Below are 243,793 nucleotides of genomic sequence, written 5' to 3'. Positions count from 1 at the left end.
AGTCTCCCCTCTTTTCTTTCCCCATCTTCTTCAAAACTGAAGTTAGACTGAGATCTACCCCTGCATTGCCCCTCCTCGATTTTCACCTTTCACGGATTGAGGAAACAACCTGTGAAAGGCCCAAAGCCGGCTAGACCCAACCTAACCATCCGTTTTAGCGGGTCTCTTTTTCCACACAGGCCGACCGCCTCTCCGCCTTGACCCCCACCTCCACTCAAGCCCGCTGCATCTATTAACGTTCTCTTCTGCCCAGCCACGCCCCCGGCGTTCTCCGTGGTTGCGCACCTGACGTACATCGTTCAAAACGTGCCCAGTGTTTCCCTCCGAGGGCACTGCGTGCCGCGCAGGCGCAAAGGGCCAGGTGCTGGAGGTGCTGTCATGGCCTGCCTCAACCCGGTGGTAAGGAAGACCTCAGGCTCTGTGTAGAGGGAGCGCCCTGGGACTCCGGGTTCACGGCAGCCCAACCCTGCACACCCTTTTGTTTCCCCCTGACACTTTACAGATTGTCATAAACCCTCTCTCTTCCTTAGGGGCTGGGGCTTTTCTTCACCTCTGTGTTGGAGGAAGCTGATGAGGGCCAGTAGTTCAGCAGGAAGTCGGGCCAGCCCCGCCAAAAGAACAAGTGCCCTTTTTCTCTTTTCACCCAAACTGAGGCTATCTAGTTGGGGTGTTTAGAGGTGGAACTGATCCTCAACCCTGCTGGTTTCCTAGATACTAGAAAACCTCCAAGTTCTGTTGTGTTAATTTTACCGTGGACATCATTAATTCCAAGCTTTATTATTTACTGCTTGAAATAACAATGTGATATCTCATGTTACCTCCCCACATGTTTTTAGTGTCTTTCACTACCCGCCCATTTCGTTGTCCTTTAACAACTTAATGCTTAAGTGTACAACCTACATTACCCTCCTACCTCTAACGGACACTTAATTTGCACAGTGAGAATTTCTAGTCTCGGTGGCACTTAGGAGACCATCAATCTTAAAAACCTGAATCAAAGAACAAAAATCAAGGATTCATCTTTATTACCAATTCATCTCAACAGACTTCACATTTCGTGAAAGGCAATGTGCTTGTCCAGATCTGTGTAATTTTATGGGTTCCGGGTATTATATATGCAGTATAAAAGCTCCATTTTTAGAGACATGCTACTTTAATTATATCTGTTTTATGATAGTGCGTTTTAAGATACATAAAATACCTATACTCTGCCTGAATATAAGCTTACTATGTATGCCAATTTATCTGATTGTGAATTCTATGAAGAAGTGTCTGTGTTTTAAATAGAGGAGTTAAGATGGACTAGACATAGTTTTAATAACAGGGATGCAATACAAAGTCTGTGGTCATAGAAGAGAAAATATGTTCAATACCTATTTTGATTTTTGAAAAACTGTGTTCTAATGGGTACTTTTTGACTACTGCTGTGTTAAGATTTTTTAGACCTAAGAGTTTTTTCCTTCTGTGTTAAGCGTGATCACACTAGCTGGGACTACCACTGAAGCATCAATTTAGTATGCCTTTATCAGGATAAACTGTTTTAGAAGAAGCACCTAATTTAGGGGCATTTAGTCTTAATGCATGTGCTTGTGAATAACATTATTTAAATGTTACTGGTTGGCCTATTCATATAGGTTTACCCTGGGCCTTTAGAAGGATTAAAGCATAGCTTTAAATACTAAATACTCTTAGGGGCTGGGCACGGTGGCTTACACCTGTAATCCCAGCACTTTGGAAGGTCGAGGTGGGCAGATCACTTGAGCTTAGGAGTTTGAGACCAGCCTGGCCAGCATGGTGAAACCCCATCTCTACTAAAAATACAAAAAATTAGCCAGGTGAGGTCGTGCACGCCTGTAGTGCCAGCTACTCTGGATGCTGAGACAGGAGAATCACTTGAACTTAGGAGGCAGATGTTGCAGTGGGCCCAGATTGTGCTACTGCACTCCAGCCTGGGTGACAGAGCAAGACTCCATCTCAAAAAAAAAAAAAATAAAAATAAAAATAAAAAAAAATAAAAAAAAGCACAGCTACTCTTGCCATGAACAGGAGTATTTAGGAGTATTTATTTAGTACTCTTAATGAGTACTGAATAGGGTAGGATGAAAAGGCAATCCTAGAGTGCCACAATTTTCATTTTGGTGTGATTAAGCAATTTGAAATAAGAGCAACTCAACTAAATTCCTGCTTTGCTGTTTCTTGCCTGTGGAACTTCCACTAAGTCAGTATTGTCAGCACATAGCATTGCCATTTTGGCCTGGGGGCATAGTTTATATAGATATGAAGGGCTGAGTTTTTTCACATACCCTCTTTTTTGTTGCTATAACTAGTGTTTAATCTGGGTAGAAATCTGCTTAATTTCATTGTCATGGCATGTTTGACTAGGAGGTATTTTAGAATGTTATTTGGTCTCTTCAGTAGGCACACTGTGGATGGGTAAGGTTGTTCGTGCCCTTCTTAGGTTCTGGTAGGAAATCCGTTTTGGAACAGGTGTATTTGATAATGGTCCAGAATATATATTTTTTGGACTTTGTGTATTTTGAAAGTGAGATGAGCTTTAATTGCTCTATTTTAAGTGCTTACCCCAGTTTTCTGGCTTGGAGTTTATTTATATTTGTGGAAATAATATAGTGAACCCTAAAAAAGTCTCCTTTGGCCACTTTGATAAAAAGGTAAATTGAAAACGGAAGGTCTATTTCTGGTTGACTTACATTAATTTCCCTTTTAAAAGGAGTTGGGGAGGTTAAATACTGACACAAAAGGCAAGTAACATGACAATAACCATGCATCTTTGAGATTATTAGCTCATATGTTATTGTAGTTCTGTAATTCAGTCTTGTAGATAGGCTGAGACTATGGGTCTGAAGCTAACACAGTTTATGGAAAGCTAAGACTATATTGGGAATAGGAATGTACATAGTAAAAGTTTTAATGGTGACTTTACAAGACTAGAAGGTATGCACTGCATATCTTTTAAGGCCAAATATGTTCCAACTTGAGAAGTCAAATCTTTAACCGGCCGGGTGTGGTGGCTCATGCCTGTAATCCCAGCACTTTGGGAGGCTGAGGCGGGTGGATCATGAGGCCAGGAGTTCGAGACCAGCCTGACCAACATGGTGAAACCCTGTCTCTCTAAAAATACAAAAATTAGCGGGGCATGGTGGCATGCACCTGTAATCGCACCTACTCAGGAGGCTGAGGCAGGAGAATTGCTTGAACCCGGGAGGTGGAAATTGCAGTGAACTGAGATCGTGCCACCGCACTCCAGCCTGGGCGACAGAGCATGACTCCATCTCAAGAATAAATAAATAAATAAATAAATAAATAAAATGAAACTTTAACAATTGCTTTTATGTAGCCTAAACTCTACAGATCTGTAATTGAAGATGTAATTGAAGGAGTTCGGAATCTATTTGCTGAAGAAGGTATAGAGGAACAAGTTTTAAAAGACTTGAAGCAGGTTTGTAGCCGATACAACTTTTTCTTCCTGTCTTTTGTTGTTTTTTTCAGCATACAAAACTGATATAGTTCTGATCTCTCAAATTATAGTTTAGTACTTACCCATTCATTGTGCCATCAGGATGACGTTAGTTTTTAAGAAACTGAAAAAAAGAGAAGTATCATTATATGTGTATATATTTTTTTAAAGTAAACTTTTTTTTTTTTTTTTTTTTTTTTTTCCCTCTGCAGCTCTGGGAAACCAAGGTTTTGCAGTCTAAAGCAACAGAAGACTTCTTCAGAAATAGCATCCAATCACCTCTGTTTACTCTTCAGTTGCCGCACAGCTTGCACCAAACATTGCAATCGTCAACAGGTTGGATACCATTAGTAAATGAGTACTGTTAGTATCTTCAGAACAAATTCTCATTTGGGAATGTTTTTCAGTTAGACAGGGTAATGTTCTTAGGGTGAGAAGGCTTGGACACCTAAATCATTTCTATTAAATGAACACAGTATAAATCATTGCCCCATGTAATTATTGATTAAAAACTCAGGTTATTCGAACTAGTTTTTATTTTAAATATTAAATTTTAGAAAGATGATAAAGCCTTTCTTTAGAGGAAAGTCACATAGTTTGTCAGCTGTTGGGAGCACCCATTGGTAATTTCAGATAATTTGACTGGGTCTAGTCAAGGATTAGAAGTGGCAGAGGGAAAGGTGAGTGCTTGCAAGTTTGTGTGTTCTCTTTCTCTTATTTTTTGTGTATATTATAAATCTGATATATTGGGAGCAAAATGGAGAGTTCAGAATATGGGATTATTCAGGCTACCTCACTGTTTTGGATATATAAAATGATGGCTAGAAATTGATCATGTGCATTTATCTTTATTCTTGGACTTAGCAAATCTAGACTTCTGCTTTTAAGGGAAATGTTTGTCCACATTATGCGTATCAATTTAAACTGGAAGGGACCAGCTAATAAAAGATAAAACTTAAGAGTTTTCTATCCTTGTATGCTTGATTCCTTTCTTTTTCCTCTGATTCTTATAATCTTTATGTTACTCATGTGTGTATATATAAATGTATACTCGCATACAAACAAGTTTTATTGGGTTTAGCTGAAATTCAGCAGAGTAGTCTGCAAGAAGTGAGGGTAGATTTTGGATTGGATTATCAGTAATAAGTAGATAGTTCTTTGCATGCTTGGGAAAATTCACATGAAAATTACATGGGCCAAGGTGAAGAGAACATTGTAAGGATGCTTGTACTTCTTCTATTACAAAGTGGGAGAATTTACATGTGGCAGCAATTCTAACATATAAAAATGAATAAATTAACAATGAATGTTGAATTACCAAATACAAGTTTTATCGAATACTGTGTTAATAAAGTATAATTTTGCTCTGTAAGAATTAGTCTTGGCAGTTTTAATTGTTGACACATTGAAACATTTTTCATCAGTTGGGTTTTTGGCTATGCTTTAATTTTAAACTACTATTTCATTGGGACATCTCCTTCTCTGTTTAAATAACATTCCTTTGGACTTTTGTTTTCTTAATCACTGTTTTATTTATTACAGAATGCTAAAGATGTTTTTTTAACTTATGGTTGGCATGAGGGTGTGGTGGGTATGGAAGAGGAAAATACTTGACTGTCTTTTATCAAAAGAGGCCGAGGTGGGTGGATCACCTGAGGTCAGGAGTTCTAGACCAGCCTGGCCAACATGGCGAAACCCTGTCTCTACTTAAAAAAAAAAAAACAAAAACACAAAAATTAGCCAGGCGTGGTGGCTCATGCCTGTAATCCTAGCTACTTGGGAGGCTGAGGCAGGATAATCACTTGAACCTGGGAGGCAGAGGTTGTAGTGAGCTGAGATCGCGCCACTGCATTCCAGCCTGGGCGACACAGTGAGACTCCATCTTAAAAAAAAAAAAAAAAAAAAGCATGGTGAACACTTCTAAGATTCTGTCATTCAAAACTGCAATACTAGATTTTGCCGCAAGATGGTAATATTACCAGTGATTTAAATAACAAAATAGCCTTGTAACTAGTGTATCAAGTTTGTTTTTACTCAGCTCCTTATTCTGTATCTTAGCAGTTAGAATAATAGAAATAATTACATTTTAAATAGTTTTTCTCCTTATTCTCTTCTACATCATTTATAATGAAGAGGTTTCAGAGGAAGTACATGTATCCCTTAAAAGTGCTTTATAGGCTTGTTCCTGTCTCTCTTCATCTTTAGGTACCAAACAGTAAGATTCTTGAAATAAATAGTCTCATAAAATTGAAGTACTTCTTAATTATATCTTCTCATGGTATGCTTTTAAAAGCCTGATTAAAATAACTTAAACTTCTAGAATTTTTTCATCTCTTTTGATAGCAAGTTCAAATTAAATCTACAATTCAATAAGTCATTTGCCTTTGCCTGCACCATCTTAAAACTTGTTTGCTCAGTCAAAATCACAATGAGATACCGTCTCACACTAGTCAGAATGGCTATTATTAAAAAACTGAAAAACAGATGTTGGTGAAGCTGCAGAAAAAAGGGACCACTTATGCACTGTTGGTGGGAATGTAAATTTGTTCAGCCACTGGAAAGCAGTTTGCAGATTTCTCAACTTAGAGCTACAATTCAACTCATCAGTTCTATTACTAGGCATTTACCCGAAAGAAAATAAGTCGTTCTAACAAAAAGACACCCACACTTGTATGTTTATTGCAGTACTACTCACATTAGCAAAGACATGGAATCAACTCAACCCATACATGGTGGATTGGATAAAGAAAATGTGGTGCATATATACCATGGAATACTATGCAACCTTAAAAAAGAGAGAAAGAAATGTCCTTTGCAGCAACATGGGTGTTGCTGGGGCCATTATCCTAAGTGAATTAACACAGGAACAGAAAACCATATATTGCATGTTCTCACTTATAAATGGGAGTTAAACATTGGGTACATACAGACAGAAAGGTGGGAACACTGGGTACTCCAAAAGGAGAGAAGGAGAGAAGGGGGCAAGGGTTGAAAAACTACCCGTCAGGTACTATGTTCACTATTTGGGTGACAGGATCAATAGAAGCTTAAACCTCAGCATCATGTGATATACCCACGTAACAAACCTGTACACATACCCCCTGAATCTAAACCCAGAAACTTGTTTGCTCTATCATATGTTCTTCGTTTTTTATTTGTGTAGTAATTTCCTGTATCTTCAGTTCTCTACTTTGTTTGGTCTCAGGACCCCTTTAAGCTCATAAAAATTAAGGACCCCAAATAGCTTTTAAAATGTGGGTTGTAAGTATCTGTTTACTATGTTGGAAATTAAAACAAAAATTTAAAAAATATTGGTTTATTTAAAAATTTAATTACATGTTAACATAATAGCATATATTTATGAGTAATAATTCTTCAAGAACAAAAATATTTAGTAAGAAGAGTGTCATCAATTAATGTCGGCTTAATGAGGTCTGCAGAAATGAGCTGGATTCTTATCTATTTCTATTTATTTACATTTTATTGTATGTAAGGTGTTCACCATGGTGCTTTGATATAGATAGATAGATAGATAGATAGATAGATAGATAGATAGATAGTGAAGAGGTTGGTATAGTCTAGCAAATTAACATATCTGTCATCTCACATAGGTGCTCATTTTAGGTACTTTTAGTATGCCTAAAGTCTTCTCTTTTAGCAAAAATCCCAAGTGCAGCCCAACATTATTAAGTATAGCCCTCATGTTATCTATTAGATATTTAGACTTATTGATCCTATGTATCTGTGACTTTGTATCCTTTCACCTACATCTTCTTATTTTCTCCCTTCCTGCCCCTGGTAACTGCTATTTTATTCTCTATGTCTGTATTTGTGTGTTTTTTTTTTTAACATATAAATGAGATCATGCAATACTTTTCTTTTTGTGTCTGGCTTATTTCACTTAGTATAATGTCCTTCAGTTTCATCTATGTTGTGGCAAATGGCAGACTCTCCCTCTTTTAAAAAGCTGAATCATATTCCTATGTGTGTGTGTGTGTATATACAGACATACCACAATTTCTTTATCCATTTGTCCATTTGCAGACACTTCGGTTGTTTACAAATCTTGGCTATCGTGAGTAATATTGCAATGAACTTGGGAGTGTAGATATTTTTATGAGGTAGTAGTTTAATTTCCTTTGGGTATATATCCATAAGAAGGATTGCTGAATCACGTGGTAATTCTATTTTTAATTTATTTAGGAATCTCTGCACAGTTTTATACAATGGCTGACCATTCTGCATTCCCAACAGAGTACAGGGGTTTCCTTTCCTCTGTACTCTCACCAACACTTGTCGTCTCTTTTCTTTTTGGTAATAGCCATCCTAAAAGGTGTGAGTTGATATCTTAATGCAGTTTTGACTTATATTCCTCTGATGAATAGTGATGTTGAGCACCTTTTTGTATACCTGTTAGCTGTTTTTATGTTGTCTTTGGAAAAAGATCTATTCAAGTCCTTTGCCAATTTTTGAAAAGGTTATTTGTTTTTCTGTTATTGAGTTGTGTAAATCTTTTAATATATTTTGGGTATTAAGCCCTTTATCAGATATATGGTTTGCAAATATTTTCTCCCTATCTGTTGGCTGCTGTTTTATTTTGTTATTTGTTTTCTTTGCTGTGCAGGAGCTTTTTAATTTGATGTCTGTATTTATTTTATTTTATTTTATTTTTTTGAGAGAGGGTCTTGCTCTGTCATCCATGCTGGAGTACAGTGGAGCAATCGTAGGTCACTGTAGCCTTGACTTTCCAGGGTCAATTGATCCTCTCACCTCGACTTCATGACTAACCGGGACTACAGGCATACTCTATCATGCCTGGCTAATTTTCAAATTTTTTGTAGAGACCAGGTTTTGCTGTGTCGTCCAGGCTGGTCTTGAACTCTTGGAATGAAGCAATCCTCCTGCCTTGGCCTCCCAAAGTGCTGGGATTACAGATGTGAGCGACTGTGCCTGGCTTATTTATTTTTGCTTTTGTAGCCCGAGCTTTTGGTGTGATATCCAAAAAATCATTGCCAAGGCCATTGTCAAACAGGTTTTCCTCTGTGTTTTTGTCTTGGAGTTTTATGGTTTAAGGTCTTATGGTTAGGTCTTTTGTCTATTTTGAATTGATTTTTATGTATGGTGTGAAAATAAGAGTCCATTTCATTCTTTTGTGTGTGGAAATTCACTTCTCCCACCAACAACCATTTATTGAAGAAACTATCCTTTCCCCATTGTGTCCTCTTAGCACCCTTGTTGAAAATCAGTTGACCATATGTGTTTGGGTTTATTTCTGGGCTCTCTATACTGTTCTGCTGGTCTTTGTGTCTGTTTTTGTCAGTGCCATACTGTTTTGATTAGTACAGGTTTGTAATATAGTTTTAAACAAGAAAATGTGATACCTCCACCTCTGCTTTTTTTTTTTTTTCCCCCTCTGAATTGCTTTGGTATTTAATGTGTTCTGTTGTTCCATATGAATTTTAGAATTTTTTTTGTATTTCTATAAAGAAAGTCATTGGAATTTTGATAAGAGATTTTGTTGAATCCATATTTTGCTTTGGGTAGTATGGACATTTTAATGATATCAGTTATTCCAGTCCATGAACATGGGTATTTTCCCATTTATTTGTGTCCTTCAGTTTCTTATATCAATGTTTTATAGTTTTCAGTGTACATATCTTTTTTTTTGAGACAGGGTCTGGCTCTGTCATCCAGGCTGGAGTGCAGTGGCACAACCTTGGCTCACTGCAGCCTCCACCCCCTGGGCGCAAGCCATTCTCCCACCTCAGACTCCCAAGTAGCTGGGACTACAGGCATGTGCCACAACATCTGACTAATTTTTGTATTTTTTGTAGGGGCAGGGTTTCTCCATACTGCCCAGGCTGGTCTCAAACTCCTGAGTTCAAGCAATCCACCCACCTTGGCCTCCTAGAGTGTGCATATCTTTCACCTTCTTGGTTAAATATATTCTTAAGAATTTTATTTTTTAAGATGCTATTGTAAATGAGATTGTTTTTATGATTTTTTGGATAGGTAGTTATTTGTGTACACAAATGCCACTGATTTTTTTTGTTGATTTTGTATCCTGAAACTTTACTGAGTTCATCCTCTTTAAATATTTGGTAGAATTCAGCCATGAAGCCATCTGGTTCTGGGCTTTTCTATGTTGGGAGGTTTTTAATTACTACCTCGATCTCTATATTTCTTATATCTGTTCCTAAATTCAATCTGTTGTGATATGTTGTTTTTGTGAAAGTATAGGAAGAAAATCTAGCCTTCCACAGATACATAGTTGGAAAAAAGGGAAGCATTTTAATAGTATTTTCAGATAATTGATAACTACACTAAAACTCAACAAATGGTAGTTTCTGAGAGGTTAGCTGCATGATGGAATCTGGAACCACAAGGAACTTTTTGGAATATTTCATTAGGGTTTATTGGTATACCTTGCACTTTGAATGGCTTTTTAACACGTGTAATGTTACAGCATACATTGGTTGTTTGGAAAAATTGGTTTCCTGTCATACAGTTGAAACGTTGTTCATTATACAAGTTTAAAAAAATCATATTCATTGATATAACTAGGCCTCTCATCCATTGTGGTTGATATGAATTTTCCAAAATTAAATTTTTGCTTGAAAACTTGAGTTTTATCATTGGCAAATACATGCTGTTAGTTTTTCTTAAAGTGATGGGCATGCTTAGTTTATGTTTAAAAAAATGTCTGCCAGATACCCAGTTTGAATAACTATAGTTGCTGTCAGATATTCTTTCAAGTAAAAATGGTGTTTCTTGAAAAAAGAGGCCATGTTTTTTTTTCTCTTCAACTTTTATTCTAGATTCAGGGGTACACAGGCAGGTTTGTTACATGAGTATATTGCATGATTCTGAGGTTTGGGGTACAAATGCATAGTACCCCCAGGTACTGAGCATAGTATCCAGTAGTTAGTTTTTCAACCCTTGCCTTCCTCTCACCCTCATCCCTCTAGTAGTACCCATTTTCTCTTGTTGGCATCTTTATGTCCATGGGTACTCAATGTTTAGCTTCTATTTGAAAGTAAGAATATGTGGTATTTGTTTTTCTGTTCCTGCATTAATTCACTTAGGATACCAGCCTCCAGCAGCATTCGTGTTGCTGCAAAGGACATGATTTCTTTGTTTTTTATGAGTGCATAGTGTTCCATGGTGTATATATACCACATTTTCTTTATCCAATCCACTATGGATGGGCACCTGGATTGGTTGCATGTCATTGCTGTTGTGAATAGTACTGTGATGAACATGGGAGTGCATGTGTCATTTTGGTAGAAAGATTTCTTTCTTTTGGATATATAGCCAGTAATGGGATTGCTGGGTCAAATGGTAGTTCTATTTTAAGTTCTTAGAGAAATCTCCAAACTGTTGTCCACAGTGGCTGAACTAATTTACATTCCCACCAACAGTGTACAAGTGTTCTTTTTTCTCTGCAGCCTTGCCAGCATTGGTTGCTTTTTGACTTTTTAGTAATAGCCATTGTGACTGGCGTGAGGTGGTATATTCTTGTGTTTTGATTTGTATTTCTCTGGTGATTAGTGATGTGGAGCATTTTTTCATATATTGGCCACTTCTATATCTTTTGAGAAGCGTCTGTACATGTCTTTTGCCCACTTTTTAATGGGGTTATTTGATTTTTTGTGAATTGTTTTAAGTTCCTTATAGATTCTGGATATTACAACTTTGTCAGATGAATAGTTCGTGAATATTTTCTGCCATCCTGTAGGTTGTCTGTTCACTCTGTTGGTAGCTTCTTTTGCTGTGCAGAAGCTCTATAGTTTAATTAGGTCTCACTTGTCAATTTTGTTTTTCTTGCAATTGCTTTTGAGAATTTAGTTATAAATTATTTTCCAAGGCCGATTTCTAGAATGGTGTTTCTTAGGTTTTCTTCTAGGATTCTTATAGTTTGAGGTCTTACATTTAGAACTTTAACCCATCTTTGTAACTGAATGCAAGTTCAGTCACTCACTACTTGCAGAGTCCAGTTAACAAGAGGGAGGTGTGGTAGAAAGAAAGTGACTTTGCAGCCAGGTGCGGTGGCTCATGCCTGTAATCCCAGCACTTTGGGAGGCCGAGGTGGGCGGATCATGAGGTCAGGAGTTTGAGACCAGCCTGACCAACATGGTGAAACCTGTCTTTACTAAAAATACAAAAATTAGCCAGGCTTGGTGGTGCGTGCCTGTAATCCCAGCTGCTCAGGAGGCTGAGGCAGGAGAATTGCTTGAACCTAGGAGGCAGAGGTTGCAGTGAGCCAAGATCATGTCACCGCACTCTAGCCTGGGCAACAGAGCGAGACTCCGTCTCAAAAAAAAAAAAAAGTGACTTTATTTCCAAAGCTGGCAAGGAGGAAGTGGCTTGATTCCTGTCCAAAGCAATCATTTTGAATTTTGATGAGGGAAGGCAAGGGTTTAAAAAGGTAAAACTTGATATGGAAGGCATGCAAGAATTGTACTGAGTACAACGTCTGTGTGTCTTGTTCTGTTGGCTTTCTTGGGTTCCAGTCCACCTGGAGCATGGGCTGGAGTCATCTCAACAATGGCAAGGTTGTGGACTAGCTGCCTTGCATTTATCACTGCAGTTTTGCAGCTGGGTCCCCAGGCTTGGTCTGTTTGTCTCAAGATTAGCCCCTAGAACTTCTAACTAGGCACATAATTAGATACTAGCATACAGTTAGATAGATGTGAAGGGAGTATATGCGGTGAGAAAGGGAAGGACATGAAGTCTATTTTCAGGCTAAGGGAAAAGGCTTCTGAAGTTTGCTTCAAGGTTAGGTCTTGAATCCAAAGGGAAAGGAAAAAAAAAGTTTTAAAATGTATTTTGAATTTAAGCTGCCCAGTTATATCTTGAGTTAATTTTTGTATGTGGCAAAAGGTAGGAGTCTAGTTCATTCTTCTGCATATGGCTACCAGTTACCCCATCACCATTTATTGAATAGGGAGTCCTTTCCCCGTTGCTTATTTTTGTCTACTTTGTCAAAGATCAGATGGCTGTAGGTGTGTGGCTTTATTTCTGAGTTCTCTATTCTGTTTCATTGTTCTATGTTTATGTTTTTGTACTGTTGCTATGCTGTTTGGTTACTATAGACTTATAGTATGGGTTGAAGTTCCGTAATATGTTGCCTCCAGTTGTGTTCTTTTTTGCTTATGATTGTTTTGGCTATTCAGGCTCCTTGTTGGTTCCATATGAATTTTAGAACAGTTTTTTTCTAGTTCTGTGAAAAATGACATTGGTGGTTTGATAGGAATAGCATTGAATCTGTAGATTGCTTTAGGATGTATGGCCATTTTAATGTTATTGATTCTTGTATTCCATGAGCTTGGAGTGTTTCTCCATTTGTTTGTGTCATCTGTGATTTCTTTCAGCAGTGTTTTGTAGTTCTCCTTGTAGAGATCTTTCCCTTCCTTGAGTACATGTGTTCCTAGGTATTTTATTTTTGTGTGTGGCTATTGCAAATGGGATTGTGTTCTTGACTTGGCTTTCAGCTTGAACGTTGTTGGTGTAAAGAAATGCTACTAATTTTATACATTGGTTTTGTATCCTGAAACTTAACTGAAGACATGTATTAGTTCTAAGAGTCTTTTGGTGAAGTCCTTAGGATTTTCTAGGTATAAGACCATATTGTCAGTGAAGAGAGATAGTTTGACTTCTTTTCCTATTTGGATGCCTTTTACTTTTTCTCTTGAGTGATTGTTCTATACCTCCAGTATTATATTGAATAGGAGTGGTGAGATTGGGCATCCTTGTCTTTTCTGGTTCTCAGGGAGAATTCTTCCAATTTTTGCCCGTTTAGCATGGTGTTGGCTGTGAGTTTGTCATAGATGGCTCTTATTATTTTGAGGTATGTTCCCTCAATGCCTAGTTTCTTGAGGGTTTTTCTTTTATCATGAAGTCATGTTGGATTTTACCAAAAGCTTTTTCCATGTATATTGAGATGATCATAGGTTTTTGCTTTTAATTCTGTTTATTGTATTTGTCAATAAATCATATTTATTGATTTGCATATGTTGAACCAACTTTACATCCCAGGAATGAAGCTTATTTAGTTGTGGTGAGTTAACTTTTGATGTGCTGCTGGGTTCAGTTTGCTAGTATTTTGTTAAGGATTTTTGCTCTGTGTTCATCAGGGATGTTGGCCTATACTTTTCTTTTTTTATCATGTCTTTTTCAGGTTTTGGTATAAAGGCTGGCTTCATAGAATGAGTTAGAGAGGAGTCTCTTCTCCTCAACATTTTGGAATAGTTTTCAGCATATTTGGAATAGTATCAGCACTACTTTGAACATCTGGTAGAATTCAGCTGTGAGTCTATCTGGTCTGGGGCTTTTTTTGGGTGGTAGGTTTTTTATTACTAATTCAATTTTGGAACTCGATATTGGTCTGTTCAGAGTTTTAATTTCTTCCTGATTCAATCTTGGGAGATTTTATGTTTCTAGGAATTTATCTATTTCCTCTAGATTTTCTAGTTTGTGTATGTAGAGGTATTCTAATAGTGTCTGAGGATCTTTTGTATTTCTGTGATTGGTTGTAATGTCATCTTTGTCATTTCTGACTGTGCTTATTGGAATCTTCCCTTTTTTTCTTTGTTAATCTAGTTAGTGTTCTATCAATATTGTTTATCCTTTCAGAGAACCGGTGTTTCGTTTCATTGATTCTTTTTTTCCCCCTTAATGATCAGTGTCAGAAAATCATTGATTCTTTGTATGGATTTTTGGGTCTCAATTTTGTTGTGTTTCACTCCGATTGTAGTTATTTCTTTTCATCTGGCTCTAGGGTTAGTTCTTGTTTTTCTAGTTCCTCTAGGTTTGATGTTAGATTGTTAATTTGAGATCTTTCCAACTTTTTGTGGTAGGCATTTAGTACTATACAGTTTCCTCTTAACACTGCTTTTGCTTCATCTCAGAGATTTTTGGTATGTTGTGTCTGTGTTTTCATTTATTTCAAATAATTTTTTGATTTCTGCCTTAACTTTGTTGTTTACCCAAAAGTCATTCAGGAGCAAGTTTTAAAATTTCCATGTAATTGTGTGATTTGGAAAAATCTTGGTATAGATTTGTTTTTGTTTTTGTTGTTGTTGTTTTTTGCTTCCAACTGTATTAGTCTTTTTATTCTCTTGGCAATGTCTTCCAGAGTTAACTACTTCTGTTGTAGGTGATAAAAATGTATAAGGCTCTACTTCAGATGTTGGTACTGCTGTGAGCGTGGTCTCTTCCTTTACTCAACTGAGAATTAAAACTTGATTCTTTTTTATATTCCAGTCCCAGAAGTAATTCCCTCTATAGAAGTTATCTAATGATAGTCTTATTCATCCTAGTAGTGGCTTACAACCAGGCTCTAACCTCTCCAGGAATACTATAGGATGGATTTAGCATAAACATATATTAAACTAAAAAGGATTCTTTCAAATGAGTTTAAGTGCATTTTATTTTTAGACAACCTACTTGACAAGTTTTTTGTTTTTTTTTTTTTTGAAGGAGTCTTACTCTGTCACTAGGCTGGAGTGCAGTGGCGTGATATCGGTTCACTGCAACCTCTGACTCCCTGGTTCAAGCGATTCTCCTGCCTCAGCCTCCTGAGTAGCTGGGATTACAGGCATGCACCACCATGCCCAGCTAATTTTTGTATTTTTAGTAGAGATGGTGTTTCACCATATTGGCCAGGTTAGTCTCCAACTCCCAACCTTGTGATCCACCAGCCTTGGCCTCCCAAAGTGCTGGGATTACAGGTGTGAGCCACCACGCCGGCCGACATGTTTTTCTTAAAAACAATGCTTCCACTCCAAAGATATAATGGTCGAAATAAATGAAGAGCTCAAGTTGACATCAGTCCAATTTATCTTAAGTCATTGTGTCATGTGGGTGATAGGCAGCAAGCAGTTGTGATGACAGGTGATAGAGCCAAAGTAATTGCCAATTGGTTAACATTTTTCCATTTCTAAACCATCTTTAAAGAAAATCATATACAGGGTCACACCATCCTCATGGTAGAGCAACTATGCCATCTGGATTCATGTTTTTACTGGTAAAAAACTGGTAGTTGTTGAAATTAGTAAGATGTGCTTGGTTTGTTCTACAGCTTCTGTCATAAAAGGTTTTACTGTTTAGGTCTCTGTTCTTCAAGTTGGCCTTTGATTGATTTTATGTAATCTTTGATGTACTTGTTGTAGGCTTCTTTTGTGAAGTTTGTTTCCTGCAAGTGATGGTTCATGACAGTATCAACATAAGTGATTAATGTGCTTTCGGTACCCTCACCCTCAGGGCCTTCTGCGGAGGCATTTCTGTCAGTGTTACCCTCTGTCCTACTGACCATCTTCCTCCCCACCACCCCCGTCCCACTTCCAGGCACAGCCAGTCTGCAGTCTTCCAGATATTGTAAATGTTGGAGAACAGGTCATCATGGCTGATAAGGTCCGGGTAGATAAATCTTGATGGCAACTGAACGGAGATGCGGTGGTGCTGGCTTAGCAGGATTCCAGAGATTAGAGTGAACATGATGCAGCTGGAGCAGTGCTTGGTGGGTGGGAGGAGTGAGTGGAAAAGGAGATTTCTGTTTTTATTCCTCTGTGGTCTATGAGTATGGTTGGTATGATAATTTTTTTGAACTTGTTGAGATTTGCTTTATGGCTGAGCATACGGTCAATTGTGGAGTATGTTCCATGTGCAGATGAGAAGAGTATTGTTCTATGGCCAATGGGTGGAGTATTCTGTAGATGTCCATGAGGTCCAATTGGTCAAGTTTAAATTCATAATTTCTTTGTTAGTTTTCTGCCTCGATGATCTAATGTTTTCAGTAGGGTTTCAATAGGGGGAAGTCCCCCACCATTATCGTGTGGCTGTATAAGAGTTTTGTAGGTCTAGAAGTACTTGTTTGTAATTCTGGGTGCTCCAATTTTGGGTGAGTGTATATTTAGGATAGTTAAGACTTCTTGTGGAATTGAATGCTTATTATATAATGGCCTTCTTTGTCTTTTTTTATTGTTGGTTTAAAGTCTGTTTTGTCTTATATAATAATAGTGACCTCTGCTCTTTTTTTGTTTTCTATTTGCTTGGTGGATCACTCTTCAGCCCTTTATTTTGAGCCTATGGGTGTTTTATGTGCATCTTGTTTTTTATCTAACTTGCCCCTTTGTGCCTTTTTAGTGGAGTGTTTAGACCATTTACATTCAAGGTTAATATTGATATGTGAGGTTTTGTTTTTATTGAGAAGGAGTCTTGCTCTGTCACTCAGGCTGGAGTGCAGTGGCACAATCTCAGCTCACTGTAACCTTCGTCTCCGGGTTCAAGAGGTTCTCCTGCCTCAGCTTCCTGAGTAGCTGGGATGGCAGGCGAGCATCACCACACCTGGCTAATTTTTGTATTTTTAGTAGAGACGGGATTTCACCATGTTACCAGGCTGATCTCAAACTCCTTACCTCAAGTGATCTGCCTGCCTCGGCCTCCCAAAGTGTTGGGATTACAGGCATGAGCCACTGTGTCTCTGGCTGATATGTGAGGTTTTGATCCTATCATGAAATTGTTAGCTGGTTGCTTTGTAGTTTCTGTTGTGTGGTTACTTTATAGGGTCTGTGGGCTTAAGTGTGTTTTCATGGTAGCTGGCATCAGTCTTTTGTTTCTGTGATTAGAACTCCCTTAAGGAGCTCTTGTAATGGTGGTCTAGTGGTAACTAACTCCTTTAATGCTTGCATGTCTGAAAAAACCTTTATTTCTCCTGTGCTTATGAAACTTAACTTGGCAGGGTATGAAATTCTTGGTTGGAATTTCTTTTCATTAAGAATACTGAAAATAGGCCCCTAGTCTCTCCTGGCTTGTAAGGTTTCTGCTGAGATGTCTGCTTTTAGCCTAAAGGGTTTCCTTTTGTACATGATCTGACCTTTTTCTCTAGCTGCCTCTAAGATTTTTTCTTTAGCATTGACCTTTGACAGTCTGGGAGGGCAGGGGCCATGAAGAGTGGGGCCAGATTGGGCACATCCATCTACAGGTCCCCCAGTGGCAGGTACAAGAACTGAAGCTGAGGGAGAATCCAGTGGGCAGCCACCAGGTGCCCAGAGGTATATCTAGGCATGGAACTGGGAAACCTCCTTGGCCCCAAGTTCTCTGCACAGTGATGAGGGGCAGCCTAAAATTCTAATCCAGGGTAGTGAGTGCTCCAGATATCTGGAGATCTGCCTGGGCATGGAGTGGAGAGGGCCTTCCTGCATCAAGATCTCTGCATTGGAGGGGTGGGATGACTCAGGCTACTGGACCAGGCAAGCAGGTGCTATGAATACCTGGAGATCTGCGTAGGTGTGTAGCAGAGAGGGCCCCCTTGCACCAGGATCTCTGCACAGGAAGGGTGGAGCGGATCAGGCTGTTAATCAAGGTGAGTGGGTGCTCCAAAGGTCTAGACATCTGCCTGGGCATGGAGTGGAGATGACCCTTCTGCAGCATGATCTCTGTCCATGAAAGATGAGTGGCTCAGGCTGCTGGTTCACGCAAGCAGGTGCCCTGAATGCCTGGATTTCTGCTTGGGGGGTGGAGGAGAGGGGACCCCACTTCACCTCGATCCCAGGGGAACAGCAGGGGCACCAAGGGATGGCACATGCAGATCAGTTTCAGATTGCCAAGCTGGCCCTGGCTGCAAGTCTCATTGCCCAGGAGAGACTGCAACTGTAGCAGCACTCCTCCCACTCCAGGCTTGCAATAGGGAAGAGTATAATTCCAATACCTACTTCTGAGGTGCTATCCACCTCAGAAGTGGTGGAGGCTGTGGAGGCTACTACCCTGCTCCAGAGCAGATGCTTCAGTCTGTGGCCCAAGAGTAAAATGCTTGTATGGCCATGCAGCTGGGTTACCTAGAATGGCTGACTTTGTATGCAACCAGATTAAAAATGGCATCCTGTGCTTGGTCCTATGTCTGGGAAAGTGTCTGCAGCTTCTCCTAGTGTTTTTCCCTCACAGCGTCTCCAACCCTTTCCCCAGGTTAGCTTCAGGGATTGGGAGAAAAAAAAAGTTCTCCCTCAGCCTGAGTTGCTCTGATCTCCTGTGGAAAGGTGAGTCACTGAGGGAGGCTGTCTTTCTCTCATATACTGGGGCTTCACTTACTTTCATCAGCCAAATGCCATCACAGTGGCTGTTTGGCAGGATTCTCGTCTCTGGGATTTGGAGTATCCTGCATGATTCCATTAGATTCTCATTTTCCTTCTTGAATTAAAGCTCAAACCATTGATCTTTATTTACTATTTTGTTATTTCCAAATGGTGGAGGCCTGCTAACAGGCTTTAATCTGCCACCTTAGGAAAAAAAGGCTATATTAACTCCCAGCTTAAACAATGACACAAGTGCTTTTCCTTGTACTTTTGCATGCTGCAGAAATGCTTTATCCTTCTATTTCATCTCATAAAATATTAAAAGGAAGTATACTTGCTAGTTGAAATTTAGTATAATAATTCTTAGATTATGCAAAGGACTTTCTTACCTTAAGTGAAATATCTTTGTGGTTGTTCCTGCTGTTTTTGTCTGTTGTGTTTTTTTAACTGTGAGTAGCAATTGAGAATAAAGTGACCACTTGCAAGGTTTGGTGCTACTAACTTAATTCATGCTAAGATGTCTACAGTTTTACTTGTTATTGCTTTTGCATCATCAGTTCAAATGTCAACAAAACCAAATAAAAATACTAAATGAGAAAAAGGCATACTTTGTCTTGGTATCATGAAAATAGTTTTGACCTTATAAACACCCCGAAAATGGTCTTAGGTAGCCTCAGTGGTTTGTATATTACACTCCGAGAACTGTTGTTCTGCATGTAGGGTGACTATATGTAATTTATAATCTAGTTTTGAGAGAGAGACAAATGGGATTCTATTAATAATTACCTCAGAATAACAGGTGTAAACTGGGACTGTCCTGGGCAAACTGGGATGTGTAGTCACCCTATGATTACCTTATTTCTAGGGGACTTCAAGTCAGCTTCTGTATTTGGTCTTCATGTCACATGATCTTTTTTAAATGATACTATCAGTCATGATGGAAGGAAGGGAAGGGAGGAACAGGGACACTGAGAGGTTTGTGGTGGCTTTCATATTTGAGCATTAAAACTCCTCAAGTATAGGTGTAAACTGTATGTCCGATTGTTCTTGAACTTAGATGTGTTGAAAATTTCAGCAATGTGGTTGGTTCTTTAGGTGATTTGAGAGTTAGAATATTGTTTGGTCATCAGGAGACATCTTTTATGCTAATGCGTATTCACAAAGAAGAAATTCACCTGTTTCTATATTTCCTGAATCATGTAATTTTATTATTAAAATTTGGATTGGTTCAAAGAAGATCCAAGAATCATAAAACTATAACTGCCGCAATGTATCAAAGAATTTTTGATGGTGAATAAGAAACAATACACTTATGAATGTGGATATTGTTATGCCATGTTAGTGTATTATAACATTCTTAAAATTATGTTTGTGGAATTGAATTCTTGCTATGTTAAAATTTATTGTTAAATTTACTATTTCTAATGAGAACAAAGATACAATAACCAGAATCTCTGGGACACAGCTAAGGCAGTGTTAAGAGGGAAATTCATAGCTCTAAATGCCCACATCAAAAAGTCAGAGAGATCTCAAATTAAGAACGTAACATCACAATTGAAAGAATCAGAGAAGCAAGAACACTTCAGCCCCAAAGCTAGCAGAAGACAAGAAATGAACAAAATTAGAGCTGAACTGAAGGAAATCAGGGCACAAAAAACCATTCAAAAGATTAATGAATCCAGGAGTTGGTTTTTGAAAAAATTAATAAGATAGATAGGCTGCTGGCTAGACTACTAAAGAGAGAAGATCCAAATAAACACAATTAGAAATGAAGGGAATGTTACCACTGACCCCACAGAAATAAAAATAACCATCAGAAACCATCAGTCTAGCTGCTGGCTAGACTAATAAAGAGAGAAGATCCAAATAAACACAACTAGAAATGAAGGGAGTATTACCACTGACCCCACAGAAATAAAAATAACCATCAGAAACTATTGTGAACAACACCTCTATGCACACAAACTAGAAAGCCTAGATGAGATGAATAAATTCCTGAACACATACACCCTCCCAAGACTTAACCAGGAAGAAATTGATTCCCTGAACAGACCAATAAGGAACTCCAAAATTGAATCAGTAATAAATAGCCTACCAACCAAAAAAAGCCCAGGACCTGATGGATAAACAGCTGAGTTCTACCTGATGTACAAAGAAGAGCTGCTACTATTCTTACTGAAACGATTTCAAAAAATTGAGGAGGAAGGACTCCTTCCCAGCTAATTCTGTGAGGCCAGCATCATCCCGATACCAAAGCCTGGGAGAGACACAACAAAGAAACCTTCAGGCCAATATTCCTGTTGAACATCACTGCAAAAATCCTTAACAAAATACTTGTAAACCGAATTTAGCAGCACATCAAAAAGCTAATCCACCATGATCAAGTGGGCTTTATCACTGCAATGCAAAGTTGGCTCAGCATACTCAAATCAATAAATGTGATTCATCACATAAACAAAACTAGACAGAAACCAAATGCTTATCTCAATAGATGCAGAAAAGGCTTTAGATAAAATTCAACAGCCTTTCATGTTAAAAACTCTCAAGAAACTAGGTATTGAAGTAATATACCTCAAAATAATACAAGCCATCTATGACAAACCTACAGCCAACATTATACTGAATGGGGAAAAGCTGAATGCATTCCCCTTGAAAACAGCACAAGACAAGCATGCCCTCTCTCACCACTCCTATTCAACATAGTTTTGGAAGTCCTAGCTATAGCAGTCAGGCAAGACAAAGAAATAAAGGACATCCAAATAGAAGAGAAGAAGTCAAACTGTTCCTATTTGCAGATGATATGATTCTATATGCAGAAAACTCTATAGTCTCGGCCGAAAAGCTCCTTCAGGTGATAAACAACTTCAGCAAAGTTTTGGATACAAAAATCAATGTATAAAAATCACTAACATTCCTATACACCAACAATAGCCAAGCAGAGAGGTAAACCAGGATAACAAAAAGAATAAAACACCTAGCAATACAGCTAACCAGGGAAGTGAAAGATCTTTACAATGAGAATTACAAAACACTGCTCAAAGAAATCAGAAGACACAAACAAATGGGAAAACATCCCACGCTCATGGGTAGGAAGAATCAATATTATTAAAATGGCCATACTACCCAAAGCAATGTACAGATTCAATGCTATTCCTGTCAAATTACCAATGAAATTCTTCACAGAGCTGGAAAACACTATTTTAAAATTCATATGGAGCTAACAAAGAACCTGAATAGCCAAGGCAATCCTAAACAAAAAGGACAAAGCTGGAGGCATCACATTACCTGACTTAAAACTATACTACAGGGCCACAGTAACCAAAACAGCATGGTACTGGTACAAACAGACCATAGGCCAATGGAACAGAATAGACAGCCAGGAAATAAGGCTGCACACCTATAGCCATCTGACCTTTGACAAAGTCAACAAAAGTAAGCAATGGTGAAAGCATTCCCAATTCAATAAATGGTGCTGGGATAACTGGCTAGCCATATGCAGAAGACTGAAGCTGGACCCCTTTCTTACACCACATACAAAAATCAACTCAAGATGGATTAAAGACTTAAATATAAAACCCCAAACAGTAAAAACCCTAGAAAACAACCTAGGCAATACCATCTTGGACATAGGAACAGGCAAAGATTTCATGACAAAGACACCAAAAGCAATCACAAGAAAAGCAAAAATTTACAAGTGAGATCTAATTAAACTTAAGAGTTTCTGCACAGTGAAAGAAACTATCAACAGAGGAAGCAGCCTACAGAATGGAAGAAAATATTTGCAAACTATGTATCTGATAAAGGTCTAATATCCAGCATCTATAAGGAACTTAAACAAATTTACAAGAGAAGAACAAACAGTCCCATTAAAATGTGGATAAAGGACATGAACAGACACTTTTCAAAAGAAGACATACATGCAGCCAACAAGCATATGAAAAAAAGCTCAATATTACTGATCATTAGAGAAATGCAAATCAAAAACACAAGGAGATACCATCTCACACCAGTCTGAATGGCTGTCGCTAAAAAGTAAAAAACGAACAGATACTGGTGAGGTTGCAGAGAAAAGGAAATACTGATATACTGTTGGTGGGAGTGCAAATTAGTTCAGCCATTGTGTAAAACAGTATGGCAATTCCTCAAAGAGCTAAAAGCAGAACTGCTATTTGACCCAGCAATCTCATTACTGGATATTCTCAGAGGAATATAAAGCATTCTACCATAAAGACGCATGCGAATGTTCATTACAGCACTTTTCACAATAGCAAAGACAGGGAATCAACCTAAATGCTCATCAGTGACAGACTGGATAAAGGAAATGTGGTACGTATACACCATGGATACTATGCAGCCATAAAAAAGAATGAGATCATGTCTTTTGTGGGAACATGGATGGAGCTGGAGGCTATTATCTTCAACAAACTAACGCAGGAAAGACAGCCAAATACTGCATGTTCTAAGTGGGAGCTAGATGATGAGAACTCATGAACACAAGGAAACAACAGACACTGGGTCTACTTAAGGGTGGAGGGTGGGCGGGGGCAGAGGAGTAGAAAAGATAACTACTAGGTACTGGGCTTAATTCCTGGATAATGAAATAATCTGTACAACAAAATAATCTGTAAAATCTGTGACACAAGTTTACCTGTGGAACAAACCTTCACATGTACCCCTGAACTTAAAATAAAAGTTAAAAAATTTAGTATTTCTAGAACATGTACATGAAGACCAAAGTTATGACACTTTTAGTTTGAGTAAAAATACATACTCATTTAAAACTTACTTTGTTATTAAAACCATCTTGAATATTAAAATTTGTTTGATGCACATTTAAAGGTATAACTTGTGAGCATATAAAAATAAGTTATTATTTTTATATGTTCAAGTATATAACTTGTTAGTTTAGTATCAAAATTAAGTAGGAGCTGCATGAAACTTCATTATAAAACTGTTCAATGCTTTTACTCCAATGTCTATAAAGAAACTTTAAAAACTCTCTTATTGTACTGTTTGATTTATTTAAATATAGAGAATTATCTTACAGGATTTATTGCAAGGTACCTAAAAGAGGATGATTGTTGCTATTTTTTCTCAAGGAATTCATTTAATTGCTTTAGACAATGTGTTAACAGATTTTTATTTCCTCTCCGGCTATTACTTAAGCTGCAGCAGCTTAAGCTTTGCTCACTTCAGCTAATGAAGACTAATACCATTGTGTTCCTGCCAGTTCAATTCTTTCTAATTTAGCTTTTCTAAAATAATGCCTGTTAATAAGCAAGGTCGTAGATGAACAGAGGATAAAAATAATTCTGTGCTTCATTAACCATCAATCTGTAGCCTTTCTTCTGTTGTCTTAACGTGGAAGGAATGGTTAGTTTAAAAAAATGTTTGCTTTTATGAGTTGTTTGTTTTATGTGACGGGGCCATTCTAATGTCAGGAACAGATCTTTGGGGCAATTTTCCTTAATGCAGTATGTGAAAAATAGGCCATAATAAATATTACATTAACATATAAACATGCTAAAGTTTGTGTTTTTATTAAAGATGAGGGAAAATGACATTCTAACAGCTATATTTAGTCACGTTCAGGTAAAATGAACCTTGAGTATCTAAGGTATATGCTTACATTGATCAACTAAGATCCCTCTACTGTAGTTATTATTTTTTCTTTATGCTTATTTTTAAATGATAGATTACATTTACAACTAGCTGGTCAATCTTTGAGATGTATTATAAATGAAAGGCTGGTTAGCACAGAAAACTGGTAGATAATAAAGGAAAGATATATGGGACTGTAGGTCTAATGTAGGTCGAGTTGTCATTCTGGGGATTTGTTTTCTTACATATTTTTAGCAATTGTACCTGTTTTATTGCAGAGACTTGAGGAGACATGTTCTTATTCATTGGTTCCTAAAACTGTTCAGGTGTGCTTGCTTACTTGACCAAAGTACTGTAAATAACTTTTCATAAAATAATGAATTGGAATTTATGTTGAACCTATACAATTTAGAATGGGTTTATGTTGGGTTAACATATTTATGCTCAATATTATAGTCTCACGGAAATGTGCCACTTTAATAAATATTTAATAAATATTACTTGACTTAATAAGGACAATCTAGGTGTTTTGTTATGGATTTCCAAAGTACAGTATAGTTGATTACAATGAGATATTTTCTTTCAGCACTTAAAGGAGTTTATTTGTAAAGTCTTTATGTGAAGTTGTTGCAAAAAATATAATTACTTTTTACCTCACTTGGAATCAGGAAGTTTAGAATTCACCATGGTTTAACCTGTTAGTGATAGAAAATATTTTTTAAAAATAAGCTATATTTAGTGATTTTATTAAATTGGTAAATTCTAATGAATGTATATTTATTTTGTTTTCTATGCAGCATCATTAGTTATTCCTGCTGGTAGAACTCTTCCAAGTTTTACCACAGCAGAACTGGTATGTAGCTTACTTAAAATATATTTTAAAAGACATGTCCCACTGTTAGCGAGTGGTGGCAAAATGCTGAACATAGATGTAATTTCTTACCCTCCAGTTGAAAGTGAAAAGATGTGGCCGGGTGCGGTGGCTCACGCCTGTAATTCCAGCACTTTGGGAGGCTGAGGCAGGTGGATTGCCTGAGATCAGGAGTTTGAGACCAGCCTGGCCAACATGGCAAAACCCTGTCTCTACTAAAAGTACAAAAATTAGCTGGGCGTAGTGGTGGGCGCCTAGTAATCCCAGCTACTCAGGAGGCTGAGGCAGGAGAATCTCTTGAACCTGGGAGGCGGAGGTTGCAGTGAGCCGAGATCATGCCATTGCACTCCAGCCTGGGTGACAAGAACAAAATTCTGTCTCAAAGAAAAAAAAAAAGATGTGGTAAAGAGTGGGGTGACAGAATAGCATCTGTAGCATAGATGTAATAAAACTCGGAAGTTCCAGAATTGACATTTTCTTGCCAAGTTTTCCTGTCTTTCAGAGCAGTTGTTAGCATCTTCCAAGACTGTACCTACAAGGTTAGGAAATGTCTGAAGTTACGTTGTATGGGGTTTTAATACACTATATAATGTTATATGCTTGTTACATCCTAAATAAATAATTTTGAGGTTTTTTTTCAGATTTTTTTTCCCCTCTAGAATGGAGCAACATCATAGTTTTGACTTTAATTAAACTGGAATATTTTTGTCATTTTGTACCTTCGTGAAGTACAGCTTGTTTATATTTTTCCCCTTAGTACTTGAAGGCAGAAGATACATTTACAAGTTAACATAGAAAACCAAGTAGTTTTTCGGGTAGAGAAGAATAGCAGCTTTTCACTTTTATCTTTCTTCCATGGTACTGAGAGTAGTATATAATCTACTAACTGTTTTTTAATTTTCTTTCAGCCCATAGGTTGCCTTTCTAGGGCAAATGCTTAGTGGGCTAGTTATTTCCATTTCTTCACTAAGAACAGCCAAAACCACACACCTTAATAGGATTTTTGGAAAGAATGGTGCTGCTTTTGATAGGAGACCAATGAAGAAATACCTCTGCCTTTGGAATTCAAACAAATTTTTTTTTCCTGTTTAAATAAGTAATAAGCTTGTATTAATAAAAAGTAAAAATGGGCTGAGCACAGTGGCTCACACCTGTAATCTCAGTGCTTTGGGAGACTGAGGTACTGGGCACCATAGCAAGACCATATTAATACAATTTTTTTTTTTTTTTTGAGGCAGAGTCTTACTCTGTCACCCAAGTCTGGAGTGCGGTGGCATGATCTCGGCTCACTGCAACCTCCGCCTCCGAGGTTCAAGTGATTCTTCTGCTTCAGCCTCCCGAGTAGTGAGATTACAGATGCCCGCCACCATGCCCAACTAATTTTTTGTATTTTAGTTGAGATGGGGTTTCACCATGTTGGCCAGGGTGGTCTCAAACTCCTGACCTCAAGTGATCCACCCACCATGGCCTCCCAAAGTGCTGGGATTACAGGCGTGAGCCACCGTGCCCGGCCTGTACAAAATTTTTTAAAAAAAATTAGCCAAGCATGGTGGTGTGTGCCTGTAGTCCTGGCTACTTGAGAGGCTGAGGCAAAAGGATCACTTGAGCCTCGTAATTGGAGATTACAGTGAGTTATGATTGCACCACTGCTCTTCAGCCTGGGCAACAGAATGAAACCCTGTCTCTTAAAAATAAAAATGCAAAACATTTATAAATAAAATAAAGAGTTCTGTAGTCCTATACTCCAAGAATAAATGTTTTAACTCTTTGATGTTTATTCATCCAGACTTCTTTCATGAAAGCTATATTAGTTTTTAGGATAAAAAGTAGGGATACTCTTTTTACTGTTTCTGTAATTTCTGTTTTCTAATTTAGTAATATAGATGGACTGTTTTCAATTTCAGTTAGTACAAATTGACCTTCGTGGATGCAACACAGTTTAATTAACAAACTTTTGTTGGTGAACATTTAAATTATTTCCAGCATTTTTCTAATATAGTATTCTGTTGATTATGCTTGTATATATGTCTGTGTGTTTCTGTGATAATCAGGATAAATTTCTAAAAGTAGAGTTCATGGGTCAAAGGTCATTTGTATTTTCATTTTTGGTATATATATTGCAAAAATTGTCCTCCAAAAGGGTTGTACCAATATACATTCATACAAACAGTAGTTTGAGAGAACCAGTTTTTATCACATTCTCAACAACACTGGATGTTATCAGTCTTTCAAATTTTTGCATGTCTGAGAACCAATGGCCCTGCAAAGCTATGTCTTGGGCAAGTTTTTTGAGTTAATGTTTATACTGTTCATTAGGACTTACTGGCTTCATTGCTAATAACTGTAGAATAGGATTCCTCTTGATCCTTAATGGGATGATCGATATTGAAAACTATTTTATTCAAAGAACTCAGCCCTAATGTTAAATGTTAAGTATTGTCAAACTATTGTCCAGAATCAGATTTTTTGACTCCCTATGAGATCAGGGAAAAAAAGATACAAGTAAAGTCCTTTTCTAACTTTCTAATATAAATTTCTTATATCTAGGGCACTTCAAACTCCAGTGCAAACTTTACTTTTCCTGGTTATCCCATTCATGTACCAGCAGGTGTGACACTACAGACTGTATCTGGTGAGAGTATATTCTAAGAATCTTTTTGTTTTTAGCATTGGTACTATTTTTTGGAAATTAAGCTTCATGATTTTTAAATAAACTATATACCAGAAGTTATAAGAACTTTTAATAAAATTGATTTTAAAAGTAATGATAAATGGTGGTTTTGATTGTTATAGAGACAATCTACCACAAAAGGCACTGTACTAGGCCTGTCCTATATTTGATTCCCAGTTCTCTTTCCCAACATTGTATAGGGGTTCTTTGTATATATTTTTTCTAATTCAAGTCAGTTATCTAAATTTTAACAAATACAAAATAAAATAACTTACCTGCATTCCTGCTAGCTCTAATTACGGATTAAAGATTAGGTTGATCAACCTTTGCCCCCTTTCTTACTAGGAATTGCATGGTCTGATAGAACATCCAATAGTTTGGAGGTTAACCGGTCTCTGCTTTTCAGAGCACCATCTCTTGATTTTGAAGAGGATCATACCTCTTCTTTGGGTTGTTGTAAAGTTTAAGTAAAGCACCTAACTCAACACTCAAAAATAAGTCCTTTTTTTTGAGATGGAGTCTCGCTCTGTCACCCACGCTGTAGTGCAATGGCGCAATCTCTGCTCACTGCAAGCTCCGCCTCCTGGGTTCACGCCATTCTCCTGCCTCAGCCTCCCAAGTAGCTGGGACTACAGGCGCCGGCCACCATGCCCAGCTAATTTTTTGTATTTTTAGTAGAGACAGGGTTTCACCGTTTTAGCCAGGAGGGTCTAGATCTCCTGACTTCGTGATCCACCTGCCTCGGCCTCCCAAAGTGCTGGGATTACAGGCATGAGCCACCGCGCCTGGCCTTTTTTTTTTTTTCTTTTATAGTGTTATTTTAAAGGAAGAAAGGAGAAGAAATTTGATTACTTTTGAAATCATTAAACTCTCTTTTGGATAGCATTGTCTTGCTATATGGCATTTTAAATATATGAAGTATATTTTACATGATTATGTTTGTTAAAATCCAGTTTTTTGGTTGATAACATTAATTTATCAAACAATGGAAGAGGTTCATGGATTAAATATTGGTGGCCTTTATGTATCTCAAAGTGTGCCATAAAAGCAATTGTGGGAAAAGTCTGGAATTAAAGCAAAACATATGTAATTAAAAAAATAAGAATTTATATATTGATTGTAGAAAATCCAAAAATGTCTGAAGAATAAAAGAAAAACCCCTAGAGATAACCACCATTAACATATTGGTGTATTTTTTTCCAGCCTTTGTGGATGAGATTTTTTTTTTTTGTGGTGGTTGTCAAAGGAAATTTTAATTCTATTATACTTACAATTTTGCTTTCTCCTTTTTAAGGTCACCTTTATAAAGTCAATGTACCAATTATGGTGACAGAGACTTCTGGAAGAGCAGGTATTCTTCAGCATCCAATTCAACAAGTATTTCAACAGCTTGGCCAGCCTTCAGTAATACAAACTAGTGTTCCACAATTGAATCCATGGTCTCTTCAAGCAACTACTGAAAAATCACAGAGAATTGAAACCGTGCTACAGCAACCCGCAATTCTACCTTCTGGGCCAGTAGATAGGAAACACTTAGAAAATGCCACCAGTGATATACTTGTATCTCCTGGAAATGAGCATAAAATCGTGCCTGAAGCTTTGTTGTGTCATCAGGAAAGTTCTCACTATATCGGTCTTCCAGGTGTTGTATTTTCTCCACAGGTCTCTCAAACAAATTCTAATGTGGAGTCAGTGCTCAGTGGTTCAGCTAGCATGGCTCAAAATTTGCATGATGAGTCCCTCTCCACAAGCCCTCATGGGGCTCTCCACCAGCACGTGACTGATATTCAGCTTCATATTCTTAAAAATAGGATGTATGGATGTGATTCTGTAAAGCAACCAAGAAATATAGAGGAACCCAGCAACATACCTGTATCAGAGAAGGTATAGTTCTGTGTCCAACTTCTTGGTATCAGGGGACAGATAGTGGCCAGTAACTGGATATCCTGAATATTTTCAAGCTGTAATGTTAATCAGAATTATATATATTTTGTTTTTTCCTTTAGAAGATTATTTCTTTTTTCTAGTGATTTAAAAAAATTTTTAATTATGATAAAATACACGTAACATAAAGTTTACCAACTTAACCATTTTTAAGTGTACAGATCAGTAGTGTTACATACATTCACATGTGGTACAACCAAGAAGATTCTTTCTTTATTGTTGTTTTTAATATAACTATCAGTTCTTGAAATATTCATGCTTAGCATTTCTAAATTTTTCATTTCAATAAATGAATTATAATACTTCTTCAGAGAAAATGCGTTTGTTTTAAAAGGTAATCTGTTTACCAGTCTCTTATATTGGTAAACTTATTTTATGTCTGCAGATAAAAATTAAAAGACCCAGAAATCCAGACCAGTAGTTTATGGAATGTTTTGAGATAATTAATTATCAAATGTAATATACAAAAGAAGCCCAAAAAGTTTTTTTTTTTCCTGCTCTACCTAATTTTTCTGAATTCCTATATGGAAACTTTTCCCTACATGAGGGATTATGTTGCTAATAATTTTGTTTCTCCCTGCCTACTAAAATACTAGTTTTACTTAATTTCTTTTGGTATTGAAACCACTAAAAATTAGCTTCTAGTTAACTTTTGATATTGAAAATAGGTCTGAATTTTTAATTTTCAAGGAATTAATAGTAATGGCAGAAAGACTCATGGAGAATTTTGGATTATAAAAATTAAAAAAATTGCATTCTTTTTACAAATGTAAAATACATCTTGTGGCTAATTCTATTTACACAATTTAGGACATGTGAAAAATACTTAAAGGTTTTTGCTCCAGCTAGTGGTTTAGCCATCATCTAGACCCACTGTACAAATCTGTAGCAATGGATAGTTAAGCACAACCTTAATATTTTATCTTCATGATATTTAAATTTTGCTAGTTAGGGAAAGACATAGGGCATAGTGAAAGGCCATGAACAAAGAAAATGACAATCAGAAACTATTTGACCTGTTCTAGAATGTTTCAGATATTTATTGAAACCTGTTCAAGATCTCAGAGCAAATCTGTTTTTAGTTTTTCTATAAGTGTTCATATTAAAATGTTTTATTGAGGTTTTTTTTACGTTTTTTAACATAATATATAACACTTAGTAAATAAATGTAGGTTAAACTAATAAGTATGAAACATTTGATTTTGAGGTAAAACTAACTACAAATGTAAAATGTTTGTTTTCATCACTACTACTTTTGGAGGCACTTTTTACCTGGATTCTGTGTGAATTTTGCAAATGTTTGGTGTGATGAGTCAAGGACTTATTCTACTGTTATGTATTGTATGTCATCATGTACTTTTTCTGATATGGGGAAATAGATTAGTTAAGGGATATTAACCAAGGATTGATTGGGGGTAGTGGTTGAGAACATAAGCTTTGAAACCACAGTAGGTTCAAATTCTAGGTTCACTACTTGCAAGCAAACTATATAACATTACTCCCTGAAATTCAATTTTAGTCTTTAAATTGGCCCCTAATACCAACCTTGTAATTTTGAGAATTATCAGAGATAATATATATGAAGTATTTAAAGCTTCTGCCACCATAGTAAGCTTTAGATTAGTGCTATTATGCTCTGTGAGCTTGTAATATATTGGGTAACTTTTCATGTAACTTGTTTGTTAGTTTTAAAAAAGGTCTATATCTAACACACAAAATCCAAACGTACAAGAGTATGTGTAAAATGCTTATTTATTTATTGTAAGTTACCTTTAAGATAGTAAGCAGTTTGGTAGGTTTATGCTGAACTAATTTTCAAAGACTTTACAAGTAGTTTTTCTTTTTGTAAGTAACTTAAAGCAAGTTATAATCAACTATACTTGTTTACTTTTCCTGTGTTGTAAACTACTGGAGAGCTTATGGATCTATAGGTTTAAGAGGTAAGGATTTATGTCGTTTGAACATTCTGTTTCACAAAATATATTCTTGATAGCTTTTGATTCTGCCCCTTGTAATTTCTATTCTATTTCCTTTGTCTGAATTTGACTCTTCTAGGTAATTTAAAAATGGAATCATACAATATTTGCCCTTTTGTGACTGTCTTATTTCACTTAGTATAATGTTTTCAAGGTTAGTCGATATCGTAGCATGTGTCAGAATTTCATTCCTTTTTAAGGCTGAATCATGTGAGTTTGACAATTTTTAAATTTTGCAAATATTCCTGGAATCTGTTCCTTCATCTCCACTCCTAGTGCCATTGCCCTAATTGTTTCTCATGTGGGATAATTTTATCTAACTAATTTATCAGTGTGTAGTCTCTTCTACCTTTTACTCTGCTCCTGCCAATCCATCCATCCTAGAGGTCAAAGGCCTAAGCTTCAGGGATCAGAATTGTTTTGAATCCCTTCTCTATTCCTTAATAATTGTATGACTTAGAGAAGTTACTCGTTTGTAAAATAAAGATAATAGTATCTACCATGTAATTGTGGTAGGATTAGTTAAGAAAATTAATGTAAAGTGCTCAGTAGCACACTGGCACCGTGGTAAATGCTCAGTGCATGTTAGCACTCTCTTCCTGGTGGCTTCCAGAGATCTGTCCCAAATGCAGCCTGGTTGTGTCTTTTCTCCACTTAACACATCACTGACTGCCCTTCACCTATAATAAATAAACTTCAGGCACCTTAATATACATATACAAAACGTATTATGCGTTCTTTCTCTGCCAAAGTTTCCTATTTACTCTTGCTTCCTCACATGAATATACTTTATTGGGAACACCAAACCGTGAGTGATTCTTGGTTTTTAACCTTGTTATTTCCTACTTCTCTTTTTGCTTTTTGTTATCCCCTCTATTTGATGCCTGGAGTTTCTTCCCACCATCCTTTCCTCTGGTTAATTCCTGCTTATTCATTACTTCCTCCAGAAATCTTCAGTACTTCTCCACCTAATTTTTCCTTCATTATTAAATTGGATGTAGCTCTTCTGTTTTGTCACCCGAAGTATGTCTGTCATAATGTAGTTCAAAGATATATTGATATGTTCTCTTTGCATTGACAGGTACATTTATCTTTGTATATGCAGTAATCTAAGAATATATACACACTCGTGTGTAGTAGAATATAAGCTTTTAAGGATAGGATCTAGAATTACGTTTATTTGGCTCAGTGGTTCTGAATCCTGGCTGAATGATCAAATCATTGGGCCATTAAAAAAAAGTGCAGGTCTACCCCAAGAGATTTAAATCTAATTGATCTGGAATGGGGCTTAGTCATCAATATTTAAGAGCTTCTGGAGTGATTGTAATATATAGTCAAGGCTAAGAACCACTGATGTAGCTCAAAATCAATGTATGAGTGAAAAATGGAGTGAGAGGATAAGAGAATATATAACTTCTAAGTAAGAGTTTTCATTTTTCTTCTAAGTCCACACATATTCCTCTAAAATATAAAATGTCCTATCAATAATTGACTTTAGAATTCATTTAAATTGAGTAAATACTTTTTGAGTCTCTATATGCCATTGTGAAATTAATATATCAAAATCAGAGATGTTTAAACCAGATATGTGACTTTTTCTTCATTATAAGAAGAAAGCCAATTTAACAAAATAATTTTTTATATCTGTCAAAATATATTAAGATATATTTCATTCCAAATAAGAGTGGAGTGGCATGGGATGCTACTGTACATGGTCAGGCAATATATAATTATCATTGTTACTCTATTGTAATAAATTAAATTCCTGTTAAGAATTAAAGAAAATATGCCCTGCCATTACAATTATAGACCACTGAATTTGATATAGGTTACGTTGAAAATGTGAAAAGAATGTGTATTGTAGGTTAGGCTTATCTTGTTTTATATTTATCCCCACATATGGGTATGAAGTTCTGCAAATTTTTACTAGCCATTGGAAAAATACGGTTCTTTCATTGGAGGGAAGCTTAAATTGCAAAGACTGGAAGCTGGATTTGGCGAACAAAGCTTTATCCTGAAGCATCCTATTTACTTGCTTATTGTACTACCCAGTCACAGAAGCCACATACAATCAAAGACACCTTGGTTAAGCTGAGAATATTGGACATTATTGAGCTGGTTTGTTTTAGAGCAGAGAAAATAAAAAAAAAGGAAGCATTTCCTCTGTCAGATGACATCATCTGCATTAGAATTGTTGACATTTCTTTCACGTTTGGCTGGAATTCATAGATGTATCAGCAGCGACTTTCCTTTAACATTCAACAGGCTAAAAATACCAGTGTTTCTTAGGGCTGCCAACATCTGATTTTAATCATTATTTGTACATTGATACCATCAAAGAATTTTTATGTTGTGAGTTCTTTTTTTTTTTTTTTAATTGGAAACTGACATCTTTGTAATAATGAAAAGTTTGGTTAGTAAAATTTGGTACTCTATACCATTGGAGCTCCTGAGATGCTTGGCAAACATGGTTTTGCTGCTTTAGTAAAGAAAGCGTTGCTGTCTATTTCAGCACATGGCATGCATTAGTGCTAAGACACAGCCAATAATTCTAAAAGAAGTCTCATCTGCTTACATAAAACTCAAATATATTAGAGCCACGGTTTTGAATTATTGTGTTTCCCAAGACATTTATCAAAAAATGTAGGCAGAATATTAAATTCTTCATGCAGAATTTTTCTGGCTTTTCAAAGGACAATGCTTGAAGCCCTTGTTTGATCCTTGGGGAGACATTTACTGTTTTTGAGAGGGAGCAAAAGCCCCCTCATAACAATTTCATCTAGAGGAGTTCATTGATGATCTATGTGGTGGACGTTTGGCTATATGAAAGACTTAAATCTTTGTTTTCATGGTCCTGTGGTATCAGTTATGGATGTTGCTGTACAACTCCTGGCTATTTTGGTCAAATTACCACTTCAGAAGAGATTGGAGTCAGATAATCATGTGAATTTTTCAATGCCTGGTGGAAGTGCTTCTGAAGAAAAAAGTTGAGAATGATAACTCTTTTGCTGTTTTGAAATTAAGATTAGATTTGTAATTTTAATCCTCTCCCAGAGTAAAGAGGGCCTCACTGATTGAAGGAAAATGGTATGAGGCTACGTAAATTCAAGTAGAAGAGTCCTGGAATCTTCAGTATTCCTTTATAAGCTTATCCTCATCTGGCAAGGTAACATAGAAGCTCTGATTCATTTTTCAACAAAAGATCTTGTGGTTTAAAGTTTTCAGTACTTGTTGCTATTAAAATGAAAAGCCAGGCCGGGCATGGTGGCTGCTGCCTGTAATCCCAGCACTTTGGGAGGCCAAAGCGGATGGATCACTTGAGGTTAGGAGTTCGAGACCAGCCTGGTCAACGTGGTGAAAACTCGTCTCTACTAAAAATACAAAAATTAGCGGAGTGTGGTGGCAGGCACCTGTAATCCCAGCTACTCGGGAGCTGAGGCAAGAGAATCACTTGAACCTGGGAGGCGGAGGTTGCAGTGAGCCAAGATCGTCCCACTGCACTCCAGCCTGGGCAACAGAGCGAGACCCCATCTCAAAAACAACAAACAAACAGCCAATTTCAACATGTGGTTTAGGCCTAGGACAAATCTTATACTAATTGACTTTATTATTATTATCATTTATTTATTTTTGAGATGGAGTCTCGCTCTGTCGCCCAGACTGGAGTGCAGTGGTGTGATCTCGGCGCACTGCAACCCTCGCCTCCCAGGTTCAAGAGATTCTTCTGCCTTAGCCTCTCAAGTAGCTGGGATTACAGGCCTATGCCACCATGCCCAGCTAGTTTTTGTATTTTTGGTAGACACGGGGGTTTCACCGTGTTGGCCAGGCTGGACTTGAACTAATTGACTTTAAAATAACTCAAATTTAGGCCTGGCGCGGTGGCTCACGCCTGTAATCCCAGCACTTTGGGAGGCTGAGGCGGGTGGATCACAAGGTCAGGAGATCAAGATCATTCTGGCTAACATGGTGAAACCCCATCTCTACTAAAAATACAAAAAATTAGCCTGGCGTGCGCCTGTAGTCCCAGCTACTCGGGAGGCTGAGGCAGGAGGATGGCATGAACCCAGGAGGCTGAGCTTGCAGTGACCCGAGATTGCGCCACTGCACTCCAGCCTGGGTGACAGAGCCAGACTGTCTCAAAAAAAAAAAAAAAAAAAGTAAAATAACTCAAATTTAAAGAGGCATGATATATATACAATAGAATTCATCTTTTATAAGGTAACTTTTAGATTTACCATATGAATTTTGGCAAACATGAAGTTATACAACCCTATCTGAGATAGAGAACATTTTCATTACCTCACAGTTTCCTCATGTGCCTTTGTAGTCAATACCCTCTTTCAACCCCTAGTTCCTGGCGGTCACTCACTGATCTGTTTTCTGTTGGGGTAGGTTTACCTTTTCCAGAATATTAGACACTATCATGCAGCATGCATTTTTAGCACAATACATTTGAGATTCATCCATGTTGTTGCATGTATCAGTATATTCCATTGTATGGTTATACCACATTTATTTACCAGTTTGACATTTGGGTTGTTTCCAGTTTTTGGTATTTGTGAATAAAGCCCCTGAAAGGGCCGGGCACTGGGTGATCCCAGCACTTTGGGAGACTGAGGCGGTTGGATCACTTGAGGTCAGGAGTTCAAGACCAGCCTGGCCAACATGGCAAAACCCCATCTCTACTAAAAATACAAAAATTAGCTGGGCATGGTGGCACACACCTGTAATCCCAGCTACTTGGGAGGCTGAGGCATGAGAGAGAATAGCTTGAACCCAGTGATCTGAGATCATGCCACTGCACTCTGGCCTGGGAGACAGAGTGAGACTGTGTCTCAAAAAAAAAAAAAAAAAAAAAAAAAAAAAAAAAAAAAAAAAAGAAACAGCCCCGAAAACATTTATATGTAGATTGTAGATTTTATATGTGTAAATACCTTGGAGTGGGATTGTTAGATAAGATGATAAATGTATGCTTATGAGAAACAGTCAAACTCATTTCCAAGGTGGCTGTATTCCACCAGCAATGTATGGTGGAATTTTGCATTTCTACCAGCAATGTATAAGATTTGTTGTTGCTACACCACATCCTTGGTAGTTAACACTATCTTTTGGTAAGGAGAAGTTTTTAATTTTGATGAAGTCCAGTTTATTATTTTTATCTTCCAGTTTATTTATTTTGACTTCCAGTCCAGTATATTATTTTGACTTCTGCTTCATGTGTCTTATCAAAGGCTGCAAAGATTTTATAATACTTCTAAAAACTGTATAGTTATAGTTTTGTCATTTAGGCCTGTGATGTATTCTGGGCTAGTTTTGTATATGGTGCAAGGTTAGGATGGAGGTTCATTTTTTTTTTTTTTTTTTTTTTGGAGACAGAGTCTCGCTCTGTCGCCCAGGCTGGAGTGCAGTGGTATGATCTCAGCTCACTGGGTTCAAGCGATTCTCCTGTCTCAGTCTCCCGCGAAGCTGGGATTACAGGTGCCCACCACCATGCCTGGCTAATTTTTTGTATTTTTAGTACAGACAGGGTTTCACCATACTGGTCAGGCTGGCCTTGAACTCCTGACCTCAGGTGATCCCCCTGCCTCAGCCTCTCAAAGTGCTGGGGAAACAGGCGTGAGCCACCGTGCCTGGATAGCTCATTTTTTTTTACATATGGATATTCAATTGTTTTAGCATTGTTTGTTAAAAAGACTGCCTTGTCTCACTGAGTTAGCTGTCTGTGCACATTATGTATCTAAAGCACTTCACCTTTAGTGAAAATTACTACATCTGTGTTGGTTTATTACTGAAGGTTCACTCTGTTTCATTAATTCATGTGACTATCTTTTTGCTAGGACCACACTGTCTTGATTATGGTAAATTTATAGTAAATCAGAGAGTGTGAATCTCTCAAATTTGTTCTTTTTTCCAAATTTTTTGGGCTATTCTAATTCCTTTATATTTCCATATAAATATTAGGATGCGCTTGTCAATTTCTAAAAAGAAAAATTGCTAAGACCGATTTGGGTTTGTGTTGAATCTATAGATCAGTAAGGGGAATTGACGTCTTCACAATATTGAGTCTTCCAATTCATGGACATAAGTTTTTTTTTTAATTTAGGTTTTTGACTTCTGTTACTAATGTTTTCTAGTTTTTAGCATATACATATTGTACATATTCTGTTATATTTTTATCTAAATATTTCATGGTTTTTGGTGCTATTATAAATGGTACCTAAAACTGCCATCAAGAACATTTTTATTTTTATTTTTAAGCTTCATTTGCATTGCATTTTTAAAAATATATTTTTATTTTTAATTAGTTAATTCATTAGTTTGTAGAGACAGACAGAGTCTCACTGTGTTATCCAGGTTTGTCTCAAATGCCTGGCCTCAAGCACTTGTCTCACTTTGGCTTCCCAAAGTGCTGGGATTATAGATGTATGAGCCACCATGCCCAGCCTAAAATACATTTTTTAAAAGGTAGAAAAAACTGAAAATTTCTAAGGCATTTGAAGTACATTGCCCCAATATTTTAAAAAGAGGTTGTGCCAGTTTTTCCTGCCACCAGTACTTTGATCAGTTTTGCCACATAGTATAGTATATCACTACTGATTTTTAAAAATTCAATTTTTCTCCTGTGCTAAAGTACACATAAAATTAACTATTTATTTTATTTTAAAATTATTTTTACAATTTTTAACTGTATAGCTTAGTGACAGTAAGTATATTCACATTGTTGTGTAGCTATCACCACCACCCATCTCTAGAAATTTTTCATCTTCCCAAACTCCATGCCCATTAAGCAGTAACTCCCCATTTCTCACTCTCCCAGTCCCTGACAAACAACAATTCTACTTTCCATCTCTATGAATTTGACCACTTTAGTTACCTCTTATAAGTGGAATCAGACAGTACTTGCCCTTCTTCATTTAGCGTAATATCTCAGGGTTCATCCATGTTGTAGCATGTATCAGAACTTATTTCCTTGTTTTAAGGTGAATAATATCCCATTGTATGTATATACTGCATTTTGTTTATTCATTCAAGTGTCTGTGGATACTTGGGTTGCTTCCAGCTTTTGGCTATTGTGAATAATGCTGCCGTAAACATGGCGTACAAATATCTCTTCAAATTCCTGTCTTTAATTTTTTCGGATATATATGGAGAAATGGAACTGCAAAATCATATGACAATTCTACTTTTAATCTTATTAGGAACTGCCATACAGTTTCCATAGAGGCTGCATCAGTTTACATTCTCAACAGTAGTGCACAAGCATCTGATTTCTCCATATCCCCACCAACAGTTATTTTCTGTTTTTTGTTTTTGTTTTTGTTTTTTTTTTTTTTAATAATTGCTACCCTAAGGGGTTTGAAGTGGTATCTTGTAGTTTTGATATGTATTTCCCTAATAATTAGTGATGTTGAACATAGTTTTATGTTCTTCTGGCCACTTGTATGCATTCTTTGTAGAGAAGTCTATTCAAGTCCTTTGCCCATTTTTTAAAAATTGGACTGTTTGCTCTGTTGTTGTTGACTTGTAGTTCTTTATATATCCTGGATATTCACCTCTTATCAGATGTATGATTTGCAAATATTTTCTCCCATTTTATGGGTCGCCTTTACTCTCTGTTAATAATGTCTTTTGAGCACAAAAGGTTTTGATTTCGGTGAAGTCCATTTTATCTATTTTTTTCTTTTGTTGCCTATGCTTTTGGTGTCATATCCAATAAATTATTTTCAAATCCAATGTCATGAAATTTTCACCACCTGTTTTCCTCTAAGAGATTTATAGTTTTAGTTCTTATCTTTAGCTCTTTGATCCATTTTGAGTTAATTTTTGTAGATGGTATAAATTTAGGGTTCAACTCCATTATTTTCAGTGTGGTGCTAGTTTTCCCAAAATGATTTGTTGAAAAGACTGTCCATTCCACATTGAATGATCTTGTTACCCTTATGGAAAATTGATGTTTTATGTAACGGTTTGTTGCTGGGATCTTTATTCTATTGGTGTATACACCTGTCTATACATTAATAACACACTGGTTTTAGTTTTAAATTTTTATTATTTATCGTTTCAGCTTTTATTTAAGTTTCAGGGAGTACATGTGCAAGGTTTGTGACATAGGTATATTGCATCATGCTGAGGTTTGGGTTGTGATTGATCCTGTCATCCAGGAACTGTGCATAGTACCCAAAACAGTTCTTCAGCCCTTGCCCTCACTTCCCCTTCTCCCTTTTTGGAGTCCCCAATGTCTATTATTTCCACCACTGGGTGTCTGTATGTGCCCAATATTTAGCTCCTATTTATAAGTGAGAACATCTCTTTATGGTTTTCTGTTCCTGTGTTAATTCACTTAGGATGATGGCCTTCGGCAGTATGCATGTTGCTGCAAAGAACATGATTTCTTTTTTGGGGGCTGCATAGTATTCCACGATTTATATGTAACACATTTTCTTTATTCAGTCCACCATGTATGGGCACCTGGGCTGATTCCATGTCTTTGCTATTGTGAATAGTACTTCAATAAACATAAGAGTGCAGGTACATTTTTGGTAGAAATATTTCTTTTCCTTTGGGTATATATCCAGTAATGGGATTGCTGGATTGAACGGTAGCTCTATTTTCTTTGAGAAATCTCCAAACTGCTTTCCACAGTGGCTGAACTAATTTACATTCCCACCAACATTGTACAAACATTCCTTTTCCTCTGCAGCCTTGCTGGAATCTCTTGTTTTTTTTTTTTTTTGACTTTTTAATAATATCCATTCTGACTTGTGTGAGATGATATCTTATTGCATTTTTGATTTGTATTTCTCTGATGATTAGTGATGTGGAACATTTTTTCATATGTTTGTTGGCTGCTTCTATATCTTCTTTTGAGAAGTATCTGTTCATATCATTTGCCTACTTTTTAACGTGGTCATTTGATTTTTGCTTGTTGAATTGTTTAAGTTTCTTATAAATTCTGGATACTACAACTTTGTCAGATGCACAGTTTGTGAATATTTTCTCTAATTCTGTAGATTGTTCACTCTGTTGATAGTTTCTTTTGCTGTGCAGAACCTCTTTAGTTTAATTAGGTCTCACTTATCAATTATTGTTTTTGTTGCAATAGCTTTTGAATAATTAGTTATAAATTATTTCCCAAGGCTGATGTCCAGAATGGTGTTTCTCAAGTTTTTTCTAGGATTGCTTATAGTTTGAGGTCTTACATTTAAATCTTCAATCCATCTTGAGTTAAGTTTTGTATATGGTGAAAGGTAGGAGTCCAGTTTCATTCTTCTGCATATGGCTAGCCAGCTATCCCATCACCATTTATTGAAAAGGGAGTCCTTTCCCCATTGCTTATTTTTGTTGACTTTGTCAAAGATCAGGTGGCTGTAGATGCATGGCTTTATTTCTAAGTTCTCTATTCTGTTCCATTGGTCTATGTGTCTGTTTTTGTACCAGTGCTATGCTGCTTTGGTTACTGTAGCCTTATAATATGGGTTGAAGTTAGGTAATGTGATGCCTCCAGCTTTGTTCTTTTTGTCTGTGATTGTTTTGGCTGTTCAGGCTCCTTGTTGGTTCCACATTAATTTTAGAATGGTCTAGGGATTTTTTTTGGCTGGTAAGTTTTTTATTATTGATTCAATTTCATAATTAGGTATTGGTCTGTTTAGAGTTTCAATTTCTTTCTGTTTCGTTCTTGGGAGATTGCTTTCAGGAATTTATTCATTTCCTCTAGATTTTCTAGTTTGTGTGCATAGATGTGTTTATAATAGTCTCTGAGGATCTTTTGTATTTCTGTGGGATTGGTTGTAATGTCACCTTTGTCTTTTCTTATTGTGCTTATTTGGATCTTCTCTCTGTTTTTCTTTGTTAATCTAGCTAGTGCTTGCTTGTATGAAAAAGCTCTTATATCTCCTTAACTTATGAAGCTTAGTTTGGTGGGATATGAAATTGTTGGTTGGAATTTCTTTCCTTTAAGATGCTAGAAATAGGCTTACAATCTCTCCTGGCTGGTAAGGTTTCTGCTGAGAAGTCTGCTGTTAAGATGGGTTTCCCTTTGTACATGATTTGACTTTTTTCTCTAGTTGCCTTTATATATATATATATATGTTAGCAGTGACCTTCTGTAGTCTGGTAACTATACACCTTGATAATGTTGATTTTGTATAGTGTCTTGAAGGTGTTCTCTCAATTTCTTGTATTTGGATGTCTACCTTTCTAGCAAGATTAGGGAAATGTTCTTGAATTATTCCATCAAATATGTTTTCTAGGTTGTTTAGTTTTTCTTTTTCAAGAATGCCAGTAATTCATATATTTGATTGCTTTACATAATCCCAATATCACACTATTTTTATTATTGTAATTTTGTAGTATGTTTTGAAATCAAGAAATTTAAGACTTTCAACTTGATTCTTCTTTTTCAAGATTGTTTTGGCTATTTGGCATTCCTTGAGATTTGAATTTTTGGATGGATTTTTTTCTTTTTCTGCAAACACTCTTGTTGGGTTTTTGATAGAGATTGTGTTGGCTCTTCAGATGGCTTTGGATAATATTCACATCTTAACCTTATTAATTTTTGAATCCATGAACTTGGGGTGTCTTTCCATTGATTTTTGTCTTTATTTTCTTTCAGCAATTTTTGTTGTTTTCAGCATATACAAGTCTTTTGCCTCTGTGGTTCTGTTTGTTCCTAAATAACCTATTCTTTTTGATGCTATTGAAAATGAAATTATTTTCCTAATTTTCTTTTTGAGTTTTTAATTATTTGTTGAAATGCAGCTGATTTTGGTGTGTTGATTTTGTATTCTTTAACATTGTGGAATTTATTTATTTTTCCTAACAGTTTGTTTTTGTGTGTCTGTGTGTATGGAAACTTTAGAATTTTCTACATATAAAGGCATAACATCTGTAAACAGAGATAATTTTAGTTTTTCCTTTCTAATTTTGATGTCTTTTATTTCTTTTACTTGCCTAATCATCCTAGCTGGTACTTTTAGTACTGTGTTGATTAGAAGTGGTGAAAGTAGTTGTCCTTTCCTTCTTTCTAATCTTAGCGATTTCAGGGGTTTACCATTCAGTATGATTGGTTTTTTTATCTTGAACTATCCCTGCATCCCAGGATTAAATCTCATTTGGCCGTGGTGTAGGATTCCTGTAATGTGCTATTATATCTATTTGCCAGTATTTTGTTGAGGATTTTTGCATGAATATTCATCAGAAGTATTGGTCTGTAATTTTTATGTTTTGTCTTTGTCTTTGGTATCAGGGTAATGCTGGCCTCATAAAATAAGTTTGGAGATATTTTGTTCTTCCATTTTTTGGAAGAGTTTGAGGATGATTGGTATTCATCTTTAAATGTTTGGTATAATTTTCTAGTGAAGCCATTTGGTTCTGGATTTTTCTTTGTAGGTAGGGTTTTGATTACTTATTCAGTCTACTTTCCAGTTAATATACTTATTAAGATTTTCTATTGCTTTCTGGTTCAGTCTAGATTGCGTATTTCTAGGACTTTGTTAATTTTTAAAATAGATTATCTGATTTGTTGTGGTGTAAGTGTTCATAGTTTTCTCTTAAAGTTCTTTATATTTCTGTAAAATTGGTAATGATGTCCCCTCTTTTATTTATAATTTTATTTTATTATTATTATTATTGAAACAGAGTCTCTGTCGCCCAGGCTGAAGTGCGGTGGTGTGTGATCTTGGCTCACTGCAACCTCTGCCTCCTGAGTTCAAATGATTCTTGTGCCTTAGCTGCCTGAGAAGCTGGGATTGCAGGTGTGCTCTACTATGCCCGGCTAATTTTTATATTTTTAGTAGAGTTGGGGTTTTGCCATTCTGGCCAGGCTGGTCTCTAACTCCTGGCCTCAAGTGATCCACCTGCCTCGGCCTCTCAGAGTGTTGTGATTACAGGTGTGAGACACCGTGGCCGACCCTCATTGATAATTTTAGTTGAGTCTTCTCTTCTTCTTATCAGTCTAGTTATAAAGGTTTATCAATTTTATTGATCTTTTTGAAGAAGCAACTCTTGGTTTTGTTGATTTTTCTCCATTGTTTCTCATTCTGTGTTTTCTTTTTCTCTAACATTATTATTTATTTCATTCTGCTAGCTTTAGGTTTGATTTGTTCTCTCCTTTATAGTTTTTTAAGATGTAAAGTTAAACTGTTAATTTGAGATTGCTCTTTTAAAATGTAAGCACTTATACATTTCCCTCCCCATTGTTTTCACTGCATCCCCAAACTTTTTTTTTTTTTTTTTTTTTTTTTTTTTGAGACAGAGTTTCACTCTGTTGCCCAGGCTGGAGTACAGTGGCACAATCTCCGCTCACTGCAACCTTTGCCTTTGGGTCAGGTGATTCTCCTGCCTCAGCCTCCTGAGTAGCCGGGATTACAGGTGCCCACCACCACTCCTGCCTAATTTTTGTACTTTTAGTAGAGATGGGGTTTCACCATATTGGCCAGGCTGATCTCAAACTCCTGACCTCAAGTAATCTGCCTGCCTCAGCTTACCAAAGTGCTGGGATTACAAGCGTGAGCCACTGCACCTGGCCTGTTGCATATATCTGGGGGCTCTGATGTTTGGTGCACATGTATTTATAATTGTTATATCGTCTTGGTATATTGATTATTTTATCATTATGTGATTAAAAATTATTTTTTCCTTTTTAAATAACAGTTTTTGACCTAAAATCCATTTTATTTCTGGTGGTAACATAGCCACTGCAGCTCTATTGGTTATCATTTGCATGGAATTTATTTTTCCATCTTTTCCCTTCCAACCTATTCATATCCTGGATCTTTAGTCTCTTATAGAGAGCATATAGTTGGATCTTGTTTTTTATCCATTCTCCTAAACTATATCTTTTGATTGGAGAGTTTAATTCATTTGCATTTAAAGTAATTACTAATCGGAAAGAACTAACTCTTGCCGTTTTGCTGTTTTCTTTATGTATTTAGGTTTTCTGTGATTTCCTCCTTTATTACCTTCCTTTGTGTTTAATTGATTTTTGGTTTCCCTTCTCATTTCCTTTGTGTACATTCTATAGATATTTTCTTTGTGGTTACCACGGGTATTACATATAATATTTTAGGCTTATAATAACCTGTTTTAATCAGATAGTCACTTAAATTCAATCACATACAAAAAGTTTACTCGTTTACAACTTTGCCCTCCCCTACTTTGTCTTATTGTTGTTACAGATTACTTCTTATATTTTATTTACACATTAACATAGTTTTTTAATGCTTTTGTCTTTTAAATGATGTAGAAGAATAAAATCAATTATAAACTAAAATTATGTTAACACTGATTTATGTATTTGTCCATGTATTTAACTTTACCAGATAATTTTACATTTTGTGTAGCTTCAAGTTACTATCTAGCATCTATTCATTTTAACTTAAAGGACTCCTTTTAATATTTCTTGTAGGGAAAATCTAATTATAATGAATTCCCTTGGTTTTTATCTAGGAATGTCTTAATTTATCTTTCATTTTTTAAAGGATGGTAAGGCAGAGTTTATTCAAGGGGATCCATGGCAATAGGAACTACTCTAGCTGGGTTTTGCAGCGGCAGAGAGAGACTGGAAGCAATTCTCTCCCTTATTGTTGAAAGATAATTTTGCCAGATACAGAAATCTTGGTTGATCTTTTTTTTTTTTTTTTTTGAACACTTTAAATATATCATCCCACTGCCCTGTGGTCTTCAAACTTCGGCTGAGGAATCTGCCAAAACACTTACTGGGGATTCCTTGTACATAGATGCGTTGCTTTTCTCTTGATGCTTTAAAGGTATATATTTTTTAAATTTATTTCCAACTACCACATGTTCTCACTTATAAGTGGGAGCTAAACAACAAGAACACATGGATACTAGGAGGGGAACAATGAACACGGGAATAATTGAGGGTGGAGTGTAGGAGGAGGGAGAGGATCAGAAAAAAATACCTGTTGAGTACTATGCTTATTACCTGGGTGATGAAATTATCTGTAAACTAAACCCCCGTGACACATAGTTTACCTACATAACAAACCTGTACATATACCCCTGAACTTAAAGTAAAAGTGAAAAAAAGAGAGAGGTTTATTTAGGAAAGAGGTCTCCCTTGTAGATGGATTAAAATATTACGCATTCTAAACTGAAACTTGGCTGGAAACAGTGGCTCATACCTGTAATCCCAGTACTTTGGGAGGCTGAGGAAGGAGGATTGCTTGAGTTCAGGAGTTCAAGACCAGCCTAGGCAACCTTGCAAAACCCCATCAATATAAAAAATACAAAAAAATTAGCTGGCCACGGTGGTGCCCTCTTGCAGTTCCAGCTTCTCGGGAGGCTGAGGTGGGAGGATCGCTTGAGCCCAGGAGGTCAAGGCTGCAGTAAACTGAGATTGGGCCACTGCATTTAAGCCGGGGCAACAGAGTGAGACCCTATCTCAATCAATCTGAATCAATCAAAACTGAAACTTAATCCTTCAAATATGTTTATTTTACTTGTCCTAAAACAATGTCCCTAGAAGTATTAAAGTGTAAAACACTGTTATTTTCCCATTTTGAGATCTCTAATGTAAAAATGTATTTTATGAAAATAATTTAAAACATAAAATGCTATATAATAAACATTTAAATTTTTTTTTTATTTTTATATTTTGAGACAGGGTCTTGCTGTGTTGCTCAGGCTGGAGTGCAGTGGCAGGTCATAGCTCACTGCAGCCCTGATCTCCCAGGCTCAAGTGATTCTCCTGCCTCAGCCTCCTGAGTAGCTGGGACTGTAGGCACACACAACCATACCTGGCTAATTTTTAGTAGAGATAAGGTTGGTCTTGAACCCCTGAACCCAAGCGATCCTTTTGTCTTGTCCTCCTAAAGTGCTGAGATTACAGGCATAAGCCACCACACCTGGTCTAAAGGTATTGTTTTTAAATTTCAATTTCTAATTGTTTATTGCTACTATATAGATATGCAGTTGAATTTTGTAAATTGACCTAATATCCTGTGACCTTGTTAAACCCACTTAATAATTTTAGTAGTTGTTTTGTAGACCATTTGGGGTTGCTTTATGTAGACTATAATCTATTTTGATGAATAAAAAAAAATATTTCTTCCCAGAGTGTTTTTTTTTTCTTGGCTTATTGCACTGACTAGGACTTCCAGTACAAAATTAAATAAGAGTGCCAAGAGCAGAAATCTTGTTCCTGATTTTAAGGGGAAAGCATTCTATCTTTCATCAAGTGCTATGTTAGCTGTATGGTTTTAATTTTTTTTGTAGATATCCTTTATCAGATGGAAAAAGTTTTCTTTAATGTAGTTTTTTTTTAAATCATGAGTTGATGTTTAAACAATTTTCCCCTCTATTGAAATAAATGGGTTTCCTTCTTTCATGTTTTGATATGGTGAGATACACTGATTGATTTTTGAATGTTCAGCTTTCATTTTATATATTCAATTTGCTAAGATTTCGTTGTGGATTTTTGCTTCTATGTTCATGAGGAGTACTGGTCTGTAGTTTTGTTATTTTGTGCTGGGTATTAGGGTAATATTAGTTTCATAGAATGAATTGCTATGTATCTGTATCTCTTCTGTTTTCTGGTAGAGTTTTTAGCTTTCTGAATTTAGAATTTTTCCTTGTGGGAAGGTTTTTAATGGAATTAAATTTCTTTAACTGATACGTCTCTTTAGGTTATCAGTTTCTTCTTGAGTAAATTTTGGTAATTTCTTGCAATGGATTTATCCATTTTACTTAAGTTGTAAAATTTATTGAAAGTTGATAATATATTATTTTAATGCCTCTAGGATCTATGTAACATCCCTTCTTTAATTCTTAATACTGTTTGCTTGTGTCTTCTGTCTGTCTCTCTCTCACTCTTTCTCTCTGTCTGTCGTGCTAGAGGTTTTTCTATTTATTTATTTATTTATTTATTTATTTATTTATTTATTTATTGAGACAGAGGCTCACTCTGTTGCTCAGGCTGGAGTTCAGGTGGTATGATCTCAGCTCACTGCAACCAGCACCTCCTGGGTTCACGTGATTCTCGTGCCTCAGCCTCCCGACTAGCTGGGATTACAGGTGTGTGCCAGCATACCTGACTAATTTTTGTATTTTTAGTAGAGAATGGGTTTCACCATGTTAGTCAGGCTGGTCTCCAACTCTTGGCCTCAAGTGATCCGCCTGCCTTGGCCTCCTAAAGTGCTGGGATTACGGGTGCGAGCCACCCTGCCTGGCCAGGTTTTTCAATTTTATTGATAATTTCAAAGAATGAACTTTTGACCTTACTGATTTCTCTCTCTTTTTTTTTTTTTTTTGGTTTTTAATTTCACTTTTTTTCCCTTTTAAAATTTTCATTATTTCCTTCCTCCTGTTTACTTTGGACTTATTTTGGCCTTCTTTTTCTAGTTTCTTAAGGTGGGATATTATGCCATTGATTTGAGATGTACTTATTTTCTGATATAATAATTTAATGCTGTAAATTTCCCTCTAGGCACTGCTTTGGGTACATCTCAAAAGTTTGGACATTATGTTTTCATTTGCATTCAATTAAAATTATTTTCTAATTTATCTTATGATTTAGTCTTTGACCATTGGGTATTTATAATTGTGTTGTTTAATTTTTAAATATTTGGGGGATTTTCCAGATATCTTTCTGTTACTGGTTTCTAGTGTAATTCTTTTGTGGTCAGAGAATATACTTTATATATTTTAAATTTGTTAGGGTTTGTTTTATGTTTCAGAATATGGTTTATCTTGGCAAACATGATATGTGCTCTTGAAGCTATTTGGCTATTTTTGGGTGGGGTATTCTCTATATATTAATTAGGTTAAGTTGGTTGATTGCATTGTCCAGGGTTTCCATATCTTTACTGAATTTCAGTCCACTTTTTCTATTGACTACTGAGAGAGGAATTTTAAGTCTTCACCTGTAATTGTAGATTTGTCTATTTTTTATTTTTATTACTTTTTAGTTTATTTTTGAAGCTATGTTTGTAGGTATATAAGTATTTAGGATTGTCATCTTCAATCGATCCCTTTATTATATTTAATGTTTTTTATTTATCTCTGATAATATTTCTGGTTCTGAAGTTAACATTTTCTGATATTAATATAGCAGTTTCAGGTTTATTTTGATTAGTGTTTGCATGGTATGTGTTTTTTCTGTTCATTTACTTTTAACCTACCTGTGTCATTGTATTTAAAGTGAGTTTCTTTCTTTCTTTTTTTTTTGAGATGGTGTCTCGCTCTGTCACCCAGGCTGGAGTGCAGTGGCGCGATCACAGCTCACTGCAACCTCTGCCTTCCAGGTTCAAGCATTTCACCTGCCTCAGCCTCCTGAAGAGCTGGGATTATAGGCATGTGCCACCACGCCCAGCTAATTTTTAAAAAACATTTTTAGTAGAGATGGGGTTTCACCATATTGACCAGACTGGTCTTGAACTCCTGACCTTGTGATCTGCCCACCTCGGCCTGCCAGATAGACAGCATATGGTTGGGTCTTGCTAATTTAATCCAGTATGATAATCTCTATCTTTTAAATGAGATGTTTAGGCCATTTATATTCAATATAGTTATTAATCAACTTGTCAGGGTGTGTGTGTGTGTGTGTGTGTGTGTGTGTTTGTGTGTGTGTGTGTCTGTGTTCTTCCTTTTTTCTGTTTTCCTGAATGCTTTTGATTCTTTTTTGCTGTGTCACATCTACTGATGACCCCTTCACATGAAATTTTTACTCTGATATTGTGGTTTTTATTGTTAGAATTTTGTGCTAAAATTCTTGTTTTTCTTTTTTCTTTATTTTCCTAACTCCCCAAACTTGTTATCTGTGCTGAAATTCTTTATTTGTTCATGGATTTTTTTCCACTTTTTCCCCTAAATTATTTGGTGTATCAATCATAGTTTGACATTTCTAACTGTCTCTGAGTCTGGTTCTCTTGATTGCTTTGCAGTGTGATGGTTGGTTTTTGTTGCTTTTAGTTTGTATTATTATTTTTGAGAAGAATCTCACTCTGTCACTTAGGCTGGAGTGCAGTGGTGCAATCACAGCTCACTGCAGCCTCAACCTCCCTGGGCTCAGGTCATCTTCCTGCCTCCACCTCTTCAGCATGCACTGCCACTCCCAGCTAATTTTTTTTTTTTTTTGTATTTTTTGTAGAGATGGGATCTTGCTATGTTTCCCAGACTAGTCCTGAACTTCTGGGCTCAAGCAATCTGCCAGCTTCAGCGTCCCAAAGTGCTGGGATTACTGGCATGAGTGGCCATGCCCAGCCTCATTATTTTTGATTGAATGTCAGACATCTTATATATAAAGAGAGACTGAAGTAAATAGTATTTATAGTTGGGAATGGACATTACTCTTCTTATAGAGAGATATGTTTGTATGTCCCATCTGTAAGGGCTGTCCCTCCTTGGATTTCAGGCTGCTTCAAGAAAAGTTGTGAGTTTGTAATTTATCCAGCTTTTGTTCATTGTTAGTGTGGTAGTGGCATTCTTTTCAGCTTTTACATTATGGGCAGTGGGCCCTCTAAGATTTCTCTAATTTATTCGTAACAGAATACAAATTTATGTTATTTATGTAATTTGGACTTATTTTCATTTTTGAGCACATAGCCATTAATTTTTGCATACATGTGATATTCCTTATATTTCATCTGTGAAGGAAATCTGTTTCCAATGTAGTAAAAATTAATTACATGTAAACTTACATAATTTTAGTCAATTTGAATTTTTCTACACAGGATTATTTGTTGGGTATACTTTTTTGAGGGTTCATTATTGGTAATATTCATATGGGTTTGAATCCTAGAAGGGCAGTTGTTCACTCAAAAAATAAGTTGAGTATATGCATATTATTAAAGTTGTATCTTAAGTTATTGAGATGTGTATTATTGTATTAAACATCACCCATGACTTGCAAACTCAGAAGAAATATGAATAAAGGGCATCTGTTCAAACCTTAGTAAAACTTCTTGGCTTCTGTTAGGAGCCTTCTTGACTCTGCAAATTCCCAAGACTTTCCAGGCTGATACGATGAAGGCTTTTTGGGTGCTGTATCACTCTTCATTCCCCTCTTCATAGCCCCTGGTTACCTTGATTTTACTGTCTGTTTTTATGAATTTGCCTGTTCTAGGTACCTCATATAAGTGGAATCATATAAGATTTGTCCTGTGTTTGCCTTATTTCACTTAGTATAACCTTTATATTTCTGATTGTAAAGGATGGAAAGTCATCCTTTCCATTTGCTTGGGCTACATTTCTATATGCCAGTCTTAAAGCTAATGTAACCTGTTGCTTATGTAATATGTGCGTCAACATTATGTATGGATTTCCAAAACAACCAGCATTATAGCATCTGGAGCTTTCACCAAGTTTTCAAGGGGCCTCTTACTTTTCCAAAGAGGTTAAGAACTACTGCTATAGATTCTGAAGCATATATAATCATATAAAACAGCCCCTGATCTTAAGGAGCTTGACATTTTATTGATCTTTGTCCTGTCTATGACAAACTGATGGGTTGGGGTGGGTAGTATGGTATGACCAATATAGAAGCCTACACTGAAGAGTGAAGCGCGGTGGCTTACGCCTGTAATCTCAGCACTTTGGGAGGCCGAGGCGGGCGGATCACGAGGTCAGCAGATCTACATCATCCTGGCTAACACGGTGGAACCCTGTCTCTACTAAAAATACAAAAATAAAAGTAGCCGGGCGTGGTTGCGGGCGCCTGTAGTCCCAGCCACTTGGGAGGCTGAGGCGGGAGAATGCTGTGAACCCGGGAGGCAGAGCTTGCAGTGAGCCGAGAACGCGCCACTGCACTCCAGCCTGGGCAACAGAGCGAGACCGCATATCAAAAAATAAATAAATAAATAAATAAATACATAAAATAAATAAATTAGAAAATGCCTATAAAATACTTAGCAGAGGGGTTTATTTGTTAACTGTGCTGGATGAAGGTAATGATAAAATAATAACCATCTACGTGACCAGAGGTGATTACTAAATTTCCTTTATATATTTTTTACTTTTGTTGTGCTGAATTATCTATAACATAAAAATTTGCCATTTTACCCATTTTTAGGTGTACATTTCAGTGGTACTAAGTACATTCACAATGTTGTACAACCATCCCCACTCTCTATTTCCAGTACTTTTTCATCTTCTCAAACAGAAACTCTGTACTCATTAAACAATAACTTTTCATTACCCTCTTCATATCCCCTAGTAACCTCGATTTTACTTTCTGTTTCTATGAATTTGCCTATTCTAGGTGCCTCATATAAGTGGAATCATGTAAGATTTGTCCTTCTGTGTTTGGCTTATTTCACTTAGTGTAATCCTTTACATTTTTATTTATCCATTAAGCACAATGACATTTGTCTTTTCTATTTCATTGAATTACTGTTTAAAGTCAAATGAAATAGTTAAATCCTAATAGGTACTATATAAATTTAAGACGGTATGTATAAAACTGGTAAATATTACCTGAAAGTAATAAACTCATTTGCTGTCTCCCTGTGATTGTAAGTGGGTTACTTTATTTATAATTTAAAATATTATTCCTATGTTACATAGAAATGCTAGGCTTATTCTAAAATTCAAAGTTAGATTTTAATGTCATAAGAGAGAAGTTTGCTTGAACTGACCATTTGTGGAATGTTTGTTAATTTTAAATTTGGATTCAATATTTTATATACCTTATTTGACTTGAACTTTATTGTATTTCTTTCTCTTTTTAGGATTCTAATTCTCAGGTGGATTTAAGCATTCGGGTTACTGATGATGATACTGGTGAAATAATTCAAGTAGATGGAAGCGGTGATACATCTTCCAATGAAGAAATAGGAAGTACAAGAGATGCAGATGAGAATGAATTTCTAGGGAATATTGACAGGGGAGATCTGAAGGTACCTGAAGAAGAAGCTGACAGTATTTCAAATGAGGATTCAGCCACAAACAGTAGTGATAATGAAGACCCTCAAGTAAACATTGTAGAAGAGGTGAGGATGACTTTTGAGCTGAGACTTCCTTTATTAATTTATAACATTTCTACTTTATTATGGCTTGGAACCAAAAGGAATAGCAAGATTAATCTTTTCTTTACTCTTTTGAAATAAGACTTATTTGGGGCCGGGCACGGTGGCTCACACCTGTAATCCCAGCACTTCAGGAGGCTGAGGCGGGTGGATCATTTGAGGTTTGGAGTTCAAGGCCAGCTTAGGCCAACATGGTGAAACCCTGTCTTTACTAATAAAACAAAAATTAGCAGGGCATGGTGGCACATGCCTGTAAAGCCAGCCACTCAGGAGACTGAGGCAAAAGCATTGCAGGAGACAGGTTGTAGTGAACCAAGAAATGCCACTGTATTCCAGCCTGGGTGACAGAGCAAGACTCTTTAAAAAAAAAAAAAAAAGACTTATTATATGCTTGGATTTAAACTTTTAATCTTCAACTGTAATTTAAAACCAATAATAAATATTTGGGAATGGGCTTCTGTATTGGTCTTAAACTAGAGGTAGCAGGTGATCTAGGCAATGGGAGTGGCTGTTAAAGAAGGCAGCCTAGGTAGAAACATATAGTATCTGCTCTAATTCTAGTAAATGTCATAAAATCCAGGTAGAGTGTGCTTATTAAAAAGTGTGTGAGTAGTATTAGCTATAATTTATGGTAGCCTTATATATGTGCCAGGCATCATATTAAGTCTTAAATGCCTTATCTTAATAGTCCCAAAGTCCTATGGTTCTTACTGCTATCCTGATTTTAGATATGAGGAAACTGAGATATGGAGAGTTTTAGTAACTTGCCTAAGGTCAGTCTTGTAATTATTCAATGGCCAAACAGGGATTTATTGATTTATTTATTTTTGAGACAGGGTCATGCTCTGTTGCCCAGGCTGGAGTGCAGTGGTGTGATCTTGACTCACTGCAACCTCTGCTTCCTGGGTTCAAACGATTCTTATGCCTCAGCCTCCTGAGGAGCTAGGATTACAGGCACACCACCATGTCCAGCTAATATTTATATTTTTAGTAGAGATGGGGTTTCACCATGTTGGCCAAGCTGGTCTCGAACTCCTGGCCTCAAGTGATTCTCCTGCCTTGGCCTTTCAAAGTGCTGGGATTACAAGCATGAACCACTGCACCCGGCTCAAACAGGGATTGAAACCCAGGCTATTTGACTTTTAGTACAATTATATTCTGCTGCTCTAGGTTCCTTTATTTCTTTGTTTTGGTTTGGTTTGGTTTTTGAGATGGAGTCTTGCTCTGTCGCTCAGGCTTGAGTGCAGTGGTGCGATCACAGCTCACTGCAGCCTCAACTTACTGGGTTCAGATGATTCTCCTGCCTTATTCTCCCAAGTAGCTGGGATTACAGGTGTGTGCCACCATGCCAAGTTAATTTTTTGTATTTTCAGTAGAGATGGGATTTCACCATGTTGCCCAAGTAAGTCTTGAACTCCTGGCCTCAAGCAATCTGCCTGCCTAGGCCTCCCGTAGTGCTGGGATTATAGGAATGAGCCACCACGCCAAGACAAGTTCCTTTATTTCTATATGTCTCTTTATCTTTAAACAATTTAAAGCATCATAAAATTCCTTAATGTGATCATCTTTCGTCTTTAGGACCCTTTAAATTCTGGAGATGATGTTAGTGAACAGGATGTGCCAGACCTGTTTGACACGGATAATGTAATTGTCTGTCAGTATGATAAGGTACTGTATTTACCTTTTGGACTTTGGGTTTATTAACTGCATTTATAGTAGAAAGGTATGTAAAATGATGGGAAATAAGATGAAGAGTTACACTTCACAATTAATCAAAACAGCAGTTTAATTCTGGAAATTCTGAGTGTGTATTTTGGGTCTAGCGCTGTGCTATGTGATCTCAGTGATACCAGAAAAAGTGACAGTCCTTAAGGAAGTAATGATCTTATTGAAACAAGATGTTTCTTTTGGAAAACTAGAAAGACATACAATGAGATGGTAGGTAAATCAACAGCTAAAATATGTGACAGGTAAATCAAATGCTAAAATATGTGGAATGTAATCAAATGCTAAGATGAGTGGCAGGTAAATCAAATGCTAAGATATGCAGCACAGATAGTAAGCCCTAGAAGTGGCTAGGAAATGTAAGAAATCATTTGTAGTTGCAGTTCCCCATAAATCCATGGGTGATGTGGGGTTTTGAAATGGGTCTTGAATGATTTGTAGGATACAGGTAAATATGGAGAATAAGCATCAGATAGAATAGCCCAATAAAAAGCAGAGAAATGAATGGATGTAGTATGTACAAGGGACACTGAAGAGATAGCTCTGGCTTGAACAAAGTGTCTTTTATTGGATGTATAGTACTAGGAAGTGAAGCTGGTTGGGAGACAGAATAGGAAGCAGATTAGAATATCCTGAATGCTAGTAGGAAAAATCTGAACTTGGTCTGAGGGACACTAGCCTTCTGAGAAGGTTATTGAGAAAATTGTAATTGGGTTTAAAAGCCAGATGTGTTTGATTTGGAAAAAGCAAATGGTAAAAGTGGGTAGGGCAGACGTGAAGTGCCCAGAACCCAGACAGAGGATGGCAGTGTAAGAACATGGAGAAGTCAGAGGTTATGATGGAAAAATCGGTGGGACTTGGTCATTAGTTGAAGGTGTCTCTCAGGTTTCCAGCCTAGAGATTATGTTAGTAGCAGTTTAACTCTAGCAACTAAAAATAATACTGCTTTTTAAAAAACACTACAGCTGTGATTATGTAGTCAAATGGGAGTTTTTGTCCTTAATTCATGAATATTTATATTCTTAAAGTGGCTTTGAGATATAATGAACATAGTATACAATTCGCCTATTTAAAGTATACAATTCAATGGTTTATTTAGTATATTCATAGATATGTATAACAATTATCACAGTCAATTTTAGAACCATTTTATCACCTCAAAAAGAAACCCCATACTTTTTGTTTCTTAGTGCAGTATTCTCCCCATTTTCCCTACTCCAAGCCTGTAGGCCTAAGAAACCACTGATCTACTCTCTATTTCTATGGATTTTCCTATACTGGAATTTCATATGAAAGAAATTATATAATATGTGGTCTTTTGTTACTGGCTTCTTTCACTTAGCACAGTGTTTTCAAGAGTCATCCATGTTGTAACATATATCACGTCTTCGTTTTTTAAAAAAATTGCTGAATAATAGTCTATTGAATGGATATGCCACATTTTCTTTTTCCATTTGTCTGTTGAGGGACATTTGGGTTGTTTCCACGGTAGGGGAGAAAAAAGTAATACCTTTTCCTTACCCATTGCTATTTCCCTGGTTGAGGCACCTATAAAAAAGACAGATTAACAAGAGAAAATCATTCAAATTTATTTTAACGTACATTTTACTGACACAGGAAACTTTTTTTTTTTTTTTTGAGATGGAGTCTGGCTCTGTCGCCCAGGCTGGAGTGTAGTGGCGTGATCTTGGCTCACTGCAAGCTCCGCCTCCCGGGTTCAAAGGATCTTCCTGCCTCAGCCTCCCAAGTAGCTGGTACTACAGGCGCCTGCCACCACGCCCGGATAATTTTTTGTATTTTTAGTAGAGATGGGGTTTCACCGTGTTAGCCAGGATGGTCTGGATCTGACCTCGTGATCCACCCGCCTGGGAAGTGCTGGGATTATAGGTGTGAGCCACCGCACCCAGCCGACACAGGAATCTTTAGAAATGAAGACCCAAAGAAACAGGGAAAACTATTTTTCTGGACAGTCATACCGAAGTATGATAGGAGGAAAAAAGGATATGATTTAATGACAATAAACTGGAGGAAACTTAGTAAGGCCTGTTTGTTCAGATTTTTGTGTCTCTGTGTCTTCAGAGATAAGGACACTTATTTTCCTTTGTGTATAGGGTAGGGACCTCTGTAATAAAGGTTTTATGACTTACTTTAAAGGAAGGTCAGATAATCCTTTTATGGCCTGGTTCAGGGGAGAAGGGTGAGGGCAAGGTCAGAAAGACTTTCCTGCTTCTGCCATTTTTTCAAATGTCAGGATGCCAGAACACATATGGGGTAATGTGTTCTGAACCCCATAGATACCTTTTTGCTGCTATGAATAATGCCTCTATGAACATTTGGGTACAGGTTTTTGCGTGGACATATGTTTTCATCTGTCTCGGCATATACTCAGGAGTTGAATTCCTGGGTCATGTGGTAACAGCTTAAGGAACTACTAGACTATTTTCCAAAGTGGCTGTACTATTTTACATTCTTATTAGCAGTGTTCGAGGGTTTCAATTTCTCCACATCCTGGCCAGCACTGGCCATAATCCGACTTTCTAATTCTAACCAGTCTAATGAGTGTGAAATGGTATATCATTGCGGTTTTGATTTGTGTTTCCCTGATAACTAATGCATATTTACATATTTAGCCTTTTTTTTTTCCAGTCACAATTTGAATATATTTGGGGGGAAACAAAGAATAATGTTTTGAATTGCTGTAAAAAGAAATCTTTTTCTCTGAAAATAAGGTCACTTTCTCCACTATAACATTTTATACAAATAGAAAACAGCAATTTAGATGCTGAATACAAATATACACATAAGAAGGAATAGGGGATAGAAAAGGAACAGTTCTTAGTTTGAAACTTGTTTTAGTTTCTTATAAACAATATATTGCCTTCTATAAAAAAACATTATAACGTACTTAATTATATATACATTCCATAAAGTCTCATGCAGAATTTTCTAGACCATTATGGATGTGGTATCCTTTGTTTGCCGCAATGTGGGAGATACCTTGTAATTAATTATGTAGTACTTTGTATTTTTGCGGTGTTTTATCATATATTATCTTTTGCTTCTTATAATAACCTTATGGAATAGATAGAGGTGATATTAAATATACACTGCTAACAAATCTAGTATCTGAGAACACTTCTACTTAGTGAATATTTTAAGAACAGTGGTAAAAAATTAATGGAAAGCAGGACATTGGGGAACCATTGAAACATTTTAAAAGGGGAGTGATGTAGTCAGAAGATAGCCAAAAGAATGTATCTAAAGGTCAAAGTGGGGTGAGGAACACTGTTATAGTGAATCTTTATGAAAGAAAAACTTTCCAGTGCTGGTCACTGGTTGATTTGTTTCAAATAGTATTGAATGTAACCCAACTCAAGTGAATTGAAAGAACTTTCAGTAGTCTCTTTTAGAGCTTTACTAATTCAGTGTGTTTTATGGGCTTAGCACGCTTTTGTTATGCCACTCTGCTAACTTACTCAGCTTATTTTAAAGGCAGGTAGTATCAGTTCCTCTGGGAAACTATTACAAATGCAGAATCCTGAGTCCCACGCCAGAGTACTGGATAAGAATGTACATTTTAACAAGACTCCAAAATGATTTGTATGGCCGTTAAATTTTGAGAAGCACTGTTTGGTTTCTTTAGTATATTTTATTTGGATTTGATTAACAGATGGAATTTATCTTTAAAATTTAGAGATTAACAATTGGGGGGAAAACTTTGAAAATATAAACATGTACAGTGCAAAAGGGCTAAATGAAGGCCACTGGTTTACATACTGGGTGAGAATTAGTTAAATGGTATAGATATTTTGTTTCAGAGGCCTAGAGAATGTCTAAAATTAATATAAGGATTTAAGTAATAAAGATATTATAGCGAAAATTAATGGTGAAATGAAACCTTTTACTACAGATGGAGGTGTTCTGTGCTACAAATAGGACACTATTTATAGTGGAATGTGAAACCATTTGAATATCCTATATCTTCGTTTGACAGTTTAGCAGACTTGCTTATAGCTGACTTTATCCCTTAGATGCTATACAATGATTAATTTCTAGGTGTGTAGCATGGTTTCTTTATATATACAGAGAGAGATATGTATATATGTGTATATATAGTCTCTTTATATATATCTATATATCTCTCTATATAATAGTCTATATATATGTACATTTCCTTTGAATAGATAGTGCATACACATGGTTAAAAAATCAAAATACTGTAAAAAGGTATACAATGAAAAGTCTGGTTCACATTCCTTCATCATTTTTGCTTTCTATTAGTAGCTCCTTTTCCTGTTTTGAATGCAAATAAGTAGTTATATTAGTTTTCATCGAATTTCTTTATTCAAATACAAATACAAAAGATAGCATAAATAACACTATATTCTGTACCTTGCTTTTTTTCTTTAAACAACGTATCTGTCAGATCTTCCCATATAAGGAGGCTTTCTTTGTGATGATATTTTAATGGCTGTATAATATCCTATTGTAGGATTACTAAAATTCATTTAACCAATCCTCTACTGATGGATATTTGTGATTTTTCAGTCTTTTGATTTGAATTACTATGTATATAAGACATTTTCATAATGTGTGCAGATATATCTATTAAATCCCCAGAAATGGGATTCTGGGTCAAAGGGCAAATGTACGTGGTTAGGTATTCCCAAAATGCTCTCTAAGAGCATTTTGCCATTGTGAAAGACGAAAAGTGATACCTTGTTGGAATTTTTAACTTTCCATATGTTAAAGGGCCTTTTGTATTTACATTTTGTGAACTGTTTGTTCATAATCTTTGTCTTTTTAAAAAATTGGATTATTTGGTCTTATATTTAGTGATCTCTAAGAGCTCAATATTATTTTGGAGAAAATGAGCTTTTTGTTATACACAGAAGTACTTTTTACTCAGTTATTTTCATTGCTTTTTCTTTTCAATATGTAGATTTTGGATCTGTCAATCTTTAATTTTATGTCTTCTGCATTTTGAGCCATGAATAAAAAGTTCTTTCTTACCTCAGAGTTTTAAAGGGAAGCTCATGTTTTCTTCAAGTATTTCATATATATCTATATATCTATATCTATATCTATATCATCTATATCTATATCTATATCTATATACTCAAGTCTTGATTCATTTGGTGTTTGTCTTGGTGTATAATGTAACATATGGTTTCAACTTTTTATTTTTTTTTTCCAGGTGGCTACTCAATCTTCCTAACATTTTTTAAGAAATCTATTTCATCCCTAATGTTAAGAAATGATTTATCATCTGCTACTGCATTTCTAAATGTATTTGGGTCTACTTATTGATTTTCTGTTTTGTTCCATTGGTTTGTCTGTCCATAGGCCTATGCTACTCTGATTTAATTATTAAGATTTTTAATATCTGGTAAGGCTAGTAATTCTTTACTAATTTTTTTGCAGAGTTTTCCTGGATATTCTTGTTCATTTTTCATATTAACTCCAGAATCAACTTGTCTGGTTCAAAATAAAACCCTGTTGGTATTTTCATTGAGATCACATTAAATTAATAAAATTTGTTATTTTAATGATGCTGGGGAGGAATAGATTGCAATTTTAGATGGAGTGTTTAGGGGGGCCTTATTGAGAATGTGACAGGGTAAAGATCAGAAGGAAGTAAGGGAATGAACTGTGAGGATATTAGAGTGTAAGCATTTTAGACAGAAAGAACAGGAAATACAAAAGTCCTGAGGTAGGAGTATGCCCGTGTGTTCAGGGAACAGTGCAGAGGCCAGAGCAGTAAGTGAGGAAAAATGAAGGATTCTGTAGTCCATTGTAAGGACTTTAGTTTTTGGATGGGAAGTCATTGGAGAGTTTTGACAAGAGAAATGACATCTGATTTATGTTTTTAGCAGACACTCTGGGTATCCTGTTTATAGTAGACTGAAGTGGGTGTTGTCAGGGAACAAGGGTAAAAACAGGAACTAGTTATGAGGCTATTGTATTGATCTGGGCAAGAGAAGATGATGGCTGAGATAAGAGTAACAGTAGTGGAAGTGGTAGAAGTTTTTGGAATATGAATATGTTTTGTAGGTAGAACTAACACTTACTGATGGATCTGGATATGGGATGTAAGTAGCAAGCATAAAGAATACCTCTAATATTTTTGACTTGAGCTCTTAGAAGAATAAGTGGTCATTTCCCAGTGAGGTGGGGAAGATTGTGAGGTTTGGGGAAGACAGTATAAGTGTCATAGTTGTAAACTCTGAGATGGGTGTGTGTGTGTGTGTGTGTGTGTAATAACAGTCTTTAATATTTTTTCTTGAGTTTTAAAAAATCTAATATGCAATAGTTTTATTAAATATTTTTTCAACACAATTAGAGGTGATTATATGATTTGTCAGTAACTGAAGTAATATGATTTTTATATTAATAAATTCCTAACATTGAACTATTGTTGTATATCTAGAAAAAATATAGTCACTAGATAAAGGTACCACAATTAGTTGTTGCTTCTGTTGTTCTCCTAATGCTGCTTATATTTTATTACCTGTGCTGAGTTTGGGATGTTTGTTGTCACCGTTGTATTCCCGAGAGATTTTTAAGACACGTGCAAGTGACTGTGCAAGACAATTTGGGAATAAAACTCAGAAAAAATTTATTAGGACTTTAAAACCCCCCCATAAAAATAGGGGTTTATCCTGTGTGTTTTCTTATGCTTCACAAAATGCATCTGAATACCAGTCACAGCCTTTGTTCTTGGATTTGACTATTTGTAGTCAACAACTAGGTTTAAATTTTACTCTTGATCTCAGATCATATATTCCTAGGGCTTTTAAATAGTCACTTGCAGTTTACTTAGAGGTAGCAATGATTTTATGGCTTGTTACCTCTTGAAGTATTAAAATTTCTTATTTTTTATTGTGTCTGTGTCTAGGCTGATTTATGGAATCTAGAAAACAGCCAGCAGAGTCTTACAGATTATAAGCTGTATATTCTGACCTTGTTCAGTGCTTTATTGCGAATTTCTTCCTCATGATGAAGTATCACTTTTTCATTTCTGATAATATTGGCTACATCTTCCCTGTTTATTCCTTTGCAGACATACTGGACTCTTTGCTGTTCTTGAACAATCCAGGCATGCCCCTCTTTAGGACTATTCACTTCTATTCCTTTTATCTGGAATGCTCCTGAGTCAATATCTGCCTTGCTTTATTCCTTACCTTCTTCAAGTTTTTGCTCAAGTGTCACCTCAAATGACAGCTTAATATTCTACATAATTTACTTATGTATTAGGTTTCTGTCCTTCCCTATTAAAATGTAAACTCTTAAAAGGCAGGGATTTTTTTTTGGTTTTACATATACAGGATGTGTGTTTTTATATATAATATATACAGTATAGAAATATATGTATCTTAAACTAATATATTTCCAGTGCCTAAAACAGTGTCTAACACATAGGAACTCAAATGTTTATGGAATAAACAAACTATCTTGAGGAGGTTTTAGTTTTAAGGCACTCACATTTCGGGTGAGAATAATCCCATTTACTGTAGCAGAGAAATGCAGGTGATCCTTTAACTTGTAAAATTAATTAATGTAAACTACTTTTCTCCCTCCAGATTCATCGAAGCAAGAACAAATGGAAATTCTATTTGAAAGATGGTGTTATGTGTTTTGGAGGGAGAGACTATGTATTTGCAAAAGCCATTGGTGATGCAGAGTGGTAAACCTTGTGAGCTCAGTACATCTATTTTGTGAACATCAGTTGGACTATATTGCATATTGTGAATTCATTTTTATTTTGAATATAGTCCAGCACAGAGCTGTTCAAATTTTTAGTTCACTCTATGGAATTTAATAAAATTATAATTCAGATGCAGATACAATTACACAATTTTATATGTATTTTGTTTTATGTCTTAACAGGGTTTTTTAAAACTCTCATTCTATACCATTACAAAGCATAGATGCATCAGGATAATGGAACATGAAGAAGTATCACATTTCTTTTTTCTTGAAGTAAAATTTAAATCACACTTCAGTTCCCCTGCATGGTAAAGTCAGTATCAGTTATTAGATTGGGATCAGCATTCCTCCCACCTCTCACCAAACCATGTTATAGAACGTCCTTGGGAGTCTTTTAAGTAGTGGGATATTCGAGAAGGCGTCTTTGGGTTTTAATTCTGTACTGATCACTGGAAGTATGTTGACTGTTTAAGCCCAGATAGTCCCCTGGAGGCAGGCGCCTATACTATTATTTGAACATGAAAATCTTTGCTGAGGCTAGGATCCCTGTAGCTAAGGATCAGCCTCTCTGGACTTATCATTTGGCTAGGCCATTCTTCTTTATATTTCTGGGGAATTGTGAGGAAGTGGGTTAGGTTCCTGTTCTACTTCTTGAAATTTCATATTTCTGTATTTTTCCTAATCATGGTGTGTTTTTTTTCTCTCTCCGTACTTTTTCTGTTTTTCGTGTGGTGGAAGACCCCTTTGCAAACCCTTTCCCCTTCAAAGGCAGTACCTCACTCTCTTTTTCTTAACAGGGATCTCCTTCATTGATTTTAGGCTTTCTGAAACAAAAGTCAAGAAGAGATGTTCTCTTCAGGAATTTCTGCTTTAGCAGTCTCATTTGAGATACGGAGGACTGGATAACTGTCTTGAAATCACAGAGAGAAAACAAAACATCAGATAAATAGCCCTCATTTTCCTGTGGCAATAAAAACCAAAGCAAATTAATATTCCGATAAGTTATTCTATAATACTCTTTTCCTTAGTACATTCACGTCTCTCAAAGAAATATTTTCCCCATCACTCTGCTGCTCTTAACAGGTGGGGCACATATGGTCTGTAAGTCTAGGAGCTCTGTTTTTATCCCTGAATGGTGTTTTTAAGGACAGTAACTGTCATAAAAAGAGCAGTGCAGGGATGAGTAGGTTATGGCCTATTAAAGCTCCTTAAGGATTCGATGCCTGGATCTGACTGGTTACAGGGCAAATTCCCTGTATCTTTTTGGAAAGCAACCCTATTGGGGAGTTTAATTTTTTTCCAACACTTTTCTGTCCTACCCAGGAGGCTCAGCTATTGGTATATCTTCTTGAAATCTGGATGGATCTCCTCTGGGTCCTGGGCAATGTGGATGGGGTATTGTCTCCAGCCTAAAGTAGGCAGCTGCATGAGGATTCAGTTAGTACTAGTGAGTGGGCTGGTCCCCTAACTGTATTCTCCCACTAGGCCCTCTTCATCCTTAGAGTGATTGACCTTTTCCTTATTAGCAGTGCTATTCTAGATCCTTCTCTGGATCTTGAGAACTCCCAGGAGCTGTGGGTTCTTTTCAAGGGTGTTGCCTTCCATGAAATGTCTGTATTCTCTACATGGAAAGCAAAAAGAGAGCCCTTTGCATCTGTCTCTGAAATGTACCCACTCCAGGGCTGAGGAGTGTACTTTCTTCTTCCTGTTTTTTTCAGGCCCACCCAGTCATTCTGTATTTTCCCCAGGCAAATTTTATTGCAAATTAAGGGCTGAATTTATTGATAAGGTGTACACACCTGGGAACTGGGAATTAATGTGTTGGTTCAAGTGCCTGGGGGAGGCAATAATATTTGTTTCTAAAATTCTTTTCCTCTTTTTCACTGTGAACTTTAAAATCTCATTTTACTTTAGTGATTTTTTAAATGGTATATTACAAATACTGTTATGATATTGGGCCTCTTTATTTGTGTAGTATACTTTATCATTAAAGAATTAGTCATGGTTGTTCCATTTGTGTTTCTGCTTGCCCTCATGCCCCTCATCTTTTAAAAATGCAAAAAATCAATTTAAATGTACGCTTATCACAAAACAATAATAATAATTTTCCTTGCATGCTAACATAAACCAATTACATAGTTTCACTGGTGACTACAGAGAGAATTAAGAGATCACCAAATTATTTTGGATCTGTTACTTTTTTATTGGTCTCAGATAATGCTAGGAAAAATCCTAGTTCTTGAGAAGTCATCTGAACAGTGACTTTAACATTTTTTGGCCAGAATCTACCCTAAGAAATACAGTTTAACAACTCAGTATATATTTGCGTGTCTACTGACACACAGAACACAATTGAAACAAAAGTTTCATAAAATCATGCTGCCTTTAGCATATGATAGCCTTCCCGACATCATCTATTTGATTCTGTTTTGTTTCATTAAAAAAATTGATGGTGTTGACCCACTAAATTGATTTCACTACCTACATTTTTAACCTGTGTAGTAAAGATAGGGTGAGACACTAGTTAATTTTAAAAGAGAAAATTATTCTTTAAAAGCCCTGTAAGTCAGGAGAGTTTACCTGAGACTTGGCTTTGATATCGTATTACTTTTACTTTCAGGAACCTCTTTATTATGTCCGAGGTAAACATTTCCTATTGCATTTTTATAACAAAATACTCTAAGTTTCTTAAGTTCTTATAAAGACAGTCTCTTGGCAAATGTCATTTCTAAGCTCTTTTATAGGTAGAGAAATTTCTATGTCAGTATACTTTGAGAATTTCTCAAGTATTTTTGTTAGCATGCTGTAGTTCTTTCTTCCCTCCCTCTCTTCCTCCTTCTTTTCCTCCTCTCCTCTCCTCTCCCCTCCCCTCTGTTTCTCCTCCCTTCCCTTTCTCCTCCCTTCCCTTTCTCCTCCCCTTCTCCTCCCCTCCCTTTCTCCTCCTCTTCTCTTTTTTTGAGACAAGGTCTGGCTCTATCACCCAGGCTGGAGTGCAGTGGTGCTATCTTGGCTTACTGCAACCTCCACTTCCCAGGCTCAAGAGATCCTCATGCCTCAGCCTCCCAAGTAGTTGGGATTACAGGCATGCACTACCATGCCCGGCTAATTTTTGTATTTTTTGTAGAGACAGGGTTTTGCCATGTTGCCCAGGCCTGTCTTGAACTTGGGAGCTCAAGTGATTTGCCTGCCTTGGCCTCCCAAGGTACCAGGATTACAGGTGTGAGCCACGACACCTGGCCTATGCTATAGCTCTTTCTTACATACTTTCTTCTTTTCTCTGTAGACTAAGAAGATCTTGCTGAGTTCGTACAGTTAGTCTCTTAGGGACTGACCAACTAACCTTGTCTGGTACATTTACCTATTTTATTCGATGTGCAGAACACCTCAGTCATGGCTATAATATATGTAAATAATCACCTCTGTAGCTCAGTCTCCATAGAGCAGCAAGAAATCTATTGACACACTTTCAGTCACTTAGGTTGTGTAGGAAAAAGAATAACTTTTAGAGTGAATAGCATCAGTTAATTGTCGTGGGTAAAAAGGGAGGGGATTTAGTGGGAGATTTTATTTTGACTCATATTAGTAGGTTAATATTATCCTGGTTTTCATGTAAATACACACTAAGCCAGGTGAGAATGTTGTGATTTATAACTAGAAAGCTAAATTACAAGTAGAAAGCCCTAGGTAATAACTCTTAGGGGGAAAAAGATAAAAATATTGCTCATTTTGAGGAAAACATTATTTCTAATTATAAACACATTTATTGAAATATTTGTGACAGAGATTCTTAATTTACATGTGGACTTACTACAATCTGAGGAAACCAAAATCATGCCTTTTACAGCAAATGTTATAAATGGAGGAAAAAATACCATTGCCCTTTAAAATCATTTTGTAAATTTAGATGAGTTATTCCAGATGAATTAACCCCTGTTAGCCATTTTGCAACCTACTAGTGATAATATCAAATTTTGGTTAAAAAATACAAAATAGAAATATAAATTTATCAAGTATTGCATTTTTATGATTTAGGTATGAGAGATTATACAGAATAAGGATACACGTTTTCTATGAGACCATCTCATATAGGAAATGCTTCTTAACTAGGACAATTTTATTTTCAGTTATAAAAGTGAATCAGCTAAAAAATTATTAATCATCTATGATGTGTAAGACTCTAGATATAGTCGGAAACAGAGATGAGTGTATCACTAAAAAAACTCCTATCATAGGTGAATAAGCAGTGTGCTTGTAAAGATAATTAATAATACCCAGCATTGTAGGGTAAGAGACAAATGAGTGATGCAGAGGACAAATGCTAAAGAAGTCCAAAGAGAGAGACCACTGTGGGTTATACATTATTTATGCCCTACTTTATTTTGGATAAAGGAAGAGTCTTGACTATAGTAGATTAAGGAGAAAGTAAAGAGAGTTTAATTTTTTAAAAATAAAAAAGGCCGGGCACGGTGGCTCATGCCTGTAATCTCAGCACTTTGGGAAGCCAAGGTAGGAGGATTTCTTGAAGACTGGAGTTCAAGACCAGCCTGGGCAACATGGCTAAACCCCATCTCTACAAGAAAAAAAAAAAGCCAGGCATGGTGGTGCATGCCTGTATTTCCAGCTACTTGGGAGGCCAAGGAGGGAGGATCACTTGAGCCCAGGAGGTAGAGGCTGCAGTGAGCCTTAATCACACCACTGTCCTCCAGCCTGGCTTACAGAGTGAGACTCTGGTTGTTTTGTATTGTTTTGTTTTTCTTTAAGAAAAAAGATAAAAAAGATGAACCTATGGTTGTTTTAGGGCCTTAAAGGATGCAGGGAAGGACAGGTAAGGGGTAAGATATTCAGACAGTGAGAATGGCATGGGCTCCAGCATGGATATTCATAGGGCATGGCTAGGGAAAAGTGATTAGAACAGTTTGTTTCATGTAGAAAATCAGCAGGAAATAAAGTTAGTAGATTTAAAGTAGATCAGTAGAAATAAAGTTAGAGCTCTCTGAATGTTAGGCTAAGCTCTAAAATTTAAATTTATAGGTCTGATGAATTGCTCAGGATTTGTTTTGCAGGTATATAATAAGGTGAAATAGGATTTTATGACAATTAATCAGTGGTAGTGGGTATGAGAGTATGGACATGGGAAAGATTGGATAGGAATAAAAATTAGGGAGATACTCCAGGAGTAAGGGGAAAATGATCTGAGATGTGGGTGTGGCAATAGGAATACAATATTTTTTTCAGTTTACATTTACATGGGAAGTTTTTTTTTTCTTTTTTGAGACAGGGTCTCACTTTGTTGCCCAGGCTAGAGTACAATGACATGATCATAGCTCACTGCAACCTCGAATTCCTGGGCTTATGTGATTCTCCTGCCTCAGCCTCCCAAGTAGCTGGTACTACAGGCATGTTGCCACCACACCTGGCTAATTTTTTAATTTTAATTTTTGTAGAGATGGGGTCTCGCTATGTTGTCCAGGCTGATCTTGAACTTTTGGCCTCAAGTGATCCTCCTGCCTTGTCCTCTCAAAGTGCTGGGATTACAGGCATGAGCCACCATGCCTGGCCCTGGAATATTAACTGGTGTAGAAGACAATTCAAAAGAATAACTGGTAGATCTTAGCAACTGAAGAATATGGGAATGAGAATGAGGGAGACAATAAACTGTAACTCCATGTGTTAAAACTTATAATGTAGAAAATAAACATCAGTTTTTGTGCAAAGGTCATGAAAGTTATTGAGAGTATGCGTACAAGTAGCTTGGTCTCAAACTGCATTTGAGTGTGTAATTTAAAGTTTCTCCACAAGAATAGATTTTATTTCCCTTTTTTCCTTTGTGCTTTTTTTGCTTACTTAGCTGTTTTGGTTCTGGGATTTATATATGAAACAGAAAGTTTGTGTTAGGTATACAGCAACATGACTAATTAGTATTCTGTTATATTGCTGAGACAAATTTTAGAACACTAGCTTATGAGAGAGGCCTGCATCTGAATAAAGACAAGTAACTTGTTATGCAGCAGAAAAGTCAGAAATGTGAAAAACACAGTACAGAGAAGAGATTTTATAAAATTTATAATGTTATGATCTCTTTGAATCACTTTGCACAGTGGCATAAGGATTGAAAACAGATTGGATGTGTAGAGTGTCTAGTTATGTCTATACATTTATATAATAAAATCTCAAAGCTAAAAATTGGAAATAACACAGATATTCATTAATAGAAGAATAGAAACAATATTCTATTCATACAATGTAATACTAATCAGCAATATTCAAGCAGTAACATGGATAAGTAGCAAACACATTGGGTTGAGTCAAAGAAGCCTTATACAAAAGAGTATATACTATATGATTCTGTTTATATGAAGTTCTAGAACAGACAAACTAATTGGTGGGAGAAAAATAAAAAACCATCCTTCCCTGTGGGGCTGAGGGTCAGGAATTAACTGGGAAGGGGCATGAGGGAACTTTCTGAGGGTGATGATATTATATTACTATGCCTTGATAGAAGTTTGGGTCAGAAGTTTGGGTCACATGGTGTATGCATTTCTCAAAACTCATTAAATGGTATGCTTAAGATTCGTCCATTTCATTATATATAAATTTTATCTAGAAATGTAAATATCTTGGTTAGTAATAAAAGTGCCAAAATGTTTAGGGCTAAGTACTGATGTCTACAAATTACTCTGAAATGCATCAAAAATAAGATGAATTGATAAATAATGAATAATTATATACATATGTAATGAAGCTAATATGGTAAAATATTGTTGAACCTAAGTGGTGCTCTATGGGTGTTCACTGTACAATTCTTTCAATTTTTCTGCACATTTGAAAAGATAATAAAACGTTGGGGAAAATTTAAGGAACTTTGAATGCATATTAAACCTTTAGATGACAGTTTTACCAATATGGGAGTCAGTAAAATACAGTGATTAAGAGGCTGGGGTCCTGGATCAGAGCTTTGAGTTTAAATTCTATTAGTTGGATCTTTTATTCGTTTTGAGAACTTTGACAAATTGTAGGTTTTGCTCTCCTATAAAATGTGAATAATATCTACATCATAGAGTTTTATGAAGATTAAATGGGTTAAATTATATAACGTTTTTCAAGACGTTTGGTATAGAATTAGCTTTCAATAAGAGTTACTTTAAAAAAGTCAAAGGGGCATATAAAAAACAGTGTAGTTAAAACCATAGTTTTGTTGTCCTATAAGAGACAATTCTAGTAAGTAAAAATATCTTCCAGCAAATATTGAATGTCTTTTCCTATACTCTCCAAAGGATAGAAACGATGAAACTTAATTATTTTTAAATATTTAAACATTTTATTTCATTCAAATAAAAATATAAGCTCTAGAAAAAATTGTTTTCATTATATGTTTCATAACTTCAGAGTAATTCTAACTCAGCACATTTGTAGTGTACCATTGCCAAGATCTTGAGGTAGGAAGCAGGAAAACAAAATGCACTGAGACAGGGTTCCTACTCACGAGGAGTTTACAGTCTACAGCTTAATGTTTCACTAAGCAAATAGGCTGAAATGTGCTTTCAGATGTTTACCTTAAATTATAAATAAGTAGAATCCAGACAGGGCATAGATAAAAGTCTCTATAATAGAACAGATAGAACTTTCTGTGGTGATGAAAATATTCTGTGTCTGTGCTGTCCAGTATGGTAAGCACTAGTCACACATAGCCATTGAGAACTTGAAACGTGGCTAGTGCAACTGAGAAACTACATTTCTCATTTTATTTAATTTTAATTTAGCCACATGTGGCTAGTGGCTACCGGATTGGACAGTGCATCTCTAGAGTGTGTTTTTCAAACTACCTGAGGAAAAAGGCCAGTTATTTTAAATTTCTGATCTGTTATGAACTAATATTTTTATAGAAAGCAATACAAATTACGAAAATGAAAAAAAAAGATATGCAAAATACCTCCTCAGTTTTTTAAAAGATTCATCAAACAAAATTACTGTGTCAAAATTTCTATAAAAATTTCTAAACACTCTCAACTTCAGTATTTATGCCATGTAACAATGACAAATAGTTTTTAGTATGGCAGTGGTCATAGACTACACTTTCTACTAGGTAGAAGTCTCTTGCCTAATGTACCTAAAAATAAATAATTTCCTAAATCCAACCCTTTATGTTAAAATTACTGGTACAGGTAATTTTTTTTTACAGGTTTAAGAACAATTCAATAATGCATTTAACTGATGTAACAGTTAACACTCTGTGTAGCAAGTCTTGTCTAGGAGAGCTGTACCTTGACAGTGCAATGTGGACAACTTCAAGGTGGATTGAGAAGGCTTATTTGATCCAGTGAAGCCATTTTTGCAGTTGGAGGTGTAAGCTGAAAAATCTTTCCTTCTATAAAGTTCAGCCCGACGTTTACAGCAGCCAAATTTGCTCAGCAACAGAAAGAAATCTCTTTGGAATGTCTTAGTGAATATTGCATACAGAAATGGATTGGCACAAGAATTGATGGGATAAAAAAGAACCAGTAAAACTTTAGAGTTGGTTACTGTGATAAGAGGTACTTTCAAGGCAGCTGAGATGGCAAAAAAAGAGATAGGTGCCATGCAGGTGAAATCGGTGAAGATGAGGATTGCCATTTTCTTAGCAATCTTTGTATCTTTATTGGTAGCCATTAATTCTGGGTTTCGAACTGCAAAATAAATTTTAATGTAGCAAGCACAAATTATGAAGAAGGCCACCACATTGAGAATCAGGATGGTTAATATATAGACTTGTGAGAGAGTGGTTTCCACATCCATGGGGAAGCAAATACTGACCTTCATGTAATTGCTGACACCGACAAGGGGCAACATAGCAATTAGAGAAGAAAAGAGCCATCCTCCAAGCATAATCAGAATGGCATGTCTTAATCGCAGCTTTTGGTCCAGGTGAATAGCATAGGTGATGGTGTGCCATCTTTCTAGAGTGATGACGGTGAGGGTGTAGACAGAAAGTTCACTTGCGAATACAGTGAAAAAGCCAGCAGTGCTGCACCCACTCCCTGTCTGCCAGTCTATGGCATGGTTATAGTACTGGCCCTTGGTTTGGGAATCAACTGAGGCTATGAGCAGCAGATAGAGCCCCATGCAAAAGTCTGCAAAGGAGAGATTGCACATGAGAAAACGAGGCACTGTAAGTTTGTAACGACTTGTCAGGAGAACAAAAAGAACAGTCATGTTTCCCATGATGGCTAGAATATTAATCAGCCAAATCAGGACCCTAAGGAAGTCATAGCCCATAATATCTTCACAGGGATTAAAAGCATCTGGTTCAGGAGCACATCGGGGTGTCTTGGGTAAGCAGAAACCATATTCATAGTCCCAGCCACTCAGTTCACTCTCAGCAAGCATGGAAGAATAACTGTAAGAAGAATTATTGGCTTGAGGTAAGGGATTTTCTCTGAGTATTAAAAAATTCAAGAATTATGTTTCTTTAAAGCCAAAGAAACAAAAGGAAACAAAGCCATAATAGCCTCAGCCTTACATTTATTTGTTAAATTATTTGAGAACTCTGATTTGATGTAGGAGTACCTTAAGAAGGGAATGAAAAGCCATTTAGACTATATATACACACACATACATACACACATATATATACATATATATACACATATATACATATGTACACACACATATACATATATACACATATATATACTATACGTACATACATATATATATATAACATTGATACAAAAACTTAATGAAGCTGTTTACAAAGGATGACTTTCTTTGGAAAACAAGTTTAGAAAGACAATCTATGCTTGGTAAATCTAAAATAATCCTTTGTTGGCATTTTCTTAACTATTTATCTCTCATTTAGTTGCCAACCAAACTGCTACCAAGCTGTTCGTATGTAGTAGAACACAAATGGAATTGGAAGGCTCATGTTGTTGAAAGTCATTAGCTACTGGTGGACTTGTTTGCACTTAAGTCCCTAGCTAATCAAATAGTCCAATCGAGAAGTAGAAACCAAGGATAGATGATTAGAAATTTAGGAGCAGAGGAAGAATATAGTTGTGGACAATAGGAAGAGATGGTGAAAACATTGCTCTTTAGGGGTATGAGTCAAAGACAGAGGGAGGCTTAAGAGGTACTTTGTCCCTAGTGAAACAACAGTCCTTCCTTTGCCACTCCTTTCCAACCCCACTGATACTTCCTGAGTTTAGGGTCTTTTCCTCTCTCTCTCTCTTTTTTTTTTTTTTTTTTTTTTTTTTTTTTTGAGACGGAGTCTTGCTCTGTCACCAGGCTGGAGTGCAGTGGCACAATCTTGGCTCACTGCAACCTCTGCCTCCCAGGTTCAAACGATTCCCCTGCCTCAGCCTCCTGAGTAGCTGGAACTACAGGCGCATGCCACCACACCCAGCTAATTTTTTTGCATTTTTAGTAGAAACGGGGTTTCACCGTGTTGGCCAAGTTGGTCTCCATCTCCTGACCTCGTGATCTGCCTGCCTCGGCCTCCAAAGTGCTGGCATTACAGGCATGAGCCACCACGCCCGGCCCAGGTTTTTGTCCTCTCTTATGGAGCAATTAGTTTTCTTCCTGATATCCTTTCTCCAATTTTAGCTCTCTCCCTAGTCCATTCTGTATGTTCCTTCTAGAATGGCCTTTCCCAAATACAAAGTTACTAATTTCACTTATCGAATTCAAACCTGCCCCAGGCTCTTATTGGCTATGAGATAAAATCCAAACTCATTGTGATGACTTCCAAGGCCCTCCTTGGTCTGGGTTCTGCCTATCTCTCCAACCTCATCTCTAAGAAGCAGTAGTGCTGCAGAATTCAGAGAATGGGCTCTGGAGCAAGATTGCCAGGATCCATTCCTAGCATGGCTCGTACAGGCTGTGTAATCCCAGGAGAGTTAATTAATATCCGTGTGCCTCAAGTTCTTTATTTGCCAAGTAGGGATAATAATCATAGCTTCTATGTTAGAGTTGTGCTAAGAGTTGAATGCATTCATACATGTAGAATGTTTAGAATAATTCTTGAAGCAATCAATATTAGGGATTCTTAAAATTAGCTCTTGCAGATCCCTTGGGCAACCTTCCCTTTGGTCACATAAAATGACTCGTAGTTCTCTGAATAAGTTCTACTGTTTCACTCCTCTGTCTTTGTACGTACTTCTGCCTAGAATTTTCTTCCTTTCCTCATCTCTCTGGTGAATTCCTCCTCATCTGTAAAGATAAGCTCTTCTATGAAGGCTTTCTTGATTATAGTACCCAAGTATTATTTATCCTCCTGCCAGAGCTGCACTTAATACAATTGCAATTATCAAAACCTATTGCAATTAAGTGATGATGCATGTCTATCTTCTTTAATTGTCTAATCACTTCTTGAAAACAGAGGACTAGGTTTTACTTATTTCTGAAATCCCAGTGCCTAGCACAGTTTTGGCTCAGAGTGTTCATTCAATACATGTTTGTAGAGTGAATAATTCTAAACCGGGATGATTCTAGCTCTGAAAGGAACTGAGAGGATACAGGGACAATGAGCACACAGCATGATGCATGTAGGCTCAACAAACATTTTTGTTTTTACCCATCTTCTGCTAATACAATCTTAGGAACTGGAGAAATGGGCATAATTTTTCTGTCAAGGCCATTACATATATGTATTTATAATACATTTTTGTATAATACATGAGGAGCCTTATGGTTCCTACATATTATTAAAAGCATATTTTTCTCTGCTTTCGAAAGCTAACTTCTCATGTTTTGTATTTTAAGTGCATACCTAGTTCAGTGAGTGGAGGAGATAATAAATTGGAAGAATACAATACTGAAGGGAAAGAACACAGATTTTTAAAAAGAAAAAAAATCTGTGACCTGGGACTCCGAAAATATGTTAGAGTATTGTGGAGCCCAGTTTGGAGCTAGAGAAGGGCTGCTGCTATGTACAGAAGACCGCATAGGAACCTCTCGTGTTTTATTATTAAATATTGTTATAACCAGCACATTTGTTTGTCCTCTTCTCACAGACATCAATATAATTATCATTTTTTAATCTTTAAAGGGAGGAGATGGTTATAAAGAACTATTAAAGAAAATAGATCATAAATTTCTTAGCATTAGAAAGGTTTTAAGGCCGGGCGCGGTGGCTTATGCCTGTAATCCCAGCACTTTAGGAGGCTGAGGCTGGCAGATCACCTGAGGTCAGGAGTTTGAGACCAGCCTGGCCAGTATGGCAAAACCCTGTCTCTACTAAAAATACAAAAATTAGCCAGGCGTGGTGGTATGCCCCTGTAATCCCAGCTACTTGGGAGGTTGAGGCAGGAGAATCGCTTGAACCCGGGAGGTGGAGGTTGCAGTGAGCTGAGGTCGTGCCACTGCACTCCAACCTAAGTGACAGACCGAGATTCTGTCTCAAAAAAAAAAAAAAAAAAAAAAGGGTTTTAAAGGCCATCTCATTGAATCCTTTCATTTTATTGGTAATGAAACCAAGATTAAAGGAGGTCAGTGACTTGTCCAAGGTCTCTTGGGGATAGTGACAGTGGCAGCATGAGGTCTTCATAATCACAGTTCAGAGACCTTTCCCCTAACTTCACTCTCTCTCATTGTTTTTCAAAGTGTGGTCCTTGGATCAGCTCCATCAGAATCACCAGGGTGTTTGTTAAAATGCAGACCCCTGGCTTTACCCCAAACCCTGAATAAAAAATCTATAGAGACACCGCCCAAGAGTTTGCATTTTAAGTAAGTTCTCTGGATGATTCATACAAAATAATAGCCTTTGTTAAATTAGATGAAAACAGTCCAGCTATTCCTGATTTCCTTTACTCCTTTCCCCTTATCAAAACTACTTCAGCTGTTAGAAGCACTATTGTAAAACTTCTAAAAATTCTGCCATGATTTCTGATTAAATTTATATCAACAAGAGGTCAAACATGTTTTCTCACTTCCTCTCGCTGTCTGATCCTTTGTCCTTTCTTTTTTTGCCCTTCTGGGCATATGTCTAGCAATTTTTCTCCCTGGTGATTTGTCTTCGGACTAAATGCCCACCTGCTGTTACTGGTATTTGTGTCCTGGGATGGCTCCTGAGGGCAGCATCATGCTTATTGACAAAGCCCAGCACAGAGCTGTCTTTAGTATTAGAGGCTATGTGGGGAGTATGAATGGACTCACATGGGCTTAGTAATATTGAATCAGAGGAAGGAGAGCTGTAGCACCGCTGCTCCAGTCACAAGAAAGAAAGGAGAAAAGATGGGAATTTTAGGAGGACAATAGGGCCAACCATAGAGGTAAGGACACATTATCTTGGGGAGAATAGGTAAGCCTTAGTGGCTGGCTCTAGAATTTCTAAACTCTAGGGACTGAGGAATGGCTATCTGGTGGGAAGTAGGAGGTAGGAGATTTATCATAAAATGCTTTCACAAGGAGAATGCTCTTTTTACTTAGATTTTATGTTAATTTCAGTTAGTTTTGGAGATGCTAGAGATTAGGGACTTGTCTTAAAGCAGTGATAGCATAGCAAACTTAAGCTTGTATATGCTCATTTGAGAAGGTTTATGGTGAGGACTGGTGAGGATTATATTGAGGATGGTTTAAAGTCTTCCTTCCCCTCCAACCACTCCTTGGTGCTATTATTAACTATATCCATAAATGTTTTCTTGATGATAAGAATAAAGTCATGTGGTTGCAAAAGAGTTACATAGAAGGTTGCTGATAGAATACTGAGCAAGAAGAGAGGGAAGGGTGAAGAAAAGGCCACTGGAGGATATGGGTGCCAGACCTACTGCGAGAAAAGGAAAAGAAGGAGACAGTAATACTTATTTACCCTTGGTGTTGTCGCATTGCTTAGCAACTTCCTTCATTCTCATGGTTCTGAAAGCCAAATGGTATTTCTGCTGTTCCTTACAGATGAGGAGAAAGGTCTCAAAAGGGATAAATTTTGCCAGCGATACTCTGTTACAGGAAGATTACTTCCAAAGATTCATATACTTGGAGTGGAACCCCAAAGTCCAGGGTCATTCCACCGTACCAACCTGAAGCATCTGTCTAACTTGGAGATTGATAGGAAAAGAAAAGAAGAGAAAATTTCAGAAAGAGATTGGCAAAGTATCTTAGAGGGACATCTAGTTTTGTAGTCTGGAGGACTCATGGGGGCATAATAAAACTTCTAAATCTTAGTAAATGTGCCATAGGGACACTGGGATTATCTTTTGAGGCATGCTCTTTTACAGTTGAAGATAAGTGAAATGCCAAGGCAGCCAGCATTTATAGCAGAAAAGTGTTAAAAGTTAGTCAGTAAAATAGAGATGTAGCTTCCATCCAGTGTATGTGGTAGCGATAGCATTAAGACTCATTTTAAGCTCAGGAGCATAGTTGTCGAGGTAGCCTAAGTCTCCTTTAAGGGAAGTGGCTACTTTTAAGCTACCTTTGCAATTAGTTAATCTTTGTGGAATGTTGACCATGTGACTAGGGAAAATTCTTACAAATGAAGCTATCAGTTATATCAGCCTTTGGTGACATCAACATACCTGCAAAGTTTTAATTTTTGAGGAGGCTTTAATATAATTGTAGAATAAATATTAAGGAACATTTTAAAATAGTTTTTTTAAACAGTTGAAAGACATACCTGATCAACTTGATGCCAATTGCAAAGAAAAAATTCCCATTTTAAAACTATTAAAAGTTGCTTTGCAACAGCTCCGTAACCAAGACTTGTATCAAAAGAAAATAATTGATGCTGATAATAAGGTGCACACAGAACAAGATACGACTTCTGAGTTTCCTTGCATGCAAATACTTACAGTGTTTTATTATTCACTTTCCTTACTGTGCTTTCACATTGTTTGGAAAAGTTTTCAGAAATGGAATGTGAAAAATTCTGTCTGAAAGAGAAGAGGTTAAAAAAAGCATTTGAGCTTTTGGTCTTCAGGCTAAACCTGACTGTGCATCTATTTATGCTTTGTTCATGCAAATTCTTTACCTATTACACCAGCATCTTGTTCTGCACCATTGTCCTAACTGAAATGCTTCCTGAGGAGAGAGTAAAGGCTTCTGAATTGTCATTAGAGTGCTTCCAGCTTAGATAAAATGCGTCTGAATACTAAGCGTTTTGTGTGGGCACTAGAGATGAAAAAACTTAAATTTGTCATATTGAATCAAGGATTTTCCAATGATTACTAAAAGCTACTTTTATGATATATTGAGGTTTGCTCCTTACCACTCTCCTTTCCACATTGGCCTTAACAAATAGTCATTCTGTGTTTGTGGTTTTGAATTGTAACTGGGCATCTTTTTTGTAAGGATTTGAAGATGCTGGACCTGACATTATGATGTGAATTTCAGGTTATTTTTTCTTATGTGCAGAAACATACGTGGGTGCTCCCTAGTCCTCCATCTTTCCCTCTAAGAAGTTTAGCCTGTGGAAAGAAGAGAAATACCAATAAAATAAAATGAGGCCTGTTCTCACCTGGGGGAGCACTTACCTAGAGATGAAATTTAAGGGAGATACAAATGAATAAAGATATAGGGTATAAGCATTCCCTTTTCTCCCACAGCCTTGCCAGCATCTGTTGTTTTTCTCATTGTGGTTTTGATTTGCATTTCTCTGATGATTAGTGATGATGAGCATTTTTTCTTTAGAAGACATACAAGCAGCTAATAAGCATATGAAAAAATGCTGTTCTATTCATGCCCTTTGCCCATTTTTTAATGGGATTATTTATTTTTTTGCTTGTTGATGCGTTTAATTTCATTATAGATCCTGGATATTAGTCCTTTGTCAAATGCATAGTTTGTGAATATTGTTTCCTATCCTGTAGGTTGTCTGTTTACTCTGTTGATAGTTTCTTTTGCCGTGTGGAAGCTCTGTAGTCTAATTAGGTCCCACTCATCAATTTATGTTTTTGTTGCAATTGCTTTTGAGGACTTAGCTAAAAATTCTTTGCCAAGGCTGATGTCAAGAAGGGTATTTCCTAGGTTTTTGTTTAGGACTTTTACAGTTTGAGAAAAGGGAATTCTCATACACTGTTGGTGGGAGTGTAAATTAGTTCATCCACTGTGGAAATCAGTTTGGAGATTTCTAAAAGAACTTAAAACAGAGCTACTATTCAACTCAGCAATCTCATTACTCGGTGTATATACCCAATGAAATAGATCATTATACCAAAAAGACATGTGCACTTATATGGTCATTGCTATGCTATTCACAAAAACAAAGACGTGGAATCAACCTGGGTGCCTGGATTGGATAAAGAAAATGTGGTACATATATACAATGTAATTCTATGCAGCCATAAAAAATCATGTCTTTTGCAGTAACATGGATGGAGCTGGAAGCCACAATCTTAAGTAAATTTATTCAAGATTAAAAAACCAAATACTGCATCTTCTTACTTATAAGAGGGAGCTAAACACTGGGAACATATGAACATAACTGGGAACATATGAACAGGCACTGCAGAATACTAGAGGGGTCAAGGAAGGAGGGAGGCATGGGTTGAAAACTACCTATCGAGTATTATGCTCACTTCCTGGATGCAATATACTCATGTAACAAACTGGTACATGTACCCCCTGTATCTAAAATAAAAGTTGAATCAAAAAAATAGTGGTTGTCCACAGAGGAGGTCTACAGAAAAAAAAAAACAGTGGTTTCTTCATAATTACAAATGCCCCTGATTGTCTCTTATTTCTTCTCTCCTCATATTCAGTGCCCTGATGGCATTCTCATGACAGTCCATCTTTGATTTCATAGAGAATGAAATTTGCATCTTCTCTGATGAGACAATGCATTGTTTCTACACAGTTCATGCATATTCTATGAAAGAAGTATCATGCTGTTGACACATTATTACAAGGTTTATCAACTGCATTCATTAAGAATTTGGACATTATGGAAAAGGACAGGCTCAGAAGGGACTACTTCCAAAAGGTTGCTTGGTGAAGTCAGATCAAGTTTCCCTGAGGGCAGTAGGGTGCAAGGCCGCAACCAGAAAAGATATGTGACACTTGCCTATTTTCCTTCTCATAAGTTTCAAATAGACTTATATTGTAATAGCAATTTGTAAAACATCAGAAAATTGAATTGTAACACACAGAAAGCAGGTAAAACATGAATGTATAGCTCAATGATTTCTCACAGAATGATCACCTACGTACCCATTAGTCAGGTCAATAAATGAAAATAAGCCACACCTCCTCCCTGCCCCCGCCAAGAAAAAAGAGAAATGGGAAAAGAGAGCAGGCTGTGAGGGCCTCAACTTTTACTGATGAGGAAGGATAAATGAGGCAATTCAAATTGGACATTTCTATGTATTATTCTTCTACAATACTTATGAGACAATTCCTTGCAGGAATACTTTGTCTCTTTCACCTACTGGAATAAAAATCCCTGAACTAAAATTTTCACATGCCAGTGATTTCAGAAGGGGTGTGATTTCTTTGCCAAAAAATGTGGGTATCCAGAATCAGCTTTATCATAAACCAGTATCTCTGTCATTTTCCTAATTGTTCTCTCACCAGCTTTGCTCACCTCCAAACCATCCTCTACCTTGCTGCAAAGTGGTATTTTATAAAAGCAAATTTGAGTCATCTTGCTTAAAAGTCTTCATGGCTCCCCATCCTCTAAACAACCGGGCCTGGCACTCAGACCATCATGGCCCACATCTCCTTGGCTTCCTCTTCTGACTCATCTTCTTCCATGTGTCCATGTTTCAATTTTTCTGAGTGAGTTTCATCTACTGTCTCTTGCCTTTGTGTCTTCACATGAGCTATTCTATCTTCTTTGTCTGCTTTTTCTCACTCTGTCTAGACAACTCCTGCCTGTTCTTCAAGACTCAGCATAAATCACTTCCCTCAGGAAGCCTTCCATAATCCCTGCTGCCATTAACAAACTCTTCTTCAGTGCTCCCAGAACACTCTGTTCTGTTCTCAGATCTGTCGTAACATTTGCCGTGTTGGACTTAAATATTGGCTCTCTTGTGTGTTGCTCCCATACAGCTGTCTGTGACTTATCTTTGTAACCTCAGGCTTTCACACAGTATTTGAAACATAGTAAGTGCTCAGTTAATGTTTTGGAAGATCAGTTAATGGCACATGACTCTGTGAATACAGCAAGTGTTTTGTCTTCTCAGCTACCCAAAAAGCCTCAGGTGGAGCTGAACCTCCTATATGCAAGGTACAAATAATGCATACTGGTTGATTAATTATAAATAATTCATTTTGGTTGATTCCAAACAAAGACAGCAGCATCTGGTGTCACTCTCTCAGTGCCTTATCTAATTAATTGAATGGAGCCTATCTCCTTAGGCTGCAATAATAACCCTTTAGGGCAGTGTTGTTCCACCTGTGAGTTGTGTGACCCATTGGTGGGTCATGCAAGCAATAGAGTGCATCAGGACCGGCATTAAAAATAAAAAAAGCATAAAATAAAATAGAGTAAAATAAGAAAATATCAGCATATTACATATTAAAAAGTTAAGTATCACTCTGCTTTATTTCTGTTACATATGTGACATGTACTGGGTTGCAATACAAAAGTATTTGTTACTGTGCATCTCAGTCAAAAAAGTCTGGAAAACAGTGCTCTGAGGAAAGAACGGAATTCTGCCACCGTGTCCCCCACCCTGGACTGAACGGAATCAGATACCCACTACTGGATGCAAACCATGCAGGAGCTCCTTCCCTTCCTGTTCCCATGCTAAGCTTATCTTTAGCTGTAATTCTGTTCTGAAATAGAAGATGCTCGTCTACTAGGAGAGAAATAGTTTTGAAAACTTTCTGTAATATTTTGTGTCCATTTTTAAATTAAAGATTTAAACATTAGGTAAATTTTACCCTCCTGAGGCTTCTTCCTTCACTTAAAAAAATGATGCTCTCTGATAAGGATTAGAACAAATCCTTTGAGATGCCAGTTTTGTACTCCATTCTGCAAATGCTAAAATGGCCTCTAATTCAGTTTACCCAGAATTGGCTACAAAGGTCTTCTAGCTGCAGGGCGAATCAACTATTTGGTAGCAGTTTCCACAAGGAAACAGAACAGTTTGTTTTCTTCTTGTCTATTTGAAAGTGACCCCATGTCTACGGAGCTGGCCAAGAAGGCACGGAGTGAAGGGGAGTGGAGCTGTCTACTCATTGACTATTTTGAAATCTGAATTTCTGCCACAGCTTGGGTAGGCTTTACCTTTTGGTTTTTACTTACTCTTTTGTTGGCAAGTTTCTAAAAGCACAGCAGTGGCTGGGGTAAGTCAACGTGGCCTCCAGGAGATTGACAAATGTTTCTCTTGATGGCAATTTTTTTAGAGAATAGGATGACGTGGCAATTAGCCTCTGAATGGACTCTAGGCCATAGCTCGGCAGGGCCTGCAATTTGGTGGAAGAAATATCCCTGAACAATAAAGGGGAGAAATGCTTTTTATTTTTTTATTTTATACATTTTTTTTTTTTTTTGAGACGGAGTCTCGCTCCGTCGCCCAGGCTGGAGTGCAGTGGCACGACCTCGGCTCACTGCAAGCTCCGCCTCCTGGGTTCACGCCATTCTCCTGCCTCAGCCTCCCGAGTCGCTGGGACTACAGGCGCCTGCCACCACGCCCGGCTAAGAGACCGGGGTTTCACCGTGTTAGCCAGGATGGTCTCGATCTTCTGACCTCGTGATCCGCCCACCTCGGCCCCTCAAAGTGCTGGGATTACAGGCATGAGCCACCGCGCCCGGCCATATTTTATACATTTTATTCAAAGAATGAAACCTCCCCTCAACAATATTATCATTATAAGCTCTGAGGAATCTTTTCTCCATCTTGCTTTCCCCTTAATTCTCCATTTCAATTATTCTCACTAAGATCTGAATTCAGAAAAGCGAGTCTGTATTTTTTCTCATGTGCGCCTCATTATTCTTTTCAAGGTTAAGTATAACTCCTTGCACCTACCATACATTTATTAGCATTTCTCTCTCTCTCCCCTCTTCCAACTCCTTTTCCCTACCCTCTCTCTTCCTCCCCACCCTCTCTCTTCCTCCACTTCTCTCCACTTAGCAGAAGTGAAATAACCGCTTGCTTTATGCGACAGCCAGCACATGCAGTTACATCAGCTTTTGTGCTCTACCCCAGGGGAAATTATTCAGGGCTTCAGATGCCTCAGTCTTTGATTGATTAAGCCCTGCAGGAGAGGTTTTCATGAAGCATAGCCTGGTTACTTATTAAGAGCTGCTGTGTGGCATTAGCCATCATCTACCTAGGAAGCAGAATGCATGTTCTCTAATGCATGTTCTCTAATGCATTCTCTAATGCAGAATGCATGTTCTCTAATGATTCATCTGTTCAAAGCAAGCGAACACTCAGCCTTGCAAGCCGAACTGTGTGAAAAGCTCAGGCTTTGTCAACAAGGTCCTGAACTCTTTGGTTTTACTAGACTTGAGGCAATGCCCAAGAAAATTCCAAACACATTAAGTGTTAGGAGAAAAGAGTCAATGGGAATTAAACAATTCTGCTTATCTTCTAAGTGGCTGCTGCTGGTGCCTCACAAAACTTTTCCAATCAGCACAGCTCCCCTCAGCAATCATTCCCAAGACTTGGTGTTTAGCACATGGGAGGGGACCAATAGATGATTGATGGAAGATGAACTTGACGACATGGAATGATGATGGTGTAGGCCCTCAGTGGAAAAATTAAGGCAGCAAAATTTGTCTCAGGGGCTTCGGACTTTCCTGCTTTTGTGTCCCTGTTGATTTAGGTAACCAGGGTTCTCATTCTGCTTTATAGGGTTTTTATCTCAGACATGTTAGGGATTGAGATCTTTGAAGATCTGGTGGCTTTTTTGTTTGTCTTTTGAGTGGGTACATTTAAAATTACGTTCTTAGAAACAGTAAGGCCTCGTTACAAAGGAGTGAACCTCTGATAGTGGGTTTTCAGTCTTAGTAACAGACTAGTGGGAGAAATGCTTTTTGAGTAAGGGTGGAGTGGATGCTTTTAGATACGATTCAAGTCCTAGGGGTATAATGAGAACAACCCCTTGGGAAGGAAGAGACCTAGGTCTGGTGCTAGTGTTTTGGACATGAGAGTGTAGGGGTCTGTAGTGCCCACAGTCACTTCTAAGGAGCTAACCAAGCAGCTCTTCAAGCAAATACTGTCATGCAGGAGTCTTGGGAACACAGTGGGTTGGTTGTGTTTTGCACCTGAGCCAGAGGCAGCTCTCTTTTTTTGCCTAGTGACCAAGTAGATGGACAGCTTGCTGTAACAGCTCTGCCTACAGGATGTGCTAAACTGGAGAGTATTCAGCCAACTTACAAGATTCGGAGTCTGGTATGCTTTGCATATGAGACATGCAGAAAAAGACCCCTAGGATAAGGTTGCCAGAAGTTGAGAGCAGAGAAAGCAGTGGGCAGGAGCCACAAGGTAGTGGAAGTCATAAGTAAACAGAAGTTATGGGGTTGAGTGGATATTAGTGGGAGTTAGGACTGACAATGACAGAAGTTAGGAAGCAGAAAGATGTAGGAATTTTAGTGGTGGGAGTTAGGAAGTAGAGTCAGAAGTCGATAGTGGCAGGACTTACGAAGTAGACAGAGTGAGAACTGGACAGTGGCAGGAGCTAGGAAATAGGTGAAGTCAGGAGTTGACTGTGGGAGCTAGGAAATAGCACAGTCAGGGCTCAACAGTGGCAGGAATGGGAAGTAGAGAGTCAAAAGTGGATAGCAGGAAGGAGTTAGGAAATAGAGAGTGAGGGGCTGAGGGGCAGAAGCTAGGAAGTAGACAGACTTTGGGTTTTATAATGGTGGAAACAGAAATTAGACAGAGCCATGAGTTGATCTTGGCGGGATCTACAGTACGAAGAATAACCAGGACGGCTCATTTCCTTCCCTTGCTCAAAACCCCAAAGCCTCCCCATCTCATTAAAAAAAGACAAAGTCTATATAAGTGACCACGGGCCCCGCCATGATCCAGCTCTCTGCCACGTCTCTGTCCTTATATTCTGTGATTCCCTTCTTTGCTCCCTCTGCCATATTGGCCTCCTTGCTGTTCTTCAAATACACAAGGCAAGATTCTGTCTCAGGCCTTTGCTTTTGCTGTTCCCCCTCCTGGAACACTTTTCCTGCAGATAATCACGTAACTTGCTCTCTTAGTTCCTTTAGGTGTTTGTTCAAACGACACTTTTTCAGGATAGTCTTCCCTCACCATCCCCTTTAAAATAGTAATTCCCCCTCTCCAGAACTCCTTTCCCCCCAGCCAAATGAGTTTTCTCCTCTACAACCAATAGCATTTGGACAACTACATATTTTATTTACTTATTCAATCCTTGTCTGTCTTCCCCATCCTATGAAGGCAGAAGTGTTTGTCTCTTCTTATTCTCTGCCATTTCCCTGATGCCTAATCCAGTGACTACCACATAGTATGGGTTCATAAGAGTTAGTGAATAAACGGATGAATAAACAAACAAATGAACTGGGTTACCCTGCTCACCATTTTTCTAGAACTTTTCTCATTGTAAAATGACATGCCTGTTTATTGCTTTGCGTTTGTTGTTGTCTCCCTTATGTGACTGTCATCTCATTAAGGGCAAGGACCAGGGCTATTTTACTTACTACTGTCTGTTCACCACGGTGCCTGGTACACAGGATAGGTTCAATCAATGTTTGTTGAATAAATAACATCTGCTAGAGTAGGGTGTCGTGGACTGCCACCTCTATGATGGGATAACTGGTCGCCGTGTGTGAGAGCAGCACAGTATCTGGAACTCTGTTGCATTTCTCCCTGAAGCCTGACTGCAGCTTCAGCTCTCTGCAGGATGTTGGATGTTTTACGTTGGATGTTTCAGGCTTTGTCAGATTCAATATTCTATTCCTCCTAACTTTCTCATGTATCTTTTTTTTTTAAAATACTTTAAGTTCTAGGGTACATGTGCAAAACGTGCAGGTTTGTTACATAGGTATACATATGCCACGTTGGTTTGCTGCACCCATCAACTTGTCATTTACATTAGGTATTTCTCCTAATGCTATCCCTCCCCCAGCTGCCCACCCCCCGACAGGCCCTGGTGTGTGATGTTCCCCCCCCCGTGTCGATGTGTTCTCATTGATCAACTCCCACTAATGAGTGAGAACATGCGGTGTTTAGTTTTCTGTCCTTGTGATAGTTTGCTGAGAATGATGCTTTCCAGCTTCATCCATGTCCCTGCAAAGGACATGAACTTATCCTTTTTTATGGCTGCATAGTATTTCATGGTGTATATGTGCCACATTTTCTTTATCCAGTCTATTATTGATGGACATTTGGGTTGGTTCCAAGTCTTTGCTATTGTGAATAGTGCCGCAATAAACATACGTGTGCATGTGTCTTTATAGTAGCATGATCCTTTAATAGTACAATCCTTTGGATATATACCCAGTAATGGGATCGCTCGGTCAAATGGTATTTCTAGTTCTAGATCCTTGAGGAATCACCACACTGTCTTCCACAATGATTGAACTAATTTACAGTCCCACCAACAGTGTAAAAGTGTTCCTATTCCTCCACATCCTCTCCAGCATCAGTTGTGTCCTGACTTTTTAATGATTGCCATTCTAACTGGCATGAGATGGTATCTCATTGTGGTTTTGATTTGCATTTCTCTCATGACCAGTGATGATGAGCATTTTTTCACAGGTCTGTTGGCTGAACAAATGTCTTCTTTTGAGAAGTGTCGGTTCATATCCTTTGCCCATTTTTTGATGGGTTTGTTTGTGTTTTTCTTGTAAATTTGTTTAAGTTCTTTGTAGATTCTGGATATTAGCCCTTTGTCAAGATGGATAGATTACAAAAATTTTCTCCCATTCTCTAGGTTGCCTGTTTACTCTGCTGATAGTTTCTTTTGCTGTGCAGAAGCTCTTTAGTTTAATTAGATCTCATTTGTCAATTTTGGCTTTTGTTGCCATTGCTTTTGGTGTTTTAGTCATGTAGTCTTTGCCCATGCCTATGTCCTGAATGGTAATGCCTAGGTTTTCTTCTAGGTTTTTATGTTTTTAGGTCTTACATTTAAGTCTTTAATCCATCTTGAGTTAATTTTTGTATAAGGGTTTAAGGAAGGGATCCAGTTTCAGCTTTCTGCATATGGCTAGCGAGTTTTCCCGACACCATTTATTAAATGGGGAATGCCATTTGTTTGTGTCCTCTTTTATTTTGTTGAGCAGTGGTTTGTAGTTCTCCTTGAAGAGGTCCTTCACATCCTTTGTAAGCTGGATTCCCAGGTATTTTATTCTCTTTGTAGTAATTGTGAATGGGGAGTTCACTCATGATTTGGCTCTCCGTTAATTTCTTATTGGTGAATAGGAATGCTTGCGATTTTTGCACATTGATCTTGTATCCCAAGACTTCGCTGAAGTTGCTTATCAGCTTAAGGAGATTTTGGGCGGAGACGATAGGGTTTTCTATATACAATGATGTCATCTGCAAACAGAGACAATTTGACTTCCTCTTTTCCTAAATGAATACCCTTTATTTCTTTCTCTTGCCTGATTGCCCTGGCCAGAACTTCCAATACTATGTTGAATAGGAGTGGTGAGAGAGGGCACCCTTGTCTTGTGCCAGTTTTCAAAGGGAATGCTTCCAGTTTTTGCCCATTCGGTATGATATTGGCTGTGGGTTTGTCATAGATAGGTCTTATTATTTTGAGATACATTCCATAAATACCTAGTTTATTGAGTGTTTTTAGCATGAAGCGCTGTTGAATTTTGTCGAAGGCCTTTTCTGCATCTATTGAGATAATCATGTGTTTTTTTGTCATTGGTTCTGTTTATGTGATGGATTACATTTATTGATTTGCATGTGTTGAACCAGCGTTGCATCCCAGGGATGAAGCCGACTTGATTGTGGTGGATAAGCTTTTTCATGTGCTGCTGGATTTGGTTTGCCAGTATTTTATGGAGGATTTTCGCATCGATGTTCATCAGGGATATTGGCTTAAAATTCCCTCTTTTTGTGGTGTACTCTGCCAGGTTTAGTATCAGGATGATGCTGGCCTCATAGAATGAGTTAGGGAGGATTCCCTCTCTTTCTATTGATTGGAATAGTTTCAGAAGGAATGGTACCAGCTCCTCTTTGTACCTCTGGTAGAATTCAGCTGTGAATCCATCTGGTCCTGGACTCTTTTTGGTTGGTAGGCTATTAACTATTGCCTCAATTTCAGGACCTGTTATTGGTCTATTCAGAGATTTGACTTCTTCCTGGTTTAGTCTTGGGAGGGTGTATGTGTCCAGGAATTTATCCATTTCTTCTAGATTTTCTAGTTTATTTGCATAGAGGTGTTTATAGTATTCTCTGATGGTAGTTTGTATTTCTGTGGGATCAGTGGTAATATCCCCTTTATCATTTTTTATTGCGTCTATTTGATTCTTCTCTCTTTTCTTCTTTATTAGTCTTGCTAGCAGTGTATCTATTTTGTTGACCTATTCAAAAAACCAGCTCCTGGATTCATTGATTTTTTGAAGGGTTTTTTGTCTCTCTATCTCCTACAGTTCTGCTCTGATCTTAGTTATTTCTTGCCTTCTGCTACCTTTTGAATGTGTTTGCTCTTGCTTCTCTAGTTCTTTTAATTGTGATGTTAGGGTGTCAATTTTAGATCTTTCCTGCCTTTCCTTGTGGGCATTTAGTGCTATAAATTTCCCTCTACATACTGCTTTAAATGTGTCCCAGAGATTCTGGTACATTATGTCTTTGTTCTCATTGGTTTCAAAGAACATTTTTATTTTTGCCTTCATTTCGTTATGTACCCAGTAGTCATTCAGGAGCAGGTTGTTCAGTTTCTATGTAGTTGTGTGGTTTTGAGTGAGTTTCTTAATCCTGAGTTCTAATTTGATGGCACTGTGGTCTGAGAGACAGTTTGTTGTGATTTCTGTTCTTTTACATTTGGTGAGGAGTGTTTTACTTCCAATTATGTGGTCAATTTTAGAATAAATGCGATATGGTGCTGAGAAGAATGTATATTCTGCTGATTTGGGGTGGAGAGTTCTGTAGATGTCTATTAGGTCTGCTTGGTCCATAGCTGAGTTCAAGTCCTGGATATCCTTGTTAATTTTGTGTCTCATTGATCTGCCTAGTATTGACAGTTGGATGTTAAAGTCTCCCATTATTATTGTGTGGGAGTCTAAGTCTCTTCGTAGGTCTCTAAGAACTTGCTTTATGAATCTGGATGCTCCTGTATTGGGTGCATATATATTTAGGAAAGTTAGCTATTCTTATTGAATTGATCCCTTTACCATTATGTAATGGCCTTCTTTGTCTCTTTTGATCTTTGTTGGTTTAAGGTCTATTTTATCAGAGACTAGGATTGCAACCCCTGCTTTTTTTTTGCTTTCCCTTTGCTTGGTAGATCATCCTCCAGCCCTTTAGTTTGAGCCTATGTGTGTCTTTGCATGTGAGATGGGTCTCCTGAATACAGCACACTGATGGGTCTTGACTCGTTATCCAATTTTCCAGTCTGTGTCTTTTATTTGGGGCATTTAGCCCGTTTACATTTAAGATTAATATTGTTATGTGTGAATTTGATTCTGTCATTATGATGCTAGCTGGTTATTTTGCCTGTTAGTTGATGCAGTTTCTTCATAGCATCGATGGCCTTTACAATTTGGTATGTTTTTGCAGTGGCTGGCACTGGTTGTTCCTTTCCATGTTTAGTGCTTCCTTTAGGAGGTCTTGTATGGCAGGCCTGGTGGTGACAAAATCTCTCAGCATTTGCTTGTCTGTAAAGGACTTTATTTCTCCTTCACTTAAGAAGCTTAATTTGGCTGGATATGAAATTCTGTGTTGAAAATTCTTTTCTTTAAGAATGTTGAATATTGGCCCCCACTCTCTTCTGGCTTGTAGGGTTTCTGCTGAGAGATCAGCTGTTAGTCTGGTGGGCTTCCCTCTGTGGGTAACCCAACCCTTCTCTCTGGCTGCTCTTAACATTTTTTCCTTCATTTCAACCTTGGTGAATCTGACAGTTATGTGTCTTGGGATGGCTCTTCTGGAGGAGTATCTTTGTGGTGTTCTTTGTATTTCCTGAATTTGAATGTTGGCCTGCCTTGCTAGGTTGGGGAAGTTCTGGATAATATTCAGGAGTGTTTTCTAACTTGGTTCCATTCTCCCCATCACTTTCAGGTACACCAATCAAACGTAGATATGGTCTTTTAACATAGTCCCATATTTCATGAGACTTTGTTCGTTTGTTTTCACTTTTTTTTCTCTAATCTTGTCTTCTTGCTTTATTTCATTAATTTGATCTTCAGTGACTGATATCATTTCTTCCACTTGATCTAATTGGCTATTGAAGCTTGTGTATGCTTCACGAAGTTCTCATGCTGTGTTTTTCAGCTCCGTCACGTCATTTATGTTCTTTTCTACACTGATTATTCTAGTTAGCCATTCGCCTAACCTTTTTTCATGGTTTTTTAGCTTCCTTATGATGGGTTAGAACATGCTCCTTTGGCTTGAAGAAGTTTGTTATTACCCACCTTCTGAAGCCTACTTCTGTCAACTCATTAAACTCATTCTCCGACCAGTTTTGTTCCCTTGCTGGTGAGGAGTGGTGATCCTTTGGAGGAGAAGCGATGTTCTGGTTTTTGGAATTTTCAGCCTTTCTGCTCTGGTTTCTCCCCATCTTTGTGGTTTTATCTACCTTTGGTCATTGGTATTGGTGAGCTACAGATGGGGTTTTGGTATGGATGCCCTTTTTGTTGATGTTGATGCTATTCCTTTCTGTTTGTGAGTTTTCCTTCTAACAGTCAGGCCCGTCAGCTGCAGGTCTGTTGGAGTTTGCTGGAGATCCACTCCGGACCCTGTTTGCCTGGATATCACCAGCAGAGGCTGCAGGACAGCAAGTATTGCTGACTGATCCTTCCTCTTGAAGCTTTGTCCCAGAGGGGCACCTGCAGATGCTGGCCAGAGCTCTCCTGTGTGAGGTGGTTGTCAGCCTCTACTGGGATGTGTCTCCCAGTCAAGCTACATGGGGGTCAGGGACCCCTTGAGGAGGCAGTCTGTCTGTTATCAGAGCTTGAACACTGTGCTGGGAGAACCACTGCTCTCTTCAGAGCTGTCAGGCAGGGACGTTTAAGTCTGCAGAAGCTGTGCCCACAGCTGCCCCTTCCCCTAGGTGCTCTGTCCCAGAGAGATGAGGGTTTTCTCTGTAATTCCCTGACTGTGGCTGCTGCCTTTGTTCAGATAGGTCCTGCCCACAGAGGTGGAATTTAGAGAGGCAGTCAGCCTTGCTGAGCTGTATTGGGCTCCGCCCAGTTCGAGCTTCCTGGCAGCTTTGTTTACACAGAGTGCATAAAACCACCTACTCAAGCCTCAGCAATGGCGGATGTCCCTTCCAGCGTCTCAGGTCTATCTTAGACTGCTCTACTAGCAGCAAGAACTTCAAGCCAATGGATCTTAGCTTGCTGGGCTCTGTGAGCATGGGACCCAGCGAGCCAGGCACGGGAGGGAATCTCCTGGTCTGCTGGTTGTGAAGACCATGGGAAAAGCACAGTATTTGGTCAGGAGTGTATCGTTCCTCCAGGTACAGTCTCTCACAGCTTCCCTTGCCTAGGAAAGGGAAATCCCTGGACCCCTTGTGCTCCCTGGGTGAGGTGACGCCCTGCCCTGCTTCAGCTGGCCCTTTGTGGGCTGTACCCACTGTCCAGCCAGTCCCAATGAGATGAACCAGGTACTTCAGTTGGAAATGCAGAAATCACCCGTCTTCTGCATCGATCTCGCTGAGAGCTGCAGACTGGATCTGTTCCTATTCGGCCGTCTTGGAAACAATTTCCCATGTATCCTTTAAAACCCCTTTAACTGAGAGAGCCTGGCCATAATCCTTGCACCCTCAGAGAGTCTGACAGCAGCTCAGCCCTGTCCAACCAAGTGCCAGGGGCATGCCAGATCTTTGGCCTTAGATTCCCATGAGTGGATTCCAGGTGGGTAGCCAGCCTCTTTGCCAGCACATGAGGCCACCCCTCATATTTGGTGTTAGGGGTTGAATTGTATCCTCCAGCTAAAATTCATATCTTGACGTTCCCAATACCTCAGACCTTATTTAGAGATAGGGTCTTTACAGAGGTAATGAAGTTAAAATGAGTTTATTAGGGTGGGCTCTAATCCAATATGACTGCTATTCTTATTAAAAGGGGCAATTTGGAGATACCCACACACACACACACACACACATGCACACACATACACAATGTACCATGTGAAGACTGGAATTATGCTGCCACAACCAGAAAGAACTAGCACAAGCTAGGAGAGGCCTGGAATAGATGCTTTCTTCACAGCCCTCAGAGGGAGCCAACCCCTGCTGACACCTTGATTTTGGACATCTAGCTTCCAGAACTATAAGACAAAATTTCCGTTGTCTAAGCCTCTCGGTTTGGGGTACTTTATTATGGCAGCTGTGATACACTTTGTCTTTCCAACAGCAGCCTTTTCAGGTGCAGAGGCTGATGTCTCACATATCAGCTTGGGGATGATGTGGAGGGACACCCTAAGCAGTCCTGTTGGGGTACACTGGGCAGGGAGGGGAGGCAGCACCATTCTACTCACAAAGTTTTCGGCCCTGTGGCCCCACGGAAGGCTCCATTGTGCATCTTCTCCAGATGTACGTTTTCCTTTAGCTCCCTGTGGGGAAGGATATTGCCCTTAGTGGAGTTTGTACCTCATGTGTAAGCATTCATAGCTGCATATACACATGTTTAGACCAACCTATGTGCATGATGTATAGGGTTAAAAGGGGGAAAAAGGGTAAGTGGAGGGAAAGTGGGAAAAAGACAAGCTAGTTCTTAATGAAATTATGAAATTACTGGCATGTGTGTTGGCCACACCTTTTTTCTTCCATTCCCCCCTTCACTTGGTAGAACTCTGTCCTACAGCTTAAAGTACTCACCCTCTCCTGTCCTGGAGTTATGAAAGTTTACCACCAGACAGCTGGATAAGGATGAAATTGCTGCTCCAAGAGGCCAAGACTGAACGGCTGAAGTGCAGCCTACTCTTTGTTAGCCTCTCAGTCATTGTGACCGTGGAGGTCTCAGAGTGTGCTAATAGTAATATAATGAAGTTTGCAAATACTTGAAAAAGTAGGGTCCATTCAAAGTTATCCCTTTTGTAGTGTAATTTGCATTCTTTTTCTTTCAGATATGCATTTCTCTGTGGGTGAGAAAGAGGAGGACTTACAGCCTCTGTAGAAAATTGCCCCATGGGGCTGTGCAGTGTAAATGATCATCGCCAGGTGTATGTGTGTGTCATGGAAAAGGTGTTGAGGGCCTCTACTCTCAAGGCTGTGGAAGAAGCCAAAAGCTGTTATGCAAGTAGCTCCCTGAGGGCTCTGCTGCCTTGAGCTCAAAGTCATTCAGGCTAAACTCCTTAGGAGCAGCACAATCTGGTCCTCCTAGGCAGCCTCCTTTCTGGGCCCTGACACTGGTATCTCTAAGCACAGGCCCTTCTTTGAGTAGTCGAGGGAGCTAGAAGAGGAATCCCTGGGCTCAAGTCTGCCAGCCTTCTTTTGAGCACTTCCTCTCTATAAGAGAATGGTTGTGATTCAGAGCATCTGGAAAACCGTGGATGGTGGGAACAGTGTGCATCTACCGTTGATGTGATGATTTCAAGCGTGGGAACATGATTCTCTTACCACATTACAGTGTACACAGCAAAACAAACATACTAACACCCATTCCCTGCCTTCATTGCTGTTTAAGAACTGCAAAAACCCCTGCATCTCACTCTGGGTGGCTGTTTTCCACATTTCTACTAAGCATTTTCTTTGGAAACCCTCAGCCCTTTCATCAGAATCCACCTGTCAATCTCACATCGTCCCATCCCCTGGGTATATTTCTACTTTCAAAGAGATGAGATTGTCAGAATCAACTGCTGTTTAAAATCTAAATCAAAAGAAATGTTTCTTCCTAAACCTCCATAGCTCTTCTTCCTGATTCCGTTTGTTTTAATTATGTTCAGTTATAGTTATAAATCATTGAAACTGGGCTCTGTGAGCAAATTATTCTTGTGTCAGCCCAGTCAGATTAATTGTTCAAATTTCATGACAGAGCATTTCACACGTTTTATTAAAACTCAGATCTTTCTGTATACTGATAACTCTGTATTATGCAACTTGGTCAAAAAATAAATCAATTTGCCACATTTTCCTGGGGGTCACTTTTGAGAATTCTCCCAATGACGTGACCTTGCGGTGTGAGAAGCACAGGCAGGATGACCTTTTGACGCACAGGGGAAGAACCCACAAGCTCCGCCAAAGTTTTCCCAGCTTGGGTGCTCTGGGAACAGTAGGGACTGACTCCTAGACCCCTCAGGTGCCTCAGGGCCACCTTCTGCAGCTGCCCCTGTCTTTCCTGTGCTGCCTTAGTAAGTCAGGTGTTTGCGAACTTTGCAGGACTTCAGTATCGTTGTGTTCTGAACAACTTTGGACAGGTCTATTTATGAGGAAGGGTTGAATGTATCGTTTGAAAATTTTGCTTGACAGTTTTGAAAACTGCTCCTCCCCTGCTACTTAAACTCTTTAATGGGTGACCTTGCCCTTAGAAGAGAATTCAGACTCCTTTCCCATGGCTGCTCAGTCCTGCTCCATCTCCTTCATCTCCAGTCTCCCCCTTGCTAAAGACCCTCCAGCCACACTGGCCTCCCCTCAATTCCTGGGACTTACCAACTTAGTTCCTTTTCCAGCTCAGGACCTTTGCATATCTGCTCCCTCTTTCTGTAACGTGCTTCCCTCACTGTTGACACAGTGGAATCCTTGTCATCCTTCAGGCTCAGCCTAAATATCACGTCCTCAGTGAGGCCATCCTGGGTACCTTGCCTAAATTGTTCACCCCTCATACTCTCTCAGATCTCAGTAACAGGTTATTTCCTTCATAGTATATATTACCCTTGTAATAATTTTATCTATTATTTGCTTTTTTTTGTCTGTCTTTTCTGATAGAACAGAAACTACATAAGGGCAGGGACTGTGACCTCTCTACCATCGCAGACTCAGTACCTAACACGGTGCTTAGTATATCAGTGGTGCTTAATAAATGTTTGTTGAATGAAATTAAGTTTGTTCTTGGCAAACTGACTCATGTTCTTGATTTCCTCTTTCTTGCAACAGTGAGATACAGGGTATACAGGATGTTGACTAATTGAACTTTTCATAGTTCATGTCCATTTTGGCATCTCTGTAACAGCTGAAATGCTGCTGACCATCTGAAATCTTCCCTCCTAAATTTCTGTTTTTCCTGACCTCACACAGACATACTGTGTTGGTTTTTCTCCCATCTGTTTTATTTTGCTCTTGCTTCTCTTGCTCATCTTGTTTCCCTTTAATTTAACATTCAGTTCTTTTATTTTTCCCCCTGTTCAGGTGACCTCAGCCACACAGGACTTCAGCTATCCCCTCTATTCAGATGATCCTGGCATTTGTGTCTCTAGCCCTGCCCTACCCCTTCCAGCCTTCCGTCCTTCCTGCTAACAGATGAACCTTCTTTAAGCACTCATCTCATACTTCCATCTCAGAACTTTCAATGGCTTCTCATTTTCTGGAGAAGAGAGTCTAAACTCTTTACTATGGCATCTAAGGCCCTTCCTGTTTTGTCCCTAACTCGTATCTAGAAAGTACTATCTGCTGGTCTATGAACACATCTTATAATTCCTCCTCTGGACCATTCTTCTGGCTGTCCTCTGCTTGGAAGGCATTTTTCCTCTCTTTTTGCCTAAGTTATGCCCAGCTCAAAGCCCACCTTTCTCAGAGGCTTTCTATACTTTCCTTTCCTGCTGCCTTTGAAATCCCAGAGGACTTTACCTCTCTCTGAGGATGCTTCATGCTTTGCCTTCTGTTTTAGTTAGTAGTCAATGTGCAGTTTATACACTATTTGGAGATGCTTCTTCCTATGCTGTAAGCTCCTGTAGGGCGACACTAGGACTTAATCATCTTCATTCCCCCTCAAAATACAGCATGTTTCTTCAAACACAGCTGATGCTTGGTAAACATTTGTAGAGTGAATAATGGAATGAGGCATCTGAGAGAACTGTGCCAGGAGATGATATAAATGCCTCTGATTTAAGTTTGTCAGAAATCGATTTAATTGGCCAGAGTGAACACTTCATTAACTTAAGGGTTTTTGTTAATGAACCTTTCATTAAGTCATCAAGTCAAAAAGAACATGAGAGCAAATTCACCCCATGATAGGAGAACAACTTTAAAAATTCTGCAATTTCTTGAACACTTAGTATGTGCAACTATGCTGTGCTAAGCACACAAAAGTATAATCTTGTTGAATTGTTTACTTATAATTAATTATATTATATATTATATAATAAATAAGCACCTACTGTATGCCAGGCACAGCGTTAAGTACTGAGGATATGACATTTTCAAAACAAGCCTATTATTGGATCCATTTTATGAATGAAGACACTGTGGCTTAGATCGGTTAAGTAACTTGCTTAAGGTCATACCAGCTGTTAAATAGTGGGACTGGAGTTTGAGTCCCACTCACTCTGAAGTCTATTCTTTTAGCCACCAAACTATATAGCACATATCAATATAATAGAGGCTTTTGTTACGTATCTATAATTAAAAATAAATAGCATATTGTACAGAATTTTGCTACCCAATATTAGACTGTGCTACCCAACTTCAGACTGACAGCATCAGCATCTCCTGAAGCTTGTTAAAATTGCAAATTCTCAGGCCCTACCTAGATCCACTGAATCCAAGTTTCTGGGGGTAGGGCCCAGGAATCTGTGTTTTAACAATCTGCAGATTCTTCGTAGGTGTGTAAAAATTTGAGAAGCATTAGTATAGATCATGGTTTATACAACTTATTGATTTTAAAAGCCTTTTTTTGTTTATTTTCCATAATTTTGGCTTTAATCGAACTTTTCATGTGCTCTTAGTTTTTATTATGCACAAATTGCAGGGTGACTGTGACCTCACCCTGTACTTGCTATGGTTCAAATGTCCCCAGCCCCACAAACTTTGTGAATATGCCACTCTTTTAGAAGAGGATCCATAGAAGGAAAGAGAGGTTGAGAACAGTGAGGGAAACAGTAGCGATGCTCTTCTTGAGTTAAAGGATGTTAACATCAAGAACTGGGTAGGGTGTGGTGAAAACACAAAGCTCCCTACCTTGTGGAAAATGAGCTTCCTCCCACACTAGCAGTACAGAGATGGGACTCTCTGAGTGGGTCTGTTGTGGCTGACAAGACTGGTAAATGGTGGTGTTATCTGATTTCTCTGCAGTGGGGCCAGGAGAAGAATTTCTTTCTGAAATTCTGCTTCCTCTAACACACCATCAACCTGAGTGAGGGGGCTAGAGAGGGAGGCATTGAGTTGCAGGAGGCATAAAGTAGGGTGTTGAATATTGCAGTAAACTGTCAACTTCAATGTATCCAGGCTGCATCTGTCTTTGAAATCAGGGTGCTCTGGGGTTTCTAGCCAGCCAGTTGCCTAGTAACATGCATGAAACACTGAGGGCTAGCCACTTGAAAGTTTATTTTTGCCCTGAGTTAGTTGCTGAAGATTGCATGTGATCTTGTAGCCAGAGTAATATTTCATTTTTATTCCTGAGCTGGGGAAATAAGCAAATACTTACAGTGCAGTCAGCGTCGTCCCATTGAACGCATGACTTTGTACTTCTTCAAATCCATTTCCATATAGTTTGCTGAAGGAGGGAGGAGAGGGTTTAGGAATGGGAAGAAACTGAAAGAAACAGTTTGGAAACACATTTTTCCTCCTGTAACATATATCACTAACGTTATTACAGGCATTCATAATATCTAGTTCTCCATCATCACCACCACCATCAATTTATTAAGTGTCTATTAAGTGCTAGATACTTCATCAGCCACTCTATGTTTATTTTATGATTTAATCCTCATCATCATTTCCATTATACCGACAAGAAGCCTAACCCTCAGTGTGGTTATGTAGCTTGCTTAATGTCAAAGGAAAACAGTGGCATAGCTGGGATCCAAGGCCAGAGATGTTTAACACTTAAGCCTTTCCTCTGGTTTTGCAGGCCTGTGTGGGCATATGGGTTTTCTGGGTGTTGAAAGCTGAGGGCAGAGGAAGCCTCCAGCACTGAGCCCACTTTTTTTTTTTTTTTCTTGGATGAGTATGTGGTTTTGCTGATGTCAGATTTGGCTCCACAACCAAGAAGATTTCAATGTCTGTAAACAGTTCTTTAAGACCATTAGTGGATAGTGAATCAATTTACTTGGGCATAACCAGCATTTAAAAAATCTACATAGAAAAAATAAAAAGTATTAGAGCATTTTGCAAGTGATTAGGGTATTAATGTTTATGAAACTTTATCCCACCATTTTTTATGATATATACCTATAAATACACACACACACATACATATATACTTCTACCCAGAATAAGACATAAGAGGATCCTTAGAACACAGATATGGGGAAATGTTTGAGCCACAAAGGAGTCTAGAGGGAATCAAGCAGCACATTGTCATTTTGCAAAGAAGGAAATAGGCTCAGTGAGGGAAAGTGACCTGTCTAAAGCCTACAACTGGCATAAATGGGACTAGGATATGCTTTGTCTGGGGCTACATCCAGCACATCAATTTTGCTGATTCTTTTTACTTTTCCTCCACTCATAACCTCATGGGCTACCCATCCTCTTCCTGTAGGATTGTATTTCATGTCGTGTTCTCAGTGGGGCCTTTACTGGCTGCCCTATTTAAAACACCAATTTCCTGTTTCCCCCTACTTTCCCTATACTCCTTCCCTGATTTGCTTTGCCTCCGTTGCTTTATCATCATCTGACCCATGATTACATTTTATGTTTTTATTGTTTACCTCCTCCATGAGAACATATCCTCCTGTATCTAGAACAGTGCATGGCACCTGGGAGTATTACAGTAAATATATATTAAATAAATTGGATGACCAAATGGGAATTTCTTACCATAAATCATAGCCAAACAAGTTTGAAAGCTACTGCCTTAGATGGAAATATATTTGTATAAATTCTTTGTGAATGATGATGTAAAACCCACGTGAGAAAGGGCTGTGGTGTGATGTAAAGTTAAGCTCCTTATATCTGCCAAGACCCTAACTTCCCTTCGCAGGATTGCTGGAAGCTGGCCAGGGACAGGCTGTGGGGTGTGACTTGAGAAATGGTTCAGAAACATGCTTCACTTGTTCCTGCTCCAGGTAGCTGTTGTCTGCAAGGCCTCTCTAGTCTTTGTTAAACAAAATGAGCATGGAGTTTCACATTGTGGGGTGTGTGTATGTGTGTAACATCAACAGCATGTATGTACTCTGTGTGTATGTATGTATGGTCTCCTTCCACCAAGCCACAACACAACTGAGACAAACCGACATACAAATAAAGGTGTGACTCATGTTGAAGTATAATATTTAAGCTCTGAAATTCAGAAAATATAACTAGAGATTACAAAATAATTCTTAAGTCTCCTCGTTAGATTCAGTTCAAAGAGGGCAGGGGAGAATATTTAATTCATTTCTTAAACTCCTGGGGCCTCACAGAATGCCTGGTGCCCAGCTCAGTCAATAGCCTGAGTAAAGCAGCAGCTTTGCCTTTCCCCGGGAAGGGGAGGCTTCCATGGTTTCCCAGGCTCTCATATGCTTTCTTCTGAGATTCTTCAGAGTTTACAGCTTCACATACTAGCTCTCCCATATTGGATTACTGGATGCCACTTTCAATAGTTTTCATCCCCTTCTATATTGCAGAATCTGAAGCATGTTTCCGAACCATTTCTCAAGTTACACCCCACAGCTTGTCCCTGGCCAGCTTCCAGCAACCCTGCAAAGAGAAGCTAGGGTCTTGGCAGATACAAGGAGCTTAACTTTACATCACACCACAGGCCTTTCTCAAATAACTTATATTTCCATCTAAGTCAATAGCCTTCAAAATTGTTTGGTTATGATTTATGGTAAGAAATTCATCTTACATATTCTCATTTGGTCATCCCATTCATTTAATGTATATTTACTGTAATACTCCCAGGTGCCAGGCACTGTTCTAGATACAGGAGGATATGTTTCTCTGGAGGAGGCAAACAATAAAAACATAAAATATAATCATGGGTCAGCTGATGATAAAGCAATGGAGGCAAAGCCAATCAGTTTCACATACTAGCTCTACCATGTTGGATTACTGGATGCCACTCTCAGTAGTTTTCTTCCCCTTCTATATTGTGGAATCTGAGAACATAGGTACAGGGTTGATGCCTGTTGTCTGCATAATTATACACAACCTTGTTGCTTCCTTAGAAGCTCAATTTCACCAGAATTTTTTAAAATTTTGCACCTAGGATATTAGTCTTTGGCAGTCTCCTGCCATTTTAGGGGTTGAATTGCTTTATAGCAGTCTCTTTCAGATAAAGGAATCACAATCTTTTTCTGAACTTCCTTAAGTTTGATTTCTTAGACTCTTGCCCGGTATTTGTCAAAACTTTCTCCTCCATCCACTGAATTAGAATCACCTGGAGTTGCTTGTCAAAAATGCAGACTCAGACCTATTAAATCAGAAACTAATAGTGGTATCCAAAAATATGCACTTTTATAACAAGCTCTCCCAGTGAGCCTTCAGTATGCCAGTTTGAGAACCTTTGCCCTAGGGTATGTCATAGGATGATACTGTTCTCATCATTCCCATGGGGCAAATCAGATGGTCATTGGCTTGGAATTGTGTCCAGAGTCTAGTCCCTGGATTGCTTTCTCTACCTTCTAAGTGATGATCGCACTACACATGGAGTAGATGAAGAAAAGATAGCCCTTGCTTTGTTTTCACCAAAGCTGCTAACAGATGTCTAGATGCCCATTACTCATCACAGCTGCATGCTGCCCTGATCCTTGTTTGATACATGTTAGGATTTTGTGCTTTTCTGTTAGACTCACAGTGTCACAAGTGTACCCTTGTGGTTAAGTCTGCAGGACTGAACCCAATTGCTTGAATCCCAGCTCTGCTGCTTACAATCTGAATTACTTTGGGCAAGTTACTTACCATCTCTGTACATTAGTTTCCTAATCTGAAAAGATGATAATAGTATCAACCTCATAAAGCTATTGTAAGGACTAAAAATGTAAATATATGTTAAACATTTATAAGTAGGTTCTGGAATACAATAAATGCTTAATGTGTTGATCTTATTATTATTATTATTATTATATTTTTCAGTAGCCTCTAGCCTTCTGACCAGAACAGAGGTAAAGGATCTCCCTTTCCATGCTCTGGACAGGATTTCTGTGAAATACAAGCGTGTTGTTTAATTGAACTATCATCCTTCTCCAATGAAGTAGGGGGTCTTTCTCTTCCTGGGCAGAGCAAGTCAGGTCAGTGGCCTGGGCTGCACTAAATGTACTCACATGCTGAAGGCTCTCAAACACCTTTGGTCTGTACTAGCGTCATGGACTTTTTTGCCTTTAGACATTTTCCATGTCTTTTTTTTTTTTTTTTCTGAATAGCCTCAGTCCTGCTTGTCTCAACTTTCTAAACAACGTGGCCCACTGTTTCAGTTGCTCTTGTCTCTTTTCTTACCGGTCACACACAATAGAATGTGCTGCCTTGTTGTGATTAAAAGAGAAGCTTCCTTACTTTGGAGAAATTACAAATGTGAGTGGGAGACCTCATGCTGTCAGTCTTGCACAATGCTTTTAATGCCCTTAAAAAAACATCTGGAGAGTCACTTCAGATAACTTTTTTCCAAAACATCATGGTGTCAGAATTAAATGAGAAAGGCTTCCTTTGCTTTACTTTGAGGATTTTGTCACAGGCACAAAAATGAAGATTTTCCACCTCCCCCAACTTCTCCTCTATTACAATAGCTGTACCTAACTTTAAAGCATTGTCTAGGTTCTCTACTCAAATGTTAGTAATTGTGAATCGGACAGAATGGCACCTTTTTGTTCAAAATAAGATTTGGGCTTTAGATATTAATCACAGATGATACTCTAATTCTGAATGCTGCTTTATCATGAACCCCAAATATTCCTGGGGCTCTAAAAGCACTTCTGGGATTCTAATATTAACAGTATTAGACATTCTTCTATAGTTTCCTTTTGGATCACCCGGTTTCTGGATGATTTCGAAGAAGAAAGCTTAATTTATGTTTACAGATACTCAGGGTCTCAAAAAAGTGGACCCATTGCTAAAAGGCAAAGCATACCGTTTTAGAAGATATCTTTTAGAAAATATGGTGGTATATTTGTAAGCAATTTTTTTTTCAAATGACTATACAAACAGCATTCTAAAGAAAAGAAAAGGAAGTCCTAAATTCACCACTTTCTTCCCTATGTGGAACTTTGCTGAAGTCCTTTTATAGCTGAATAATTCCTTATGTATAAAGACACTTCCCTAGTGGATGTGCTGGCAGTGGTTAGATGGGTAACTGTGACCTGGTTACTACTATGTGCTGCTGTAACTCTAGTTATGAATCAGGGTCCACCCATTTCTGGGGGTTCATAGTCTCTATAGCAATGGATCCCTCTCCCTGTATTGCTGTGCCTCCTGCCTCTCAGCAGCACTGAGTTTTCATGTTTCTTTCTACCTCAGCCATGTTCATGTCAACTTATATGTCTTTACTATATGTAATAATAAAAAGGGTGACAGGCATCAGAAAGAATGATAACAATAAAGGATTCTAGGCCGGGCATGGTGGCTCACACCTGTAATCCCAGCACTTTGGGAGGCTGAGGCAGGCGGATCACGAGGTCAGGAGATCAAGACCATCCTGGCTAACACAGTGAAACTCTGTCTCTATTAAAAATACAAAAAATTAGCCGGGCATGGTGGTGGGTGCCTGTGGTCCCAGCTACTTGGGAGGCTGAGGCAGGAGAATGGTGTGAACCCGGGAGGCAGAGTGTGCAGTGAGCCGAGATAGCGCCACTGCAGTCCAGCCTGGGTGAAAGAGTGAGACTCTGTCTCAAAAAAAAAAAATAAAATAAAAAGGATTCTAAAATGTTGAATAAGTTTTTTGAAAAATTCACATTCTATAGTGATACTCAAAAACAGACAGACCAAGAGAGAACAGGGAAAGGGGGAAAAAAGTAAGCATCTTCTTTACAGAAAGGTGTTGGCTAATACATGTAGAAGAATGATAGCATGTAAAAACTACCATTTTGTGACTCCCTTTGTAACAACTGAATAATCAGTGGAGGCTGAAACCATTGGATGAAAAGTTGTTGGCCAACTGAATAGTCACATGAACTCGAAGTGTACCACCATAGTTTACTTATTAATGACAGAGGAAAATGTGCTCTTACAATAGAGATCTGGCGGTCACTGCCTTAAGCAAGCAGCCAAGTAGTGGGACAGTGTGACATAATGTACTTCCTGGTTTGATGTAGTGTAGTGTGAGAGACACAGCACCCCCTTTGCAGTGTTCTTGTAGGAATATTTGACCTGAATCTAGACATGGCAATATAGTCAGCTGAATCCAGACAACTGTCTTGGGCTCCTCAAAGGATCCTATGTCATACAGAACAGAGGAAGGAAGCTGGACAGTTTGGGAGATGGGGGAAAGATGTGGGTAGTGAGGATGGGAGGACAAAGGGAAATAACAGTAAAAATGCAATGCATAAACTTTGATTGGAGTCTTAGTTCAAAAAAATCTATAAAAGATATTTTTATTGGAATATGGACTGTAGGTTAGATAATATCATTCATGTTGATTTTCTTAGGTGTGATGGCATTGTAGTTATGTAGAATGTCCATGTTTTAGGGAGATACATGCTGAAGTATTTAGGGATGAAATATCATGATGTCTATAAACTTCTTTTGGATGGCTTGGCAAAAGGGCAGTGTGTGGTATGTACTCACATACATAGAGATGGAGTGGGTGTGGCAAGCTGCTAATAGTTGATGAATCTACATAAGGTGCATAGGGGCCTTCATCATACTGTTCTTTCCATCTGTCAATTAAAAGACAAATGGAAAGTGCCTCAATTTGTCAGTTAAAAATTTCAAAAAAAAAAAACATTTAAAAGGAGATGATGAGATGTGATGTTTTCAAGATGGTCTGAAACAACTGGCCTGCTCCAGGTTGCTAAGTATGAGCTTTTAACTGTGATTAATTGTAATTGTGGTGATTGTGTAGTTGACACAAAGTGATTTGATTCACACAAGGAGGTAGTAATCCCTTTGAATAGACAGAGACAGAGGTATGTCAAAGTGGGATGACCTGACTAAGGCTGCTTGGCTGGTTAGACACAGAGCCAGGACTGAAGCCCAGACTCCCTGTTTCAACACAGTAGAGAGACCCAGCAGTCTCTCTACTGTGGCTTGTCATGGGTGCAGCCTGGAATCGTCATGCCTTTCCAGACATCACTTCTCTGTAGGGTCTTAGAAAATTAATTGCTATGACCTTTCCATTTCTTTGTGGAGTTAAGATGTGAATCAAGATTGTCTCTTTTTTTGAGACTGGTGTGACCAATCACCTAGAATATTTTGAAGGTAGCACAGTTAAATTCTGCTTATTTGGGAAGGAGGGGCATTTCAAGGTGGCCTCTTGAGGAGATTTAATGAACAACCAAAGTGGCTATAAAGGGACATAAAAGCATAATGCATAGTTTTAGCATTAGCCCCACTGAGTTTCTCCAGCATCAAGTGAAGTGTTTTCTTTTCATTAAATGAGCTCACAGTTGGTAAAGATTTGGGTAGGGGGAGGGCAAGACAGGTTCTACAAAAAGCAAAATCTCAAATACCACTAATAATGAAAAGAGAAGGCTTGCTTTCATTATTTTCTAATTAGAGAGTTGAACTTTATAGCTGAGAAAATAAGGCTTTCCTCTTTAAGAGTAATACCCTTTTTCCAGCAGGCTGCTCCACACGATCCTTTGCTTACAGAGGGGCCCATTCAGCAGAGAACAAGTGCCAGGCAAATGACTAATCACTCCCCTTCCAGATGAAGGGCCAAGAATGAGAAGGGGAATGGAACTACAATGTCCCACAGGCTCTCTGGCAGAGATGGAGCCTCAATCTTTATTAACTTCAGCATGGGGAAATTACACCCTACTGGCATGCACTCTTTTTCTTAAAATCATGAGCAACATAAGTTAATGTCCCTGTCATAAGAAAACCATGAAGCTCTCTGTGCACATACTGAAGTATGATGTGTGAGAAGGAATCTTTGGTTACTCTTTGAGTCTGGTGGGGTGGCCCAGACTTGTGAGCTCATAGTTACCTATGGATTATCCCAACATTGATTTTCTTCTTCACCCTCCTCCATGTCTTCTGCCTTTTCGTTCCTACTTCACTCCACTCCCATCATTGTACATTTACCTGGGAGGAATACCTATTGGTCTCTGATTATTTTTAGATTTAGATCAAAGTTGAAGGGAGTCGTGGATATTTGTGTTCTTTGAATAAAGCCTACTCTATTGAATAGATTATTTTATTACTTTTTCCAGAGTTACCTCCAAGCCTGTCTCCTTGTCCTGGCACTTAAGGGTCTCTGCAATTCAGTGTCCTCTCCATCTCAGCCAGTTATCTAAACTCACTTTCCATTCCTTAAACAGCATGTTTACTCCCAAGTAGTAGCCTCACCCTGTTCTCCTCCTGCCATGCTTTTGCTCCTGCCATCTCTTCACTTGGATTCCTTACTCTGCGTTTCTCTGTATGTTGTGGTACCACATAATGGTTAAGAACATGACTCTGGAGCCATACTGTCTGGGAAGAAATCTTGACCTGAGATAGAGATACTTAACCTCTTGATGCCTTGGTCTCCTCATCTAAAAGTAGGGTTGATAGTTCCTATCTCATAAGGTTGCTATGGGACTTAAAAAGTACTTAAAAACAGTGCGGGTATTTAATAAGGGCTACATACATATTAGCTGCTATTTTCACATTTACCCATATAAATGTTACTGATTCCATGAGGTCTAATTCAAATCTGTTAGCTCTACCATAAAGCCTCTCTGACTTCCCCAGCCCAAAAGGACTTCTCTAAGATCTTATTTCTAGGTACCACACACTCTCATAGTGAATATCTACTAGCTTGTATTATTATTTTATGTTTTCCCCCTCATTGAGACTATGAACTTCTCGAGGACATGAATCTAATCCTATGTCTTTTGTGTTCTTGATATAGACATGTGGGGAGACCGCAAATCCTAAGGCATGTGATATCACCTCATTTGGAATTTGTTTGTTGAATACCTTGTTTTTGGTGGGGGACATGATGAATGAGTAGTTCCAGATCCATTATGCAATGGTGAGTTGAAAACACTTTATAAGCAGCCGGTAGAGCTGTGGTGTGTGAGGGAAGTGGCAGGATTGGAGAGACTGTTGAGAAATATTTCTAGGATCAACAGAATCTCTTTCCTGGTGTTCAAGAGTTGCAAGTAAAGAGTATGGGTTATTTTTGAAATTATTTTTGGTTGCCGCTCTGTATTCTTTTGATTGCAGTAATCTGAGATGAAGCTACATGGTCACAGCTTTGTAACATGGCAATTATACATGTAAAATTACACTACACAAAGTAAAAGTACTATACAAAGGCAGTGCACCAAGGATACCAATTTTTAGAATCCAGTGATATAAAAGAGAGTCCTCTGAGATGATCTCTTCTTTTGCTTCACATCTATCTCTTCATTTCAGAGTCATTCCAATCCATGTTTTCTCTTTTTTCTTTAAGGGTGAGCTCCTTTATTGCCTCATCACAATTTTGCCATGGGCTGTAACCAAAGCAGAAAGAGTGAGAGGGATATGGATTTTAGGAGCAGAATTAAATCAGGGTCACTGGGCTTTAGGTATAAAGAAATGAGGCCAGGGGGTGGTGACTCATGCCTGTTTTCCCAGCACTTTGGGAGGCCAAGGAGGGCAGGTCATGAGGTCAAGAGATGGAGACAATCCTGTCCAACATGGTGAAACCCTGTCTCTACTAAAAATACAAAAATTAGCTGGGTGTGGTGGCACACGCCTGTAGTCGCAGCTACTCGGGAGGCTGAGGCAGGAGAATCACTTGAACCCAGGAGGCAGAGGTTGCAGTGAGCCAAGACTGCGCCACTGCACTCCAGCCTGGTGACAGAGCGAGACTCAGTTTCAATAAAATAAAATATGCTGCCCAGGATGCTGCTTCTGAATGGTACGGCAGTGGAGGGCTCCCATGTGAAGATGTATGGCAGGGATTCCAGAGGGAAGGAAGTCTGGCAAGTGTCCTGTGAAGAACATGGGTTGAGTTATCTTAGTGGAGTGCTCTTCAAACTTTAATGTACATGTGAATCACTTGGGATCTTGTAAAAAGCATATTCTGAGTTAGTAGGTCTGCGGTGAGCTATTTCTAACTAGAGGATATGGTTTAGATCTGTGTTTCCACAAAATTGCATTACAAATTATAATCCCCAGTGTTGGAGGTGGGGCCTGGTGGGAGGTGACTGGATCATGGGGGTGGTTTCTCATGAATGGTTTAGCACCATCCCCCTAGTGCTGTTCTTGTGATAGAGTTCTCATGAGATCTGATTGTTTAAAAGTGCGTGACACCTCCCTGCTCTCTCTCTTCCTACTGCTCCTGGCCATGTGAGGTGCTGGCTCACCCTTCACCTTCCATCAGTATTGTAAGTTTCCTGAGACCTCCCCAGAAGCTGAGCAGATGCCAGAATCATGCTTCCTGCAAAGCCTGCAGAATTGTGAGCCAATTAAAACCTCTTTTCTTTATCAATTACCCAGTCTCAGGTAGTTCTTTATAGCAATGTGAGAATGGACTTATACACCAGCTCTCAGAAGATGCTGAAGATCATGGCTCATAGTTTGAATAGTGAGGCCTTAGGAAACACCATGAAAGGGATAGCCTGGTAACCTGACGAGTAACTGTCAATTAAAAACACATTATTTTTAAGCATTAAGGAATAGAGAGAATGAGTATAGATAGTGTTGCTTCAGAAGCAAAGTGAGAGGGACCCAAGAGGAAGGCGAAAATGAGAGAGACAGAGCAAGGTCCACTGATCAACTACTTTTCCTACTTGGAGAATATCCTTCCAAACTCTTCTCTGTTGAAATCTTGAAATTTCTATGCTCTTTTTAATCCAGGAAAGCCACTCCTCTCTAGACTGTGTCTTCCCAGCCTTAGAGCATTCTTCATTAATGCAGTGAACAATTTCATAAGTTTGAGACTCAGTCACTAAAAGTCCTCAGGGCCTGTTTGGTTAAACTGAATTGTTTGGTTGGTTGTCATGTGAACATATGACCCAGCTGTGATCTTACACAACTCCCTCCACCCTTAGCATTTTAGGTTAAGAAGAATGTCACCAGTGAGTGAGGAATGTGGTAAAACATGAGAAAAAGCTCACCCCAACCTAGTAGTGAGACTAGCAGGAGGCTGTATGGCAGAACACAAATCTGGGAGTTTACTCACAGTGTTACAGATTCATTATTCATCCCTTGAAAAGCATTTCCTGGTATGGTGGTTATGTGTAAGTTATCACAAATTTCCCTTGAGGAAAGAAATGAGAAATATTTACTTTCTAAATTTTAGCTGCAAATAGGAAATTGTTATGCATAGCAATCAGCCTGGTACTTACAGAATGAAATTTGATTCAGAGGAGAAGACCTTCGTAACATCTGGAAACTTTCTGATGCCTGTGTTACAGATGCTCCTGTGATTAGGGACAGGGTAGTGGTGTGGGCAGAGAGTGGGTAAAAGTGATTGTCATTAAGACATAAAGATAAAAAGAGAGAGTACAAAGGCATTTTGCAAATACAACTTTCACATTAAATTTAAAAATATTGAGTTTGGTGTTATCAGGACTACTTTTAGCTGAGAAAGATTGTTGCAATTTAGAAGTCCCTCATGCTGTGGGAGAAGATGCTCTAATGACTCCTATTTAGAGACCTGGGGACTGGGGCCAAATTTAAAGGTCTTTCTCATTTATATTTGTAGCCTGTCTTTTCTTATTAAATCAATCACATTTTCCCGTATTGCATTCCACTTTCTTTTGGTAATTAGTTTATTACATGCTCTTGATAGTTCGAGAAAGCATCCTTAAATTTTGGAGCAGGTTTTGATTCAAATACTTCAAGAAAATTAATCTTTTATGATAAATCCATATTGCTCATTATTAAAAATCTTCCCTTATTTAGCTATCTTGCAATTCAGGAAGTTCTTCTTTGCATCTCATTGAAATCACTAAACATTGTTTTGGTGTTTGGGACTATTCAAGGCTCTTCTTTTCTTCCCACCTTTTATTTAGCCTCTGAAGAGGAGAGAGGCTTAAGTGATAGGTGAAATTGAAGAGTATTTTATTACAAGAATGGGGCTCCCTCAGAGTCTAGGCATCTGGATTTCCCCACTGGAGTTTTAGATTCACCAGTCATGGGATCTGGACAACTAATATGAACTGTCTGTCACCCTCGTGACAATGAAACAAAGCCAGGTTTCTCTTCTGGCTCTCTCTGGTTCTTCTTATCCAAAAGCCCAGGTCACACTGGATCTCTGCTCTGTCTACAGCTGGGGATAGCAGTGTGGGATTAGACTGCAACATGTACTTGGGTTGGGTGAATATCACAGTTTTGGATGAAAATACTATTTAATAAAGACAATGATTCTTAGATAATAAGAGGCTGCAGTGGTCAAATTTGGTTCTGGGAGTTTCTTATGTTTTTTCAAAGTAGTTGATGCTACCGTATGCTTATGTGCCCTATAGACACCCTGGAGGTTTGGAAAAACAGAACACCTGAGTTTGGAATTGTTCAGTGTTAGAGTTAACAAAGGAGCTATGCCAGTTCCAGTAGCAGCTCTTGTAGAAGGCCCCAGAGCAAGACTGATGACGTGAAGTACCAGAGAGATGTCCCTTCTCTCTGTTTTCCTTTTTTTGGGCAGTGATGGGAGGTGGGCTTTACATTCTCTGAGGAGTTTATGAAATTTAAAGAAAAAAGAGGGATGTCTGTTTTAGGGAGACGCAAATTTTTCTTTGTAAATAGGGATGACTTGATATGTAAAAAGATCCATAGTGATAAATTCATAGCTTTCAGGAATTTTGGTATTGCTGACAAGGCAATGATTGTGGCAGGCTACAGTGGTACTCAATTTCTAATGCTAACTGACAGACTTAGTTAGAATTAATGGGAAGTGGAAAATAATGATTTAGTTTATATGGCACAGTGTCTACCTTAAGGCAATACTTAAAAAGTTTTCATTTAATGAACAAATGAAAAAAATGAGATAAAGGAGATCAGAAACTCTTAACCCGTGATGAGAGTCAAACCAGAATTGCCACTCTCACTTTCACCTACTCTCTATTCACCTCAGAGATTCTGATTTACCCTTTTTAAAGTGTTATGACCTCCATCTCCCATACCCATTGTCAACCTTGAAAATCACTACAGAGGGGTGATGTTCTTCCCAGGTGTTTAGGACTGATAAAATGTTGGGAACCACTTACATGTATGCAAAAGCACCCAGCTCGGTGGCTGACAAGAAATGACAATTAAATTTAAATCAGAAGGCTGAAGAGGAACATGCAAATAGTGCCATGTATATGGTTAAACAAAATCTTTCCAACCTTTTCCTTGTTTTGATTTTCATCAGATGCCCATCTTCCCCTCCCCAATTGCTTAAAAAGGAAAATTTCTCACAAGTATTTTAATCGGGGAAGATTTATAAATGCTCCGGGCTCAATGTATCTCAGATTTTTGGTGTTCTGGATCAGTCTGTAAAAAGAGAGGGAAAAAAAAAAGCTGCTGTTTAATAGATGTGTATTGTTTGAAATGTGTGAGATCATGGTCACCAGAAGTTGCTGGCTGAAAATGGCATCAGCAAAAGCAGGCGACCTTCATATGCTTGGGAGGACCCCTAGCGACTCTGGGGATGGAAATGGCTTGGTGAGAGCCAGTTCCCTATTTCCAGGAAGCACTGCTCTCAAGCTTCTAAAGAGGTGGGTATAAGGATCAGAGCAGGGAGTCTGTCTCTGCACCCTCCCACCCCTCTCCCCCACCACAGACAGCACCGACATCCAGGGCTCCTGGCCAAGTAGATTCTGCCCCACTGTGGACCCTGTACACTGAGGGTGATGAGAGATTCCTCTCAGGAGAGATGAGCAAATTACCTACTCTCCCATGTAAGCAAACTCGTCCTCTTCATATTGGCCGGCAATCACATGAGCAGTTATACCGAGGGGCACCAGTCTGTGGAATGGCACAGGGCAAAAGCCAGAGGCTTGAATTTGGGGGATTTTATACTCATGCTGAAGATAATTTGCTGTGTCATGATGTCCAGCCTCCTAACTTCCCTGAGCTAGTGTCTCTTCTGTAAAATTTGTATAATAATATTACATAGTCTTCCTGCCTCACAGGTTAGTAGGTTTTAAGTAATAGAACAGGTAGAGATAATATGAGGCAGGGTTTGGCAAAGTATAAAAGTACAGCCATACACCACTGTGATGTTATTGCCCTCCCCGCCCAACTCCCTCATTCCCCTAATTACTGTGACTCTACAAAAAGTAGTCACCATTGCTAAGTCCTGTCTACTTTGTATTCAATAAAAGGCCAGTAAATGCCTTTGGCTTTCTTAATCCAGGTGACAGCCACCTGAGGAAATAATAATTACCTTGTTCTATAGAGAGAATGTAGTATATTGGTTAGGAGCATGGGCTCTGGAGTCAACTTGGTTTTTCATTCTGATTTTACTAATCATATGACCTTAGATATATCACTTTAAGTTCTCTGTGTCTTGGTTTCCTTATAGTGTTGTTTTTGAGGAATAAATATATGTGTCTGGTTCACAGTAAGGCCTCAACCAGTGTTAACAATAGTTATAATAGTTGCTGAAATTAGGAAGTTGAATGATTTGTCTTTGGTCACACAGCTGAGAAGTAGCAGAACTTGGATGTGACCCAGTTTTTCTGACCCTCAGTTTAGTGCTTGTTCCACCACACTACAGTTACCCACCACTTGTGCCTGTTTCCATCTTCTCAGCTCTTTTGATTCTTCAGATGTGAGTGATATTTTGTTGTAATTATTTCTACAACAACTGAGTCAAACAATCATAGGCCATATAGAGCCTTATGTGGGTGGGATGGAAGGGACTTTTATCTCTAAAGGTCTTTTGGGTTGGGTGTGGTGGCGTGCATCTGTAGTCCCATCTACTTGGCAAGGAGGTGGGAGGATCACTTGAGCCCAGGAATTTGAGGTCAGTCTGGGCAACACAGTGAGACCCTGTATAAAAAAAAAAGATTAAAAGAAATTTAATAAAAGAATTTTGGGGCCTGACCTTAGCCCAGTCATTCATTCATTTAACAAACATTTATTGGGCACCTACATGTGGCAAGCATCGTTCTATGTGCTGGGAATACAGCTGTGAACAAAGCAAAAAAAGCCTTCATGGAGCTAGCATGCTAGTCTTAGGACCTTCTTTGGGAATCCATAAACTTTCCCTGAGAGTGCTTTATGTTTCTTTCTGTTGATGAATGTTGCTTTGCATCACGGGAAGCTTTATTTATCATTAGCTGCCCTGGTGGTTCTCAATATAAGCTGTGTTTTAGCATTACCTGGGAAGTCTGTTAAAACTGCAGCTTTCCAGGTCTGGGATAGTACTGTCGTCTGTAATTGTAATGAGCCCAATGTGTGATTCTGCTTCTCAGCTAAGTCCAGACTATGTCTTTTGCGCTTACTCATTATTTTGGATTTCTCTGTAATTGGTGAGTAGTCTCACTTCCCTGGCTACACTGTCATCTCATGGTGGACATTTATATTTTATCTCTTCTGTATTCCAACAGCATTTGGCCCTGTATGGGACACATGGTAGTTGCTCACGTACTTACCAATTAATTATTCTCTTCAGGTAATTATTCATTGGGTCATTTATAGGGGGACCCTGTGGTATAGTGGAAAATCTGGAGCTTTGAAGAAAGACAGTCTGGGATTGAATCCCAGTCCTGCCATGGTCTAAAGCAAGCTTGTCCAACCCACAGTCTGCATGCCACATGTGGCCCAGGATGGCTTTGAATGCGACCCAATAGAAGTTTGTAAACTTTCTTAAAACATTATGAGTTGTTTTTTTTTTTAAACTCATCAGCTATTGTTAGTGTAAGTGTATTTTATGTGTGACCCAAGACAATTCATTTTCCAGTGTGGCCCAGGGAAGCCAAAAGATTGGATACCCCTGGTCTGAAGTGTCACATCGGTCAAGTTTCTGTGCCTTTCCAAGCCTCCATTCCTTCCCCTGGACGAAAGGGATAATTACCCCCACTCTGCATGGTAGCTGTGAGGATTAAATGACACAACATAGAAGAAATGCCAAGCACAGAGCTCAAAAAAAGTTTGATGCTAATACTTTTCCCCTTCCCTAACTTTTGAAACTCCAAAGTAGGTAAAGTTTGAGTGCTCTTCTGGAAACTCAGGTTTGGGCCTGAGTAAAAGCAGCAGTAGGGGGCCTGGTGTAGAAGTCACGTGCATTGATTTCTAATTTCAGCTCTGGCACTAACTTGCGGTGTGATGTCAGGCAAGTAGGTTAACCTCTTCAGGCCACAGATTCATCACTTGAAAACTGAACTGAACCAGTCTTTTCCTATCCTTTTTGTGATTTTTTGGGGAAATGATACTTTGGCAAGGGTTGTTTCTAAGAGTTAATTCCAAAACATCACAATAACAACAACAAAACCCAACAAACCCAACACACACATGCCTATCACACAGCTTTTACACTGTAGGTATTCAAGAAACATTCACTGAATGAGTGAATGTGCCAAAACAGCCCCCAATGAACCAATTTATGATCTCTAAGCTCTTTTCCAAATTTTCCCACTATCCCAAGTACTCCATACCCTCCATAGGCAAGAGCTACTTGGCAGGAGTTCATAATGTCAATTTTAATTTCTCTCTTTGTGTTGTGATATTTCAGAGTTTATACAGCTCCCAGGGAGAAGCGGTTGTCACCATAGCAACCTACAGGCCACTGCAGTGAGAAAAATTAGTGCCTGCCCAGACCTAGTAATTGCTGTAGTCTTTTCCTTTTGGATTCCTAGCAGTGGATGCTTGAATACAAATACCAAGTGGGCTCCAGCCAGTGAGGGTAATAGTGTACAGCAGTAAACTGTCTGTTAGCTGATGCTTACATTTCAGACAAATTGAGGAGGTTGTCAAAGGCATTAGCTTCTATCCTTTCCAGGGAATCAATCTGAGATATTTCACTAGGGAAGAGAGGAGGGGGAAAAAGAGAAAGAAACATGAAAGAAATGACCGCGTCTGCATGCTAATGAGCTATGTGTGTGACCCAACAACTGGGGACACCACTGTGTCCCCCTGAAAAGAACAAAGATGTGCAAGTTGTCCCCAAATCATACAGTGCTAACATCTCCCTTTAGGAGCACTGATGGGCACCTACAACCCAAGTGCAGTTGAAATGCAAGTTTTAGTAGCCCCTGTTTATGTGACAAGTTTTTCTCTTATTTATCTCTGACTCAGAGCCACAGATTGTTAGAATTGCATAGGCCCTTTGAGAAAATCTAGTCAGATTCCCTTGTTTTACAGCTCTGGAAATTAAGGCCCTGAGAGGAGAGGCAAATAGTATTTACATTAAGGTTCAAGACTAGGATATGGATCTCTGGGTCCCAATTCTGTCACTCTAGTGAGGCTTTAATATGGATTGAATTGTTTCATAACTCTTAACCCTTAGTTTCCCAAAATCTCGTGCTGAGGCCGTTGCAAGGTGGTCAACTCCTGCACGTGGTATCCATCCTGAATTACAATTACCTACTTCCTTGACTGTTTTTCTCACTTGTGAGCAAACTGAGGACAAAGAGTATATTCTATTCACTTCTGAATCCTTGGTGGCTTCATGTTGCTTGGCACAGCGTTAAGAGTACAAAATGAATGAATAAGTGAATGCAGTAATGAATAATTGAATTTTTTGAAAACAATACAAAAATAAAGAAACCAGTTTTGTCATATATGATTCGCAAGCATGTAAGTCATGCCAATGTTACCCTAAAATCCCAACATACGCTACCATTTCCTGCCAGTTGAAAAAAAAGTCTCAAATTCACAAACTGTACATTTGCTTATTTCTAAGGTTAAGGCTCACTGAAGGCTTCAGACTGATGACAGCATTAGCCCACAGAAAGGCAGAGCCTAAGGTAGCTAATGTCTTTTCTTAACAACACAGGAATGGATTGTTCTTGGCTGATTCATCTTATTCCTACCTATTGGTTTGCTTATTTAACTGTAGCTCCTTTTCTCAGTAGGAGGTCTTAATGCATTAAAGGTTATCAAAACTCAACATTCCAACTTGAGAGCAGAAGAGTGTGGGTTAAGCTCAAGTAAACTGACAAGTCCGTAACCTGCAGGGAATTTCCTATAATACGCAGTAATTCTTGAGGAATTATTTTAAATATTCTAATTGCTTACTAATACCCTAAAGGGCAATAGAGGTTCCCAAAGGAGCTAAGATCAATGCTGTAGCATCTTCTTTAGAGATGCAAATCTGCTTCCAAAGTCCAGTGGATTGTTAAGATTGGAGATGCACTGTGAGAACTCAATGGCCATGAGGTCCTTTGACTCAGGCTAATATTAAGAAAGATGCTGGAATACTGGGCCCTTGAGAACATTCTCTCTCCAAGTATGGGAACTTTGGTCCTAGAAGCTGAAACCCAGAAACAAATGATCGAAGTTATGTCTGACAAACATGAGATCATACTGCATTATCCAGGTGCTTTACACTTTTGATAAATGCCTTTCATCAATATAGTTATAAATACTGTGTTTTTGTCATATACTTATATTTTAGATATAAAGATTATCTTCTGATGCACAATAAACTTCCAACACATTTTTTTTCCTATGTGGGTGTTATCTAAAAATGTGACACAAGGGAATAGCTGCTCTAGCAGAAGGAGAATTTTTATGATTGGAATCTATCTTTTTTTCTCCTTAAAAGGTATATCATCACTTATAAAATGCATTCAGTTATTTGAAGCAAGGTTAATTATCTGGATTTTAATGACTCTTAAAAATCATACCTTTTCTTCAAAGGTCTCTAGTTATTATTTGTATTACAAAGATAAAAATATGTGAGTATCCTAAACACAATTTCTTTCCTAGAAAAATTATCCCCTTTCAAATGTGTTTTCTCTTAGAAAAAATTCATTATTCCAATTACGAATGTCTTTTGATATGCAGTAACTTACTTACATTTTTATGACCTCATTAAGTCCTCTGAAAGCTTGAGATGGGATCACTTTGACAGGGAGGTAGGCAAGTGATCTAGAAAAGAAAAAAGGAAATCCAAGAGTTTAAGATTTATGATAGGGTGCCTTTTAAGTTCATGAATAAAATGGGTATGTGTATGTGTGTGAGAGACAGAGACTTCAGAGTTCCCAAGAACTGGATTCAGGCTGAGGATTCTAACTTAAATCAATGAAGAGATGTGCCATGACTTATTCTTGGTCTTAATCAAAGAGTGTATAATTTTGTGGTTAAAGACTGTGAACGTTGAGATTAGGCATACCTGGACTCAAATCTTCGCTGTCCCACTACTTGGCTATGTGATTCTAAGCATGTTATTTAAGCCCTCCAGCTCAGTTTCTTTGTCTGTAAAATTGCAATAATAATTCCTACTTCACAGGGTCATTGTGATAATTAATCAGGATAATCCATGTAAAGAACAGGGCTTGGCACCAAGTATATAGTTAAATAGTTGTAGAGTGATCCTATAGACTTGATTGGGAAGATGGACAAAAACTATGTTGAGTAGAGTGGAGAAATTAATGATGAAAATACAACTGGAAATCATGCAGGCAGGAAAACAGAAGATTCATTAAGAACATGCTCCCATCTTGATCTCTACTGTCTTTCCCAGGTAGCCTATTTCAATATTATTCCAAAGAGACAACTTTGATCCTATGGTTAACTCACATGGGCATCTCATGTCATTTGCGGGGAATGTCTATGAGAACATTTCCTTCAGGCATTCACTTATACCCACAGGAAAAATCTAAATATTCTTGAAATTGAAATAAAATCTATGCTGTACTTAAGATTTGAGAAAAGAGTGACACTCAGAAATGCAAAACCAGTATAGGATGATGTGTGAATGCTAAAGGAACTGGAGGTTAAGATAACTCAGGAGAAAGCAACTGCAAGGCAGGGATGAACATGAAGCCAACATTTATTGAGTATCTACAATGGTTTAATGGTTTGGCCCAAGGACTGGCAGAGAGGAAGGGAGTGGGCAAGGATATTTCAGGTGGGAAGTGAGTATGTGAGTATCAGGAATATGAGAACAAAGGTGAAAGATGCTGTCTTGTTTTTAACATGTCTATGCAGCAGAGACTGCTTTAAGCTTCTAGGAAAGAACACCTCCATGATGGGCAGATGAAAGTAAGATTTCTTACAGTCCCAGAAGGGACTTGCTACAGTTGTAAGCTACTGTGTGGGTTATACACACCCATTTGTGACCTTCTTTTACTCACTCAACAATGGTGTGAGGTGGGAATTTGTCTTACATAGCAGAAGAAATTGGGTCACAAAGAGACTAAGTAACCTGAACAAGGTTACAACCAGGCAGAATGACTCCAGACATCCTTTCCCTGTGCAATACTGGCCAAAGCATGTCACTCTTAATCCCATGTCTTGGTGAGCAAGGTGGAGGGACAGACATTGCAACCTTGCTTCTCCTGAGAGGAAGCATGTCACATTCGCTCTATTTCTTCTGCAAAGCAGTTTACCAGCCGTTCCTCCCTAGGTGCTAATAGGGAGGAAATTTCATTTCAGAAAAATGTTTTCACTCAATAATCTCTTAGAAATGATATAACCTAGAAAAAGTAATCCAACTTTGGTCTCTGATTCTATTCCCGAAGACATTCCCACCAAGGACATTGTTTAACACCTAAACTCATTTAACAAAGGATCCGAGAAGAACAGGGACAGTGTGGGGAGAAATCTTCTTGTGATGGCATATTTGCTTCCTATATTTCTTCTGGAATCATGTTCGCTTGGCTTCCTGATTAAAAACACAGTTCTATTGCTCTCTGCACTGCCAAACCAATAAATTTACAGAAGAGAAAGCTGTATTCCACTGTACCCCTTGCAGCATCAATAAAACTGACAGCCAAATTCTGATTCCAGAATCTTTATTGCTGGGGATAATGCAGTGCAGAACATATTTTGGAGACTGTTTACATAAAAGCTTCAGCAGAACACTTCAGAGCTGTTTATTCATGCAAATGGAGCCCAGAAGCTGAAGTCTCTCAGCAGGCAGCCTCCTTCTCCAAATGGGAGCATGGTGTGACTCCCAGAGGAGCAGTTTGGTTCAGATTTGATCAGGGAGGTTGCCTGAGCTTTTGATTGATGTAGGGAGGAGGGATGAGGAGCAAAGGTCGGACAGAAGTGCAAGAAGCTGTAGATCATGCAATGGCAGTCTCCAGTGGCTACAGAAGCAGCCCTGGTGCAAGCTGAAATTTTGCAGCGTTGATGTTGATGCTGCAGAGCAGGAAAGGCAGCAGTGGGGAGAGTGAAACTAGAGCCTCCCCTATAAAAGAGACACCAAGTGAACAGCAGGTGACTTTGTGGATATGGCTGGGTCAAGAAAAAGTCCTGGGGGCCAGGGAATGGGGAGAGAGGTGGGGTTAGGCAGGTGCACTGTGCTTTTCACAACAGATGTGTTCCCATGAGGCAACACAGAGAATGTGGTCCTGTGAATCCAAAACCACTTTCCCTACAGACTTATATGTTTTTTTTTCAGAAATGTCACATCTTCATTTCTGATTCGTCTTTGATGGGTAGCAGTTCCTAAGCATTCAAGTATCTGTCTCCAGAATTTATTAATAAAGTTTATGATTTGTTGATAACTGTTTGAATGTACTCCCTTTGAAGGTGTCCCACTCTCTATTGGATGCATCTATGATTCTTTCCATGATGCCAGAAACTTTTAGCAATGTGAACAATGATCTTAATAACCCTGCAATTCCACTCCTGTATACATTGAGAAAAATTCTCAAATTGATACTTAAAGGAATCTTGTACAAACGTTTTCTTCACAGCATTGTGGCATCAGGGGCTTGGAGGCAACCTGGGTGTCCATTACTAGGTGAGGGGGTATGTAAAATTTGGACCGTACACACCTAACTGAATAGGAGAGCCTGTAGAAGTGAGAGTCTAAAGGCACACAGAGTAGCATGGGTGGATCTTCAAATCATGGAACTGAGAGAAACAAGAAATTACTGAGATATAATATACTGTTTGCAGAATTAAAATATATGTAAACAAAACACTAGACATTAACCTCCTCCTGCACATGAACATACACTAGAATTGTTATCTAAGGTGAGTTGAGAGGAACAGAAGTGGGAGAAGGAGATAAAATAAACAACTAAAAACAGAGAGGGACTTTGAATGGACTAGTGATAATGTTACTTGAATGAAGAAATATGACCAACGTAACCTTCTGTACTAGAGAGACAAATGGAAAATAAAAAAGGTTTATTTTGATGTATTGGCAGCCTGCTTGCTTACCTTTCTTCCTCCTCCTTCCTCTCTCCCTTTTTCCCTCCTTCCTTTCCTTTCCTTCATATTTTTTTGGAGTTAGGCATACTTGTATTCCAATAGTTTTGTGAACTATTGTGGAAAGGTCTAGGCGGTATCATTTGATATAGAGCAGAAGCCAAGGAGAACTGAGGGCAAAAATGCCTAAGGCAAGGACAGTTCAGCAGCTCTGTCGTCCAGGGTCAAAAAAGGAATGAAAGCTATGCATAAAGCAAAGAAAATAAAGGAAGGACAGAGCCCTTTCTGTCTCAGCAAAAGAGGGTGATACACCACAACTATGCACCTCAGATGGGTGGTAAAGAATTAGGGTTACTGGGAAAATATGAGGTTGAACTTGCAGGGTGGAGATTCTCTCTTGAAAGGTGAGACGGCTGTGGAAAAATATGGCTGTAGAACTATGCAGCTACTTAAATTTATTATATTTTCACAGTCTTTTTTGCAGTTTTTAAATAAATTTATGAGGCAACGCAGGTGGCACCTTGCCCAAGTGCCTTTGTCACAGATGTTGAAACAAATGCTTCAATTGGATTACAAAGTCTGTGTTAGCTTCATCAGCTTGGAACTTCCATCTACTCATTAATCTCATCTGCAGGTCCCCAACCCTTCTAGTTGTGTGTTAAAGTTGAAATCGAAACAGTCTGTCTCCTTAGGGCTGGAATTAAGTCATTCATCCTAGTACTGGGATCTTGTGATTGGTCATGACTCTGGCGAGGCTTGTGCATCGTCTAAACTGGACCCAATAACATTAATATTTGGAGGGCAGGAGTGCACCTGCAGTGCCTTCCCACATGCTATGCTGGTGTTTGTTTTTGTCTCGATTTCTTATTCTGTAGCTTGCATGGTCTCCCCAGAATCCATCTAGGAGTAGGGCTTCTCTTAGTTCCTGCCTTCTCTTTTTCTCAATCACCAGATCCCGATCCCTGTATCTCTACCCCTTAGGGAACACTGCTGCCCTAGAACAGTTCCTGGTTGCTGTCTGGTTAGGGTCAAGCTAGTATCTCTTACTGCTTAGTTCTGACTTTCAAACTGGGCCCCTTGGCACAGACGGTGACCCTGTGTTAGGACTACCCAGTGGAGTTGGGTTACTTTCTGTAGTGGATACTGTGGTGGGCTACCCAAGTCACTCTTTGGTACTGACGCACCAATTTCGCCAACTGCTAGGAAAGAGTGGGTGGCTGAAGCTCTCGGCTGAGTTGCTCCCCTAGAATTATGCTTATAGACTGATGTGGTTTGGGTCTGTGTCCACCCAAATCTCATGTCAAATTGTAATTCCCAGTGTTGGAGGTGGGGCCTGGTTGGAGGTGATTGGATCAAGGGGGCAGATTTCCCCTTTGCTGCTGCTCTTATGATAGTGAGTGAGTTATCATGAGATCTGGTTGTTTAAAAGTGTGTAGCACCTCTCCTCTCTCTCTTCCTCCTGCTCTGGCTACATGAAAATGTGCTTGCTTCCCTTTTGCCTTCTGCCATGATTGTAAGTTTCCTGAGACCTCCCTAGCCATGCTTCCTGTACAGCCTGCAGAAGTGTGAGCCAACTAAACCTCTTTTCTTTGTAAATTACCCAGTCTTGGGTATTTCTTTATAGCAGTGTGAGAATGGACCAACACACAGACCAAGATTGCTACCTCACCCAGGATTATGTCTTCTCTTTTGGGCAGCCCTCATCCAGTGACTGGACAATGTATAGAATAAAGGCCCAGCCCCCTTGCCTCCGGGTGGGACTACTCAGAAGGACCATCCTATCTTTAGACCTTCTTCCTATCAATTCTTACCTGGGCCCTGACTTGATCCCCTTCCCAGCCAAATCCAATTGCCAAGCACTCAGTGCAGCTGTGTCAGAGTCCAGTGACAGGAAAATTTACAGCATCCAGATAAATCTAATTACCTTAAAGAAGATAACGCCACCTTATCATGTCCTCCCTAGTGGTTTCTAATGTCTCCTGGGTACCCAGGATTGGGGCTTGGGCCCCTCTTCTTTTTTCTTTTGAGTTTAATGACACAGATGGCCTTGGAAGGAGCCAATTTGTCCAGTTTAATTTTTGTTAACTAATCCTCAAAGTAATGTTACCTGGAGAGCTTCAGTCAGGTGGGCTCTAGTGTCCCCCTTTAAGAAAATAGAAGATTTGTTTTGTATGTTATATATATTAAAAATTTTTAAAAAATCTGGAAATCCTTGCTTATAAAAACCTATCAATTGGGAGACATATGCACTATCAAATATTTCTTTGTTCTATAGATGGATTTACTGCAGGGTTGCTTTAAATAGCAAACTCCCTGGGTGAATGGAAAATAGAGTTCAACTGACACACTCTCTCTTTTTAAGGACAGGTATTGCATAAAGCAAATTATAACTGTAGGTTTCTCACCTCCCCTTGGTTTTTCAGAGCTTGAATAGAAGATGTTTCCCAGGGCAGGGCAGCCTTCTGATGCCCTCAGGCTGAGGAGGTGCAGAGGGAGAGAAGAGCCAGGGAAGAAATACAGCACCAATCTGGAGTCTCCAAAGACTGTATAGGCATTTTGGTCACTTGCCAGAGCTTTTACTTTTCCTTCTGCCCAACACATGGCAGAAGTGAAGTGTTCACTACCTTCTAATTGTTGTTAAAAATGCCAACTATATTATTGATTTAAGAAAGCTACAAACATCCATTCATTTTCCACAGATAATGAGTTTATTGCTAGAGCTACATCCTGAATTCTAAAACACTACAAAATCAAATGAAGGGAAAAAAGAGAGAAATCAGAGACAGTTAAAGCTTTTTTGCCTAATGAACTTGTTGAAATGGGAAGAGGTTTATTTAATTATTTAAATTCAAAAGAATTTGGTGTTTTTGTATTTATTAAGATCTTGTTCTACACTTAACAGTGTCTTAAGAAGTTCTGTGTTCTTTTCAAAGCTGCTCACAATGATAATAAACTTGCTTTCATCTTAGAATAAAATAAAAATAGCTTTCCTCTTTTGAAATGATTTTAAATCTTCGAGCTTTCAAAGGCATCGGACTATTTGGTGGCTTCATTACAGGGAATGTCTTCACTTATTGGCCTATTGTCTTCAGCATTTACCTAGAGGGAGCTGAGGCTTCAGTGTTAACTGAAATATGAAGTCAGTATAGATGAACATCCAATATGTTAAGCTTTACACCAGAAAACTTTGGAACAGTCTTTAAAAATACATCCAGGTGGTTTTGATTATTGTTGACTGCTCCCTGCAGTTACTGTACTAGGCTCAAGGAGTCAGAGTGAAAGGGTTGCTTACAAGTCATTTGGTCCAACGCCTCACTTTACAGAGAAAGAATCTTAGGAAAAGGGAAATGACTTTTTTGAAACCACATGGCAATTCAGAGGCAGATCTGGACTAAAGCATTGGTTTCTTCCTTCCTGGTTTGGTGCTGTTGTCCTCCAACAATCAAGTCACATCAGTACTGTTCATTTGGATGTTTGTCGATACACTCTACTACATGATCCTCTGTTTTTTGTGTGTGAAAACTTAGCCTCCTGAAAAGAGCCATCAGCTTCTTGAGGACATAGCTCAGTTTCAAAATGCAGCTCAAATCCCTGCTTCTCCATGAAGCTTTGGAGCCTACCAGAATGTTTTTTCTCTTCCTCTATCCTCCTCTACACTTAATTACTACACTATTTTTTTCCCTTCAGTATTATTTGAGAATTTACCAGACGCCATGCGTGAACATTTCCTCTGTTCTCCCATCGAACACCCAGTCTCTGGTAGATTCTGCTTTCCACATTGTCTCTTGCTTCCAGCCCCTTTACTCCTTACACACTGCTACTCTTGGCCATTCTTTTCTCCACCTGGACTATTCTAGAGTCCCCTAATTGGTTTCCTGTCACTCCATCGTTGCTTTCCCCTGACCAATCTAGATTACTCTTCCTGACAACTCCTGCTATGTCATTCTCATGTCAAGCAGCTTCTGTGCCACCCCCTCAGCCAAACTATCTACAAATGTCTCAGCCTGGCATTCAAGGCTCAATCTTTATTCACCAGTTGTATCACCCACTCTTGCCCTCATGTAACCAATACACTAGACTTGCACCGTCTCATATGGCAGCCATTAGCCATGTGTGGCCACTGGGCAGTTGAAATATAGGCCAGTCTGAATTGAGATGAGCTGTAAGTATAAAATGCATACCAGGTTTTGAAGACTTGGTAAGAAAAAAGAATGTAAAATATCTCAGTAATTTTTGTATTGATAACATATTGAAATGAGAATATTTTATACATACTAGACTAAATGAAATGTTTTATTCAAGTTAATTTCACATTTTGAAAACTTTTTAAATGTGGGCACTAGAAAATTGAAAATTACTTGTGTGACTCACATTATGTTTCTACTGAACAGCACCTCCCTAGGCAAATCAAACTATTTGTACTTCCTGAACTTGACTCACACTTTCCTGATGTCATTCATGGTTCCTACTGTTTGGCACATCTCCCTTCTCTGCTGGTCAAATTCTACCCTGGATTAAAGGTCCATCTCAGAATGCAAATCAAAACCACAATGAGATACCATCTCATACCAGTTAGAATGGCGATCATTAAAAAGTCAGGAAACAACAGATGCTGGAGAGGATGTGGAGAAATAGGAACACTTTTACACTGTTGGTGGGACTGTGAACTAGTTCAACCATTGTGGAAGTCAGTGTGGCGATTCCTAAGGGATCTAGAACTAGAAATACCATTTGACCCAGCCATCCCATTACTGGGTATATACCCAAAGGATTATAAAACATGCTGCTATAAAGACACATGCACACGTGTATTTATTGCGGCACTATTCACAATAGCAAAGACTTGGAACCAACCCAAATGTCCAACAATGATAGACTGGATTAAGAAAATGTGGCACATATACACCATGGAATACTATGCAGCCATAAAAAATGATGATTTCATGTCCTTTGTAGGGACATGGAAAAAGCTGGAAACCATCATTCTCAGCAAACTATCACAAGGACAAAAAACCAAACACTGCATGTTCTCGCTCATAGGTGGGAATTGAACAATGAGAACACATGGACAAAGGAAGGGGAACATCACACAGTGGGGCCTGTTGTGGGGTGAGGTGAGTGGGGAGGGATAGCATTAGGAGATATACCTAATGTTAAATGACGAGTTAATGGGCACAGCACACCAACATGGCACATGTATACATATGTAACAAACCTGCACGTTGTGTACATGTACCCTAAAACTTAAAGTATAATTAAAAAAAAAAGGTCCGACAATTTGAGAAAGATGGCCGAATAGGAACAGCTCCAGTCTACAGCTCCCAGCGTGAGCAACGCAGAAGACGGGTGATTTCTGCATTTCCATCTGAGGTACCGGGTTCATCTCACTAGGGAGTGCCAGACAGTGGGCACAGGTCAGTGGGTGCGTGCACCATGCGCGAGCCAAAGCAGGGCGAGGCATCGCCTCACTCGGGAAGCGCAAGGGGTCAGGGAGTTCCCTTTCCTAGTCAAAGAAAGGGGTGACAGACGGCACCTGGAAAATCGGGTCACTCCCACCCGAATACTGCTCTTTTCCGATGGGCTTAAAAAATGGTGCACCAGGAGATTATATCCCACACCTGGCTCAGAGAGTCCTACGCCCATGGAGTCTCACTTGTTGCTAGCACAGCAGTCTGAGATCAAACTGCAAGGCGGCAGCCAGGCTGGGGGAGGGGCGCCTGCCATTGCCCAGGCTTGCTTAGGTAAACAAAGCAGCCAGGAAGCTCGAACTGGGTGGAGCCCACCACAGCTCAAGAAGTCCTGCCTGCCTCTGTAGGCTCCACCTCTAGGGGCAGGGCACAGACAAACAAAAAGACAGCAGTAACCTCTGCAGACTTAAATGTCCCTGTCTGACAGCTTTGAAGAGAGCAGTGGTTCTCACAGCACGCAGCTGGAGATCTGAGAACAGGCAGACTGCCTCCTCAAGTGGGTCCCTGACCCCTGACCCCCGAGCAGCCTAACTGGGAGGCACCCCCCAGTAGGGGCAGACTGACACCTCACATGGCCGGGTACTCCAACAGACCTGCAGCTGAGGGTCCTGTCTGTTAGAAGGAAAACTAACAAACAGAAAGGACATCCACACCAAAAACCCATCTGTACATCACCATCATCAAAGACCAAAAGTAGATAAAACCACAAAGATGGGGAAAAAACAGAGCAGAAAAACTGGAAACTCTAAAAAGCAGAGTGCCTCTCCTCCTCCAAAGGAACGCAGTTCCTCACCAGCAACGGAACAAAGCTGACAGAGAATGACTTTGACAAGCTGAGAGAAGAAGGCTTCAGACGATCAAATTACTCCGAGCTACAGGAGGACATTCAAACCAAGGGCAAAGAAGTTGAAAACTTTGAAAAAAATTTAGAAGAATGTATAACTAGAATAACCAATACAGAGAAGTGCTTAAAAGAGCTGATGGAGCTGAAAACCAAGGCTCGAGAACTACGTGAAGAATGCAGAAGCCTCAGGAGCCGATGCGATCAACTGGAAGAAAGGGTATCAGCGATGGAAGATGAAATGAATGAAATGAAGTGAGAAGGGAAGTTTAGAGAAAAAAAGAATAAAAAGAAATGAGCAAAGCCTCCAAGAAATATGGGACTATGTGAAAAGACCAAATCTACGTCTGATTGGTGTACCTGAAAGTGACGGGGAGAATGGAACCCAGTTGGAAAACACTCTGCAGGATATTATCCAGGAGAACTTCCCCAATCGAGCAAGGCAGGCCAACATTCAGATTCAGGAAATACAGAGAATGCCACAAAGATACTCCTTGAGAAGAGCAACTCCAAGACACATAATTGTCAGATTCACCAAAGTTGAAATGAAAGAAAAAGTGTTAAGGACAGCCAGAGAGAAAGGTCAGGTTACCCTCAAAGGGAAGCCCATCAGACTAACAGCAGATCTCTCGGCAGAAACTCTACAAGCCAGAAGAGAGTGGGGGCCAATATTCAACATTCTTAAAGAAAAGAATTTTCAACCCAGAATTTCATATCCAGCCAAACTAAGCTTCTTAAGTGAAGGAGAAATAAAATACTTTACAGACAAGCAAATGCTGAGAGATTTTGTCACCACCAGGCCTGCCCTAAAAGAGCTCCTGAAGGAAGCGCTAAACATGGAAAGGAACAACCGGTACCAGCCGCTGCAAAATCATGCCAAAATGTAAAGACCATCGAGACTAGGAAGAAACTGCATCAACTGACGAGCAAAATCACCAGCTAACATCATAATGACAGGATCAAATTCACACATAACAATATTAACTTTAAATGTAAATGGACTAAATGCTCCAATTAAAAGACACAGACTGGCAAATTGGATAAAGAGTCAAGACCCATCAGTGTGCTGTATTCAGGAAACCCATCTCACGTGCAGAGACACACATAGGTTCAAAATAAAAGGATGGAGGAAGATCTACCAAGCCAATGGAAAACAAAAAAAGGCAGGGGTTGCAATCCTAGTCTCTGATAAAACAGACTTTAAACCAACAAAGATCAAAAGAGACAAAAAAGGCCATTACATAATGGTAAAGGGATCAATTCAACAAGAAGAGCTAACTATCCTAAATATATATGGACCCAATTCAGGAGCACCCAGATTCATAAAGCAAGTCCTGAGTGACCTACAAAGAGACTTAGACTCCCACACATTAATAATGGGAGACTTTAACACCCCACTGTCAACATTAGACAGATCAATGAGCCAGAAAGTCAGCAAGGATGCCCAGGAATTGAACTCAGCTCTGCACCAAGCAGACCTAATAGACATCTACAGAACTCTCCACCCCAAATCAACAGAATATACATTTTTTTCAGCACCACACCACACCTATTCCAAAATTGACCACATAGTTGGAAGTAAAGCTCTCCTCAGCAAATGTAAAAGAACAGAAATTATAACAAACTATCTCTCAGACCACAGTGCAATCAAACTAGAACTCAGGATTAAGAATCTCACTCAAAACCGCTCAACTACATGGAAACTGAACAACCTGCTCCTGAATGACTACTGGGTACATAACAAAATGAAGGCAGAAATAAAGATGTTCTTTGAAACCAACGAGAACAAAGACACAACATACCAGAATCTCTGGGACGCATTCAAAGCAGTGTGTAGAGGGAAATTTTTAGCACTAAATGCCCACAAGAGAAAGCAGGAAAGATCCAAAATGGACACCCTAACATAACAATGAAAAGAACTAGAAAAGCAAGAGCAAACACATTCAAAAGCTAGCAGAAGGCAAGAAATAACTAAAATCAGAGCAGACCTGAAGGAAATAGAGACACAAAAAACCCTTCAAAAAATTAATGAATCCAGGAGCTGGTTTTTTGAAAGGATCAACAAAATTGATAAACTGCTAGCAAGACTAATAAAGAAAAAAAGAGAGAAGAATCCAATAGACGCAATAAAAAATGATAAAGGGGATATCACCACCGATCCCACAGAAATACAAACTACCATCAGAGAATACTACAAACACCTCTACGCAAATAAACTAGAAAATCTAGAAGAAATGGATAAATTCCTTGACACATACACTCTTTCAAGACTAAACCAGGAAGAAGTTGAATCTCTGAATAGACCAATAACAGGATCTGAAATTGTGGCAATAATCAATAGCTTACCAACCAAAAAGAGTCCAGGACCAGATGGATTCACAGCTGAATTCTACCAGAGGTACAAGGAGGAACTGGTACCATTCCTTCTGAAACTATTCCAATCAATAGAAAAGAAGGAATCCTCCCTAACTCATTTTATGAGGCCAGCATCATCCTGATACCAAAGCTGGGCAGAGACACAACCAAAAAAGAGAATTTTAGACCAATATCCTTGATGAACATTGATGCAAAAATCCTCAATAAAATGCTGGCAAACCAAATCCAGCAGCACATCAAAAAGCTTATCCACCATGATCAAGTGGGCTTCATCCCTGGGATGCAAGGGTGGTTCAACACATGCAAATCAATAAATGTAATCCAGCATATAAACAGAACCAAAGACAAAACCCACATGATTATCTCAATAGATGCAGAAAAGGCCTTTGACAAAATTCAACAACCCTTCATGCTAAAAACTCTCAATAAATTAGGTATTGATGGGACGTATTTCAAAATAATAAGAGCTATCTATGACAAACCCACAGCCAATATCATACTGAATGGGCAAAAACTGGAAGCATTCCCTTTGAATACTGGCACAAGACAGGGATGCCCTCTCTCACCACTCCTATTCAGCATAGTGTTGGAAGTTCTGGCCAGGGCAATTAGGCAGGAGAAGGAAATAAAGGGTATTCAATTAGGAAAAGAGGAAGTCAAATTGTCCCTGTTTCCAGACGACGTGATTGTATATCTAGAAAACCCCATTGTCTCAGCCCAAAATCTCCTTAAGCTGATAAGCAACTTCAGCAAAGTCTCAGGATACAAAATCAATGTACAAAAATCACAAGCATTCTTATACACCAACAACAGACAAACAGAGAGCCAAATCATGAGTGAACTCCCATTCACAATTGCTTCAAAGAGAATAAAATACCTAGGAATCCAACTTATAAGGGATGTGAAGGACCTCTTTAAGGAGAACTACAAACCACTGCTCAAGGAAATAAAAGAGGATACAAACAAATGGAAGAACATTCCATGCTCATGGGTAGGAAGAATCAATATCGTGAAAATGGCCATACTGCCCAAGGTAATTTACAGATTCAATGCCATCCCCATCAAGCTACCAATGACTTTCTTCACAGAATTGGAAAAAACTACTTTAAAGTTCATATGGAACCAAAAAAGAGCCCACATCGCCAAGTCAATCCTAAGCCAAAAGAACAAAGCTGGAGGCATCACACTACCTGACTTCAAACTATACTACAAGGCTACAGTAACCAAAACAGCATGGTACTGGTACCAAAACAGAGATATAGATCAATGGAACAGAACAGAGCCCTCAGAAATAACACCGCATATCTACAACTATCTGATCTTTGACAAACCTGAGGAAAACAAGCAATGGGGAAAGGATTCCCTATTTAATAAATGGTGCTGGGAAAACTGGCTAGCCATATGTAGAAAGCTGAAACTGGATCCCTTACACCTTATACAAAAATCAATTCAAGATGGATTAAAGACTTAAACGTTAGACCTAAAACCATAAAAACCCTAGAAGAACACCCAGGCATTACCATTCAGGACATAGGCATGTGCAAGGACTTCATGTCTAAAACACCAAAAGCAATGGCAACAAAAGCCAAAATTGACAAATGGGATCCAATTAAACTAAAGAGCTTCCGCACAGCAAAAGAAACTACCATCAGAGGGAACAGGCAACCTACAAAATGGGAGAAAATTTTCACAACCTACTCATCTGACAAAGGGCTAATATCCAGAATCTACAATGAACTCAAACAAATTTACAGGAAAAAAACAAACAACCCCATCAAAAAGTGGGCGAAGGACATGAACAGACCCTTCTCAAAAGAAGACATTTATGCAGCCAAAAAACACATGAAAAAATGCTCACCATCACTGGCCATCAGAGAAATGCAAATCAAAACCACAATGAGATACCATCTCACACCAGTTAGAATGGCGATCATTAAAAAGTCAGGAAACAACAGATGCTGGAGAGGATGTGGAGAAATAGGAACACTTTTACACTGTTGGTGGGACTGTAAACTAGTTCAACCATTGTGGAAGTCAGTGTGGCGATTCCTCACGGATCTAGAATTAGAAATACCATTTGACCCAGCCATCCCATTACTGGGTATATACCCAAAGGACTATAAATCATGCCGCTATAAAGACACATGCACACATATATTTATTGCGGCATTATTCACAATAGCAAAGACTTGGAACCAAGCCAAATGTCCAACAATGATAGACTGGATTAAGAAAATGTGGCACATATACACCATGGAATACCATGCAGCCATAAAAAATGATGAGTTCACGTCCTTTGTAGGGACATGGATGGAAATTGGAAATCATCATTCTCAGTAAACTATCGCAAGAACAAAAAACCAAACACCGCATATTCTCACTCATAGGTGGGAATTGAACAATGAGAACACATGGACACAGGAAGGTGAACATCACACTCCGGGAACTGTTGTGGGGTGGGGGGAGGGGGGAGGGATAGCGTTGGGAGATATACCTAATGCTAGATGACGAGTTAGTGGGTGCAGCGCACCAGCATGGCACATGTATACATATGTAACTAACCTGCATGTTGTGCACATGTACCCTAAAACTTAAAGTATAATAATAATAAATAAATAAAAAATTAAAAATTAAAAGAAAAAAAAGGTGCGTCTCAGGTACTACATACTCTATGGAAAGGATTTTCATCACCAGTGGCACTTGCTTTCTCTCTTGAAGTCCCACAGTGTGGTAGTTAAGAGCGCACACTCTGGAGCCAGCCTGGGTTCAAATCAAAATTTCATTTCACATCTATAAAGTGTGTATAATCTAAAAAATCTATGTTTACATAATACTAATATAGCATGCAGTACAATATGAAGACTCAATAAGTATTTTTATTAATAATTCACAGCTGCTTACTGTGAAAGATTTAGGCCACCTAGGCTACATTTAATGACATCTCTATTTCCTTGGCAGGGGGTAGGGGTGGATAGGTTCCCTACTTAGGAATTGATTCTTCTGTTTGTCATGGGTCAGTCACTTTTAAGTCTATAGCATGCCTATGGCTTATTCCTAAATCTTGACTTTCCTCTGATTAGGACAACTGAGAGGGATAATAAATACTCTCAATTGGTATCTTTCTTTTGGGCTCTGATATCTCTTTTAGGACTCTTCTGATAGCCTTTTTAAGAAGTGATAAAGAACAACCTTCAATTAAATATTTCAACTCTAGAGAGCCACTCTGCAGATTTTGCATTTGAGCATTGATTGTTTTAATGATCAGTCAGTTGAAACTTTCCCATTGGAAAATGCAATTTGAGTGACTCTCCTCTAAGACACCCATTCCGCAGCACCCAAGATGGTGTGAGGAGTTTATGTCTTATCATGTGAACCAAGATGTTAAGAAGATTCCTGGATAATGGATTTTTCATGTCATTTGTGCAACAAGTAAATTAAAAATACAAAGCCTCAGAGGAAAATGGTAAGTATATCTAAGTCCTTACTCAAAACCCATTTAACATTTTCTAAAGAAACAAAGCAAAATAACCCAATCTCTATCTCCTTAAACTAGAATTTGTCTAGCAATAATATAACATGACAAGAATAACTCTGGTAAATAAAACTACATGTTGGGTTCTCCCTGGGGAATGTCTGCCTCACCTGTAATGATTTCTTGAAAATATTTTTCAGGAGCTGAGAATATTATGTTGCCAAGGCAGTGACATTGCAGATATGCTTCAGGAAGCTCTTTCATTAAAAGCCCCTCTTTCCCAACACTTAAAAACTTTTTTTAAAGCAAATGTGTAAAAGTTGGTTGCAACTGATATACTGCATACTTTTATTTATTATTATTTTTTCTTTTACTTTTTTTTTTCTTTTTATGAGGCAGAGTCTCGCTCTGTTGCGGAGCCTGGAGGGCAGTGGTGCGATCTCGGTTCACTGCAACCTCTGTCTCCTGGTTCAAGGGATTCTCCTACCTCAGCCTCCCAAGTAGCTGGGACTACAGGCAAGCACCACCATGCCTGGCTAATTTTTTGGTATTTTTTAGTAGAGACAATGTTTCACCATGTTGGCCAGGCTGGTCTCAAACTCCTGACCTCAAGTGATCCACCTGCCTCAGCCTCCAGAAGTGTTGGGATTACAGGCGTGAGCCACTGTGCCTGAGAATGGGTTTGAAGTGCCTGAAATTACCGGCCTGTGTGCCTTCACTTTTTACTAACTTATCCCCTCTGGTAGCAACCATTATGAGGTTGCCTGTATCAAAAATGCGCCCTTCTCTGGAAGTACCTCAGAGCTCGCCACATTATGGTGGAAGAATCTTGCTGACTGAGCAGATCGATTCTATGCTGGGTGTGCTTGGGTCAGTCAGATTCTCTTTTTGGGAATTTGAAATTTATAAAAGAGGGACAGAGAGGAGTCGTTTTTGGAACCGACTCCTTGTAAATCTAGGGAAAAGCTCCCTGAGCTCCTTTTGCTAAGATGCCAGATATTCTCCTTACATCTTCACAGCATACTTCTACCTTCTTATCCTTCTATTAAGTTAATCTCTTATGATTAAAATGGTCAGAATTGATTTCTGGTGCTTGCAAATGAAAAAAGACTTACCCAGAGCCCCACCCAAGGTTTCCAGGTTGAAGTAATCCACTATTCTGTGGACAGTCCATAACACAGGGCATATGTTGGTGCTCAGTGAGAGGACCGAAGGCTTTGAATAGCGATTCCTCAGTGGTCTCTCTAAGCTGGCCAGAAATGAGCTTAGGGGATAACCATGTTAGTCCAGCTGCCTCTATAGAGAATGAGCCTTAAAACACTCAGAGGAAGTTCAGATGACACTTCCTCTGAGGCCTCTTTGTTACTCTGGCTAGAAGAGATGATTCCCTGCTCTGAACTCCTATCTTGTTTATAACCTTTATCTAGCATTTATCACATTCTCCATTTCCCTGTAGTCATTTGAGAAGAAGATACCTCTTCTACATCTGGAAGACTATAAGCTCCTGGAGGGCAGAGATGGTATTTTTGGATCCTGCATGCTATCTTGTACATTTCAGTACGTATTTCCTGAGTGGCCAACAAGTCTCACCTGAAGGCTTTCTGTGTGTCCAGTCTGAGGCTTAGGGATGGGGAAAGGTGGGAGGAAAAGATCCAGAATGGGCTTGGATGCTTTAGCTGGGCAGACAGGACCAAAAACAGCCAATAATCAGGTATTAGGAGGTATGTGTCAGGGGCAGCTAAGTTTGGGCTGAAAAGGCCAGAAATTAGACTCAAGGCAATAATGAGCTCTGCTATTTTGGGATTCTAACTTATTCACTTTCCAGGTTGAGAAGACCTAGTGGGTCATTTTCTCTAATTAACACCTCCCAGGAACAAAACTGTTCCATCAGGCTTGCCCCTTGGATGATAGATATTTACTGTTCAACCTCACATATGGGCTGTGGGTTTTTTAGTCTTCTCTGCATCATCAGATTATTACAATAATACCTTGTAGCTATGTGAAAACTTTATTTCCATACTTTTGGTTTTTTTTTGTCTCATTTATCTTCACTATATCTGGTCCCACTCAGGGACAGGAATCATCATGTCCCTTTTACAGACAGCAAAGAGATTTTATCATTGAGCCAATACCTACAGCACAAATTAGAAAAAGGGGACCTGGTGCTAGAACCCAGTTCTGCCCAGTCTGTCCTGTTGATCAGTTTGAATAATTTGGGGACTGCATTGGACCCTACCCTGTCACACCACAGCATCCCCACCTCTGTGGGCTCAGAAATGCTGTCTGCTGCTACTCATGAGGTGCAATTAGGAACCCAGGAGTAGCGTAACCTCATTACATCAGAGTCAAGGACAAATGTAACAGCAGCAAGGGATTAAATCTTCATTCTGAAAGTTGAGTTTTGTTTATAAATTGTACTTTTCTGAATTTGGCTGAGGTGGCATTAAGGAACTGAGGTTCAGGGCCACATAGAGAGCAGCTGTGAGTGGTTTGCCAGGAGGTGGTGTCATCTTCCAGTGAGGCAGAAGCTGGGAGTAAATGAGGACCCTGTGGAGAAGCAGCTAGAAGCTGCCCACCAAGTCAGAAAGCCCACCTGCCTGGTGGGAGGGATTATTTTAATTCCTTTCATAAGAAAAAAAGCTGGGTGGGAATTTGCTAAAATCTGCATTAAATATGATTTTTCTGCAGCCAAGGGGAGCTGCTGGAACAAAGCACATATGCTCCCATGGAGCCAGCCCTCTCAGCTGTGGAAGTGAGCAGCAGGGCTTCTCTTCACCACTGTGACTCAACTGGCTTTAAAACCTCAAGTATAAGATCAGAATTACACATGGCCAAGACAACATTTGGTGTAGCCACTCTGGGAGATTATATTTTGGAAAGAGACCTTTGTTGCCTCATTTCAAGACATGAAAAGAAGCCAACTGAGGGGCTTAGGAAGAAGATAGAGGTGGGCAAAAGAGCAGAACTGGAGCCCTGAATTAATCTGATTTACTGCTTTTGAAATTAAAAAAAAAAAAAGAAGAAGAAAAACCCAAGGATTTACTGCTCTCCAAGGAGGGAGCTGGGTCCAATGCCAAAGAGATCTGTGTGTGAACCTTTTGGCTCTACACTTGTGTTGAGATTTTGGGAACTCTGTTGCTTGTTTTTTAGTGTCTTGCTAGGGGCTATCATTCACTTTCCCCAGCAGGGTGATTTTTAAACAAATAAAATCTAGTCCTTCCTGAGCTTCTCCCGAGGGGTCTGTGTATCAGCAAGGTCAGGTTTAAGAGTTGCCTTGAAGGCATGGCTGGGAGAGCTGAGTCAGAACTAAGGTTCCAGATTAACCTCAACCTTGGGCCTTTGTTTCTTTAGGGGTGGTTGTGGTGGTGGTGAGGGTAGGCTAGGGAGGTGGGACATAAACTTTCTTAATTCTGAGATTTTTTGGCTGGCCCAGATTTAGGAAAGCTGAGGGTAGGGCCAAGCTGTCTTGCTTGCAAGAGTGTGGTAGTCTTCTTTCTGTCTGTGGGTTCTTTCCTGGGGGCTGTTACCTTGTGTGCTACACCAGGAGGCCATCTGTCTCAATTCAGGCTGCCTTGGTGGTTTTTGTTTGCTTTCAGTTTGTTTTTATTAAGGAATCTTGGGCTGGGGATTGATTTTTCCCTACTGAGTCTAAAAAAATAAAATGAAAACAATCTAGATGGAATATACTGATATAGGTAAGCTTCAGGTCTTGCTTCCCTGAAGTTGATATGTCTGCTATTTCCCATTCAAATGATAGACTGGAAGCCTACAAATTCTGTTATAGGACCTGGATGCTGACATAACACAAATAACTCCCTTCAGAACCTATAGCATTTTCTCACTTCCCCATTTTCTAAAACAGAGATTTAAAAAATGACATTTAGCTGTAATACATGCTAGCTGATGTAGACATGCTTCTTTTTTGCATGAGTTAATTGTTCCTATTCAGCTATCTCAGTTTAATCATGAAAGTCAGTAACACTTTAATTATACTACATGTGAAATTCTGGGATCCCTGAGTTGAATGACATTTCTTCAGGTGGTTCTTACTCTAGCACAATGATTCAAAACCAAGGGGTCGGGAGGAATTTCCCCCTGCCCCCTCCGGAGGTCATTTGCCAAATGTCTAGAGATACTTTTGGTTGTCACAATTTGGGAAGGCAGCGCTCCTGGCCAGGGATGCTGGAAAACATTCTACAAGGTTCAAAACAGCTCCCATAACAAAGAATTATCTGGCCCCAATTGTCAATTGTCAATATTGCTAAGATTTAGAAACCTGCTCTGGCAGAAGAGGCACATGTTGAACAAATGGCTGCATTATGGTGAGATATGTACAAAAATATATGTAAGCCCAGGATATTGAAGTGAGTATGTGGATGGGGAAGATGGAGGTGGAGTGGGGGTGGGGCAGTGGGCATCAGGGAAGGCTTCATGGGGAAGTGACTCCTAATCATGGTTTTTACTTAATGCCTTTGCAACCAATCATCAAATAATGGCTTTAATTGAAAGCTTATTAGTCAATAACTACATATTGGGATTTTTTTTCTTTTTGCACAACGTCTGAGTAATCAAAGCTCTCTAATAACTTTATGTCTTCTCTTAAGAAATATTTCCCCCCCAGCCTGGGAAGAATTTATTCAACCTTCTTCCTTGCTTCTCAGCAACGAATCTCTAGTTGATTTTAACCTGTGGTTCTTCCACCAGGACCCCTCTTTCCTTCTTCACAGTTCAGCTTCTTAACACTTGGCCCATGAAGCCTTCCCTTGGAGACTTCAGTTCATAGTGATTAATTCATTCTGTGAATTCCTTAGAGCCTTGTTGTCTTTCTCTCTACACCTATACCAGTCTCTTGGGGGTGTGTTTCCACTTAGATTGTGCGCTTCTCGAAGACACTACGGCACTGAACACTGTTTTGGACCCTGATTTACACTGCAAGTGAGAGGAAGAGGAAGACACTCAAGAAAGGTGTCAGGAAAGAGTAATGCTGGATTGATATGAACATTGCATTAGGTTGGTGCAAAAGTAATCATGGTTTTTGCCATTGAAAGTAATGGCAATTACTTTTGTACCAAGCCAATATCTTGCCAAGGCCTCTGGATTATGTCTTCAACAAAGTCTAAAAGTTTAATTTCTGTTCAGTAGGTACAACATGCAAAAAATAAATTGCCATAATTATTATTAGCATTTTCTTACTAACAGATTTTTCAAAAGCTGTTTCCATATCAAGCAGATCAACCTTTCTGTTGTCATAGAGACAAAGATCTTTATATAGCCATGGGCAAGGTGAGATTTTTTTCTCCTCTTTCCAGTTGCCTAGAACTAATAAGAAAGGAAAGGAAATTTTTAAAATCAGTTTTTTCTTTCATTTTTTCCCCAATTAAAATGAGTGAAATGTGGGAGGTTATTTTTTGTATCACATTTTAGATTTTAAATACCTATGTTTTTCATAAAATATGAAAGGGGAGGAAAAATTTGAACGATGCTATTTTCAAAATTTGTAAGCAGCAGGCTTGTCAGTGGTAAGCAGCTATAATCCATGTACCTTGTTTTTTTTCTTCTTCTTAAACCAAATAGTGAACTTCGGATGGAGGTCTTAGAAGGTAAGGTTACTAGGACCCCAAATGACTAAAGCATAAATTAACATCTATTGAGGGACTAATGCTGAATCCTAAGGTGCTCTGCGGTACTTGCCTCCTCCAACCCTGAGAACTTGGAGTGCTCCCCTTCTCTCTGCAGAGGCAAAGTCTATGATAATGTAGTGCAAGACCACATCCTCTCCTCCTGGAAGACTTACCTCATAATTTAAGCTTTCTTTTTTTTTTTTTATGAACTGATAACTTGCCATCATAGCAGTTTTCTGTCTCATAATTACTGTTTATCATTTCATGCATTCATCATCAAGAAAAGAGGATTTCAGTATGAACCTGTCCACTTTTCCTGTCCTTTGTCTTAATATTGAGTTATTCCTTTACCCATAGGTCTTCTTACCTCAGGACTCAAAACTTCTTATTCTTTCTAAGGTTAATCTTTCCCCCATGTTGTTAGACTGATGCTCTCCTCCTACCCCCACTGAGATCTGACAATTAACATTCCTCCCTCATTCCCTGTATCTTCAGTCTGTCCTCCATGGATTCCTTCCTGCAGTCCTCTTTGAGGAAAAAAAAAACTTCCCTCAATTCTGCTTATTTTCTGTCTGCCTCTGGGTTTAGGATTTTGATTTTATGCCTTTTTGCAATAAATAGGTGTTATGCCGGTTTTTGGCGGGGGGGGGGGGTGGGGGGGGTGGGGAAGGGAAGTGTATGGCACAAGGACTTTTAAAATATACTTTTTCCTCTCTAAGATGATACCTCCCTGGAGAGCTGTGCCTTGGTTCTCAAACTTCAGTATGCATCAGAATCACCTGAGGAGCTTGTTAACATGTAGCCTGCTGGACCCCACCCCTGGAGTTTCTGATTCAGTAGGTTGGGGCTGAGGCCTGAGAATATGCAGTCTAACATTTCCCAGGTGATGTTCATACTGCTGGGCTAAGACCATACTTTGAGAAATATTGCCTTGAAGTAACAACCCTCCCTTTGCTTAACATGCACCTCTCTTGTCATATGGAAGTTGGTGTCACTATGTTGTGCCAAAAGTTACCCTGTTTTGGCCTGCATAGGCTCAACCTCCACAGAGTGACAAGGGCATCTCTTGAAAGATGAGGGCATCTCTCAACCATCTGGTGCTCAGGAAATGAAACCTTGTGAGGGTCACCACGCTTGGCTAAGGAGGCTAAATGACTGGCAGAGGATGTTCCTGGTGGTGGATGCTCAGGGTCTCTACCCCCAAACCTAGTCAGCCCTATCAGATATTTTTGAGGGGTTCTAGGATTCTTGAAACCCTGCTGAAAGGCAGCAGGAGAAAGTGGGATTTTAAAAAAAATTTACTTCAGCCTTTTCCAGGGAAGGGGGTCCCCTCCTGAGAACAGCACGTGGCAGCAGGAGTCCTTGAGAGATCTTACTGAAAAGCCGAATTGAAAAGGAACTGGGACTTGGCCCACCCATTCATGCCCCCAGTGGGAGTTCTTTGCTCAGTACTAATTTTGGAGAAACTGTGTGTGTGTGTGTGTGTGTGTGTCTTTTATTAAGAAAGCAGTAGTTTTTCTTACAAAGATGAGCAAATTTAAAAAGATAATTAATAGATAAAATCCTGAATTGCTATTCAATAGCTGTGAGACCTTGAGCAAGTTATTCCTTCTCCTTGGATCTCAGTTTCTTCTAATCTGTACGATAAGTAGCAGGCAAGTGAGAAAGTCTGTTAGTAGTACAGTCATTCTTAAGAGCAACATGGCATGCTTGTCAGGGACGGACCAGGGCTGGAAATTGGAAGGCCTGTTGCATGGATTTGTGGATTGATTGAAACAAATTCTATCAGCATGGTCCATTCCTTCAGGGAATGGACCTGACAAGATAATTAATGGATACTAATTAATATAAACCCCTCAACCCTTTAACTGTATCTCTCAACCACAATTATTCCCAGAAGGCCTTTAACTTTTCCGCATGAAGAAGCCTGGCCTGGCAGGGAGGGTGAGTATCCTCTATGAAACGGCCCGTGACAGACTGTTGGGGGCTCAAAGGAAATGGCAGAGGGGGTGGTCTCCTTCCTTCCCCAGCACAGAATTCCGTCATCTCTAATTGTTAGGACATGATCAAGACCTCTACCAGCCTTTTAGATACTCTTGTCTTTTGTCTTTTTTTCCCTTTCTTTTCTTTCCTTTTCTCTTTTCACAGGTGTATTGAGATGTAAATCCTACACTATAGAATTTAAAGTGGACAATGCAATTGTTTTTAATATGTTCACATGCAACTGTCTCTACAATCTAATTTTACAAAAATTTCACCACCCCCCCGCCCCAAGCCCATACCCACTGATTAGTAGTCACCTACTGTCCCTCCCATCCGCCTCCCCAGCCCTGGTAACTACTAATCTACTTTCAGTTTATCTGGACATTTCATGTAAATAGTATTATAAAATATGTGGTACTTTTTTTTCTAAATAGGAGAAAGGAGACCTGATGACACCCTGATAGTCTAGTACTAAAGGCTCCCCTTCTCCTCTTTACCCCATTACTCCAGAAACAACGCCCTCCCCCTGGTTGCTGATGTATACAATCCCTCAATCAGGCCTGTGAGTGTGGAGGTGGTGCGCGGGTGCCAGCGGCAGGGCACAGGGCCTTTGGTCCATTAGACCATGAGACTGAAGTTCAAGCACATCTGGGCACGGCGGAGCACCGGCTTGTATGCTCACTAAGATGCCCGTGTGACTGCCAGCAGTCAGTTGACAGATTAGGTCACCCTTGGCCATAGGGCCTGAGCACTCCATTCCTAGAGGACCACAGGGTGCCAGAGCTCACATTCACCTTCCCTGACGTGGCTGGCCCGAGGCTCAAAGGCCGGTAAGACTTCTCTGGCAGAGACCCCTGCCAGAGGAGTTGAGGAGCGTCACACCCATATTCCCTTCAAGCAGCGGCAGAGAGCAGGCCTTCCCCTGAGGTTCCTGAATAGTTCTACTCCCCCGGCCACTGCCCCAACCAGGGATAAAGAATGGGGCTGGGGCTCTCAGAGGCATGGGGTGGTAAAAACAACCACCAAGCTTTGGGTTCTCATCACCCTAAAACGTGGGGGAAATTTGATAGGGCAAAGCGTTTTTCTCCAAGCTTCCAGGGAAAGGGGGCCAAAGGAGTAGGGAGGGAAGGTGGCATAGAGCGATGGAGGGTCCTGCATCAAGGGGGCCGCGACGGGAGCGCTGTGTACTCACAGTCGAGTGAGACCGGCCGTGGGGCCGGGGCAGCGCAGGGCGCCGTCGGGCACGCAGTTGCAGGGCTCAGGGCAGAGCGCCTCGCGCAGCGCTCGTGGCAGCGGCGGCTGCAGCAGCAGCAGCAGCTTCAGCAGCTGCAGCGCCGAGAACCGCTGCTTCATGGCCGGCGAACTGGGCTTCTGCGGCTTGCCAGTGTCTTGGACGGCCTCTGAGTGCGGCCCGCACCCCTCTCCCCGCCCCTTGGCTGCCCTTCCACACACCCTTCCCTGCCGGCCCGCCCCTGCCCTCCCCCTCTTACCGCGCACCCCGCTGAGTCTGCTCTGCCTTGACCTGCGACAGTGCCCAGTGACCCAATAACCTCCTTCCTGCTACTTTCCCCTGTCTTGTCCCCTACCATCTGCAAATGGCCCTAGCTATAGGAGGTAAAGAGATTTAATGGCAAATGTTTTGGATTAGAGGTGGGGAGTTCTGAATTGAGTGAGTTGTGACGCTTCCCGGAACCCCTTTTATTTGATTTGTGAAAGGGTCCGATGGATACTCGCTATACCCACATCAGAAGGCGTAAGAGTGCCTAGCTCAGACATTTTTCCTCTCTTTTATCCTCAACCCCTAATCCTTTCCCCTTCTCTTTTAGCAAATCCCTCCACTCTACAAGTAATCTTTGCCCATCCTCCCAACTACCCCAGTAATTTCTCTTGGTGGTAAATGCTTTCTTATTTATGGTATAGCTATTTGGCTTGGTCCTATATCTCTTCTATAGATTGGGAGGTCCTTGAGAGCAAAATCCAATTCAGATTTATTTTTGTATTCCTTCTGGCTTCTACATGGTAAGTCCTCAGTAAAGATTTGTTGAATGAATGAATGAAACTGCCTAATACTGGTAGCAGCTGCCCCATAGAAGGCCCAGGATAGGCTAGACCTTGTAACAGGTGCTCTGCCTCACATCATGTTTAAGCTCCACATTGAACTAGCAGGGTGTTTGCGATGAGAAAAATGTCCCAAGAGGTATGTGGCTTCCCTGAAGTCACACGGTTTTAAAGTAGTGAAACCTGGAACTCATGTCTATCACCTACCACCTCTCACCAATGCAAAAAGCTGCTATGATCTACATACCAAAGAAGTTAGAAGACAAAATTTTATGGTAATCATGGGGTTCCATAATATCCCCTCTTTGATTTGATCATTTCTTCCTTCCAAGGATTCTGTTTGGATTCTGGAAATCCTAGCAGTTTTGCTGGAAGAGGTGGACTTTGAAAGCTGGGAAGGCATTTAAGGCTTTAAAGAGAGGAAATATAAGAATAGATTTCTTTCATTCTGAAGCCAGTTCTCAAGGATGGGCTCCTTCATTCACCATTCTACAGTCTGTTGCTCAAGGAGGGTAGATTATTATTATTTTAAAAACTTGTTTGGCTTTGGCCACATTGTGCTAGATGACACAAAAACAATGCTCATGTCTATAATATTGTCTTCTCTGGATCCTCTCTTCAACTGCTTATAGATGACTCCTCACCCTTTAATACCTCTGCATGGGCTGTCCCCACTATTTTCTCTTCTTTTTCCATTATTCCATTAGATAAACTCCCAGTTGTCCTTCAAGACTCAGCCCAATGTCATTTCCACTTTGATTCTTCTCTGAGTCATCCTAGTTGAGTAGTTGTGGCCATAACACCTGGTTCTACAGCAGGTAATCTAACACACTGTAATTGTGGGTTTAATTTTGCTTTCCCCTCTCTATTCATCTTAATATCAACAGAGCATGTCATAGCTTCTAGCTCCTAGTAGGTGTTCCATATGTGTCTGTTGAATAATAGAGTGAATAAGTGAGGCCCAGATTTGTAGTAGATGCTCAGTAAACTATCTGAGAAGAGCTTGATACCCTCACTTGCTTTATTCTCAACCACGCTGGATCTATCTGGATATGTATAAAGTAATTATACATGACGACTTTGGGTGTCATGTTCTCTGTTCTCTTTTAGTTTTGTCAGATTTTGGTAGGGAAGTTGGGGTAGGCACTGGGATTTTTAAACGTTTTCACCATGTATCTTGAATGGAAGGAGAGAAAGAATGAATAACTCAAGGTGCCTGAATGGCTTTTCTTTCAAGTCTCATGTTTTATGTGACTTTTTTCTTTTTTTAACCCTGTAGTGTACCTGTTATATATAAAAAAAGTTTGCTCCCACCCACCCCTGAATCTTTGAAAACAATGGATATTCCAGAAGAATCATTTAATTCTGTACTCCAGTAGGAGGACTAGGCAATCAGAACACTAGGATTTTCCTTCTGTTTCTGCTGTCAATCATGAGATTTGCCCTTCAGTCTCTTCATCTGTAAGAAGAAGGGTTGAAGTTCACTATCCCTAAGGCTCTTCTGGCTCTAAAGATGCAAGGACTTTCTAAGCAGCTCCTACAGAATTGCTAGTGGGAGGAATTGGATTGTATATATTGACTTCTTATAACTTGTCTTGGATTGGAAATAAAATCCTGTTTATGAGGAGTTGAGGTTGTTCGTTTGGAAGAAAGCTAACAACTGTAATGAGTTTTCATAAAATTTTACTATCTAGATTAATTTCAGTTGGATCTTAATTATCACGTCAGTTCTTGCAATGTAACTATTATAATAAAATCATATTGATTCATTTGTTATAATCACAAAAGTTTGTTACAATGGAATTTACCTATCTTATTCATTAATACTCATTATGAGTGAGTATTTTTAAATCCAAAGGACTTTGTTTCATTAACTATGCTTGTAGCTACTTTGTCAGAGAACTTCAAACCAACATGACCCACAAAGATTGCTAATTACATTTTAATGACAAAATAAAGTTCACAGAATTCACAAATATTTTATCCTACTTTAGAGATAGAAAAACATACTATCTGACACCGTAACTCAGAAATTGCAATTAAAACTCTCCAAAGTTTTAGAATGGAGCTTCTCATATTTTAGGGTGCAGAAATATCATTTGCAAAGCTTTAAATACGAAGATTCCTAGAACTTTCCCCATGAGATTCTGATTCCATAGATATAGAGTGGGGTCCAATAATCTGCATTTTAACAAGCTTTCTCATGTAATTTTGATGCATGTAGTCCTAGAGCACAATTTGAGGAATACAAAAATGGAAATCCTAGAATTAAATTTGCCTGAAGAAAACAAAGCTCAAGAATCTTTATTAAGGACTTTGAGTGAAGCCTAATAATTTTGATGCATCTTAAAAGAAACCTTGATATGTGTAAGCATAGAAATAGTATATTCTGTGTACCTGTGTTTAAATGTCTAAAATTATTTAATTGGTTATATTGCTGAAATTTATTTATTTATTTATGGAATGAGCCATGTTGCAAAATCATGGAATCTATTTTCTTTATGCCACCCTAGGTCAAAACTCAATAGCATCTGAAGTTACATTAACACATTGGAGTTGAAAGACATTAGCAAAGTAATTTTTAAAAAAATTTTTACTTTAAGTTCTGGGATACATGTGCAGAACGTGCAGGTTTGTTACATGGACATACCTGGGCCATGGTGGTTTGCTGCACCTATCAACCCGCCATCTAGGTTTTAAACCCCGCATGCATTAGGTATTTGTCCTAATGCTCTCCCTCCCCTTTCCCCCTATCCCCCAACAGGCCCCAGTGTGTGATGTTTCCCTCCCTGTGTCCATGTGTTTTCATTGTTCAACTCCCACTTATGAGTGAGAACATGTGGTGTTTGGTTTTCTGTTCCTGTGTTAGCTTGCTGAGAATGATGGCTTCCAGCTTCATCTATGTCCCTGCAAAGGACATAAACTCTTTTTTATGGCTGCATAGTATTCCATGGTGTATATGAGCCACATTTTCTTTATCCAGTCTATCATTGATGGGCATTTGGGTTGGTTCCAAGTCTTTGCTCTTGTAAATAGTGCTGCAATAAACATACATGTGCATGTGTCTTTATAGTAGAACGATTCATAATCCTTTGGGTATTCCCAGTAATGGGATTAGCAAAGTAATTTTTAAAACCTTAAGTAGAATAGGCAAGGTTTTTTGATTATTGAACACATACCCTGTTAGTATAATAACTGGTATTTCTTCTCACTTAAAAGCAGTGGTTTTACCTTTCCCTTGGAAGAAAAGGTGAATGTAGGCAGAGGAAGAAAAAATTGCTTAAGAAGAGAAAAATACAGTTACATCTCTGAGCTGTTCACCTTTTTACCTGGGGTAAAAAAACTAAACAAAACAAAATAAGGAGAACAAAAAAGACAGTCCATGAAAGTTACACTCCAAAATTTCATGCAAATTCTTTATTGCTTGTTTAGAAATTTCATCTCCATTTCACTGTCTACATAATGTAAAATCAGAGCTGCGATCATCTGTGCCACCTCCCACACAGCCCTGGGGTTCTTGTGGGCCTCAGCAGGAGTTTGAAGCTGCAGGATGATAGGAAGCTGGGCCGGTAATTGGAATGTGATGATTGGTCTGGGGCATGAGAATCCTACTCTAAGGCTGTTGGAGAGAGAGAGTTGGAGAAGGGGCCTTGCCTTTTTGGTCATGTTGCTGGAAGGATGTGAATGAATTAGGGGCTGCTGTCCTGCTTGTCTCATGGAAAAAGCCTATTTGTGCTGGCAAAAACTAGAGGAAAGTAGAGATGAGAAATAGATGGGGGCAAGCAGTCTTGTTAATGTCCTTTGACTTCATGGAACTGGTCATGCCTGAGGCCAGCTCTACCCTTGGACTTCCTAAGTGATGAGCTAACACACTCCCTTCCTGCTTAGTCTAGTTGGAGTTGAGTCTCTCTCACTTGCAACCAAAATTCCTCATCTCTACTATCAGCCTTGCTGTGAACTTTATTTAACCTGCCAACTTCCCTCATCCCTTCCCAGTTAGGAGAGAAATAGGGCTTTTCTATTCTTATCTCTGTCATAGGACTCATTATAGTCATAGTGAATTTTTCCCCTTTGCATTGACAGCCTTTATCATCGTACTTCTAGGAATAAACAAGTCAAATGAGTGAATGAACAAATGAATGAGTGCACAAAGAAGTAGTGTGGTAGAATCACGTTATTCCTCTTTGTAGAGAAACTGCATTTTGTTACATAATTTACCTAACATCATTTTTCTTTTAGGGAAGGCCTCTTACTGAAAACTTGGTTTAGCAATTAAACTTCAAGCTAAAATATTAGACAGAGGCAACACAAGGAAAGTGAGAAAGTTTTCTGAAATGATGATATAAATCAACAAAGAAACAAGATTTGATTGTTTAAAATCAGTGTCGAATTCATTAAAGTGTGTGCTACAGCAGCCGTCCCCAACCTTTTTGGCACCAGGGACTGGTTTTGTGGAAGACAGTTTTTCCACGGATGGGGTGGGTGGCTGGTTTCATGTTGAAATTCTTTCATCTCAGATCATCAGGCATTATGTTCTCATAAGGAGCATGCAACTTAGATCCCTTGCATGTGCAGTTCATGATGGGTTCATGCTCCTATGAGAATCTAATGCCGCCGCTGATCTGACAGGAGGTAGAGCTCAGGCAGTAATGCTTGTTTGGCCATTGCTCACCTCCTGCTGTGCAGCCTGATTCCTAACAGGCCAGGCCCTGGGGGTTAGGGAATCCTTGTACCACAGGATACTGTTTTTCTGCCAGGCTAATTAGCAGTATTTAGGGGAAAGGGACCAAAACTCAAGAAATTTGAGGAAAATTGGGTTAAAAAAGTTAAACAAGGTTCTTTACTAAAGAGTTTTCCAGAACATTTTTTATTTTCATTTTTACTTTAGAGTTGGGGTCTCACTCTGTCACCCAGGCTAGAGTGCAGTGGCATGATCATAGCTCATTGAAGCCTCAGCCTCCTTAGTAGCTGGGACCACACCTGACTAACTTTCTTAGTTTTTTTATTTTTTTGTAGAGATGAGGGTTTTGCTTGTTGCCCTTGTGGGTCTTGAACTCCTGATCTCAAGCGACCCTCTTGCCTTGACCTCTGAAAGTGTTGGTATTGCAGGTGTAAGCCACTGTGCCTGGCCTCTGAGAACTTTTAACATGCATTCTGGATCTCCAAGAGGGCCACAGTATATGCAGGAGACTGGTGTTTCTTTTCTCTTTCTTTTTTTTTTTTTTTATACTCTAAGTTCTGGGGTACATGTGCAGAACGTGCAGGTTTGTTACATAGGTATACACGTGCCATGGTGGTTTGCTGCACCCATCAACCCATCATCTACATTAGGTATTTCTCCTAATACTATCTCTCCCCATGCCCCCCACCCCCACAAAAGGTCTGGGTGTGTGATGTTCCCCTCCCTATGTCCATGTGTTCTCATTGTTCAACTCCCACTAATGAGTGAGAACATACAGTGTTTGGTTTTCTGTTCTTGTGATATTTTGCTGAGAATGATGGTTTCCAGCTTCATTGATGTCCCTGCAAAGGACATGAACTCATCCTTTTTTATGGCTGCCTAGTATTCCATGGTGTATATGTGCCACATTTTCTTTATCCAGTCTATCACTGATGGGCATTTGGGTTGGTTCTGAGTCTTTGCTATTGTGAACAGTGCCACAATAAACATATGTGTGCATGTGTCTTTATAGTAGCATGATTTATAATCCTTTGGGTATATACCCAGTAATGGGATTGCTGGGTCAAATGATATTTCTAGTTCTAGAACTTTGAGGAATCTCCACACTGACTTCCACAATGGGTGAACTAATTTACACTCCCACCAACAAAGTAAAAGTGTTCCTATTTCTCCACAACTTCTCCAGCATCTGTTGTTTCTTGACTTTTTAATGATTGCCATTCTAACTGGCATAAGATAGTATCTCATTGTGGTTTTGATTTGCATTTCTCTGATGACCAGCATTTTTTCATATGTTTGTTGGCTGCATACATGTCTTCTTTTGAGAAGTGTCTGTTCATATCTTTTGCCCACTTTTTGATGGGGTTGTTTTTTTCTTGTAAATTTGTTTACGTTCTTTGTAGATTCTGGATATTAGCCCTTTTTCAGATGGTTAGATTGCAAAAATTTTCTCCAATTCTGTAGGTTGCCTCTCCACTGTGATGATAGTTTCTTTTGCTGTGCAAAAGCTCTTTAGTTTAATTAGATCCCATTTGTCAATTTTGGCTTTTGTTGCCATTGCTTTTAGTGTTTTAGTCATGAAGTCTTTGCCCATGCCTATGTCCTGGATGGTATTGCCTAGGTTTTCTTCTAGGGTTTTTATGTTTTTAGGTCTTACCTTTAAGTCTTTAATCCATCTTTAGTTAATTTTTGTATAAGGAAGGGATCCAGTTTTGTAAGGAAGGGATCCAGTTTCAGCTTTCCAGATAGGGCTAGCCAGTTTTCCCAGCACCATTTATTAAATAGGGAATCCTTTCCCCATTGCTTGTTTTTGTCAGGTTTGTCAAAGATCAGATGGTTGTAGATGTTTGGTGTTATTTCTGAGGCCTCTGTTCTGTTCCATTGGTCTATATCTCTGTTTGGTACCAGTACCATGCTGTTTTGGTTACTGTAGCCTTGTAATATAGTTTGAAGTCAGGTAGCATGATGCCTCCAGCTTTGTTCTTTTTACTTAGGATTGTCTTGGCGATGCGGGCTCTTTTTTGGTTCCATATAAAATATAAAGTAGTTTTTTCCAATTCTGTGAAGAAAGTCAATGGTAGTTTGATAGGAATAACATTGAATGTACAAATTATTTTGGGCAGTATGGCCATTTTCACGATATTGATTCTTCCTATCCATAAGCATGGAATATTTTTCCATTTGTTTGTGTCCTCTTTTATTTCCTTGAGCAGTGGTTTGTAGTTCTCCTTGAAGAGGTCCTTCACATCCCTTGTAAGTTGGATTCCTAGGTATTTAATTCTCTTTGAAGAAATTGTGAGTGGGAGTTCACTCATGATTTGGCTCTTTGGTTGTTATTGGTGTATAGGAATGCTTGTGATTTTTGCACATTGATTTTGTATCCTGAGACTTTGCTGAAGTTGCTTATCAGCTTAAAGGGATTTTGGGCTGAGATGATGGGGTTTTCTAAATATGCAATGATGTCATCTGCAAACAGAGACAATTTGACTTCCTCTTTTCCTAATTGAATACCCTTTATTTCCTTCTCTTGCCTGATTGCCCTGGCCTGAATTTCCAATACTATGTTGAATAGGAGTGGTGAGAGAGGGCATCCTTTTCTTGTGCCGGTTTTCAAAGGGAATGCTTCCAGTTTTTGCCCATTCAGTATGATATTGGCTGTGGGTTTGTCATAAATAGCTCTTATTATTTTGAGATACATTCCATAAATACCTAGTTATTGAGAGTTTTTAGCATGAAAGGCAATTTTGTTGAAGGCCTTTTCTGCATCTATTGAGATAATCATGTGGTTTTTGTCATTGGTTCTGTTTATGTGGTGGATTACATTTATTGATTTGTATATGTTGAACCAGGCTTGCATCCCAGGGATGAAGGTGACTTGATCATGATGCACAAGCTTTTTGATGTGCTGCTGGATTTGGCTTACCAGTATTTTATTGAGGATTTTTGCATTGATGTTCTTCAGGGATATTGGCCTAAAATTTTATTTTTTTGTTGTGTCTCTGCCAGATTTTGGTGTCAGGATGATGCTAGCCCCATAAAATGAGTTAGGGAGGATTCCCTCTTTTTCTTTTGTTTGGAATAGTTTCAGAAGGAATAGTACCATCTCCTCTTAAAATTTGGCTGTGAATCTGTCTGGTCCTGAGGTTTTTTTGGTTCATAGGCTATTAATTACTGCCTCAATTTCAGAACTTGTTATTGGTCTCTTCAGGGATTTGGCTTCTTCCTGGTCTAGTCTTGGGAGGGTGTATGTGTCCAGGAATTTATCCATTTTTTCTAGATTTTCTAGTTTATTTGCATAGAGGTGTTTATAGTATTCTCTGATGGTAGTTTGTATTTCTGTGGGATCGGTGGTGACATCCCTTTTATCATTTTTTATTACATCTATTTGATTCTTCTGTCTTTTCTTCTTTATTAGTCTTGCTAGTGGTGTATCTATTTTGTTGATCTTTTCAAAAAACAAGCTCCTGGATTCATTGATTTTTTGAAGGGTTTTTGTGTCTCTATCTCCTTCAGTTCCACCGTGATCTTAATTTTTTTTCTTGTCTTCTGCTAGCTTTTGAATTTGTTTGCTCTTGCTTCTCTAGTTCTTTCCATTGTGATGGTAGGGTGTCGATTTTAGATCCTTCCTGCTTTCTCTTGTGGGCATTTAGTGCTATAAATTTCCCTCTACACACTGCTTTAAATGTGTCCCAGAGATTCTTTGTTCTCATTGGTTTCAAAGAACATCTTTATTTCTGCCTTCATTTTGTTATTTGCCCAGTAGTCATTCAGGAGCAGGCTGTTCAGTTTCCATGCAGTTGTGTGGTTTTGAGTGAGTTTCTTAATCCTGGGTTCTAATTTGATTACACTGTGGTCTGAGAGACAGTTTGTTGTGATTTCTGTTCTTTTACATTTGCTGAAGAGTGTTTTACTTCCAATTATGTGGTCAATTTTAGAATAAATGCGATGTGGTGCTGAGAAGAATGTATATTCTGTTGATTTGGGGTGGAGAGTTCTGTAGATGTCTATTAGGTCTGCTTGGTCCATAGCTGAGTTCAAGTCCTGGATATCCTTGGTCATTTTCCGTCTCATTTCTGCGTCTAATATTGACAGTGAGGTGTTAAAGTCTCCCACTGTTACTGTGTGGGAGTCTAAGTCTCTTTGTAGGTCTCTAAGAACTTGCTTTATGAATCTGGGTGCTCCTGTATTGGGTGCATATATGTTTAGGATAGTTAGCTGTTCTTGTTGCATTGATCCCTTTACCATTATGTGATGCCCTTCTTTGTCTCTTTTGATCTTTGTTAGTTTAAAGTCTGTTTTATCAGCGACTAGGATTGCAACCCCTGCTTTTTTTTTTTGCTTTCCACTTGCTTGGTAAATCTTCCTCCATCCCTTTATTTTGAGCCTATGTGTCTCTTTGCACGTGAGATGAGTCTCCTGAATACAGCACACCAATGGGTCTTGATTCTTTATCCAGTTTGCCAGTCTGTGTCTTTTAATTGGGGCATTTAGCCCATTTACATTTAAGGTTAATATTGTTATGTGTGAATTTGATTCTGGTATTAAGATGCTAGCTGGTTATTATGCCCAGCTAGCTAGTTGATGCAGTTTCTTCATAGCATCGATGGTCTTTAAAATTTGGTATGTTTTTGCAGTGGCTGGTACTGGTTTTTCCTTTCCATGTTTAGTGCTTCCTTCAGGAGATCTTGTAAGGCAGGCCTGGTGGTGACAAAATCTCTCAGCATTTGCTTGTCTGTAAAGGATTTTATTTCTCCACTTATGAAGCATAGTTTGGCTGGACATGAAATGCTGGGTTGAAAAATCATTTCTGGCTGGGCACAGTGGCTCATGCCTGTAATCCCAGCACTTTGGGAGGCCAAGGCAGGCAGATCACAAGGTCAGGAGATCGAGACCATCCCAGGCAACATGGTGAAACCATGTCTCTACTAAAAATACACACACACACACAAAATTAGCCGGGCATTGTGGCACACTCCTGTAGTCCCAGGTACTAGGGAGGCTGAGGCAGGAGAATTGCTTGGACCTGGGAGGCAGAGGTTGCAGTGAGCGAAGATCACACCACTGCACTCCAGTCTGGGCTACAGAGCGAGACTCTGTCTCGAACAAAACAAAACAAAAACTTATTTTCTTTAAGAATGTTGAATATTGGCCCCCACTGTCTTCTGGCTTGTATGGTTTCTGCTGAGAGATCCACTGTCAGTCTGATGGGCTTCTCTTTGTGGGTAACCTGACCTTTCTCTCTGGCTGCCCTTAACATTTTTTCCTTCGTTTCAACCTTGGTGAATCTGACGATTATATGTCTTGGGGTTGCTGTTCTCAAGGAACATCTTTGTGGTGTTCTCTGTATTTCCTGAATTTGAATGTTGGCCTGCCTTGCTAGGTTAGGGAAGTTCTTCCGGATAATATCCTGAAGAGCGATTTCCATTGGTTCCATTCTCCCCGTCAGTTTCAGGTACACCAATCAAAACTAGATTTGGTCTTTTCACATAGTCCCATATTTCTTGGAGACTTTGTTCATTTCTTTTCAGTCTTTTTCTCTAATATTGTCTTCTCGCTTTATTTCATTGAGTTGATCTTCAATCTCTGATATCCTTTCTTCCGCTTGATCAACTCAGCTGTTGATACTTGTGTGTGTTTCACAAAGTTCTTGTGCTGTTTTTCAGCTCTATCAGTTCATTTATTTTCTTCTCTAAGCTGGTTATTCTAGTTAGCAATTTGTCTAATCTTTTTTCCAGGTTCTTAGCTTCCTTGCTTTGGGTTAGAACATGCTCCTTTAGCTTGGAGGAGTTTGTTATTACCCACCTTCTGAAGCCTACTTCTGTCAATTCATCAAACTCATTCTCCGTCCAGTTTTGTTCCGTTGCTGGTGAGGAGTTGTGGTCCTTTGGAGTAGAAGAGGCATTCTGGTTTTTGGAACTTTCAGCTTTTTTGTGCTGGTTTCTCCCCATCTTCATGGATTTATCTATCTTTGGTCTTTGTTGGTGATATTGACCCTGTTCCTTTCTGTTTGTTAGCTTTCCTTCTAACAGTCAGGCCCCTCTGCTGCAGGTCTGCTGGAGTTTGCTGGAGGTCCACTCCAGACCCTGTTTGCCTGAGTATGACCAGTGGAGGCTGCTGCCCAACAAAGATTGCTGCCTGTTCCTACCTCTGGAAGCTTCGTCCCAGAGGGGCACCCGCCAGATGCCAGCCAGAGCTCTCCTATAGGAGGTATCTGTCGGCCCCTACTGGGAGGTGTCTCTCAGTCTGGATACACTGGGAGTCAGGGGATCAGGGACCCACTTGAGGAGGCAGTCTGTCCCTTATCAGAACTCGAATGCTGTGCTGGGAGAACTCTGCTCTCTTCAGATCTGTCAGGCAGGGACATTTAAGACTGCTGAGGCTGCACGCACAGCCACCCCTCCCCCAGGTGCTCTGTCCCAGCGAGCTGCAGTGGGCTCCGCCCAGTTTGAACTTCCCTGTGGCTTTGTTTACACTGTGATGGTAAAACCACCTACTCAAGCCTCAGCAATGGTGGTTGCCCCTCCCCCCACCAAGTTTGAGCATCCCAGGTCAACCTCAGACTGCTATGCTAGCAGCGAGAATTTCAAGCCAGTGGATCTTAGCTTGTTGGGCTCCGTAGGGGTGGGAGCCACCGAGCCAGACACTGGAGAGAATCTCCTGGACTGCCAGTTGCGAAGACCATGGGAAAAGCACAGTATCTGGGCCAGAATGCACCGTTCCTCCCTGTACAGACTTTCACGACTTCCCTTGGCTAGGAAAGGGAAATCTCCTCACCCCTTGTGCTTCCCAGGTGAGGCAATGCCCCACCCTGCTTCTGCCTGCCCTCTGTGGGCTGTACCCACTGTCCAACCAGTCCCAGTGAGATGAACCACGTACCTCAGTTGGAAATGCAGGAATCACCTGCCTTCTGCATTGATCTTGTTGCGAATGGCAGACCAGAGTTTTTCCTATTCAGCCATCTTGCCAGCTACCAACCCGGTGTTTCTTTAAGAAACTTCAAGAATACTGACTTTGGAATACACTTTGAGAAAATGAACTTATTCACAAATTTTCAGGCACATGGATTTTATGGTAAAGAACCCCTTCACTGATCTGGAAGCCAGAGCTCACCTTAGTATCCATTTAGCAGACTAATGTGTGGGCCTGGTGAGGACAGGAAAGATCATCCGGACTCCTATTCTTCTCCCCTCCATACCTCAATCCAGATATTCAAGGTCTAGAAATTCCAGTGTTATCAATATATTCCTTGAGGGCATTGCCCTTTCCAGGCTCCTTTTTGAAATGAAAATACAACACAGGGTGGGAGCACTTTGAATCAATTGTATCTTCATCTGAATTATTTGTTTTTAGAATAAGTTTGGAAGACCTCAGGGTGGTGTGAGGATACTGGATATGTAGAGCATAGGAGGTGGGCCCTCTAAAGGGAGGGGAGGAATCCCCATAGGAAGCTTCCCCCCATCAAAGCTGTGCCAGGAAGTAGACCCTACATACGGCTTTCTCTCAGATGCATTCAGAACCCAGAGATTAGGGGGAGTGAAGGAAACCCATGTTTAACTCTTGGCTTGCTTTGAGTGGATGCAATGGCCCTCTTTTCTCATCCTCTTCCTCAGCCTGTATAGAGTCTTCTTTCAGGCATGCTAAGACACTGCTTGCTTGGGTGCCAGCTCTATTAGAGATGCACTATCGGAAGGCCTGGTGCTGATAATATCTGTCACATTGAATTATGCCTTCTGGGCATGATGTGGCATGCAGACAGAGAGGCCAGTCATTACCCTAGGGCTAATAAGGCCCTTATCAAAAGGGGAATCTCCTTCAAAGAATAGTTTAGAAATAGCAGGCAGTACTGAATTTTGCGTGTGGGGCTGACAGTCTGTGGGGCTGACAGTCTGTAAGAATACTGCTCTTGTTTTCAGGAAATGAGAATTCCTTCGGCAAAAGGAGAAGCTGATTTGCAGAAGTGCTGAGCATGCCTGAGAGAGATGGGAGTGATCAAGACCAGGAGTGCCATTTGGATGTGCAGAGTTGAGGTGACATCTGCCTGGAGAGATTCAGGAGGCAGCCGAACTACACTCACGTAAAGCAAGAGAAACACTAAAATGGGAGAGACAAATTTGGGAATCCTACATTTGTGGTTGTCAAAGTTTAAGAATCACTTTTGAGAAGTTCCTTAAAAGATGGATTGGGAGGGCGCATTAGGAGATTCTGCTTCTGTATACTTGATGTCAGGACAGGAAATGTGAATTTAAAAAGTGTCCGAGGTGACTTTTATGCAGGGAGGAGGGGCCCCAAAGGCCTTCTGGAAAACACTTCTTCAGATTGATAGAGAAAACCATGGTGAAGAAAAACGGGCTAAGGACGCACCATGGGAATGCCTGTGCCCACAATGGGCAAAAGGAGGAATCGGAGGAGCCAGGGAAGAAGGTGGAGTAGGGGCCATCAGAGAGATATGAGGAGAGTGGAATATGCATTGAAATCGACCATCCACCTAAGAAACCATACAAAGGACAGGCGAAAACAAAGTAGTTTATTCCTCCTTGAAATTAAGACATGAAAATTAAAACCTTGTGTATGACTTTACTCCTAAATTAGCCAAGAGAAAAGTCACTTAAAGGAAGCACCAAATGGCAGAGAAATAATTATAAAACATACACTCATGCATTTAAAATGATTTAAGCCTTTTGGAAAGCAATATGGTAATTCCCATCTAGAGCCAGGCGTATGTGTATGTCCCACAATCCAGTGATTCTAGCACTGAGAACTTTCCAAAGAAAATAACTGAACACAGTAAATAAGCCATAAGAATGAAAATGTTCATTATAGCAGTATCTATATGATAAATTTGAGATACCCTGAATACTCAGCAACATTACAGTGATATAAAGACATTATGATTCACTTAATGAAGTATGCAATAATTTAAAATGACAATTTGGCTAATTTAGAGATATAGAAAAAGTTGTATACTGAAAAACTTAGAATACAAAGTAAAACTTACATTGTAAATACAACAATGTAAGTATGTTTTTTGAGAAAAAAAGGAAAGTAATTTCCTGTCCTAATTTTGTACCTTTAAGTCAGTTAACTATGTGTACCATTTACCTGGTAGCCTATAAAGCAAGCCATGGATACCAACTGGTATTCTTGGCAGTTATAAGGTGCTCAGATGGCCAAAATAGCTGTGTAAATATCCTAAATCCCATCCTTTCCTTATTGAGTTGGTTTCCAACTCTTCTTTCCAACTCTTCTCTCTTTGTCTGGTTTAGGATGCTGCCTATGACTCTGTACTTTATACTAGCATCTGTTCTTTCACACTTCTTTTACATCCTTCTCAGATTGCTTGGACCAGCTCTCCCAGTTTGAGATAATCTCAGCTATTGAAGCCCACTCTAACAGCCCTGTAATAAAAGTACTTGTGTTTAAGTTTTTACTTATGAAAAATTACATCAAAGCAATGTTCATGGTAAAATTAGCCAAATGGCTTTTAAAAGCTAATATTGTCAGGTGTGGTGGCTCACACCTGTAATCCCAGCACTTTGAGAGGCTGAGGCAGGAGGATTGCTTGAGCCCAGGAGTTTGAGACTAGCCTGGGCAACACAGGGACACCACATCTCTATAAAACATTAAAAAATTAGCTTGGCCTGGTGGCATAAGCCTGTGTTCCCAACTACTTGGGAGGCTGAGGTGGGAGGGTCATCTGAGCTGGGGAGATCAAGGCTGTAGTGAACCATGATTATGCCACTGCACTCCAGCCTGGGTGACAGAGTGAGACCCTGTCTTTAAAAAAAAAAAGCTAATAGTGAAAAATATAATACTTGCCTGCACAGTTTCTGTAGATCAGAAGTTTGGTGAAGCTTAGCTGGTGGAGGATGGGCAAGGATCTGGTGGTTTAACCTCTCTGTATACAGACTTTCAATTAATAGATCTGTTTTTAGCTCCACACTATACCCCTACCTTATTGCAATAACTTGAGTCTCCAAGACCTGAGACTTTCTGCTAATCCAGTTCAATGCTTATCAGATCCTACAAATTCTTTCCGTAGGGCTTTCAGGGTATCCTGCTACGTTGACTAGTGCTCATCCATCTGCGTGCCTTCCAAATATTTGTTAAGATCTTTCACCTACAGTTGTGCATTAGTTCAGGTCCTTCAAGAGGCAGATACCAAGACGATATTAAATGTACAAGGATTTTGTTAGGGAACTGCCTGTGTGCGAGAAAATGATGGTGTGGGGGGAGCCAGAAAAGACTTGGAAAGCGTCAGACTGAAATGAGAATGAAGGAGAGAAGAAAGGAATGCTGAGTGGTAATGTCCTAGACCACAGTGCAGTCTAAGGAAAGTTCAACAAGGCTGACAAGAGTATTTGAGTCAAAGCTGGCTGTTGGACCCTGGGAATGGACCTGCCTGAATTTCCCTAGCATACTCATTGAGTAATGATTAGCTGGGAGCTGCCCTGGGGAAGCATGGCTTGGGTCAAGATCAGCTGTGGATGTAGCAGGATTTCAGAGCCCAGCAGTGGGGATCCTTGGTCAATTCCACTCCCATGGATAGGGGCATGAGTAGTCTCATGGCAACCAAAGGTTGTTTTTTTCTCCCCTTATCTTTTGGGTGTGTTCCTTTTATTTGGGGGAGGCTATATTCTTTAAAGAAAAATATTTTAGTGGTGTTTAGGAAAGGAAGGGAAATAAATGGTTACATTTCAACGTTCATTTGTTTTCAAAATAAATTAAAATCATAAATATTTAAATTAATTAATTCCTTTACTGGATACATTAAATGTTTAATAACTACTTAAATAATTATTTTATTTAAAATAATTTTCCTCCAACATTTCTGTAATATGTTTATACTTTTTAAAAAAGTTTAAGAGAAGAGAAGGTGATCAGAAGTGTCAGGCAGAAAGTCGGGGGAAGATGGAGGCTTAGAAAGCTTGTGTGACTTGCTAATTAGGAGGTTGGTTATTGGTGAACTTATTGCTGATTCCACTGTTATGGGGTGAAAGCCAGCTTGAAAGAGACTGAGTAGATATAAAAGAGTAAGTAGGTATAGAGCAGTCTGCCAAGAAGTCTGGTAGTAAAGGGAGAACAAGGAAGACAGCATTAACTTAGGGGTGTGCTTGGTACTTTGAAACGTATTTCAAAGGAAAGGGTCTTTTTTTTTAGGCTAAGAAGTTCCTAACAGTTTTATTAGTGGACATAAAAAAGAGCCAGAATGGAGGAAAAGATTGAATATGCAAACAAGAAAGGACATGATTGTAAGAACATGGCCTAAGAGGAGGCAGAAGAGGAAACGGGGTCACGAATGCATGCGGAGAGCTAGTTCAAAAAGCAGGAGGGCCATCTCTCCTTCAAACGTAGGAGAAATGAGATGCAGACCTAAAGATGCCTCAGTGGTGTATCAGGATATCTCTTAGCTGCATGCAGCAGGAAATTGACTATTGTGGCTTAAATAAGTAGAGGTCTAGGAGGTAGGCAGTCTAGCATTGATATAATGGCAATAAGATACTGCCAAGGATTCAAGATGCTTCCATCTTTTCATTCTATCATGTTCCATGAAGGAATGAATGAATGAGCAAAATAATGGAAGGGAACTATCATACTTCCATTGAGACTTTTTTCCTTTCAGTGAAAAACAATGTGAATGATCAAACTGTAGCAAGTTGGTTAAATAATCTAGTATGTTAACAATTTGAAGATCACATTGCTTTTTTAAAATATGTGTATGAAGTAGGGATGTGAAAAAATATAGATTATGTGATATTGAGTGAAATAGAACCTTAAAATAATGTGGGCATGTTTATTGCAATTATGAAAAATTTGTATCTTACAATATTAAGGCAAGGACCGTTGTATCTTGATTCTCATTTAGCTTTTGTGTTAAGGAGGGTTGGATTTTTTTCTTTTTTCATTTATTCTGTTTATAGTTCACTATAAAGTTGTTAAAATACATAATTACAAAATTTAAAAGCCCATATGGAACTTTCTTTGAGCTCATCTAGAAGAAAGACACTCCTAAATGCAAGCATGGCCATCAAAATATCATTGCATTGTACACACACACACACACACATACACGGATAGTCACTACATTCTGATAACTAACTAACTTCCAACTGTAATATTGGTGTGGTTCATGAAGGCCCCTTTGCCAAATATCTCTCTACCTCCTTCACAGGCCTGAGATTCTTTTTCTGGGGAGCAATGTTTTCTTTGTTTGAGGAGAGGCATCATGATCTTTTCACTACATGTAAATGATTATGTCTTTCTAAATGGAGAGTGTTAATATCTGTGAAGGACAAAGGGTGCAGGAAGGAGAGGCTGGGTACACTTGAAATGTAGCCCCTTCTTACTCATGCCAAAGTTGAATCTCGATTCTCAATTCAAATATCTTCCATCCCTCACTTCTGAATGATCTCCCTTCCTTTTATTGGTGCAAGGAATTACGGGGCTGGGCATGGTCTTCTGTTTACCCTCCTACCCTCCATCAGTGACTTTAAATCATTCCAATGAAGTAAGTATCTCCTATTTTTAAGCACTAGAAGAGGATGTTCTTCAATATCCCTCAATCATACATTCTTTTTTCTGACAAAACTCACCCTAGAAATAATTCTTTAAGCCAAACTTCCTAAATTCCTTACTTGCAGTGTTACAGCTTGTTTCTTGTTGGATTGCCATCAGAGATGAAGAATTCTTAATCACATCCCTTCAGAACTTTTATCTGGAAGATCTAACATGGTGAGGGATTATCTGACCCTCCTTTACTGGTGAGGATCAGAAGTCTAACAGTGTGCTCAGACAGCTAGTAACTCAGAGGCTGATGGATACTCCTTGTAGGTTTTAGTTTCCACATCTGAAAAACGAGGAGAGCAATATCTACCCCCTCCTCCTCACATGGGCTTTGTAAAAACCCTGTAAGATAATATGACTAAAAGTACTCTGGGAAATATAAACAAATTCAAGTTATTATTTAAATACTTCTCTCTTTTCCTTTGAGTTTTGCTTTGCTGCAGTTTCATCCTCCTTTTCTACAGCACTGGCTTTGCTGTAGAAGAGGAATGGCATGGCATTCTGTCAGAAGCCACACAGCCCTCCAGCACCCTCCCTCTGCATCTAGCTTGCAGCTCTGTTCCATCCTCAGCATTAATTTTTAGGTTTGAATGGATATCCTGGCTTACATGAACTCAGGTTACTCTCTTCCTTAACCTCCTGGTAACCTGCTAAATCCCTGCAGACACATTGTTCTCAATTGGGGGCATTTCTCTCTCCTTTTCTACTGACAAGGGGATATTTGGCAGTGTCTGGAGTCATCTTTGGTCATCACTGCTGGTGGGTAGTGCTACTGGCATGTGGTGGGTAGAGTCAGGGATGCTGCCAAACATCCTAAGATGCATAGGACAGCTCGCTTCCCACAACAAAGAATTATCTGGTCTAAAATGTCAGTAGTGCTGTGGTTGAGAAGTTCCGCTATAGATAAAATTCAGTGAAGTACATATTCTTCTCCCTTCCCCTTCCTTCCTTCCTCCCTTCCTTCCTTCCTTCCTTCCTTCCCTCCTTCCTTCCTTCCTTCCTTCCTTCCCTCCTTCCTTCCTTCCTTCCTTCTTTCCCTCTTCCTTCTTTCTTCTTCCTTTCCTTTCTTTTCCTTTCCATTCCTTTTTTCTTTCTTTCAACAGCTGTATCAGATATAAAGGTATAATTGGTATACAATGACCTGTACATACTTAAAGTGTACAGTTTGATGATCTTTGACATCTCTACATGTAAAATCATCACCATAATCAAGAAAATGAATCTATCCATCACTCCCAAAAGATTCCTCCTGCCCTTTTGTAATTCTGCCCTCCTTGGGCCACCCATCTCAGCTTCCCAGCCCCAATCAACCACTGATTTGCTTTCTCTCACTTGAGATTAGTTTGCATAGTCTAAAATTTTATATAATTTGAATCATACATTATGCACTTTTTTTCTGGCTTCTTTCACTCAGCATAATTATTTTAAGATTTATCTGTGTCATTGCTGAACTACTTATTCTTGAGGAAAGATAAGCTGATGGTTAAGAACAAAGGGTTATGACTCCTGGGTTTTTGGGTCATTAATAGACACTCTTTTGATGATTTTACTTCTTGGATGGATGCCTCACTTAGCTGTTCCTTCCCCTGCCCCCACAATCAATTTTCCTTATCATAGTCTTTAATACCTGGCCGGTGAACTACCTCAGTGGTCTTCTAATAGGAGACTTCTGTCTCTAATTTCTACTCCCCTTAACTTATAAAACTTCATTCCCTTTTTTTTTCGCTCAAACAGAGTATTAAAGAGCTAATCTGTGGGATACCAGTTTGGGAAATGGTGCCCTGACATAGCTATTTTGTTTTTAAAACTCTGCATTTCAGACTTAATCCGTGTGCAGTATACACACACACACAGAGAAATGAATCTTGAGACATCATCTCTAATCAGCACAGCTTACCTGGTTTTTGCCTACTTTGGTGCTAAGAATCTTTCCTGGAATTATATCTAGTTAAGGTATCCATATTTAATAATAGGAAGAATTCTTTAACCAGGGACTTTGAAGACCATAAAAAATAGTTAACCATAATTAAACCCACACATTCTTATGAGAAGTATGTAGATTTTACTACATTGTTAGCCCAGACATACTTCTATACAGCAATGACATATGGTTTTGAAGTGGAATTCTTGAATAAATCTCAAGTTGCTCCTTTCAAGATAACTGAGAAAATCTTGATTCCTAAGAAAACAGTCCTCTTTATCATCTGTTCCACAGTTTTCTTTCCCATTTATCTTCGTTATATAGGATATGGCTCATTCTTTTCTCTTCCCACACAGTCTTCTGTGGGGTTGGTCATTTCTTTATATTAATGCTTATATCACTTTTCTTCAGTCAGTTATTGGTATTTGTATCTGCAAATGCTCCAAGTTCATTTTAAGCATCAAATATAATTAATATTGCTGAGGATGTTTTGCTCTTCTCCTGGCAACTTGTTACCTGGAATGCTCTCTTCTGTTTGTGATAGGCATTGGTTGTTTTGCCCACCCAGTATCCTCTTCATTTGGTAATAGTACTGTGTTCTTTTTTGGTGTGGGGGGATGCTATGTCCCCTCTTTAATGTGTTTAGTTAACGTAGCAACATTTCTGAGAGGGGGCGAATGGTGAACCTAGGGAGGCCTAGCCTTAGGTCCCTGTGTTCTCAATGGTATATATATCTTTTTTATCAGCAGGGAGATACCAGGGTTCGTCATGGGCAGCAATGACTACGATGGACAAGAAGATAGAGGCCCTAATCCTAATTTTCTGAGCACCATGGAAGCCCCCTGGATTCTAGGGAGACCTTGAGGAGAAAGCAGACTCCCGTAAATGCCTGACATTGAAATTCCTGCAAGTCTAGGAGCATGTGAACTCAAAATGGAAATTAATTTGATTTAATAAAAATAAAGAAGGAGAATTGTTTTGGCATATCCCAGTTTGTAGACTGAGATTCATAATGGTTGTAGGCACTTAAAAATTATCATCCGTAGATTAATGAGTTTACTGAGTGCCATCTCTACTCCGAACATTATTAGCAAGACTTTCTGTGGGTAAAGCAAAGACTTATATGGCCCTGCCTCAGTCTTCTGAGAACACGTAGCCTGCTTGGAGACAGAATATTCAAATAGGTAGGAGGAGGTTAATTTCTTACAAGGGGTAATCCATCAGGGTCTGATAGCAACTTAAGAGCTACCACCTGCGGGCGCCTATAATCCCAGCTACTCGGGAGGCTGAGGCAGGAGAATGGCATGAACTCGGAAGGCGGAGGTTGCAGTGAGCCGAGATCGTCCCACTGCACTTCAGCCTGAGGGACAAAGCGAGACTCCGTCTCCAAAAAAAAAAAAAAAAAAAAAAAAAGGAAAGAAAAAAAGAAAAACAAACAAACGACAAAAGCGAGCTACTACCTGTACCTAATTGGTAAATGAATGGCCTGGTCAATGAGCAGTGAGTTCAGCTGCTATCATATTAAAGGGAATTGAGAGAAAAAAGAAAAACAATAAGAATTTAATGTCTTTCGTTTTGCTAAGAGTGAGTTTGCAGGGCTGAATTTTTTAAAATTTTTTTATTTTTTCTTTTTGAGATGGAGTCTCGTTCTGTCGCCCAGGCTGGAGTGCAGTGGCACGATCTCGGGTCACTGCAAGCTCCGCCTCCCGGGTTCACGCCATTCTCCTGCCTCAGCCTCCCGAGTAGTTGGGACTACAGGCGCCCGCCACCACGTCCGGATAATTTTTTTGTATTTTTAGTAGAGACGGGGTTTCACCGTGTTAGCCAGGATGGTCTCAATCTCCTGACCTCGTGATCCGCCTGCCTCGGCCTCCCAAAGTGCTGGGATTACAGGCTGAGCCACCGGCTGATTGTTTTAAGGAAAGGAGCAGTTTATTTCTGCAGCTCACCACTTCCCAGGGAGCCCATGCTTTGTGAGCCTGTGGTCTCAAGAGTTCCCCATCCAGAGTGGGGAGTCAGGCCACTGGAACAGCCTGCAGAAATCAAGCAGGTGGGTAACATGCTCAAAGATGTTTTGTGCTCGCCTTTTCCTCGTCTTCCCAAATATGCAGCACTTGTCCAGGTCAATGTCAGAGGAGCTTATGTTCCTGTTAAGCAATAAGACCCAGTAGGCAGAGAATTGCTGTGGAATTAGGGGAATTCAGAGTGACTTTGTATGTCAGGGACATGAGCCTCTGCTTCCATGCCAGTTTCCAGCACAAGGTTGTTTGAAAGCCTTGCTTTAAAAAAAATCTCGAGGTATGCCCAACTTGGAGCTCTCGGATCTGATGTGGGCAAAGTGAAGAGATCAGATCAAGTCCCTTAGTTCCTTAGAGATCTAGGCTGTGAAACTGGGTGACTAGGGAAGGGATTTGAGTCATGATAGTGTGGAGTTAGTCTTAGGGCGTTCTTGGACAAGACATGAGGTCTTTTTGGAGCTTGGTTTTACTGTCTTAGTTTTATGGTAAAATGACTACAAGAATATGGGCAGAGCTTTAATCAAAACCAAACACAAACATCTAAATATCCTACATTAATACATTAAGGAGTGGTCATTTGCTTTACAATGATAGGATTGCCCCCTTTATAAAAATTCACAGTAATATCCATTTATAGGGCAGTTGAACTTTCATTTGAAAATGGAATTTGGTTTGCAGAATGTGATTGTGTTTTCAGCTTTTAAGGAAAATATCAGTTGTAAAAAGGGAGTTCTGCATGTCTTCTTGCTCTGTTCCCCTTTCATCCTTCCATGCACTCCTCCTTCTCATGAAAACTGTGAAGATAATGTCTACATGATACTTAACAGATGTTTAAGATCTGAGCTAAAAATCCAAATTGGTGATAAGCTCATCATCAAAGATGTACTGGGGCTCATTCTCCAGTGGCTTCTGGATTGGGAGGGGAGAGACCGGGGATCTGGTCCAAACTTTGCCTCAAAATAGCTGGGTCCCTTTGGGTAAATCTTAGAATTGTAGAACCTTTGATTGGAATAAAATTAGGGATCATCTTATCCAACCTTCTTTTGATGAAAGTATTTCATCTACAGCATCCCCAGCTGAAGAGTATCTAGTCTCTTCACTTTCTGGGCCTAAGTGTGTTCATCCAATGAGAGGAACAGGTCTCCATTTGAATCAGGTCTGAAAATGAGGCTAGGAGAGTCAAGAAACTGGAGGCCAGGACTCTGAAGACTAAATGTAATGATATCAGAGTTTGTCAAGGGGCCAAGCCCTAGGTATAGGGTCTGAGGAAGACTCTCTGGGGAATAAAACACTACACATACCTTCCCTCTTCACAGGTCCATCCTCCTCTGGTCAATAGATGGGGAAGAGTTCTGAGACTTTTAGACACTTAACAGTTTGACCTGAAGCTGCTTACAGATCTACCTCAGCATTTCTAAAGAAAGACAAAGTCAGGATGTCAAGTGAGCTCTCTTCATATTTGAGCTAAAGATTATTCCAAGGTTGTGCAGCCTCAGCTGGCCTCTTGCCCTTTGCTTCACATCCTACCTCCTCCTTCCACCCTCCCACCCCCACTTCCAGCTTTTTTACAGCATGCAAACTGCAAACCTCAAGGGCATGCAGTTGAGTCTGGCTGAAATCTGCTGAGTATTTGCAGGGTTTATCTGAGGAAGAACCTTTGGGTCATTGTCATGGCAATTTTGATAATCCTGACGACATGCAGATGTGACTGTTCAGGGCAATCTGAGAATGCCTCCCACTTTCTAGCCTCAGCATTGCCTGGGGCAAATGGAGCTTGCTTACTTGCTTACTCTTTTTTTTTTTTTTTTTTGTATTCTTGTGCAAATAAAATAAAAAAGAGTTCACAAAATTTCAGTTATAAAAACCCTGTGCCAAAAAAGTTTTATCAAAAACTTCATCTGGAGTTAGAAAAAGATTCTAAGAGGGTTGGATGAGTCACCAACAGGACTGGACCAATAGTCCATTTCTGCATATTGCTTATTTGTTCTCCGTTAACATGTCTACTCACCCTTTCCAATACCACCCACCCTCCCTACTCCATTCAGATCCAGAAAATGAACTCAAGGCTAGGGATCTTTTTCAGTCATCTCTTGATGCCTCCAGTACCCAGCACCGTGCCTAGGAATTCAGTAATGTTTGCTGGATAAATGATGAGGTGGGCATAAGATAGCAGAGAGATTTGCAAGGTGACTCCTGATAAACAGAGATTGAATGAAGGTAGGGATTGGTGGTGTGAAGAGACAGGGGCTTCTAGGCTTTGAGTGTTAGCCAAAGCTCTTGAGCATGGAATTGATGCCATAAAGATCAATTCCAATAAAAATATACCTGATGTCAAAATGTGTGGAGAACTAGACTTGGAGAGAGCTTAGAGGCAGGGAGACCAGCAAAGAGTATCAACCTGTTTTCTTGAAAAAGTACAGAATGGAGAAGAAAGTGCTAGGGGAGCCTAAAAGAGACGTGTTATTGCAGGTCCATTTATCTGCCCAGGAGCACAGCCAGGAAAGATTCAAATGCCTAAAGAGTTGGGCACGAACTTGTACATGAATGTTCACGGGAGCATTATTTATAATAGCTAAAAGTAGAAACAACCCAAATGTCTATCAGGTGACAAATGGATGAACAGTATGTAGTATATTCATGTAATGGAACATTATTTTTCAATAAAAAGGAATGAAGTACTGATACATGCTCCAGCATAGATGAACCTTTAAAACATTATGCTAAACGAGAGAAGCTAGTTGCAAAAGGACATATGTTGAATTTTTATATTTTTGTGAAATGTTCAGAATAGGCAAATCCATAGAGACAAAAAGTAGGTTAGTAGTTGTCAGGGGCTGGGGGAGGGAGAAATGGGTAGTGATTGCCTATGTGTGTGGAGTTTCTTTTTAGGGTGATGAAAATGTTCTAAAATTACATATTGGTAATGGTCATAGAACTCTGTGAATATACTAAAACCCACCAAATTGTACATTTTAAAAGGGCGAATTGTATGATGTGTGAATTAGGTCTCAATAAAGCTGTTATTAAAAAAGAGTAGGGCTGGGCTGGGGCCATGACCACCGTCTTCACGGACATCAAGGAGTCCAGCACCATGTTGTTGAAGATATCCTGAAATGGCTGCCTGATTAGCAACGGCTGTACAAGAGTGACCAGCTCCTGGTGATGGCAAGACGATGCATGAGTTTGGCTTCCCCAGCCACAGGCCACAGCTGCAGTGGGGCTGGATTTCTGGGTCGGGTCAGAGACACCTATGAGGCCCTGCACATCGATCCCTTCTTCAGCCCACCCATGCTGCCTGATGTGATGAATCCCCAGGACTCAGGAAGCAGCACCAATAAATAAGCCTTCCAGTGAGGAAGGCTCATTTGACCTACCCCAGAGAGGCCTCAATAAAAGATAATTGGGTATCTAAAAAAATAAGTAAATAAATAAAAGAGCCATCCATCTGACCTAAGAGTTTAAGTCCCTTGGGCTTTGGAGAAGAGTCAGCAGGGATCACAAAGAATAAGAATGAGCCATCAGACCCTTGAAGCAGGTTGTTCATGTTAGTAAGCAGTGTGTGTGTGTGTGTGTGTGTGCAAACTAATTCACAAGTCCACAAGTGGCTGTCTCATTTTCCTTTCCATTTATTCCAAATGTGAGCTAGTCCAAACCCAGCTTGGGCAGGGTCCACTTGATTCTGCAGAGTGCTCCACAACTTGCCCTAGCTTCTGCTAGCTGCCTGCCAGTAAAGAAACCTGAGGGATACCCTGGGCTCTTGTTCCATATGGCGCAGGAATCTTTAAGAAGCATCTGCTCCTCATTATAGCCCCTTGTTATCTAGGACTCACTCTCTGCTGGAGGACAATTTTGAGTGACAGACACTGTTTTGTCTTCAAAATGGCCTTTCTATTAGGTCCTAACCCATGGTCTTTAAGTCAAGCTGTGAGCCATGATGCCATTAAAATGAGAGGCTTCCTTGGAAGCTGCCAGTGCTGTGCTGGTAAACCAGCTCTCTGGAAAAGAGGTTAAGTAACTAGGAAATGGCAGAGCCAGACAGGACTGGAGCCTCTGTCTCTCAGACTCCAAAGCAGATGCTTTTAATCACTGGACTGCTCATAAGACACATTAGTTCATAAGTTCCCTTACTGAAAGGTCTTCAGAAAGGAAATTGCTCAAGCCTTGAGTCACCTTGTACTAAATTAAGCTGAGAAAGTGGATGTCATTCTAAAACTATGGCTGATCTCAAGCTACTCCTGTGATGTCATTGAACATAGAGTGTGGATGAGAGGAGCATGGTTGGCTCTTGAGAAGTGGAATGAGCCTTCTCCAGCACATTACTGTACTCGGCACAGCCTGGCAGCTCTTTTACCAGCTCTTCAGATACATTCAGATGGATTTATCCATGGGTATTCTGAACACATGAAAGGTTTCCATTTTTTTTTTCTTGTTGCTTATTTGACACTTGTGCAGGCACACAGAACAGGGATACGTTATTAATGAGGAAATAATGTACAGGTTTTGATGTAAACCAGTCCTACAGCAAGCTACTGACAGAGATGGGGATTACATTCCAGATTTCTGATGGACACCATTTGTTTGTTATCCTGTAAATTTTTGAAAGCATATGACTATGTAGAGTAGATCCATATAAGTTTATATGGAACATAAATGAAAAGAGTGGACTTATTTTTACATCTTCTACCAGGTTCCAGGTTCCTGCTCTTCAATGTGGTGGAGAGACCTGAATTTGGGCATGCCATCAACTACTTTTCTTTGTGTTTTTTTTGTTCTAAATTAAAAACTCAAGGAAAAACTATCATCACAATCTAATTTTAGAACAATTTTAAGAACCTCTAGAAGAAACTGTGTACGTTAGCACTTACTCTTTCTTCTTGCTCCCTTCCCTCACTCTCCTGATCCATCCACAGGCACTACACTACTTTCTGTTTTTATGGATTTGCTTATTTTGTACATTTCATATAAATGGAATCATACAGTATGTGTATTTTTGTGTGTGTCTGGCTTTTCTTCACATAGCATACTATTTTCAAGTTTCCTCCATGTCATAGCAAGTGGCAGTACTTTATTCTTTTGTATTGCCAGATTATATTATGTTTAATGGATATACCTTATTTTGTTTATCCATTCATCATTCAGTTGACATTTGGGTTGTTTTCACTTTTTGACTATTACAAGTAATGCTGCTATGAACATTTGTATACAAATTTTTAGGTGAATGTAAGTTTTTATTTCTCTTGAGTGTATATCTAGGAGTGGAATTGCTATGGTAACTCTATTCTTAACTGTTTGAGGAACTGTCCAACTGTTTTCCAATATGGTTGTACCATTTTACAGTCCACCAGTCATTTATGAAGGTTCCAATTTCTCCACATCCTCAGCAACACTTCTTGTTGGCTCTCCTTTTGATTATAACCATCCTATTCTGTGTGAAGTGGCATCTCATTGTGGCTTTGATTTGCCTTTCACTAATGATTAATAATATTGAACATCTTTCTATGTGCTTACTGGCCATTTATATGTCTTCTTTGGAGAAATTTCTATTCAAATCCTTTGCCCATTTTTTTTTCTTTGAGACAGGGTCTCACTCTGCCACCCAGGCTGGAGTGCAATGGTGTAATCATGGCTCACTACAGCCTCAACTTTTCAGGCTCAAGTGGTCTTCCCCACCTCAGCCTACCAAGTAGCTGGGAACACAGGCTTACGCCACCATGCCCAGTTGATGTTTTAAATTATTTTTGTAGACATGGGGTTTCACTATGTTGCCCAGTCTGGCCTCCTCAAACTCCTAAGTTCAAGCCATCCACCTCAGCCTCCCAAAGTCTGGGATTATAGGTGAGAACCCCGTGCCTGGCCCCCTTTGCCCATTTTTTTTTTTTTTTTTGAGACGGAGTCTCAGTCTGTCGCCCAGGCTGCAGTGCAGTGGTGCAGTCTTGGTTCACTGCAAGCTGTGCCTCCGGGGTTCATGCCATTCTCCTGCCTCAGCCTCCCCGAGTAGCTGGGACTACAGGCGCCTGCCACCATGCCCAGCTAATTTTTTTTTTTTTGTATTTTTAGTGTAGACGGGATTTCTCCGTGTTAGCCAGGATAGTCTCGATCTCCTGACCTCGTGATCCACCCGCCTCGGCCTCCCAAAGTGCTGGGATTACAGGCGTGAGCCACTGCGCCCGGCCCCCCTTTGCCCATTTTTAATTGAATTGTTTTTCTGTTTGTTGGGGAGTTGTAAGTTTTCTTTATATATTCTAGGTACAAGTATCTTGTCAGATATATAATCTGCAAATATTTTTTTCCTATGCTATAAGTTGTCTTTCCACTTTCTTGATTATACCATTTGGTGCACAAAAGTTTTTAATTTTGCTGAAGTCCAATTTATCTATATTTTGTTGCTTGTACTTTTGGTGTCATATCTGAGAAACCATTGCCTAACCTAAAGTTACAAAGATTTCTCATTTTTTTTCTAGAGACAGGGTCTTGCTCTGTCACCCAGGCTGGAGTGCAGTGGCATGGTCATAGCTGATTGCAGCCTCCAGCTCCTAGACTTGAGTGATCCTCTGGCTGCAGCCTCCTGGGTAGCTAGGACCACAAGTGCATGCTACCGTGACCAGCTTTGAAAGTTACAGAGATTTATTCCTGCGTTTTCTTCTGGTAGGTTCACAACTGTAGTTCCTATATTTAGGTTTATTTTGAGTTAGCTTTTGTGGATGGTATGAGGTAGGAGTCCAATTTTTTATCCAGTTGTCTTAGCACCATTTCTTGAAAGACCATCTTTCCCCCAGTGAATTGTCTTGGCATGCATGTCTAAAATCATTTGTTCATAAATATGTTTGTTTATTTCTAGACTCTCATTTTTATTCCATTGACCCATACGCCTGTCCTTATGTCAGTACTACACTATCTTGATTTTAAAATTATTTTACCATTAACGGTGTTGGATATTGTCCAATACTTTTTCTGCATCTATTGAGATGATCATTTGGTTTTATACTTTATCATATTAATATGGTGTATTACATCGATTGACTTTGGTATGTTAAACCAACTTTGGGACTCCTTTCTTGCTTTCAAGCCTTTAGGATTTGCTAAGCCCATGAAAAGTTGAAAAAGCCTGGTTGCTGTCTTCTGTTGCTTTTTGAGGTTTTGATTTTGAATTAGGCCTAGCCTAAAGGTAAGAATGTGTAAATATCTTGCCAAACTTAATCCTGAGATTTACTCCCAGGAGGAACTGGGATCTGACAACTATGTATTCTTTAGGGGCAACAAAATGAATGGTCATCTTGTCCAAGGGATCAGGAGTAGAGGTAGCAGAGCTAGATCTGGTATATAGTGAAAGGTGTTGGAGCTGGGAAATTATAAATGGTCTGAACATGGTTGGTAGTCACAGGTGTGTAAAGCTGTGCCTTGGGCAGGGGCCAGAGTGGAGGGAAGAATGGGCAGAATGGAACAGGAGACACTTGATAAAGTCAGAAAAAGAAAATCTGGAGCCATATTGTTTTAGAGCTTTTATACCACTCACCTGGGATTGATTGTCTCTGTTAGGCTTTTAATATATTGTCACCCCAGTCTCTTCTCTAGGGTGACACTGGACTTGTCTCAATATCTGCTCCCAGCAACTGTGGCTTTATCAGTCCGTGCATATTCCCTACATCTGTCTTTGGCTACTGGGTTGGTTTGTGGCTCAGTCAATGACTGGGAAGTTAGAGGCTCCTTCCTCCAAGGCCCCAGACTATTGATGATCAGACCCCTCTAGGTCCCAGGAGTTGGTCCTTTTACCTGATGCCCAACATGACTGTGGGTGGGTTTAAAATGGTATCCACTTTCTTGGCTTAATTTTTTCTCAGATTCATCTTGGCCTGGGTCATTTACTTTCTGAAGGATGTACAGCTGGGGGTCTTGCAAAATAATGTGAGTATTTCATGGGTAAGTTGGCAGTCCAGTGACCGAGACTACCAACTTTGGAAACCAAGAGACAGGAACCCTGCCATTTTCTATTTAACCTCCTCTACATCTCAGTTTCCTTATCTGCAAAATGGACATCCTATGAGTATCTATCTCACAGATTTTATTCAAGATGTACATGGAGTTCAAAAACAGTGCCTGGTCTATGAGTGTTCAATAGCAGCTGTTGCTGTAACTAATGATGATGGTGGTACAAGTGATCTGGCCTCTCACTCTCCCCTGATGATTATCTGACATAAGTCCAGTTTACTTTGGAGAGTAGAGTGAATGGCTTTCTGGCATGCACATAAAAGTGGGAAAACAAGAAAAGAATGGAAAAATTTGTTGACAAGTTTGTGTGGCTGTGCATAGAAAATAAGCTTGCATTTGCATTTGATTTAGTTTCTCCAGTCAAGAAAATGCTAATGAGTATGAATAAATGGTGGTGCTTAATCCTGTAACTTAAGAGGGAAAAGAAGTCATTAACAAGTTTATTATTATTATTAATACTTACAGTAATCAGGCTCATTTGTAGAGGGTGATTAAAAGTAAATGTCCACATGAAAAAATACTGGATTTAAATTAATGAAAGCCAGAGCCCCAAATATTTAAGATAATCATTTGAGGTACCAAAATAAGATTAAAGTGATTAAGTTATTGGCAGTATTTAAACAGGAACATGTGTATGTTTTATCTTTGTCCCTCTAAATAAGAATGGGGAGTAGGGATTTCCAAGTCTGATTCCTCAATAAACACTTTTCAGTTTTGTTACTCAGATATTAGTAGTTTCATTCAACAACTTTTGTCCCTTCTCTGATGGTCCCATGGATTTTTACACATTCTAGCAAGACCTTATAGAAGTGTTTAAAATGAAGACTCCTTTGAAGCAGCTTATCATGAGTCATTCTTTGTTAGCTTATAGTTATACTGAAATTAAGCACTTAATATCAACTTATACATGACATGGCAGATCCTGGCAGGTCATGAGGGCTCTTGGAAGAAGTATATTGTCTAATTTTTTGCCATGCTGCCATTCAGTCACCTGCTAAGACATCAAACCTCTTAGTGATGGCATACCCTGTTTTAAGAAATATATATTTTCCAAAAAAGGAAATGTTTTCAAGTTAAATCTTACTTTAAATGGTATAGGGTAATTCTTCCCTTAACTTCATTGTCTGGTGAATCTTTTGGAAAGAGCTGTGAAGGGTTCCTATTTCTTATGCCGTCAGTGTTCCTTTTCCTGCCTCTTCCCTTTCTGCCTGGGAAGGTGCTCAGGTGATTCCAGCATCCTAACATCCCTCCCTTGACAAGGGGTTTCTCTTTTTTTTCCTTCCCTCATACTGCCAGACCTCTCAAAAGAGTAGCTTGTTCCTGCTGCTTTCATTCCATCTTACTTCATAGCAAAGACTTGGAACCAATCCAAATGTCCATCAATGATAGACCGGATTAAGGAAATGTGGCACATATACACTTCATTTACTCTTTATTCTTTAACTCCTCACCAAATGTGCTCTTGAAGAGATCAATGAAGTCCTCTGCTCAAGCCACTTCTCCTTGGTCATTTTGTCCTGCTCACTACCCATTTCCTTCTTGAAATACTTTGTTCTTTTGGACTGAATACTGCCCTCTCCTGTGATCCTCATGTGAGAGGTGCCCTCCCTATACATGGAGGAAAGAAGCACACTTATCCCTGAAGACAACACAGGGATGCTAAGAGAAATCTGATAAAACAAACCTCTCTGTTTCCTCCAGTTTATTACACTTAGCTCATACTCCCTTTGTCTTACTTCTTCACAGCTTTCCACTCTTCATCAAACTTAGTATAAAAACACTCAGTTTTGACCTCTTCTTCAGGTCTTCATTTTCTAATAAAAGCTCCTGTGTCACATAGACCTATGATAAATAAATTAGTATGTTTTTCTTTTGTTAATCTGTCTTTTGTTACAAGGGCTCTGGGCAATGAACCTACAATGGGCAGAAGGAAAAAATCATTTTCCTCCTCTACAAAGGAAAAAAGCAGAATATGAGGTTGAAAATGTAGATTGGGCCCAGATTCTCCAGATATGCCCAGATATACCTGTACCACAGTGGAAAGAGCAGATTAAGCTCCTTCCAACGTACCTACATAAAGTGGTGCTGATAAAATCCTACCTCTCCTGCTGAAACATTAGATGAGGTAATACACACAAAGCAGCTAGCATAGTGTCTGGCACATGAAAAGTGTTCAATGAACGTTTGTGGTAAACTCTGAATAGAGTGCATTAAAACGAGGACAGTCACGTGATCACGACTATGCCTCCAAAGTACTTAATTGATGGCAGTGGAGGCAGGAGGCAGTAAGACTAGATGCTACAGGAGACTGTGGTGAGGGGCCTGGGTAAAGAAAGTAATGCAAGAGAGACAATGAGTAAGACTTGGCACTGGGTTGGAAATAAGGACAAAGGAGAAGGGGTCAAAGGTGACAATAAGGTTTCAAGTTTGGTGACTGGCAAGAAGATAGTATCATTAGCAAACATAGAGAACACGTGACTTCAGTGTTGGTTGTACCAAATCTGAGATTGTCCTGGAAACTTTAAGAAGAGATATCTTGCATGCAGTTAGAAAATCAATCTAGTGCTTGTGAAAGAATTCTGGACTATAAATAAAGATGTGAAATGAAACCACTCTCTCTTCACACATGTTCTATGTTCTCCTGCTTTGTGCTTTTGTTGGTTCTGTTTCCCCACTTAGAATGCCCTTCCTTCCTTTCTCTACATATATAAAATCTGGCCATCCTTCTGGGCAATCTATTTTAGGAAGCGTTCCTTAACCCTCACTATTTAAAAGCTGTCTCTTTTTCTTCCAAATGGTCATAGGGCTTTATCTCTGCTCTTCTTAGCAGACATAATTATCTACTTGCATTAAAAATACCAGGATTCTATGCATATATATTCTCCCCTGCTAGGCTGTAAGCCCATGGAGAACAGAGTCCCATATTTTCCATCTTGATATCATCCTGCAATAGTGGGCACACTGCCTTGCATGTAGTAGGAATTTAGTAACTATTTGTAGTATGAATGAATGAATGAGGAAATGGCATGAACTAAGTAGGAGACCGAGTTGTAGGGCCGTCTTCCAAATTTATTAAGTCACCAAAATTTATCTTTGGATATCTAGGTGCTCCTTGCTGGGCCCATTATCCTTTTTCACAATGTTTCCTTGCCATTCTTTACTTTAAGCACCTAGGACCCTCCTACTCTCCCCATTTCTACCAACTTTGTGACCCAAGGCAAGTCACATAAACTCTCTCAGCCTCATCTCCCCAGATGTAAAATAAGCATGATGTCAATATGTCCTGGGTTGGTGTGAGGATTAAACATAAGAATCCTACATAAGTAGTTGTGTAACGTGTCTAGAAAGCACTAAGCATGTAGTCCACATTCAGTGATTGTTGTTTATTTCCTCTCAATTTTTTCCCCTAAAAAAGTTGCATTCACAAAAAAGGTTTAAAGACTAATAAAGATGCTTAATGAGTTACCATTCTTTGGAGTATTTGCATTTTAGTTTAGTTAATTAGCTCAATCATTCATTTCTTTATTCCATATTAACGGGTTTTTTTGTGGGCCTCTGTGTATTTCAGAGACTGTGTTAGCTTTAACAATTAAAAATTAAATAGCAAAATATTTGATGTCAGATGTTACTTAAATTTTACCTAGTAGTTTGAATCCAAGCACACAGACCTAGAAGGATATTTGAGTTGTTTCAGTAGTACGTTATACCTCACAGTATTAGGGTATCTTTCCTTTTTGAAAATTTCACTATTGATGGAATTCCTAACTTGAGAACTTTATTATCTCTGAAGGCAAGGATAGAAGGAGAAGAAAGTAATGCAAGAGAGACAATGACTAAGACTTGGCACTGGGTTGGAAATAAGTGGCAGCACACTAAACACCATAGTCTTTCCAAATGTTGCTGTTTTGTCTTAACAGGCCTCTGTTTTTGTAATGAAACTATTTGACGGAGGTACATTTGGCATACTTCTCTAAGGATCCTGGACCTCATGATAAAATGATTCTGAATATCCTGTGCTGAGAGGCACTGTGAGCAGCCAGTGATTTCCTTGGTACTGCTTTAGCCATAACAGAGATAGGCCTATATGCAGAGCTAGGGGAATTCAGGAGACAAGACATCGAAGGACTGGGGTTGCAGGAGGGTGTTGGTGATTAGAGCAGGGACGCAGCCCTTTTGGATTCCTTAGCACTTTTTATACATCCAAAGGGCTAAAACATTCTCCCAATGTCTTTATAAAAAATTATGGCATAATTTCTACTCACATTACAGGTGGGGAACTGAGAAGCATAGAGAGATTCAAGGCATCTTTTATCTGACTCCACCGTACCTGTTCCTTTTTATCTTCAGTCCCTTAGTATCACCGACTGTAGCCATCGCACCACCTTTTTTGTTATTCCCTAATTGTACCATGTTTCTCTCCCAGCTTTCCTGTAGAAGAGGGAGGTATACTGATCCCAATTTACAGATGAGAAGACTGCAGCTCAGAGAGCTTAAGCAACTTGGACTAGCTCACCTGGTTTGTCATGGCAAGTCTGGGACAGAATTTCGGCCTACTGACTGCTAATCCATTTCACTTAACCTCCCCCCTTTCAGACCTTAGGAAAGCAGAGGTCCTAGGAGGACCCCTCAGTTCATATTGAATCTCTGCACCAACGACAGCAGACACAGCAGATGGAAGAAGGAAGGATGCACTACCTATAAGGCTCTACTTATTCCTTGCCCAAGGATTCTCCTCTTGGCAACTTAACCACTTTCTAGAGTCAGCATTTAGTGATGGTTGTAAAAACACAAGCAATTTAGCACCCAACACTCTGAACTGTAAACTTGGTAAATAGGATCAGGGGGAAGATTTAAGTGGAAAGGACAAGTGCTATAAAGACTTAACAGGAATTCGTTAGGCTTCACAGATAAAGCAGATAAAAGATCCATAACCACAGGCAGGAAGTGAAAGGAAAATCCTAAATCGTTAAGATGCAATGAGGTCCCGCCACAATTCATTAATCAGATCATCCTCAGGGGCACTGGCTCAAGAATTCAAAGGAACCCAGAGCAGGAAGGCTTCGATGGCCGCCATTTTAGATGAGAGCAAGGTCTTCCTGGCAGGCATGGATGTGTCGTCCTCTCAATACTACCATTTCTCCTTTGACCAATTCTTTCTGTTTCTATATGGCAGTATTATTTGCTGTCTTGCTGTCATTTATACTTTGCTCCTTTTCTTTCTCCTCTCTGCTTCTCCACTTTCCTCTCTTAAAAAAAATCCTGTTCTTTTTCTTCTCCACCTTCCTCTGCCTTTACCATCTCTCTCTCACCTTCTCTCCACATATTTCAATTTCCTACCCTCGTCAGACTCTCCTTGGACCTGCTTTCCTCTCTTCTTCACCCTCATTTCCTACTGCCTCGCATATTCTCCCCGTAGGATGCAGCACTTTCTCCAGCCTGCTGTGTGCAAGCTGTGTGTGGGGGCGAATTCACTCAACACTCTTCTTTGTCTTTCTCACATTTCTTTTAGCATTTTTGTATGACTGAGAGAAGCAGAGGGGTAGAGCATAAAATAACCAGTTAATTTGGTCCTAAATTGTTTTCTTTTATCATTAAATTAGATGTCCTCAGATTTCTTTGTAAAATCCAAACATAAGTAGGCTGAAAACTATATCACTGTTCCTTTGGAAATTTAAAGGGATGCAGTTGAAGAGAATATTAACTATTATGAAATGTATTTTTCTCCTCACAGATTTTCTGGAAAAAAAATGCTGGTATGACTTTTCACTCTCCTATTCTCTGTCCTTCTCCTAGAAGGGATGTAAAATATTTTCAAGAATTGAGCAATACTTTATTGCAATTTTTGTACAGTTTTCAAAGTAATTGCCTGTAAGTGGAAAGGAAGAACTAAAGAACTTAGGAGCAATGCAGTGCCACTTTTAATAAATCAAAAGGGAGGGAGAGTGGGTATTGTTAAGTGACAGAAGGGAAACTGCTCAGAGAACAAACTGTCTCTCCCTGTGTGTGTGTGTGTGGTTATTGTTGTTGTTTCTGCAGCATCTTGAAGATCCATTCTAGTCTCATGAGTTTTCTACAATTGCTGGCAAGATTGTAGTAGGACGAATATCTGTGCTCCCTTTCATAGTAAAGTTCTGGATGAACCCAGCACACGTTTGGCTGCAGTAAAAAAGCAATTTTTCATACACCAGGGGGCTGCAATTTGAGTATTGTAATGATTAGTGATTTCCTTCAGTTGCAGTTGACCCCCTGCTCATTTTTATATAGTAAATGTAAAAAGGAAAGGGAAAAACTTGACAGTGCTGGTTGATTGAAATTCCAAGAGGAAATTTCATGCAGATAAAACACTGAGAAAAGCCAGGGTGCTGGGAACTTCAGAATGAAAAAAGTGAGAAATAGAGAAAGAAAAAAATATCGTTGAAAGTTCCCTGAAGTCTTTCTGATTGCAAATAAAGTGTATGTACGCTTTAGGCTGTTTTATGTGCTATCTCCATATTTAATGGCTTTTCATCTTCTCTCTAGTATCATGTTCTCTCTTTTCTTACTTCCTTTCCCTTTTATTTTCCCCACCTGCCTATCTTTCTCCTTCTCCTTTCTTTTCTTTTCCTCTTTCCTTTTTCTCCAGAAAAAAGGCTATAAAATGTCTCTCGAAGAGGCAGACTCTATAATGGTGCCTGGTTGTCATGGAAACACACGGATTGCAAGACCTTGAGTCCTGCCACCATGATCTAGGATCAGACCCTCATTGGGTCAGAGGCTAAGGCTGTCCCTAGAATTTCTGGATAAGGGAAACCAGAAAATATAATGTCATTTGAAATATATGTCGGTGCCCACAGATAAAAGCTAGGAAAAGTGGCATCTAAATAGTTGTTTCTTTGTTTTGCACTCTTCATAATTACATTTGCTGTTAAGAATATAGATGAATGTGGCTGTCAGTGTGACTGAAAAATAAGCATAATTGCAGTATTTTCTTATTATTCTTTATTTGTAAAATGATATGGTTTATGTCTCTGAGGTAGGGTCGCAGTTTGAAGATATTTTGCCAACTCTCTCATATCAAACCTGGTGCAAAGAATTGCTTTTTCAATAGAATAAGAATGTTTGGTGATTTTATATATGCCATCATCATCTTTCTTCTCCTAAATCAGTAACATCACACTTTGCAAAGTATATCAAATTTTATCGAGATTGTTTCATATAAGCCCAGTATTTCAAGCTAGGTAATATGGTGTCACCTCTGTCTCAGACCAGGTCTCTAGAACACTCAGTTTTCCTTTCTCTTCACAGCTCCATATGGCACCAAAGGTCATATCACTCTTAGAGATTAGGTACTGTTATGGATAGAGGCGAAGGCAATGGGCTAATTAGGTGAGGACTGAGCAAGATTCACTAAGACCTGTGACCTCTTTTTAGTTTGGAAAAAAATCTCATTTCTCTTTTGATTTATCTCAGAGACACTCCTCTTTTCTTGTTTCACCTCCTCAGCCCCCATACTGATTCTGCTGCTATTCATTTGCAATGGACTCTGATGACCCCAGAAGCCAAAAGCTCAAAACCGTTCAAAAGCCATCCTTTTCCTATGATGGCCAGAGAGTTTGCTCCTTAAATCATCCTAGAAAATAAGGGAAGTAGTTATAGTCCACTCTTTAGAAAAACAGTAACAATGAATGTAGTTAAGTTTCCTCTTAAAACAGATGACCAATATTTTGACCATACAATCTATAAAAAATACTCTTTCCTCCAACTAGTTCAGCAAGCAGATTGAGTGATAAACGCATAAATGGTAAGAGATTGGTGAATGCTCCTGTCAGGTGACATATTTTACTCCATAGGATTTTGTGAGGCATGTCTGATTTTGCAGAGCTCTCAGGAGTGGAAGGCAGTCATTGCTCCAGTCTGTGACAGCTCACCAAGGGCTTACTCAAACAATCTTTAGCACAAGCCAGTGTAGGCAAGCCTCAATTGCCCAGATACTCCTTTAGCAGATGCTTCTCTCTACCAGTTATCCCCCTGTCAGCTGTGTCAAACCTCAGCTTTTATACTGGTTCTTTTCACTTAGCGCATAAAAACCTCAAGACTTCTCTATTCTTAAAAAAAGAAGAAAAGAAAAAAAGAAAGAGGGAAAAGCAAACAAAGTCCAGTCCTTAACATCATGCCTCTCTTATTAACCACTTACTACCTTTCTTTCCCTTAGTAGCCAAAGTTTTTTGTTTGTTTGTTTTTTCCTGCAGCACTTATTTATTTTTTATTGAGGTAAAATATACATAAAATAAATTTACCATTTAATCATTTTTAAGTGGATAGTTCAGTGTTGTTGTGTATATTTACATTGTTGTGCAATCATCACCACTATTTTCAGAACTCTTTCATGAAATTCTGGCTGGGTGCATGGCTCACACCTATAATCCCAGCACTTTGGGAGGCTGAGACGGGTGGATCATGAGGTCAGGAGTTCGAGACCAGCCTGGCCAATATGGTAAAACCCTGTCTCTACTACAAAAAAAAAAAAAAAAAAGAAAGAAAGAAAAAAAAAATAGGTGGGCGTGGTGCGCGTCTGTAATCCCAGCTACTCAGGAGGCTGAGGCAGGAGAATCGCTTGAACCCGGGAGGCAGAGGTTGCAGTGAGCCTAGATCGTGCCACTGCACTATAGCCTGGTCCACAGAATAAGACTCTGTTTCAAAAAATAAAAAATAAAATAAAAAAATAATAACTCACCGTTCTCCCTTCCCCACCAGTCCCTGGCAACCACCATTCTACTTTCTATCTCTATGCTTCTGACTAACTCTCACTACTCTAGGTTCCTGATGCAAGTGGTGTAATATGATAGTTATTTTTTTGTGTATCTGGCTTATTTCACTTAGCATAACATCTTCAGGGTTCATCCATGTTACAGCATGTGTCAGAATTTCCTTCTTTTTTAAGGTTTAGTAATATTCCATTATATGTGTATATCACATTTTGTTCATCTGTTCATCTGTTGATGGACATTTAGGTTGTTTCCTCCTTTGGCTGGTATGTATAATACTGCTATGAACAGTGCTATATCTGTTTGAGTCTCTGCTTTTAGTTCTTTGGGGTATATATTCAGAAATGGAATTGCTAGTTCAGCCAAACATTTTACTTTTGTTTTGCTTTTCAAAGTAATCAAATTTCATAGTTTTGAAAGTCAAAAAGTTATAGACAGCTTATAACAAAGAACAGCAGTCACCTGTCCTGCCTCTCTTCACCCAGACCGCTTCTTCAAATTCACCCACTTTAAACTCTTCAGCTGTTTGTTCTGTTTACCATATTTACAAATTTCATATGGATTTGCTGATTTTCCTACATTGGCCATTATACTCATTTCCCATTATAGAAGATAAAGACTTACTTCTTACGTATCATTATGGTGGAGTCTTTGAAAAAGTGGCTACAACAAATTCTCCCATCCCTGTATGCATACCACTTTCCAAAGTGCCTTTGTAGCTCCTCCTGTCAAGAGGTAGGATCTGTTTTTCTACCCATACAATCTAGACTGGCCATATGATTTCCTTTGACCAAGAGAATGTTCTGGCAATGACCCTGTGGGACCTCTAAACCTAGACTTGAAGAACCATTTCACCTCTGCTCTTGGAACACTCCTCTGAGGCTGTCATGTAAACAAACCCGATCTGACTGAAGGGTGATAAGATACTTGAAACACAGACAAGGCATCCTAGCTGAGGCTCTTAGGCCTACCAGTAGACAGCCAGCACCAGTCCCAAAACATGAGCGTGAGGTCATCTGGAGTCCCCCAGATAACAGCCATGGGAGCGAAGAACTGTCCGAGCCCAGTCCAAATTGCTAAGCTACAGATTCATAAGCAGACTTCAGTTGTTTTAACTAAGTTTTGGGATGATTTATTACCCAGAAATAGATTTCTGATGTTATTCATTGCTCATGCATATTTCATCACCTTGTATCTTCCTAATATAATTTTATAATGCATTTGATCACATCTATATTCATTATTTTCATAATTAATAATTGTCAACATAACATTGCTCAATGCTGAGCCCAGAGCTATGTTATGAATGACTCAACTTTTGGTTCTTTTTGTTTTGTTATTAAATTTACTTACCTTTCTTCCAGTCTGTTGCTAAGTCTTCCTATATCCTTCAATAACTATAAAATTATTCTCAATCCAATCTTCCACACTATAAGCCTATCAGAAAATCTATCACTTTTATTTTCTTCTGGAAACCTGTCTCTCAGAGCCTTTTTCTTTTCTGTTTTAATCTGGACTGGCTGCTCTATAAAATGGCTGCCCAGCTGTAGTCATGGGATTTGCTTTCTTATTATAGTGGGAATTCTATTGACCTCCTTTATCCTGTGCCCACTGTTGTGTGGCTCCCATATCTTCCTCTTTCTTTTTGGCAGTAAATATTTTGTTTTGTAGGAACTTATCCTCTAGAAGTTTCCTGAGAAAGAATGCATAAGAAGTATATTTTTTGAGACCTTGCATGTAAGGAAATAACTCTATTTTCACTCTTGATTCACAGTTTGGCTGGGTATAGAATTGTAAGTTAGGCATTTTTTTCTCAGATTACTTTGAAGACATACCTCACTGTCTTCTAATTTTCAGTGTTGCTGTTGAGAAGTCTGATGCCATTCTTATTTCTGGTTCTTTGTGTGTCATTTGTTTTTTCTTCTTAGAATCTTTACTTTATACTCAGGATTCTTAAAATTCATAGTCATGTCATGCTGTGAATTTCTTTTTCATCATTATGTTGGGCCTTTGGACTTCTTAATCTGGAAATTTGTTTCCTTCAGAAATACTCTTATATTTTTTTCTTTGACAATTCCCTCAACCATCCTGTATTTTCTCTACTTATTAAGAATTCCTCGTTTTGGATGTTTGACTGCTTAGATCTCCTAGTTTTTATTGATATGTCTTTTTGATTTACCTCCTATGAGATATCCCCAACTTTGTCTTTTAATTGTTTCTTTTTCTTTTATTTGAATGCTAGACCCACGTATTCAACTGTTTGCACATCTGCACGAGGTTGTTTTTCCAGACTTTTCTAATTCAACCTGTCCAGGACTAAATTCATGTTTGGCAAAAGTCCTTGTTGTCTGTTATCTGGCTGAATGGAACTACCATCTTTCAAGGAAACCCAGCTATCATTGACACCATTCATACTCATAGCCTAATTGAAGTCCTGTTTATTCTTCTTCTTTAATGGTTCTTTAATATTAATTGTTCTTTAACACCCCTAGCTCTGCCCTAGCTCAGGCCATTGCTGTATCGTTCCTGCATTATGACAATGCCCTCTCCACTTATATCTCTGATTCCTGGGTGACTCCAATCTAATAAATTTTTATATTGCAACCCAACCTTGAGATTAAATTCAAGCATCATTTTCCCCACCCTTCACTATGCAGGCTCCTGTTCTACATTTTTTCTTACCTCTATTACACTTTTCTTTTTTTTTTTTTAATCTTGAGCATTGTCGTTGTCTATTCCCTTGCTTAGCTTCTACCCTAGACCCTGAATGACTTTAGGGCAGGATAATGGTTGTTAGCAAGTTCACAATAAATATTTATTGCAAAAATCTCTACCCCCTGAGGTAGAGCATTTGATTTTTGGATTACTCTTTCTGTTAGAATATTTTCCCTCATACTGAGCTGGAATTTATTATCTTAGAATTTCTTCTAATTCATTATAATTGTATTCTGTGACTATAAGCCCCAGATTTTCTAGAACATAATATCTGATTTCAAATACTTACTATTTTATAAGCTATCACAGGGTCATGCTGGAACTTCCAGCTCTCTGTATTCAAACCATATATCCTAGGTTAAGTCTTACACTTAGAAGTGGCACAAAAACTATTTGTGTCTTGATTTTTGGTTTGGAAAGTTTGGGAACTGCACAGTAGAGAACCAATCTAATCCCGCCTGCTTAGCACAGATACTGAAGTCAACAATTATGTTCCTTTTTCCCTAGATTGATTTTTTTTTTCCAGGTGAAAGCTCACAGATTGCTCTTGACTTACCTCTGGATCTCTGTGCTCCTATTTAAAGTGTGTGGTGAGCCCAGGTGATGCTACCTGTGCAGAACAGATCAGACAATCTCCTCCCTGCCTCTGGACACTGACCTGCTTTTAACACAGCCCAAGTTTGCTTTTGCTCTCTAGGTACAACCGTATTATATTCATGACTTTTAGGTTTTTCTTTTTTAATCTATGATATCAGGACGTATTTTCTACATTGTACACTTGAGCATTGAGTTTATTCCTGTTAAAATGCATCTGGTTGGGCTCGAACCATCATGTAATGTCACATTTTACACTGGATCCCAATTCTACTACCCAGTGTATTATCCTGCCTTCTCAGACTTGTGACAATAAAATAATGTTAGTTTGAGTTATTGGCCTGTGCCCAGTGTGGCTGGAACTTCGAAGGACATTTGTTAAAATAGAATTCTCCTTCTAAGTTGTTTTCCTCTGATGCTGTTTGGCTTGTGAATACCTGTTTATGTGCTTAAATTTCACCCAGTATTATATTTCACAGTAGGAACTTGGGGTCAGAAAAGTATCTTTTGAGCTAACACATAATTAAGGAATATAGTCCTCTAAGAAATAATTTTCCTCCATAATAGAATGGAGGCTGTAGTCCTATTCAAATACCTATTCCAATATTTGTTCATAGTTCTTCTGTCATGTAAGCATTTGCAGGTCCATTTTAGTAATAAGACAACTAGTTATAAATCCTCTATCTCTAATCTGAATATTTCTAAAAAACTATAGACTTCAAAGTTCTCAGGGGCAGGGGCACGGATGCTTTTTACTTCTCTATCAGGTTATCCCTTACCTGCCCTACCCCCGCCCCCCGAAAAAAAAACTTCCCTAGATAAGTAAACATTTTTCTCTCTCCTACGTCTATACCTTCTCATATGCTAGCTTTTCTTTCTGGAATGTCTCTCCCTTCCCCATTTGCTGTGGGCTAAAGTTCCTATTCTTTCTCAAGGCCTAACTTAACTTTCACATCCTTTGAGAAGGCTTTCTTCATATTTAGTCAAGCCTCAATTTTTCTTCACCTTGAATTCTTAAGATATTCATTATGTTAACTATTTTTTCTTGAAACTGACTTGAATGGCTGGGCACTGTGGCTCCACCTCTAATTGCAGCATTTTGGGAGGCTGAGGCAAGAGGATTGCCTGGTTCCAAGAGTTTGAGATACTGACTTAAAAGTCACATTGTTTTCTTATTTAAAGGATCTGAATATGCTAGTATTATTTCCTGAGATGGATTATAAACTGAAGGTGGGGACCACTTCTCCTTTTTCTATGACTCCCTACTATTCTTTGCAGAGTTTTAGGTACATTATATTAATCTAATTGGATTGAAATTTTGGAAAACTTGAGGAAAGGAAATGCATCTAGGAAAGCAAGGCTGAAGGCTCATTACTTTTCTTTAAAAACAAGCACATGGAAAGAATATGCTCTTTGAAATCTTTAGAGGAACATGTCTCAGAGCTGCTGCAATTTTTCACAAAAGCATTCTAAGTCTAATTTGAACATCTGCTATCACAAGAATTTTACATCCCTTCTGTGGGCTCATGGGAAAGGGCCATGAAGGAGAGGCTGTGATGGATGGTCCAGGGAGCCTCACCCTAGCCTTGGCACAGGGCAAGGCTATGAAACTGCACTTTTCAAGAACCAGCAGGGAACATTTGGAATTTCTCCTGTTAACACAAGGGACACATAATTTGATTTTTTATGTTTTGTACTTTTTTTTGCCAGAAAAAAGGAGAGTCCTTGGATATTTTTGGAGAGTTTTATCACCTCCAACCATTTGGTTTCAAGGTAACAATACATGCTTGTTTCTTCTACTACCCTCATTCATTCTAACTCATCTGGGAGGTCAATGTGGAAGGATTAGGTTTGACTTTGTTTAAAAAGCCCAGTTTATAGTTAGCCTAAGCAGGTCATTTTTACCTCATAGAGCCCTACTTAAGCAATGGAATCAATCACTTTCTTCATTAGATGTTTGACATTTATTAAAATAATATATTGTGCTATGTATTATAATAGAGCCTACTATCCACTGTGAGTGATTTATACCTTTTAAATATGTTTTATATATATATTAGGGCTTTTTTATGTAGTGAAGAGTTAAATTTACACAATGAGAGGCCTGACCTTTGTCCCTGCCCCTGGAAGATAATCTCTAACCCTTGGACTTTCCAGAGTGATAGGAGTGTCTTTGCTATTCATAGCGGATTCCTCAGACTGCACCTGACCTGATAGTGTATGCCAGTGAGATGACTCGGGGGGAGGCTGTCCATGCTAGAAATGCCAAGCATGTGATTAGAGGGTTTGGGCTTTCAGCCACGTGATATCAGCCTTACCTTTTGGGAGGAGAGGGAGGCTGGAGATTGAGTTCATTCGGGAGGGCGCTGATTTAATCAATCGTGCTTGTATAATGAAACAAACAAACAAACAAACAAACAAAAAACCCAAATACTCTGGACACTGAAGCTTGGGTGCACTTCCCTGCTTGGGAATACTCTGGCTGAATTGTCACACATCAATGCTAGGAGGGTAACAAGTCCCTGAGGATAGTGGAAGCTTTGTGTTTGGAAATCTCCCAGATCTTACTCTGTGCTTCACTCTTTCTTTGGCTGGCTCTAATTTGTATCCTTTTACTATAATAAAACTGTGATCCAAAGTGTGATATTTTCCTGAATTCTGTGAGCCATTCTAGGAAATTGTTGAACCTAAGGGTGATTGTGGGAATCCCCAATTTTGTAACCAGCTAGTCTGAAGTGTGGGTGGCCCTGGGGACCTCTGAACTTGCAACCAATGTCTGAAGTGAGAGCAGTCTTGTGGGGACTGTATCCAAAGACTGCCTTTTCTCTAACTCACTGTAGTAGTCTATCAAGAAACAGGAAATAGAAAGAAGAAGAAGACAAAAAATATTTATGTTAAACCATGAAACCCAGATAACTAAAGGTAATTTTTTAACCCTATTTCTCCTACAACAAAGCTGGGAAAAGACTGGAGGTTTTTTTTGTTTGTTTGTTTGTCTTTTTTTTGTCTGTGTTTCCTCTGTTGAACTTAACGCATAAAACTTTTGAGAAAGCCCCCTTATTTTTCTAGGCAGGGGACATAGCCCACAACCTCTAGGTATTTAGGATCAAAAATGTTGGAATCCTGAATGGCTGAAGGTGGTGGTGATGGTGAAATAATTCCAAATCTCTTCTCAAGGTGGAGCTATTTGGGCATCTCTATTTTTTGCAAATGGAGATGCAATGGGAATCACAGGATCCACCTCGTTAATAAGGTAACTGTAAATAGCCAAGAAGACAGGGAAAGCTACTATTTAAAAGCTAAGTGCAGTGGTGAGTGATGGGGTGGGCCAAAATGCTTCCCTAGGGTTCTCTGTTTTGTCTTCTAACCTCTCAGTCCTTGGAGGACCTCTTTCCTTAGTTTTCTTCTTCTCATCTTTGCCTTCTCCAACATTGGCCTTTTGCTATTTGCTCTCTCTTCCCTTCCTATCACCTATGCATTCTGATCATTTGTTGATGCTCTATAATGATCCACCCATTGACAGGGATATTTGCATTTTCTTTTTCTTTTCTTTTTTTTTTTTTGAGACGGAGTCCCACTCTGTCGCCCAGCCTGGAGTGCAGTGGCGTGATCTCGGCTCACTGCAACCTCCGACTCCTGGTTTCAAATGATTCTCTTGCCTCAGCCTCTTGAGTAGCTGGGGTTACAGAGACCCACCACCATGGCCGTTTTTTTTTTTTTTTTTTTTTTTATTTTTATTTTTAGTAGAGACAAGTTTTCGCCATGTTGGCCAGGTCAGTCTTGAACTCCTGATCTCAGGTGATCTGCCCGCCTCGGCCTCCCAAAGTGCTGGGATTACAGGTCTGAGCCACTACACCCAGCCGATATTTGCATTTTCACAAGGACAAAAGTCTTAAACCTAAAGATCAAGCATAGAAGGTGAAATTTCCAATCTCATTTGCTGTGAAACTGTAGATTCAGAGGTCTGAGAACAGCTCTGTGGAAGTCTCCTGCCCAGGCTGACTTCCACACCTCACTCATCCTAATGCTGTGTTTCAGTGAGGATCTCAGGCCACAGAGGGGCTATTATTCTTCCTTGAGCTGGCCTGGAAAAGAAAAATTAATGTTGGTAATACTTTAGAGAGAAGAATATAGGAAATTTGTAAGTGATTCATGAATCATGTTGGCTCTCAGCAGCAGCATTTTGAGGCGATTCTGGAGAGCGTGGCCTTGAGTAAGCCCTTGAGAGAAGGTGGCTTGAGGCCACAGCTAAATAAATCGAAATTGAGTGAAATCAAGCTAAAAACAGTGGAAGCCAGCCTTAGAGGCAGCAGTCCTCCTGTGTAAATACACAGAAAGGCCTGTGTCTTTTCCACAAACAACTGTGGAATCTTGGACAAATCACTGTTCCTTTCTAGACCTGGTTTTCTTTGGCAAGTCAGATGTTCTTTAAAGACCCTGTAAGCTCTAACAGTGTCATGATTTTTAGTCCAGGGATGAGCTTAGGAACAAGAGAGAGAGCCATCATAGAATAAAAAATTCACATGAGGTAGGCTACTTTGGAAGCCCAAATATAGTGTTTGTGCCCTGGACATTTTATGTACATACTCTCTGCTTTGGGACAAAAGGAGAAGAGCTATCCATGGATCTGAAATCCAGTGCTTTTTGATGGTGGGGCCAGTGGAGAAAGTAGAAAGTGGGAGTGAATGCAATTGGTGAGGAGAAATGGACAATATGAGCCATTCTTCAGCTTTCCTCCTCATTCTATTGCTGCTGCATAGAGAACCTCAACTGTAAAGAAAAGAATATCTGGAATATTTGTCCTTTATTATTTTATGAATGTTTATTATGACAGCACGTTCTAACCAATAAGTTTATGTCCAGGGATGGTCCTCTGAACTGTGAACAAGGTAGTCTTTATCCATCTTCAAAATTCTCTTATCTCTTCTTGTGATCTCTTTCATCATGCATTCTCAGTGCCACCCTGGAAGGAAATGATACCTTCCTAGTTAATGGCAGCAAACTCTAGCTTTTCTGAAGTTGGCCCTATATGGAGGAGAATCTCTTGTGGGGTAGGGCTTCGGGGATTGGACTGCTCATAGATTCATCTTGTTTTTGCGGTTAGTTTCTTGGATGAGACCAACACAAGTGGCCTCACGAGTACACTGATCCAAGTGAGATACAAGTTTCCTTTCCCTTGATTCTCAGTAGTCCAGCTGAACTAAGACTAGACTTTCTCATGAGTAGGACAGGTAGACCTAAGCCAACAAGCAGGATAGTAGTGTGGTGCTCTTCCATCTGATATGTCTTTGCAAGTGATGTATTTGGGGAGCAGAGAGAAATACTCATGATAGTAGCACTTAGCCTTTCCTTGATGATCCCTGAGTAATTTAACCACTAACCCACATCTTCATACCCAATTCAGAAAATCAGAAGTCCAATGATTAACCAGTTTTACCATTTTTGGAAGACCTGACCCTCAGGGTCTCTCTCAATCTTTCTCTCCCAAATTATTTTCAATCAGTATGCTTTTTCTTTTAGGGGAGCTTCAGTAAATACAATTTACTCCTTGCTGAATTTCTGGCAGTGTTGTAGCCCCTTCAAGAGGGACATTTCAGGCAGTTGCTCAACTGATTTGGTCTCTCACAAGCTGAGGGTCAAGTAACTACCATACAAAGAACACTATGAAATTTTCTTTATAAATAGATCTTTTTTGAGTGCAGACAGTTCCTACCGTATTCTTCAGGTATCTTTGGGAAGAGACCCAGCCTGGCTCCTTTCATTTCAAGTTCCTGGTCTCTCTTTATGGGGAGGACATTATCTTTGTACATACCACCTATGGATATCCACCCAGACATCTAGACTCTGATGTCTAGATCTTTCATTTCTGGTTTCTTCTCGTACATTAGCGTATACCTTTATTACCGAACACTAACAATGACCCTTCATGAGGCCATGTCTAGTTACAGGGGAGGCCTTCATAGAAAAATCAGTCTTCATGGAGTAACCATAACAGAATATAATGTATTATAACCCCAATAGTCATGTCACATTTACAGTAATAAGGAGCATTTTTCTACTCATCCCACTGCCAATGACTGCCTCGAGCAGTCAAGATGCCTTCACTGCTGCTGTTCAAAACCTCTTTATTTTTCTTCCTCCATTTATAGCAGAACCCACTCTTTTTTTCAATAAGCTGACTCTTAGAAAAGAACTGATAAGCTAAATTCCAAGAAGGTGCTCCTGGCTAAAAGCAGCATAATAGATAATTTAACTTTGGAGTAACAATGCTTTAAACCCAAATGAGCCAGGCTCTAAAAATGAAGTTTAGTGATTGTTACAGGCCACTAGGAAGATATTTTGTGTCTGAGAGACTTCCCTGGTTCAACTGAAATCACACACATAAGTAGAAGCTTATTCCAGTTATGCCTGCATGATGCCTGCCTTGTGGCTGGTTGCTTGGGCTATTCTTTAATAGAGTGAGGGAGATTTGGAAGAAGTAGGTTCCTACTAGGAAGTCTCTCATTCCACCATTATTGAGCTGCTTACAGTGCTGTGTGTGTGGTGGTGTGTGTTGGGAGGTGGTAGGTGGTGGTTCACTGCAGAGTGCTGGAAGGTATTCCAAACCTTAGGGTAAACATGGCAACCCTTTTTGGAGCATAAATCTCTTCTTGAAGATGTGGGGAAAATAAGTGCAGTGAGATTATTTATTGAAACCTTAATCTGTATTTTGGTTGAGGGCGTGGAAGCATCAGAAAGAATGAGAACGATTTTTTTTTTTTAATTTTCCTGAATTCTGAGAAGGCCGTTGTGTTCTTGTTGCAGTAGCAGCTTGAAGATAATCTGTCTTTCAGGCTTTTCTCAAAACTCTAAACTCTTTGAAATTGTGTAAGGGCATGCATATGTATATGCAGGGAAGGAGAGATGTGAAGAAAAGGGTTGGAACTGACAGAGAAAGGAGATTCTGAGAAGCCTGGGAAGGGATGCAGGGCTATGAGGGGCCCGGATGCCCCTGTCCCTGATTGGCAACTGAGAACTGCAGAGGGTAGGCTGGCCTTGGGTGCTGGGCTCTAGCCTCAGCAAAAGTCCCAGTGGTAGAGCAGAGGCTTGGCAGGGAATGTGTGGAGCTTCCTCACCCGCTAGCTCCAAGGGCCATGCACAGTTGGGCAATGAGCCTAGTAGTGGTAACCAGTACAAACCAAGGACTGAAGGCCCTTCCTCAAATACCCTGTCCCAAATACCCTGAGACTTTGATAGTACTCTGGGAGATATAGATGTGCATGTAGAGTTACAGGATTGAATAAGATAATTTCTTGCCAATCTGGCATAGAGAGGAGGGGGCCTACATTAGGTTTAGTTTTGCAGAAAAAAAATCTAATGTTTGTGGAAAACTTGGTGTATTGGTTTTTTATTGCTGTGTACCCCAAAATTTGGTGTCTTAAAATACCAAACCCTGTAATCCCAGGACTTTGGGAGGCTGATGTGGGTGGATTTCTCGAGCTCAGGAGTTCGAGATCAGCCTGGGCTACATGGTGAAACCTCGTCTCCACCAGAAAAAAAAAAAAAAAAAAAATATCAGCCAGGGTTGGTGACATGTGCCTGTAGTCCCAGCTGCTAGGGAGGTTGAGGTGGGAGAATCACTTGAGCCCGGAAGGCGGAGATTGCAGTGAGCTGATATTGCCCCACTGCATTCCAACCTGGGTGACAGAGTAAAATCCTGTCACAAAACAAAACAAAACTGAATGTTTAGTAGATGTCGCTGGCTCATGGTTTCTCATAAGATTGCAATCAATGTGTCAGCTGGGACTGAAGTCATCTCAAAGTTTGACTGGGGGAAGATCTGTTTCCAAGCTCACTCATGTATCAGGCCTCAAGTCTTCTCTGGATATTGACTGGAGACCTCATTTCCTTGCTCTGTGGACCTCTCCACAGAGCTATTACTCACAACATAGCAACTTGATTACCTTAGAGAAAAGGCTGAGAGAGGGAGAGAGACAGAGACAGAGACAGACAGACAGACAGACAGACAGACAGACAGAGACAGAGAGAGAAGAGAGGGGGATAGACTGGGGAAAAGAAAAGGCAAGGTGTGGGGAGAGAGAAAGAGAGACTAATACAGAGGCAGAGTCTTTTTGTAACCTCATCTCAAAAGTGGCATTCCATGGCTCTGCCACGTTCTATTAATTAGAAGTAAGTTGGTAGGTACAGGTCATATACAAAGACAGGAAATTGTACAAGGGCATGAATACCAGCCTGTAAGGTGAATACCACCATACAGACTGCCCACTACACCTGAGTTTGAGAGGGCAATTTTGTTTCCTCTATTCGTAAGCAAACATAATTATGTTATGGCATAGAATATGAGATTCTGGGGTTGTTAATTCATGGACTCCTAGTACAAAGCATTTTGGAAGCTTTGTATTCATATGGTTCCTATGCTTAAGGAATTGGCCCAAGTAGGGCTTCCACTCAAAGGACACTGGTTGTTATTTGGGGGCTGTGAAAAGACTGTAGGTAAGTGAGAAGGAAAAGAAAACATGTTTTGCAAAATACTTTGTTTTGCTGAATACAATGCAAGAGAAAAAGGAGGAATAAGGCACAGCCTTGGTCTCAGATGTGACGTGGGTAAGTTGGAATCTAGAAGACAGAATAGAAAATAGTGTTAGATTGAATTTAAGCCAATGATCACAATAAATGTTCATACCAAATAGTGATAGATGGGTGAGGCAGGGAGAATGTCAGAGGGCCCCACCTAGTATGAAGGAAAGATTTTGAAGAAAAGGTGAAATGTGACCTGCATTGGAAATTGTGGGGGTGGAGGTGGGGGCAAACAATGTGGGCAGAGGTTTAGAAAGAGGAAGAATGATGTATTTGGAAACTGACTTAGTTGGAGGGCAGGTTTATATGGAGTCTGGGTCCTGGATTTTTCATCATTGTTTGTTCCTCATCTTCAGTGTGTGTTTTTGGGGCATCTCCTGCCTGCATAGCTCTGTCCTTGGTGGTGGTGGAGAGCCTGAGAGCCCAGGGTGACTCTGGAGAACATGGCCCTTCTTTAGGGAGCTTCCTGGTGGGCTCAAGATTCCTTAATGCCATATCTGATGTCACATTGCTCACCGCTGTGATTCCAGGATGGAAAACTGAATAAGAAGCATTTTTTCTTTCTCTGGAAGGGATAGCCTTTGGGGGCAGAGGGGAAATTAGCTAGAAAAAAACCAAATAGGCTTCTCTGAAAAAACAATGTTTAATCAAGGATCTTGAGAAAATAACCAGCTGTTTTATGAGCTGATTGGCTATTCTTTTGGAAAGAGTTAATGTACCACAAGGAACACAATTATTTTTAGAACCCTAAGGAAGCAGGGATTTGTTTGAAGCACCAGATTAAAGGTGGATCCAAGGTTCTGTGAGGTGACGGGCCAAGAGACCAAAGAAAAAGTTTTCTGAACTTTGAATTTGTGTGACTTTTAAGGAAGAGGGGCTGTTTTATTTTTTTCCATTTTATTTCCTAGATCACTTGTCAGAGCTTAGATGTCGCACTTTGGGGATTTAATGAGTTGACATTTTCACAGGCTAACCTGGTAATTAATTTCTGCTCATCATGGGGCCAGTGTCAGCTCATTCTTCCTTTCTGATCCAGAGCCAGGAGTGTGAGGTCTGAGTCCTGTTTGTCTGACTTTCTCAGGAGCTGGCACTGGGCAGCAATGGGTGCCCATAGGCTGGACCACTTTTGGGGTCAAGGCAGTGGTTGGTTGAGAGATGAGTCTTGCAGAACAAGATGGGCCCCAGAAAATTTAGGGAGTTGAAATCTTATGTCTCTGTTCACACAAACAACCACAGTTACTTTGTCTTTTCCTCTCCTTACAATAAAGAGTTGGTTAAGTCATGGAATCATTTTAAAAAGAATCCAGCAAATATACATTAATATTTATCTACATACTATTTGCTTAATCACTCACTTACTTACTTAAAATATTTGGTTGAATTTTAATCTGAGTTTTTAGGGGAACTCCTGTCAGTTGATGTAGAGCGGAGACTGCTCTCTAAGGATGTATTGCTAATTATAATTTTGTGTTGTCTTTCTTGTATAAACATCTCCCCTAAATGCATCATCTCTGATTTCTAATTTTAGGGTTTTAAAACATGGAGTGAAAGTTATACACACTTGCAAGGTAAAATCTTAATATTTTATAATTATAGTTGTCTCATTCACATCTGACTCACTGATAATTTTTATTAGCATGGTGTGATGGATATTTTTCAATGTATTCTGCTTAATTTTTAAAATAGAAACATTCTTCCTTTTCACACTCATTTTATTAATATACACAATATTTTATTGAATTAGATATTTACATCAACACATGAAACTGACAAAACACATTTGGGAACAATTTACTCTTGGAAAGAATATAACTAAATTGGTGGGATGCAAGGATATATTATTATTTATTACTTGTTAGCTTTGAGCTCAGAGTGCTGTATGTTTTAAAGGGAAGAAGGATATCAGCTCATCTAGAATAGGGGTTAGCAAACTTTTTCCATAAAGGACCACGTAGTACATGTTTTAGGCTTTGCAAGACTCTACAGTTTCTATGGCCAACTACTCAACTCTTCCATCATAGCACAAAAGCAGCCCTAGACAATGTGTAAATGAATGAGTGTAGTTATATCCCAATAAAACTTTGTTTCCAAAAACAGGCAGCAGATGGGATTTGGCCTGTGGGCCATAGTTTGCCAACTCCTGATCTAGAGTACTAGTTAAGCTGAAGTAGATTAAGAGAGTTGCTATTCCTCTTGATTCACTCTACCAAATGTTTATTAAATGTAAATTCCATGCTTACCTGTTCATATCTGTGATAGACAGGATAATAATGTGGCTTATTCTTCCTAGCTATAATGTGATGCCTGCCTTTGTGTTCATTCTTCTGTGGCTTGATGTCCTTTCCATGCCCTTTTCATCTCCTGGCACATTTCTGCCTATCTTTCAAAACAGCTCAAAAATTACCTCCTCAGGGAAGCCTTCCCTGTCTGCTGGGCCAACTTCAATGGCCCTTCTCTGGGTTGTTGCAATTGTCATCCCCTGCAATCCTCCAACCTAGTGCTTGTCATGCCGTATTGTAAAAAATGGGCTTTGTGTCTCTCTCCTTCAAACCTGTGACCTTTTTGAAGGCATGAACTGAGACTCAGTCATGTCCATATACCTTTGTACATAGCAAGCATTCAATAAATGTTTGTTGAATAAATGACAGAATCAATGTGGCAAAGCATGACATAAACAGACTATATGAATAGCCATTGCTATTATTTGTGTGTATGTATTTTGACCTTGTAACTTTTTTCTTTTATTTATTCACTAAGAAGATGGAGGGAGTGTGGCAGCAGATCTTGACAAGTTTTCCCATAAAAACAAATTTACTTATTTGTTATTTATACACATTTTAAAATTTATAGACATTAAAACATAAAAGTAATATGTGTATATAGCTTTAAGGTCAAATTGTGCTACAAGATTTGTGAGGCAGGCACTTGTTTGGCTATTTGCAGCCATTCTCAACCCCTGTCTCTGTTGCTTGCTTTCTACTGCAGAGGATGAAAGTCCAGATTCTCCCATCACCAGCCTCTCTCATAGGCAGAGGTGGCCATGTGACCCAGTTCCGGCTAACGAGATGTAAGGTGGACTCTACTCAGGGTCTTCCAGGAAAGATATTTTCCTTTCTAATTGTGGTGAAGACTGCCAGGTATCTGTTATTTTGTTCTTCCCTTTTTTTTTTTTTTTTTTTTTTTTTTAGAACTTTTAAGTTTTAGCTGTGCATATGGCTACTAGGAATAAATACTGCATTTTCCAGTGTCTTTTCTAGCTAGTTGTGGCTTTGTGACTAAATCCTGGCCAGTAGGATATAAGCAAAAGTGTTTTGTGGCAGCTTTCAGGAAATTTCGTCAAAAGAAAGCTCTCATTTGTCCTTTTTATTCCTCATTCCTCCATCCTGCTGGCTGTAATGTTGACATGATGGCTGGAGCTGCTGTAACCTTCTGGAACTATGAAGTCACCTTGAGAAAGGAAGCTGTGACTAGTAGAATGACAAGAGAGATGGAGGCTTGTTTTCTGAAGGGATCACAGAGTAAGTAAACCTCATACCAACCCTGGACAACCTACCTCCTCTAGAGTGGCGAGAACAAGATTTTGCCTTGCTCTAGACATTCTAATTTTGGGTCCCTATCACTCATTATCAAAACTAATCCTAACTGATTCACTAATGAGAGGGAAGAGTTACATGAAGACAACTTTCTTGCTCAGTCACGGGCAATCTGTCTCCCATGATCTGCCTGTGAACACAATGTTTGCATCTGTGGCAGCCACCTTGCAGCCCTGAGTGAACAAGGTTGAAAAGCAACACACTGAGGATGGTGGAGCAGAAAGCTGGAAAGCAATGAGTCCTCAGTGATGTCACTGAGCTTCCAAGCCCATCTATTTCTGTACATTTTTTAAAAAAGTAAACAACAAGTATCCTCACATAGTAAGCCACCGTTAGTCCAGTTCCCTGCTACTGGTATCTTAATTAACTTGGTTTACACAAATCAGTAGTCCCTTGTCTCATGCCTGCTCATCCTGATTGTGTCTCTGGTAGGGAACCACTTTCAACTCTTAGCTGCTTTTCTTTGCTGTTTAGCTAACTATGTAAAATAAAAGGATGATGATTTTGCTCTCTTAAATAACTCCTTTTATACACTTCCTTAATGTCTTAATGTCTCTCCTTCTGTCTCTCAATATAGCAAAGCCACTATTTTTGTTCATCTTGACTTTGTCAATACTATTTGCAGCTGAGACATAGTGTTCTACAACTTAATTTTTTTCTTTTGCAACTTTTCCTTGGAATCATTAATTGACTTCCTGTATCATTTGCTTAGTTTTCTATGTATCTATCAATAATTCATTCCCATATATTTCACTAAAGCTGTAAAACTCGTTTTACTCCATTTAAACACATGAAGTAATCAAATAGTTCCTTTATTACTGTAGGAGACATCTCCCTCGGAGCCTCTAGTCAACTACTCCAAATGTGGACGAGCTGCTATCTCAGTTTGCTGCCCAGTTATCATCTTAAGATTCTTTTGACCTCTTTCCTGTGTTGGAGTCCCTATTCTTGATCCTCATGTCTCCTTCTTTCCTGGTTTTCTCAGTTGTTTGGTTGGAACACATTTGGCTGAAGCGTTCTAAAAAAGAATACATGGGCAATTTTCTATTTTTTTAAAAAAAGATTGAGCATGTCTAGAAATATCTTTATCTGACCTTCTTACTTGATTCATGATTTGGCTGGCATAGAATTCTTGGCTGGAGAGTATTTTCCCTCAGAATTTTGTAGGCATCTTCTTTTAGCTTCTACTGCTTTTAAGAAATAGGATGCTATTCTTACCTGCTTTTTTTGTTTGTCTGGAAGCTTTAAGCATCTTCTCTAATCTCCATTGTTCTGGAATTTCATGGGGATGGTTTGTGTCTTTTTTTTGTTTATTTTACAGGATATTTACTAGGCCATTTCAATCTGGAGACTCATGTATTTTAGTTCCAGAAAGTTCTTTGTATTATTTCTTTGATTGTTTTCTTTCCTCTGACCTTCTGTACTGATTTCTAGAACTTATGTAAATCTGATATTGGATTTGATCTTCTGGATTGACTCTATTTTCTCTTTTATCTTCTACCTATGCCTTTTTGTTCTAATTTTAGAAATATTTCTTCAACCTTATCTTCTAATGTAGTAAATTGTATTAGTCCATTTTCATGCTGTTGATGAAGACATACCCAAGACTGGGTAATTTATAAAGAAAAAGAGGTTTAATGGACCCACAGTACCACATGGCTGGGGAGGCCTTACAATCATGGCAGAAGGTGAAAGGACATCTTATATGGCAGCAGACAAGAAAGAATGAGAACCAAGTGAAAGGAGAATCCCCTTATTGAACCATCAGATCTTGTGAGACTTATTTGTTACCATGAGAACAGTATGGGGGAAATCGCCCCCATGATTCGATTATCTTCCACATGGTCCCTTCCACAACATGTGGGAGTTATGGGAGCTACAATTCAAGATGAGATTTGGGTGGAGACACAGCCAAACCATATCATTCTGCCCCTGGCCCCTCCCAAATCTCTTGTTCTCACATTTCAAAACCAATCACACTTTTCCAACAGTACCCCAAAGTCTTAACTCATTTCAGCATTAACTCAAAAGTCCACAGTCCAAAGTATCATCTGAGACAACTCCCTTTTGCCTATCAGCCTGTAAAATCAAAAGCAAGTTGGTTACTTCCTAGATACAATGGGGGTACAGCCATTGGGTAAATATAGCAATTCTGAATGGGAGAAATTGACCAAAACAGATGGGCTACAGGCCCCATGCAAGTCCAAAATCCAGCAGGGCAATCAAATCTTAAAGCTCCCAAATGATCTCCTTTGACTCCATGTCTCACATCAAGGTCACACTGATGCAAGAGGTAGGTTCCCATGGTCTTGGGGAGCTCCTGGCCCTGTGGGTTTGTAGGGTACAGCCCTCCTCCTGGCTGCTTACATGGGCTGGTGTTGAGTGCCTGAGGCTTTTCCGGGCACACGGTGCAAGCTGTTGGTGGATCTACCATTCTGAGGTCTGGAAGATGGTGGCTCTCTTCTCACAGCTCCACTAGGCAGTGCCCCAGTAGGGACTCAGTATGGGGGCTTCAACCCCACATTTCCCTTCCACACTGCCGTAGCAGAGGTTCTCCATGAGAGCCCACCCCTGTAGCAAACTTCTGCCTGGACATACAGGCATTTCCATACATTCTCTGAAATCAGGCAGAGGTTTCCAAATCTCAATTCTTGACTTCTGCGCACCTGCAGGCTCAATACCATGTGAAAACTGCCAAGGCTTGGGGCTTGCAACCTCTGAAGCTAGAGCCCAAGCTATACCTTGGCCCTTTTTACCCATGGCTAGAGCAGCTGGGATGCAGGGCACCAAGTCCCTAGGCTGCACACAGCAGGGAGCCCTGGGCCGGGCCCATGAAAAAATTTTTTCCTCCTAGGCCTCAGGGACTATGATGGGAGGGGCTGCTGCAAAGGTCTCTGACATGCCCTAGAGACATTTTCCCCATTGTTTTGGTGATTAACATTTGGCTCCTTGTTAACTTATGCAAATTTCTGCAGCCAGTTTGAATTTCTCCTCAGAAAAGGGTTTTTTCTTTTTTATCACATTGTTGGGCTGCAAACTTTTCAAACTTTTATGCTCTGTTTGCCTTTTAAAACAGAATGCTTTTAATAGCAGCCAAGTCACCTCTTGATTGCTTTGCTGCTTAGAAATTTCTTCTGCCAGATAACCTAAATCATCTCCCTCAAGTTCAAAGTTCCACAAATCTCTAGGGCAGGGCAAGATGCCACCAGTGTCTTTGCTAAAACATAGCAAGTCACCTTTACTCCAGTTCCTAACAAGTTCCTCATCTCCATCCGAGACCACCTCAGCCTGGATTTCATTGTCCATATCGTTATCCACATTTTGGGCAAAGCCATTCCACAAGTCTTTGGGAAGTTCCAAACTTTCCCACATTTTCCTATCTTCTTCTGAGCCCTCCAAACGGTTCCAGTCTCTGCCTGTTACTGAGTTCCAAAGTCGTTTCCACACTTCTGGGTATCTTTACAGCAGCACCCCACTCTACTGGTACCAATTTACTGTATTAGTCCATTATCATGCTGCTGATAAAGACATACCCAAGATTGAGTAATTTATAAAGAAAAAGAGGTTTAATGGACTCACAGTTCCATGTGGCTGGGGAGATCTTACAATGATGGTGGAAGGTGAAAGGTATGTTTCACATGGCAGCAGCAAGAGACAATGAAAGCCAAGCAAGTGTTATAAAACATCAGATCTTATGAGACTTATTCACTACCACGAGAACAGTATGGAGGAAAATGCCCCTGTGATTCAATTATCTTCCACTGGGTCCCTCCCGCAACACATGAGAATTATGAGAGCTACAATTCAAGATGAGATTTGGGTGGGGACAGAGCCAAACCATAACATAAATTTAAAAAGTATGCCTTTATATTTTTAATTTCAACACATCTTTCTTGTTCTCCAATTATATTCCTTTATATGGCATTTTACTATTCATCCATAGATTCCTTATTTATATCTTTGAGATAACATTTTTTGAGTGTATTTGAAATTCTCTTCTGCTTCTTGTGTTGTCTCTTTTCTTTTGAGTTTCTTTTCTTTTTGTTTGTTTGTATCTTTCTCTTTTATGTTGGAGGTTTCCCTCAAATACCTTTCCATTTTAAGAGGAAAGTGCTAAAAATATGATTGGAAGATGCGCATGAGGGAAAGGGGGTTGTGCCAAAATATGGATGATGGCATGCAGACTTAGCTGTTTCATTGGAGGACCCCTAAATATCACCATCGCTATTTTTTTTTCTTGAGCTGGTCAGTTTCTGCAGAGGATCCTCACATCTTCTGCCTGGAAGTATAAGCTTAGTTCCTAGAGTTCCAGAAACTGGGGATGGGGTGATGTCTCACCACTTAGGATGCTAACTTCCAATTAATTCCTTTGTAGTTTTTTTTTATGTGTGTGGGGTTTTTTGTTGCTCTTTAACGGATTTATTGAGGTATAATGGATATATTTCCTTGCATTGTTTTTCTCCCATCCTGTGTTGCATAACCCTCTCCTTTGTTCTTCCCTAGAGGGGGTTCTTCAGAAGTCCATGGTGATTTCAATTCTTAAGTTTTTCTGGGGACTGCAGCACAAGCCACCTTGACTCCTAGTTTAGGTTTCAGTTTTCTCTGGTCTGACAAGTAATTTACCACAGCCCATCTACTCTCCAGTTTTCACAATTTGAATATTATCATAATTTTAATGGTATTTGAGAGGAAGTGGAGAAAAATTCACATGTTCAATCTGTGAAGTTTAACCAGAAGCCCTATCAGTTGTATTTTACCAGCATTAATACCATCAATTCTTACTACTCATATGTGGGTCTCTTGAGCTGTTTGGAAGCTAGGGATTAGGAGTAAAGGATGTACATACATGTGGGCATGCTTCTATCTCTTTGTGTATATGTGAGGTTATAGTATGAGATTGTATGTGTGTGTGTGTATTGGTTAAAATGAAAACAAGCGTGTTTGCTGGGGAACTATTAATAGGACTAGAATGATGAGCTTCAGGAGTTAGAAGGTGAGAAGAAGAGCAGAAAAGAGAAAGGAAGCAAACCTGCAAGTTTTGGAGTGATGGGTTTCAGGACATGTTACCCCAAAATATGGCACCTTGGCAGTTGAGGAAACAGCAGAAGAAAGAAGATCTCTTTGACTTTCTCCTGCTCTTCTCTCCTGAAGCAGACCATAAAAGAATTCTCTGATCTTCCTCTAAAGCAGTTCTTAAGACCCTCATGTGAGAAGTGCCTACCCCATACTCAGAGGAAAGGAATATCCTTAACTTTGGAACCACAGGAGCACAGAGAAGAATCTGAACAAACTGGCTTGTCTAATCAAATATCTCTACAACTATCCACTTCTTCATCAAACTTGGCATAAAAATACACAGATTTCCCTGATTCTTTGCGTCTTCATTCCTGAAGGTTACTATATCATGTAAAACTTGTATTAAATAAATTTGTATGCTTTTATCTTGTCTTTTTTTACAGGGGCTTCAGCCATGAACCTAGGGATGCATGAGAAAAGCAATCTTTTCTCCACCTTCAGGGGTAATGTTCTACCTCAATGAATATTTCCTTTTCTTAACCTGGCCCTTTAGCTCGTTTCTTTAAAACAGAAACACTGGGAGTAGGATTGAACATAGGAAAGAGGGAACTTTTTTCCCTCTCCAGAGCCTTTTAAACTCTCTCTACTACCTCACCTGGTGGCTTTGGACTTTTTTAGAGTTCTCTAGGTGCCCAAACTTCCACTTCCTTCTTACCTTTTATGTAGGGATCTCTGTTTCTGCCCACTTCTTGGATAGATTCTGAAGATACAAAATGCCTTCTTCTTTTTCTTCTTCTCTCTCTCTCTGTTTTTTTTTGTTTTGTTTTGTTTTTTGTTTTTATTTTTTGAGACAGTATCTCACTCTATCACCCAGGCTGGAGTACAGTGGTGCTATCTCAGCTCACTGCAACCTCAGCCTCCCAGGTTCAAGTGATTCTTATGCCTCAGCCTCTCGAATAGCTGGAATTAACAGGCACATGCTACCAAGTCCAGCTAATTTTTGTGTATATATATATATTTTTAGTAGAGATAGGGTTTTGCTATGTTGGCAAGGCTGGTCTTGAACTCCTGACCTCAAGTGATCTGCCTTCCGTGGCCTCCGGAAGTGCTGGGGTTATGAGTGTGAGCCACCGCACCTAGCGTGACTTCTTTATAAGCATTCAGCATCTCATTTATTTTCTCTAATACCTTGTACATAGGTCTAGTTTTTTTTTTCCCATGGGATAGATGGAGAAACCAATGTTTAGAGAGATGTAGTCTTTTTCTCAGACACACAGATATCAAGTAGCAGAGCTATGATTATTCGGCTGCTCTGGGTTTAAAGTCCATACTTTAGCTAATATACTATGCTGCTTCATTGTGCTAAATTGCATGAGTATTCATTTATAAATATATAAAATGAGAACACGTCAAAATCAATTTGATGAACACACTGGTATTTGATGTACACATAATTGGCATTTGATGTACAAGGTAAAATATAGATTCTTGCTGAGGTAGGAGTAGAGCTCTTTTTTTAAAAAATTTCAAACTTTTATTTTAAGTTCAGGCGTACATTGTAGGATGTGCAGGTTTGTTACATAGGTAAATGTGTACCATGGTGGTTTGCTGCATAGATCATCCCATCACCCAGGTATTAAGCCCAGCATCTATTAGCTATTCTTCCTGATCCTCTCCCTCCTCCCACTTTCACCCTCTGACAGACCCCAATGTGTGTTGTTCCCCACCATGTGTCCACGTATTATTCACCTCCCACTTATAAGTGGGAACATATGGTATTTGGTTTTCTGTTCTGGCATCAGTTTGCTAAGGATAATGGCCTCGAGTTCCATCCATGTCCATGCAAAGGACATGATCTTCCTCCTTTTTATGTTAGGAGTGCAGTTCTTAAGGGAGAAAGGCATAGCCCCTGCCTTCAAAGAACTTACTTTCTACCTCTCAATGTTAACATCTAGAATTGGGAAAGACAAAACTTTAGGATTTCAGATATGGTGTAAAATCTAGGTTCAAATAATAGTTGTGTTACTATGAGCCAAATCTCTTCCGGGGTTCATAGGTGTGAAGATCAAGAAAGAGAATGAGAAAGAAGGGTTTACCACCACCCTATATAATATGTAATTACACCCTATATAGGTAATGCGGTATCATTATCTGTATGTTAAATGCAAGGAAAATGAGGACTGTGAAGCTGAGTTCCTTGACCAGCATTACATGACTGGAACCCAGTCTTCTGAAGATCAGCACAGGATTTTTGTCTTTTCACTGACATATTTTTCCAGCCCTATATAGTTTTTAAAGCAGCGATAAGGTAGATAATGAAGGTAATATCATTTTCATTTTATAGATGGACAAACTGATGAAGAGCTATTTTCAAAGATGCTTTTAGTAAATGCTATTTTAGGATGGATCTGAATGGCACCCCCAATTTCCAAGCAGCTTGGGTCCATGGGGTAGAAGGAGGGGTCTCAAGATGGAGGGAGGAACAACCAACATTTATTGAACTTCTACTGTATGCTAGCCAGCCAGACACTGTACCAGAGGTCACACATGATCTTGTTTAATCCTTACAAAAGTACTGAGAGGTTATGATTTGTATCTTCATTATGTAAATGAAGCTCAGAGAGGCTATGAAACTTTCCCACTGTCACACAGACCTTCAGGCTATTATTAAGTGAGTTCATTTTATTAACATTTGACAAAGTTAATATTCAACTCCAGGACTATATAATTTTAGAGCTCACAGGAGTATGTGTTGATAACATTTTCCCCAGTGTCTGTGACTTGTCATTGAAATTTCTACGGCTTTCTTAGAACTGAAACCAAAGGTAAGCTTCTCAGCAACCACTTTGCAAAGATGCCTCTCATTTAAAGAGCACACTCATATCTTTTTCTCTCTGTTCTGGGAGAAGGATAAATCGTGTATTTGAGCAGATGTTTCTTCAGTGGGTACTTAAATAATGGTTTTTCTTTTTTTTTCTTACTTCTGGGTCCATAGACAATATTTTTAATTGCTCTGCTTTTTTCCCCTTGCATTATAAAAGCCATGCTATGAAAGTTATAAAAGTTAGCAAATTTTATTCATCTGCTAAACTCTCTGCCTCAGAGATATATTTTGTTGGTTTGGATTTACTCAAAAGTATTATAAATAAAAGATTTAAATATAAAATGTATTTGATATGGAAATTCAATAGTTAAGAAGCCCACAAAACTTGCCATATGTTTGGTGAAAAGCTAGCAGTTCAGGTGGGTAAGTATTTATTGCTTCCTATAGGGCCGTATGAGTTACTTGGGAGCCATGAAATAAAAAAGAGACCCTTGCCTGCATTGGGGAAAGAGAGTGTAGTGGCATTGACTTCGTAATTAGGGAAAAAAACCTAAATATGAGGATGTCCTAACACGCATTTCTCCTGTCTCAAAAATACCTTCTTATTCTAAAGATAATGACTTTGTATTTTCTTTTGCTTATGATGCTATTTTTTTTCCAGGGAGTTCAAATTTTATGCTTGGAGGGTGACCTGAGGAGAAGTTTACTAGACATGAGTTTTAGAGTATGTAATTTCTAGGGCCATTTCTGGAAGTACATATTGGCTGTTGTCATGGATGAGGTGAATGAGCTGCTGCCCACGTCCGAGGGCAGCCTGCACACAGCAACACAAAGCCCTCTCAGGACTAGTCACTGAGATCCAAGTGGGAATTAGTTCTGTTCCCTTCCTGTACTTTACAAAGCAATTCAAGTACATTCCTCAGCTTATCATATCAGAAGTACTTTCCAATGGGCTTGTTTTTTCTTCTGCTTAAATTAAAAAAGCCTCACATTTTCATTATTTTAGTTTTCTTTCTAATTGTGCTGAAATGACAGCTAGTTCTGGATTTTCCCCAATTTTTCTTTGTTTCTTTGTTTTTTTTTCCTTTGGAACACATGAGGCACATGTTCACATATGGGTTTTAATTGATACTCGGCCTGGGAATTGTTGTGGCATCATGGGAAATATAAAGGAAGTGAAGTGATCACCTATATGAGAGTGATGAGATTAATATACTCAAATAATCAGAGGAAAAAATAAGGAGTAAGTACGACTGGACTCTCATGCCTGCAAATATTAAGTGCTCAAAAGCATTTGTTGGTAGAGTGATTGAGAGAAGTTAACAATCTAGAATCCTCAAATAAACAGAAAGAGGTTCAAGCAAAAGGCAGGATTTGAGCTGGATTTTGAAAGATCAGCTGTAGTTAGATAGATAAGAGGGAAGTCCTACCCAGCAGTGGAGAATATTGAACAAAACTGAAGAGTTGAGCAGTGGCTTGATTCATGAAGGGGCAAGTTAGATGATCTATCTGGATCAATTGGAGTGTCGTCTTGGGGAGAGATGAACAACGTATCTGTAAAATCTACACATTTCTGCACAAGTCATCCTGGTTCTTCTTAGTTACTATTATTTCCAGTCTGTTGGCACTCCTAGGCTTTGGGGAGCTCCCTGCTGGGTTTCATCTATCCCTGTAAGCATCAGGGTCAGAGATATACTTGTTTAGAAAAGCAGCATATAATGATAGAGGAAGTGTCTTCAGGTCCTATAGGGTGTGTGTGTGCTAATGAAGAGAGGCATTCCCGAGTCCCTAACCCCTGGCACCCAACACTAGATAGCTTGTGTCAGCATTTCCTTGTCATGAATTTCCTCCTTGCAGAATCTTGCATTGTATTTCAAAATTATGCAAAGAGGTTTTTAGAAGCATAAAAGGAATGCTTAGTTATCCCTTTAATGGTGAGTAAATTAGATGGTTATAAAGTTAAATAAAACCCAGAAAGTTCCAACTGCGTTTTCTTAAAATCCTTTGTCAAAACAAATAGCCTTGAAATGCACATAAAAACTTAAATGACATTGACTCTAATGAAACATGGAACCTAATGAAGTTGAAGTGCTATGAGAGTACTGGGAAAGCAGGGCTGCTTTTATCTTGCTGGAATGTTTATGTCCTTGCATGTCTCCTAATCACACTGTGGTAACGTCATTTGGAGAAAATGCTTCAGGAAAGATTGCTAATAAAAACCAAAAATAATACAGCCTCAAGTTAACAGTCCAGAGTACCCCAAGAAGTCAGACCAAATCTGTTGTCTGGTATAGAGGGCACAGGGCTGGAAGAATACTATTAGAGATGTCTCTGATTGTATATTTGGGTATGTGAATGTTTGGCAACATTGATAAAGGGGCTGTCAACTATTCCTGGGATAACATCTCAAAATTTACCTGTTGGAAATAAAAGCCTTTACCATTCTCTGAGAAACCAGCTTTCTATCCACTGTTTCTATTTCTACAAGTGAGTCTCCCTCCAGGCACTCAGACTTGAGGCTTTGAGTCATCCTTGGTTCTTTCCTCTCTCCTCCTATACTCCAAAGTTACTAAATTTTTATCAGTTCTTCTGTCAATGCTTTAGAATCCTTCTCATTCATTCTGTGGCTATAGCCATGGCTCAGCAACTTCTACCTCATCCTGCTCAAAGTGGTCAGATTAATCATCCTAAACTCTACGAGTGTTCACCTGAACACAGCCCACAGGATAATCCTGATAGTCAAGGATTTGACTTTAGCACCAGTTCCAATCTGCTTTCCAAGCTTATCTCCTGAAATTTCTCTATGAACATGAGTCCAGTTCTACAACCAGACTGATACTGCATGTTTTCCGCTTAAACATGGCTTGTTCATTTCTCACCATTCTCTTGTTTACTTGTTCCTCTAATTAGGATGCTGCCTTTATTTGTCACTACTTATGCAATTTCTTTCAAAGCGATGGCTTGTAAAGTTTTCAGTTATCCATTCGAGAATCTGATGAAGGCCATTAACTTTATCCCACAAAAATGTATCTCTAGAGGGTTCATTGAGACCTGAAACTCCATTCATGTACTCCTTAGGAGAACATTGACCTTAAATTAGAATCCTTGCTCAAGGTCAAGTTGAAATTCTCAAGCCTCCATGAAACTTTCCTAAATCACTCTGGCTAATGTTGATAACTTCTCTACCCCTTCGTTTCTCTTCTGAACTTCAGTGAAATTGTTCAATTCATTTGGTACTTACTGAAGACCATTGCGTGTTGTTTGTTTTCTTTCTATGCACATGGCCTATTTACTCAAACAAACTAAAATCTCCTTGAAGGTAAAGCCCCGCTACGTATCTCTTGGAATTGTATATAACTCAGTGTTTGTTGCTTGGATTGGTCAAAGAATACAATCAGGCATATATGGGAATCCAGTTATTTTCTTCCTCTACTCTAGTTGCTGTAGAACATGTTCTAGAGAGCCCTCTTATGCTCACCATGTTCACTGGGTCAATTAGAACCTGAAAATTCTGGAAGACCTCTTGATCTGTAAGTTTACTGGAATGATTATCAGAGTGACCACTGGTTCTAAAATTCCTGATCTAGAAGGAATAAAGGAAACTGGTAATGTCGATATTTAAGGGCCTTTTGGGATGCAATAAAGAGACCGTCACTTAGTATAGGATATTAGCAAAATTGTGAAGATGATGAATGTGTTCTTGGTGTGTCCACTTTCCTTTTCTCTATTTTCAAGGTTCGCTCTTCCCTGACATTATGTACCTGAAGTATCCCCTCTCCTAAACTGAATCCTAGGCTTAATGGCAGCTTCTTTATTCTTTATAATTACTTATAAATATAAATATATAATAATTATATCAATATATAATAATTATATAATATATTATATAATAATTATAATTAATTATAATTACAGGATTACTTGTAATTAAAATCTTATTTCTAATTATGGCATGAAAAAGTTTTCTGGTGAAGATAGTCCAGGCATCTGATAGTGTGTAAAAGATAGTCCAGGCATCTGATAGTGTGTAAGTATGGCTCATGCTTAAAATCACCCCATGGAATTTAACATCTATACCCTTGTTTTTCATCCCTAATACACACACATATACACACACACAGAGATGGAACTGCCTTCTATGTAGTGGATCTACATGTAGTCTTAATAACACTAGTCATTCATTGAGGAAACCCTTTCCTAAGTTTCTCAAATAACCTGAGCAATGAAGCCTTTACCATAATCCCATCATGTTCTCTGGTAGATAAAGAATATGTAATAGGAGGAAAGAGGTGATAAGGAACTGGAAGAGAAACACATTATAGGTTTAACATTAAGAAGAATTGGTGTAGATGTAACAGTTGCAGGAGTGCTTGAGTCACAAAGCCTAACAGCAGCAAAGGCTATCTATATATTGCCGGCAGCCAAGATCAGCGGCCCTCAAAGTAGTTTGGGTGATATCACCTGAACAAGCCGGTGTTCTTTGCTTACACCATACTCTTTGCGGAGCACCATAAAGTGGTGATATATTTCACTCCAGCAGGCAAACAAGGAACAATGTTGCTAGCAGAAACCATGCCTGTATTATATGTATACAATAGAATCTCACTATCAAAAACACACTTGCACCATACAAAATGAAGCATGACACCTCAGTCTGGGGTAGGGGAAGGATGACTTCTCCAGACTGCTGACAGAGAGAGAAGGTCTGCAGATATTGGGTGTGGCTGCAGCCCTCCTAGGGCCGTGGCTTGAGAAGAAGTAAAGTCAGTGGCCGGGGCCATCTGGAGGACAAAGAGCCATTTCTCCCCCCTCCCCCTGCCAACCCCTTTTCTCTTGAAATTTTTAATTTGTGTTTTTGTAGAACTATATAAGCCTCTGGGTTCTGATTCAACCAAGGAAAGGTGGAGAGGGTGTCCTAAATAATTGCACATAGATTTTCTGCTCAACAGGTGGAACTGTTTAATTTGATTTAAAACAATAAAGAAATGTGATATTTCTTGCACCCAAGTACCATGGAGCAATTCTTATGATTACAGTTTTGGTTCTGATTTCACAGTTGGGACTGGCCATCCTCAACATTGCCTATATGAAGTCCTGATTTGAAGAATTCCTCCCATCATTGTGTTGGAATTTGGCTTAAGTGCATCCTATTGTTACATTTCTGGTGATCGCATAAGCTGCTCTCTGTCTGAGTGTGCTGATAGAACACAGGGACAGGCTGTAGGGGTGAGAACATAATGACGAAACACTTATGTCTTTTTTTCCTGTGAATTGAGGAAAGACCATCATCAGTCAAAGTCATGTGAGAAACACCTGTGTTCAGTTTCCATTGGATGACACAGAAGTAGAGACCTATAAAAATGAAGCAGTGCTTCTCAGACTTTAGTGTCCATGTGAATTACCCCAGTATCTTGTTAAAATGCAGATTCTGACTCAGTAGGTTTGGGGTGGGGCCTGCAAGTTTGCCTTCCTAACCAGCCCCCAGCTGAGGTCGTCCACAGACCACACTTCGGGTAGTAAGGGTATAGAATATTTGATGAAATTTCTGTTCTATCTCTTCCTCTAACTTGCTCTTTGACCTTTAAGTTATTTAAACTTTCTAGATCTCAGCTTCCTTAACTGTAAAAGAAGAGAATTGGCTTTAGCTTTCCCAGGAAGGACATTTGTTATGTTTTGCTACTCAGTATGCATTGCCTTTTCCTAATAGCACTTTGATTTCCTTTAGGGGAATTTACTGTCTTCCTTTGTGTGCAGTTGTGATGGGTAGATAAGTCTCAGGGCCTTCTGTCCCATCATGGCAGCTGAAGGGAACTCTAGAAGCTCATTTCCTAAGATCTGTCTTTCACAGCCTAGGTATAGCAAGAGGCAGGACAGGACTAAAACTTAGTGTGTTGGTTTCTTTCTCTATCAGAACTTTGGTGTTGAGTACAGTATACCTAAGGTAGAGGAACAGTCGAAGTTCAGCTCTTCCAGCTGTGGGGCCTGGGCTCAATTGACAGTAAGAACTTGTGGAGTCTCCTAATTTCCGTCTTTCCAAGCTTGGTTCCCTAGTCTTGCCTTCAGTATTGTGAGCAGCACCATAGCTTTCCAGAATATTCTCTTTTTACTTAATGTTACCATTTAATTCCAGAAAGTCCATTTCTGTTGCTTGCAACCAGAAATTAATATACTCCTCTTAGCTTCTGGCTAGAGATTTGTAGGATTTAAGTCCTGAGCAGCTTATTGATGAGTTCGATTACGTTTTCAAAAAGAAAAGGAAAAGGCATCAGAATATTTTCCCTAAAGAAGATCACGGTTTTGAAATCTTGGCTGTGTAGTTGGGAGTAGGTTACCGGTGCTGGTGAGGGATGTAGATTATTTTCCAGCAAATCGGTAATTGTAGTAAGGTAATGAGGTTATTCTCCTGGAGAAACAGGTGAAGACAGAGATGGAACTTGTGCTTCAGAAGCAAGCAGTGAGGCTCCTAATGATGCATCTTGGACCTATTTATACTTGGAAATGCCAGGGAGCATTTATATTCTGCTTACTTTGACCCTAGTGCAAAAAGTTTTCTGAGAGGCTCCAGAGTTTTCTTTCCAAAACTGAGAATAGTAGCTAAAAGCTGACAGAGAAGATTCTGGAGAGCAAGACCGTGGCTAAGCAGTAACAGAGCTAATGGCTCAGTCACCTTGAGTTGCAGCTTGAGGAATGAAGACACTTGACACCTTACCCTCATTGTCAGGACTGTAACAAGAATGGGAAATGCCATATGCATATGTTACTACCTCCTAACTGTGCTGGAGTGGCCAGCAGCTCATTAGCTAATTTAGGCTGCTGTTTCTGGTATAGAGCTTCAGCTGCTAAATCCTTTTCCTGTTGTCTGTCAGAGCCTACGAGGAATGAAGTTGCAGTCCATCAGTACATTCCTCACCTTTCTTGCCCGTATCCTACATTAGGGTTTTCAGGGGCCGATAAATAACACTCCTCTATTCTCACTCCACAATTCTGAGGAGTCAGAAAGATGAAGAACACATGCTAGCTTTATTGACAAAACTATACTGAAGGATGCAGCTTGGACCACTGGCTGATAGGCTTTCCAGAACTTCATTTCTGGTCCCAGTCTGGCTGTAGGCCCCTGCCAACAAGGGGCAGCACCTGCTGCACACTATGTGTGTAAGCCTGTGAAGAGAGATGAAGTCAGTGTGATTCTGAGCTGAATTATGTTAGGGTTTTCTGTTCTCTAGTTTTCCATGACAAGCCAAATAACTTCTTTTCCTCCTTTCAATCCTGCCCCCCTTTCAGTATTAAATTGAACTGTTTGCTTCCTGAACAATTTCTTCATACTTCCATTGACCTGAATATTCTTTGCTTTACCACCATATTTAGGGTCCAAGGACGTGAAACAAGAATCTACCTTGAATATAATGTTCCTAGAATTCCTAACTTCAGTGAAATATGGTCAGCCTGAATGCTGAGGCCTTATCAAGCCACTTTGTGCAATAGGGCCAACTGTGAACCAGTTGCTGAGGAAGGATTTTGATTCTGCCCAGCAGGTGCTTCCTTGGCAGAAGTGGGGAGGCCCTCTTTTTCAGGTGCTGTGCTACTCAGGCACTTTGATTTTCATAAGAGAATGTCTCTTATGGAAGAGATGTATGAAGAGAATGTTCCTCCTCAGTAGATTGTTAAAGGATACAGACCTGCCCTGGGATGTCTGTACTGCAGGTTTCTGCTAGAGACCATGACCTTGAACTCTGTTGTTCATTTCTTATCAAGAGCTCAATTATGAGAAATAAAACTTTCAGTGGATTGTTGGAAGGCTATCAGTTTTTCCAGGCAGCCCAAAATCCATCCCTAGGTCCAACTAGACCGTCAAAGAACAGCATACTTGGATGACATTGTTTTTGGTTTCTTCTAAACTGGACTTTACTAAGCTGGACTTTGGGGTTAAGCAAGTCATATGAAAGTTGCTTATTGTACTTTTTGAAGGAGTATTGGTGAGGGTATTGTCAACTATATCTCACCATGCCTTGTAATGAGGACCATAGGAGAAACTTTTTTTCAGACATAAATACTAGGAAAATCTACCGTTCTCCTGAACAAATGGAGTTGGAAAATTTTATGTTCTTTGTATTTCCTGTAGTCAATACATTTTTTAAAGCTGTGACTGCCTTGACACTTAGAAGTAAATTTGGGACACTTAACATTTGTATATGACAATCTGATATCATTTTTTAAATATATTCAGTTTGCTTATACATGTGCTCCTTGACTTATGATGGGGTTGTATCCAGATGAACCCATTATAATTTGGAAACGTTGCAAGTAAAAAGTGCATGTAATACACCTAACCTACCAAACATCATAGCTTAGCCTAGCCTACCTTAAAAGTGCCCAAAACACTTACATTAGCCTACAGTTGGGCAAAATCATCTAACACAAAGCCTATTTTATAATAAAGTATTAAATATCTCATGTAATTTATTGACTAGTATATAGAAAGTAAAAAACAGAATGGTTGTATGGGTACTCAAAGTATGGTTTCTACCGAATGTGTATTTCTTTCACACTTAAAAGTTGAAAAAGTGATAAGTTGAATTATTGTCAGTTAGGGACCATCTGTAATTTCAAATACTATTCTACTGTTGTTTTCTTCTTTGCTCTGATCTCTTTATCAATTGTCTTTACCAATTTGTCTTACATGTTGTAAACTGCTTTAAACCCTCCTTATAAGGATGAGAGAGAGTATAAGTAAATTAATTAATTTGAAAAGTAAGTATGAGGGTGGTCAAGATGGGTGACTAGAAGCTGCTAGTGTGAGCCACTTTAATGGAGAGGAATGGAAGGGGCAAGTAAACAGAGCACCTTCAACTGAAACATCCAGGTACATGCACTGGGACTAATCAAGGAAACAAGTCGACCCACAGAGAACAGAGAAAAGCCGGGCAGGATGATGACCCACCAGGAGCAACATGGAGCTAGGGGACCCTTCCGCACCCAGGAAAGTGGTGAATAAACGTGCAACCCTGGGAACCCATGCTTCTCCCACAGATCCTTGCAACCCCTCAGGTCAGGAGATGCCCCTGGTGAACTCACTCCACCAGGGCCTTCAGCTGACATACAGAGCTACTTAGAGTCTTGGAAGAGCAGCTGCTCAGGCACATGCAGAGACCCGGGAGCCTTAGATACCTGGGTTTTCTGGGCTTCCTGACAAAAGCAGCTGCAAATCTGGCAAAGCAGGAGGTTAGACTCTCCCATATATATCCCTAGGAAAAGGGCTGAATGCAAGGGGCTGAGCAGCGACAGTCTGCAGGCGCAACTTGCATGACACCTCACAGGATAAGACCCACTGGCTTGGAACTCCAGCCAGCCACCGGTAGCAGTGTTATACCTCCCTGAGGCGGAGCTCCCAGGGCAAGGGGTGGGCTGCCATCTTTGCCGTTTGGCCAACTTAGCTGTGTCAGCCTTTGGGCTTTGGGCATTTCGGAACAATTAGGGGCTGAAGCAGACCCCCAGCACAGCACAGCTCAAAATGTGTGGCCAGACTGCTTTTTAAAGCAGGTCCCCAATCCCATTCCTCCTCGCTGGGCAGAACCTCCTAACTGGGGTCTCCAGCTACCCCTGCTGGTGATCTCTAGCTGACAGAGGTTTAGAGTCTCCGTGGAGTGGTGTTCCCAGAGGGAGGGGTTGGCTGCTATCTTTACTGTTTGGCTGATTTAGCCATTCTGGCCTTTGGACTTTGGAGAGTTCAGGGTGTCTGGGAGCTGGAGTAGACCTCCAGCACAGCACAGCTGCTCTACGAAAACGTGGCCAGACTGCCTTTTAAAACGGGTTCCTGTTCCAGTTCCTCAGTGGGCAGGACCTCCCAACTGGGGTCTCCAGCCACCCCTGCCAGAGTTCTGCCACTGAAAGAGGTTTCAAACCTCCCTGGGATGGAGCTCTTAGGGGGAGGGGCCTGCTGCCATCTTTGCTGTTTGGGTGACCTAACCTTACCAGCCTTTGGGTTTTGGAGAGTCCAAGGTGACTGGGGGAAGCAGACCCCCAGTTGCTCTATGAAAATGTGGCCAGACTGCTTTTTTAAGCAGGTTGCTGATCCTGTTCCTCCTCACTGGGTGGGACCTCCCAACCAGGATTTCCAGCCACCTCCTACAGGTGAATTCAGGCTGGCAACAGGTCAGTACCTCCCTGGGACAGAACTCCCAGAGGGAGGGGCAGGCCACTATATTTGTGTTTTGCAGCCTTCACTGTCGATACCTCCAGGAACTAGAAAATTTGAGGTGACTAGGGTCTGGAGGGGATCCCCAGCATACTGCAGCAACCTACAGAAAAGTGGCCAAACTGTTATGTGGGTGCCTATTCCCATATCTCCTCACCTGCAGGTTCTCCAGGTCTGAGTATGCAGCCAGCCACCACTGGGGCTATTGAGCCAGTAGCAACTCTGTAACTCACTAGACAGAGTCCCCAGGGGCAACCAAAAGCCTCTCTACCACTGCCTCTGCAGTGGAACTGCCCTTGCTGCCCTCGGACTAATGAAGGAGGAAAGATACTAAGTGCCCTATCCACACCTCCAACAAGGTGCATTTGACCCAAAGAAAGGAGGCCAGTTCATCTCCCACAGGTCCCACCCACTCCCTCTGCTCATCAGTAGACAGGGAATCCTGACTTGGGCCCACAGCACAGACCTTCCATCCTGAGGTGATTGCACTGAGCAATTGCTGATCTCATCTCTTTGGTATGGAGCCCCCAGGAGACAAGAAAAATACCATTGGCCACCAGGTCCCTTCCTCTGCTGCTGTAAGTTTGGGGAGGAACATAAACCCTGAGATCATCCCAGAGCTGCAATGGGCAGCATAGAAGTGCCAAGCCATGATCTACGGCCGGCACTCAAGGGGCAGAAGAGCCCACACTTTCAGAGTCTTGAGAGGGAACATGGCTGCAATGTGAGGAAACATAGGGGAGCCACACAACTGATAACAAGTCTACCAACTGACCAGTACACTTAAGCACCAGCTACTGGATCACACCCCAAAGCTTCAACACCAAAAATACTTTGTTAACAAAACCCTCTGTGAAACCAAAGACAAGAAGTCAGCTTCAAATAAAGACCACGCACAAAGCCTCAGACCTGTGAAAACATTCAGAAAAGAAGTCTATTGACTGTATTCAATCTACACTTCAGTTAAAGGAATACTCAAACACAGAGATGAGAAAGAACCAACACAAGAACTCCGGCAACTCAAATGGCCAGTGTGTCTTATATCCTCCAAATGACCATACCAGTTGTTCAGCAAGAGTTCTTAACCAGGTTGAGCTGAGTGAAATGACAGAAATAGAATTCAGAATATGGATAGGAATAAAGATTATCAACATTTGGGAAAATAGCAAAACCCAATCCAAGGAAACTAAGGATCACAACAAAACAATATAGGAGCTGAAGGATGAAATAGCTGGTATAAAATGGAACCTAATGGATCTAAAAGAGCTGAAAAACACAATTTTGCAAAGCAGTCACAAATATTAACAGAAGAATAGACTGAGATGAGGAAATAATCTGAGAACTTGAAGACTGGCTCTCTGAAATAACACAGTCAGACAAAAATAAAGAGAAAAGAATGAAGAGGAATGAGCAAAACCTCTGAGAAGTATGGGGTTATGTAAAGCCGCCAAGGCTGTGAATCACTGGCATCCCTGAAAGGGAGGGAGAGAAAGCAAACAACTTAGAAAACACATTTCAGGATATCATCCCTGAAAACTTCCCCAACTTTGCTAGACAGGTCAACAGTCAAATTCAGGAAATGCAGAGAACTTCTGCATGATTCTACACAAGAAGATCATCCCTTAGACATATAATCATTAAAATTTCCAAGGTCAAAATGAAATAATTTTAAAGGCAGCTAGAGAGAAAGCCCAGGTCACCTACAAAGGAAGCCTCATCAGGCTGACAGCAGCTATCTCAGCTGAAACCCTACAAGCCAGAAGACATTGTGGACCTACCTATATTCAACATTTGTAAAGAAAAAAAAATCTTTAACCAAAAATTTCATATCCAGCCAAACTAAGCTTCCTAAGTGAAGCAGAAATAAGATACTTCTCAGATAAGCAAATGTTGAATAAGTTCATTACCACCAGACTGCCTCACAAGAGATCTTGAAAGGAGCACTAAATATAGAAAGGAAAGACTGCTACCAGCTAATACAAAACCACACTGAAATACACAGCAGTGACACTCTAAAGCAACCACACCAACAAGCCAGCATAAGGAGATGCCATCTCACACCAGTCAGAATGGCTATTATTAAAAAGTCAAAAAATAACATGCTGGCAAGGTTGTGGAGGAAAGGTAAAGGTAGCTAACACCACCATGACAGGATCAAATCTACACATGTCAATACTAACCTTGAATATAAAAGTTTAAATGCCCCCACTTAAAAGGGACAGAGTAGCAAGCTGGATAAAAAAGCAAGACCTAATGGTATGCTGTCTTTAAGAGATCCATCTCACATGTAATTACACCCACAGGCTCAAAATAAAGGGACGGAGGAAAATATACCACACAAAATGGAAAACAGAAAAAAGCAGGGGTTGCAATCCTAATTTCAGAATTAAACTTTAAACCAACAAAGGTCAAAAAAGACAAAGAAGGACATTACATAATGATGAAGGAGTCAATTCAACAAGAAGACCTAACTATCTTAAATATATACGCACCCAACATAGGAGTACCCAGAGTCATAAAGCAAATACTTAGAGATTTACAAAGAGATGTAGATCTCCACATAATAATAGTGGGAGACTTCAAAACTCAACTGACAGTATTAGACAGATCATCAAGGCAGAAAATTTGCAAAGATACTCAGGACCTGAACTCAACATTAGATCAAATGTATCTGATAGACCTTTACAGAACTCTCTACTGAAAAACAACAGAATATACATTCTTCTCATCGCCATGTGGCACATACTCTGAAACTGACCACATAATTGAACATAAAATAATCCTCAGCAAATGAAAAATAACCAAGATCACACCAAACACACTCTTGCACCACAGTGCCATAAAAATAGACTAAAAAAATTGCTCAAAATCATGCAATTACATGGAAATCAAACATGTTCCTGCTGCATGACTTTTTGGTAAATAATGAAATTAAGGCAGTAATCAAAAAGTTCTTTGAAATTAATGAGAACAAAGATACAACATACCAGAATCTCTGGGACACAGCTAAGGCAGTGTTAAAAGGGGAATTCATAGCGCTAAATGCTCACATCAAAACATTAGAAAGATCTCAAATTAACAATCTAACATCACAACTGAAAGAATTCAAGAAGCAAGAACAAATCAACCCCAAAGCTAGCAGAAGAGAAGAAATAACCAAAATCAGAGCTGAATGGGAGGAAAGTGAGACATGAAAAACCATTCAAAAGATCAGTGAATCCAGAAGTTTTTTTTTGTTTGTTTTCGTCTTTTTTTTTTTTTTTTTTTTTTTTTTTTGAGATGGAGTCTCTCTCTTTCGCCCAGGCTGGAGTGCAGTGCCGCAATCTCGGCTCACTGCAAGCTCCGCCTCTCGGGTTCACGCCATTCTCCTGCCTCAGCCTCCCTGGTAGCTGGGACTATAGGCACCCGCCACCACACCCAGCTAACTTGTATTTTTAGTAGAGACGGGGTTTCATGTGTTAGCCAGGATGGTCTTGATCTCCTGACCTTGGGATCCGCCCACCTCAGCCTCCCAAAGTGCTGGGATTACAGGCATTTGTTTTTTGAAAATATTAATAAGATAGGCCACTAGCTAGAGTAACAAAGAAGAAAAGAGAGAAGATCTACATAAACACAATTAGAAATGATGATGGAGATTTTACCATTTACCCCACAGAAATAAAAATAACTATTAGAAACAACTATGAATGCCTTTGTGCACACAAACAAGAAAACCTAGAAAAGATGGATAAATTCCTGGACACATACATTCCCAAGACTGAACCAGGAAGAAATACATTCCCTGAACAGACCAGTAATGAGCTGTAAAGTTGAATCAGTAACAAATAGCTTACCAACTGAAAAAGCCCAGAACCAGATGGATTCACAGCTGAATTCTACCAGATGTAGATCTGGTAAAATCATACTAGCTCTACAAAGAAGAGCTAGTACCATTCCTATTGGAACTATTCCTAAAAATTGAGGAGAAGGGACTCCTCCCCAACTCATTCTATGATGCCAGCATCATCCTGATACCAAAACCTGGCAGAGACACAACAGAGAAAGCAAGCTTCAGGCCAGTATCCATGATGAACATTGATGGAAAAATCCTAAACAAAATGCTTGCAAACTGAATCTAGCAGCATGTCAAAAAGCTAATCCACTATGATCAAGTAGGCTTTATTTCTGGGATGCAAGGTTGGTTCAACATATGCAAATCAATAAATGTGATTCATCACAAAAACAGAACTAAAGACAAAAACCATGCGGTTGTCTCCGTAGATGCAGAAAAGGCCTTAGATATAATTCGACAATGCTTCATGTTAAAAACTCTCAGTCTCAGCCTCTGTTAACCATCCTTCTACTCTCTATCTCCATGAGTTCAGTTGTGTTAAGTTTTAGCTCCCACAAATAAATGAGAACCCATGATGTTTGTCTTTCTGTGCCTGGCTTATTTCACTTAACAAAATCACCTCCAGTTCCATCCATGTTGTTGCAAATGACAGGATCTCATTCCTTTTATGGCCTAATAGTACTCAATTATGTGTATATACCACATTTTCTTTATCCATTCGTCTGTTGATGGACACTTAGGTTGCTTCCAAACTTGGCTACTGTGAGCAGTGCTGCAACAAACATGGTAATGCAGAGCTCTCCTTTTTTTTTTTTTTTTTTGAGACACAGTCTCGCTCTGTTGCCCAGGCTGGAGTGCTGTGGCACAATCTCAGCTCACTGCAACCTCCGCCTCTCAAGTTCAAGCAATTCTCCTGCCTCAGCCTCCTGAGTAGCTGGGATTACAGGCATGCACCACCACGCCCAGCTAATTTTTTTGTATTTTTAGTAGAGATAGGATTTCACCATGTTGGTCAGGCTGGTCTCAAACTCCTGACCTCATGATCCGCCCTCCTTGGCCTCCCAAAGTGCTAGGATTACAGGCATGAGCCACCACGCCTGGCCCAGATATGTCTTTAATATACTGAATTCAGCGTCCAGAGTGCTCACCATTACACCATGGAACCTCTCTTAGATATGATAATATCTTTTCTTTTGGTTATATACCTAGCATTGTGATTGCAGTTCATGTGGTAGCTCTATTTTTAGTTTGTGTGTGTGTGTGTGTGTGTGTGTGTGTGACCTCCAAACTGTTCTGCATTGTCGTTGTACTAATTTACAATTCTCGCCAACAGTGTATGAGGGGTCCTTTTTCTTCACACCCTTGCTAGCATTCATTATTGCCTGTCTTTTAGATAAAAGCCATTTTAACTGGGATGAGGTGATACCTCATTGTAGTTTCAATTTGCATTTCTCTGATGATCAGTGATGTCAAGCACATTTTCATATGCCTGTTTGCCATTTGTATATTATCTTTTGAGAAATGTCTATTCAGATCCTTTTTCCCATTTTGAAATTGGATTATTAGATATTTTTCCTATAGAGTTGTTTGAGCTCCTTTTATATTCTGATTATTAATCCCTTGTCAAACGGGTAGTTTGCAAATATTTTCTTCCATTTTGTGGGTTTTCTTTTTACTTTGTTGATTGTCTTCAGTGATATGCAAAAGCTTTTTAGCTTGATGTGATCTTGTTTGTTCTTTTTTGCTTTGGTTGCCTGTGCTTTTGGGCTATTACTCAAGAAAATTTTGCCCAGACCATTGTCCTGGAAAGTTTTCTTGGTATTTTCTTGTGGTAGTTTCAGAGTTTGGGGTCTTAGATTTAAGCCTGTAATTCATTTGGATTTGATTTTTGCATATGGGAAAGATAGGGGTCTAGTTTCATTCTTCTGCATGTGGATATTCAGTTTTCCCAGCACCGTTTATTGAAGAGACTGTCCTTTCTCCAATGTATGTTCCTTGGCACCTTTGTTAAAAATAAGTTCACTGTAGATGTATGGATTTGTTTCTGTTTCTCTGTTTTATTTCATTGGTCTATGCATTTGTTTTTATACTCATACCATGCTGTTTTGGTTAGTATAGCTCTGTAACATAATTTGAAGTCTGGTAATATGTTTCCTCCTGTTTTTTTCTTTTTGCTTAGGATAGTGATGATTTGGCTGTGTCCCCACCCAAATCTCATTGTGAATTGTAGTTCCCATAATCCCCACATGTCATGGGAGGGACCCAGTGGGGGGTAATTGAATCATGGGTTCAGTTATCCCCATGCTGTTCTCATGATAGTTAATTCTCATGAAAACTGATGGTTTTATAAGGGGCTTTTCCCTGTTTGCTCAGCACTTTTCTCTTCTGCTGTCTTGTGAAGAAGGATGTGTTTACTTCCCCTTCCACCATGATTGTAAGTTTCCTGAGGCCTTCCCAGCCGTGCAGAACTGTGAGTCAATTAAACCTCTTCCTTTATAAATTACCCAGTCTTGGATATTTCTTCATAGCAGCATGAGAATGGACTAATACAGAAATTGGTACCACAGGAAGTGGGGTGCTGTAAAGATACCTGAGAATGTAGAAGTGACTTTGGAACTGGGTAATGGGTAGAGGTTGGAACAGTTTGGAGGGCTCAGAAGAAGACAGGAAAATGTGGAAAAGTTTGGAACTTCCTAGAGACTTGGAGGGCTCAGAAGAAGACAGGAAAATGTGGAAAAGTTTGGAACTTCCTAGAGACTTGGCGGGTTCAGAAGACAGGAAGATGTGGGAAACTTTGGAATTTCCTAGAGACTCGTTGAATGGCTTTGACCAAAATGCTGATAGTGATATGGACAATAAAGTCCAGGCTGAGGTGGTCTCATATGGAGATGAGAAACTTGTTGGAAACTGGAATAAAGGTGATCCTTGCTATATTTTAGCAAAGAGACTGGTGGCATTTTGCCCCAGCCCTAGAGATCTGTGGAAATTATTACTTGAGAAAGATGATTTAGGGTATCTGGCAGGAGAAGTTTCTAAGCGGCAAAGCATTCAAGAGGAAGCAGAACATAAAAATTTGGAAAATTTGCAGCCTTATGATGTGATAGAAAAGAAAAATCCATTTTCTAAGGAGAAATTCAAGCCCGCTGCCGAAATTTGCATAAGTAACAAGGAGCCGAATGTTAATTGCCAAGACAATGGGGAAATGTCTCCAGGGCATGTCAGAGACCTTCATGGCAGCCCCTCCCGTTACAGGTCCAGAGGCCTAGGAGAGAAAACTGGTTTCATGGGCCAGGCCCAGGACACCCTGTTCTGTGCAGCCTTGGGACATAGTGCACAGCATCTCAGCTGCTTCAGCTCCAGCCATGGCTAAAAGGGGCCAAGGTACAGCTTGAGGCATTACTTCAGAGGGTGCAAGCCCCAAGCCTCAGCAGCTTACACGTGGTGTTGAGCCTGTGGGTGCACAGAAGTCAAGAATTGAGGTTTAGGAACCTCTGCCTAGATTTCAGAGCATGTATGGAAATGCCTGGATGTCCAGGCAGAAGTTTGCTTCAGGGGCATAGTCCTGTTGGAGAACTTCTGCTAGGGCAGTGTGGAAGGGAGATATGGAGTTGGAACCCCAACATGGAGTCCCCACTAGGGCACTGCCTAGTGGAGCTGTGAGAGGAAGGCCACTGTCCTTTAGACCCCAGAATGGTAGATCCACCAGCAGCTTGTACTATGTGCCTGGAAAGGCCACAGACACTCAATGCAAGCCTGTGAAAGCAACCAAGAGGAGGGTTGTACTCTGCAAAGCCACAGAAGTGCAGCTGCCCAAGGCCATGGGAGCCCACCTTTTGCATCAGGATGACCTGGATGTGAGACATGGAGTCAAAGGAGATCATTTTGGAACTCTAAGGTTTGGTGACTGCCCTGTTGGATTTCAGACTTGTGTGGGGCCTGTAGCCCCCTTGTTTTGGCCAATATCTCCCATTTGGAATGGGTGTATTTGCCCAGTGCCTGTATCCCCATTGTATTTGGGAAGTAACTAACTTGCTTTTGATTTTGCAGGCTCATAGGTGGAAGGGACTTGCCTTGTCTTAGATGAAACTTCAGACTTGGATTTTCGGGTTAACACTAAAATGAGCTAAAACTTTGGGAGGCTTTTGGAAAGGCAAAATTGTGTTTTGAAATGTGAGGACATGAGATTTGAGAGGGGACAGGGTCAGAATGATATGGTTGGGCTGTGTCCCCACCCAAATCTCATGGTGAATTTTTAGTTCCGATAATCCCCATGTGTTGGAGGGACCCAGTAGGAGGTAATTGAATAATGGGAGCAGTTACCCCTATGCTGTTCTTGTGATAGTGAGTGAGTTCTCAGGAGATCTGATGGTTTTATAAGGGGCTTTTCCTCCTTTGCTCGGCACTTCTCTCCCCTGCTGCCTTGTGAAGGAAGATGTGTTTGCTTCTCCTTCTGCCATGATTGTAAGTTTCCTGAGGCCTTCCTAGCCATGCAGAGCTGTGAGTCAATTAAACCTCTTTTCATTATAAATTACCCAGTCTTGGGTATTTCTTCATAGCAGCATTAGAATGGACTAATACAGACAGCTTTGGCTATTCTGGGTCTTTTGAGCTTCCATATACATTTTAGGATTGTTTTTCCTATTTCTGTGAAGCATGTTATTGACATTTTGATAGGGATTACATTGAATTTGTGGATTGCTTTGAGTAATAGGGATATTTTGACAATATTGATTCAATATTGATTCTTCCACTTGATGAACATGGAATATATGTTCATTTTTTTGGTGTCCTTTTCAATTTCTTTCATGAGTGTTTTATAGTTTTCATTCCAGAGATCTTTTACTTCTTTGATTATGTTAATTCCTAGGTATTTAATTTTATTTGTTGTGATTGTAGATGGGATTAGCTTTTTATTTCTTTTTCAGATTGTTTGCTGTTGGCATACTAAAAGGCTTCTGATTTTTTAAAGTTGATATTGTATCCTGCAACTTTACTGAATTTTTTTATTAGTTCCAATAGTTTTTTGGTGGACTCTCTAGGTTTTTCCAAATATAAGATCATATCATCTGCAAACATGGATAATTTGATTTCTTCCTTTCCAATTTGGATGCCCACTATTTCTTTCTCTTTTATGATTGCTCTAGCTAGGACTGCCAGTACTATGTTGAATAACAGTGATGAAAGTGGACATTTTTGTTAGGTTCCAGATCTTAGCAGAAAGGCTTTCAGGTCTTCCCCATTCAGTATGATGCTAACTGTGCGTCTGTCACATATGGTTTTTATTATGTTGAGGTATGTTTCTTCTATACCCGTCTTTTTTAGGGTTTATATCATGAAGGATGTTCAATTTTATCAAATGCTTTTTCAGCATTAGTTGAAGTGATCATATGGTTCATTTTGTTGATATGATGTATCCCATTGGTTGATTTGTGTATGTTGAATTATCCTTGCATCCCTGGGATAAATCCCACTTGGTTGTGATGAATTATCTTTTTAAATATATTGTTGAATTTGCCTTGCTGGTATTTTGTTGAAGATTTTTGCATTAAAATTTATCAGAGATATTGGCCCCACAGTTTTCTTTTTTTGATATGTCTTTGTCTGCTTTTGGTATCAGGGTAATACTGGCCTTATAAAATGAGTTTGGAAGTATTCCCTTCTCTTCTATTTTTGGGGATAGTTGGAATAAGATTGGTATTAGTTTCTCTTTCAATGGTTGGTAGAATTCAATAGTGAAGCCATCAGGTTCTGGGCTTTTCTTTACTGGGGTACTTTTATTATGGCTTTGATCTTGTTAGTAGCTATTGGTCTGTTTAGGTTTTGGATTTCTTCCTGGTTCAATCTGGGTAGGTTGTGTATGTCTAGAAGTTTATTCATTTTCTCTAGATTTTCCAGTTTATTTGCATGTAGTTGCTGATAATAGCCACTAATGATCCTTTGAAATTCTGTGGTATCAGTTGTAATGTCTCCTTTTTCATCTCTGTTTTTATTTATTTGGGTCTTCTCTTTCTTTCTTAGCCTGGCTAAAGGCTTGTCAATTTTGTTTATCTTTTCAGAAAAACAGCTTTTCATTTATTTGATCTTTGGTATTATTTTCTTCATTTCAATTTCATTTATTTGTGCTCTGATCTTTATAATTCACTTTTTTTCAATGAACTTTAGGTTTGGTTTGCTCTTGCTTTTCTAGTTCTTTAGGATGCATTGTTAGGTTATTTATTTGAAGTTTTTCTTCCTTTTTGATGTAGACACTTATAGCTGGAAAATTTCCTCTTAGTACTACTTTTGTTGTATCCCAAAGGTTTTGGTATATTGTGTCCATTCTCATTCGTTTCAAGACATTTTTCAGTTTCCTTCTTAATTTCTTCATTCATCTACTGGTCATTCCAAAGCATATTGTTTAATTTTTATGTGTTTGTAGTTTCTAAAATTCCACTTGTTATTAATTTCTAGTTTTATTCCATTGTTGTCAAAGAAGATGCTTGATATTATTTTAATTTTTTGAATGTTTTAAGATGTATTTTGTGATCTAACATATGACTTAACCTTAAGAATGATCCATATGCTGGGGAGAAGAATGTATCCTGCAGCCATTGCATGAAATATTCTGTAAATATCTACTAGGTCTATTTGTTCTATAGTGTACATTAAGTCTGATGTTTCTTCATTGATTTTCTGTGTGGAAGATCTGTCCAGTGCTGAAAGTGGGGTGATGAAGTCTCCAACTATTATTGTTTTGAGGTCTCTCTCTTTAGCTCTGATAATCTTTGCTTTGTATGGTTGAATGCTCCAGTGTTGGGTGCATATATATTTACAATTGTCATATTCTCTTTCTGAATTGATGTTTTGTCATGATATAATGACCTTCTTTGTCTCTTCTTACAGTTTTGTCTTGAAGTCTATTTTGTCTGATATAGGAATAGCTATTTCTGCTCTTTTTTGGTTTTCATTGGCTTGGAATATCTTTTTCCATTTCTTTATTTTCAGTTTATGTGTGTCTTTATAGATGAAGTGTGTTTCTTATAGGCAACAGATCACTGGGCCTTTTTTTGGTTTGTTTTGAATCCATTCAGCCACTCTGTGCCTTTTGATTGGAGAGTTTAGTCCATTTATATTCAATGATATTTTTGATAATTAAGGACTTACTTCTGCCATTTTGTTGTTTTCTGGTTGTTTTGTGATCTTCTCTTCTTTCTTTCCTTCCTTCCTGTCATCCTTTTAGTGAAGGTGATTTTCTCTAGTAGTATGATTTAATTTCTTGCTTTTTTGTTTATCAGTTGTATGTTTTTGATTTGAGGTTTCCATGAGGCTTACAAATACTATCTTATAACCTGTTATTTTAAACGGATGACAACTTAACACTGATTACATAAACAACAAGCAAAAAGGAAACTAATAAAAACTCTACATTGTAACTATTTCCCTTTGCTTTTTAACTTTTTGTTGTTTGTCTTTATGTCTTATTTTATGTCTATGTCTTCAAAAGTTGCTGTAGTTATTATTTTTGATTGTTTCATCATCTAGTCTATGTAAGATAAAAGTAGTTTATACACCACAATTACAGTGTTATAATACTCTGTATTTTTCTGTATGTTTACTATTACCAGTTAGTTTTGTACCTTCAGATGATTTCTTATTGCTCGTTAATATCCTTTTTCTTTTAGATTAAAGAAGTTCCTCTAGCTTTTCTTGTAGGACAGGTCTGGTGTTGTTGAAATCCCTCAGCTTTTGTTTGTCTGGGAAAGTCTATTTCTCTTTCATGCTTCAAGGATGTTTTCACCAGATATACTATTCTAGTGTAAAAGTTTTTTTTTTTTCCTCAACACTTTAAATATGTCGTGCCACTCTCTCCTGGCCTATAAGGTTTCCAGTCTGCTGCCAGGCATATGGGAGCAACATCTTGTGTTATTTGTTTCTCTTCTTTTACTGATTTTAGGATCCTTTCTTTATCTTGATCTTTAGGAGTTTGATTATTAAATGCCTTGAGGTAGTCTTCTTTGGGTTAAATCTGCTTGGTGTTCTATAGCCTTCTTCTACTTGGATATTGATATCTTACTCTAAATTTGCGACGTCCTCTGATATTTTCCCTTTGAATCAACTTTTTACTCCTCTCTCTTTCTCTATTTTCTCTTCAAGACCAATAACTCTTAGATTTGCCCTTTTGAGACTATCTTCTGGATCTTGTAGGCATGTTTTATTCTTTTTTCTTTTGTTTCCTCTGACTGTGTATTTTCAAATAGCCTGTCTTTAAGCTTACTCATTCTTTCTTCTGCTTGATCAATTCTGCTATTAAGAGACTCGATGCATTCTTGAGTATGGTAGTTGCATTTTTCAACTCCAGAATTTCTACTTGATTCTTTTAAATTGTTTCAACCTCTTTGTTCAATTTATCTATTAGATAGGATTCTGAATTCCTTCTCTGTGTTATCTTGAATTTTATTAGGTTTCCTCAAAACAGCTTTTTCGAATTCTATGTCTGAAAAGTCACATGTCTTTGTTTGAGATTGGTTCCTGGTGCCTTATTTAGTTCATTTGGTGAGGTCATGTCATGTTTTTCTGGATGTCGTGATTATTATGGATGTTCATTGGTGTTTGGGCATCAAAGAATTAGGTATTTATTGTAGTATTTGCAATCTGGGCTTTTTTGTACTCATCGTTTTTTGGGAAAGCTTCCTAGGTATTCTAAGGGACTTAGGTGTTGTGATGTAAGTTTTTGGTCACTGCAGCCATATCTGTGTTAAAGCGTACCCCAATCCCAGTAGCACTGTGGCACTTGCAGACTGGTAGAGGTACTGCTTTGGTAGTCCTGGATAAGATCTGGAAGAATCCTCTGTATTATCTGGCAGACACTCTATTTCTTTTCCCTTATTTTCTCCCAAATAAACACAGTCTGTCTGTGCTATGCTGCCTGGAGCTGGGGCAGGGGTGACATAAGCACCTCTGTGTCCACTACTACAGAGACTGTACTGGGTCAGACCTGAAGCAAGCACCGCATTAGGTACTGCCCAAGGCCCATGGTAAATACAGGCTGGCTACCATCTATGTTTGTTTAAGACCCTAGGACTCTACAATCAGCAGGTGGTGAAACCATAAGGCTTGTGTTCTTTCCTTCAGGTCAGTGAGTTTCCTTCAGTCCTGGCTGGGTCCAGAGATGCCATCGGGAGCCAGGGCTTGGAGTCAGAAACCTTAGGAATTTACCTGGTGCTGTATTTCTACTGTGGCTGAGCTGGCACCCAAGCCAAAAGATAAAGTCCATCTCACTCATTCCTCTTCTTCCTATTAGCAGAGGGGTGTCTTTCCCCAGCCACCTTTATCCCAAGCCTGTGGTGAGTACTACCTGGCTACCACTAATGTTCACTCAAGGCCCAGTGGCTCTTCAGTCAGCTTGTTCTGAATGCTGCCAGACCTGGGACTCTCTCTTCAGGGCAGTTGGCTCCCCTCTGGTTCAGGGCAGTTCCAGAAATGCCATTTAAGATCCAAGTTCTGGAAGTGGCAACCCCAAGAAACTGCTTGGTGGTCTACTCCACTGTGGTCAAGCTGGTATCTAAGCTGCAATACAAAATCCCCTTTACTCTTCCCTCTACTTTTCTCAAACATAAGGAGTCCCCTCACTATAGCTACCACAGCTAGGAATGTGCTGGGTCTCCTCTGAACCTATCACCTCTCTGAGTCTCACCGGGAGCCTATGGTGAGTACTCTGTGGGCACCATGGATGAGTATTGAGGGATCAAGGGCTCTTCAGTCAGCAGGTAAAGAATTTTGCCTTTCACTTCAAGGCAGCAGATTCCTTTCTGGCCCAGGGCGTGCCTAGACGTGTCATCTGGGAAGTAGGGCCTGGAATAGGGGCCTCAGGACTCTTCCTGGTGCTCTATCCTACTGTGGCTGAGCTGGTATTCAAGTTGCAAGATAAAGAGCACTTTACTCTTCCCTTTCCTTTTCTCAAGGGGAAGAAAGGAGTCTCTCCTGGAGCTGTGAGCTGCATTGCCTGGGGTTGGAGGAAGGGTGATGCAAGCCCTCCAATGGCCACCATAGCTGGTATCTCACTGGGTCCTGCGCCCCAGAAGTCCACTGGCTCCAAGCCCAGCACAGCACCAGGACTTGCCTAGGAATTGCAGTCCTTGTGGCCTAGACTGCCTTTCAAGTTTGTTTGTTTGTTTATTTATTTGAGACAAAGTCTCACTCCATTGCCCAGGTTGGAGTGCCGTGGTATGATATTGGCTCACTGCAACCTCTGCCTCCTGGGTTTAAGTGATTCTCCTGCCTCAGCCTCTTGAGTAGCTGGGATTATAGGCATGCATCACCACGCCCAGCTATCAAGTTTATTTGGAATACCAGAGCACTTTAGTCCATGGTGGCAAGGCTTGCTGGAACTCATGTTCCAACTGCTGGGATGGGCCATTCCTCTCTGGCTGGGGCTAGTCTAAATGCTCCTTTCCGTGGGCACCAGCTGAGTTCGGTCCAGTGTTGCTTTCTGCTCTTATAGGGCAGCACTGAGTTCCAATGCAAAGTCTCACAATCACTGTACTCTTCCTCCCCAAAGTGCGCAGATTCTTTCTCTGTGCCACGTGGCTGCTGCTGGGGTGTAGGGGACGGTTGGTATTGGTGATTCAAGAGTGTCTTTTCTACCCTCTTCAGTGCCTCTTTCAGTTATATAAAGGTAAAACCAGGTACTGTGATTACTCACCTGATTTTTGGTTCTTATGAAGGTGCTTTTTTTGTATGGACAGTTGTTCAATTTGGTGTTCCTTGGGGAGGATGATTGGTAGAGGTTTCTATTCAGCCATCTTGCTCTGCCTGTCTGCTCTGAGACATTTTGTTAAGTGACAAAAAGCATGAAAAATATGTATAAAGACCCCATTAATGCAAAAAGTGTGTATATGTTCATATATGATTGAAATATATAAGTAAGTAACTTAAAGGAAACCCTAAGTTGTCATGCCTTTGGAAAGTGGCACATGTTTGGAGGTGTGGAAGCAAAAGATACAATGTTCCATTTTACACTATATATCTATATTTATAACTGTATCTGGATCTATGTCTATATCTATACCTATGTCTTGTCAATGTTGATATAGATTTCTATATCTATTGTTTTGGGCTTTGAGTTCATAGAGTACTCATGTAATAGAAATAACCTTTTTAAAGAAAAAATGGCCCTTCAACCTAGTCCTGGATTCACTCAGAAAATTATCACTGTCAGTAGAATGAAGGGGATGGCGAGAAAAGTCTAGAAAGGAACAAATGGTCACTTCTTGGCTCTGGTTTCTTCTTTCATCTCCCATCTTTCCAGTATAACATGTAGAGGTAGAGAGCATCTGGTGGCACCTATGTGTGCTTGCCCAACCTTTTCATGACTCCTAGTCAACATACACCTGAGGTTATATCTCTCTAAGTGGATGGTGCCAATTTGCAATGTTTTTACAATGCCTTGTTTCTTGTGCTTGGCTGATGTCCCTGGTGCTGCTCAGTGTGCTTGCTTGCTTTCGGTAGGTGGAATAGCAATTTGTCTTACACTCTGCTTTGCACTTGCTTAGTGGAACCACAAAGGAGAGCTTCTCATGCTGGGACCAGGACTGCAGACCATGAACTCAAAGCCCGTACTTTATTTATCAAATGGAATAGCTCTGCCAAAGGGATCTGTTGGAAACCCTGGTCTTATTTCCCAGGAAAAAAAGATAAAGAGCCTGCATTGAGCATTTGGAGTGCTCTGCATTGGCTCATGCTAATTAGAGGTTGGTGCTGGCATGGCACCTATACCTCAGGGATGCAAATCACACCTTCCACACAGGGAATGTATAGAATAGAGAAGCCAGAAAGGCAGAAGCTTAGGATTGTCCCCTCAGCTTTTCCATTGATTATTCATTTATTCAGCAAACATTTATTAGCTTTATTGACTCTGGTCTGCTTATGGAATTAATCACTAGGCACATATCAAAGTCCACCATTTCTATGATTTTTCTCACACTGCCCTCTCCCTTACCTATTTGGACTCATTGTTCCTGGCTTGCTTTAGTTTGTCCCTGGCTTGCTTTCTTTTGTCCCTGGCTATCTGCTCTGTTGGTTGCACCCTTGTTCCCCATAGTGAGTATTCCAGGACCCACTTGATTTGAAGGACTGCCTAGACACAATTTGCCTGCCCCATCCCACAGCTCTGTTCCTGGATTGTGATTTGCCCTTGGTCCTTTGGTTTGTTCCTGGCCCACAGAAACCAAATGAGCTTGGTCAATCCTTTGGGATCTTCTAGGCAGTGGAGAGGATCAGGTAATTCCATAGCCAGGCATTGTACTGGGGACTAGTTGGGAGTGGGAGGAATTGGGGCTACAAAGATTCATTATTTATTCATTCAAAAGACAGAAAAGTTTAAAAATACATAAAATATATAGTCTATCAGATGTTGAAAAGTGCTTTGAAGAAAAATAAAGTATGTAAGGGGAATAAAGGGCACTGGGGTAGGAGGAAGGATAGAAATGTAATAGGGGGTTCAGAAAAGGTCTCGCTCAAAAGGCACCAGTGAGAGAGTCTGCATTGTGGATTGCTTGGGAAGAAGATACTCCAGATAATGGGAAGAGTAAGACAAAAGGCTCTGAAGTGACAGCATGCCTGGAATGTTGAAGAGTGACAGGCCAATGTGAGTAGTGACAGGAGAGGAGTCGGGGGCCATAAGCTCAGTAATATAATGGGTAGCCAAAGTGTGTGGAGCTTTGTAGTCCCTTATGAGGACTTCAGCTCTCATTGCCAATGAGGTGAGGAAGACGGTCACTACTAGTGGAGTCTCGTGAATCAAGGTGAACACCCTACAAGTGCACTACATTTGGATCATCTCATTTGGGTTGATGAAACAGGTGTCTTTGCAAGGCTGATGGAGAATAGCCATCTCTGCCAGGGGTCACTGGGGAAGAGCTGAGCCTGGAAGTATCAAGTGTTTTTCAGGCAGAAGTACTAGCATGGACAAAGGCTAGGATGTGTGATGTCATGACATCTTCAAAGAATGCATAATATTAATAGTTTGCTCAAGACGGCAGGAAGGGAGCTAAGGGAAGCCTAGTAAGCCGGCAGGCAGCAGATTAGACAAGCCTTATATGATGTAATAATGTGGTTAGATTTAATCCTTCAGTCATGGAAAACCACAAGAGGTTCACAAATACAGAAATGTGACTTACTCATTGGGAAAAAGAACATAATTTTACTCTTATACCTCAGTTTTCACATAACAGTGGGCAGGCTCAGGATCTAGAAAAAGAAATGAGATTGAGTTCTCACTTCTCAAACAGTCCTAACTTTCCTGATTTATGAAATGGAGTTTTTATCTGCTTTATATACCTCACCAGGCTGCCACGAGGAACAAAAGAGATAGTGTATATGAAAGGGCACTGCTATCTGCAGAGTGCTCGTTATCCCCATTTTCCCATCCACATGACCCAAGAGTGGGATTGGTGGACTTGGCAAAAGAATTGGGCAGTGTGCTCAAGTGGAAAATACATGGCTCTTGAGTTGAACATTAGTTGGAATCTTGGCCCACCACATACTGACTTTGTGACCTTGGACCACGTGAAGGACCACTCTGAACCTCAATTTCCCAGTTAATAAAATGGGTTTTTGCTTCCCAGGATTGGTGTAAAGATTGGAGACAAAGTGTGTGAAGTGCCTAGCCCTGTGTGTGGTCCAGAGGAGAAGCTCCGTGTTAGCTGTTATTTTCTGAGTGTCATCACGGTAAACACATGATCAGATGGATACAGTCGTCCTGTGGGCAAGATACTGTGTCTGGTGCCGTGAGGTGGAGCTATTAATGCTGGTAGGATGTGCCATTGTGCTGCTTCTTTAATAGTGAGGATGTGTTTGTGCTGGTCCTTCACCTCACCTGGATCTGTTTGTGCTTGTGGCATGCTGTACATCTGTGGTCAGGGTACATTTTGGATACATGGAAAAAGTGTAGCTAACGGACCCCCAGGGTACCAGGCTTATGGCTGATATGATGAAAACTGCAGGCTCTGCATGTCTAAGCTAACTAGCTGCAGCCCAGCTTATGGCCTTTGATTCAGACAGGCCAAAGGGAAATTGAGGGTGAAACATGGGTTCATATAACTAGCTCATAATTTCCTGCTACTGAGGGGGAAAGGCTTATTTTGTCTGAATTTAACAGAACAATTGTCCACATTGATTGAATTTTCCAAAAATCTTCTCATCTCCCTCCTCTGTTTTGTTTCAGAGCACACAGCTTCACATTTAAAAGACAGAAAAAGAAAAATTACTGTACAGCTGCAATTTCTCATTTGGCAGGCACCCAGCCATTTTCTCAGAATTTGACAGAATATGATCTCTCACTTAACTCACTTCTTAATACTGCCCCTGGGCAAGACTGAATTGAATCAGACCCTGGTGCAATCGTTATCTTGGCTGAAGATTCACACCTACAGTTCTTCCTATAGATTGTTCAGTGCGGCCACAGTGGACTCTGAGAAAAACAATCAGAAAGCAATGTACTTGCCAAGCTGAAACAGGGCTCACTGTTGTTTCCAACAGGGCTGCTTTTTAACAATTCTCCACAGTCATTAGTTATTCATTCATTCAATAAATAATTAAGCACCTAGCGTGGTGCATAATGCAAACAGTATAATCTATGGTATCTTCCTTCAGGGAACTTACAATTTAGTAGAGAAGATAAGACGTACACAATTAACTAGGTTGTCATGTGGGAGCACTAAGTGGATGAGAAATAGTAAAAGTAGGATTTGAAAGCAGGGAAAGTGACCTTTGGCTAGGAATTATTTCATGGAGCAGGTGGAAGGGTTTTGGTGGGGAGTTGAAGGAGTGGGGTATGCAGAGGTCAAGATGAGTAGGGATTGGTTGGTATCCCAATATTAAGTGATGTGAGGAATAAGAATGGTGTGCTCTATAATTACTTTTAAAATTAAATTGAAGTGGTATCATTTGGAGTAATGCAGTCCAACAGTCTGAAACTTTTAAAGAGCATGCATAGAGGGAGATGAATTAGGAACCTAAGGGTAACAATGGATGTGGTGAGAAAGGGTGTGATTCTAGGCATATTTTAGACTTTCCAGTATCATTTTAGCTTCTGTATGTGCTGCCTTCCCAGAAGATCCTTGTCTTTCAGTTTTCTAAAAGAATACTATTGAGGGTAATTGCTGCCTGTGTGTGACACAGACATCTTCCCTCACTCCACCTATGGCACTACTGCCCTTTGAGTTATGGCTCTGCACCATTTCCAGCTGAGTTTCCTTAGGGTCATAGAACCACAGAATGAGAGGGCTTGGGCCGAGGGAGCTTATAGTCCAATCTCTCATTTTACAGATGAGGAAAATGAGGTTCATGGAGAGGTAAACTGGCTGGTCTAAGGCCTGACAGGTAGTTAGTAGTAGAATGGGATCAAAACCAGGTGTCCTGATTCTGAGTCCCATGGTCTTCTTAGATCATCACCCACTATCTTGAAAGGAAGCCAAGATGTGCTTCTCCTTTGTGGCAAAGACCATGAACCAAACTCATTTCTTCTTGCTCAAGCTAGTCTTCCCAGTTTTCTTTGCAACTAGGTGTGGCCATGTGACTGAGTTCTAGCCAGTAGAACGTCTCTGGAAGTATGAATGCTCACTCTTAGGCCTGGCCCATTAAAAACTTCCTTGCACAAGCCTCAAGCTCTTCCCCCATTTACTAACTAGATATTGATGCCCAGGGCAACCTCGGAAGCAATGTGTTAAAGATGGAGGAGCATCCATTATCCTGGAACCTTGAATGACTTCATGGAGAAGATACTCCTACCCCACCTTTCCATCCCAATTATAAATTGTATTGTGTAAGCCACTGAGATTTGTGGGTGTGTTAAAGCAGCTATTACTGTCTTATTAATTAGATAGCTATTACTATCTAATTGCACCTTGTCACCTTAAATCTGTAGAGAGGGGATTCAGTAAGACCAACTGAAGAACTTAATATGTGCCCCCTGCAATTGGACTTGGGTTTGACTCTTGTCCAAGAAATCTAGAGGACAAGACTCTTACACAGCAAAACTGGGATGGATGGGTTGAGATTGGCCTGAATTCCCAGTATATATCAGGGCCAAAAGGGTAAGGACCGTTTGGTCATGCAGGAGAAAAAATCTCCCTAGAGCTGTTTTGACTCCTGTCCAAGTGGACTTTAAGGGAAGGAGACACTGATAATGAAGAGAATCTCTGGGTGGTGGGAAAACCTGAGGTGGAAGAAGAAGCAACAGTAGAGGAACCAATGGCAGTGACCCAGCATTGGAGCTGCAAGTCAGAAGGAGCCTCCAAAGAACCTTGAAATCACTCACAAAGAAAGAATCAAGTTTAAAAATTAGTTAGGCCAAGGGTAAGATGCCAATTTAAGACCCTATCAGTCAAGTAAGGGCTTTCTGAGTCCCTTTCTTCTTCTCCCTCCCTGGTGTTCCAATTCTGGAGAGGTCAAAGAGAGATGAAGCCAACCATATGCCTCTTCTCAAGGCAGGAAGCCTGTCTATCATAGGTTTCTAACTGGTAAAGAAATGCAAAAGAGTCTTAACCATGAATGAAGATGGAAATGTGGATTAATATATTGGAGTGGAAATTATATTTTCTCAATCGAGTCTGTGTTTTACCACAGACAAATTACATCAGAGACCAAATTACATCAGAGGGCCTGACAGAGTTTTTATCTAGTGGCAGGGGAAAAATTCCCCAGATGATAAGGTTTTCAGGGTCAGTGGGAAACAAAGAATAAAGATGATTAATTCATCAAGTGACACTTGTTTAAGGTGACACCACCAGTTCCAAGCAGCATGATAAGCTCTTGAATGGGAGTGTGGGCTGGATGTTAAGGAAGCACATGTGAAGAGTACTGAATCCAGACCTGCTGGAAATGACATCAAAACTGGAACCTAATGGAAGGAGCAGAGTAAAGGTGGAGAAGGGCTGTCCTGACACATAGAACAGTGAGCAGTGAGCAAAGGGGACTTTAAGGAGCTGAAAAACAAAATGTACGATGACTAGAATGCAAGAAGCAGGTAGTCCAGAGTGTTGCAGAAGCCAGCTGGTAGTAAACATGTTGAGAAATTTGAATAAACTTGAGGGACCTTGGGAAGCCTTGGAAGGATTTTAAACAGAGGAATGACATGATCTGTGTTTTAGAAATATTTCTCTGGCTGCCATGAATTGATTGGAGGAGGTAGGAGTGGAGGCTGGGAGACAGATTAAGAGGCTACACAGGTGTGTGATTTTTGCCAAGAGTGTTCATCTGCTACGTGTAAGATGTTTAGGTTTATGTAGGGTCACAGATTGGTCCAGGAGGTGTATTGGAAACACGAAGGACATAAAACCTTGTCAACCCCTACTGCTCTGCCTTCTGGAACTTCAGCTCTCTGACCACAAATTCCCCTATATCAGATATTGGCAAATGATAGCCCATAGGCCAAATCTAGTTTGTTGCCTGTTTTTGTATAGCTCACAAGAATAATTCCTACATCTTAAAGTGGTTAAAACATAAGTTTTCACTGCATGAAAATTATATGAAATTCAAATTTGTGTCTACACACCAAGTTTTACTGGAACACAACCACACTCATTTATGTATTATCTATGAACCTTGAATGTTTCACACTTCAGTGGCAGAGTTGAATAATTGTGACAGAGACTTGTGGCCCACAAAGCCTAAAATATTTATTATCTGGACCTTTAGCAGAAAGTTTGCTCACCCCTGCCATGTATCCTCAATCTATACTTAAAATATTTCTTTTTTCACTTTCTCATCTTAACTTATTAGAATCAACTTTGGCTTTGTATTGTACTTACCTGGGGATCCTAAAAAGTTCTAATATGGGCTGGGTGGGGTGGCTCACGCCTGTAATCCCAGCACTTTGGGAGGCCAAGGCAGGCGGATTGCCTGAATTCAGGAGTTCGAGACCAGTATGGCCAACATGGTGAAACCCCATCTCTACAAAAATACAAAAAAGTTAGCTGGGCGTGTTGGCATGCACCTGTAATCCCAACTACTCGGGAGGCTGAGTCAGGGGAATTACTTGAACCAGGGAGGTGGAGGTTGCAGTGAGCTGAGATCACGCCACTGCACTCCAGCCTGGGTGACAGAGCAAGACTCTGTCTCAAAAAAAAAAAAAAAGTTCTAATACATAGGATTCATTCTGAGAGATTCTGATTTAATCAGCCTGGGGATATGGCCTGAGCATTGGATTTTTAAATATTTATCACGTGGTCCTAATGTGTATCTAAGCTTGGAACCCTGCATAATAAAAACCTGCCTGCCCCCAAGGGCATCTCTTAAGTGGACGCTGTGTTCCACATTTCACATACCTCAGGGCAGGATATGGGTTAGTAACCATCCTGCTTCCAGGCCATGAACTCCTTTCTGCGTTTCAAAATTATTAGGTTTGAGGGTTAGCCACTCAGCTCTGAATACCCTTGCCCTGTACTGGTTTATCATGGAGATTTCTTTACCGCTTTTATTCATTATTTTACCATCTGACTCATAGTCTAATTCTTCATATAATTCTTGGTGACTTCATCATCAACATGAACCATCCGGTGCTTGAGACCTTGAGTAGTTAAAACTACTCATCTTTTTTTTTTTTTTTTTTTTTTTTTTTTTTTTTTTTTTTTTGGGACAAGGTCTGGCTCTGTTGCCCAGGCTGGAGTGTAGTGACGCAATCTTGGCTCACTACAATCTCTGCCTCCTGGACTCAAGCCATCCTCCCACCTCAGCCTCCTGAGTAGCTGTGACTATAGGTGCACACCGCCATGCTCTGCTAATTTTTGTATTTTTAGCAGAGATGGGGTTTTCATCATGTTGCCCAGTCTGGTGTTGAACTCCTGAGCACGAGCGATCTGCCTGCCTTGGCCACCCAAAGTGCTGGGATTACAGGCATGAACCACTGCACCTAGCTAAACCTACTCATCTTTAATGACCATTCTGTTGCCTCCTCCTCAACCACAAAATCTCATGGCCACACCTTGGACCCCAGGACTGCCATCACATATAAAATCTCAATTTTAAACATGTTACTTTCCAACCTTAACTTCCCACCCTTCTAGCTTACTTGTGGAAGTGTGCCCATTGCTTCCCATTTTCAACCTTACTTAAATCTTCAATCCAGTCATCCTCCCTCTTCCTCCTTACCAATTTCTTTTTTTTTTTTTTTTTTGAGACGGAGTCTCACTCTGTCACCCAGGCTGGAGTGCAGTGGCGCGATCTCAGCTCACTGCAGGCTCCGCCTCCCAGGTTCACGCCATTCTCCTGCCTCAGCCTGCCTAGTAGCTGAGACTACAGGTGCCTGACACCATACCTGGCTAATTTTTTTGTATTTTTAGTAGAGACGGGGTTTCACTGTGTTAGCCAGGATGGTCTCGATCTCCTGACCTCGTGATCCTCCTGCCTCGGCCTCCCAAAGTGTTGGGATTACAGGCGTGAGCCACAGCGCCCGCCTCTTCCACCAGTTTCTCACTCTTCATCAATGTACTGGCTTTTCATCCTTCTTTGGCTTGCCTAGATGCCATGTTTATGTTTATAATCACTCATCTGTAACTTAGAGAAGATAATGACGGGGCACCCACCTGGTAGAGTTGTGACGAGGATTAAGAGAGTTAATTTTTTTAGAGTACTTATGACAGTCCTTGGCATACATTAAGAAGCTCAATAAATGTTAGCTGAATGTCACTGGAGAAAACATACCCACAAGCTGACTGTTTTTATTCAAAACTTGTGATCATGAACCTTAAGTGAATATTCCACTCTGCTACTGAACCTACTGTGTTTCATTGGTAAATTAGCCTTCCTACTCCTCAAGAGGACTCTTTCACACCACCTGTTTTCTCAAAACTCTTATGTATCTATCCTCACTTCTAGCTGATGGCCTTACCTCGTACTTTAGAATACATCTAGAATAAAATCCAGACTCCTTAGTATGACTCATGTGATCTGTCTGCAGAATCTTGCTCTGACTTGCTATAACTTCCTATATGTGGCTTTCCCCCTCAGTCTCCGGTCACCTCTGTAATACACCAAGCTCTCTCCCATTTCAGGGCTCTTGCACATGCCCTTCCCCTTGCCTGGAACGCTTTTCCTCCACTCATCTCATGACATTTATTAATGTTTTTGGGTCTATTTTAAATGCCATCTTTTTAGACAGGCCTTTCTATTTACTCTATATTAGTTTTCTATTGTTTCCATAACAAATCACTGTAAAATATAGAGGTTTAAATAATGCAGGTTTATTATCTTACACTTCTGGAGGTAAGAAGTGTAATATCAAGGTGCTGGCAGGACTCAGTTCCTTCTGGAAGCTCTAGGGAGAAATGTGTTTCCTTTGCTTTACCAGCTTCTAGAAGTCACCTACATTCCTTAGCTTGTAGCTGCTTTTTTTCCACCTTCAAAATGTGCAACAGTGGGTCATGTGCTTCTCATGCTGCCATAGTTTTGGTTCTTCCTTCCATTTCCCTCTTCCACCTTTAAAGACCCTTGTGATTACATTGGGCCAACCCAGTTACTCCAGAATAATCTCCCTATTTGAGGATTGGCTGATTAGAAACCTTAACTTCATCTGGAACCTTAGTCCTGTAACCTAACACATTCACAGGCTCCAGGGGTTAAGATGTAGACATTTTGGGGGTCATTATTCTGCCTATCACACTACCTAAAGTAGGCTTCCCTAATATTCTCTTGCTTAGCTCTTGTTTACTTTCATGAAACTAATCACAAATTTGAATTTATTTCATTCTTTTCTTGTTTTCTTTTTCATTCCTTATCAGAATGTATTCTCTAGTAGGGCAGGAAACTCTCTGTCTTGTCTTTGTGTCTGTAACAAATAGTAAATTCTCAGTAAACATTGATTTAGTTGATGAATGAATAAAGGAAGAGTTGTGGATAGGATGGAGCTTGGAATTTAAATTGGAAAGAGATTAAGGTGAAACCTTGAAGAGGTAGTGAACATCCAGACATCAGAGGAGTAGCTAAGGAAAGCTGGAAGGTGGGAGGCTATGCACTGACAGTAGGACATTGGAATGTATAATGTCACAGGTGAAAAACACTTAGGGCAATTTTAATAGCCAGGGAAGTTATTTTTAATTATCCTTGGGGAGGTCATGGGGTCCTTTGACAATAAAATGGAAAGTATGGGCTCTCTAGGAAAGTACACAACATATGCATAAAATTTTGCATTTACTTCAGGAAGCCTACAGTTGTCCTCATCTTCAGTGAATGAGGGAGTGAGTTGGAGGTCAAAAATGACATTATAAGGAGGATAAAGTTATAGTGGTTAATGGTATGAGCCTTAAAAGACATTTCCTCCCAACACTGCATCATGGCACCTTAACTTATGCCAGAGTTGGTAATAGTGAGTGGGTTGCAAGTAAGAGATATATGGGCCACTTAGAATTGGTTACTGGGCCAAGATGGGGCAAAAGGAAATGAGATTTTCACCCCCTCCCCTTTATTTTAGGTTTGTAAGTATAATGTATGCTATTAAGTATAAAACAACTACTCAAGTTATCAACACTGTTCTTTTGGGACCACATGCTCTTTGAAAATGAAGCTCCGGGGAAATGGGTAAGATAGCTGTAGCCATAGACTCATGCAAAAGGGATGATAAATGTTGAATCTGGGGACAAGGGTCTTCTGACAACTGTTCTGAAAGGCTTATATTTCACAATTCTCACCACAAAGCATGGAATGAAATTTGAAGCTTTTATGTGATCATGAAGAAAGAATCTCTTATTGTTTATTAACTCTACAGGGTTGAGAATGCTGAAAATGAAACGCAGAGATAGCATTTATAGTTGCTAGATTACAGTATCAGTTAGATTTACATCTTCGCCAGGGCTGTGGCTAGTTAGAACATTGTTTGGGAAGCAGTGGAATCTAGACAACTGAGATGAGGGTTTCCAAGAGAATCCTGGGCATTTGGAGACTCTGGTTCTCCAAACTGCTGTAGGCACATCACACTACCCTTTCCTTAGGGGAGAAAACTGGCAGTTCTCCCTCATTCTCAGTGGCAGAGACCACTGGTTATCCCTTAATACTCTTTCTCCCTTTCTTCTAGAGAAATAGAATTTCTGATTTTTTGAGGGGTCCAAGGCGTCTCAGAGTAAAGATTCCATTTTCAAGACCCCTTGTAATTCAGTGGGATGATGTAGCTAAATTTTGGCAAGTGGGATAAGAGTGATTGGCGCAACTTCCAGGAATGGATTTTTCTCTTCTCTTTCTCTTTTTTCCTTCTTACTGGTTAGAATTCAGATATGATAGCTTAGATCAAATCAATCTATTGAATCATTAGGAGCCTATTGGACATAATGGAGCAATAAGATAATAGAATCTGGGTTCCTGGCACCATGGAATGCTATATTAGCTCTGGGCCACCTACCTGGACTTTTACGTGAGAGAAATATAATCCTGTCTTGCTTAAGCTATTGTTATTTGAGGTTTTTGTTACTCTCACCTGCCTAATTCTTATCCTTCTTGTCATTCACTCAGTGAGGTAGGGGAGGAATCTGATGATTTTATCAAGTAACCTGCTTTATGAATTATGGTTCGTGTTCCTGTGAATCTTGCTTCTGCTGATTTAGAGGTCTTGATATCTAAAGGGGAAATTCTTCCATCAGTGACAGGAATAGGTCCATTGAATCAGAAGCTGAGACTGCCACTTGGCCCGTGTTAGGCTTCTCACACTATTTGCAAACAGAAAAAGGTGGTTATGAAGTTGACTGGATGACTCACCTTGATTACCAAGGAGAAGACAGGTGGCTACTACGTAAAAAATGGGTGCAATCTGAGGAAGCCTTTATGGTGCCAAGCCAAGTGGTCAAGGTTAATGTGTAATTGCTGTATCCCTCTACAGGAAAAACCATCAGGTGCTCAAACCCCCTGGAAGAGTCATTTCTCCTGTCTTGACAACCTCAGCTGGTTCTTCAGAGGTTCTGGTTAAAGGTCAGAGGAACATAGAGTGGATATTAGAAGTCATGGAAAACTATAAACATCAGCTGTAGTATTATGGCCAGCTGGAGAAATGAAGTTACAGCCTCTACTTGCATCTTCTTTCATACTGTATAACATTTAAAAAAAGTTTTTCTTGCATTTTCGCTTTTCTACTCAGTTTACTTGGGGTTGCTTAACATTTATCATTTAACACGTAAGTGCAGACCATAGAGATATAATCATGAGAAGTTCGAGACCTAGAGAGTTCGAGACCTAAAGAACTCTGTGTGTGTGTGTGTGTGTGTGTGTGTGTGTGTGTCCTGGGCAGCTACCAGGCAATGGACCATGGTAGTTATTTATTTTTATCTGCCTATTATACTTTCCTGACCCCCTTCCCATTCCTTTTTCTGGTAACAGATGCTGTTACCCCTGATACTGTTCCAGGCTGGGCCTTCAAATAGTATCCCACGCCCTGGTTCCAGGGATAAGTTGGGCCAATTGCAGTCTTTATTCCAGAACTTCTAAACTTGAGCCAAGGCATGGGTGGATGGCAGGCTGTAAGAGCTGAATCACCTATGGTAATGCCTTTGAATGAAGCACTGCAGGTTTCTGCTCTTTGGATTTCCAACACTTTGATTTGTATCTTCCCTATGCCTGACAGTTCAGTTCTTCCTGCAATTTTGTAAATGATCTCAAGCTGCTCTCAATTTTATATTTATGTTAGGCAGAGTAATTTTCTGTTGCCTGCAACCAAAAGACATTAACACAGGATCCATGAATTCCAAAGTTAACATCGGCTTTACGCCTTATCTAGTGAAGTTCAGATACTCCCACTTTACAGATAAGAGAAGGCAAGTGACTTTTTACAGCCAGCCAGAAAATTGGTGGAGCCAGCACTAGCACCAGCTCATTTGACTCTTTGTTTAGTACTCTTTGAACTAGTTTATATTATGCTCAAACTGCTTCCTCTAATGAAAACACAAATGGGTTGCCTTTTTCTTCAAAGCAAAGTGGATATAAACATGATGGTACAGGCTGTGAAACAAGGGAAAATGTGAATCATCTTTGTCCATACTGGGCTTGGAAGCAAAATAGCAAAACATTAAAAGAAACACAACAAAACCTGCAAGTGTTGATTAAAGACAGAACAAATTGTCCCCAAAGTTACAATGTAAAACAAGGCAAATCCTGAAAATTAAGTTGACAAGCATATACAGCAATGTGATTTTTTCTTAATTAAACTGACAAAGATCCCCAGTTCTACACAAATCAACAAAAAGCAACAAAACTACAGCACTAAAAGGAATGACAGTAAGAGCTGCTGAAAGGAGAGTGCAAGAAAAAAAAATGTAATGAAATCCACACTTTGCTGACTTGATATCCCTGGGGTAGGTGGTTGGCTGGGGTGGGGAGGTGAAGTGAAGTGACAGATAAGTAGTGGGATCTACAAGTTAATTTCTAGTGTCATGCCAAGCAGAAGGTACATGACGCAGGCACAGTGGCTATCTTTTTCTGCCTTTTGAATAAAAGAAATATGAAATAAAAATAAAGATGAAGAGAAGTGCCACAAGAACAAAGGAGAGCTGACCCAACAGAAAAACCTGCTTGGAGATGAAAGGATGGGCTGTAAAAGGGTGTGGCATTGTGTCCATCTGTGTCCTCCTGGCACCACTCTGGGTGGGGGGATTCCATGTGTGCATAAGCTCCTGTTCTTCCTCCACTCCCTCAGTGCTTGATTCTTAGGAGATCCTCTTAATGGATTCTCTTTATGGCTCTGTTGATGCATTACACAAATTCAAACCATCTTTTTCAATTCATTTTATTATATATAAGAAATGGCTTAACTTTCAGTAAACAGATGCAAAATACACATGCCTCCTGCACTCACCAAGTCCTTGCCAACTAATAATGGCACTGTTTCTCAATGAGTTTTTTATTGCATCAGAATTCTTCTTAACACAGCTTCTAGCTAGCCATACCGGCCACTCCGAACTGGTCTATGTTGTAAAACCTGTTTGCCACTTCTGGAAAATTAGAAGAGTAGGCTTTAGAGGCAGATGGGTGAGAATTTACCTGCTATGTAGCCTTGGGAAAGTAACTGAACTACTCTGAGCCTCATCGGTAAAAATGGTGCATATGTTGTACTAAATCTTACCCTGGATTTGTTTTACTCAGGTATGGTAAGATACACAGATATGGAAATGATTGTCATGAATAAGACTTTTATGTTCAACAGATCCCTAGAAACAGGAGGTATATAGCACACTATGCAGGGCCACATGGGGGAAGCACCAGACTGGGACAGGAGGCAGAAGGAGGGTGAAGGGAAAGAAAGAAAGGGCAGGACAGTGTCTTTTTGTGGTTTTTGTGGGAAGGAATGGGTGGTTATGTTGACCAGGTTTGGTACTGGCTAGTTTGAAAAATTTTAGCCGGCTCCAGGGTGTAGGGGCTGTCCTAGTTGTCTGATGCCTTATCCTGGGATAATTTGGGTAGCGGAATGTTGCCTCCTGGCATATCAAAGCCAGATAGAGGAGCTAGTTCAGAGTATGGGCTTTGGATTTGTTGGTTTGTGTATTACAGGCATGCTCCTGATGAACAAGTCCTTTACCAGCTTTAGGAATTAGCTAGCCCTGGGAGGGGCAGTCTCTCAGGATTAGCGAGTTCCCAAGATGTGAAACCATTATAAATTACAAATTTTTAAAAAAAAAACCAACATGATTAATACAGTTGTCCTAAAGTTTAAAGAAACACGTTCAGCTGGATTGTATTTGTAGGTATTAATTGTTTTTTCCTGCCTGTATTTCTCCTTCACCTCCCTGCTTCCCACACATTGTGCAGAATGCAATGTCCAAGAAGAGCTAAGTGAGGGGAAAAGAAGCAGAAGTAGCCTGCAGATGGTTTCCAGCTTTTGTTTTTAAATGCACAAGGCTATCAGACAATGTAGAGGTTTTCCAGAGGAAGTAGAAGAGAGAATTGTGGAAGAAACAGAGTGGTTAGAAAAAGCAAGAGGAAGGGAGGGGCTTTCCTCAGATGGAAAAAAAAAGATTCCCTAGTTCCTCTTGAGGTTCTGCATTTCTTTGAGAAGCAGGGATCCAGGACCTATTTCCTGACAGGACCCCAGACAAGAATGGCTGCAGGTACATGCATCTCTAGGTGGGGTTCCCTGCATTGGCCCCGTTTAGGGAGCATTGGAAGATGGAGTGAGCCACTGGATGAGAAATGCCATGTTGGCTGGGACAATGGATACACCTGAGAGAGGCTGTGTGCACACACGGCCCAGGCTGGAGGGCTCTAGTACCTTGACACTGTGTATTTCCTCTTGGATTGCCAACACCCAAAAGATGACTGAGGTGAAATGCCATGCCAGCCTGGTAGGATGGGATCTCAAAATAAATATTAATTTATAGAAAATAGAAAGGTCCACTATTTCATGCACCCCTGAGTCTGGACTGAGATTTATATCTGCTACATCTGTGAAGCACCTAGAACAGTGCCAGGCATACAGTGAACACCTTTAACCACAGACACTGGTATTAGGAAAATTACTTGAATTCTTTTGTAAAAAAAAAAAATCCATTACAATGTGCATAACTGTCCCAGTAAAACTACATTTTTCTCTTCATGCTCGTTCCCTACTTGCTCCCACCTCAGACTCATTTATTCCCATTTTTCTGCTGCATTCTGCACCAAAAGGCTGACTTTTATGGGCTGCCTGGCCCAGGTTCCTTTGCTGTTGGGCTCCGGGATTGGGCTGACCAGGGGGAGTCACCAGCAGGAGCTGGGAGTGTGGGAGAGACAGAATTGGGGGCTTTCTTCCCAGCTTCCTCCTTGCTCGTCACCAAGGGTCTGGTTGCATCCCTGGGTGACCACAGCTCCTGCGGGTGGCTCCCCCTTCACCTGTAATTACAATGATTTCTCCCTTGCTTGTTCAGGCCCCAGAGTGGGGATGGGATGGCTTTCTCCTGTGATTAGTTCCTTAAGCTCAGCACTCTGTTGGTTCTCTAGTGCTGCCCATTCCTCTCAGGGCAGTCCCTTCATTACATTCTCTTCATTTGAAACATCTAAGTAGAATTGTTTTTTGCTAAGACCTTGACCAATAACATAAGCAAGATTATTCTTTTGGTTGTTTTTCTGGCAATGGGAATGGTTATAGTGATCTGGTCACTTTGTCCAACTCAGATTCCATTAAGACCCATGGCTCCTATCAGTAAGCATGAAGGCTGATTGAGACTCTGAGTCAGCCGGCACTGTGGGGCAATGTTTGGTGGAACGTGGGAAGATGTATAGCCAGGGCCTTAAAAAGTCTTAGTAGCAATTTGACCTGGGTTCAAATTTCATTCCTCCCTGCGATTTACTTGCACTTAGGTAATTTAAATAGCCTAAGTGTTCATTTCTTTATCTATATTGTGTGCTTCATATTAGTATTCATCTCTTAGGGCTATGGTAAAGATAAGTAAGATAATGATGAAAAGAACTGAGCACGTATGTATTAGCTTCAAGTATGTGAATGTGGTTAGAGGTGTTGCTCTTTGGCATCAGCAATTGGTTTCCATAAAGCCAAACCCTTGTCTTAGCTGCCTTAACATCTTGCTCTAAGCTAAAAAGGTGCAGGTTCTCCCATTCTGGGAATGCCTACTGTAGAGTGAGACTAACAGTTCAAAGCCCTTGCCTTATCTGTACAGGACAAAAACTTCCAGAAACAGAGAATGTATTCAGTTCTTGATAGTCACTTCTTGGGTGTGACTTTTGAGGCAAAATGAAAGTCTGCTCCAAGCTTGATGGCTTCACTGAATCTCTGATGCCGCAAAAGCCCTTTCATAGATTGCATAGTGAGACTCCAGGCCCAAGGTGACTCGTGGTTGAAGAAACAAGCCAGCTTCTAATTCTCACTACTATACAAATGACCTACAACTGAGCCTCTCCCGAACACATGCTGTGATGAAGTCCTGGAGGAGAGGTTTGGGGTGCTGGGTGCTCAGAGGGGTGGGAGATCATGGAAGGAATAGGCAGCTTCTCTAGGGATTTTTCTAGAAGTAAAATCCTTGAGGAAGGTTAACTTGAGGCTCATTTGGGTTAACCATGTGGCACTGGCAGAGTCTTTTCTATGCAGGAGAAGGAGTCTGGGTAGTGATTCTCAGCACTGGCTGCACCTGGGAATCATCTGGGGAGCTATAAGAAATTGATTCTTGGGTTCCACCCCAATTCATAGAGGGCAGAGGCTACCTCATATTACTACATAATACCCCTCTCTTTAGGACCCTTTATGTACAAATATCTGTTTGCCTTTCAGGTTTGTATCTCTGTTCACTTCACAGGAGGAAGTTAGCTTTGTTTTGAGGACTTATTAATTCTAGCCAAGATCACTTGTTAGTAAAATACTGACATAGGTTGGATATTTGTCCCCTCCAAATCTCATGTTGAAACGTTGTCACAGTGTT

The 243,793-nt window shown here is 39.6% G+C and overlaps 2 protein-coding genes and 1 pseudogene across 5 annotated transcripts; 1 reads left to right on the top strand and 2 right to left on the bottom strand.

Annotated features, from left to right (window-relative positions):
* The first annotated feature begins 293 nt into the window (after positions 1–293).
* Positions 294–121,334, top strand: GTF2A1L (general transcription factor IIA subunit 1 like). Of its 4 annotated transcripts, none has more exons than XM_063788770.1 (9): positions 294–399; positions 3,356–3,457; positions 3,688–3,811; positions 24,945–25,000; positions 27,566–27,650; positions 28,984–29,573; positions 52,297–52,557; positions 54,172–54,261; positions 120,789–121,334. In XM_063788770.1, the coding sequence occupies exons 1-9, from the start codon at positions 379–381 to the stop codon at positions 120,843–120,845; spliced, it is 1,386 nt and encodes a 461-aa protein (XP_063644840.1). In that variant the 5' UTR covers positions 294–378; the 3' UTR covers positions 120,846–121,334. The 4 variants fall into 4 exon arrangements, with proteins under 4 accessions (XP_063644840.1, XP_009440596.2, XP_009440595.2 ...); NM_001204826.2 differs by lacking the exon at positions 120,789–121,334 and adding an exon at positions 61,902–62,176 and having other exon boundaries at positions 302–399; XM_009442320.3 differs by lacking the exons at positions 3,356–3,457; positions 120,789–121,334 and adding an exon at positions 61,902–62,176 and having other exon boundaries at positions 296–399.
* On the bottom strand, positions 15,400–15,796 carry LOC107973461 (translationally-controlled tumor protein-like; annotated as a pseudogene).
* LHCGR (luteinizing hormone/choriogonadotropin receptor) lies at positions 70,179–139,529 on the bottom strand. The gene is made up of 11 exons (XM_003309005.5): positions 139,319–139,529; positions 115,057–115,128; positions 112,983–113,057; positions 109,507–109,581; positions 107,454–107,528; positions 107,288–107,365; positions 96,545–96,613; positions 91,506–91,580; positions 81,182–81,367; positions 76,785–76,865; positions 70,179–71,401 (listed from the first exon to the last, which is right to left on the bottom strand). Exons 1-11 carry the CDS (start codon positions 139,477–139,479, stop codon positions 70,249–70,251), a joined length of 2,100 nt encoding a protein of 699 aa, XP_003309053.2. The 5' UTR covers positions 139,480–139,529; the 3' UTR covers positions 70,179–70,248.
* Between the last annotated feature and the right edge of the window lie 104,264 nt (positions 139,530–243,793).

Source organism: Pan troglodytes, chromosome 12 (assembly GCF_028858775.2).
Source record: "Pan troglodytes isolate AG18354 chromosome 12, NHGRI_mPanTro3-v2.0_pri, whole genome shotgun sequence".
In the NCBI taxonomy this organism is placed as follows: Eukaryota; Metazoa; Chordata; class Mammalia; order Primates; family Hominidae; genus Pan; species Pan troglodytes.
The sequence above is the reverse complement of the archived record's forward strand: the minus strand, read 5'-3'. Positions and strand labels throughout refer to the sequence as shown.

Excerpts from the sequence above, each read along its gene's own strand:
- LHCGR (XM_003309005.5), bottom strand. The coding sequence starts at position 139,479 with ATGAAGCAGCGGTTCTCGGCGCTGCAGCTGCTGAAGCTGCTGCTGCTG. Across the intron at positions 107,529-109,506 it reads CTTCCCCGATTAAAATACTT|GAGCATCTGTAACACAGGCA; the intron begins GTGAGAAATTTT and ends CCCTAATCACAG. Across the intron at positions 76,866-81,181 it reads AGAAACTTGCCAACAAAAGA|ACAGAATTTTTCACATTCCA; the intron begins GTAAGTAAAAAC and ends CTTCTCTTTCAG.
- GTF2A1L (NM_001204826.2), top strand. The coding sequence starts at position 379 with ATGGCCTGCCTCAACCCGGTG. Across the intron at positions 29,574-52,296 it reads ACATACCTGTATCAGAGAAG|GATTCTAATTCTCAGGTGGA; the intron begins GTATAGTTCTGT and ends TTCTCTTTTTAG. Across the intron at positions 54,262-61,901 it reads TTGTCTGTCAGTATGATAAG|ATTCATCGAAGCAAGAACAA; the intron begins GTACTGTATTTA and ends TTCTCCCTCCAG.